The sequence below is a fragment of the Zonotrichia leucophrys genome, chromosome 15 (genome assembly GCF_028769735.1).
Source record: "Zonotrichia leucophrys gambelii isolate GWCS_2022_RI chromosome 15, RI_Zleu_2.0, whole genome shotgun sequence".
Classification (NCBI taxonomy): Eukaryota; Metazoa; Chordata; class Aves; order Passeriformes; family Passerellidae; genus Zonotrichia; species Zonotrichia leucophrys.
Window position 1 is genome coordinate 11,837,995 of NC_088185.1, and position 251,822 is coordinate 12,089,816.

At 49.5% G+C, this 251,822-nt stretch overlaps 13 protein-coding genes and 2 long non-coding RNA genes across 24 annotated transcripts in view; 6 read left to right on the forward strand and 9 right to left on the reverse strand.

Annotated features, from left to right (window-relative positions):
- The window catches only part of LOC135454739 (solute carrier family 2, facilitated glucose transporter member 11-like), a 21,396-nt gene extending 17,707 nt beyond the window's left edge, over positions 1-3,689 (reverse strand). For both annotated transcript variants that reach the window (XM_064727148.1, XM_064727149.1), the window contains exons 1-4: positions 3,372-3,689; positions 2,412-2,572; positions 1,401-1,525; positions 384-513 (exon numbers count right to left, since the gene is read on the reverse strand). In XM_064727148.1, the coding sequence (XP_064583218.1) occupies positions 384-513; positions 1,401-1,525; positions 2,412-2,572; positions 3,372-3,467 (512 nt within the window). In that variant the 5' untranslated portion in view covers positions 3,468-3,689. The remainder of the gene's footprint in view (positions 1-383; positions 514-1,400; positions 1,526-2,411; positions 2,573-3,371) is intronic.
- A 3,166-nt stretch (positions 3,690-6,855) lies between these two features.
- Positions 6,856-20,507, reverse strand: LOC135454741 (solute carrier family 2, facilitated glucose transporter member 11-like). 4 transcript variants are annotated; one of them, XM_064727152.1, is made up of 13 exons: positions 20,205-20,507; positions 18,566-18,994; positions 16,457-16,555; positions 15,807-15,967; positions 13,986-14,110; positions 13,164-13,293; positions 12,895-13,043; positions 11,615-11,802; positions 10,603-10,713; positions 10,019-10,120; positions 9,819-9,894; positions 8,828-8,955; positions 6,856-8,209 (listed from the first exon to the last, which is right to left on the reverse strand). In XM_064727152.1, the coding sequence occupies exons 2-13, from the start codon at positions 18,584-18,586 to the stop codon at positions 8,009-8,011; spliced, it is 1,491 nt and encodes a 496-aa protein (XP_064583222.1). In that variant the 5' UTR covers positions 18,587-18,994; positions 20,205-20,507; the 3' UTR covers positions 6,856-8,008. The 4 variants fall into 4 exon arrangements, 3 of the variants coding, with proteins under 3 accessions (XP_064583222.1, XP_064583223.1, XP_064583221.1); XM_064727153.1 differs by lacking the exon at positions 20,205-20,507 and having other exon boundaries at positions 13,986-14,106; positions 18,566-19,126; XM_064727151.1 differs by lacking the exon at positions 20,205-20,507 and having other exon boundaries at positions 18,566-19,115.
- An 8,273-nt stretch (positions 20,508-28,780) lies between these two features.
- LOC135454824 (derlin-2-like) lies at positions 28,781-33,741 on the forward strand. 2 transcript variants are annotated; one of them, XM_064727353.1, is made up of 7 exons: positions 28,781-28,922; positions 29,023-29,088; positions 29,687-29,760; positions 30,176-30,269; positions 31,904-32,099; positions 32,507-32,597; positions 33,139-33,741. In XM_064727353.1, exons 1-7 carry the CDS (start codon positions 28,830-28,832, stop codon positions 33,251-33,253), a joined length of 729 nt encoding a protein of 242 aa, XP_064583423.1. In that variant the 5' UTR covers positions 28,781-28,829; the 3' UTR covers positions 33,254-33,741. The 2 variants fall into 2 exon arrangements, with proteins under 2 accessions (XP_064583423.1, XP_064583424.1); XM_064727354.1 differs by having other exon boundaries at positions 28,795-28,922; positions 29,026-29,088.
- Positions 33,742-36,119: 2,378 nt separating this feature from the next.
- Positions 36,120-47,079, reverse strand: SMARCB1 (SWI/SNF related, matrix associated, actin dependent regulator of chromatin, subfamily b, member 1). The gene is made up of 10 exons (XM_064727352.1): positions 46,898-47,079; positions 45,238-45,349; positions 44,573-44,602; positions 43,958-44,087; positions 43,255-43,392; positions 42,475-42,602; positions 41,831-41,997; positions 41,211-41,401; positions 37,374-37,505; positions 36,120-36,482 (listed from the first exon to the last, which is right to left on the reverse strand). Exons 1-10 carry the CDS (start codon positions 46,988-46,990, stop codon positions 36,443-36,445), a joined length of 1,161 nt encoding a protein of 386 aa, XP_064583422.1. The 5' UTR covers positions 46,991-47,079; the 3' UTR covers positions 36,120-36,442.
- Positions 47,080-47,129: 50 nt separating this feature from the next.
- Positions 47,130-66,306, reverse strand: MMP11 (matrix metallopeptidase 11). The gene is made up of 8 exons (XM_064727351.1): positions 66,026-66,306; positions 57,550-57,797; positions 55,734-55,877; positions 54,608-54,741; positions 51,774-52,021; positions 50,987-51,200; positions 49,403-49,660; positions 47,130-48,157 (listed from the first exon to the last, which is right to left on the reverse strand). Exons 1-8 carry the CDS (start codon positions 66,143-66,145, stop codon positions 48,024-48,026), a joined length of 1,500 nt encoding a protein of 499 aa, XP_064583421.1. The 5' UTR covers positions 66,146-66,306; the 3' UTR covers positions 47,130-48,023.
- A 2,749-nt stretch (positions 66,307-69,055) lies between these two features.
- Positions 69,056-74,025, forward strand: LOC135454525 (uncharacterized). The gene is made up of 3 exons (XR_010442127.1): positions 69,056-69,148; positions 69,257-69,329; positions 71,799-74,025. It is a non-coding gene; the product is annotated as an uncharacterized LOC135454525 (long non-coding RNA).
- A 4,056-nt stretch (positions 74,026-78,081) lies between these two features.
- CHCHD10 (coiled-coil-helix-coiled-coil-helix domain containing 10) lies at positions 78,082-79,403 on the forward strand. Its single transcript, XM_064726766.1, has 4 exons — positions 78,082-78,183; positions 78,267-78,450; positions 78,623-78,767; positions 79,154-79,403. The coding sequence occupies exons 1-4, from the start codon at positions 78,119-78,121 to the stop codon at positions 79,171-79,173; spliced, it is 414 nt and encodes a 137-aa protein (XP_064582836.1). The 5' UTR covers positions 78,082-78,118; the 3' UTR covers positions 79,174-79,403.
- Positions 79,404-80,709: 1,306 nt separating this feature from the next.
- On the reverse strand, positions 80,710-83,980 carry C15H22orf15 (chromosome 15 C22orf15 homolog). Of its 2 annotated transcripts, none has more exons than XM_064727298.1 (5): positions 83,855-83,980; positions 82,367-82,453; positions 81,998-82,123; positions 81,678-81,752; positions 80,710-81,241 (listed from the first exon to the last, which is right to left on the reverse strand). In XM_064727298.1, the coding sequence occupies exons 1-5, from the start codon at positions 83,877-83,879 to the stop codon at positions 81,087-81,089; spliced, it is 468 nt and encodes a 155-aa protein (XP_064583368.1). In that variant the 5' UTR covers positions 83,880-83,980; the 3' UTR covers positions 80,710-81,086. The 2 variants fall into 2 exon arrangements, with proteins under 2 accessions (XP_064583368.1, XP_064583366.1); XM_064727296.1 differs by having other exon boundaries at positions 80,711-81,279.
- Positions 83,981-85,806: 1,826 nt separating this feature from the next.
- Positions 85,807-86,656, forward strand: VPREB3 (V-set pre-B cell surrogate light chain 3). Its single transcript, XM_064727236.1, has 2 exons — positions 85,807-85,855; positions 86,328-86,656. The coding sequence occupies exons 1-2, from the start codon at positions 85,807-85,809 to the stop codon at positions 86,654-86,656; spliced, it is 378 nt and encodes a 125-aa protein (XP_064583306.1).
- A 1,393-nt stretch (positions 86,657-88,049) lies between these two features.
- On the reverse strand, positions 88,050-94,127 carry SPRING1 (SREBF pathway regulator in golgi 1). Its single transcript, XM_064727295.1, has 5 exons — positions 93,928-94,127; positions 93,021-93,177; positions 91,071-91,222; positions 90,433-90,546; positions 88,050-89,490 (listed from the first exon to the last, which is right to left on the reverse strand). The coding sequence occupies exons 1-5, from the start codon at positions 94,036-94,038 to the stop codon at positions 89,407-89,409; spliced, it is 618 nt and encodes a 205-aa protein (XP_064583365.1). The 5' UTR covers positions 94,039-94,127; the 3' UTR covers positions 88,050-89,406.
- Positions 94,128-94,194: 67 nt separating this feature from the next.
- Positions 94,195-126,063, forward strand: RNFT2 (ring finger protein, transmembrane 2). 4 transcript variants are annotated; one of them, XM_064727293.1, is made up of 11 exons: positions 94,195-94,268; positions 95,764-95,944; positions 96,247-96,699; positions 100,619-101,097; positions 102,216-102,292; positions 104,303-104,403; positions 106,325-106,478; positions 115,882-116,031; positions 120,432-120,497; positions 121,736-121,837; positions 123,503-126,015. In XM_064727293.1, exons 3-11 carry the CDS (start codon positions 96,617-96,619, stop codon positions 123,635-123,637), a joined length of 1,347 nt encoding a protein of 448 aa, XP_064583363.1. In that variant the 5' UTR covers positions 94,195-94,268; positions 95,764-95,944; positions 96,247-96,616; the 3' UTR covers positions 123,638-126,015. The 4 variants fall into 4 exon arrangements, with proteins under 4 accessions (XP_064583363.1, XP_064583364.1, XP_064583361.1 ...); XM_064727291.1 differs by having other exon boundaries at positions 94,200-94,368; XM_064727292.1 differs by having other exon boundaries at positions 94,223-94,331.
- Positions 126,064-140,817: 14,754 nt separating this feature from the next.
- Positions 140,818-205,798, forward strand: FBXW8 (F-box and WD repeat domain containing 8). Its single transcript, XM_064726925.1, has 11 exons — positions 140,818-141,112; positions 144,894-144,998; positions 150,525-150,689; positions 150,908-150,996; positions 169,560-169,717; positions 177,714-177,910; positions 178,757-178,966; positions 192,655-192,782; positions 200,309-200,482; positions 203,206-203,322; positions 204,322-205,798. Exons 1-11 carry the CDS (start codon positions 140,825-140,827, stop codon positions 204,464-204,466), a joined length of 1,776 nt encoding a protein of 591 aa, XP_064582995.1. The 5' UTR covers positions 140,818-140,824; the 3' UTR covers positions 204,467-205,798.
- A 4,334-nt stretch (positions 205,799-210,132) lies between these two features.
- Positions 210,133-216,387, reverse strand: TESC (tescalcin). The gene is made up of 8 exons (XM_064726797.1): positions 216,239-216,387; positions 213,296-213,365; positions 212,064-212,144; positions 211,230-211,369; positions 211,082-211,143; positions 210,908-211,015; positions 210,496-210,543; positions 210,133-210,379 (listed from the first exon to the last, which is right to left on the reverse strand). The coding sequence occupies exons 1-8, from the start codon at positions 216,294-216,296 to the stop codon at positions 210,302-210,304; spliced, it is 645 nt and encodes a 214-aa protein (XP_064582867.1). The 5' UTR covers positions 216,297-216,387; the 3' UTR covers positions 210,133-210,301.
- Positions 216,388-216,885: 498 nt separating this feature from the next.
- On the reverse strand, positions 216,886-218,717 carry LOC135454490 (uncharacterized). Its single transcript, XR_010442117.1, has 2 exons — positions 217,775-218,717; positions 216,886-217,742 (listed from the first exon to the last, which is right to left on the reverse strand). It is a non-coding gene; the product is annotated as an uncharacterized LOC135454490 (long non-coding RNA).
- A 1,515-nt stretch (positions 218,718-220,232) lies between these two features.
- FBXO21 (F-box protein 21) lies at positions 220,233-245,027 on the reverse strand. The gene is made up of 12 exons (XM_064726695.1): positions 244,793-245,027; positions 242,313-242,448; positions 239,360-239,454; positions 237,587-237,708; positions 235,453-235,599; positions 234,209-234,342; positions 233,847-233,983; positions 231,043-231,219; positions 229,628-229,760; positions 226,418-226,608; positions 225,378-225,535; positions 220,233-221,863 (listed from the first exon to the last, which is right to left on the reverse strand). Exons 1-12 carry the CDS (start codon positions 245,002-245,004, stop codon positions 221,685-221,687), a joined length of 1,821 nt encoding a protein of 606 aa, XP_064582765.1. The 5' UTR covers positions 245,005-245,027; the 3' UTR covers positions 220,233-221,684.
- Positions 245,028-251,822: the final 6,795 nt, after the last annotated feature.

Consider the following 251,822-nt stretch of genomic DNA (forward strand, 5'->3'; position numbering starts at 1 on the left):
GAAAAGGTACCCGGACATCCATAACTCTTTGTTTCTATTGTCGCATATTGTCCTAATTCAAATTGTCCAAATTATTATTACTCTAATTGTATTTCTATTTTTAAAACCATTTTATTACTATTAAACATCTAAAATTTTAAAAACAAGTGATTGGCGTTTTTCACACAGGTACCAACAATTCCAACACAAGTGCTAAGGAAAACCTGCAGGGGCTGATTCCTCTGCTTCTCATCCAAATAGGCTCCATTATATAATTACCAGATCTGTGAGTTACCAGACTGGTACTGACTGCCCTAAATAGCAGCCCCTGGGCACAGGAATACATTGATATATGCATGTATTTTAACAACAGAAGAAACTGAGTATGTTTCAGACTCTCTTACCTGAGACCCAGAGCAAATCCTACAAATTTTCCAAGAGCAGAGAAGGTGGAAGCTGTTATGGCAATCAGCCCGCGGAGCCTCCGTGGGGCACATTCCCCAGCGTACATGATATGGACATTCTGAGTCAAACCTGCAGGGACAAAGGGCTGTGAGGGCCATGCAAACCCTCCCAGCTCTGGTGTTTTGGAGGGCACCACTCTGTAGGGTTGGCTCTCAGATTCATTTTGATCTGTGCTGAGGATGTGGCTGCCTGACATGAAGCATGTGCCCCATAAGGCCAATATTTGCTAAATATTTCACTAAGTAAGTGTGGGCCTGTAAGAAATCCATCCTTCAGCAGGCTGGCCTTCCTTACATTGTTTCCTACAGCCCCATACACAGACAAGGCTGTGGTTACTCCCTCTAGTCTTAAATGACATTTTTCAGTGGCTATGTGCCTTATTTTCTGCTTGAAACCACCAAGTTGGCAAATGCTGTACATTCTCTTAGCTCAGTGAATTAATTAATTTTTATCCTCTCAATTTTTTTTTTCTGGTTAGTATTATCTTTATCCAACTGCTCAGAGATCAAAAGCACTGACAGAATGTAACCTTCTGAGGCATCTGGGAATTAGAATTGAAAATTCTAATTGAATTGGCTTGAAAACCATTGCCTTGTCTGTAATGTGGAGGGCAGCATCAGCCACAGTGAAAAGCAATAGGAGCCACAGAGGCCAGTTCTCTATTGAGTGAGCATGCTTCCCTGAAATATTGTATGTTTTGGCTTTTTCAGAAGTTGGCAGTATCTTTTGTATGGACTGGATGTAAAGATAGAAGAAATAGAAATGGAGATGTCATAGATAACTAATTTAATTATGTTTGTGGTTTCTTATTTAGTTAAAACTGCACTCAGCTATCATGCTCTCTGCAGAATGTAGTAAAAAATCTGTGATCTGTTCACTCAGCCTGGTGAGTCCTTGTGACCATGAGTCACTGCTCTTCCCACTCTTTAATACCACAGGTAGGAATGGCAATTTACCTCCACAGACTCCAGAAAATAACCTTCCAGCAATGATCATCTCAAAAGATCCACAGAGCCGGCTGAGTCCCATCAGAGCTGCACCCAGCAGAGCAGGGATGTTGGAGAGCAGCATGGCCTTCTTCCTGGAATTCATCCAAATTCATGTCAGCATGAGCACTGCCCTGGCCTCACTCACAGCCTGGCAGGAGGGGCATGAGCTGTACCATGGTACTGACCCAGTGCTGGCTTCTGGGACCAGCTGAAGTAAATGGGAAATGGCAATGGGGAAATGTGATGGTGCTCACAGGGGTCCGAGGATGAGGGAAGAGATGAGGATCTGACTCCATGTTTCAGAAGGCTGATTTATTATTTTATTATATATATGATATTAAAACTATACTAAAAGAATAGAAGAAATTATTTCATCAGAAGGCTGGCTAAGAATAGAAAAAGAAGGAATGATAACAAAAGCTCGTGACTCTCAGAGAATCCGAGCCAGCTGGGCTGTGATTGGCCATTAATTAGAAACAACCACATGAGCCCAATCACAGATGCACCTGTTGCATTCCACAGCAGCAGATAATCAATGTTTACATTTTGCTCCTGAGGCCTCTCAGCTTCTCAGGAGGAAAAATCCTAAGGAAAGGATTTTCCATAAAACATATCTGTGACAGGGAAACTTGTCACAGACTGATCAGTGAGTTGAAGGTTTTGATGCTCCAGTAGAGTCAATATGTATACTGGAGAGCAAGCTTTGTGAGTGGTTGTCTCTGAAATTCTCTTTAAAATGCATGTACTTCTTGTATGGCCTCCCTGGACTGGATTTGTTTTGGACTTTATAAGGCAGAGGGTATGATTTTCCTTGTGATCACTGGCAGATTTTCCATTCTGTGCCTTCACTATACTGGTCTTATATTGGAAACCCTGGGCTGCTCCCAGTGCCACATTCTAGCAGTGTTTCTCCTGAGACACAGTTTATTTTCCTGCAGCAGTGGCTGTGAACAGAAGGGCTGGTGTAACCCTGCCTACCTTCCAAAGCGAACACACAGGAACCCAGCACAGGAGGAGCCCAGGAGCCCCCCAATGCTGTAGATGGACACAATGAGGGACCACATCAAAGTGACCATATCTGCACTGGGAGAGGAGCCATATCTCTTCAGCCAGGTCTCATGGATGAAACTCTGGATGTACTTTAAAAGAAAAAAAAAAACAAAAAATGGACTTGTCAACATGTTTTTGCATAATTGCACTGCTTTTTAAATTCTCTTACCTGTTTATTGGTGTTTTTGGTACATTTCTATCAATAACCTTGGTTGAAATCTCAGTCCCAATGGAATCAATGGGAATTTTGCCAGTAACATCCTGGAGCTCATGTTTTAGCAATGAGATTCAGTGAATAAAGATAACAATATTAAATATAAATTGTGAATTCCAGTGTGGGAATAGTAGGCTGGTGTTCTGCTTCTGTGCTAAACCCAGATTTTTTCCTCTCCCTGATCTTTTGCTGCCATTCCCACTTGTCTGTGGTGATAGTTTGAGCTCAGTGTCCTTGGTACCATCCAGGATGACAAACAGCATTCCTAGCTTTCCTTTTCCAGCTGCAGGTAGGAGCGCTGACCTCAGTCCTTCCCTGCCCTATTTCACCTTACAGCCACTTGGAAATAGTGTGGGTGGTGAAGCACATGGCACAAGGGACTCCCTGAGGGATGGAGAGAGGAGAATGCCCTGGGAGCAATTCCACTCAGGAGGAGGAAAATAGCTGATTTTATGGATATTATTCACCCTTCCCTTTCCCAGTTCTGTCACATCAGACAGAAGAGCAAACCTCATGAAATTTAAGAGCAGTAGCAGCTACTATTAGAACAAAGAAACCATGATTCTTTCTAATTTTGAAAGCAAAAGTAACAAGTTAGCCATTGCAAACAGAGGCACGGATGCCTGAGAACAGTGAAACCCTGGTAGCTCACTCTTTGAGCTCTCCATGCTTACCTCAGCAGGAGAATTGATAATGGAGACCTGCAATCCATAGTGGAAGGTTCCAGTCATGCCCAGGACAAAAGCCAGGAGAAAAAGGTTGTAGCTCATTTTCTTGCAGGAAATAAAACCAGCAAACAACAAACAGGTGCAGCTATCCAGACATGCCTCCAAATGTGCTGTATTTTCCTTGGGAGCTCCAGCAAGGTGAGCAGTGCCACACACCTGCCTCCTCTGAGACCAGGAGCAATCGGAAAGCACAGCTACTGAGGCACAGGGCAGTGAGAGTGCTGAGCAGAGGCAAAGCCCACAGATGCCTCCCAGAATCCAGTTACACACTTCAGTGCTCCAGCCTTCAGCTTTGCCATCTTAATCTGCACTGTCATACTTGGGGGAGCATAGTGCAATGTGCAAAAGCTTTTTGTGAACAATTCCATCTATTTGTCCTTTCTCCTCCTCCTTTCCTACTTGTTATCTCACCTAAATGAATATGTTGCTCAGTGACTTGGCTGAGACTAGATAAACATGTGGGGATTGAAACTTTCATGGTTTATTCACCTTTTCTTAGAACTCTCTGGTAGGAGGTGTAAGAATTTAGGACTGCAATAGATGCACCCCAACCCCTCCCACTGCTCCCTCTTACTGGGGATATTCTGGCCAGCAACAGGAGAGTGATGCTGCTCCTCTGTGCCTGGAATATTTCATGTTCAAACAACGACTGCCAAGCACTTCCAAGCCAGTTTCTAATCAGGGGAATGTCATTGCTTGAATGGGCATCAAACCTCTCCACACCAACTTACATGCAAAGGCAGTCATACCCACTTGCAGTCTGGGTCTTTGCTGATGCTTTCTTTGGCTACTGTGGAAAAAGTTCATTTTTATATAGAGAAAGAGGAGCCTGAGATAATATTTCAACACATCACTTTGTATGGGAATAAATCACATGGGACTCCATTTTCTTCATGGTGGAAAAAGGCCATTTTTTATTCACATAACTCCTTTTTTATACAGTTTTACAGACCTCATGTGATACTCCAATTAGTTAATAGTTTTCTTGCCTATTACTTTATTGGTTAGTAACAAGTTGTTATTCTCTATTGATTGGTCACTTAAACTCTCAGTGTCTACCTGCAGGGAGAGTTGTTTGTGAAATAGTTTTCATTTTTCTATCTAACAGTGCAAGAACAGTTTATGCAGGAATAGATTGTTATGTTAACAAATTGCTCACACCTGGACTGCTTTCACATGGGAACTTGCAAAATGCTGGCTTTGACAAGGCCAGCCACTGATTCCAGGAGAGCAAGCTTGATTTTATGAAGCCTTTCTCTATGATTTTTCTACCTTAGTGCAACAATTTTGTTCTTTCACAGTGTTAAGGCTCCCTTTGGTTTTTCTGAAGTTCTTGCTGGTTCCTGATGCAGCTGGGGAGCTGTGTGCTCCTGCCAGGGCTCTGGGGACAGCAGGAGCTGTGGGAGATGAGTAAAGGACAAGGAGGAAAGCACTGATGGAAGCCAAAGTCCAAGGACTGGTGCAAACTGGAGTGGGCTGGCTTGGACTCCTCAAGTGTTACTCTGGGTAATCAGTGATCACAACCACAGGAAAAGTTCTGACTGCTACCTTGAGCCTCAGCCCAGAAAAGCCCTTTGAAGCCCTACTTGGCCTGTGCATCCAGCTGACTGATAATTGACTCTTCAAGAGTAATGGTCAGTGGCTGAAAGTTCAAGTCTGCATCCCTATAATATATGGCAGATGCTAGGAAGGTTTAATGTCAGTTTGAAATCCTGACTGTAACATCTTTCATTTTAGCCATAATTTTTGAAGGGCAGTGTCCAAGATGGTTGTATTAAAAGGCTTTTACACGTTATTCAAACAGCTTAGGGGGGAATTGCCTCTCCTGGGGAGTGGCTGCCCTTGGTGGTTCCCCAGGCTGGGATGTTGGGTGTCCTTGGAAGAACCCCAACACCAGCTGGGTGCAAGTGAGAGCTGGCTTGTGCAGAGGAGCAGTGTTTGAGGACAGCAGCAGTACTAGTTTTCCCTAGTGTTGATGGTTATTAATTAATCCAACAGTGCACAATTATTTGATTTGCAAACAGTAGTATCAGCTGTGAGTCTCTGAGGATCACTTTTCAAGATGTGGTTTTGCCTAACACCTTATATAAGAAAATGTGAACAAGTGTCATAGATTTCTCAGTTGAAGGTGTTGTAATTCAGTATCATTAACCAACTTGTTAAATACTTCAATTAAAATTTAACAACTTAGACCAACTGAAATGTAACCACTGTTTGTGTTCGCTTAATCAGTTTATAGACCCCTGATTTCAGGCCACAGTCAGAAAAAAATGCTGGCATTCATGTTTTCTGCCACAGGACTGGCTGTAAAAGTCAGGAAGCCAAGTAAATGTGTAAATGTGTATCATTTCTGACCAAGCCTGTTTCATACTGCCAGGAGCAGATGGCCTCTGTCCTTGCAGGGCTCTGGGAAAATGCAGTCCTGACTCATGGGAGCAGCCACAGCAGTGGCCAAGGGGAGCACCTCTGGACACTGGAGGACTTCTCTCTTCTCTGACCTTTATATTCCTTTATGCTCCTCTCCCTCAGCCCAGGCAATCTCCTCAGTCCATCCCTGCTTCCTACCCTGCAGTTCCCCCCTGATCCACTTCCCTGTCTCTTGTCCTTCCTCTGGTCCTCACCAAAGAATTACACTATATTTTGCCACCATCATTATAGTAATGGCACTTTTTGCTTTCATTCTGTGTTTCATTCTCTCCCTCTGCTCCTCCCTGCTCTCTCCAAACTATAGTAATGAAAAGTATCTCTCCAGTTCCCAATTCTATGGAGTCCTGCTCTTGATTGTCTTGTCTTAAAATCCTGCATACTTCAAAATCTCAGTGTTTTCCAAGAGCAGAGGTAGCTGCTCTTGCCCATGTCTATATATGAATGACTTCTGAAATAGCAACAACCACAAAGGAAAAAATGTTTCTTTTTTTTTCTTCATACATTATAAAATTTGGGTAGTGAAAGAGTATCACGGACATATTTTATGAAAAATCCTTTTGCTAGGATCTTTTCTCCTGAGAAGCTGAGAGGCCTCAGAAATGAAATGTAAACAATAATTATCTGCTGCTGTGGAAGGCAACAGGTGCATCTTTGATTGGTCTCATGTGGTTGTTTTTAATTAATGGCCAATCACAGTCCAGCTGTCTCAGACTCTCTGGTCAGTCACAAGATTTTATTATCATTCCATTCCTTTTAAGCCTTCTGATGAAATCCTTTCTTCTATTCTTTTAGTATAGCTTTAATATATAATTTTCTTTTAATATAATATATATCATAAAATAACAAATCAAGCCTTCTGAAACATGGAGTCAAGATTCTCATCTCTTCCCTCATCCTGGGACCCCCGTGAACACCACCACAAAAGAGTTCTTGCACAGATTCCTCTTCTGAGAAATAGATCTGCTGCTCCACTCATGTCCAGCATGACACTAATACACTCCAGAAATGTTTACAGTCTTTTTATTCAAAAATGCTGCATTTTTCTTTAAAATATAGTTCAAAAATACACTGAAAGAAACTTTACCTACTTTTTTTGGAGAAATGTATTCTTCTTCGTTGTAAACATGAGCAGCGCTGTGCCTTTCATACAAAGGCAAAAGAAAAGAGGTGGCTTGAGACTTATGAGATTTTGACTTTGAGAAGAAACTGGGAGAAACTTAACAGCCAGGCCAGTGCCTGTGCAAGGCCATGTTCAGTGAGGAGTGTTGCCCTGTTCTGTATCAGGTTAACAGAAAGAATCAATCTCACATCTGGCTCTGTCAATGAGCTCTGTGGAGAGAGCTGCAGAAACACTGGGGTGGGACCTGCAGATGCACACCCAAAACAAGCCATGCTCTCACCATGTTTAACATCAGCACAGGTGCAGAACCCTAAAGATGCACCAGCACCATCCGTGGGAGCAGAACAAATTAGAGAATTACTTGTCCTTTACAACGTAGGACTGGAAGACAGCAAACAAGCCATGAAGAAAACCAGTCCAGAATAAATAGTCTGCAAAACAATGCCCAAAAGTCTGTTGTGTAATAAGCCACTTAGCAAAGTACTAGAAGCTTTCTTTCTAATCCATCTGTCACATGTTTTTATAGCTGAAAATAATTAACTGCTCACTATTGCTTAACAAGTAGGGATCAATTTGAAATCACTTAATAACAGAAACAACGGGAGCACCAAGACAAGGTACTGAAAATTTCATCTGGTGTCTGAAACCAGAATTTAATCGCATTAATTTCTGTGTTAGAAAGCCCAGATTCAGGGGCAAGGAAAGAAGGACTTCTGAGATGGAAGTTACTGTTGAAGAAATTCTGAATAAATTTTCTAAATCATTACATGGTGTTGTATGATGATAAGAGAGTAAGGCATCATTCTGTCATTCTGATATGGATTCTAAAATATGCATGTGTTACTACTAAAAGCTGAGAACAGATTATGGAACTTTTGCTTGGATTTATAGGTTCAAGTGTATGTTTTCAAGGTGAACTTAAGAACCTAAGAGTAATAGATTGTCTCTAACTTCTCTCTTTGTGTCCCTGCAAGGGCACAGAGCCACTGCTGAATTCACTGCAGAATTCCCCCAGACAGCATCTTCCTTTCTTCTGCTACAATGACGTGGTTTTGATCTCCTCAGGGCCTTTATAGAAACCTCCACGGGTCTTAGTTTTGAAGTTCCTTTTCCCAAACTCCTCCGAGATTTCCAGGAAGGATTTTCCCTTTGTCTCAGGAAGGAAAAACCAAACGTAGAGGGCAGTGCAGACACAGACCACAAGGAATGGGATGTAGCAGAAATGTGCTAGACTTTTCTGAGGAGGAGGAAAAAACAAGACAGTGTTGGTGACATTCTGTATGGTGACAGAAAGGCCACTAATCCCTCTTCCTGCCTAAAGTCACCCAGGGAGTATTTCTGTGAATCCTGGTGAGAGCCTCACATGCCTGGGTGCAACAGCTCCCCAGCACAGACTGGGAAATTTGACATAGCAAGAACAGTATTTTAAAATGTCTTTCTCAGTGTTTCTACCTATATATCATTTCATGGCATGGGAACCCTCAGTAGGAAATAAGACAGGAATGTATATTGTGGAGTTTTGCTCCCTCTTGCTTCAGGAATCACCTTAAGGAATAGTGCCAGGGTCTGGCAAAGGGAAATTACATCACATCTTCATTCCAGCTGTTCTCAACTGAGGACAGACGAGGAATATTGATCATCCATCCCCCAAAGGATTCCACTCCCAACCTCAAATCAGAAATCACCACAGGGAACATGGAGAAAGTTTGGTTTAAAGGAGTTCTGGCCACTTTCCTCATAAAGATACTTTCCAAAGAAGTGCTATCTTGCTGCTTGCAATATTTTCTTTCCCTGTCCCTACCAGAGCCCCTCTCCTGCCCAGGGCACTCAGAGCTGCTTTGCCTTGGGAACGCACCACAATGAAGGGAAAGGCTGTTCCCACCACAAACAGGTTGAACCAGAGCAGGGAGCCACAGATCATGTAAGCAGCTGGTCGGGACATTTGATCAAAAACCTCTGTGGGCAGAACTCCTGTTACACCAGCTGGAAAAAGAAATGGCAGGAAAGTTAATCATGTTGTTAACATTGCATTAAAAACAAGAGAGCACGTCTTAACAAGAAAACACAACATGAAGTGTGAGAGGTGAATTTTTAGGTTAAATATTAAGGGACTGGGTAGTTATTCAGACTTTCTCATGTTAGAATGAGCTGCCAGGAAAGATTTTGTAATCCACATTATTCTTACCAGGACCCAACGGTGAGAAAGGCTTATAATTAATTCAACTCCATGGCACTGTAGGGACTGGGACAAGAAATTATTGCCAACTTGTGTGGCATGTGACACTGGCAGCTTGGTTCTACTCTTGCCTGCCTTCCTTCAAACTCATGTGAGCAAACAGAGTCTCACATCTCTATATTCACCATGCAAACATCCACAACATCCTGTGTATTGCCCACCCCCAGAAACTGGTGTATTCTGCCACAGAAGGGCACATCAGTAGGCTCACAGATAGATGTGGAAATTGTATCTGCAAGAAAACAATCAGATGGCATAGCCAACAATTTCTGGGATTAAAGTGAAGCATTAGAAATTCTGGTTTACAGACCTAATGGACTGGGCAGCAAATCAAAAGTAATCTATTTAAGCCAAGAATCACTTCCAAGTGCATTAGCCTAATAGCCAGGATGACTAAGGGGGAATGTGACAGAGAGAGAGAAATGGGCACAGCCTGGCCCTGCACAGCACTGACTGACCAGGGGCACCAACCCTGTGGCACAGCCACTCAGCACCTGCTGGAGTATGCTTGGAGTATGCTGCAGCTAAAGAGGGCCTGAGAGTTTCCATCAGATGCCTGCACACATCTCCAAACCCCAAAAGTTTCACTGAAAACACTGAGGGAACTGACCTGGTCCGATTCCAAAGCTCAGGATATAGGCGAAAATGCAGGCCATGCTGAGATAAGGCATCCAGCTAATCTGAGTCTACAGCCACAGAGACCAATGGAAAACCAGTGAGGGCACTCATTTGCCACCACTGAACACCCCAGCCATACAAAAGGCAAAGCCCAACTCCATTCCACTTCCATAAGTGAGGAAAGTTTGTTACCTGCTGGCTCAGGGCGACCATGAAGACGATGGCCCAGGCTGCCATGAAGATGTATCCCCCCAGCAGCAGCGGCCTCCGACCAGCATAGTCTATGATCATGTTCTGCACAGAGGGACACAGGCAAATAAAGCAAGATATTTCACCTGAGTTTATATTTCCTGCCTCTTTCATCTTCACCTTTCAATACTCCATGCCTAGTTTGCTTTACAGTAACTTTCAGGATGTTTTCTGCTTCATAGCAAAAAAAAAACCTCAAAATTAAGTTCTGGTGGCAGGAGTCAGGCAAGAAGGGTGCTCAGGGGAGATGAGAATGTCCCAGCTGTACCTAAACTCTGCCACCATCCATATGAACACAAAGCAGGAGAGTTACACCCGTTAGAGATTTCAGACAGTGATGGCAGTGCAATGTCTGAGCAAACAGCTCTGCATTAACCCATCTGGCTGGGGGTGCTGACAAACAGCCTGGCTCCTGTGCCTAAAGGGCTTCCTTGGCATGAAAAGCAATGCAAACCCCAAGTTTGGAATTAACAGCCTCCTCCCTGCCAGCAGAGGCTGCAGTCAGCACAGTGCACTGAGAGTCTCACACAAGTGACAGATGTGATCAGCTCACAGCTTCCCGTGCCGATTACAACATAGGGGATTTTGTCCTCGGGAATTCCAGCCTCTTGGAACACATAAGCTGCATAAAAATACATCTGTGAAGAGAAGAAAGGAGACAGCAAGTAAGGGAAGACATCTGAAAATACATCCCACTGTTTTTCCTGAAGGATCATGCAGAGTGACCACAGAGTCTATTTTGACAGCATCCTTCCGAATCCTCCCATAACACACAGGTGTATTTTGGGGACCAAACACCTTGTTGGGGAAGGTGAAACAGGAAAGCCTTATAAATGTGATTGTCTGGCAAAAGATTTTGAGAATATGGAAACTATAAGTGAGATTGAAATGAAAGCAAGCTTTGAGATCCCTCAGTTACTGAACAACTGGAAAACAATGGCATGGCCAGCTGAAGGTGATCCCCTTTTGATGGAACAACACCCTCTGCCTGCAGACAGGCCCAAGGTTCAGAGCAGACCCTACAGCTTGGCAGAAGGGGCCAAAGAGGAGTTTTTAGGGTTTAAAATGTAACACAGTATGGGAATGTAATGATTCTTGTAGGCTGTATGGAAATGCTATAGGAATTCTTATAGGATTCTTATAGGCTGTATGGAAATGCCACTTGTATCTTGTACTAGATTGGTTAGTGAGAATCAGAATATTCAACACAGAAGGAGATTTATTGTATTGGAACGGGAACCTCGCTCTCTTACCCCTTTTACTCTTTCACCCTCCCATCCTCTCTGCCCCTCTCTTCTCTCAGCCCTGCCCCAGCTGTGTCTGGCAGCTTCCAGGCCCTTTGCAATGAACCTGTTCATTGTTCCAAGTTCCTGACCTGGCTCAGAGATCTCTGCTCTCCATCCATCCCAACTGTCCTACCCCCTGACACTCCCACAACACCTGACACGTGAAGATCTCCACAGTCATAGAGACACCATTGATTCCCCTCCTGCTGGCAGAACACTGAGCCCAAGAGCCCCCAGCCCCCAGGCTGCTCACCGAGTCGTTGCCGCAGAGCTGCATGGCGCTGCTCAGCACCACGATGCTCACCAGCTGCCAGCGCTGCCCTGGGTTCTGCAACAGCTCCCAGGGGTTCTTTGCTCTCTGGCCTTTCACTGCAGCCTGCTCTGCCAGCATCTCCTCCAGCTCTGCACTCAGGTCATTGGTGCCTCTGAGCTTCTGCAGGGCTGCAAGGACAAGGGAAACTCTTAGTCCTGGGTTTTTTCTTCATTTGGCTGCTCTGCAGGGTGATGGCTGCAGAAAGCTGCAGGACAGAGCCTGTGTGATGGTGCTCACAGGGGTCTCAGGTTGAGGGAAGAGATGAGGATCTGACTCCGTGTTTCAGAAGGCTGATTTATTATTTTATATACATATTATATTAAAACTATACTAAAAGAATAGAAGAAAGGATTTCATCAGAAGGCTGGCTAAGAATAGAATCAGCAGGAATGACAACAAAGGCTCTGTCTCAGCTCTCTGTCTGAGCCAGCTGACTGTGATTGGCCATTAATTAGAAACAACCAACATGGGCCAATCACAGATGCACCTGTTGCATCCCACAGCAGCAGATAATCAATGTTTACATTTTGTTCCTGAGGCCTCTCAGCTTCTCAGGAGGAAAAATCCTCAGGAAAGGATTTTTCATAAAAGATGTCTGAGACAAGCCTGTGATCGTGCTGTGACCTTCACAGAGTTCATTGGCTCTGGTGCAGCCACTTGAAAGATTTGGGGGAAAGGGAGTGCAAATCCCTCACCATTGTTTGACAAGTGAATATTTCCCAACTGAAATCAGTGCCATTTTAGCAGCCATGCTTCTGACTCAGATCTCAAGTGCCTTCCCTGGGGAATGCAGGCAATTAAGATGTTCTTGCTACACAGCACATATTTCCCACGAAATAACTCCAGCCACTCTGCATATGAGGATTTGTATGCCACAAATCTAACTAAATCCTTTAATATGAATTGGCTTCAGATTTGATCCTGAGCTCTTCAACCAGCATTTATTTCACTACATAGTTACAAAACATTTGCCATTGTGAACACAAGTCTTACCTTTTGACCCTACTACTGTAGCAAATAAGCCTATTGTAGGAAGATGCCTTTCAATTCCCTCAGTAGATCAAATAATTTTAAGACTATAGAATGTTCTTTAGTTTGAAAGGAGGAAGCAATCATATTTACTACTTGATATGAATCTTCCTACATGTAAAATTTGTGGCACCATTCCAAAAATGTTGGGGCCCAAGTCTCACATGAGCTAACAGTCACCCTAAACTCACCAGAGATGCAGGATTCTTTGTCTCCACGGTCAATCAGGAGATACCTGGGACTTTCAGGGAACCAAGGCAGAGCTGTGAGCTGGATCAGGGCAGGAACCACATTGCTTGCTAAAAGGAATGGCCAGCTCTCCTCCCCTCCCAGGAGCTCCCTGGAGAAAAACAAACAAACACAATTTACACAGGATTTTTACAACCTGGCAAATAGGGAGGGAGGTGAGGAAGGGAAGGAAGGAGAGGAAGGAAAGATTGAAATACTTGCTTTACCTTACCTGAGCCCAACAACCTGCCCCAGCACCAGCCCCAGGGCTGTAAATGATGCAGAGGTCAAGGCCACAGCTCCTCTGAGCTTCTTTGGGGCACTCTCTGCCAGGTACATGGGCTGAATGTTCATGCTCACACCTGGGCAAGGCAGACAAATGCTGACCTCAGCTTGCGGGCAGAGGACACAAGAATAAATGCAGGCAGCACCTCTGGAGGCTGCCAGCTGCACTCTTCTGCTGCAGGCCATGTGATAAATAATCTACCTGAGCTTCTTATTCACCCAAACCTTCAATTTCACCCCTGTCCTTGTGTAACTAAACATTTCAATGCTCATCAGTAGCAGTGGATAATGAAACTGAAACCTGTCAGGGCCTCAGCCCTGTGGTCTTTTCAGCACCAAATCCAAGGTTATATCCAGTGTTTCCCTCAACTTTCCCCTTTTGAGGAGAATATCGTATTTTAAGTCCCTTATATTGATCATTCCCTTATACTGAAAATGTCCAGATTTTTCTACAAAAGCTTTTGTGGTGGTGCTCATGCTGGTGAGTGACTGACATTCTTACAAGCAGATAGGGATCCATTTTCAGCTCAAATTTTCCCCACGCACAGAGATGCTTACATGTAGTACACAAAACCTCCTTGCCTGTGTATGCTTTCAGACAAAGCCCTTAGAAGCAAAGTATAAAATCTGTATATACAACTTCTTAATTCACTTACATGTGTCTGGTCAGCCTAAAGGATTAATTGCTTTAATATCCTGGATTTTTCCTACTTAAATTTCTTCTGATTGTTACCACCTTCATCCTTCTATATTTCTCCTGTTGCCATACCTGCATTCACACCAGTAAGAAATCTGCTGAGCATGATCATTTCAAAGGACTTGGCCATCCTGCTGCACCCAGACAAGGCTGCAGCTATGATCACAAAGCCATTGTTCAGCAGCAGGGACATCTTCCTTCCAAGAGAAAACACAGTTGTGAGCACATGTGTGGCAGGACCAGCTCTGGCATAAACCCCTTTGTCGCCCTGATTTTTTAAGATTTTCTAAGCTTTCTGATGTTTACATTCTTGTAACAAATTTTCTCGTGCACTTTATGTAAATAACTCATTGTTTTGCATCCTTTTATGGAAGAGGAGAAATTTGATGGACTGTCACCCTCCAATCCACTGACACTTTGGAAATCTAGAAATGTTAGAGTCAGATAACAAACTTCCTTTTCCACCTTGAGAACAGCAGTGCGTGCAGTCATGTTATTTTGTGTCCTGCAGGGACATCCCTTCCTGGGGCAGCTGCAGAGGGGCTGGAGCCCCCCACAGAACCTCCTGGTGAACCCAGCCCTGCAGGAGGTGTCTCTGGGCCACCTCAGGGTGTCCCTGGGCCACCTCAGGGTGTCCCTTCAGGCTCTCCGAGGCCACCACCAGGTTCTCCCCCAGCCCCAGGGCTGAGTGCTCACACAAAGTTCCCATTTGAATGGAGAGCAATATTCCCTCAGCAAGCCATGAGCATTCTGAAAGTGCTAATTTGTTGAAACAGGCATTTTTCATGTAATAGTGTAATTGTTGTGAAACTTTGACAGAAAGTTTTCATGTGTCCCAGGAGAAATTTCTGCTGAAAACCAGGGGGAAAAAAGAGAACTCTATTGACCCTTACTGTTATTATTGCCAGAAATTCTCTCTAGTCCCTGCTCACTGCCTTGCCAGTCAGTCTTTGTTTCTCTTATTTATGATGGAATAAGATTTTATTCCAAAGTAGTACAGGGTGAAATCTCAAAAATGGAATGGATTAAGGAAGCCATATCCTTCCAGGTCTTCATAACCATGAAATTAGTAAGTCATGGGACCTCCAACCATAATGGGCTCTCCTTCATCATACAAGAGGAGCAAACCAAAGTGATAGCAGATAAAGGAAAATCTTGAGGTGAAGAGACAATGAGGCAAAATCTAATTTCCTATTAGTTTATGTAATTTATGTAGGTAACACTGGTTGGTTTTGTTTTGTTTTTTTTTGGGTTTTTTTAAGAGATCTGGGGATAGAGCTGTGTATGAAAGATGCATGAGGTAAGACAGATACTTTTCAGAGATGCAAGCACAGAGTAAAAAAATCCCACTGTGGAGATTTAATGAATACCTCCTGAAATATTTCAGACCAAAATGTGGCTACACAACCTGTGAGACATGAGGAGCTGGGATGCAATCACTGCTCTTTGTAAGCACCCTCTGCTTTTCTAGTGTCATCCCCACAGTTTAATTTGAAGACAAATCCTTAGTCTGATCCATTATCATTGTGATAATCATTATGATATCATCCATTATGATATCCTATCATTGTGATATCATCCATTATGATATAACATCATTATTATGTCATCCATTATGATTTCTTATTTAAAAGCATGGCAGAGAACTGGGCACAAAAATGATAGAGATTATGTGAGTGGGTACTGTGGTAAGGAGCTGAGCTGAAATCCTTGTATCCCCTCAGCTGGGCTGGAGTGATGAGAGGGTAATGTGGGGAAAAACCAGTTCCCCATTGAGTTTTGAGATATTCAGATATTATTTTTAACCACGGTGGGTGTTTTGCTGTAGGGATCCTAACTCCTCTTGGACTAAGGGAAGCTGCAAAGCTTAAATTGAACTGCAGCAGCTCTTACCTGCCCAGCATGATGGCCATGGGGCCAGCAGCCACAGCCCCAGTGAGGCCTCCCAGAGGGTAGGCAGAGACAGTGAAGGACCAGAGCAGCAGCACCATGTTGCTCTCCAGGGGAACCCCCATGCGCTCCAGCCAGGTCGTGTTCATGAACACCTGGATGTACTGAGAGAGAGGAGGGACACAGAGAAATGCTCTCTTATTAATAAATCTATTTATCCTGTGTTTATGCTTCCACCTCCTCCAGCTCTTAGATGTGTTTTTAGTAAAGAATTTAGGGTGTAAAACTGTTGCTGTTGAAAAGTTGCAGTTGGTTTATATCTCTATGTGGTTATTTCTGATCACTTAAAAATTGTTTTCATGTGTCTCACTTTCAATCTAAAGGCAAAAACCAACTTCAAAGCATGCAGGTTGAAAAATTCTAGAATTACATTTTGCTAAAGCAGTTGAAACAAACCTTTAGAATAAACTCTTATGACACTAGGTCCTGCTCAAGGGTGGCTTTTGACAACAAAGTCCTGTGCTCTGGATGTGAATTACACAGAGAGAACCACACATCCTTGCTTTCTGTCCCTCAGCAGCAGCCTGCAGATTTCCAGGGGCACCCACTGCCCCCAGGGTGGGTCAGGGCACACTCAGGGCTGCAATACTTACTGAGGCTGGGGCATTGATGATGGAGATGTTGTACCCATACTGGAAGGTGCCTCCAATCCCAGCAGCACAAATTGTCAGGATCAGGATCTTGTTCTGGAGCTGAAGAAAAGGGGCAGACAGTGGGTGGCTTCCTTGTACAGAATAAACTGACTCAAAAGACATTGAGGCTTTGAGCTGGGGGATTTTCTCATGGCCATGGATACCCAGTGCATTTGGCATTCCCTGGTGTGCTGTTATTTCCATCCTTTCATGATAATAACACACATTTTAGATTAGAGTGTCTTTCCTGTGCTGCTGCACTTGTACAGAGCAACATTCAGCAGCCTGTAACTGTGCATCCAGCATCATGAGACAGGTGAAATGTGTGGCAGCCAGTGGGCTCAGGTGTCCTTGGGGACCCTCCTGCTCACATTGCCCAGGGACAGCACTGCTGAGCCTTGGGAGCAGGGCAGGGGCTGCCTCGTGTGGCATCACAGATCAGTGCTGCTATAAAATCAGGGCTCTTGACTTCTGAAGGGTGCAGAACAAGCTGTCCTGGCTGGCCCAGCTCACTGGCAGGCTGACAGCAGAACCACACAGCTTCTTTCCACTGTGTTGTGCCTGTGCCTTTGGTTTCCCCACCTGCAGGTGAAATCCTGGGACAGGCAAGATGTGCCCTGTGCCAGTGGTCACAGGCGCTTTCAGCATGAGGGGAGAGACGAGGATTTGACTCCGTATTTCAGAAGGCTTCATTTATTATTTTATGATATATATATTACATTATAACTATACCAAAAAGAAATAGAAGGAAAGGCTTCTTTTCAGAAGGCTAGCTAAGAATAGAATGGAATCTATAACAAAAGGCTGTGGCTCAGACAGAGTCTCCAAGCTATCTGGTCTGTGGTTGGCCATTAATTGTAAACATTCAAGATAGCCCCATCACAGCCACACCTGATGCCTTCCACAGCAGCAGATAACCATTGCTTACACTTTGTTGCTGCAGCTTCTCAGCAGGAAAAACCCCAAGAAAAGGATTTTTACAGAAGATGTCTGCGACAGTGCCCTGAGGGAGTCCTGTTCCACATGCCAAGACCACTCTGAGCATTTTGGGGGCCCCTGGTTTTAGCCTGACACCTCCTGCTCAGTGCTCTGGGTGGCCCGAGGCCACGATGGCCTTTGCCAGCCCCTGCTTTAAATCCCCTCCCACTGGGAAAGCTCTGGTGTCACATAAAGAGCCCATGCTCAGGCTCGGCTCTTTGCCAGTCAGTGCAGGGCACCTCAGGCCAGACTGTGTTTTGCTACATGAATATGACCCCAGTCACCCTGGGAACTTAAATAACCCAAAGCTGAGAACCTCTTTCTGCTTTACCTGCTCAGTTTCTTCTTACAGAGCTGTCCACCAAAGAAAAGGAAATTTTGCTCTAGTCTCACAATATCTCTAAAACCACAAATTCAAATAATCTTGGATTTTTTCCCTTTCCTCAAAGTGTTTTCCTTTAAATAACTTCCATACCAGCCCGAGACAGGGTGTCCTCCAGGACAGAAATAAAACCAGACTATTCCAAGCCTGCAGCAGGAGGAGGCTGAGCTCTCCCGCCCCAGCTAGCAGCAGATCCATTTCACTTGCACTTTCCATGGCTACACCACCTCCCTGTCCTGTTCCTCAGAACCGAGCTAAGGATCGGGCATTATTCTCGTTCTCCAGGTGAGTTTCCTCTCCCTACAACAGCACATTTCTTTTTCATTTACAATGTCTAGGAGTACACCACTCCTGCTCATTTCCCTGCTTTCATTATAAAACACATCCCCTACCAAGCCGTGTGTCACAGAGCTCTTTGGCGCCCATGAGCTGAAGCAGAAGGGTTTGTTTGTCCCTTCAGGGGCCATCTCTGTGCTCAGAGCTGAGCTGCACTTACACAGTGACATTCCCAAGCCTTGTGCTGCAGTGCTTTCCCAGCCCCCGTGGTGGTGTGCGGCTGCCAGGAGAGCCATTACTCTGCAGCTTTATCCCAAGGACTGCATGAACCGCAAAATTAATTCTAGGCAAACCTGACAGTATTACACAGCTTTATAAAAACTCAAATTAAAAAAAAAAATCTGTCAATAAGAATAGTAAAATAGATGTTTTACCAATCTCTGCAGCTTGTCCATCCTCTTTCGTAGGTTTTCCTCTGTCTGCCAAGGCTCTGGTACTCTCAGGGTGCTCTGAAGGATTATATAAATCTCCAACACAGGAATGTGTATTTAGTCAGCCATTACGTTAGGATAAGACACTTGATTTGTCAGGTGCTTTGCCAGCTGATTTACATTCCCAAAACTGAGCTGCACGTTCATTAGCACGACAGTTCAATCCGTTTTGCTGAAAGTCCATGCCAGTGCAGGGAAATGATTCTCCAAGATCCAGATCTGTCTAAACCCTCTTGAAGGCCAGTGTGGTTTACAACCTCAATTCCTTTCGGAGCATCTGTCACAGCTACCACTATCACTTCTCTGAGTGTGATCAAAGCAGAAATGAACTACAATTTTTTTTTCCTGATTGTATTTGTCCTGGAACACAATCTAGAAAGACAAACCAGACTATTTCCTGTTACAGTGTGTTGCAATATCCTCTTTCACCTATCCCAGCCCCCTAGGTGTGGCAATGCCTTCTCCCTCCCCCTGCCCCTGCTGAGAGCTGCCCATCAATCTCAGCAGGCCAGCAAGAATCGTCTGATTGGCCAAGTTCAAAAGATGGCCCTCAGCACTGAGGTCATTGGTCTGTCCAGATGTCATTGTCCCCTGAGACTTCCCCCACACACACCTGGTTGGTGCTCACCTATCCCTTCCCTCCCCCTGACCTTGGGCTTCAAAGGACATTGAGACCATGGGGAGCTGTTACCAAGATTCAGCCCTCTGTGACCCTGGAATAAAGGTCTGGATTAAACCCGCCACAGAATCTGTCTCGTTTTCCTCTTCACCTCACCTACAGCCTTTCCACCAGAGGTAAAGTGAGTTTCTACCAAACCTGGACTTGTTCCAGGGCCTAGCTGCAGCATCCAGCCAGCCAAAGGTGTCTCTGAGGTGAAACACCACACATAAGCCAGCCCAAAGTGTCTGTGGCGTGAAACACCACACACCCACCAGCCAAAAGTGTCTCTGAGGTGAAACACCACACACCCACAGCGAAAAGTGTCTGTGGGGTGAAACACCACACACCCAGCCAGGCAAAGGTGTCTCTGGTGAAACACCACACACCCACAGCCAAAAGTGTCTCTGGGGTGAAACACCACACACCCAGCCAGGCAAAATGTCTGTGGGTGAAACACACACACCAGCAGCCAAAGTGTATGTGGGGTGAAACACCACACACCACCAGCCAAAAGGTCTGTGGGTGAAACACCACACATCAGCCAGCAAAGGTGTCTGTGGGGTGAAACACCACACACCCACAGCCAAAAGTGTCTCTGGTGAAACACCACAACCCACCAGCCAAGTGTCTCTGAGGTGAAACCACACACCAGCAGCCAAGTGTCTGTGGGTGAAACACCACAACCACAGCCCAAAGTGTCTCTGGTGAAACACCACACACCCAGCCAGCCCAAAGGTGTCTCTGGGGTGAAACACCACACACCCAGCCAGCCAAAGGTATCCCTGGGGTGAAACACCTCAGCTGCCGCCCTTGGTCAAGCAGCAAGGGCCAGACAAGCCCAGGCACGTCCCACCCGGTAATAATGGGATTTAATTCATTTCCCTTGGTGCCATCAGTGACAGGAATGAATGAAGCCCAAACCTGGTTATCCAAGGCCTTTCGCGGTGCTCCTGGCTGTGTCCTGGTGGCAGAGAGGCAGTGCAGGTGCTGCTGGAAAGAGGCACAGAAGGCTGTGCTCCTGCTCCTTGCCCTGGTGGCAGAGAGGCAGTGCAGGTGCTGCTGGAAAGGCTGTGCATGAAGGCACAGAAGGCCGTGCTCCTGCTCCTTCTCCTGTGCCCATTCTGTGTCCTGGTGGCAGATAGGCAGTGCAGCTCTGCTGGAAGGGCTGTGCACAGAGGCACAGAAGGCTGTGCTCCTGCTCCTTCTCCTGCTCCCTCCCCACAGCCTGGCACAGAGCAGACAGCCACGCCTGGAGCTCCCGTCAGCTACAGTGACAGCCTTGCTTCTTTCTATGGAACAGAAAGGCCCTCCCTGGCAGTGGGATGTGGCATTCACATTCTCTGAACAGGGAGAGAGACATTATTCTCTCTCACAGGATTTTTCCTGGAGAAGCACAGAGAGAAGAAGAGAAAACAATTCTTATCTCTACTTGCTTCTCCTGTTGTTTTTGCACGTGTAGAATGTGTTAGGAAGATTGTTTATCTGAAGTGATTTGTCAGTTGGATTCTGCTGAGGATTGTTTTGTTTCCTTGGCCAATCACTCAAAGCTGTGTCCTGGCTGAGTCGAGACAGTCACAGGTTTTCTTTAGTATAATGTAATATGGTATTGTTTAATAAAGCAATTGCTCAGCCTTCTGAATCAATAGAATCAGATACCAATCACCTTGGGGGTGCTCTGCATTCAATAGTGGGAAATGGTGAATCCTTCTGAATCCTAGAGATGGAGATGGAGGCACACTGCACTGCCAGCAGTAACATTAAAGCTGCTGCTTCACAAAATATCTGGTCTTCAGGAGTAATCATCCTTTTAGCATCCTTTCATCCTGCAGAGTGAGATTTGTGAGGGCCTTGACAGGTTTCAGAGAGTTTGAAATAACTGAAATGTTTTTAAATTCCTCCTTGTCCCTATTCAGGTTTTACTGCACCTGAACAGAAATATGAGCCTGTTCCACATCACAGGGATGTGGTGCTGCATCAGCTGCAGCCACTAAGTGGCAGGAGAAGTACAAAATTTGCTGTGTTGGGCTCTGAATGCAGCATGCCAGCACTGTGCTGCCTGTGGTATGTGGCAGGGGTTGGATGGATGCTTCCAGCAGCTTCCCAAACAAAAACTGGGAAACAAACATGACTGCACCACTCAGCAGGCACTGATGGAGAGTTTAGGCAGCCTGTATCAAGAACAGTAATTCATTCAAAAAGGAAAGCTCTCATTCCCTCCTGCTGTCTGCTCTGAGCTTGTGCCCGCTGCCAGAGGTGAGGAAGTGCTGTGGGTGGGCAGTGGGTGCTGGGGATGGTGGCACAGGCTGTCCCTCCCTGTTCCAGAGGGCATAAACTGGATGTTGCTGTGATGAGACCCATGTGCAGCTCCAGGAAGTTATCCTCCATCTTTTCTAGCAACAGCTGCCTTGATAAGAAGTGAAGGGATAGATTTTTTTCATCTGCACAGCATCTGTATGACTCGTGCTTTGGTGCTGAGGGATGTTCACACTGCTTGTGTTTCTAACTGGCTTTTTGCTGCACTTTAAAACCCCCAGCTTTCCCAATGTTCCATCCTTGTTGTCAGAGCTTCAGAGTCACAGTTGTAGATGAGGAATCTCTGGGGTCAGGGTCTGTCACCAGGGTACAGCCACTGCTCTGCAGTTACTCAAACTCCTGGAAGCCTTCACATAAACCCGGCAAATTTCCAGCAGTACTGGGGGACCCACCACCCTCTTCCTTCAAATCCTCCCTCACTGAACTCAAACCTGTCATAACCAGGGTGAAATATGATGCCATGTGCATGGGAGAGGAGCTGTGTGGAGGATGTGATGGCAGGGTCTGCCTGCAGTTATCTGGCTGCAGCAATAAGTGCTAATCCTGCCATTAGGAAGGGCCATCAACACGTGCTCTTTGATCTGTCACGAACTGAGAGGTTCCAATGTTCGAGTGTGTTTTTACACCAGAATCATCTGGACCAACTTCAAGGGGAGAAAAGGGGCCTCATTTCCATCTGTGAGGCTTGGATCTACAGGATGAATTCTCCCTACAAACGCTACCCTGTAAATTGCAGAAGAGATCTGGAGTGGCTCCCTGGCTGGTTGCTGACTTTCCCAAGCTCTAGCCTGGCTATTTCCTGCAATCCTTTCTCACTTTCCTGTAAGGACCATCACTGTAAGATACAAAATGCCTCTGTTTGCTTCTCCTGACTCTTGCAGAACTCACTCACAATACAAAGACAAATAATAAGATCTGCAAACAAGCAGCTTTCTCAAGAAACATGCAGCAGGTTTGCTGATTTCATGGTGAAAGCAATGTTTGTGTTTATTTAGTTGTTGAAATGGATTTTTCTTAGGAAATGAGTGCCCTGCTGTGACACCACTATTCTCAGTTCCAGCAGTTCACTAATGTTTTTTATAAAAACCCCACAATTTATGTAAGTTCAAGGCACTGTATAAGAACTTCAGGAAATGAGCTTCATCCCAGAGGTTTCTCAGGGCAGGGTCCCAGTGCTGCCAGAGCTTCTGCTACCTCACAGAGTCACTGGGACCTTTTCCAGGGCAGTGGGGATCCATGGGAGCTGAGTCTGAGTCCTTTGAGGACACGAGGGCTGAGACAGCCAAGGGAACGTGCTGCTTTCTTTGCTAGCTGGGATTTTGGGATGTCAGAAGAACAGCTGTATGTTCTGTGTGTTGGATCAGCAGTCTGCCTGTTCCTCCACCTGATAAGCACTAGGTCTTCTCTGGGGAAACTGAGAAAACACAAAATACTAGAAATAATGGAAATACCTTTTTTCTCCAGTCCATTGTGAGCTGTAGGTCATGCTGTGCCTGAACTGTTTATGTTCCTTCCATCTCTGTATCAGACACTGATACAGGCAGCTGAAATTGAGCGACCTCAAGGCCAGAAGTAACAAAGTCCTTGCCTGAACAAAACCTCTGCTCCTGTGAGTCAGAGAAGAGCATTCAGACTCTACCAAAAGGCATCAAATGCTGCTGAATGTTCCCAGAAGAGAGGAAAATGTGTTCAGCAGTGTCACAGTGCCAGACTCATCCTGCTCTCTTATTTAACTGTCCCTTCAGACAGAGCTTTTCATCAGAGCTGTGCCCTGGCTCATTGAGACTGGGACACAGTCCTGCCTCTGGTGAAAACCCAAGCACAAATACCTTTTCTGACTCCTTGCAGGGGTCTCCAGCAGCTGACAGCACACTCAGCTGTGCTGCTATTGTGAGCTGAGCACAGACCTCTTTTTATAAGACACAAGCAGTATTTTTTGGATTTGTTCATTTGGCCACAGTGCTTATGCAATGGATGTTACAAAATAAAGGCCCCTGAAGGATATTCCCTACTGACAGCTGTGGGAGGTGACCTGTGGTGTAGGGGGCAGATCACAAGGCAGAAGAATTTAACAAGAATTATTAAACACTGGAGAAAAATAACTGTGCAAAGAGACAGACATTTTCTTGTTTGATGTCTTCAACTCATGATCAGAAGCTGGTTTGGAAGAGGTGCTTTATTTGGATATGTGATGAGGCTCTGCTCAAGGGGATTTAAATGAGATCTTTCTCATGCCAGACACAAAGCTGTATTTTTGAACTAAAAACCATAGGAAATAAAAATAATATTAACTGTGATTTACAACAAACCCTGTGCAAACCACATGTCCTTGGAGGGCTGAACTCTAAGTGCTATCTTTAGTTTCTTTCTAACAAACAAACAAACTTAAAAATCCATCCAATTCTGTATGATTCACTTTCTCCTGACTTCAGCCATCACACTCCAGAGTTAGCTGATTTGGAACAAGAAATCCTTTAATGAAGGAGGAAAAATTTATATATGGCTATTACACATGGAAAAGTAAACATTTCAAGTGCCTCAACAGTTTTGATTACACAGCTTATCTGTGCACAGCGAGTTCATGGAGCTCTTGGCCCCTCTTATCCCTGCCACCAAGGACTGACTTTGGGGGCTGGAATTACCTCCCAGAAAGGTCCTGGCTGGTGTGCCCCACTTGTTCCTGGTGCCAGGGCATCAGGCATGTAGAGACTCTTCTACACCAAGGCTACCAGGGGTCTCACGTCCTGGGGGCATCATGGGTGAGACCCTGAACACAAGAGGTTCTGAGACACTGACCGTGTTCACAGGGGTCTCAGGTTGAGGGAAGAGACGGGGATCTGACTCCACGTTTCAGAAGGCTTGATTTATTATTTTATTATATATATTACATTAAAACTATACTAAAAGAATAGAAGAAAGGGTTTCATCAGAAGGCCAGCTAAGCTAAGAATAGAAAGGAAACAATGATAACAAAGGCAGCTGTCTCAGACTCTCCAAGCCAGCTGTGCTGTGATTGGCCATTAATTACAAACAAGCACATAAGACTAATCACAGATCTACCTGTTGCATTCCACAGCAGCAGATAATCATTGCTTACATTTTGTCCCTGAGGCCTCTCAGCTTCTCAGGAGGAAAAAATCTTAAGGAAAGGATGTTTTATAAAAGATGTCTGCGACAACACACCATGGTCTCATACCCTGGTAGGGGGAGTCTCTCACAGTGGGTGTGGGGGTGTCTCTGTATTCACATGAAGGAAAGATTTGGGACTGTGAGCAGGGGATGGAGCCTTACCCAAGCAAGGATTTGGGGTTATGTGAGCAGGGATGGAGCATTATCCAAGCAAGGGGCTCGGGGTTTTGTGGCCAGGGAGTGAATGCTGTCCCTGAGCACCCCACAGCCCAGCTGCAGGAGATGCCTGAGCGTCACCAGGCCATGACTCGTCACAGCAGGACACATTACAAAACACCATCAGATGAAGTTACAAACAAAATGCCAACGCCGTGGAAGAGCAGAGGGCACGGGCAGCGCTGGACACTCACAAGTGCGTGCCTGGGGCTGTTTTCGTGCCCCATCAGCTGCGGGCGGGGTGAGCGCCCTGCCAGGGGCGCCAGTGCTCGTTAGGGCCTGTGCTGACACGGCACAGCTCCTTTCATCCTGCGGGCCCGGCACTGCTGCGCTGGGCAAAATGGGAGCTGCTGCCTTTAAACAAAGCAGCTGTTTATCCTTGAAACAATTAGAGACGGCAGTCAGATCTTGAACTCGTTACTGAGCCCAAAACAATTATGATAAAAACAAGTTCCAGATGGGCTCAAAAGGAGTTGTTTTTGTCTTTACTGAATTAGAATGGATTCCATGTCTTCAAGTTTCTCTGGTATTTATGGACAGGAAACATGAATTACACACAATAATTTACTACAAACAAAAGAGATGACCGCTGCAACAGCCCATTTATCTTTGCTCATGTGCCTTCTTGAGGTTTATGTGCTGTTTAACTCATGGGGAGAGTTAATAGCATTTTTCTCTGTTTTCTAACTCTGCAGAAACTGAGACGAGAAGCTGTTGAATTTATGCTGCAGGTTACTATCACTGGGCCTGCAGATGCACAATGGGTAAATATTGTCTGGCAAGGAGACACCACCATGTTTCAGTTCTTCCTTTGAAGGACTTGTGCAAAGGTTTCAGTTGGGAGTCCTTCCTTAGATCCTCTGGCTGCTCCAAGAGCATGCAGACAAAAACCTGTTTCAAAGCCTGTCCAAAATGGACTGAAGTCTGGGCATCACACATATTTATGTGGAAACTTTGAGTTTCTGACACCTTGGGTTTTGAAGCTGATGTTGCACACTGACAGCAATATTGAGCTGATCCCAGAAGGAAGGGGAGCCCAGCAGATGGCAGGAGGCAATGGCACATCTGCTTGGAGTCCCCAGGCAGGGCAGGACAAGGCAGGAGGAAATCAGTGAAAAATCTCCTGAGCAGTGTTTTTCTGCCAGTCCCTCTTCCTTCTTGCAGCTGAGACAAAGACTTTGGCTTTGGGGTTTTTTTTTCAGTTTTTAGATTTCATGATTTTATAAAAGGCCACATGTCAGCATCACTGTGAAGGGGGGTGTGTGTGTGTGTGTGTGTGAACCCAAATATGTGCCTGTGCTGATGGGAACTTGTGGAAGGCCATAACTCCAAAAACCCATAAAATGTGACACAGATTGTAATAGAGACTAAAGCTGCCCTGGGTGTACTGCAGTGCATGAAGTCAGCTTGGCTGAGCTCCCCAGGGACCGAGATCGTGGGCAGAAAGCAGCCTGGGAACTCAGGGTGACACTGGGATTTGTTTGGCCTCTCCCAGTGGGAGCTGCTGAGCTTCCCCATGCATTTCATCATTTCTCCCCCTCTCCCCATAAACCTTAGAAAACAGGCCTTAAGTAGAAGCCTGGACAAGTGGAGTTCTCCAGTTTTGGCTAGAAGGGAAAAGAAAAAAATTGAGAAACTGATTATTAATTTTATTTAGATTTTATGCAGTGTCTAATTTGCAGTCTTTCACAGAGAGTGAGTGGGATTGATTATTTGGATTCCCATCTCTGTGGAGCTAGTGAGGGCTCCTTGCAGCAGAGAGGCTCCCAGTACTCATCTCCCAGCCTTGGTTCAAAAAAGGAAGGGGCAGGAATCATGGTGCTTGAATTCAGCTTCTGTCTGGTGTCCACAAGCAGCAAGAGCAGATAGGAAACCTCTAATTCCCCACCAAAAGGAACAGGACACTTATTCATTTATTTCATTTATTATCCATTTATTGACTCTCAGTTCTTCAACTCAGTTGCCCATTCTGCTGGGTTGGGAGCTCTGTGGCATGCCAGAGGGCTGAGCTGCAGCAGTGCAGCATTTGGGCTGAAACAGCCCCATGAATAAGGGCAGCCCTTTGCAGAGCTCCTGGCCCAGTGAATTTCCCTGCAAGCTCAGCTTTTCTCTTTTGCCAGAGCTCTCACATCCATCCCAGCTCCCACCAAAACCTGTGCCCACACAGCCAAAATTATTGACATTGCTGCAGTTTGGGGTGCAAGTTCCTCACTCAGCTCCATTCCCAGCAGCTCCTCCTTCTCCCCCAGCCCCATCAGAGGTGCTCCCAGCACTGCAGCACTCCAGGGCACTCAGGAGCCCATTCTCTGTTCTGCCAGACACCCCCCAGTCTCTGCTCCTCTCCCCTCTCTCCCCCATTATGTTGCTTTAACCTCATGTCCCGTCATCTTCCATCTGGGTTTTGTATTTCATCAAAGGGCACTCAGGATGGAGGTGGTGGAGGACACAAAGACTCCCTTCCCCCTCGGTAATTTCATTTCCCATTAATGGAAGGTTTAAAGGGAAATCTCAGGGCTCATTAAGGCTTTGATGACAGCTTAACCCTCTGCAGCACAAACCCAACACCAGGCCCGTTCCTCATCTGAATCCAGGGTTGCTGTAACATTAGAACCAACTGCTGCACAGGGCAGACAGGTCTGGGAAGCACAATCAGAGGGAGAGTGAAGGATGCCGGGTTCCTGGAGATGTGTATCAGCTCTGGCTCTCAGGAGCGCTGTCTGTGTGGGACACACGGGCAGAGACAGGATCTGCTCCTCCTGAGGGCTGAGAACAGACCCTGCTCCTCCTGAGGGCCCAGCACAGGCCCTGCTCCCTCCTGAGGGCCCAGCACAGGCCCTGCTCCTCCTGAGGGCCCAGCACAGGCCCTGCTCCTCCTGAGGGCCCAGGCTCTGCTCCCTCCTGAGGGCCCAGCACAGGCCCTGCTCCCTCCTGAGGGCTGAGAACAGACCCTGCTCCCTCCTGAGGGCCCAGCACAGGCTCTGCTCTTCCTGAGGGCCCAGCACAGGCTCTGCTCCCTCCTGAGGGCCCAGCACAGACCCTGCTCCTCCTGAGGGCCCAGCACAGGCTCTGCTCCCTCCTGAGGGCCCAGCACAGGCCCTGCTCCCTCCTGAGGGCCCAGCACAGGCTCTGGAGGGCCCAGCACAGGCCCTGCTCCCTCCTGAGGCCTGCGTCCAGCACTGCTGCCGTTCCCCCGGTCCCCTCAGCATGCAGTGGCACCACACATCCACACATCTCTTGGTTTCTTCCAGCGATCTCGCACAGCTTGGGGAAGCGCCTCACTACTCCATCAGGAGCATGCTCTCACTGCAGGAGACGTTCCAGCAGGAATTACTGAAAACCCCAAGCCCTTCGTGCCTTAGTGACTACAAGACCCTTCTGATCAGCCAAGCAAGCGGCAACACAGCCGGGCTGAGGCAGCAGCACCGCCGCCCTTCTCCCAGCGGGCTCCTCTCCCTCCGAGCCAGCGGGGGGACACCGCGCTGAGAGCCCCCGGCTCTCGGGGACACTGCGGGGCTGCAGCTGAGCGCACCGCGGCTCCCTCGGCCGCGGCAGGAGCCGGGCGGACGATTCCCCAACCGGGCAGGTCAGCGTCACGGTCCAGGACCCGGCGCACAACCCCGCGGCCAGCGTGCAACCCAAACCCGGGTGCCGCGCCGTGCCCCGCCCCTCAGCCGCCCGTGCCCCGCCCGCTCCCGGCGCTGCCGCGGGGCGGGGCCGCTCCGGGTTGGCGGCGGCCGCGGGCCGGGGCCATGAGGCGCGCTTCCATTGGCTGACGCTCGCCGCCTGTCGCGCGGGGATTGGTCGGGCCCTCCCCGCGGGGCGGGGCGTGCGGCGGCGCCGTGGGGGGGCGTTAAAGGCGCCGCGTCGGGCGGGCGGAGCGGCGCGGCCATGGCGTACCAGGGCTTCGCGCAGGAGTACCTGGGCATGCCGGCCGTGACCCGCGCCTACACCACCGCCTGCGTGCTCACCACCGCCGCCGTGGTGAGCGGGGGCCGCGCCGGGGGGCGGGGGGCCGCGGGGCGGGGGCCGGGGCTGGCCGAGGGCAGCGGGTGATGGCAGCTGCTCTGCCTGTCTCCCACAGCAGCTGGAGTTCATCACCCCCTTCCAGCTGTATTTCAACCCCGACCTCATCTTCAGGAAGTTCCAGGTGAGGCCTCGCGCGGGCTCTGGGCCCGCTGTGGCTGTGCCCGCGGGGGCCCGGGTGTCCCGCTCGCAGGGGGGCCGGGCACTGCTGTGTCATCCCCGGGGCTCCTGTCCCCCTGCCCCAGCCTCCTCTGAGCGCTGCGGGCCGGGCCAGCCACACAGCGTCCCCTCCTGTCACGGGCACCTGCGTGGGGACAGCTCCTTCCAGCCCTTCCCTGCCACACACCACTTGGCTTTCCCTTGGCTCAAACCCCATCTCTTCCCCCTCTGTTGGGCTGGTTGGAGAGGGCTTTATTGTAGAGAGGCATGAAAAGTAATTAATTTGGCTCTGGGTGCTGAATTGTGGCTGTTTGACCTCTCTAGAAAAGTAGAGAAATCTTCTTTTCCATGCCTGGAAAGGTGAGACACTCTAATGTACCAGGGTACCATGTGAGGAGGTCCCACTGGAGGGTGGAGCAGCTGTCTGGTGTCCTGGGGTAGTTCTGAGGGACAGGTGCATGTCTGAGCATTCATTCCCTGTGGGCAGTGTGATGGGCTGCTCTGTGTGATGAGGAGAGACCTCTGTCCACCTCCTTTTCTCTCTCCTCTCTCTTCTCTTTCAGATATGGAGGCTGATCACCAACTTCCTCTTTTTTGGGCCCCTGGGATTCAGTTTCTTTTTCAACATGATATTTCTGTATCCTTTGGTCTCAGTGAAGTTCTCTGCTCCCATTTTGGCTTAGACGCAGCTCCCCCCATCCATCTTCCTCCCCAGCATGGCTTGCCTTGGCAGCACTCTAGGGCTGTGGGTTCTTCCCTTGGCTCTTTTGAATTGAAGCCCCTCCTGCCCCTCCATCTGTGCTTGCTGCAGGGCAAAGGGAAGCTGGCAGTGCTGCTGTGGCTCTTGCTGGAGAGCAGTGCCCATTCCTGGGGTGAGCTCTGGCTGAAGCACAGCAGGTGCCTCTCTCTGTCCATGGGGTCAGCGGGGTGCAGTTTGCACTGTTCTGCTCTGGGCTGAGCTTGCAGCAGTTCCTGGGCTGTCCAGCTGTGGGCACAGGGTGGCCAGCTGTTAATTTCCTATACTGCAACCCTCCCTTCTCTCCTGCCCTCAGGTACAGGTACTGCCGCATGCTGGAAGAAGGCTCCTTCCGAGGAAGGACGGCTGACTTTGTCTTCATGTTCCTCTTTGGAGGGTTTCTCATGACAGTATCCTTTTGGGCTGGATGAGGCTCCTTGGTGTCTCTGACATGCTGTGGATAGAGTAGGGCTTGTCTGCTACCTCTGTGTCAGGTGTGCTGTGGAGTAGGTCCTGGTGCTTAATTAATTGTTCTACCAATGTAAGGTCCGTCCCAGCAGCAGTAGGTGACAGCCTGTGATTCATTGTGTCATTGGTTTTAACCAGCTGGTGGGATATCACTGGGGCCTAGTATGAAAAATCGCACTTGATAATCATAACAAAATTACAAATACAAAAATGAGAATGATTTCTGCTAGACAAAATAACATCATTGTTATCAATTTCACAGCAGTTCTCAGGCACACACAACCTTTACCAGTACATACGAGCAGAGTTTTCTGATCAGTGACTGGATGAATTTCAAGTGGCAAATGCTCTGTTCAGTGTGTACACACACATCTTGGGCATTACTAGTATTGCTTTCACAAATGCCTGCTGAGCAGCACAGCTGCTTCATGAACCTTCCTGGTGCCCCAGGCCTGCCAGGTCTGTGCTCTGAGTGCTGGGACAGCTCTGCTGAGCAGGTGCTGCAGGGGCACTTCTGGCTCTATGGCACAGCTTGTGCTCCCCATCTCTGCCACCCTTGGCTTGGCCAGAGCCTCACCCAGTGTGCCTGGAGGAGAGGAAGCTGCCTGAGGTTGTGCTGGAGCCCCTGGCAGGGGCTGGGCTGCCTCATCCCTGAGGGACACGTGGCAGAGCTCAGCCTGAAAGGAGGCCACGTGTTCTGCTGTAAGAACTGTCCAGCTGTGCCAGGGCCACTGGCTGAGCTCTGGGGAGTGCAGCATGGCTGGGACTGTGTGAGGCTGGCTCAGGACAGGGGCAGGAACGTGGAGCCATGAGGACAAGGAGTGGGGTCCCACATACTCAGCACGTGTCAGCCCAGAGCTTGCAGCCTGCCAGTAAATGGAGGTACCATCACACAGTTCTTACAACACAGTAATCTGATGGTGAAATTTATTTCCCTCCCAAGCATAAACCTTCTCTGAATATCTTCTGCTGTCTTATGCAGATGGCTCAGAGCACTGCTGTCCCCATGGAGCTCTGCATGAAGCTGTGTGAGAATCCAGGTGGCTGCAGCAGCCACGTGCTTGGCCAGATGTGGGTTTGGAGTCCAACTACAACAAGGGCAGGGAATTTTTTGCCTTTCTCTGTCTCCTTGTGCTCTGAAGAAGAGGACTGTGAATTCCAAGAGCCATCTCACTGCTGAACTTCTTCTGTAGAAGGCACATACTGGATGTGAGCTAGCTGTTGAGATATGCCACTGTCCTAAATGCTGTAGGAATGTGAAAGCCCTTTGAATGTCATTTTGATGTTCATTTTGCAAAGGGGACTATAGAGCTCTCTGGTCTCTGGTGGTTGTAGACATCAGCTTAAGGAGTGAGCAGCCTGCATGTGAACTTGTTCTGGGGTGGCATGGAGGGAGATGTGTGTGGGGCAGTGGTGGTGAGTAAATCTCAGCCAGGAAGGGTTTGGTGACATGGGCAATGTCTGGGAATGCTGGGATCAGCTGTCTCTGGTTTGGGTTTCCTGTCCCAAAGCACACTGTGCTGCCTGGAGGTGTGCACAGGGTGGGGAGGTTTTTCCTTGACTCGGTAGTTCCCAGCTGTTTGGACTCTTTGCCAGCCTGTTTTTCCTGGGCCAGGCTTTCACCATCATGCTGGTGTATGTGTGGAGCCGCAGGAACCCCTACATCCGCATGAACTTCTTTGGGCTTCTCAACTTCCAAGCCCCCTTCCTGCCCTGGGTCCTGATGGGGTTCTCTCTGCTCCTGGGCAACTCCATCATCATTGATCTGCTGGGTGAGTCAGAGCTGGTGGGGGATGCCAACAAGGCCACCTTGCAGCCCCAGTGGTGCTGCTGGGACACTGGCACCTCCCCTTGGTTCCAGCTGAGCTGAGATGTTGGGTTTCCTAACTGAGCTGCCTGGGTTTCTGGAGGGCTGGGCTTTTGCTTGTGAGCTGCTTTTTGCTGTGTGTGTCTGTGGTGGTATGGTGAGCTCTGACACTGCTGTGTGTGGTCTCCTGGGTGTGCAGTGCTGCCCTCAGGCTCATGGGCTCCCTGCCTGCTGATCACAGCAGCCTGCAGCATCCCTGGCTCTGGAGGGAGCTGGGTTTGGGCACAGCTGGGGGATTCTTAGCCCAGCAGCTCTGGTTCAGCTGGCAAAGGAGTTGCTGTTTTGCCTGACCTTGGTGGCATCTCTCCCCAGGCATTGCAGTGGGTCATATCTATTATTTCTTGGAAGATGTTTTCCCCAATCAGCCTGGAGGAAAGAAGCTGCTGTTAACCCCGAGCTTTCTGTAAGTAAAGTTGATTCTTTCTGGGCTTTACTGTGGGCTTTCCCAACCTGATCACTTCCAGAGCAAACTGTGACCATAAGAGGCAACTGCCTGCTGCCAGCACCTCAGCTCCACAGGTATTGGAGTTAAATACCATCACACTGCAACACACAGGTCATGGATTGCTGCATTATTTGCACATTATAGACACCTGTACAGGGCCCATGCAGCAGCTGCTGCTACCTTCAGCTTTGCTAGTAGAACTAGAGTACTGCTTGTGGAAATGCTGGATGGAGGCAGGATTTTTTCTGCTGTATTTTCATACTTTAAGAAAGCAGAATTTGTTCTGCTTTGGGCACTGACATTCAGCTCTGACCTGATGATAAGGAAGGAGGCACTGCCATCACTGTGTGTTGAGCTGAGCAAAAGAATGGGTGGTGATGGTGGCTGTGGCTGACAGCCAAGCTCCACAGAGGGCCAGGGTGTTCCTAGGAGGGCTGGGGGTTTGGCAGCCTCAGCTGAGTCTCCTAACCTGCCTGCTGGATGGCATGTCCCTCGCCAGGAAGATGGTTTTTGACACACCTGAAGAGGATCCCAATTACAACCCTCTCCCTGAGGACCGCCCAGAACACCTGCCCAGAGACCAGGACCAGCACGAGCAGCAGCATCCACAGTAGCATGGGGGACTTCTTCATGTGGCCAGACTCCTCCCTCCTGGCTGGACTTTGGCTGTGGCCCAGAGATCCTTCTGGAAAAACAGAGTTGCCATTCCGATGTGTCGTGTGTTTGTGTGGGTAACCCATCTTCCTCCTGTACAAAGTGGAGCTTTGCACACAAGAACTCCTGAATGCTTACAGAGGTGTTCTAGGGCCAGGGCTGAAGCTGTGCTGGCTCCTCAGTTCCCTGGTGTGGAATAACTATCAAATGGGTGTTAAACCAGTTCTTCCTTCTGCTCTCAATGACTTGCTGTGTGCCAGGTCACTCTTGCCCTCTGTACAAAGGTGCACCTGGCCCTCACTGCTGTGAGACCTCTTTGTGGGCTTTCAATGAAGTAGTTCTGTACCATGGTAGAATGCAGCTCAGCCTCTTTCTTTCCTTTATGTCCCCCACTCCTTTTCTGGTGGTTGTTTCCAAAGAGTCTTTACATTAAAGTCTTTATTTTTCACTTGTGTGTCCATTTCTGCCAGGGGCAGAGGCAGCAATTCATCAGGAATTTGCTCATAACTGCCAGGTTTGGGATTTTCTTTTCTGGTGGGCAAGGCTGGAAGATGTCCTTTCCCTGTTCTCTCAGCAGGGCTGCAGAGCATGAGGAGTGTGGGGGATATCTAATTAGATAAAGGGGTGCCTGGGAAAGGACAAAGGGACTGAGCTGGACACTTGAGCCAGGCAGTGGCTGGAAGCAGCAATTGACACTGGCAATAAAAACTATCTGCACCTGCAGTGTAATTCCACTTTGTTGAATTTTTTAGTTCTGAAACTTAAACATCTGAGTTTCAGGGGAAAATGAGAAAAGCTCATCCCTACCCTGCCACCTGTATGAAATGGATCTGATCACTCTTGCTAGCACAGTACCCACTGTGCTTGTACCCAGCCTCAAAGGAGTCTGCACACATGGTGTCCTACAGCAGCTCACTCCTATCAGTGCTGGCTGCTCAGAGCTGCAAACCACCACCAAACCATGAAATGGGAGTAACCAGCATCTGATTGAGCACTCACAAACCCCCACACACACCAACTCCCCCTGCCCTGTGCTCTTCCAATAAAACTATCAAAAATCAGACCTGATTTGAACATGCTCTTGCTGCACTTATCCTTCCCTCTGCAAAGAGGCTGAGAGGCCTGTACAGGTGGTGATTTGTTCTAAAGATACAGTGGCACTAAGGGTAATGATAACAGAGCTGGGGTTTCAGTCCCTAGGAGTTTGTCTTTGAAGTCTTCAGAGGTTCTGGTTTAAATTGCCTGAGATGGGGCTTTGAAATCTAACAGTTGGGCTATTCCTTTAGGTGGGGTACCCAACTAACGCAAGGAATTGTGATTGCAGAGCAAGAAAGCTGCTCCTGGCTGGTCCCCAATAATAATAATACATAAAGAAAGCTGGCTGAAGTTCCCATCTTTCTGGCCTTGGTCCTTTGACTGTCCTGCTGTGTCCCTGCTGCTTCAAGGAACAATTTGTACAACCTCTATGGCCTTGAGAAGCAGAGAGGTGCTGTAGTCCTTGTGTGCCTGCACCTCATTGTGAACTTGGGGATTAGTAATCACAAACTTCACAGCAATTAAAAAACTGCAGCACAGATTTGAACTGCTAATTTACAGCAGTTTCACACATATTTTAGTCCAATTCCCTGAAGAGGCTGCTGGCAGAAGTCCCCAGTCATGTAACAAAGGAAGGCTCAAGTGTTCTCAAGAAGGCTCAGAGATTTTATGTCCATGAGCCAAAACATGTTTTACATGGGAGGCTAAGATGCAGCAGCAATCCCAGCCAGGGTTTGTCTTCCTTGCTCAAATAACCTTTCAACCTCTCTAATATGAAGTCATGCATGGAGTACCACTCTGGCACAGGAGCCTGGGATAAGACTGAATAATATGATTACTAAATTGCAAGTTTTCAGTTTCTGCAGACTAACATCTGGAAAAAGTTCCCTCCCACCCAGGAATCAGAGCTGTCTCTGTTATTACTCAGGTCTAAACATGATAAATTAAGACCAGAAAGCGTTTTTGGACTGTGCTAGCAGGGTGGGTGGATCAGCAAGGATCATAAAACCTATGGCTTTATCATAAAGGCCTGAACATGACTGTCAGGCTGCCAGCAAAATCTGCCTTGCTTGCAAGACTCATCAGTTCTGGCAGTGAATGGTAGGAACTCCATCAAAGAGATGGGGCACCTCAACAGCAAGATAGATTCTAATTAGTTTGTAAGCCAGCTTGGATTTTTCTTTAAAACTCATTTCAATGGATTTTGTTTTTAAACTCCCTAGAGAAAGACAGGTTGTTTCTTGGGTTGCAAAATCCTGACACTGCAGTGCTAAGGGCATTCATGACACCCAGTGTGCTTTGAGTGCTCTGAGCAGTGCAGCTGGCAGTGTTTGTGCTGCAGAGGAGCTTCAGTCCCAGTGACTGGAGGCTTTACCTGCTGTACCTGTGCAGAGCCTGTGCTGTTTCCAGTCTTCACAAAAAACAGGGCTGACCACACACCAGGCTGACATCTGACAGAAATGACTCTTAAATCTGTGATTTCAGTTAAATTGTTCTACCTTGTGGAGTAAACCAGCTGAACCCCTCTGAGGTCATTACAGACTGTGCCAAGTCTGGTAACAGACCAATCCTTAGAGAATTGTTTGCTGCTTCTAGTTCTAAATCTCCTCCTCACTTTCCCCTGCACCAAAAGGTTTTGGCTGTTGTACCTGTTGAAGTAAAGCACCCAGGAAAAATGAATGCATGTGAGTGTTCAGAATTAATATTAGGCCCTGTCACCCTCAGTTACCAGAACAGCACACAACATGGTGACATTCACTGTCCATGCAAACTGACTGAACTCAGCCTACATTGTATGCATTCCTTTTATTTAAAAAGTTGTCCTAGGAGTGCACATTGCACCTATACAAAAGAATCTTTCCACTGTCCACACACAGGTATAGAAGGGCTCCAGCACCTGCCACGGGTCCCAGCTGGGTCGCGCTGCTCGCTCAGCGCTCTGGGGACGTGGCACTGGCGTGGAGGGGGCAGAAGTCAGCAGTACTGGGAACTCGTGGCAAGTGGAATGTGTGTCCCCTTCAGAGACAGAAAGACCCCTGCCAATTCTAGATCCATCTGGGGAGAGGAATAGGGCTAAAGTCTGTAGGAAGAGCACCAGTGTCACAACAGGAGGGTTACCAGGCTGGAGCAGTATTGGCCAAACGTCTCATGCGCCTGAGGGAGAGAGAGAGGTACAGTGAGTGCACGTTACAGACACGGCAGTCTGACCAAACCTGCACAGCTTTGTAGACAGGCTTATTCCCAGACAGAACTCCCCAGTCACCTGAGAGTGCCCCGGTGATAAGGCAAGGACACTGCTTTCACTAACAGCTGCTAGGGCACTTTGCTCATTAACTTGGATTGAACCGACTGCTACTGTAAACTCTTCAGTCAGCACAGCTGATACACAAAATGACTGTGCTACTGTTAATCAGCAGTTAAAAAAACATCCTGGGAAAGAGCTGAATATTTACTGTTTCCACAATGTATCTCTTGGAGAGATACAAGCTATTCCTTCATATCTGCCAGGAAGAATTTCATCAAGTAGGTGCAAGCGGTCAACTGCTTGTCAAACATCACTTTGCAGGTGAGCAGAGCTTCTCCTGGATTCACACAGTGCTCCCTGTGCTGGCAAACAGGTTGGCATCACTCAGGCTAGAGCTGGGAGCTTGCCCATTGCTACATCAAATTGAACTTTACATTACATAAAAGGAAGCTTTGTGGCAGGATTCTCAGGAGCACGACAGTGTATGAAATTCCAATATGTTTGATTCATGCCTTCCTATACACACAACTCCCCTGGACAAGCAAAAAACCCAAGGAAAAGACAAAAATGGGTTAAAAAAAAAAAAAAGGAAACTTCCTGCAAGCAGGAGATGGTAGAGCAGACATTTCAATGTTTGTGGAGGAAGGTGATGACAGCTGAATACCCTGAAGCTAAAGCTTCTGTTGTGAGCATGGCTGACGTCCTGCCAGTTAGCTCTCAGTAGGGAAAGACAAACATCCCAGCTTGGAGCTTCTGTCCAAGGGACAGGCCAAGAGAAGTGTCCAAAGCAGTGGCAGTACCTTGTGTTCCTGTCCTGGTCTCTGATCTTCTTCTCCATCTCAGCGTCTGTGAGGGTTTCCAGGAGAGGGCACCACTGGTCAGCGTCCCCCGTGTTGCGAATCGCGATCTCCACGGTGGGCAGAGGGTTCTCACTGCAGGGCAGGGCAGCAAAACAACACCCATCAGTGGGCACAGAGCTCCCCCTGGGTCACCAGCCCAGGGACAACACAGCATCATTCAGCATTCCTTCTTTGCTCTGCTCAGTACAGTCTGGGTCCCTGGAGTTCACCACAGGCTCCTGGTTCCACCCTTGTGGAGCCTGGAGTTCCTGGGAAAGCAGCTACACCCATCTCCAGCCACCACTGCAGAGGGATTTGTGCTGGACCTGCAATTCTTTCCCACCCAGGCTGGCAGGGATGTGACAACCCCAAAAGGCACAGCCCCTCCCAGTCCCTCAGTCCTGGCAGTGCTTCTCCCAGCAGAGCCCAGGAGCTGCGACTGTTCCCAGGGCTCCCTGTCCAGCCTGGCTGTGCTGCAGCTCTCACTTCCTAGCTGTGGTTTGCCTAGCACACCCCTGACAGCTCTTCCCTGGCAAAAATCTGCCTTTCTTGGGAGCCTGACACGGGAAAGAGCAGTCTTTTAGGACCTGCTGTGGCTAACAAGCAATGAAACACCAGGCTGTGCCCCAAATCACAGGATCTGTTCCTCAGAGACTCCTCTGCCCTGACCAGCTGTATTATCACATGCACAAAATATTTACTGCCTCACTAGCTGCTTTCCAGTAAAAGTCAACAGGAATTGACCAAGAGTAGCTTCCCAAATATTGACAGTGGAGCCGGAAGCCCAGCATAAATATAGAGGAGCCTCGGAATGTAAATGTTTGCTTTGAATTCTCCAAAGTGCCTCAGCCTGAGCTGCACAAGTGTGTGTGTGTGTGAGAGGAGCCCTGGGACAGGTGTGCACACACATCCTGCCCCCTCCCCAGGGACGTGCACCCCTACACAGGATTTCAGCCCTCTCACTCCCTCAGGAAAGAACTCAAATGCTAATCATCATGGGAACACACAACATCTGCATCAAAGCTAATAATCTAAAATAACAAGTCTTCAAAGTAATTCTACCATGAAAAAATAATCCAGGCCTTTTGCTATCTGATCCAGGGAGGAAGCTTTAATCAAATCTACTTCCAGTACTGCTGCCATCCACTAAACAACACTTAAACCCAGGAATTTCATCTTAGTCCTAGATTGCCACACATTCCAGGCAAAATTAGATATTAACTGGGGGTTTGTTAGTGATAGCATGATCTCTGCCTGACACTGAGCATTCACTGAATTCAACAGGGGATGGAAAGCTGGACTCATGCATAACCTAACAGCAAGGCAACTCAGACACCACATTTCTTTAGCAAAGAATCAGCGAGAAACTGAAAAATCCTTCTTTATCTCCCAACCTCTACACTAAGACAGCTCCTCCTCCATTGTTTTCCCTGATGAGGAGGAAAATGCTGCTGCCAGGGATGGCTGAAAGGCACTGTCAGCTGCCTTTCAGGGGTCCCAGAAGAGCAGGGCACTGCCTCTGCTCAGGCTCCTGGCCTCAGGCAGTGCCAGGGGCACACCAACAAAGCAGGGAGATGTCACTTTGGGAAAGGTGACTCCTCAGGCACGAGGGTTGGTGAGTGGGAGAACCTGTGCCATCACTCAGGTCCCAAAGGCAAACCTGGCTGGGAGGTGCTGTGTGCTGCCACCAGAAACACTCAGCACACAGGAGGGAACATCCCAGCCCACACTGGCCCTGAAAACCCCACAGGCAGCAGCAGCCACCTGTGTGCCTCCAGTCCTGCCCTGCCACTGCTCTGCAGGCTCTCCTTGTTTTGCACAGAGCAGCCCAGCTGAAAAAAGTGCCCTGGCTTTCATCAACTAAAAGACAGTTTCACCTCTCCCTCAGATGATTAAGAGACACATGACTTCTCAAAATCCCCAATCCCTTGAGATATTAAAGTTCTTTTGATACATCTAAAGCAGACCCTTTCCTTACATCAATGGAATGATTTTGGAGCAACCACCACTCCTGTGGTTTGGAAATTCAGGAACTAACCAACCACAGAACCCAAATATTATTAATCACTATAAGGTTTCAAAAGTACTCCTTTGCTAGAAGAAAAAAGGGAAGAGGAGGACATGTTTGTACTATGACAAAAATAAACGAGGTTTCAATTAGGTGGTTTTTTCTCTCTGAACAGCTCATGTCTGTGTACTTTGTTCTGGTGGGGTTCCTTTTTTAGCTTTTTGTTCTCCCTCTTGCAATACTGCAACAGTGAGAAGGCCTGAAATCTGCCTGTCTGAACTACCCCTAAGAGGAAGCACCCTTTGGTACCATGGCCCAACATATGTATTTAGAGACAATAGTGAAGCTGGCATTAACATGAGCCTGGGCAGCACTGACTAAAACCTCCTTGCTGCAAGTTCCAGTGACTGAGCAGAAGCAAAGGGAGAAATGAACTCCACTCCCAAGAGCCAACAATACACAGATGACTTCTTGGATACCTGCAGTACATGGAGAAGCAGAGGCAGGAGGGACAGACACTTCACAATGCAGGCAGTGCTGCAGCACAACATGTGTCAGGTTCTCACCTACACCCTGCAATTTCCCATCACTTCTCAGCATTGCCCACCCCACTGCTCTGTTGCTGTTGTTGGATGTAGTCCCAAGCCAAAACTGCAAGTATCAGTCCAAGGTTGTGGAGGGAAAGGTAGAAGGCACCTCCCACCTTCCAAGGGACATCAGCAGGATGGACACACATTGTAACAACTTAATTCAGAGTTTAATTCACACGTGCTAAAGGGTCCCTCTCTAATATGAATCACTCTGGGGATCACTTTAGAACCAGGCAGTTGCTGTGAAAGACTGGCAGGATAAAAACTGTACCCAGAGACCAGTGCAAGAACAACTAGGGCAGAGCAGATCAGGCTCTATTTGTCACTGAAGGCTGAGCAGACAGGAGCCCTTTGGATGGAGCAGGAAGGAGCAGAGCTCATGGCAGCAGCCAGCTTCCCCACAGTCTCCAGCTCCTCTTTGCTTACTCCCACTCCAGCTACTCCCTGTCCTCTGCCTGAGGTAGGGCAGGGCTGGGCACGTTTCCCTGGGCTGCTTCCTTGAACTGACCCCTACAAAACTGGTGTCAACAGCACCATTCCCTCCTCTGCAAACACAGCATCTGCTCAACTCTTAAACTTCCCTGACTGTCACCATGACCTGAGGTCACCAGACCTCAGAGTGTACATTAAAGGACTGTTAGAGCTGCAGACTCAGCACTGTGCTGTGGATAACATCAGTGCAGGAACTCACAGAACGCTGCACAGCACAACTGGAAGCCATTTAGGAGACAAATTAATGGCTGACTAATGAAACCTGACAATGCTGCATTCCAGCTGTGAGAAGGGCCTGTGATCAACCCACCTCTGACATCAGCCTGGGGAGAGAGGTACAGTTTTCATCAGCCCAAGTTCAAACAACCAAAGCTTGAAACAGTGGATGGCCCAAGTTAGGCAAAGCCAACAAAACAAAAAACGTATCTGGGGCTCATCATGACCTTACATTAGAAGAGGGACTATCCCTGTTAATTAATTCTGTCAACAGAAGCTGACATTTCATCAACATTTGGTCCTGAAATGTATTAGACCCATCAGGAAAAGATATTTAGGCACAAGCACAAAAAATTGTTAAGATGGACAGAATGGATGCAAGCCATAAGGACTAATTTCAAACAAAACCTTCCTAATCAGGTCAGCATTGATGCAGATGCCCATGAAGTACAAAGACCCCCAGAGGCACACAAGGAGGTGGCAGCTCAGTACCTGAAGGCATAGGTCTTCTGGTGCCAGCTCAGCTGTCCCCTGATGCTGTAGGCAATGGTTGTGACAAACTCCCCGCCCAGGCCCAGCTCTGAGCACAGCTTCAAGGCAAACTTCTCTGGTGAGTTCTCCTTCTCTGACATGTCCCACTCAAACTGGTCTACGAGGGAGATGTTTCCTACATGGATGTTCAGCTGGAGAGAAGGGAAGACACAGGTTATTTGTTTCCACTTTCACAAAGGTTTGTCCAAGGTGATTGAACTGACGAGGCAGAGGCTGAGAGAACAGAGCAGTAACTCCTCCTAGTTCATCTGCAGAGTTCCTTAACTGAATTCTTCATTTCAGTAGCATGAAGACAACTCAGCATTGCTCACCAAGGTTCAGCTCTTCCAAAAGAACATGGCAATGCTTTAACTAAATTATTTCACCACTTCGGAAGCTGGGCACACAGATGTTTAATCATCTATCACCTTTAGTTCTGTTCCCAATACAAAGGAAAAGGGGAATCTGGTTGGAGGACTGGAATTAAGAGCTCCTTTGTTCTTTTGTACTCTTAGTCCCCTGTAACATAACTGGAGAAAGCCAAATGGTTCAGCTCTCATTCTGCTGCCTTCCTGTGTTACCTTAATAATCACTCGTTGGTCTGACTGATCCTCCAGGATGCTGTCAGTGGGGTAGGACTCGATCTGCTGTCGGATGGCAGATGCAATAGCAGGGACAAAGGTCAGAGGATTCAAATCCAGGTCATCACAAAGAATCTCCGAGAACATTTCTGGGGTCATCAGCTTTTCTGTTACAGAACAAGAATGAACACTGTAAACTTCCTTAGAAATTAACATCTGCCAGACAGAACACACAAAATCCCACAGGGCAAGGTGACAAAGGGAATCCCAAATGCATTACCTTTTAAAAGCAAAAGGGTGTTTTGTAGCAGACACACTGATACAGGGACTTCCAGCCTTCTTTACCTGCTCCATGGTAGTGGAGCCAAAGAAGCCACAGCCATTAACCTCAGCTAACAGAGCACTCTCAGACCACTGAGCTGATGAACTGGCTCAGGAGAATCTGCCAGTTAAACTCTTCAGACTACATGTGTCCAGGAATGGCTGCAACCCATGGAAGTGGCAGAGCATTTGCTAAGGGATGCAAGCACTGAATACAGTCCAGAGTGGGAGAGCTTTAAAGCTTTGTCTGTATGGGGCAAGGACATTTGGTGATGGACACAGCTTTATCTCTCCAGCCTCAGGAACCTCTCCCTGCTACGTACCATTCATGTTCCACGTAAATGCATCTCGGAGTTTCTGCCCATCAATTTCCATATCCAGCCTGATTGGAACCAGAACCTCTGGCTGGGATGCATTCTCATGGATCACTGCTGGGTCATGGTCATCAAAGCTGAGGTGGAGAGCAGCAACACAGTATATGCAATGAGCACATGACACATCTGGCATCCATAGAGGGAAGGCAACATTTGTTGGAAGCAATCCCCACACTCCAACTCCCTGATCTGTACTCCTCAATGCAAGCTTACAGGGCTGTGGCAACCAATACCAGTTCATCACCTTTAATTACATCTATCATAACACACTCCTGCAAATAAAACAAGTTTTCTAGGATTAGATTTATCTTGGTTGCCTTAAGTTTAATAATGGAAAAAACCTTAGTCAAGAGCTTCAGCAGCATTTTCCACTAAACAAACTAGATCAAAGTTACTGGTACATGTCAGTGAGAAGCAGCCTGTCCTTCACAAAGAGGGGCTGCAGGCTTCTCAAATGACAACTGCTCAGCAAATCAGCAGGAAGTAGAAGGAACTCATCAGGAAAAGAATGAACCATTTTCCTGACAAAAGGAAAGCCTCCACTCTGAGCCATGGATGGCTACTGTAACACAGAGCCTCAGGACACACAATTTAACTAAGATTAATGACCTGTAGGTCTTTTGTCAGCTGGGGATGAATCACAACATTACATGAACTCATCAGTACTCCCCTGGCAGCATGTCATTTTGGTAGCTATTGCCACTTTCCAGAAGCAGGGAGCTGTCTTACCACAGAGGGAATGTTCTCTTCTTATCCCTGCCCATGCGGTTCCTGTTGATGGTTGTGGAGCAGGGCACGGCGTCCAGGTGATGAGAGCTGTTGGGCAGGGTTGGCACCCACTGGTTGTTCCTCTTTGCCTTCTGTTCTCTGAAGGAGACTGGATGTTAACCTGCAGGCCCTCAGCACCACTGTCATTTTAAACTTTCAGTGCTATTACAAGTTCCTGCTATTTTTTTTTTATTCTGGGACTATCAACATTACTGTCCCACCAGGAATGTTCCTCTTGGAAGGCCATCCTCCAGCTCACAAATATCCATCAGATATGAATCCAGGTGCACCTTTATAAATACTAGATTCATATTTGGATTTTCTGTCTATACTTTACAAAAGGACTGCTGAGAAATGCAAGGTCCTCAAAAGGCAGTATGTGCAGAGAGCATTCCGTAAAACATCTGTTACAGATGGAATGCAGTAATTGCAAAAGAAGTTGTATCAACAAACACTTAGATTTTTCTTCCTGTTTTATGTGGGCAGTAACCCAATCCTTACACTCTGGAGATCCCCATTTGCCCAGCACTGCAAATACTGAATGCAGACTGCCAAACAAGCCCTGCACAACAGCCTGGGCTTATGGAACTCCTGGTGCTGCCTGCCCCAGCTGACACCTCCCAGGCAGCTCTGTTCTGAGCCTGGCCTCACCAACACTGCTTACCTGAGGTAGGTAGGAGGTTCTGTGCTGATGGACACTGCCTTGTACTTCTCATCATTTCCATCCAAGATCTCTTCCACTTCAGAGGCCTTCAGCAGCGTCACGCTGGTGGCTAATGTTGTGTAGCCATGATCTATTACCAGGAAACATGGCAATAATTAACAGGGAAAGGGCTACATAGCACTGTAGCACTGACAGGCTACATAGTGACAAACCCTCCCTGTCACTGCAGGAGGGACTAGCACAGAGATACAAGTGTCCTTTGGGCTTCATCTTCCTGTAGATATTTACAAGGCCCAGAAAACAATCAACGCTCAGTGGACTTAAAGGTCACAAATAGTGATCAAGGATTGATAGAAAAGCTGTTAAAGATTTGGGGAAAGAGGAGACAGCTCAGGACAGCTCTTGCTGAATGACAGAGACCATCTGCACTGGAGAGTCCTGCTAATGTTCTGAGAAAGGAGAGCTAGCCATGGGATTGGGAGGCACAATTAGGGCGACCACAGACAGAGATCAGAGGAAGAGGATTAAACATTAATATTATTGCAATAGCACCAAAGGTCACAGTGGACATCCTTCCTCTAGCACAGCTAAGAATAACACACAGATGAGACTTACATCTTCGGGGACTGTGAGACCGCTGGTTTTCTGTTGGGGGAAAAATGAAAGCAAGAGGTCAGCAAGATATTTGGAGGAAAGAGACATAAGCCCAGAGTAAACCATTATTTTTATTATGCTTTAGTCTACAGAACATACAAGAAGTCATATCGCTAAGAAATTTAACTGCTTGCTATCAGTCCCTCAACAAAAGCAATACCAATATTCTCCCTGTAGCAGTCACATCAGTAGCACCACACCACAAGTTCTGGCAGGCACAAACATCCAGTCCCTGCCAGAAGCAAAGTTAAGCAAAGATGCACATCTTAAATGGGGCACCCTTACAACGCTCCTGCCTATTTGATGAGAGAGACAAAGACATCTCTCTTAGTCTACAAAAAATCTCTTCTGAAATATTGTATTGATTTGGAGACGTGGCTTTTGCTTTGTGATGAACGTAGCCATGATGGATGTTTCCATTTCAGAACGTTTTTGATCAGGTGCTATCTGTTGCCAGGCTGAGCCAGGAGCCACCAGTGCCACCACTGCAGGGTGCTCCATCACCGGGGCAATCTCAAGTGATTCACAGAGCCCTCAAGGTGCACAAGCCTCTGAATCACCAGAACAGTTTTTCAAGGCAAAAATTTTCAATAAACATTACTGGGAATGTCTACTCATCTTCTCACCATGTGAAGAGGCCACAATCTTCTTCCTTTCCTCCACGGTGGCCAGGCGCCTCCAGAGCGAGGGGTACCTCTTGTACAGGGAGCCCCGGAACATGCGCAAGTAGTTCCCCACCTGCCAGGAGAGAAGTGCACATGTGGCCTTTATTCCATTTTGGAGAGTTTCAGCAGAAGCTGGAAGAAATTCAGCTCTTTTTAGTGATAAAAAGGACCTCTCAATTGGGTGTTTTTGTGCTGTGTTTGGCATCAAATAGCATTGCCGTGGTTTTTCTGGCAATGCAGAAAACAAAATTTTTATCAGCACTTATTTCACTGGTGCTATCTCACTTCACTAGATCCAAAAAAACTCCCATCCACTGATAATAGGAAATTTAATAGGAAAACACTCCATTCATTTGTATGTATTTTTGAACAACCCACCTCTTCTTTACTTCAGTTTCCAAATCAATGTGCAAGGCTCAGTTGGAATTAAACTAAACCAGATACTCAGCTCTCTGACACATTATTTTTACTTTGAACCTCCCTATCATCTAGACATTATTTGACTACAGCAAATGCCCATAGACTTGTATTTTGTTTTAAACCCTTTGAACATCAAAAACGTGATTGCTGCCAATAGTCTTCTTTCAGATTTACTTACCATCTGTAAAGCAGTTCTGTTCCTCCTGCCATAAGATCCTCACCTGTGCTGAAAGCTACAGCAGGCCTTGCTGACCAACACAACCATTTCTAGACTCTGAAATCAAACTTTTAGATTGCCACGACACTGGAAGACTGCCACACAACAAGATTTTTATTCCTTGTTTGATAAGACTCTTTCTTGATCTTAGATTTAGCTATATCTTTCACTCTACAGTGCTCATCAACAGACAGGAATTAATGGTCGATAAAAAAGATAACTCTTTTCCTTCTCCATGTACCTGGTATGGCAATCTCACAGCTCACCTGACTGCAGGTACAGTTTGCTTTCAAACTCTACATTTCACATGAGAGCGTGAGGGGTGTTCAGTCTGTGCTCAACCCACAGAGCTGGCAGTCAAACTTAGCCAATAATCCCTTTTGTGCATCAAGCTGGGGGCTAGAACATTTTTTCCCGTTTTCAGCTGTTTCCCTGGTGCTACAGGGCCAGTGTTTCTTGCTTGAATGAGGCTCTTTGTCAGGGAGGCTCAACCCCTCCCAGCACGGGCCAGCACAGACTCTGGGCTGCTCAAACTCTGCCCGCCGGTGTTTGCTGACCACACAGTGCACAAGGCAGAAGGAGCTGCCCTGCCTGATTTGGGTGCTGTTCCTGAGCCCTAAGGCTCCCAAAGGTGTGCGATTCGTTGCCTCGCCGCGTGTGAAATACCCCGAACCCCTCAACAACTGTGCCCAGAAATTCTCCTCGCTGATCGGGAGCGGGGCCTCAGGCTGCGATCGGGGAGGATCCGAGCGGGTCCCGGGGCCGCCCTCATGGCAGCACTGATCCCTCCCGTCCCCCCAGCACGGCCGAGGCCCTCGGGCAGCGCCCACCGGGGCACAGGGAACCCGCGGGGCCGGAAGGCCGCTCCCTCCCGCCAGGGTTCTCCTCCGCCCCTCGCCCGCCCTGAGCGCGGCTCCCGCACCCCTCGGCCCGGCCCAGCCCCCGCACTCCCCGGCGCGGGCCCGGCTCCCGCCCGGGCCGCACCTCGGAGCCGATCATGTAGAACTCGCCGTCCTCCTCCAGCTGGAACTTGACGGGCTTCTGCCCGAACGTCTTGCTCAGCGCCATCATCATCATCGCGGCGGCGGGCGGGGGACGGCGGCGGCGCCCGGAGAGCGGAGCGCGGCCCGGCGGCAGCGGCGGCGGGCGGAGCGCGGCCTAGTGCGGGCCCGCTGCGCGCATGCGGCGGGCGGGGCGAAGGAGGCACGGCCGGCACGGCAGGATGTAGAAAAAAGGCGGATTTTATTGTGGCGGGGCGGAACATAAATACACACGGGACACGGCACATCCCAGCGCCGTGCCGCCAGCCGGGCTCGGCTGGGAGGTGGGAGGGGAGGGGGCTGTTCGCAGCCCGGGGTGTTTGCCTGAGGCTGGGCGGGCACGGCGGGTGTGCGGTGCCAGCCCGGGCCGGGAACGGCGGTTCGGGAGCGATCAGTGCATCTGAGCATCCCGGGATGAGCGCGGGGCAGTGTCCAGCACTGGCACCCAGCACCGAGAAGGGAGCGAAGGAGGGGGCCCCTTGTCTATATACAGCTCGGTACAAAATCCTAAGGCATGCTGGGGATACAACGGCAAGGCGGGCTAGGGCTGCGGCAGGGCCCTGGCAGCCAGCACGGCTGCCCCGCGGAGTGGCTCTGGCAGCAGCCGCACGTCGCTGTCCTCCTCCTCCTCTGCAGGGAGGGTCCGTGTCCTTCAAAGCCCCGGGCTCGGGGTCATTCCTCCTTGGCCAGCGTCTGCAGCAGCGAAGGGCTGCCGTAGTGAGTTGTGTAAACATAGGAAATGTCATGGATCAGTTCTACAGGATGGGTTCAGATTAATTATAAGAGCGTAATCCCATTCCAGGCTGTCCTGGTGACTTTTGGGATGCTATTGCTAGATGAGAGTGGCCTCCCTTGCCTGTAAAGAACACGGCAGCTGCTTTTACATTGATAGCAACTGAAGCTGGGGCTGCTGGAACTGGAGAGGAGCAAACTCTGTCACTTGTGACAGACACCTGTTGTGTCAGATGCTGAGCCTGGAAGGAAGCCAGGAATGGCAGAGGGAACCCTCTGTGTGGCTGCTGGAGGTAAAGGGAGATGACAGGGGAGCGTGGAGGACACAGGCATCCCCCTCATCTGAAGGAGTTGGAGGAGGGTGTGCAGCTGAAGAAGTCCTGGCTGATCTGGCGTGGGTAACCCTCCAGCACTTTCACCTGGACCGGGTCAAACTTCCAATAGTCTCGGCCTCTCAGGAAATAGGCAAAACCTGTGGGTGAGAGAGGAAGGTTTAGAAAAACCAGCATTCACGTGGCTCAGAGCTCTTTGCCAGCATTTTGTTCAGCTGACACTCTGCAACACATGCAGTACTGAAAGAGAGCTGGAAGAGGCAGGAGGTTTTACTTGAACCCAGCCTTGTGGCATTCACTTTTCTTTCACACTGTTTTAGTTTAGATGAAAACTCTAGTTTTACTTTTGGACAGTACACAGGATGGATTTTATTTTCCTGATGGGTTTAAATATGCTGTATGCTTGTAGTGACCCAGGCCTGTGAGGGCAGGGGATTTTTAGGACAGAGACAGGCAACTTGTGAGGACCTGCTCAGAACATCTGTTCTGTGGGCAAGCTGCCCTGGAATTTAGGTTCTGGAAGCAGTGGGGAGTAGTTTCACTTCATCCTTAGAAAGGAAAGAAGCACTCACCGCACTGTCATCCCAAGCACCCTGGCTGTGTCCAGTGTTTCTGTGGCACTGCCCTGCTGCTTTCAGTATGGGGCACACTGGGGAGGACTGGTCTGTCACAGACATCTTTTATGAAAAATCCTTTCCTTAGGATTTTTCCTCCTGAGAAGCTGAGAGGCCTCAGGAACAAAATGTAAACAATGATTATCTGCTGCTGTGGAATGCAACAGGAGGATCTGTGATTGGTCTCATGTGGTTGTTTCTAATTAATGGCAAATCACAGCCCAGCTGGCTCGGACAGAGAGTCTGGGACAGAAGCTTTTGTTACCATTCCTTCTTTTTCTATTCTTAGCCAGCCTTCTGATGAAACCCTTTCTTCTATTCTTTTAGTATAGTTTTAATGTGATATATATCATAAAATAATAAATCAGCCTTCTGAAACATGGAGTCAAATCCTCATCTCTTCCCTCATCCTGAGACCCCTGTGAACACGGTCACACACACCGTCAATACCAAAAGCAGCCTGTTCTTTGTTCAGCTCCCCTGTAGAAGTGTGGGCAGTGTTTCTGTTGTCTCCTCGTCACTTCTTTGGCAGGAGCAGTGAGAGGTGGGCAGGACTCCATGACTATTTCTTGCTCAGGTATTTGACTTTTCTCTATCACACACTCACATATCAATTTGCAATTAACGGCAATGAAACAACTTCTCAATTCTCTCCCCACTGAAGAGAACCGCCCTTCTACACTGTATGGGATGTGTTATGGCTGGGCAATATCCACTACAGCCACACGTGTGGCCCTGCAGAGCTGTGAGCAGAGCAGGCTGAGCACTGACCCAGCTCGTCCTGGAAGGCGGCGTCGATCTCGGCCGGCACGCCGCGCCAGTCGGCCATGGCCCGCGGGTAGATGTTGTCCACCTGGCGCCTCTGGGGGTTGAAGCGCCAGTAGTTGCCTCCACTGAAGATGTAGATCTTGTTCTTCTCAGCCCCCCACACCAGAGCTGCCTGCACTGGGGATGCAGGGAGGCCCAGCTCCACGATGGGGGTGGGACCAGATACCCGTCTCTCGCCGTCGTAGATCCAGTACTGGGAATCTATTGAGGAGACAGAAAAGGGAAGCAAGGGGTCAAAAACTCTGATAATTTGGCAGTGAACTGTGCAACTGGAGCTGGAGCCTTGGCACAGCTCCCATGGGAAGCTGTGCCTGAGAGGCAAAAACACCACCAAGTGTAATGGATGCTGCCACTGTTGTGTGTCCAAAATGCTGTCAATGCATTGGCATCCCACCTCAGTCCAGCCTGGTGGGTGTTGGTGGGGGACAGGAAGGTCCATTTCAACAGCATTTTTCTCTATTTCTCTCTCATTTTCTCTATTTCTCTCTCATTTTCTCTTTTTGTGGAAGTTATAAAGGATTTGGCTGGAGGGACCAGCCTCTGCCCTGCAATCTCAGCACCTGGAAATCAAGTGGGCATGCACAGGCACAAAGAGGGCATGTGGCTGGAAAGGAGCGAGCTGCAGAAACCAGGAAGGATTTGCCAGGTTGATATAGAGACTGAAAGCAGAGTTCCAGATTAGATTAAAATGGGAATCTCTGTAATTAGCCTAGGGCATGTAATACTTTCCCCTTATCTCATTTTAACTCACCGTAGGAGCCTGCCAATTTCAGCACTGTAAGCCCTTGTGTGCAGGTCAGGTGCTCAGAAATGTGTTCATGCAGGAGCTCTGCCTGCAGAGCCACTGGTGTGATTTTGACACTCAGTCTCATGGAGCCCATACAATGTGTGCACACCCACAGTGAGTTCCCAGGTCATTCTGCATCCCTCCTATTAAACCTCCACTTGGGAAAAGCATTAAAGAAAATAGTAGCACTGAAACAGGGTTTGTTGCTGGCCTTGAACCCCAGAGATGGCCAGGAGGTGGTTTCATTCCCAATCTTTCTGGTTGCTGGAGGTTGCCTGGCTCTGCACCCAGGCTCTCATAAAGCCGTGGGGTACTAGGGAAGTTCCACATGCAGGTCTCTGAGGAGCAGAGAAAATGCTGTCCCCACTCTGAGCAGGGCCCTGGGGACACAGGCACAACCAGGGCACTGCTGGGGTTCACTTCTGGCACAGAGCTTCCCATGACAGCTGGAGAGATGGAGCAAATGTTTCCTTCCTTCTCCTCTGTAAGGGCAGAGGCTCATTAGAGATGTTTGTGTTCCAAGGAAGGAGAATGGGATATTGTGGCTGTGTTTAAAACCAAAGTGAACTCTTGTTCTCAGTCCTCAATACCTGATAAAAAGTTTAAATAGTTAAGAAAACAACAAGGATTACTGAACTTCTGAGGATTTCCAGATTTATTGTCCCAGTAACCTGCTGGGCCCTGACTACCCCTAAAGCAACTGAGATTTCTGAGCCATCTGATCACCGTCCAGCTCTTACCTTGGAAGAACCAGATGTTGCCCAGCGGGTCCTCGAAGGTGGCATCGACAGAGCTGGGGATGCCCTGCCAGTGGCGAGAGGCCAGGGCTGGGTACCCGTCCTGCAGCCTCCCCGCGCGGAGCCGCCACACGAAGCGCGAGCTGAAGAAGAACAGCTCCCCCCGGATGGTGGCTGCAGCGTCGAAGGCTGTGAGGCAGGCGTCGGGCTGCAGGGCCTGCCGAGGCACAGAGGGTCAGGGCTGCCCCCCAGAGCCCCCAGGGGTCCAGGCAGCCCCGTTTGTGTCGGGCACAGGCTGCCTGGAGATGCCCTGCCTGCACATCCCACTGCCAGCTGTAGGGGCTGGGCTGGGCTCTGCAGTGCTGGTGTGTAGGCGGATAGAACACAAGTAAACAAAGGTGGTATAGAATGTAGAATGTAATCTTACCCCCTAAAGAGTTGCAACTGGGCTAATTATTAAGGATTAGGAGCAGGCCTGATGTTAACAGTAGCCAATTAACTGTGGCCAATAAGAAGCGTGTTATAAAAGAGTGGATTGGTTGACTGAGGGGAACTGGAGTCAGTTGGATACTGTGAGGACAAGGAAGAGTCAGTGCCTAGAGGAGCTGCCTAAAAACAACATCAAGGAGGTATGAAACTCTAGCAATGTGGAACTCTTGCAATGTAATGATAATAGGACTCTTGCACTATAATGACAACACTGGTGGAAGAGGCACACACCAACTCGAGCTGCTGCAGGGCAGCCCCAGCCAGGGCGCCAGGGAAGGGCACAGAGCAGCCCTGCACTCACCTCCACGTTGGTGATCTCGTTTGTTTCGAGGTCTGGCTGGGGCAGCTCTGCTGGCTGGGTTGGGGTTGGGTCAGGGTGCTCTGAGGGTTTCCCATACAGGTACTGGATCCCTTGCTTGTCATCCTCGCTCAGGCTCAGCGGGTAGCGGAAGATGTAGAAAGGGGACATCAGGGACTTGGAGACAGCCGTGTGCTGCAGGCCCAGCACGTGGCCAAACTCATGGGCAGCCACTTGCAGGAGGTCAGTGCCTGCAAAGGGAAAAGATGGAATACACTTTTGTCTACTTACATGCTTCGACCTCCTGGGCTTGTTCCTACCAGTTACCAGACACTGACATTCATTGTAGGAGTCCAAAAAGAGGAAAGAGAAATCTACCTCCAACTATGTTTTTCCCAGATACCTCCTGTGTAGCTCAAAAATATGTTTGTAGGGTTTTGGGGTTTTTTTAAAGGGGTTCACTGGTTCAGAAGCACCATGACTCAATTAATACACCTGGGTATTAACCTGGACATGTTGGTAATCTGCAATTCTGTTGTCAGAGGCTCTTGCCACCTCCTCAGCTACCAGGAAGAAAAGGATTTTCCATGCACTTTTGGAAAGGAGAAATTTGCACAGAGAAGGAAGTCTAGACCAGATGTGTAGGAGGTGGTTTGTTCAGGTTGGTGTTTGTCCACCCAGCCTTGAAGCAGTTGTTGGCTAGAGCTGAAGTTCAGCGAGTCCCAGTTCAATCACACCCACTGTGCAAGATGCTGGTGTCAGTGAGAGAACTCTGGGATTAACACTTTCCAAAGGCCTTTGTCACAGACAGCAGAGGGAGCTCATTTATTGCTGGTCTGGGGACTGTGTCAAGAAGGTGTCATTTAGAAATAAATCCACAAAATATTACCTAATGTCAAGGCCTGAGACTTAAACAGATTTATGGGAGACTTTGTTTTAGGAATACATGACCTTGGAGCATCTACAGAAGGAGAGGGGGGAAAGGGGATTTCAGTACACAAACTTGTATTGTTTGGCAGGTTTTGTTTAGCTTCCAAAGGGTCCTTTCTGAAGCTGGTAAACTTCACTATGTCCCAGCATATTCATCCACTTGCCTTCAGCCAGAAATCCTCTGAGCTGCAGCCCAGGTGATGAGAGCAGCAGGGATGTGGCTCAGCCAGCCTTGGTGCTCCAAGCAGGAGCTCCAGATTAGATTAAAGCAGGATTTCCCTGCTGGCTCCAGGGGAGAATTCCCTGGTCACTTCTCAGCACCAGGAGCAGGGAGAGCACAGTGGGGAGGAACCCCTGGGAAGGGTGGAGGGGAAGGTGAGCCCTGCCTTCCTCCACTGGCCAGCTCTACCTGGAAGCCATGAATCTGCACAGCGCTGACCTGATTAAATCAACACATCTAGGTCAGCTGAGAGAGTGGGATTTCCATGCCAGTGATTCATTACAAACTTTCAGACACTTCTGTTTAGCTTGGCAGGCTCCTCCCTTGCTGCTTTCCAGTGTTGGCAGATGAGCTGTGCTGTCAGATTCTGCAGGGGAGGTGCACAACAGCACAGCTGAAGGAGCTGTGTCCATCCCTGTGTCCCTCATGGATGGTTCTCCACGTGGGGCCTGCTTCCCCAGGGCACACTCCTGCTCTCCCATCAGTAAAATGAGGCCAAGGATTTCCCTGTCTCACTGAGAGCTGAGTCAAGGCTTTATCCATGTTTATATCCTAAAGCTCTTTTCAGCATATTAAATGGCAATTAGCTCCAAAGAGCTTTTACAACAGTTGTTTATGGATGATATGGGAGGGAGAAGGGGGAATGCCATGGAATAGAGCTGGATTCTGATGGGAACTGGTGTCCACTTTTGATTCCTGGTTTGCCCCCAACCCTGTTTTATGGGAGAATGCAGGAAATTCTTCAGCAACAGAGGATGAGAACTAACAGAGCCCACCCCTGCCCCAGGAGCAGAAACCCCTCTGCAAAGAGCTCCTGTGCTTGTGATTCTTGTTTTGGGCCAGCAGGCACAGCAGTGCTGTCAAACTGGCACTGACATGGTAGTGGCACCCCACGGGCTTTGGGGGTGCCCATTGACATGGCCAGCATTTTTGGGAATCCCCAGAGAGGCCTGGGGTTAACTTGGGCCTTGTGATTATTTCTTTGTGCATGTAGATAAGCTGGGAAGGAGGAGGAGGAGCTGATCTGGGTTAATTCTGGTGAGTCTTCCAGAAACTGATGCTCTGGGCACTGCTCCAGATGGTCCCAGGCAGTGCTGCAGTATCTCATGAGATACTGTGACACCAACCCTGAGTGCCCAAGCAGTGAGCTACCAGCTTGGATCTATTATTAGCAAAAATTTTAAAAAAAGATTCTTGACTGGATGTGGTGTTGTTTGTGGTCAGAGCATTCCCAGGCCACGGGGACAGAGCTGGAGCCTGGATGGTTTCCCTTTATGGACTTGTTTGAGGGCAGATGGTGAACAATGCATGCAGGGCCTGGGACTGGGCTGTTCAGACAACAGTGTCACACAGAGCCAGAGCCTCAGTTTTCCTTCATCCTTTGCTTGTTTCATTTCTAATGACTCCTGCCAATGCTGGGTGCAATTCCCCAGTGGCAGAGCACATGGCTGGGCAGAAGAGCCATCCCTTGCTGCCCCACACAAGAGGAATCCATGGGGAAGCTGAGATCCTGGACCTGAATGTTAACAGCTGGCTTCTAACTGCTGGGAGATGACAATGCTCACCACAAAAATAGTAATTCCCTGTCAGTTTTACAGGGTCCCTGTTCACAGCACAGGGAATCATTCCCAAGTTCTCTGACAAGCATCCTGGAGCAGCCACAGCTCCCCCTGAAGCAGAGCCATACCCAGGTTGTTCCCAATGGTCCAGGTCTCGTCATAGTCAAAGTGCACGTCGCCTTCCCGGTGAGTTTTGGGGAAGAATGCGTGTGCCAGGATCCCTCCAGGCCCATCAAAAGGCAGGTTGTCTCCGTGCCAGTACCTGCAGGGAAGACACATTGCACCTCAGACAAAGGATATGGAGCTCCAGCATCACACAGCCAAAGGTGGGAGGCACTGAGAGGGGACAGCAGCTCTCATTCTCATCCTCAGTTCATCCCACTGGTCTAGACCAACTGCTCAGAGCCATTCCAATTGCCACAAGCCAAATTCTGCTTCAGAGCCCTGAGGAAGCAGCTTGATCACACCAAGCACTGAGGAAGCAGATCTCAGTCACACCAAGCTCTGGGGAGTTTGTATGTTTTCTCAGGGATGTTTCTCCCCCTCCCCTCTCCAGCTTCCAGCCCAGAGCTGACTGTGAAGCCTAAAGAATTAAGGAGGTGACTGCCTAAGCCAAGATTGAGTTGATATTTCTGGGTGGTGGGGGCTGCAGAGGGGCAGCTGGCAGCAAAACTGACAGCAAAACCCAGCCAAACTCTCAGGTCCTCACTCAGGCCAAGCCACTGATGAGTAATGAAGGAAACCCATGAGAGATGAGGCCACTTGAGAGAGCTGAGGGAGACAAATACACAGCATGGAAATCACATCACTGCTTGGACAGTCTCCACTGCCCTCATTAGCTCTGTGCAAACATGCAGCTCAGGGAAGAAGTCTTTGCCCCAGTGAGTTTTTTGCCAAAAGGGAATTTCAGGCCAGCAGCCAAGATTCCCTTAACCAAGAAACTATATTTGTCTTTGGGCAGACAGTTACATCCTTCAGACAAGGGACAGGATGGAGGACCTGAAGATGGAAAATCAAAACAAACGCTTAAGAAAACAGCTTGTGGGCAGAGAAATGTAAATGTACCAGGAAAATGAATGAGTGATCAGTAACGGTGCTGTGTGCAACAGCTGCACTCACACCGAGCAGCCCACGACTGACAAAACTGAAACAATCCCAGTGTCTGAAAGCAGAAGTATGAGTCTCCCTGTGAGTGCCTGAGCTGTGTGCTGGCAGGTCTCTGCCCTTTCAGGGTGTGCTGCCCTCTGTGCCCACCTCGTGAAGTCGATGACGATGTCAGCCCGTCCCTCCTGCACCTCGGTAAATGTCAGCGGGGTCACATCACTCCACACTTTCAAAGCTTCCTCTATGGTCCTTCTCACCTTAGCTTTTACAAGTTGCCATGGGAACCTGATGATTCTGGAAGGAACAGACACTGGATGAGGAGAGCATCAGCTGCTGTCCCATGGACAGGGCTGTCACAAAGACACAATTCTGCAATCAGCACACCAGGGCCACCATGCCCAGCACCAGAACATCTCCAGCCCACACATGCACTGCTCCAGCACCCTCTACCAAGCAACATGTGCAGCAGATAAATCCCATCAGTGTTGGAACCCTCTGGCTGGTGTGTCAGAGGTGAGCTCCCTGGAGAGTTTTGCAGATTCTGTGTTGTTGTGTAGTGCCACAGCATTCCCCAGGTCTATCCCCTGTAAGGCCGCCACCACAAAGATTCCTGAGAGTGGTGTGATGTGATTTCTTCTCCTTAACCTCTGCATTTTTTACCACTGGAAACTTGGGTTCTCTGAGGAGTTGCTCCCACTTCCTCCAGTAACAAGAGCAGACTGAAAGCTCTGCCACAGAGGGAAGTTTCCCTTCCATGAACAGTGTTGCTGTAAGTAAATCTCTGCTGTGTTTCTTTCTTTAACACTACTGACCAAAAAAAAAAAAAAAAGGAATAAGCCTTTCTGTTATCTGCAGCCTCCTGATGGTGTGAGGAGCTGTGTCCTGTATTGGATAAAGCACAAGATGATTTACGTGCTGTCAAGGTCCATATGACTGTGCTCACTTCTCCACTCACAGCCCTGAGGGCAGCTGCAGAGGCAGCACAACCCTCCCCGCAGTCTGTTGGGCAGATTCACAACTGAGAATGTGTGGGGTGATTTGGGCAAAACTTTACGCTGAAGTGGTGTTTATGGGACCATCAGAAACAGCTGAATAAAAAGATCTCTCTAAAATAAACTGTGGGGTGAGCCCCCTGTGGGGTGGCTGTGGGGGCAGAGGCAGAGCAGGAGAGCGCTGGTGGTGGGGGCTCAGCTCAGGATATGTGAGGGCAGTGACAGAGTGAGGGCAGTGACCTGTGATGACAGTGACCCTGTGTGCCCAGGGGTGCTGGTGTGGCACTGCCCAGGGCTGAGGCAACGGCTGTGCACAACGGGAGGGCAGCTTTGTTTGTGGAGGGTGCTCAGGAGGGGATGAGGAGGTGCTGGGGACAAGCCTGCTGTGGTTCAGAGTGGCTCTGCTGGCCCCTGTGCCCGTCACAGTCACATCACAGCTCTGGGGATACCAGACCGAGCGTTTGGGCAGGGAAAAGGGAACCAGCCTGAGTGGCACACCAGCCTATCACAGACATCTTTTCATGAAAATACTTTCTTTGAGATTTTTTTCCTCCTGAGAAGCTGAAGGGCCTCAGGAACAAAATGTAAACAATGATTATCTGCTGCTGTGGAATGCAACAGGTGCATCTGTGATTGGTCTCATATGGTTGTTTCTAATTAATGGCCCATCACAGTCAGCTGGCTCAGACAGAGAGTCTGGGACAGAAGCCTTTGTTACTCATTCATTCTTATTCTATTCTTAGCCAGCCTTCTGATGAAATCCTTTCTTCTCTTCTTTTAGTATAGTTTTAATGTTATATATATCATAAAATAATAAATCAAGCCTTCTGAAATATGGAGTCAGATCCTGGTCTCTTCCCTCATCCAAAGACCTCCATGACCACCATCACACCAGCCTGACTGCCACACCAGCCTGACTGTCACACACCAGCCTTACTGTCACGCCAGCCTGGCCACCACGGCAGCCCCCTTACCGGTAGGTGAGGTTGGTTTTGTCCCAGCGGCCCCCGGAGAGCACGAAGCGCTTCTGGCGGTTGCGGGCGCCCTGGGCTGCGGGCGGCTCGGGGTCGGGCACGCCGCAGCGGGGCGGGTTCCAGCCGGCCCAGGGCCCCGCCACGGCCCCGGGGGAGCCCTTGGCAGGCACGCCCGTGCCCACGGCGCTCACCAGGGCGGCCAGCCAAGGAGCCTGCTCCTTCCAGGTGGGATGCTTTCGAGACACGTCCTGAAAGGCAAAAGCAAAAGCACGACTTCAGTGTCCGTGAAGATGCTTCCTGCTGCAGATGGACGGACAGCTGCCCACAGCAGTCCTGAGCAGTGGGTTCCACTTCTGTTTCCCCACTGGTAGGGCACAGCCTGCCCCACAAACATGCCCTGCTCCCTGCTCTGGGGCTGGCTCACACCTGGGGGGCACTGTGTTGTGCCATGGCACCCACTGAGCACTCAGCTATTTTTGGTCCACGTTTCCTTGGCAGCTGGCCCGCAGGAAATACTTTTGCAGGCTGTGGATGAGAACCAGACCCTTCAAGTATAAAACAAATCACCAGGGAATAAATTCTCCCCCTTTGCCCTACATCCTTTATTCCCTCCTGGCCCGGGGTGGAGGTGACATTAATGGGAGGAAGTCCTCAGTCCCCAGCACGCAGCTGTGCTCCTTGTTGTCACTGCCGTGGTGTCCCCTTGCTGCCCTGGCACCGTGGGCAGGTCCCAGCATGGCAGAGCAGGACACAGGGGTGTGGGTGACAGCCCAGAGAGCAGCAGGGACTGTCCCTGCAGCCCCACCACTGCCTGAGGGAAGGACTGCACCCTGTCCCCTCACCTCCCTGTGCCTCTGATTCTGCTCGGGGTAGCATCTCCTGGGCTCTCCCACACTTAGTTGGAAAAGCAAGGTTTCTCTTGACAATATTAATTAATGCTAATTAGCTGACTTCCACCAGTTTCCCATGTTGCCACCGTGAAACACAAACCAGGTGTCACCTCCAAGCTGCTGTGAGGCCTGTGGGGTGAGAGATGCTTGGTCCACATCACTGTGCTGCAGAGGGCCAAACATAGATTTTTTTTTTTCCTGATTTTATGCAGCAAATGAAAGGATGAAAGGTGTTTGAGCAGGCAGGAGCTGAGATGCAGCAGTGCTGAACAGGCAGCTCTGTCCCACAGGGCTCCAAGGGAGGACCTGGGCTTTGGGCAGCTCTTTCCTGCCCTGCACAGAGCTGCCTCCTTCCAGGCCAGCTTTCCTGGCTGCCCTGCCCATGACACGGGGGTCAGGATGGCACGGTGCCAGCGCTGCCATGATGCCTGAAATCCACATGCTGCCACCTCTGCTGCCACAATGGGCCCATTCATGCAGGCTGGAATGAAGTGTGAAGGCCTTGGCATGAATTCCACCACTGAGCCAGGCACGGATGGACAGGGGAGCCAGGCAGGGCACTCTGGGTGTCCGCACATCACTTTAGGCTTTTGGTGTGTCTGTCACCACTCCAGCCTGCTGGCTGAACCTCCCCAGACAGACAGACAGACACCCTTGGTGGCTGGGCACCTGCCAGCCTGTGCCTCAGAGCCATTGATACAGCCCCGGTGTCCCAGTGCACTCTCACACAGCACAGGAACTGCACCAGCAAAGAGAGAAACCATCCTGAACAGCAGGATTTTCACACCCTGAACAGCAGGATTGTCACACCGTGGACAGCAGGATTGTCACACCGTGGACAGCAGGATTGTCACACCGTGGACAGCAAGAGCTGCCCAGGCCACCAGGCACACCCTGAGCATCCATTCAGGGCCTGGGGAGGAGCAGCACGGGCTGGGCTGTCCCCAGGCTGCTCCTGCTGGACTGGAGCCCTGCCAGGCTGGAGGTACCTGTCCTCTGAGAGGAGCTCTCTGAGAGCCCCTGGCACCCTGCCTGGGCTGGCAGCTCCTGCAGCAAGGGACAGCTGGCAGCAGGAGCTGACAAAGTTCATGTTGTGGCCAACATTTGCTGTCAGCCCCGATGACACCGAGGCACACAATGGCTCTGTGTCACCAGGGCTCAGCCTGCAGGGCTGCTCAGCCCTTGCTCCTGGCTGCACCCTCTGCCAGCTCCTGGCAGCTGAGGATTGGGGTGAGGAATGCACCTGGCTTTCCAAGTGCAGGGCCTGGGAGCAGAGGGGAACCCCCAAGGAGTGCTCAGGTGGGTGGGTGGGCTGAGCTGACCCAGATGCCCCTTACCCCTGGTTTTTGCCCTGGTGATGCTCTGCACATTCCCCTCCTGGGAAGGCTAATTTCCTTACAGGCTGGGGCCACTGCCATGAACTGGAGGTTTTCTCCCTCCTCTGACCAGGAGAAGCTGCCTGTTTCCTTCTTGCCCTGAGGAATCCCATGTTCAGAGGCAGAGCAGAGGCAGATTTTCTCTCCTCTTTGTTACCCCAAGGCACTGCTATGAATCCCAGCTCTCCAAACCCCACCTTGCAACAGCAGGACCCTCCCTGCTCCTCCTGCCCTTTGCAGGTCCTGGAAGGGGCACAATGGGCTCCTGTGGGTGGGACAGGAGGCAGGACCTGCCCTGGTGCCCTGAGTGTGCCCCTGGACAAACAGTGACTCTGTCCCTGTCGTCACTGCACCGACATTAGCACCATGGCAGGAAAGGGCTGGAAAATGCCACTGCAGGCAAGGGGAAATGTGACAGGCACAAACCACTTGCCAAACAATGCTCAGGGGACACCCAGGCTGGAGATCTTGGCCTCCTTGGCTGGACACACCTTGCTGCAGGCACTTCCCAGGGATTAGATACCGTGTCCAGCTTGCTGAAGGTTGCATCCTTCCCAGGCAGTGCTGAGCCCTCCTCTCATGGGGAGATCTGCTTTGTTCCCTGAGCTGTGCTGATTGCTCAGGGCTCCCTCAGGGCCCTGCTGCTGCCCAGGCTGCTGCAGAGCTGGGAGGGCAAGGGGAGGAGGGCACTGGGTACCCATCAGGGCATCCCACCAGCAGAGGGGAGGGGATTCCTGAACACAAAAGCAAAGGAAAATCCCAGGGTTTGCCCCAGCAATGCAAAACAGATCTGAGCCCCTGGCTGAGTGTGTGCAGCCCCTGGCAGTGCCCACCCTGCCTAACCCACAGCTGGGCATGGGAGCAGCTGCCTTGAGGTCAAGGGAGAGGCCAGGGCTTTGCAACAGAGGCTGCTCAGTAAAAGTGAACACAGCACAAGCACAGAGAGGATCCCAGGCCTGAAACCAAGGGCTGAGGGCAGTGAAAGCAGCAGAGGAGCAAAGCTGTACCAAAGAGGGCTGTGCTGCAGGCTGGGCACAGCTCCTCACCAAGAAAGTGCCTCTTCCTGCAGCCTGAAAGGCTGAGGGGGAGCAGGAGGGAAAGGACAGATCCCAGGGGTCAGCAAAACCACAGCAGAGGTCCAGGCTGCCCACTCAGCTCCTCACAGCTTTATCAGCCTTCGAGTGCTGTGATACAGCAGCCATCACCTCTGGGGCTGCTGCAGCCAGATGAACAGCAGCCAAGCTTCCCAGGAAGTGTTCCAGCCATCCCAGGGAGCCAGGAGCATCTTTAACCTCCTGTGCTGGGCAGCGCTGACCCTGCAGAGCCCCGGGAGCAGCAGCAGCTGCAGCAGCACAGGGGCAGGGCAGCATCAGCCCAAACGAGCACAGGGCTGGGGCTGGTGCCTGCTGCTGACCAGCCCACGGCTCTCCTGAGCCTGGCTCCGTCCTCCTCTGCCTGCCTGAGCTCAAATTTGTGTCCTCTTTGTGTACCCCATCACCCGGGCTCCTGGCTGCTCCTGTGGCATGGACATGAAAGGAGACCCCTCTCCCTGTCAGACAGGAGGGACGGGACAAGTTACAGCCTGAACCCTTCAGTCTTGGGTGCTTCCCCTCTCACGGCCTCCCCTTCACTTGGGAAATGAGCTCAAGGACTTTGTCTCCATTTCCCTGCCCCTTCTGCTCCTGCTTTTCCATTGCTTCTGTTTCTGCTTCCTCCTTTTGTCACTCAGAGCATTTCCAAGGCCCTGGTGTTTGCAGCATTATCCCCTCCTCCTTAGGAGCCTGCACCTCAGAGCACTCCTGCCCTCGTTTCAGCAGAAATGCTTCCTCTTGCAGTTCTCTCACCCCATTTTTGCCCACTGTGGGGTGGCCATGCCCCCAAGGGCTCTGCACCCCTGAACAGCAATGCTCCAGCCTGTGATCAGCATTGTTCTCCTGATGCAGAGACAGCTTTTTGTGCAGCCTGCCTCTCAGCCCAGCATGGATTTGCAGGGGTTGGATTTGAAAGTGCAGCTACAGCTGATGGTTCATGGTAAAACTGGAACCAGCTCCATTCTGGTCAGGTTGTGTTCCAGGAGCAGCCTGGGCTGGGAAGGTGCTGATGCTGCAGGTGGAATTTCATGGCAGAAACGTGACTGTGGTGTGGTCTAACCCTGAGCTGAATGCACTGTTAGTGGAAACCGTGCCCAGGCAAAGCCAGCAGATTTATTGATCCTGCCTCACCAGGACAAGGTCTCCCAACCCCTCCATGAATTCTTTGCCCACACAAAATTCTTCACTCCGGGCCTGCTCCATGCAGGCTCAGCCTGGTCCCACTGCAGACAGGCAGAGCACAAAGGCTGGGGCCAAACAGGAGCTGCTGCAGTGCCTGGCCATGCCCACACTGCTGGATTTTCCTCTCCCCTCACTTCCACACCCTGGCACCATCCAGCACCACCTCCCAGGGCCTGACGCTTTGTTTCCGGATTACTTGGTGGTAGTTGTTGTTGGCAATGAAAAAAGGAAAATGTTTATTTTCCCTAAGCAACGTGGAACATGAAACATTATGGACTGCAAATGTTTATGGCCACAGAGAGAATGAGAAGAAGCAGGCTTTGGTGTAACAAGAGAAAGCAAATGAATAAACACTGCAGGACTATTTTTATTATCAGACATTTTAATTATGTGACAGTTTGGGAGACTATTCCATCAACAACACCACAACCAAGCTGCTGGTGTCACCCAAGAAACAGCTTGCCAGAAACAGGAGTACTTACAGAGCAAACAAGCCCCAGGATGCTGACAGAGCAAAAGGTTTCAAGAGCCCTTAATCTGATGACCTAGAATTCCCCTTGAAACGAAGAAACTGCTCTGGGATGTGGCACACTCCTGGCAGGGGAGGAAGGGGGCTGAGATGTTTTGTTCGTTGTGCACTTACACCCAAGCTAAGGGGAGCCATGACCCGCCAGTGCCTCTCCCCTGCCCAAATCCACCAAGGGGAGGAAGTCTGGTCATTGCCTGTCCTTGCTGGGACTCCTCTGTCTGCACCAGGATCTCAGTGAACATCTGCAAACATGTCTGTGGCCTTAGCGAGCCCCTGAAGTGCTCTGCTTTTCATTTTGCTGGGCAGCTATGTGCAGACTCAGCTGTGCTCCCATTCGCTTTTGGCTGAGCCATCCCCAGTCAGGAACACCCACAAACCCTTTATTTACCTGTCCACATTAGAGATTAGTAGGAAAGAGCTACAAAAGTGGGGGGGAAAAGTGAGATGTCCAGCATCTCTGCAGGATAACTTTCCACTAAAAATCCTTTTCAAACAACTCCTATACAATGCATCCCTTCTTCTGCAGAGCCCCACAGGTTATGGTGCCAGGGCAGGACAAGTGTGGGGCAAGGAAGTGCAACATAACCTGGAGAGGGGGATCCTCCCCAGACTGCTCTTCTCCTTCTCCTTTCTCTTTCTCCTTCTCCTTCTCCCCTCCCAGCTGCATCCCAAGCCCTGCCACCCTGCAGGGCGTGTGTGTGTCTGTGTGTGCTGCCTGTGAAGCACAAACACAACAAACCCTCTGCAGAATAACCACTTACATGTGTCTCGAGCCTCTCCCAGAGCACAAGATAAACATGCCTAAAATTACCCCAGCCCCGGCTGCAGTTTTTAAATAGCCAAAACCAAGGAGTGCAAATCCAACCCTTCCTGCGGGAGCCGCCTGAGCCCGGAGCGAGGCAGGCAGGGGCTGTGGGGAAGGCACAGAGGGGAACCTGCTGTGCTCAGGGGGCAGCTGCAGCACCATGAGGGGTTGTGTTGGTAGCTGGGAGGGTGCCCAGCTCTTCTCCACCGAGAGAGACCTTCCCAGCAAAGGCAGGGCTTTGATTTCCCCGGGGAGCCGCAGGCAGGGCAGGAATTCGGTGTCTGCGCGTGCACAGCCCGGGGACTGCGGATCTTTTGTTCTCAAGTTTTACAGTGGACACCGGACCCAGCCTTTATTCTGCTCTCAGTTTTCTCTTGCTTGCTTTAGGCATTAATATGAAAGTGAAGGAGCTCTACAGGGTTTGCCTCAAAAGAACACAAGTCCTTCTGCAACTTGCCCTATAGCCTGGCTTTAAAGTGAATCTCAGCCCTGATTCCCTCCCCTCCCAGCTGCTGCTGTTGTGACTCGCTGTTGGAGCACAAACAGCCACAAACAGCTGGGTGCAGCACAATCCTGCTGTCCTTGCCCACCCCCGTACTGGCACAGCCCGAGGAGCTCCTGGGCTCTGCCTCACTGGAGTGTGAATCTCTTTTCCCGGCTCAGCCCCTTGGCTCCTTTCTCATTCATCACCTGACAGCAAAAGGTGCCCAGACAGGAAATGAGCGGCTGTCAGACATGAGGGAAACATCCTTTGTGCAGCAGGCTGGAGCAGTCAGAGCAGGGAGCACGGGATGGGATGGCACAGCTCCCTGTGAGAGAGGGCACAGGGTGGCCAGGCCTCTGTCAGCCTGGCAGTGCCACCTCAGCTGTCCTGCACACACGTGTTCCCCGGCTGCCACCTCCGTCCTGTAAAACTGGCTGCCCCTCAGAGGCAGCAGAATAACCTTCAGAAGCCTTGACGGGAGATGAGGAACCCAAAAGAGCAGCTGTGTGGGGTGACAGAACTGCTGTTTGAAAGGATGGGGGATCACCTGTCCATCTCCAACCCAACCAACGCAGCCACCATCTCTGCAAAGGCTGGGTCAAACACACCAGTCTGAAAGCCTGAGCTCCACATGGCTGGTGCTACCCAAGCACAAGGCATTCCTGAACAAAACAGACCTGCAGGAGCATCACCTGGAGCTACTCCAGCCAGGAGGGAAGGATTAGCACCCACAGAGCACAGCATGAGCCGAGGATGAGGAAGAAATCACCTCTCTGCTGGCAGACTGCCACCTGGGGGGACCTTGCGGAGAGTGGCAGTGGATTTGATGGAGCAGGAGTCTGAGCAGCTCTGGATCCTGCATTAACTCTGTGCTCTCCAGCAGTTTGGGGCACAAACCAGCTCGAGGGGCACTGGCTAAGTGAGCTGAGCCCCTGCAGCAGCTGTGGGTGCTGGCACAAGGACATGAATGGTGACATGGGCAGCTGGGCTGGGCTCCAGCTCAGAGAGTGAAACCCAGGCTGGCTCTCCCTTCCCCAGGACCCCACACAGGCCCTTGCTGGCAGCCTGGCCAGGACCAGGGGCTGTGCAGGCTCCCCCAGGAGCAGCAGCTTCAGAGCTCACACAGGGCAGAGCCCAAGGCACCTGCCAGCCCACGGGAACCAGGAGCCTCCAGCTTTGTGCGAGTGGAGCTCTGCCCTCCCAGCCCAGCCCCTGCTGCTCTCGGATGGGACTCAAGCCCTCAGAGCAGCGACATTCCTGGAGTGCAGGGTGCCACCAGGGTGCCACCAGCGAGCGCTCGGCCTCACCTTCCCTCGAGGCAGAGCGCGGTGACATTTCGTTCGGAGGAATGCGAGCACTTTGGGGGCCAAGGCTGCTCCGTGCCAAGTCCCAGCCCACAGCAGATTTAGCAGCCAAGTTAGAAAGCGCTCAGATGACAGAGCTGATAATAAAACCATCGACAGAACCTGAACTAATCCCCTTGGGCTGCTACCGGGCATTTGCTCTGTTATTATTTCATGGCACAGCAGCGAAGCGCATGTCTACAATAACGCGATTACACACGCACACATTCCCAGCACAAGGAGCTCTCTGTCCTCTCCCGTCCCCAAATCCCCCGCACGCCGCTGCTCCTCTCCGGTCCCAGGTGCAGGGATCGGGCAGGATCTGCAGGAAGAAGGAGCCCTGCTGCTCCTCTCCTGCCTGCCTTTCATTCATCCCTTCACTCTCGTCTGCCGTAACTTCGGGAGCTGCCAGCGCAGCGCGCAGGGGGTGTCGGAGCAGCAGCGGGGGCTCTGCTGCCTCTGAAGCACGGGGGATGGATGGATGGATGCCGCGTCCTCTCCTAAGCTCTCCTGGTCCCGGTCCCCGTTTTCCCTCGGGAACACGGCTGTGAAAGCTCCCCAAGAAGGCAGGAGGAGCCTGTGGAGCGGGAGGCACGGCCGGGGCAGGGGCAGCGTCCCGCGGCCGGTGATTCCCGTGCCGGCATCCCCAGCGCGGCTCGGGCATGGATGGATGGAGCGGCGGGGGGATAACACAGCTCATCCCGCTCAGCGGGGAGATCCCGCCCTGGGACAGCACCGGGGGACGCGGAGGGAGGCACCGGGCGGCCCCGACTCACCGGCTTGTGTCGGCGGGCGGGCGCGGCGGGCGCGCAGTGCAGCAGAGCGGCGGCCAGCAAGGCGGCGGCGGCGGGCAGCGGCGGGCGGGCCATGCCGGGCGGCGGAGCGGGCTCGGACATGGGGCACACGAGGAGGGAGGGGAGGGGGGTCCCGCAGAGCCTTTTATCCCCCCACCGTGGCCGCCTGCCCTCCTCCTCCTCGCGCCTCCTCCCGCTCCTGCCTTTTGTTCTCCCCGAGCCGCGGCTGCTCGGGCCGGGGGGACACGGCCCGGCCGCATCGCGGGAGGGGGGTCCGGTCCCGCCCGGGCCGGCCGCTCCGCCCCGCCACCCCCCGGGGGCGGAACGGGGCGGGACCCCCTCCCACGCCTGCCCGGCACCGGCCCCCGGCTCCTGCCTGACTCGGGGAGCCTTCAAACGGGCTCCTCTAAAGGTGTCCCTCACCTCTCCTGCCTGCCTTGGGGTGCCTTCAAACGGGTCCCTCTAAAGGTGTCCCTCACCTCTCCTGCCTGCCTTGGGGTGCCTTCAAACGGGCTCCTCTAAAGGTGTCTCTCACCTCTCCAGCCTGCCCTGGGTGCCTCTAAACGGGCTCCTTTAAAGGTGTCTCTCACCCTCCTGCCTAAGGGCACCAAAGACTAAGCCCATCCTCGCCTAAGCGCACCAAGCACTAAACCCCATCCTCAACCCTTCGAGACCACTCCAGTCCCCATGGGGAATAGCTCACAGCCGTGTTTTGATGAGTTTGAACTCCTGCTTTGCCTGTGCAAAGCTCTGCTTTGCTCACTTTTTCACTCACCCTGTGCAAGAAGGCTTTCCTGAGCAGGGATGCTGAGGGAGGGGAAGGAAGGGAGCAGCTCCTCGTTTTGGAGATGCCAAAGCCTTCTCCATCTGCTCAGCCACCTGGAGATGGAGGCAGCAAGGCACAGATCTGGTTTCTTGGTTCTTGTTTCTATGGGAGAAGCCCTGGATTGTGTCAGCATCCTCTCAGCAGACTGAGTTTAGCTGAAAATTGTTTCAAGAAATGTATTGCAAATAAGAAAACTTTGATCTCCAGCTGCCTGGGCTGGTGTGCAGGGAGTGAGTAAGGCTTCCTGACATCCCAGGCTCTATTACTGCTTTATTTGTCTGTGATCAGTTGTTCATGTTTAGTTTTATGGGAACCATACTGACGATGTAAATCCTGGGTACGGTGAGCAGATGTGAGAAGAAAGAGCCTGGCCTTGGCTGGCTGTGGAAGGTGCTGCAGTGTTCAACTCACAGGCTGTTAGCAAGATGTCCCTGCACCATGCTCAGAGCATCCCCTAGGCCTTGTTTGTAAAGGGGACAGGGGAGCAGGGAAAACCACGTTGCACTGTGGAATTTACCCTTCTGCTCTTACTCTGGCTGTGCCCCAGGAATGCAGAGCAGATCCTTGTTCCTTGCCTTTCTCTGAGCCAGACAGCTGGGTCCCAGTGAAAAAAGCTTTCCTGCCTTTGTCTCCCTTTTCTTTAGTGTCTTTTCTTTTAGTGCTGGTGTCTCTGGGAGCTCAGAGCTTTCCAGCCCGTGGCAGTGGAGCCCTGGGGAAGCACGGAGAGGAATGGGAGCAGCCTGTGAGGCAGCAACAGGCAGCTTGGCTCCTCTTAATGAAGGGAGATTTTAAAGGGAGTGTTCTGGGAAACTTGGTCCTTGCAGAGATGGAGCTGTGTGTGAGAACTGCTGGCTCCTGCCAAGGCCCTCAGCACAAAAGAGAGTGCATGTTGTGTTTGGGATCACAGATATTTCCCAGCCAAGCCAGTAGAAGTTCAGCAGCAGGAAAACGGCTGCTGGGTGTCCTGGGGACTGCCATGCCCTGTGTGCAGCGTGCAGAATTCCTTCTTGTTGTGATCCTGAGCTGGGAGCTCTCTCAGCCACTGTCTGTGCTGTCCATGCAGCCCCATGGATGCGCAGGGATGAGCACAGGGCTCCCACCCCAGCCCCAGAGCACCGACAGTCTGACATCCCTCAGTCTGAAATCTCCCACTTTGACATCTCCCCTCTGACATTTCCCACTCTGACATCTCCACTCTGACATCTCACTCTCTGCTTGCTTTCCTGCAGCTCCTGTCTGGCTGGAGCCAAACTCAGGTGTGATGGTGTTCACAGGGGTCTCAGTTTGAGGGAAGAGACGAGGATCTGACTCCATGTTTCAGAAGGCTTGATTTATTATTTTATGATATATATTACATTAAGACTATACTAAAAGAATAGAAGAAAGGATTTCATCAGAAGGCTGGCTAAGAATAGAAAAAGAAGGAGTCAATAACAAAGGCTTGTGTCTCGGGCAGACAGCCTGAGCCAGCTGACTGTGATTGGCCATTAATTACAAACAACCACATGGGCCAATCACAGATGCACCTGTTGCATTCCACAGAACCAAATAATCATTGTTTACATTTTGTTCCTGAGGCCTCTCAGCTTCTCAGGAGGAAAAATCCTAAGGAAAGGATTTTCCATAAAAGATGTCTGTGACACTTGGGCTCCTTGGGATGCTGCAGGAGCTCAGTGGAAGCTCTCACGGCTGAGAGGTCCCGATGGTCACGGATGGTGCTGATTGAGCATCCCCACATGGAGCTCTTCTTGCTCAGCACCTGTTCAGGGCCTTCCAGCCCCAGCAAGTGGCAGAGCAGGCAGGAGATTTCCAAGTCCTTCTGACCACAAGCATCAGCTCTTCTCCCACTCTCCTAAGACTTCCCAACAAGGAGGGCCTTGTGAGCACCTGGGCAGGCAAAGCAGCATGGTAATGTGAGTCTCAGCAGGAACCAGCAGCTGGGGATAACCTCACTCTGCACCCAGCAGGTGTTGGGGGGAAAGGGGCTGTGCCAGGGGAAGAGAACAGCAGGTTTGATTCTTTGTGAGCAGCAGAGAGGTGGAATAACTCCCTCAGCCCTCTTGGGTGTGGTACTGCTGTAAGGCACTTGGGACTGAGGGGAGGTGGGGAAGAGTTTCTGATGAGAGCCAAGGGGAAAGGGGAGGGAACTGAGAGAGAAACTGAATTTAAATGGATTAAGCCTGTCTGTCCAAAGTCCTTTGTTTCCTGTCACCTCCCTGGTGTGACTTTCACAGCTGCGTTCTGTGTGCCTGGGGACTGGGCTTGAGGTCCCCTGCAAAGTCAGCACGGAGCTTTACACCCCCTGGGCATTGCCCTGAGCAGCTGGAAGAGGCTCCAGGAGCCAAAACCCTTTGATTTCTCTGATGTCTTTCCTGCTCTCTCTGCAGGAGATAACCTCATGAACTGATGTCTCCAGCACCACTGCTCAGCGGGTGACAAATGAGGACACGTCCCCACCAGGCAAGTCTCTGTTCTCACCTCTTGCTTTTGGGATTCCCCTTTTCTCTGGCCTTGGCACCTTCTTTTTCTCCTGGGCAGGCAAAGTTGGTGTTTGTACAGGTGGTGGTGGGTGCAAACAGGGCTGGGGGTCAGTGCAGTGAATGCCCATGTAAACATGATTGATCAGGAGTGCTTTTTGAATTACCCGGTTCTCCTCTGCTGGCAGCCCGAGACATGGGCACGGGGAGTGGGTGGGGAGGGTTTACATTCTCCATTTCAGGGGAAGCTCCTGCCATCCTTAGCAGACTCCTGTCTTTCCAAACCAAGACAACAGCGCAGGGCAGCTCACAGTGCAGGGCAGCTCACAGTGCAGTTTGCACGGTGCCCAAGCAGCTGCGGGGTGCTCCGGTTCTTCCTCTCGCTTCTCCCTCTGCAGCCCCAGAGCAGCTACAGACAGCCCTGGGACCTGACCCTAGGCCCAGCCCCGGACTCAGCCCTGGCCCAGCCGTGGTTTGGCCCCAGGAGCGGCTCGGTCGGTGCCGCGGTGCGGGCAGGGCCGGGCCGGGCTCGGGAGCCGCTCAGCGCCCGCAGTGTTTGTGTCTGCTCATCCTGCCCCGTGCCAGGAGCCGAGCGCACACAAACACAGCCGGGCTCGCCTGGGAAGCGCTGCCTCCGAGATAAGCAGGGCGAGGAAAACACATCCATCTTCGTGTCTCTTGGCCTGAGACGCAGTTTCATCTGCTGGCATTTTCCTGGCGCGGGCTCAGGGCGCACCGCAATTCACCTGGGGAGCCAGACGCCGGGGAGCCAGCGGCTCCCGTTCCTGGCGGCAGGAACCGCTGCTGCTCCGGCTGCTGCAGGGCCGTGGTGCCGAGGGGCTGGCACTGGGGTCCTGGTGGTGCTCGGGGACGGCTGGCCCGGGGCTGAGTCCTTGTGGCTGCGGGTCACCAACAGCGAGTCCAGTGAACCACAGGGCCACAGTGACTGCCCAGAGCCCCCTGTGCCCCCCCGGGCACCAGCACCTGGCAGAGCCTGGCCAGGAGCTGGACACAGCACAGGTGTCGGGACACAGAGCAGGGGGACACAGAGCAGGGGGACACAGAGCAGGGGACACAGCACAGGTGTCGGGACACAGAGCAGGGGGACACAGCACAGGTGTCAGGACACAGCACAGGTGATGGGACACAGAGCAGGGGACACAGCAGGGGTGGCTGGGCACAAAGCACTGGGACACAGCACAGGTGGCTGGGACACAGAGCACCACACAAAGCAGGAGTGATGGGATGCAGAGCAGGGGACACAGCATGGGTGATGGGACACAGAAGCAGGAGGCACAGCACAGGTGGCTGGGACACAGATCACCACACAAAGAACAAGAGGCTGGGCACACAGCACCAGTGGCTGGGCACAAAGCACCGGGCACAGCATGGGTGACTGGGACACAGAGCAGGGGACACAGTGGCTGGCACACAGCACCGGGCACAACACCGGGCACACAGCACCGGGCAGGGCTCGGCCGCAGCCCGAGGCTCTCGGGCTCCCATCGGGAGCTGCCGGTGCCGTCGTGCAGCGCTCCCGGCCTGCCGGCTCCCCGCGTATGGAAGGGCCCCGGTGGAACGCCCCCCCAGCCTTGGCTCCCTCTGATCCCCTCCGAAGCTGATCTGAGACTGGAATGTCTCCTGGGACGTGATTCCCTCTAGCCCGAGGGGAGCTGCGTTAATAAAACCCAGCGTGAGCCGCGGAGGCGATGGGGGAGGAGGCAGGCAGGGCTGGGGAGATGAGGCTTTCATGAACAAGTCGCGGGGCTGCCGGAATTGTCCCGTCCTGTCCTCTCTCCCTCTCCCTGTCCCTGGAGTCGAGCTGTGGAATTCAGGGTTGGGTCGAGGCTTTTCTTCGCGCACGTTCCTGCTCAGAGCAGCCAAACCCCTCGGCTCCCTCTCCCCCTTCTCAGCTGCTGAACTCCCTTCCCTGGGGCAGCCCCAGCTCCTCTCACACAGCGCTGGGACCCTCCTGCTCCTCCTCACTGCTCTGGCACCGTGTCCTGGGCAGGCTCAGGGGCAGAGGGGTCTGTCCCCAGGATGGGAAGGCTGGATTGGCAAGGACAGGGCTCCCCACACCTGGGCAGGATGGAGGCTGCACTCATGGGATCCTTAGTGCTGGGTGAGCAAAATCAGCCAGACACAGAGTTCTGAATAAATAAACCCATGTGAAGGCAGTGGGGATGTGAGCCAGGGGGTAAAAAAATTCATCCCAGAGGAGATATCCATGAAGAGAGACCACAGAAATGTGGATTTTGGTGGTGTAAGCACACTCCTGGCTCCTCTGGGATGCAAAGTGCCTCTCCAGCTGAAACTGCACAGCAGTGATGCCATGTCCTGCCATTCCACCCTGCCTGGATGCTCTGTGTGACACAACTGCACTGCCACTGGCAAATGTCACTGGGATAAATTGTTCCCAAAATTCCCAAAGTGTTTCTCTGCTTTCTCTCAGGCTGCAGTTGCTGAACTCGGAGACTGCATTGTCACAAACTCCCTGTGGCAGCCTCAGATGCAGGGCAGCACCCAGAGACCCCTCTGGAGATCCATCTGGAAAGGGCACCAGAGAGCTTGCCCAAGGCTGGGAATGGACCCAGCACAGCACCCACAGTGCCCAGCCTTCCCAGAGAGCTCAGATCACTGATTTTACAAAAGGTCAGGCTGTTGCTACAGGGGATGTTTGCAGTGATCCTGTGGAGGAGCCCATGGGTGGCTCTGGCACAGATGCGAACTGAAAGGAAAGCATTTCAGCAGAAATCATGAGAAATCAGCGTGCACAACCAGGCTGCCCCGTGCATTTACAGGGTTATTGACTTTCCATGTGAAAAGGAGGTTCCACTGGCTTCTTTTACAGGAAGGAAAAGATGGGATCTGATACTTAGTTTTGAGACATCTCTGTTGGAAGCTGATGGCTGGAGACCCTCAGTAGGACACGGAGAGCAATGTGGCGACTAAAACTCATGAAACATTTTGGAGAGCTGGGACAAAAGGCCCCAAATCTGTGTCTGTGCAGTGTTGTGTAGAGGCTGCAGAGCCCCCAAGATCTCTTGGGGAGCTGTGTCTTTGCTTGAAGGGGCAGAGGTGGGGAGGCTCTCACTGCAGTGTTCTAGCTCAGAGCTGCTCCTGGGCTGGTGTTAAGAGCTTCCTGAAGGTTATGGGCATCCCTGCCCTGTGCATTTACAGGGGTTATTGACTTTCCATGTGAAAAGGAGATACCACTGGCTTCTTTTACAGACCCATCCTCGAGCTTGCAGCTGGTCCTGTGTTGTTTCACTACAGGGAAACTCCATCAGTGCCCTCCAGAGCTGTAGGGAACCACGGGGGCAGCTCCTGGAGATGTTTGCTGTCAGTCTGTCTGTCTGTCTGCAGAGAGAGGGGCAGCCAGGCTGGCCAGGGAGCGGCAGTGCAGGAGCAGCAGGGAAGGGCCTCTGGGCAGACATTTGGGTTTGGAGGAAACGCTGAGCCCACTGAAGGTGAGGCAGGGCAGGGGAAGCCTGAGCAGGTGTGAGACCCTCCAGGCTCACTCAGCACTGACATCTCTGTGAGCTCTCTGCTGCTTTGGGCTCCTGACGGATCCCAGCCAGGGAGAGGCAGCAAAGGCCACAGCCCCGCTGCTCAGACATGCACCAAAATCCCTGTGCTGGCTTCTCACCTCAGGACCCAGCCTTGCTGTCCTGTCCTGTGCACAGCAGGTCAATTCCTCCTCCTGAATCCTCCTGAGGATACACCTGATGTGTTCTGGAATTTCTTGACTTCCCTGACTGAAGAATTCAGGGTCACAAAGCCCCTCTTGCAGTCACAGTGAATGGCATCATCCTTCAGCTGGGATGAGAACACGACTGCAGGAGCACAAGCCCCACTTCTGGATGAGAGAGCACAAAGGAAATGGAACTTCCAAGATGCAGTTGCCACAAGGAGATTTGGAAAATTGTCTTTCTGTCATGTCTCTTTTCCTCACCAGGAGCTGAGGGCATCCACGTTTGGTACCTTCCTCCACCGGAGTGGGTCCAAGTGGCTCGGGTGAAGGCAGGGATGTTCCTGCACCTCCCAAGAGCCATGGGCAGGGCTGAGAGAAACCTCTTCTGGTGGGGAAAACTTCAGTGCAGCTCAGCTGTGCCTGGGGCTCAAACAGCAAACACTCCTGGCCTGAATGGATTCGGGTCCAGAAGATCCTTCAGCCCAAAAGTAGGCTACCATGAACGAGTTAAAATCCTTCCCTCTGCCTGGTGAAACTTATTGAAAACTACATCGTTCATCTGTTGAAACTTCACAGCTGTTGAGATTGCCCTGGGGGCAAACCACATCCAAGAAATGGCATGTGGAGATCCCGGAGCACGGGGCTTGAAAGCTGAACGGGGCTCTGGGCGCTGCCTCCCTCCCCTCGCAGCCCCATCTGCAGCTCCTCAGTCACTCCGAGCGGGCTGCTCCTCCTCCCGCGGCTCCTCTCCCTCCTGCACCACCGGCGCTTGGTGGCAGGGGTTGAATTTTGGCCAAAGAGCAGCGGAGCGAGGATGCAGACAGCAGGATGGGGCGTGGGGAGTGGCACACGGGGCTGCGTGCCACCATCACCTGCCTGTGACACTGCTCCTTGTCATCCCCGGGGGAGCAGCGGAAATGCGCCATTTGCTCATGAAAAATCTGTGACTTCTGTTCAGTGGTAGCAACTTGCCTGGTTTTTTGGGGTTTTTTGGGGGTTTATTTTGGTTTTGTTTTGGGTTTTGGGTGTTTTGTTTGTTCAGGGTTTTTTGTTTGTTTTAAAATTCTTATTTGTTGGCTGCAACTCTGCTTGCTAAAAACTGTAAAGGATAAAAAGTTAGTTCTTGCATATTTCCACCTTGAGTACATTTCCCTCTGAGTGCTCTGCTGTGTGCACCTTGGGGACTGAAATCAGCCCCTTGGCACAAGCAAATTAAGACGAGCTGGAGCTCAAAGAGCAAAATAAAAGGAGGGCATGAGAAACCACTGCCTGCATACACCCAGTCCCAAATGATTCACGGAGTAATTTTGAGCAGCAAACAACGCATTGGTAAGAACTGGAGGGTTCTCTTCTGTCTTTTTTAGGGGGGGGTTGTCCACAAACAAAAATATTGGCGAACCCATCAGACGCTTTGTGCTGCTTTGAATAGCTTGCCCGGCTCCCCGAGCAAGCAATTTGCTGTAACCCAAATAACTGCAGTGCCCAGATGTGCCCCTGCACGCTCTCATGCTAAAAAGGAAGGTAAACTGGGAGCCAGGGCACCAAGTTACTCAGAAATTACTGATTTTTGAGTAAATCCTTCCAGAAGTATTCAAGAATTAGTTATTATCTTTCAGATTTATACGTCCCTAAATGCAGAGGCAAAACCTTCAAGTGTAGGCAAGCCCCAACAGCTGTGTAAGGAGAGATCTGGGGCAGGGAAGAAGAAAAAGACAAAATGAAGCCACTTCACTGAATCAAAGGGCAAAATGAGGGTGAAAAATAGCGGAATTTGGAAGTTTGGCTGGTCAAAGAGTGAAAATTTTTGTGAGGGTAATTGGATGTAAATGAGGCCTTCCTGCAGCGGGAGGATGGTCCCTCGAGAACTGGGGCAAAAACAGGGGGAAATGGGAAAAATGGTGAAAAAACAGGAAAAACGGGGAAAAATGGGGAATAAATTGGGAAAAATGGGGAAAAAATGGGGAAATGATCAGCAACTTGTCCTCCTTGAGAACTGCAAAAATGGGGCACATGAAAAACGGTGGAAAATGGGGGGAAAATGATGAAAAATGGGAAAAAACAGTGAGAAAATGGGAAAAAATGGGGGAAATGTCCTGGAACAGGCACTGGGCCACGGAGCAGGGCTGGCCCCCGATGATATGGGACTCGTCCTCCTCGGGAACTGGGGCAAAAACCAGAGAAAATGGGAAAAATGTGAAAAAGCAGGGGAAAAGGGGGAAATATGGGGGGAAAATGGGGGAAATATGAGGGGGGGGGAAAGATGGGGAAATGATCAGTGACTTGTCCTCCTTGGGAACTGGGGCAAAAAACAGGGAGAATGGTGAAAAAATGGGAAAAAACAGTGAAAAAAAAAAAAGGGAAAAAACGGGGGGAAATGGGGAAATGATCAGGGACTCATCCTCCTTGAGAACTGCAAAAATGGGGCAAAAACCATGGAAAATGGGGAAAGGCAGAGAGACCTGACACCACAACTGCGGGTGCGGGGCCTCTCCCGGTGGGGTGTGCGGGGTGGAGCTGTGTACACACCCAATTATCCCATTAGTAAAGCCGGAGTAGCTGCTCTCCTCAGCACAGAACAACTTTGTGTCTAATTAAGCAAATCCAAGCGTCCCAAAGAGGGAGCCCGGGATCCTTCAGCAAGTTCTTCTGGGCGTGCTGAAATAATGAATGGTGATTTCTTACAGCTGGGGCTCTGGCACTCCCTGTGCCCCTGAATCCGTGTTTTCCTCCCTCCAGCTCATGCTCCTCACAGCCAGGGCCTCCCTGAGCTCACCCATCCTCGTCTCCCCTTCCTCTGTCCTGTCCATCCCTCCTCTCTGCTCTCGTGGCTCCTCAGGACAGGGACACGCTCTTCCCTTCAAGGAAGGGAGCCAGACATCCCCAGGAGCTGGGAAAAGGGGAAAGTGCAGGTGCTGCTGGGGTGGGAACTTTGCAGCCCCGTTCCAGCGTTCCCAGCTGCTCGGCCCCTCTGTCGGTGGGAGAATTGAGGCAGGGAAAGAAATGCTGGGTGTGAAATTGCACTGCACAGCTCCTGGGGCACTGCAGGGGGAGGATTTGGGGGTGTTCCCCTCGCAGTGGGGTTTGTTTGGGAACCATCCTTGATCCTTTCCTTCCCTCGGGAGCTGCAGCTCCCCCTGCCCGCCCGGCTCCCGCACCGAGGGGCGGCTTGCTTTTCCAAACGCTTTTCTCTTCTCCCTCGTGCTGGAAATTTGACTCTACACAAACACTTCCACGGCAGCTAATTGCCAGCCCTGCAGAGGCTGAGCTCTCTAATTCCTGCCAGTCAATGAACCAGCCCAAAGAGCTGCTTTTCACAACTTGCTGAGTGCACGAACGCAGCCCTAGAGACACGACACAGCTGGGATATTTCTTTTTCCTGGACAGCTTCTGGATCCTTCTCAATTTTGGGAATTTTTTCTCTCCACTGGGGGAAGGAACACCCAAAGATAGAGGTGGCAACAAGGCCCGTTCCAGGGAGACACTGAGGGGCCCTGGAGACAAGTGGGGGTGCCAGGGAAGAGATAATTGTCAGGAAATTGGTCTGGAGGTAAAGCTGGCGTCGTCCAGCCTGTCTCTTCATTATTTGAGGGCTCATCATCATCTTTTCAAGGATTCCTCCTGCCCAACAATGTCCACGCCTTGCACAGCGCTCCTTGATCTCCTGGTTTGTATCCAGAGGGCTGCTGCAAAAATTGTTCTGCTGGTCACTGGTTCAGACCACATCATTCCTGCCTTCCCTCCTCGCCGGCAGCTCCTTGCCCTGCCCCAATTGCGGAGCGCTCGCATTCCCTCGTTCCCGCCGCCTTCATTGCCCGGTACAAGCCCCTTCACGCTCTCCGGGCCTGCCCCACACCCGGCAGAGCAGCTCCGAGCTCCGCAGAGCCCTGCCCGGGGAGCGGCGCCGTGTCCCGCCCTGCAGCGCCGAACCGGGGCCCTGTCCCGGGGCCGCTGTCCCTGCGCTCCCGGGGATCGTTCTGTTCCCGCAGGCGGCACAAGAGGGAACGGCCTCAAGTTGTGATGGAATGTTCGCCTTGGACATCAGGGACAGATTTGTGCACTGAAGGGGCTGCCCAGCCCCGCACGGGGTCACCGGCTGGGGGTGCTCGGAAACTGCGCGGTGCGGTACCGGGGACAGCGGGCACTGGGGACAATGGGCACTGGGGACAATGGGCACTGGGGACAGCGGGCACCGGGGACAATGGGCACTGGGGACACCGGGCACTGGCGGCCTTGGCTGAGCGCCTGCACTCAGTGGTTGTTTCGGTGTTCGGGTGTCTCGATGTTTCGGTGATCGGTCCCGTGATTGATCCTGTATCGATTCCGGGACCGGTTCCATTATTGATCCCGTGACCAGTTCCATGATCGATCCTGTGATTGATCCCGTTATCAGTTCTGTGATTGATACCATGACCGGTTCTATGATCGATCCCATGACTGATCCTGTGACCAGGTCCATTATTGAGTCCATGACCCATCCCGTGACCGGTTCCGTGATTGATCCCATGATCGGTTCCATTATTGATCCCGTGATCGATCCCGTGACCGGTTACATTATTGATCCCGTGACCGGTTCTATTATTGATCCTGTGATCAATGCCGTGACTGGTTCCATTACTGACCCCGTGACCGATCCCGTCACCTGTTCCATTATTGATCCCGTGATCGATCTCGTTACCAGTTCTATTACTGATCCCGTTATTGGGTCATAATCGATCCCGTGATTGATCCCGTCACCGGTTCTATTATCGATACCATGATCGATCCCGTCACTGGTTCCATGATCGAACCCCTGTTCGATCCCGTCCCCTGTTCCATTATCGATCCCGTGATTGGTTCCATTACCGATCCCGTTCCCAGTTCCCGCTCCCGGCCCCGCACGGTTCTCGCGCGCCCTCTGCCGGGGGCAGGCGGGCGGTACACGGGACTCCCCGCGCCTTCTACGCATGCGCTCTGCAGGAGCAGCTCCTTCCCACAGCGGGGCGTGGCCTGGCTGCAGCCGCCGTTTGCGCGTGCGCGCTGCGTCACGTGTGGGCGCGTGCCATTTAAAGGCGGGCGCGGGGCGGGGCGCGCTCACAGCCATGGCGCGCGGCAGCAGGAGCGTGTCCCGGCCCGCCAAGGCCCCCGCGCACCCCGCGCCCGCCAGGTACCGCGGCTCGGCTGGGCTCAGGCGGGCACACCGCGGCTCGCCGCCCCGCGCCGCCCCTCATGACTCCCTTCTCTCCGCAGCCCGGCCCCAGCGGCCCCGATGCCCGCGGCGCAGCCGGCGCAGCCCGGGCTGATGGCGCAGATGGCGAGCACGGCGGCCGGCGTGGCCGTGGGTTCCGCCGTGGGACACGTCGTGGGCAGCGCCATCACCGGTGCCTTCAGCGGCGGCTCCTCCGAGCCCGCCAAGGCGGCGGCGCCCGCCCAGGTGCGAGCGGGGCCGGGCCGTGCCCTTGGGCCGCCCTTGGGACAGGGGAGCGGGGCCGGGAGGGAGGGAGGGACGGACGGACAGACGGGCAGCCGTCCCTGCTGGAGGGGACGGGAGCGCGCTGGGCCCGGCGCCGCTGCCCCCGCCGGCCTGACCGGGCCCGTGGGCGCAGGAGCCGCCGGCCGTGCTGCAGCAGTCGCCGTACGGACCGTGCCACTATGAGATGAAGCAGTTCCTGGAGTGCGCCACCAACCAGCGGGACCTGACCCTGTGCGAGGGCTTCAACGAGGCGCTGAAGCAGTGCAAGTACAGCAACGGTGAGCGGGGCCGGGAGCTGCGGGAGGGAGCTGTGACAGCACAGCGCCGCAGAGGGCTTGAGGGTTACAGAAATGATTTTTTGGTATATAGCGCCCTTTAGGGCTTGAGTAGGAAGTAGTTGTGAATTTAGTCAGGAAGGCAGCTGGGAAGGGGAAATGATTGTGGCCAGGTCTCTGTGAAGGCTGGGAGGCTGCAGGCACCTTCTTAGAGAATCCACTCTTGCTGCCATGGGCAGCTCTCCCTGGCTGACTCTTTAATTCCTGCTGTATTTGGCACAAGCTTCTGTCCTTAGTGAGGTCATGGTCTGGTTACACTGGGTGAGAGAGCTTTAACTCCAGCTGCTGGAACGTGTTCCTAATGCTGACCTTCTGCTTCCTCCCTGCAGGTGTTTCTTCTCTCCTGTGAAGAATTGGCCCCCTCGTAGGGAAGAGGATCGTGGTGTAGAGCCCTGCTCTCCCCAAGGAGTGGCAGGACAGACAGAGCTGGAGGGAGCAGAGTGACCAGCCAGGAGTATTCTAGTGGTAATTCACTTCTGAACTAGTAGGGAAGGAAGGGAATGATTGGACCCAAGGGTCTTCGGTGTTCAGATAGCACTGTATTTATTACAGAGAAATAAAAGAATTTATTTGGACCTATCACCTGTGCATGTTCTTTATTTAATTCTCAAGCTAAAATCAAGCTACCAAAGCATGAACATTGTCAGCCGAAGGACAAGGCACAAGTGTGTATTCCTGGAAACAGGGGGTGCAGCCTAGCAGGGACTGGGCCTGCATGACTTGGCACAAGGGGATCCAGACACTGGCTGCCCTCCAGGCCAAGGAGAGGCTGAATGAGCTAAGCCAACACGTGTCCCATGGGATTTTCAGTGACAAATCACTTTCCTATAGATAACCTCTTCCTGAGTACCTGTCCTGCCCTCAGAGCTGAGTGTGACCTGTCTGGCTGTGGCACTGGGGTACAGTTGGCTGATGTGACTCTGAGGCTTTAGCAGGTTATGCAATGTTCTCAAGGGCACTGGCAGCAGGTGAAGTTTGGAGCTGCTTTGCTCTTGCAGTCACCTTGGCAGCACAGCCTCGTGATTGCTGCCCTGTCTGGCCTCCAGCAGGACACCCTGTTCCTCATGCTGGTCTAACAGGGAATTCTGAGGTTTCAGCTGGAGTTTTAGTGGCACAGCAGTGAAGCCAGGACACTTTCAGGTACTTAACTGATGCATTTTTCATGCCAGAATGAGTCTTTTAACCTTTGATCTGACTGTTGAATAAAGGGCAAGTTCTCAGCCCCTTGCTGGGATCTGTGAGGAAATCCAAATGTAGGTGGTAAATGCTGTTAGCAGGTACTGGGAGCTGGTGTTGAAAATCCTGCTCCTTCTAAATGTCACAGTCTTAAATTCTTGGCAGAGATACCCTGAGCTGTGCCTGGCCTTAGCAGGGGTGTCTGGTGTTCTGCTTAGAGACAGCCAAGGGAAAATGTAGATGGCAGAGATTAAAAGCCCAAGTGCTCCATGTGCTGAGAGCAGAGAGGAACCACTCCAAAGCTGCTTAACTCCCTTTAAGAAATAAGTGTATTATGCTGTTGGTGTGTTGCTCTGGGTGGAGAAGGAGCAGCAGCATCTGCAGCAGGTGTGTCCTGCCTTTACCCATCTTGGCACAGTGCTGCTCCTGCAGTTGTGCTGTCTCTGGAGCAGCTTTTCCTGGAGAAAGGGAAAAGTCCCTTTGAGAAATTGAGAAAAGTCCCTGCTGCAGTGGGAAGCAGCCCCAGCAGTGCTGGGAGTGCAGCTGGGTGGGGAGGAGGTGCAGGTTCTTGTCCCTGGGGCTGCAGGCCATGCCAGGGGGGCAGGAGGATGGAGCCTGTGCCTGGCTGTGATGCTGGGGTTGCTGGGTTTGTCAGGGTGCAGCTTTGTCACTATAGGACACAAAAGAACTCAAGCTCACACCGCTGTTCTCAAGGTGAAGAAAAAGGGAAGTTTATTTTCTGACTCTTAATATTTATAGTTTTCCAAGAGTGACAGTGGATTGGAGGGTGACAGTGCCACCTCTCCAATCACACTGGACAGACCAACAGTCCATCAACTTTCTCCTCCTCCATAAAGGAATACAAAACAATGAGTTATTTACAGAAAGTGTGTGAGAAAGTTCACTACAAGAATGTCAACATCAGAAGGCTCAGAAAATCTTAAAAAACCAGGGTGCCACAGCTTGGGATGTGTGAATCTCGGGGGGGACAGGAGATCCCAGGGAGAGAGGCTCAGTACAGGGGGCTCTGCTGTGCTGGAATAAGAACCTGGTGGGGGCTGTGCTCACCAGTGATGGGTCTGCCCCTCATCTAGGGGTGCTCTTGTGTTCCAGGCTCCTCTTGCTCTGTGAGGTGCTCCTGTTCCTGGCTCGGGTGCTGGTGTGAGGCTGAGCCCTCTGCAAGGAGCCCTTCTTCCTCTGCTCTGTCCTCTGGGTCTTTGCTGAGAGCTGCTGCAGCCGATCTGTGGGGTGACCAAGCCCCTCCAGAGTTGTTTCCCTGCTGTGTTGGTCAGTTGCCCATTACATGTTGAGCAAGGCACTGCCAACCTGTCAGACTACATCCTGGAGAGACACTTGAGGGTTTCCCAGTTTCTCCTGATGTCATTCCTCCCCATGGAATGACATCGAGGAGATGACTCTCTTTGCCAGGGGGACAAGCTGGACCAGGGCTCTGCCTGCTGTGGGCTGTCACTCCTAACTGGGAGGGGTCCTGCACAGCAGCCCGGCCTGTCCCCTCCCCTGGTGCCTGAGTGCCCTCACTGCCCCCAGGAGCCCTGGAGGAGCACAGGGGGATCAGAGGAGAGTCCCACAGGTGCTGTGTGAGGGCTGAGGGGGAACAGGAGTGATGCCTGCACCCCTGACTCCTCTGTGGAGGTGAGGTGGGTGCCTGGCTCTTACCTGGGAGCTCAGGGTAGTGTTTCCCCAGGTCCTCAAGCAAGGATTCGTAGCAGATGGCTTCAGAGTTTTCTTCTCCTGGCAGCAGAGTGGGAGAAATGGATTAGTCTGTAAACTGAAGGCTTGTAACTGGGGCAGCTGGTTCTGCCCAGGAAAGGTTCCTTTTCCCCTGGAGCAGCCCTTGGACAAACAAAGGCTCAGCTCTAGCTGTTCATCTGAGCAGGCCTCTGCCTCCTCAGAGCTCCTGGGTGTGTCCCAGTGGCTGCAGAGCAGAGCCCTCCCCAGAGCTGCCCCCAGAGCAGGGCTGGCTGCTCAGAACTCACGGACAGCTCTGAGGAGGATGTAGCGCTGCCTTCCCTGCAGGTGTTTACTGGCATATTCAGATGCAGGATCCTCCACCTTGCTCAGGTTCATCAGGGTGCCCTTTTCATCCATCAGATCAATGCAGTCTGGAGAGAGAGATGTGGAGAAGGAAGCCCAGGCTGCCCCTGTGGGGCCAACGTGAGCCTGAGGGGTTTAGAGGCATTTTCCTTGGCAAGTTACACTTAGAGCAGGATCTGGGCAGTGGGAGGATTGCTGTCCCTTTCCCTGTGTTTTGGGATGTTCTGTGACTCCCGTGTGACCCATTTGTTACCCTGTGCTGCTCTCTATGTGTGAGTGGCAGTCCCTTGGTGACCACAGAGCACTCCTACCTTCAGGCCTGCACTGGCACTTCCATTTCAGGTGGCCTGTGAGGGTCTGGACAGAGCAGAGCAGGTTCACCATCTCTTGGCAGTTGGCTGCAGACAGGGAATGAGACCTGAGATAGAAGTGTGGTCACCCCAAACCCAGGGACCACATGGGCACGGCAGGTGGCTCCGAGGTGCCCACTGTGGCCAGCAAAGGCAGGACCCCAGGTGGCACCAGCAGGGCCTTGGGCAGCTGAATTACAGCCATGGGTAAGTGCTGAGTGCTCCAAGGCAAGGGGAGAAGATGAGCACTTTCATTTGGGGAGAATGGTTCTGATTGATGAAGAGTCTCTGTCCTTCAATTTGTTTCATCAGCAGGAGTAGGAAAAAGCAGAGTCTGTGCCAGTGCCCTCCTACGAGCTGGTGCCAGTCACACGGGGAAGGAGCTGCAGATTGTGGCTGAGTCACCCAGGATATTTTGGCCATGAACTCTGACCGAGTTTGTCACAATTGAGAAATCCCCCAGGGCTGACACACGTCAGCACCCAGGGCTGGGGATCCAATTCAAATAGCAGAGGGAGCAAAGGCTTGGGACTGTGTGTGTGTGATGGCTCAGCCACGAGTGTCTGGGGCAAGGCCAAGGCTTCCAGCCAGCTGGGTAAGGTCAGCAGAGGGGCTGCTTGTTCCTTCCCACAAATGCCTGCTCTCTGACACTCAGAGCCAGGATTGCAGCCAGGGAACTCTTCCCACACAGCCCAGAACACAGGAGCTCTGCTGGCAGCTGCCACTGGTGCCCCACGGCTCTTCTGGTTATCTCTCCATAAGCAGGGCCCCCTCTGGTGCTTTCCCAGAGCTGCCAGGCTGGGAACTCCTCCTGAGCTGCCACAGACATCTTTCATGAAAAATCCTTTCCTTAGGATTTTTCCTCCTAAGAAGCTGACAGGCCTCAGGAGCAAAATGTAAACAATGGTTATCTGCTGCTGTGGAATGCAACAGGTGCATCTGGGATTGGTCTCATGGGGTTGTTTGTAATTAATGGCCAATCACAGTCAGCTGGCTTGGACAGAGAGTCCAAGCCACAAGCTTTTGTTATCATTCTTTCTTTTTCTATTCTTAGCTAGCCTTCTGATGAGATCCTTTCTTCTATTCTTTTTAGTATAGTTTTAATATAATATATATCATAAAATAATAAATCAGCCTTCTGAAACATGGAGTCAGATCCTCATCTCTTCCCTCATCCTCAGACTCCTGTGACCACTGTCACACTCACCCCAGCCTCCCTCCCCGTGCTTAGCTCAGCTCTGCTGGCCTGCTTTCCCTCCATGATTTGGAGTGTAGAGGTAACAGATCTCCCTTTTTGAAAAGCAGTGATGTGCAGGATGCTGCCGTGCCTGGCAGAGCTCTCCTGCCCGTCCCCTCAGCCCTGGGCACTGCTGAGCCCCGGGTGCTGTGTCCCTGCCTGCCCCTGGTGGGGTGACAGGGTGGCCCAGGTGCCCGGCTGCCCTCACCTACCTCCGAATCTCACTGTGGCGAACATGGTGCTGCTGCCGGGTCCCTCCCTGCAGGCAGCGCTGGGAGCTGCGGCACAGCCCCGGACAGACAGACTCCATCCCCACGGACTGTTGTGGTTTCAGTAGCCAGATTGCCCAGCAACAGGGAGTGAATGGCCCCTGCAGATTGCCGAGCCTCCTGCGGGGGGAGAGGGGAGGCAGAGCTAAACAGCAGCCTGTGGGAAGGCTGCCTGCTCCATGTGGTCCCAGAGGCTCTGAATTTCAGACTTTCTGGAGTCTCGTGGTGTTTCCTGGCGCCCCCATTTGTCCTGCAGCTCATCTGGGCTGTGGTGGTGCCACATCTGCTCACCCTGCTCCTAGCTGAGGCCAGCACTGCTGCAAGGCCAGCCTGGCCTGCTGTGTGACATGGCTGATGCCACTGGAGAAATCCCCGAGGATCCTGCTCAAAACCTGCTCTGTGGCATGGGGTTTTGCAGCCCCGTGGTGGACATGGTCATGTGCTGCCTGCATCTTCTGTTTGGTGCCCAAATGTTGCTGTGCAAGTGTTCCTGCAGCCAGGGCCCTGTAGCATCATCCCCTTTTCCATGTGGAAAACATGGATGGAATCATGTCCCTGGGCTGCTCAGCAATGGGGAGGCAGGAATGGAGGGAACCAGTAACAACACTGATGTGCTGCATTATCCAGTGCTCACTGCTGTGAGGACAAATTCCCTTTCTCTGGAATGCCCCTCTTTGCATGAGGAGGGGATTTCCCTCTGTCTTGCCAGGTTTCATTTCACAGTCAGCCTAATCCATGGACTTGGCCTGCTCAGAGACTGGGACAAAGTGTGTGTGTTTGACACTCCTCCCCTGGGACAAGTGCAGGGAGACCTGTGTTCATCTTGGCACCACTTGGCAGAATGTGGGGAGTGCTGGTGGGCAGCAGCTGCACCTGCAGGGTGCTCCTACCTGCCAGAGCTCATCAAACACAAACTGCTGATATCCGCAGGTACAAACTTGCAAACGTCTTTGTTTGGGGATGCTGTGGGTGCTGCAGAGGGATAGAGCGGCTGTACCCTCCCCAGAGGGTGGTGATGAGGTGGCACTGGCAGGGCTGAGCCTGCCTGGGGAGGGCAGGAGGTGCCCAGCAGCTCTGGCACATGAGAGGTGCCCGCTGCCCTCACGGCTGGGGACAGCCCGGGCTGGCGGCCATGTGACACAGTGGCCCCGTGGCAGGTGTCACAGGCGGGAGTGGCTTCACGCCCGCTGAGCTGGTGGCCGTTGCTGTGACAGTCTGCTGTCCTTCCGCAGCAGCTGTGCTGAGCCACCTCTCCCTGGGGACACCAGCTCTCCCTGGGGACACCACACCTCCTGCCCGCTGGCCTCAGCACCCACCCACCCAGCAGGGCTGCCCACGCTGCTGCTCCTGAGGGGGCCCTGGCCAAGAGGCAGCACCCGCAGCACCTCCCTGCTGCAAGTTCTGCTGAGACCCTGCCCAGTCATTCCTGCCACAGTGATGGAGCTGCATGAAGGCAGCAGCAGCTTTCTTTCTGTCGTTTCTGTGAAGGGACAGCTCCCTTCTCCCTGGTGGCCCCCAGGCTGCTGCCTGCCCAGGGCATCCTTGGCATGGTGTGGCTCAGGCTCCTGCATGCCTGGCAGCAAAGGGCGTGAGTGTGGGACTGCAGGAAACCTCTCTGCTCCTCCCATCAGCAAAGAGAGATGGTCAGCGATGCCCAGGGCATGGGGTGAGCTGTGGGTGTGCTGGTGCAGCTGAAGGAAATGGGTTGAGGTGAAGGTGGGTGGCTCTCACCCCTCCCTGAAGCCCAGCTGCAGCAGAGCGAGCAGCCCCGGGGAGCAGAGTCCCTGAGCCCCCCGTGTCATTTACATACACCCCGCCAGGCCACAGCACGGCACCCGGGCTTGTGCAGCACCCAGAGCTGCTCTGAAACAGCCTCCCTGCCCCTGCCTCCTGCCATGGCCCTGGGAGTCACAGCCCTGCTCCTGCTGGGGACGCTGGGCACAGGTAAGGGGGGGAGGCAGCTCTGCCTGGGGGCACTGCAGGTGGAGGGCAGGCTGGGCTCTCCAAGGGGGTTGGTTTGAGTAGGGGGCTTGTGATGTGATGAGCAGGGTGGTGGCTGGGGAATGTTTTGTGGAGTTAGTGATGGGTTGTTAGTGTCCCCCTTCTCATTTGGGGACAAAGGGTGATGTGGGACACGGCTCAGCCTGTCCCTAACTGCATTCCCGGTGCGTGCAGCTGCCAGGGCTCAGCCCATGCTAAGCCAGCCCCACTCGGTGTTGGTGCTGGGCACAGGTGAGGGGGTGAGGCAGCTCTGTTGGGCACTGCAGGTGGAGAGCAGGCTGGGCTCTCCAAGGAGGCTTGGTTTGAGTAGGGTGTTTGTGATGCGATGAGCAGGGTGGTGGCTGGGGAATGTTTTGTGGGCTGTGATGGGGGACACAGCTCAGCCCATCACTAACTGCATCCCCGGTGTGTGCAGCTGCCAGGGCTCAGCCCGTGCTCAGCCAGCCCCACTCGGTGTTCGTGCAGCCCGGGCAGAGCGCTCGGCTCTCGTGCACGCTGAGCCCGCAGTACAACATCAGCCACTTCGGCATCTCCTGGTACCAGCAGCGCCCGGGGCACTCCCTCACGTACCTGCTCTACTACAACTCCGAGAGAGACAAGCACAAGCCTGCCAGGACTCCCGAGCGCTTCTCGGCCACCAAGGACCTGGCCAGCAACGCCTGCATCCTCACCATCGCCGCCGCCTGCCAGGACGACAGTGGCACCTACTACTGTGCCCTGTCCCCAGCCCTCAGGTGGCTCTAGAGAGCGGCAGCCCTGGGAGGGATGGTTAAAATCCACCTTTGCATTGAGACATAAACTTGAAAGAATTTCGGGATTTTAGAGGAGCTGAGGTTTTAGTTAAAGTTAAGCCTTTAATATTAGAGTTTATCAAAGTAAATAGGTAGGCCTTGATGAAGTTAAGAGTTAGTAGTTAACTGATATTTGATTGCTTGTCCACATAATGTTTGGTTAGCTGGGTTTATAATGAAGAATATAGAAACTGATAAATAGCTTTTAGGTACATAAGACAACTGTAGGCCTCCTCTGCTCTGAAACCAATTGAAGATGAGGAATGGGAGTTTTACCAATGGGTTCATTTATCATATTTGCATTGAAAAGGCAGAAAGGTCAGAACGAGGAAGACTTCATTTACTTCCTCATTTTGGGACCCCTCCCCATGAAAGGTACCATTGACCCATTTCAAGAAACAAACTACGCATGCTTAAAAGCTTTTGAACTAATTACCTTACAAATCGGGGACTGGGATGTACCAAAGTTATGAATATGCATTTGTATTTTGGGTATTCAATACTTGTATAGATAAAAGGACTCTGTAAGCACCAGTAAATTGTGATGTGTATTTGGGAGTTATCCCACAATAAACATACTTTCTAACTCTAAACTGTTAGAGAGCCTTTGTCCGCCACAGTTGGATATCGGTACTAGATCAATATCCATATTTTTAATAAATCAGCATGCTCGAGCAGGCCCGGCAGTGCTGCAAGCTCCTCTTTGTCCCCAAGCGTCCCTCACGGGGCATCAGAGCCGGGCATGGCTGCAGAGCGGGAGGATGAGGGCTCGGCCTCGGCCTGGCTGTCCCGGGCTCTTCCAGCACCCGGCATTAGGCGGCTTCCCCACCTGGCTGTGGCTTCCGCAGAGTTTAATTAATGTTAATAAAGGTAATAAAGACTAATCCTGAGCCGCGGCTCAGCTCGTGTTTCCCTGGGCCGTGAGGGGCTGCGGGCCTGGCGGGGTCTGGGCCGGGGGATGCCCTCACCCACCCCTGGAGCAGCCCCCGGTGCCACAGCACAGCTCCCGAGGGGACAGGGACACGCGTGGCCCCGCGGAGACGCTGTGGGGACGTTTTCTCACAGAAGGATGAAAGATTTTCCCACAAAATTCCCACACAATTGGGGAAAATGCCGGGATGGCCGCATTGCGCATGCTCAGCTCGGCGTGCCCCCGGCGGCGGGAGTTAGGACCGAAGGGCGGGTATGGACGTCACGTGAGGGGTAGCCGGCGCTACCATTGGCTCAGGGGAAGGTAAAACTAGGGCGTTTCACTTCCGGGTTACCTCAGTGCGCGTCAGGTCCCGCGGCGGTCGGGTCGGACGCGGCTGCTGCCCTGCTCGCGTGAAAAGCCAATGCTCACAAAGTAGACAGAAGAGTCCTGCAACTTTATTCGAATAAAGGGAGACAGTCCGCTACGCCATACCCCCGTGGGGTCTCTGTCGAGATTTCGGAGCACGCAGTCTCCTTTTATCCTAAACTCCCGGGCGCAGGTTGCTGTCTTCCTTTCCCCATTGCCTGAGGTACAGTGGCAGGAGCTGGGCACTGGGTTGTGTAAAGCAAGCAGGGGATAATGAATTCTTGTCTTCTTAACTGAGTCCTGTTTAATACGTTTGTCAAAGGTGAAGATCAGCTGGAATTTGGTGCAATGGGTTCCAGGGGCTTAAAGGAAGCTGCTGTTTGCTGCCTGAGATGCAGATGTCAAACATTTCAGGATCTGGAGCAGGCTGGAAAGGCACAGGCAGCTCTGGGAAAGGTGCTGGGGGAGCTCAGCTCCACCCTTTGGCCTCCTGCACAACCAGGAGTGAATTTGAAATACCGAGGCCTGAACAAGTTCAAGCAAACAAATCTTCCCAGCTCCCTGTCAGCAAGTGGGCAGCAGAGAGCTGCTCACAAATCTGGACTCCTCTTTGAGGAAACTGCTGCAGAGTAACAAGGAAAGTGTTTAGAGACAATAAACATCCCATCCTGGGCAGATCCCTGCTCTTCTGTTGTGCTATGAGACTGTGGCAGAACCAACTCCATTGGAGTTCTGAATGGTTAAACTCACTACGAGGAACATATTGACTATAGTGACAAATCCCAATACAATTCCTTTAGACTAAGGAGGAAAAAAGCCCCTACCAACTTTAGTCAGGATCTAAAATATCCCTTCTAGCTGACACAGCAGAGCAGGGACTGAAAGGCATCCACAATTAGCTATGCAAAGCATCTGTACTTTCAGCCAGTGACCCATATAAAATGAATAAATAATTCATAATTACATATGTAGTGTACACCATGCACGCCAAGAAGGGCTCCAGAGAGAGAAGCACAGTGGGCATGCTTTGCCCTCTGAAAGGAAAAGTCCTCCAGTTACTTCTGTCACCCTGGAAAGTCTCTGAGACCCAACTGAACCTCCATTTACAGCTGCAAAGCCACATTAGATATTTTCCCCATGATGTTCTACAGCCTAGATTGACTCCATGATTCCTGAAATTCAGAGGAAGTATTCAAAGAATGCACTGGCACAGCAGCACAGCACCAGCACTCCAAAGCAGGTGCACAATAAATTGAAGAAAGCAGGATTCAGTCTCAAAAGTTCATTACTTCCTCTCTTCTGGGTTTGCCCCCACACCCAAGGCAAGTTTTTTACACCGAGGCTTTGGTAAAGCAACAGCTGCTGTCTGGTCCTTTTGGATTCAAGGTTCCAGTTCCTTCCTCTGCTGCTCAGATGTGCAGCTCTCAGACAGGCAGCAGCTCTGGGGGGTACTCCCCATAGCAGTATTTGGCAATTGGGTCTCTGTAGGTGTTCTCATGCTGCACACTCTGCCAGGAAAGGAGGAGAAGCTTTAACAAAATACACACAGTGAAACAAGGCATCCCTTCACTGAGGGACAAATTGCACAGAGTTTAGGCACAGGCAAAAAAAAAAAATTCCCAAATTATTCTAGACATCAGAGTGCCTTTGGATCAAAGAATTCTGCACTGCCAGCACACAAGAGCCAGCTGATTACAGCACTGGAATGTTGAACCAGAACCTCCTTTTCAACAGAGTACCCAAGTAGGTGGGAAAAGATTTAATTTAAAAAATTAGATCTGTTTAGGCAGTATCATCAAATGTTCTAAGCAAGCAGACCACAATGAAGTTGCAACTTGAGATGTGTGCATTTCTCTTGACAAAAACTAGAGTTCAGATTTTATGGGTAAAACATCCCAGTAACTTTGGAGACATCTGGAACTCCATCTTTTGTTTGCAGTCCATCCCTATTGCTACCTGAAATACCAAAGCTGCAGGACATGGCCAACAGCACTTTCTAAACAGGCCACTGCTTGCTTAGAGCAAAACTTCTGCTAAAATCACATGGGTAACAGAGATTCACCTTAATAATTAGCAGAGAAATTACAGCACAGTTTTGAGTTCCCATGCAGGTGATTGTCAGTACAGGGTGACTCTGCAGCTGCACCATAAAATAAAAAACATTCTGAGGCTACTGGGAACAGCTCTCACTGTCTTTATCCCAATGAGATCTTCCCCAGAACTCATCTGAGATCTTCACTGGTCACTGAACTCAGGCTCTTTTTGGTTAAGCCCCTATTTTCTACAGAGAATGTGCAACTCATCCTGTTCTATATAAAGTGCTTTCCCTTCAGGCTGGCTCTCAGCCAGAGCCTCAGCTTTTATGAAAACACAAATACAACACACCTGTTCAATTCACAGCACTGAGCCCATTTCCCAAGGGCATTTTTGGACATGTGCTGGTGCCTCACCTGTGATGAAGTCCTGCACTTGGCCAGACACAGCTCAAAGTGATCCTCCACGGCCATGAAGAGGTTCTGGAAGGCCATCGCCGCCCGGTTCAAGAACCGCTCCAGGAGGTGTTGCTGAAGTGGGCAGCAAAGAGAAGGCAAAAATCAGAAACACTCAGCTCCAGCAGGGAGCAATCAGAGCCCACCCCAGCCTGCAAAGCTCAGGTATCAAAGGAACAGTAAGGAACTCCACTTAGGATTTCTAGCAAGCACTGAGAGGCTAATGCCTCAGAACCCCAGCAGCAGGACAAGAATCTAAGAGAAGCTCACAGAAAAAGGGGAACTTACAATTAAAAAACTAATACTGGCTGCAGTAACTCTTCTGCAATCATTGCTCTTCAGCAAATGCAATTCTCCTGAAGCTGAAACACTTTTCAGGACTCCCAGTATTTACTCCCAAAGGTGGGATGGATGAGTTTAGTTAAAGCTTTATTTATAGCTTGCCATACACTCCTTGGAGGCTTTCCTCATCATTCCAAGAAAAGGAACTAATAAATAACTATAATCCCTCTAATAAAGCTCCTCACAAAGAAGCCCTTTTAGCCACAGAGGGACCCCAGCAGCTGAGAACCCCTGGAAAGCAGGAGGGAATCCATCACCTTGCTGGGCTGCAGGCAGCAGGACACGCAGAACTCGTAGATGCTGCAGCAGCCGTTGGGCAGGCAGCTGTCACAGCTGTACAGCTTGGTGCTGGGCACGTGCACATTGCAGCAGCCATTCACCAGCAGGTCCTTCCTCTCACAGATGTAGCCTGGAAAACAGCAACAGGAGTGACAACTGACAAGGCACACCCCTCTGTGTGTCCTGTGGAAATCTGCAGTAAGGATCACAATCCCAAAGAGCAGGTTTGTTTGTTATTTAGTGGGTTATGATCCCCCTCAGTCCTGTGCAGCCACTCTTTGAAATGGAGAGCAGTGGTTCAGACAGCCTGGTGTTATCTGCACAGCCAGCACATCCTACTTTAATGTATGCTCTATATACACCAAGAGTATTTAAATGCACATTATTTCAGTTCTGGCTTTTTTTTGGGCACAGTTCCTTGTTGTGAAAGGGGAAATGGGATTGGCATTGATTATATTGGAAAAAAACCCACAACACACCTTTTTGCAACAGATAATTCTCTTACAGTTCAGTATGAAGAGACTTAGGTTTATCCATGAAGGACAGTGTAATATTCATTGCTGAGTGGAATCCTTAACAGTATAGAAATATGGTGTATATTACAGAATATACACCATATTAAATATATATAGAAACAGTACTACCACAGTGTTAGACAGTGAGAGAGCTGTAATTTTTAGAGATCTTATGAACTGGCACTAAGCCTAAGTCAGACAGTGCCAAATGTAACATTGATGCAAATCACAAAAGATGTGGTGGGTTCTCTGCAGCCTTGATTTGTGGCTAAGAGAGAGCCAGGTCAAAGCAAGAATCACAATCCCAAAGAACAGGTTTGTTTGTTATTTAGTGGGTTATGATCCCCCTCAGTCCTGTGCAGCCACTCTTTGAAATGGAGAGCAGTGGTTCAGACAGCCTGGTGTTATTTGCACAGCCAGCACATCCTACTTCAATGTATGCTCTATATACACCAAGAGTATTTAAATGCACATTATTTCAGTTCTGACATCTTGTTTTGGGCACAGTTCCTTGTTGTGAAAGGGGAAATGGGATTGGCATTGATTATATTGGAAAAAAACCCACAACACACCTTTTTGCAACAGGTCTGTGTCTGAATAATTCTCTTACAGTTCAGTATGAAGAGACTTAGATTTAGCCAGTGTAATATTCATTGCTGAGTGGAATCCTTAACAGTATAGAAATATAGTGTATATTACAGAATATACACCATATTAAATATATATAGAAACAGTACTACCACAGTGTTAGACAGTGAGAGAGCTGTAATTTTTAGAGATCTTATGAACTGGCACTAAGCCTAAGTCAGGCAGTGCCAAATTTAACACTGATGCAAATCACAAAAGATGTGGTGGGTTCTCTGCAGCCTTGATTTGTGGCCAAGAACCATCCAGGTCTAAGCAACAAGCACAGTGCAGGGCAGGAAAGTCTTTAGCTTCCACTGCTTGGAACAAGTGGTTAATAACCTTGGGTTTACAAGGTCAGACAAGCTCGTTAACTGTGACTGAGCACTAATTGCACCAGCCCTGAGCTGCCTCCATGCAAGGCCAAGGTTTCCTCAGTTGCTCTCCCCCTGACAGCAGCAGAGGGAGACACAAAGAGCTCTGCAAGCAGCCACAGCAAACTGAGCAGGACTCAATGTCTGGGTTCTGTGCAAAGTAACTGGAATTCTTTGAATTTTAGGTGGTCACACTCACACAGCCCTGGGCCTGAGCCTGGTGTGCACACAACCAAAGCAGCAGCACCTGCAGCCACAGTGAAATTCAGGCAGCCAGGAGAACAGGCCAAGAGCTGAGTGAAAATGCCTTAATAAAGAGCAGCTGTTCCATCAAAGTGTCATCAGCAGTCAGAGAGGCAAAGCAGCATTCAGCACTGCCATATGCAGAATAAATTCAACTAAATATCAACTGTACCCAGTTCATCTGTAATGAGGAGCTTCCCCTGCACAGAGTTCCTGCACTGGTTGCTCAGCTGGCTGCTGTTCCCCGAGCTGAACTTCACCTTCCACATGATGGGCTGCTCATGCTCCTGCACTTGGAGGAGAGTCCGATCTCTCACCATCCTCTCTTCCTGCAAGGAAAAACAGGAATGCAACCAAACATGCCAGCTCCTCCTGCCACTTCAATCCACCAGGATTAAAGATGCCTAGTACTTGTAAACTCCCCAGCACAGGAAATTCCACCATCAATATTGCAAACAATTTACTAGTTGTAGTATTTTATTTCATACTTCAACAGAAGACACACGGTACAGTAAAGTCAGGGTATTCCAGTTCACTGTGGATCAGCTAACACAGCTGAACTCAGTCACTACAACCACAATAGTATATTTTATATTAAATAGAATAGCTGAACATATTTTATATGCATATTTTATATTAAAGTACATGATATATTAAATATATATTAAATAAATAATATATATTAATATAATGTTAATATACAATAATATAATATGTATTAATATATAATATATAAATATATAAAGTATATTTTATATTCAATATAATAGCTGAACATATTTCTCATTCATGAGCCCTTTGTGGGCTCAGTGGAACCACCACTCCCAAGAGACACAACAACAACACCCACCAAACCCAGTGGAGACTTTCTTTTCCCAGTTTTGGTTCAAAACGCTGCTGCTGCCAAACACAGAAGCAGGCATTCCAATTTTAAACTCTTGCATCCATTCAATATTTATAACGTCATTCTTAGGGCAGCATCACCCAGGGTGCGGTGACAGCACCTGGAGAACGAGACAGCCCGTGCCATATGGGCAGGTCTAACCCAGCCGCGGCCGCGGGGCCCGGCCGGCACTGACCTGCTTGAAGGTGCTGCTGATGAAGTAGACGAGCGAGAGCCCGAACACGACGCCGAGCACCCAGCGCTTCCGGAGCAGCCTCCGCCAGAGCACAGCCCCGCAGGGCACCATGGCCGGGCTCGGGGCAGCGCGGGCCCGGGGCCGGCATCACCGGCGGGCGCAGCGAGCCCCGGGCGGCCCCAGCGCGGCCCCAGCGCGGCCCGAGCGCTTCCGCCGGCGGGCGGGGCGGGAGGGCGGAAACCGCGGCCGGGCGTGCGCGGGGCGGCACCGGCACCACCGGCACCGATACCGGCGGCACCGGCAGCACTGGCACCACCGGCAGCGCCAGGCCGAGCCGCTGGGTACGCGGCACCGCGCCACGGATTCCAGCGGGAATCTCCTTCCCCCATCTAACCGGAAAAAAGGCCTGGCTTATGTCTGTGTGTGCATGTGTATATGCGCGTACGTATAGAATTGTATGGGTTAATTTCATATACATCTATATATACACACACACACACATATATGTGTATGTATGTATCTGTGTGCATATATGTATATATCTATGGATGTATACCATGTATATATGTATGCATATATATAGATGTATGTATAGGTATAGAACCGTATTAATAGGTATTTCTGTACATAGATGTATATACATGTATGTATAACTATATATATGTGTATACCTATATATATGAGTGTATATATATACTGTGTGTATATATAGATGTATATACTTATGTGTATGTATATAATCATATTAATAGATATGTCTGTATATAGATGTATATACAGGTATGCATACCTATATATGCATACTATGTATACATATATATATTTGTATTTATAGATGTATATATGTATGTATAGTACCGTATTACTAGATACTCCTGCATATATATATATACATGTGTGTATATCTACGTCTATATAGGTATATAGGTGTATATCTATATATGTACACCAGGTATATATAGATGTATATATGTATGTATAGGTATATGACTGTATTAATAGATATTTCTGTGTATATATATGTATATGCATGTTTGTATATCTATACATATATAGGTATGTATATCTATGTATACTATGTATTTGTGTATATATATAGATTTGTGTATGTGTGTATATATATATATAGAACTGTATTAATAATATGTCTCTCTATGTATGTATATACATGTATGTATACCTATACATAGATATGTATGTATATCTAGATATGTAAACTATGCATATGTGTGTGTAGATATATAGATATGTAGATATATATATAGAACTGTATTAATAGATGTCTGTATATATATATGTATATACACATATATATGTATAGAATTATTAATAGATAGTTATGTAGGTATACATTAACAGATCTATACCTATACATCTATGTATATGTAAGTATGTGTATATATATGTGTATACACATACATAGATATGTACATACACATGCATTTGTACATATGTGTATGTACAGATGGATATATAAAGTACATATTATATGTGTATGATACGTTCTGTGATGCAAGTGCATGTATATATAAATACATTTATGTCTATGTTTATTCCAGACACATATACACACACATGTGTGTGTGTGTGACAAAAGATGTGTGTATGGACACACTGAAGGCAGAGCACAGCTCTGGAGCACTCCCAGGGAGTGCCTGTGTGGGGAGCAGGGCTGCAGGTGCCAATCCCACAGGCAAACAGCTTTGCTGGGCCCTGCACGTGGGCAGGGCTTGAAGCACCGAGGGTTCCTGCACCTCTCTGCCTTTCCCAGGGACATGCAGAGGTAAAACTCTTTGTGCTGTGCTGAAAATTGCTCTCTGTGTGTGCTTCCTCCAGGTGTCCCTGTGTGAGCACCAGGGCCAGGTGCTGACAGTCACTGGCTGGGAGGACTGGGATGAGTTTGGAATCTGGACTGTCCTGGACTGTCTGAAGCACTCCTTCTGTGAATGTCTGCACACTCCTGGGCTTCCATCTCTGCCAGTGGCACCTTTCATCTCTGCATAAAGCTGTTCTTCAGGTACTGTGCCTAGAGACAGCTGGCAAACCTTCCCAGAGCCACTGTGCCTTTACACATGGGCTGCACATCTATGTATATATTGACATGTGTTATGAATAATATTATAAGTTTTTATATTCAAGAGTATTTACATCTTAGTCTGTACATTTTATTAAGTAGCTATTGTACTCTGGGCCTATTGTCCAGACTTTGCAAATGGTATTTCTGTAGATTAAAATGGATGAGTTGCTTATTGTCATGAGCTAATAGTATTTTTTTCATTAGAAGTGTTTACACACTTTCTTTTTCTTCTTCCCTCTCAGTTTTGCTTTGCAGAGCAAGTTCCTGCAGAAAAGGAAGACGGGATCTCATTTCCCCAGAGGCTGTTGAGTCCTGTGTCACCTCGAGAGCCACTGTTAGGTGTCCCCATGTCCCTTGCCAGGACATGCCATCCCTCCTGGTGACTGCTACTTTCTGACTGACTCCTGCCCAGCCTGGACACCTGTGTGCCTCCCTTTGCCATCCAAAGCTGTCCCTTCAAGCGTGCTGAGAAACAAATGGGAGCTGGAGGTGCTCTGTCACAGAAACCAATGCTTGCTGCCAGCCATGTGCCCAGCTGAGCGGGTCCCAGTGCCCTCTGCCCCCAGGGCCTGTGCCAGTAGCCACTCTGGGATTTGCTGAGCCGCAGGGTTCATGTTGAGCGTGCTGTGTTTTAGGGTTTTGAGGAAAATGCAGAGGCGGCACAGCAGCAACACGGACAGCGTGCCTCCTGAAAGGTAAATGCTTCCCCTTCTTCTTCCCTCCAGCCTCCTCCCCAAGAGGAAGGTTCTGATTTAACTGTAGGGGTGTCAGATTAAGCCTTTTTCTGACCCAGACACATTCTCCACATTTTTCCTCTGGCAAAAGCTGATAGGCCAAGAAACACAGTGTATTGTAATTAGGAAATAATTGGCTTCTGATTGTGATGGTGTGAATTATAACACCTGTATTGTCCCACCCTTCTCATGAGACCGAGAAAATGGAATAAAAGTTTTTAAAACTCCTCTCAGTTGCCCCATCTCTGGGTCAGGAAAAGGCTTAATCCAACATAGGGGGTGTTTTAGAAGATGAAAGCTCAAAATTGAGGAAGTCAAATTCCTGTGTGTGTGGTGTGGCCGGGCTCTCTGCTCGAGTCTGGGGATTCTAGAGACAAGTTTACTTTTCTCCTTGCTGTCACTCACTGATTGCAGCCAGCCACAGTGTTTCAGGGTGACCCAGGATGGCACAGCTGGCAGACATCTGGCTGAGCATGGGCAGGATTGTGGAGTTTTGGAGGAAGGGATGGATTTATGGCACCTGAGCACTGTCAGTGTGCAAGGATGGACCTGTGTGAACAGGAACCATTCACACTTCTCTTATTGAAGTGTTTGAAAAGTCTGCTGGTCTGAAGCTCTCAACTACTCTGACTTAGTGTTTTATGAAGAATTTGGGTGACCCTTTGCATCTTCCCAGAGTCTGTATCTATCTACATGTATGTGAGTATTTAGAATACCTCTAATTTGTTTCTGTAATTACACCATCAGCAAGGGAGCTTTGCCACTGTTGTTGTTCTGGTTCTAAATATTCCCTGGTGCTTTCCCAGAGTTAGAGTATGACTTTTTTTATTTTTATTCCTAGAGAAGAAACTAATCTAATTACTCCAAGACAAAGATGGAACTAATATATTTAATTGCTCTGTTTGAGCTGAGATTAAAAGTGAAAGATCATTAGTAAATATTTTATTTTCTATAGTGGTTTTGCAATTAGAGTTGAAGCCTTATGTCATGGCCATTGCTAGCATGATACCATTCTTAATTTCAGGGGGAAAGAAAGCCATCCTCAGTTTTTTTCTCCATGATGTTTCTGATTTTTAACAGGGTAAATACATAGTCAGGAACAGAGGCTGAAGTTTTTCTAACTGTAGAAGGAAATGCTGTTGCCACTGGTCTTCACTTCTGTTAACTTCAGCAGCCTCACAATTTCAACAAACAACCCTTGTTTGTTTATAAATATGTCACAGATGAATTCCTTCCTGCTGAAAGCACACTCCAATATTATTCCAAAGGATAGCTGTGTATTTGTAGCCCTGGGTTCCTCCCAGGCTGTTTGTTACATTCCCAGCCCTGAGCTGTGTGTACATCCCTGAGTTCTAATGTTAGGTGTGAATTTAAAGGCCTGGCTGATGGATATTTTGGACCAGAACAAGGTGTGCAATGTCTTGTTGACTTGATTCCCTGCAGGAGCCTGTGGAGATGCAGTGGGAATGGGGTGCAGCTATAAAAAAAGCCTTATTAGGAGTTTGCTTAGTGGGAAGGCTTGGCCAGAGAGGTTTGAGGGTGTCCCCAGAGGGAGGTGGAAGGCAGAGCTCTGTGCCCTGGGGAGGCTGTGGAACCATGGGGGAGAGAGGGTTGAGGGCCCTGGGTGTGCTGTCTCAACTTGTAACCACTGTTCCTAAAGTTAGAGATCTCCCAGGATTCAAACCAGGAGGGAGCAAAGCTCTGCACCATGCCTTGCTTGTGGGCTTTGCCTCTTGCTGGGGTTTGTTTGTTGTTTACTCTGCTTTTGCAGGTTAGAGAAGTGTTTGTTGTCTGTCAGGCATTTACTCACAGGGCCTGGTGATCATATTCTTGTTACCTGCTTTGTTCCCTCTCAACTAAACTTTCTTTGTATTGATTTCTAGTGAAGGAAAAAAAACCTGTTGTCTTTTGATGTCAGGATAAAGGTATTTAGACTTTCTTTTTGGAATCTGGCTGTATTCCAACATGCTTAGGAAAGAATCAATACCAGAACTAGTTCTGCACAGTAATTTGGGCACATCCATGCCCAATTCACCAAAAATATAAAAATAAAGAATTTATCTGGATTCATGAGCACATCCTTCATTTTTGTGTCATGTCAGGGACACACAAAGCAGCTCTCAACGCTTCTCTTCCCCTGGTGATTGTGTCTCTTCTGGTGCTGTTAATCAGTGGGCAGGTAGTGATTGTCCCAAATTACAGAGGATTTTGGGGGTAGCTCATTGCTTTGAGTTAGCCTGGTTAGTTTGTTTGTTTATAGTATGACTGGACTTGGTGGTGCTGTGTCAGTTTCCATGAAGTTTTGTATGTTTTTCTTTAAGTACCCAAATCATTATGGAAGATACTGGATTTGGTACTGGATGTATTATTTCTTTGTTTTTTCCAAAAGCAAGCAGGGTATTTGGGAGCTTCATTCCTTGGTGAGGGAACTGATGTGTTCTGGTCAGGTCTGGAGAGGCTCTGATCAGGTTACTGACCTCCAGTTTTGCAGCTGTGACTTCTCTACAGAAAATACAGGGAAAAGCATCTGGATGCCTTGGTGTTCTGAGTGGGAATCCTTACAATCAGAGGGTTTTGGGAAAGCTGTAAAAGGCAGGCCTCAGAGACAACAGAACTGTGATTAGAGCTAAGCAGTAGCCATAAGGTTTGTCAGCAGAAAAGTTATATGAGATGTAGAAAGTAAGGACAAATAGAGCAATGGTACTTGGTTAGAATAACTCCCTAAGATGCAGAAAAGTATATCCAGAGAGACATTAGGGAGTTCTAATAAAGGATCTCTGTGCATTGCATTTTAATGTTTACAAGCAGGTATTGTATTTGAAATAAGCAAGCATTGTTTAACCAAAGGTACCTGTGCTTATAGTGGTTGGGTAGAACTACTGGCAATGTGCTTTTGCTTTGTGTGATTGGTCAAAACACTTTTAAAGTGAGTTGTAACATTAAGTTCTTTGGCTACTGACAAGAAAATGAGCTGCTGGCATCCTCCCATTGCCATAACCATGTAATAATGAGAGTGGTGCTGGAGAATAAACAGCTCGAGATGCAGCAGTCCCATCCCACTCAGGATTTGTACATAAACCCCCAAGCAACAACAGAGAGAGTGAGGAATCACTGCACTGAGGGCTGGGCTAAAGCAGCACCCAGTTCTGTACCCCATTTTGGCTGAATCCTGGGGTCTGTACCCCTGTTTTGACTGAATCCCTGGGGTGTATGCCCTTGTTTTGTCTGAATCCTGGGGTCTGTAGCCTGTTTTGGCTGAATCCTGGGGTCTGTGCCCCGTTTTGGCTGAATCCCTGGGGTCTGTGCTCTCGTTTTGGCTGAAGCCTGGGGTCTGTTACCCCATGTTGGCTGAATCTCTGTGGTCTATACACCCATTTTGACTGAATCCCTGGCTCTGTGCCCCTGTTCTGGCTGAATCCTGGGGTCTGTGCCCTCATTATGGCTGAATCCCAGGGTCTATGCCCCCATTTTGTCTGTGCCCCTGTTTTGGGTGAATCCCTGGGGTCTTTGGCCCATGTAGTCTGAGTCCCTGGGTCTATATCCCATTTTGACTGCATCCTGGGGTCTGTACCCCCTGTTTTGGCTGAATCCCTGGGGTCTATACACCCATTTTGGGTGAATCACTGAGGTCTATGCCCCTGTTTTGGCTCAATCCTTGGGGTCTGTGCCCTTGTTTTGACTGAATCCCTGGGGTCTGTACCCCCATTTTGGGTGAATCCCTCGGGACTGTACCCCGTTTTGGCTGTGCCCCCATTTTGGCTGAGTCCCTGGGTCTGTACCCCATTTTGACTGCATCCCTGGGGTCTCTGCCCCTGTTTTGACTGAATCCCTGGGTGTGTACCCCCATTTTGACTGCATCCCATGTCTGTGCCCTTTGCAGGAGCCGGAGCCAGACGCTGAGCTCTGAGGCCAGCGTGGACGAGAGCGGAGTGTTCGAGAGCCTCAAGGCCGAGGCCGCCTCCCCTCAGCAGCTCTTCTCGGGGCTGGCCGGCCTGCCCGCCGCCTCCATCGCCGCCGCGCCCTTCCCGGCCGGGCTGGTGCTGGGCTCGGCGGCCGGAGGGGGAGAAGTCTTCATCCAGATGCCGGCCTCGAGGGATGAGGGTGCCGGTCGGGCTGAGGGGGCTCCGTTCCACCACCGGGCCCCGGCGCATCCCTTCCAGCACGGGCACCACCGCGGCTCCTCGCTGCTGCACATGGCGGGCGGAGAGCGGCACGGGCACGGCGAGGAGGGCGCCGAGGAACAGGCCGGGACGCCGGCCCCGGCTCTCTCCGAGCTCAAAGCTGTCGTTGGGTGGCTGCAGAAGGGGCTTCCCTTCATCTTGATCCTCCTGGCTAAAGTTTGTTTCCAGCACAAGCTTGGTGAGTATTCGTCAAAGCTTTTTGAGCTGTGGTTAGAGGGTGGTAGGGAGACTTTAGCAGGCTGTGATATCTGTGAAAAACGCCAATCACTTGGGTTTAAAATTTTAAAAGTTTAATATTATTAAAATGGTTATAAAAATAGTAATACAATTGGAGTAATTATAATTTGAACATTTTGAATTAGGACAATATGAGACAACAAATAGAAAGAGTTACAGATGTCCTGGTACCTTTTCTGGGCAGCAGGAGCCTGAAAAAGGACCCACGTTAACAAAGGATTAACCCTTATAAACAATGCCTGTTGTATATTCCTACACCTCATACATGATGCATAAATTCCATTCAAACGCAGGATTCTGTCTGGTGATCGTCAACTTCTTCCTCCAAATCCTAACAGTGCCTTCAGAGTGGGAAGAAGTTCATTTCTTCTATAAGAAGGCAATAAATTCTTTTTCTCTGAAAGATTCAGGTGTCCTGTAGCTGCTATCTCGCTGCCAGTCCTTTCTTTAAAAAAAAGTATCTTACATAGCATCATTTCTATTTTAACAATTTTTATAACCTGAAACTATATTTAACACACTACTTAAGAGAATTAATACAGCATTACTTTCTAACACAACACATATAACATTCATTTTAATATTTGCGAAAAGCCAATCATAAAATACATGCATTTTTCACATGATGCATCCATGCTTTTTGAGCTGTGATTATAGAGTGGTCGGGAGGTTTTATCAGGCTCTGATGTCTGATATATTTATCCACGTGGCAGTGTCCGGGTGGAGTCTAGCATGAAAGGAACATACTCAAATGCATGTGATAAATTTGTGATAAATCCCCCCTACTTTCAGTCCAAGCTGTCTTCATCAGGGTCAGACCCATCTCTTTCCTGTCCTGACCAGTGCTGTTCCATTCCCTGATTTCTCCCTGACATTCCTCAGGATGTTACCAAGGCTCCTCTCTCTAGGAGAGATGGGCAGAGCTTACCCTGGTGACAGCAAAGCTTTCTGTGTGGCACAGAGGGGTTCAGACTCTCCTGTCTTGCAGGGAGGGTGCTGGGTGTGAAATCCAGCCCAACAGCATCAGCAGTTTGTGTCTGACAGAGCCTTTCCCTGCAGGAATTGCTGTGTGCATTGGCATGGCCAGCACCTTTGCCTACGCCAACTCCACGCTCCGAGAGCAGGTGGCTCTGAAGGTGAGTCTGGCATTTTACTTTTTTCTGTATGGGGATTTTTGAAGGAGTTTTCAATGAATTAGAGACAGGACTCTGAGGTTTTTAGATGATGCCATTTATTTTCTTATTTTCTGCATAGATAGGAAGGCTGAGTTCAGCTCACATCTTTACAGGATGTGAGAAGGTCAGAAGGTGGTTCAGAAGGTCACAAGACCCCTGGTTACAAGACCTTTTAATGATTTATTGACTAATAAAACACTGCTAACAGGGATATTTATGTTTTTGACTCAGTCCTTATGGACTTCCATCTTATGGACCCATGCTAGTGTAAGCTTTCTTAGCTGATCATGTTATGACACACAGACCTACAATACTGCATTCTAAACTCCTTGTTTACCTTTGTAACTACTTTTATTTTTTCTATAATTTAAGCTATAAAACTCCAAACTTTCCTCCACTTAATGTGTCTCTACTTCAAACTATAAATCCACCTTCTCACTTCTAGCACCTAAGTTTGGAAGCCTTTTCCAAGGTCTTGAAATAAATCCTGTCTTTAATTCTAAGCTTTGGCTTACAGGCCCAAAGTTGTGAGAATTCCCTGCATTTTGGATCCCAACACTCCTGTTCCCAGCAAACATCATTTTCCATGCACAAAATAGCATCTGTGTTGAACCTTTGATTGCAGTGTAGAGCTGAATGCATTTATTTGTGCACAGATCTGTCTTCTCCTTCCTGCCTCTCCCAAAGTCTCTGCCCTGCTTTTTTGTGAAATGTGGTGTAATAAAACAAAAAGGACAAGTCAGGGATGTTGTAATCTTCATCTCCCTCTGCCTTGGCTGTGCCTGTTCCAGCACTTCTCTGCACCTTGGTTTTCCCATCATGTACAGCAGAGATGCTGATGCCTATTTAACTTATTAATGATGAGATTCTGCTAATTCACATTTAGCTAATGCTTTGAGATGTTCAGCTGAAAGATTTCATAGATGTCTTGCTTGCTAGTAGCTTTATAATGCTCTGGGCATTAATATGCTTAGAATGTAAAGAAACCAGCAGACCTTTTCAAGGTTTTCTGATCTGTGTCAGGAGGACAATTCAACAGTGCTGAAAGCACAAAGCTAGAATTGCTTTTTTGTCCACACAAGTGCATGCCTGTGTGTGCCAGCAGCAGTGGAATCAGTGAGATCCAGCCCTGAGTGAGCAGAGCAGTGGCACAGCCCAGTAACAGATTGCTGCTGCCTTGCACTCTGCACCTCTGCCCTTCCAGCACTGTGCCCCTTGATCTGCCTGCTTTAAATCTCAGCACAGCAGGCCTGGCTGCTGGACAGCTACAGAGACCTCCTTTCTTAATAAATCAGCTCACAAGACAAATGGTGGGTGGATTTCCTCTCAGGAATAAAATTTACTCCCCAAAGTTACCAAGGGCCAAGACCCAGGACAGTGTCTTCTGCCATCCAGCTTGTGTGTAACTTTCCATATATGTTGAAATGAAAAATTTCCACTTCTTTTCACCTTTAATTATTTGTTCAGTCACAAATGAATGTTCCAGAACCCCCATGCTTTAGGATAGCACCCAGGTGTGCTGCAGGTAGTGGTGGGGTGTATTTGATTTAGCTGAGCCTTCCAGTGAGTGGCTTTGGGTCTTTTTATAAAACACCATGAATTGTCACTCCAGCCAGGTGACAGCTCAGAATTTAGGACAATACATGGAATACACATTTTTTAAACTGCATTTTAAATATCAGGAGATTTTAGATGTCACAAGAAAGATCCTAGCTTTGAAGATGCATTCTGCAAGTAATTCTGTCATTTTCACCAGCTTATTTCAATTATTTTCCATTGAAAATGTTGCAGGAGTGAGAAGCATTTCTGCTTGTGTTTATAGATATCTTTACCTTGCAGACTACTTCTTAGTCCTGTGTAAATAACTAATTACTGAGCACTTTGTTACATATCTGTTGGATTTTTCAGCAAGGCTCAGCTCAAGTCTTGAGATTTTGATCTGCAATAACTCTGCTGTTTTTCCTTGCTCAGGAGAAGAGATCAGTGCTGGTTGTCTTCTGGATCCTGGCCTTCCTCACTGGAAACACCTTGTACTTGCTTTACACATTCAGCTCTCAGCAGCTTTACAACAGGTGAGCAAAACCTGCATTGTGCAGGCTGGGAGCAGGGGATCATTGCCAGGGAGGGAAAGAGGGAATCCCACCCTGTGGGAGGAACTGTGTGCCCCTAAAGCATCTGCTGTGTTTGTTACATCTTTGTAATACCCTCCAGTGCAGGAAATGGGTGTGTGTGTGTCACCCTACCATGCTCCTGTCAGTAAAGGACATAAGCAGTGTGTAAATGTGATGGTGTCAAAGCAGGGTGGATCCTTTCCAAAATGCCCTCTGAATTCCCATTGTGACCACTGCAGCTGAACATCAAGGGCAGTTGAGGAACTGACCCACTGATTTTCCTCTTCAGTCTGTCCAGATTGGAGTGCAGGACAGGAGATGAAATAGTTTTATCCCAATGTTCTCAGGGCACTTGGATCTGAGGTAATTAAGATTTCAAATCAGGAGTTAGTTCTCAAATACAGCAAGGTTTCTGCTCATGGATTTGAATCACAACTTAATGTAAAGCAGAGAGAAATAATCAGAGGTTTAAGCATACAATAAGCAGAGAAAGGGGAAGAGCTGAGAAGGTTGAATGTGGGGCTGAAGGGGAGAGGCCAAGCCATGGGATTGTCTGGAGGGAGTGGGAGAGGAGGGACAGGAATGGCACAAAGGTCTGGAAGTGAAATGTTTGCACACAGGGTGTCTCTAAGAAGATGGCCAAAGTTAAAAGCATGAATGGGACTAGTTCAAAATAAAGGCTAAATCATGTAAAATATAGGGATTTTAGCAATTTGGGGCCATCCTACAGACAGTTTAGAGTGTGGTTTATTGCCAGTGGCCAGGCTGGGCCACAGCTCCAGGAAAAGCCCTGTTCCTGTCATGCTCAGGCTGCTGCATCTCTTGCTTGCCAGACCTGGGACTATTCCCAAGCCAGCCTTGTCAAATTAGAAATGTCTGCTTCAGTTCTGTTTCTTTCTTTCATTTTTCATTTCCTGATTTTTTTTTTCTTGTTTCTAGTGCATGAATAGTAGTAAAGTTTCTGATTCTGTTTCTGTTTTTAGGGTGTAATTTTACCTGTTGTGCTGTGCCAGTGTTGTGAGTATTTTAATTTCATGTTCAGGCTTTTTGTTTTGGGTTGGTTATTTTACTTTGCTTTTTTTTAAATTTTGTTTGTTTTTTTTTTTTCTGTTAAAACTTTCTACCATGAGGCTTTAGCAGGTAAAACCCTGAAGGTGAATCCTGTTTTTTCAGTCTGACTAGGGTCTGGTTCTCATTATTGATTATTGCTCAGGCCAGTAGCTGCTGCCAATTGCTGGGTGAAATTTTGCTGTCCCAGACTCCGCTTTTTCAAACAGCAAATGTTCAGCCCAATCAATGACATTATGTAAGGGGCATTAATTTTTGGATCTTTGATTCAGGTAAGGGTATAACAGAGCCCAGCTCTTGCTGTGCTTCGGTAAGAGGCACTGTCAGGGCAGGACACAAAGCGTGAAGTTCTCCCCTTTGTGCCGTGGCTGGTGCAGGGTTTCCTGTGTCACCCCTTTGATGTGCCCAGTGGGTTTGGGGACTGTGCCCCTGTGGCAGAGCAGCCTGAGGGGCTGTTCCCTTGCCCAGGGAAGCAGGATTGTTGTGAGCAGGACTGCCAGGACAAGCTGTGACACCCAGATCCCTCACTCTGCACCGAGGGCACTGTCAGCACCCCAGCTTATGGACACTGCTGGATTCCAAACAGATTTTGAGTGCCTGGGTCCTGTTTCGTGACTCTGGGCAAGCCTGCTGACCCCTGTAGAAGCTGCCAAGAGCAAAGTCAGGAAGCCCAGACCTGATTTGTGTTTTTCTTGCCCTTGAGAGCTTCCCTGAAGTTCAGGGCCCTTGCTGGGCTCTCTGCAGCCAGCAGTGCCTACAAGGAGCTTGAGCGAGCTTCTCCTCAGTGGTGTTTGAGCTTTGGTGTCTCTTTCAGCCTAATATTCCTGAAACCCAACCTGGACAGGCTGGACTTCTTTGACCTGATGTGGATTGTGGGCATTGCAGACTTTGTGCTGAAGTACCTCACCATTGCCCTGAAATGCCTCGTGGTGGCCCTGCCCAAGATCATCCTCGCTGTCAAGTCAAAGGTAGGTGACTCTGCTTGAGGCACAAACTTTGGTTTTGATAATCTGGTACCTTCACCACACATTTGCAGCATGGAATCAGAGAATCAGGGAATGGTTTGGGTGGGAAGGGACCTTAAATCCCACCCAGTTCCATGGCAGGGACACCTCCCACTGTCCCAAAGTGCTCCAAATCCCATCCAACCTGGCCTGGGACATTTCCAGGGATCCAGGGGCAGCCACAGCTGCTCTGGGCACCCTGTGCCAGTGCCAAGTATGGATGGAAGAATAAAAACATTAAAATCTGTTGCTAAAAGTTTGGGATTGAGGGGTGTTTTTCAAGCCATCACAGACCTGAGCAAGGGTTTGGTGCTACCAGCAGTGATTAAAGCCCAGGGAGATGAGCAGTGCTTGAGGAGGAATCAGTGTAGCAGCCAGATAATTGCTTTTCTTATTAAGTCTTGTTTTCTGAGTAATCTCTGTAAATTCATATTTCTGAAGTAGGAACCTCCTCATTTCCTGGGAAGAAGTTGCAAATATTTGTCTCTTTGGCTTCCCACTTGGGTCCAACTGGGTTAAACTAAAGCCACAAAAGGCAGCAGCAGTTCTTACCATGGGAGAAAAAAAAAATTAAATGCTTCACATATTTAAATGCTTATGAAACCACATGTAGACTAAGCCTAACTTGTAAAAGTTTCTCTCTCTCATTCCAAACACTTTTTGATATGTTTTTATTTTACTTCTCTCTCATGCTGCCTCTCCCTGCACTCACTGGAGGGACACAGTGTCCGGACACAGTGTCCCCATTCTGGGGGCAGATGTGACAATGTGTGTTATTTGCATTCAGTGAAGAAACCCCTGGCAGCTGTGGGGATGGAAAGCACCTGCAGGTCCAGGTACCAGCAGGAATTGCTGAAACTCTCAGGCAGGGCTCTTCAGGGGGTATCCAAACTGGGAATAGTTTTGCTTAGAAATGACAGGGGTGGCAGGGGAGTTGAGCAGTTTGTTCCTGCACAGCAGGGCTGTCTGAGATGGTTATTAATTTAATTCTGGCAATTGTCCAGCTTTTTTTTTTTTTTACCCTCCTTCTATTATTATTATTATATTTTGGGAGATTAATGTGCTGGGTCAGAGCATAATCCAGGCTGGGGAGGGAGGGAGAAGTGATGTGAATAGTCCTCCCAAGATAAATGGCAGTGTTGGAAAAGGTTCACAGCCTTTGCCTGCTTGTCTGAGAGCCATCCCAAGTACTCATTAATCCTTGTCTGGAGAGAAGAAAGAGAAGGGGTCTTTATTTGCAGCTCCAGTGAGAGGCTGGTAGGATCACATCTGTCAAGGGCCTGTAATGACTCAGAGCACAGATGCTTCATTTTTAATACCTTTTTTCTGGAGTGCAATGTGTCTCACTTTTTTTAAGCCCCTTTTTGTCTGAGGATGTTGGGGATGGTGTCACTGTCCCCTGGCGCTGCTGGCACCCAGCACCAGAGCTGGGTTTGGTTTGGGGGTTCTCTCCCCCACTCTGCAGCCTTGAACCCAGCCAGGGATGAGATGGAACAAATTTAAGATCAAACTGGGGTGGGAGGGCTCCAGGAGAACCACAGGACACCATGGAAATGGTAATTGGTGATCATATAGCTGACCCCCCTCACAGGGGAGGATTTAAATGGAACCTTTTCCTCATTTTGAACACTTCTGGTGCAATTTATGCACATTAACTTTGACCAAAATTTTTATCAAGTTTTTTCTCTGAATACTTGCCAGACACAAAGTTATTCTCTTCCTCCCAATGTCCTCCAAGTAGGATTTCTGCCTGAAGCCCATCTTGGAGTTTATGAACTTCTGGGTAGCTGTCATTTAATGGTAACAGGCTGGAGAAATATGAATTTAACTCAGCAGAGCTTGATTTTTTCAAGATGGGTATTTCTGTATAGTGAGAAGTTTTAGTGCCAATTTAACCACTGAGAACAGCAGCCTCTTGCTCCCCTGGTAGAGAGCCTGAGGTGGAGGTTTCTGCACTCTCAGGGAATTCAGCACCCAGGGATTTAATCCTCAGCTGCTGGCAGTCAGCAGGAGATCCTAAAACTTGCCCTTGGATGGGATGTGGGGAACTTTATTCATCCTGCACTCAGCCCAGATCTGAGCTGGCTCTTCAGATTTTCCTCATTTTGGAAGTTCAAAGGCACTTGCAAAGCTAATCTGGCTTTTCCTGCTGCTCCTTGGGATCCGGGTTTTCTCTGAATTCTGTGTGGTTTTTGCTTTTATTTATCAGCCTCTATATCTCCCCTCACTCTTGTCTGTAGACTGAACATTGAATCTTTTCTCAGAGGTTGTTAATCCCAGATCTTGTTATTCTCTTCTGGACTGTCTTCATTCCCTCCCTGTTTTCCAGACCATTTCTCCAGTCTGTCAAGACAAATTTGGAATACAATCCTTCTTTCCAATTGTGCTTACACTTTACTGTCAGCTGTACATAACTTTGTTCCATCAGGATCATCAATGACAATAGTGAACAGCACCAAACTCTGCTTTCATCAGTTGGATGCATCTTTTCATTTTGAAAGAAAACACATAAAAAATCTGGATTAGAACACTCAGTCCCCCCATCCAAAGTATCTGGCTCATGTTTTCCTAGTGTGGCCCATCACAGGAAGGACAATTTTTGTTGGAAACTAATGTGATTTGTGGCATCAGTTTATGCTTTAACTGAGAGAAATTGAACTCAAATTGAGGGGCAGAAAAAGTTTGTCTTTGCACAGTGGGTGCTGGAAGTGTGAAGTCTGAAGCATGAGAGCTGCTTTATTATGAGGGTACAACCAACCAGAGTTGCCCAAGCCTGAGTAACTCAGAAATTCAGAGCAACTCCTCCAAAGAATGAGGGAAGATTGAAATTCTGACAAAATAACCCCAGACTTTCCCAGGTTCCAAACCAACCTGGAAAACAGAGGCACCAGGGGAGGCTGTGAGACTCCAGTCAGGAATGGAGGGAAAGAAGAGCTTGTGGATTGGAGAGAAAAGCAGGAAAAGGGATGTCACCCCAGCATCAGAGTGATCCCAGAGCTCTGGGCAGTTTCCAGAGGTTCCCACCGTGCTGGGGGTGTCCCCTCCCTGCCCCCAGGCTGTGACAGCGACCCTGAGCTGGGTACAGGTTTCAGGAACAGCTGAGCTCATCATTCCTTTGGAAGGGAGGGCTTGGCTTGAAGGCTCTCCATTAAAAAAGGCAAATAAGATCATTTGGTTCAATATAAAATGAATTAAAGTAAATTAAACTGCAGGAGCCATGTGGCCTGCAGAGGCTTCCATTGTTGTGCACACATCAAGGGCAGCTTTTCATTTGCACTGCTAAGGAATGACAGCTTGAGGGGGGTGGAATTCAAAATCAGGAAATAAATAATAAAAGGACACACTTGCCAAAGATTTCACTTAGGAAATCCCAGGTGCCTGCAAGCCTCCCATCCCCTCCTCATGTTGTTGTCAGCAATCTGAGCTGGAGAAGTGAGTGAAACATGGGGGAGGGAGAAAGGAAATCAAACCAAATGTAAGGGACTGTAAGGAACTGTTAGCCCAAGTTCTTGCATCTGTGTGTCCCTACAAAGATACCATGGACATTTTATACATCAGAAAGGCCCTAAATAAGGATTTTCTCTGCATGCTCAGTGCAGAGCCAAGTTAGAGGGGATTGCATTTCCAGGAGAGTGAAAGTGCCAAAGGAGAACACTGGCATTGCCCCCTCACTGCAGCTTTGAACATACTTGCTTGGTGATTTTTTCCAATTTTGATTGTTTTATTAGTGCTTTTTATATTTAAAGTACTATCTCATCAAGTCTGGTCAGAGAAAACTTGGCTTGAATTTGGCAGCAATTGCAAATTCTGCACTTGGACCAAAAACCTTTGTCAGGTGCACATCCTATTTCCTGCCATAGATGGACACAGCTCTGCCAGGGAACCTGGCACAATAATTTCCACATTCCTTCTGAAACTTCACCTTTCTTTTGTCCTAAGGGGGAAAAAAAGGCTCTTGGAGCATTTGAGTCCTCTAAAAATACAGAAGCAATAAAAAACTCACTGAGAGCTTGCTCATAGTTGATGTTGAATTAAAACTACCCAGGCAAAGATGTTCCTGGTCCTTGTCTGTGCAATATGGAGTTTGTTGTGGGTGGGGAGGTGTTCCCAGGCAGGTGACAGCCCAGCCTCTCATCCCTCTCCTCTCTGGCCTTGGTCCTCTTGGAGGGAGCTCACTCCCAACAGATTCACTCTCATGGAGCAGCTGAGCTTGGCTCCTCTTGAGCCATCCAGGATGTTCTGCAGGGACATTTCCCTGCTGCAGCTGGGGCTGATGTGCTGTCCCAGAGTCAGGAGTGTGGGATTCCTTATTTACAAAATTAAAAACTTAACTGAAGCACAGCAGCAGGTACTGAGGAGTGGGGACTCCTCTGGCCCCCTCCCTAAGCTTGCTTTGCAAGTCACTGCTACTGAACTTTCTAAAAATCATTGCTCTTCAGTGCTCTCCCAGTTTAAGACACAAAAGATGTGATTTCCAGAGGCATTAAAATTCTCAATTTCCCCTCTAGCCCACCTTGACATGACTCCTCATTAGTCCAGCATGAATTTTCACCAGCATCCTCCATGCCACAATGCTGTTTGCTGTGTAAATCTGGGAATTTTGTGTTTTATTGCTCCTACCCAGCACTTGATCTGTTGGCACCATGACCTGGAATCTCAGCAGAGCCTGCTCTCCTCTGATCCAAATTGCCAGCAGGACTCCAAAGCTTTTTCAAGCATGTTTCAGAATATGCCCTAATGCTGCTGCTGGCAGCAGAGCAAGTGAGACTTGGAGCTTCCCTCGAGTGCTAATCACACCTTGCAGTTGCCTCATTGCAACTTCTCTCACTTCTGCTGCCTGCACCGTGTCAGCCCTTGCTGTGCCTCTGTTCCTTGTGGGAGGCACAGCCTTATGGCCAAGGGGCTGCACACTGAGCCCTGGGGGAATTTGCATTCCCTGTGCTGTGTCCAGCTTGGCATTCAGTTTTTAATTCCACTGTTCCATCTTATTTTTCTGTGAGACTTCACCACCACGCCCCAAGGGTGAAGGTGAGGGATTGGAAGAAGCTGTTGCAGCAACTGGAAAGTTCACAGGAAACAAAGAGAAGAATATTCTACAAGTTCAAGTTGAGTTGCTACACTGGAGAATTAAATCCTGTCCTTTACTTTGCCAAGTAATTCCTGTGTGAGTCTAGAGAAGTCAGGTAGAGCTGCAAACTGAAGTCAGGGGTTCAGCTTTTAATGGTAACGTGATCTAGAAAATGAAGTGCTTTATAAAAAATCTAATCCCAGCACCTCAGCTTGGACACCAAAACAACCTTGCCTTGACCTTTGTGTGTCTCAGGTTCTCATTTAGAAAATGCAGAGAAAAGCTGTCCCTGAGGTCAGGCAGCAGCATGAAAATAAAGGGGTTTTAAAAGTGTTTTCTGTAGTGCTGATGTCGTAAAGGGACTGAAGAAATTCCAGGAATGTGCTCCTCTGGGCAGAGCTCAAATGGCAGGAGGGGATCAGATGCAGATCTGCCATCAGGTAGTGAGGATGTAACAAAATACCCAGAAATTCCGTGCAAAAGCAGCCAGTGCTGAAACTCTGCATGTACAGGAGGGAAAATGCAATTGTGTGAAAATGCTGAATTCCCCTCTTTCAAAAGAACTGCTTGGTTTAGAGTATAGAAATTGTATTTCTGTGTGGTGAAGGAGGTTCAGAGAAATGGGAGGATTATACCCCAGTCATTGACTTGTGTTTTTAACTGAGCACTGAAAAAATAAGGAATCAGAATTTCACCATGTGGTATCTGAGGCTCATCAGCAGAGCTGCTAAAATTAGATCCCAGCCCAGCCCTTCCCCACGTGTGCTAATGAAGTGTTTGATAGCAGCAGCAGCAGCTCCCTCAGAGGAAGCAGGGCCAGCACTGCCCTCCTCACTTCTTGGGCAGGCTGAGTTAACTCTTGATGGGAGCAGAGCCTTCCTGCTCATCCTACCCCATCCTCATCAGCAGCCATAACTCCAGGTCATTTCTTATTTAATCTCTGCAGTTCAGCTCCCACACTCCAGTCCTGCACAGGGCTGGCCCACCAGAAAGATTCTGCTGATCTTAGAGAGCTCTTCAACCTCTCTACAGTGCATTTCAGAGAAAATTCCCATATTTACAAAGGTTTTTCTAACATAGGAAAACTCACCTGACAGAAACAGACCTTGCCTTATTTCAAGCTGTAGTACCAAATCAGATGCACAGGAGAAATCATTGTATTTGTGCTTCATATAACACACAGTTGTAATCTTGAAGGAGAAAAAAAAAAAGCTGATGTATTCTAGCTGATTTTTTCAGACAAAATTCAGCTGAGACAAAGATTTGATTTTGAAAAGTGTAACCTAGATAGCCAAGAGACAACAGAGCTGAGCAGTGGCAGGCAGGTGTGTTGAGTGTGCTCCCACTGATGGGTGCTGTCTGCAGTAAATTCCTGCTATCAGAAATCTGCATTTTACTGCTGAAACTGTAGGGAACAATCCTCATTTTCCAAGCTTCTGGCTCAGAAGGAGGGCCTCACTAATTGTAGAATCATTTTTGATTTTCTGGCACTTTTCCTAGTTTAAAGAAGGGGCTGGAGGGGTGCACTGAGATGCCTGAAGTTTTTAGTTTTTTTGGTTCTCTTTAAGTGATTCTCAGCTGCCCTGCTGGAATCACTCTAAATTTGCCAACATTTATGGTCAGGTGGGTGCTGCTAAGGGGCTGCAGGGAGGGATGCATCCCTTAAAACATCACTCTAGGGAGGCTGTCACCAAGTTTCTAGCTGCTAAAAAATCCTGCTGCCCTGCTGTTAGCACTGGAAACTGGAGATAAGGGAGTTCTGGCAGCTCTGGGGAGGGTGCAGGAGTTGTGGTTGGATGCTGAAGTTTGTCACTCAATGCCACTGTCACCTCCAGAGCCTGGCTGTGCCCAGGGCTGTGCCCAGCTTTGCTCACAGATGATCACTGAGGGTTTTTGGTGCTCAGAGGTTGTGTTGGAGCAGAGTTCCAGCAGGATGAAGGATGCAGCAGGATGCAGGATGCAGCAGCTCTGGCTGATGCAATGGGACAGCAAGCAGTGACCTGTCCCAGCCAGCAGCAGGGATGGATGGAGGGTGGGAGGGATGAGAGCAGAAAGCAAAATTCGCTGCCTTTACCTTGCTGGGAGCTTTCATCAGAGCCCTGTGGAGGGCCACGGTGACAGCGGTGTCATTTCTGCCCCAGCAACGCCCGAAATAAACCGTGATGGCATCGCGGCGGGGCTGGGAGAGGCCGCAGTGCTGATTGCATAAACTGGGGCGGTGCCGAGCCCGGAGTGCTGCGGGGGCTGTGCCGGGAGGGGAGGGGATGGGGATGGGGATAGGATGGGGATGAGGGGATGGAGGGAGGATGAGGAGGGGAGAGGTGATGGTGGTGGGATGGGGAAGGGATGGAGTGAGGATCGGGATGAGGTGGGGATGGGATGGGGTTAGGATGGGGTAGGATGGAATGGGGATGAATGGGATGGAGGGGAATGGGGATGGAGGGGATGGGATGGACTGGAGGAAGGATGGGGATGAAGATGGGATGGGGTGGGATGGGATGGGATGGGATGAGGATAGAAGGGGGATGGGGAGGGGATGGAAGGGGAATAAGGATGGGGAAGGGATAGGGATAGGGATGGGGATAGAGATAGAATGGAGATGGAGGGGTGATAGGGGTAGGATGGGGATGGGGCTAGAGGGGGGATGAGGATGGGGTGGAATGGGGATGGGAATGGGGATAGAGATAGAATGGGGATGGGGGTGGGATGGGGTGGGGATGGGGGTGAGGTGGGGATAGAAGAGGGATGAGGATGGGATGGGGATAGAGGTAGAATGGCGCTGGAGGGGGGATGGAGATAGGATTCGGATGGGGATGGGATGGGGAGGGCAGGGAAGAGAAATGGGGATGGGATGGGGAGGGGAAGAGGAATGGGAATGGGGATGGGGGGGGGATGGAGAGGGGGAGGGGAAGAGAAATGGGGATGGGGATGAGATGGGGAGGGGATGGAAGAGGAATGGGGATGGGATGGGGATGGGGGTGGGATGGGGAGGGCAGGGAAGAGGAATGGGGATGGGATGGGGATGGGGGTGGGATGGGGAGGGCAGGGAAGAGGAATGGGGATGGAATGGGGATGGGATGGGGAGGGCAGGGAAGCAGCCGGGCCCGACAGCAGCCAGCAGCCGCTGGTGTGACCTCAGTGGCGTCCCGGGGGACATGAGCTCATGAGCAGCGCTGTGGGGAGGGTTGGATTGCCGAGCAGCAGGATGGCCTGCGAGTGATCTCATCCAGCCCCCGGGGAAGGGCGCTGGCTGCTGCCAGCCCGGCTGCAGGACTCCATCCCCACCTCAGCAATTAGTGATTGGCCTGCGATGACATCACTGATGACAGAGCTAACTGGGACAGCACAGCAACATTCCAGGGGAATTTCCCCTTCTCCAGGAGCTTAGCAGATAAAAGGATTTTGACGGGACAAACCCACATCTTTCAGCCCAGATAATGTCTGCATTAAGCATCCTTCTGGGCTCGTTTGCCACCAGCTGTCCCTGTAAACAGCGTGGGACAAAACAAGCTGGGGGTGGCCCTAAATTAGGCACTTATTCAGGCTTTGGTGGAGGTTGACAAAGGATGCTGCCCATTCTTTGAGTCTCTTTTGAGAGAGAAGCATTTCAAGCAGCACATTGCCCCTCCCCACCTTTCCTTCCTTGAGCTCTTCAGGAAGGTTTGGTCTCTTTGAGTTTTAAATGGCCTGAGGGTTTAATTTCCATTTTTTTTTATCTGTGCACTGCCCAAGAGCCAACACCCGCCTGAGGGGGAGGGGAAGGATGCTGGCAAACATAATTAATTTGATTCTTAAACCTAAAAAGTTGTCAGGAAGTCTGGGGTCACTTTACATTTAATCCCTGTACCTTCAGAAGGTTGTAAGGTCAGAGATAAACTTGCTTTCCTTTTTCACTAATAATAATAATATCTGCAGTTTACATTTTATGAATCCCATGTTAACCTTTGTTTTTCTGTGGCATTGTCCAGACACACAATTTATTGCCTGCTCTAAAGTTTATAATTCCAAAATGCTGCATAGCAGATTTCATTGATTTCAAATTTCAATTTTAAGTTGACAGTAAAAAACCAGTGAATATTTTAGAGACTTGTTCAGCTGAGCCCTGTGGAGGAACAAAGGGATGTTTTTCCTGTCTGGGCACAGAGCTGAGGGGCTGCAGAGAAAGCTGCACCTCATGAGTGTGATCTCTGCACCATTTAACAGTGCACTGATCACTGAACACCAGCCCTGCACAAATTAAATGTTCTTCTTTTGACTTCCTGATAATGATCCTGTCTCACTTGCCTGGTTGTCTTGCAGGGAAAGTTTTATCTGATCATTGAGGAGCTGAGCCAGCTGTTCCGCTCGCTGGTGCCCATCCAGCTGTGGTACAAATACATCATGGGGGATGATCCCTCCAGCAGCTACTTCCTGGGTGGCATCCTCATCATCATGTACAGCCTCTGCAAGGTGAGCAGCACCTCCTGAACCTTCCCTGGCAGCAGGGCCAGGGGAGCAGCACAGCTGAAGGGACAAATGCTGCTTTTGCTTGTGGCTGTCCCTGCTTCAGCTGCCCAGCATGTGGGCACTGCTGGGCTGGGGGAGGATCTGAGCCTGCTCCCAGGGTTGCATCAGACTCATGAAGTCATTGCTGCTCTGCTCATCCCTCTCTGCAGAGGCTGCAGGAGGAGGGGAGCTGGTCCTGGGGGAGCTGCACGCCTCCAGGTGTCACACAAACCAGGCTGCACACACTCCTGGCTGTCTCTGAGCTTTCCTCTGCCACTCACAGCTCTGAGAGCAGCAGGGAGGGAAAGCAGCAGCCAAGTCCTGCCTGGATAAAACAGCTCCCATTCCAGCCCTGCTCTGGCTGACACAAGTGATGGACAGGGGTAATTCAGGTTTCCTCAAAAATAAGAGCACAAAGTTGGTACAAATGTAAATGAGTAGGTGTGATTTAGTCAGAGGAGTCCCAGGTGTAGAAATAATTGTATTTCTAGTGCTGTGTGTTGAACCCTGCCCAGGGGCAGGGCAGTAGCTGAATCAAGCTCTGATAAAGCAGAGGTTCACCCCTCTGAGAAGGGCCAGGCCTGCTCCATCCCACAGCCCTGGCTGTGCCTGTGGCTCTGCAGGAGCAGCCTGAGAAATGAAGAACAGAGAATATATGAGGGGCTGAAGAATAGAGAATACATTCAAGCTGGAAGCAGCTGAGAGGAGCAGAGCAATGCTGAATTACTGAGTATGGTGCAGGAATAGGGCCCTGCAACCCCTCCTGTGCTGGGCTTTGCAGTTCTTGTGAGCAGATCAGGCAGAGGAGGCCGTGGCCAGGGAGGTGATGTGGTCACAGCAGGCCTGAGCAGGACAAGCAGTGCCAGGACAGGAGCAGCTCCTGCACACCCCTCCTGCTCCTCTCCCTGTGCTGGGGGGCCCTTTCAGAGGTGTCATTGCCAGGACCCACTGCAGTATCCACCCCTCCCTGCAGACACAGGTGGGCAAGAGCAGGTTTCAAGTGATCTTTGCTGTCCCCTGCTTGAAAAAATAACTCAACCCCTGGAAAAGGGCTGCAGTTCCATGTGGCATTTCTTGCTCCTGAGAAGCCCTCAGAGGGGGAAGGTGCTGGTGGGGAATTCTGCTCCTTGGAGCAAGGGGTGCCAAACTCAACAGCACAGCTGGCAGGAAAGGGCATCAGCTGTTTCCAGCTTGGATGTATTCTCTGTTCTTCATTTCTCAGGCTGCTCCTGCAGAGCCACAGGCACAGCCAGGGCTGTGGGATGGAGCAGGCCTGGCCCTTCTCAGAGGGGTGAACCTCTGCTTTATCAGAGCTTGATTCAGCTACTGCCCTGCCCCTGGGCAGGGTTCAACACACAGCACTAGAAATACAATTACTTCTACACCTGGGACTCCTCTGAGTAAATGACACCTACTCATTTGCATTCCCTGAGCCCAGCAGTGAGGGAGGCTCAGGGGAGGATGAGGAGGGTGCAGAGCAGGGGGACCTGGAGCAAGGCACAGCTCACCTGGACACCTCAGAGCACAGCTCAGTGTGTGGTTTGGACAGGGGTCTGCTAAGGAAGGCAGGAGAATGTAACCACCCTCTGAATTATTATAATTTTGAAATTAAGGGGCTCTCAGGCAAAGATGTGGGAGTAGGAATTACAGTTCTTTACTAGGGAAAAATAAAAATAAAATAAAAATGCAGTAATACATAACAACATTGACAGAGTGAGAGCAGTCCCTGCCCCTGTGTGTCAGGGGGTGTCCCAGCCCCACCCATGGGGGCTCAGCCCTCCTGCAGTGCCAGCTGTGGCTCTGCTGCAGCAGGGATCCTGCACAAGGGGGGAGTTTTCCTCTGCAGCTCCAGGGCTGCTGCAGATGGGCCTGGGCTCCCTCTGGCCATGCAGGGCAGCAGAAAGCTGCTCCTCTGGCAATGCAGGGGGCAAAGGCTGCTGTGCTGTGCCAGGCTCAGATTGGATCCAGGTAGGAATGCTTGGCTCCTCCCCTGGGCGGAGCATCTCCCCATGGGATGCTGGGATTGGATCAGCCCTGCAGGGACACTCAGTGGCCATGGACAGCAGAGATCTCCTGGAGGGAGGGTTGGCTGTGGGAGAGATAAAGAAAAAACTGCCCATGGACAGCAGAGAACTGCCCCAGCTCTGACAGATGGGGACAGAACACACAGCCCAGATAAATCTTGCATTTCCAGCCTAAAACACCCAGCCATGAGCTGGGACCTCCAAGGCTGAGCTGAGCTGGAGCTGCTGGGCCCAGGGGCTGTGGGAGGAGAGCCCAGATGAGGCTGCTCAGGCCTGGCACAGGTGGGAGCAGCTCCTTGATGTTGCTGTCCTGTGAAGCCTTTACAGGGAGTGTTGGGGTGATCTGGGTTGGAAAAGCAGCTTCAGGTCAGGGTCAGCCCTGTGCACACCAAGCCTTTGCTGGGAAGGGAAGGGAAGGGAAGGGAAGGGAAGGGAAGGGAAGGGAAGGGAAGGGAAGGGAAGGGAAGGGAAGGGAAGGGAAGGGAAGGGAAGGGAAGGGAAGGGAAGGGAAGGGAAGGAAGGGAAGGGAAGGGAAGGGAAGGGAAGGGAAGGGAAGGGAAGGGAAGGGAAGGGAAGGGAAGGGAAGGGAAGGGAAGGGAAGGGAAGGGAAGGGAAGGGGGAGCTCCCCTGCCAGTGCAGGGCACAGAGCCCTGGCTGTGCCCATCCCATTTCCAGTCCCCAGAGCTGCAAGTCCAGCTCCTTGCTTGAGACACTGAGAATATCCCCAGAGGAGTCCACATTAGCAAAGCCACAAACCACATTAGAAAAACCACAGCAGCCAATTTGGCACTGAGAGCTCCTGTGCTCCTGGCAGAATCCCAGGTTGGGCTGGGGCTGTGTCCCCTTCCCTGCACAAAGGGCAGGAGCATTTCCAGGAGGCTGCTTGGAGCTGGGCTGGTGCCTCTGCTTTTGGTGCAGAAATCCCAGGTGTTCACACACCCAGGTTGGGTTTTTTGCCTGTCCTGAGCAGCAGCACTCCCTGTGTGTGATCCAGCTGTGAGGTGATGGCTGGTGCAACAAAAAATGGGTGAGAAATGGGTGTGGGCACTCTGAAACAGGCAGCTTTTGGGTGTGCAGGGAGCTCCAGAGGGAGGAATATGGGCTGGGAGAGAGGAGACATCAGAGCAAAGGCACTGGAGTTGTGCTGTCAGCAAAGCAGGCAGGAAAAGCTGGGAACTGCACTGGGAGAGAAAGGGCTGAGCCCATCCTCAGCAGGAGAGGGGATGTTGAGGCAGGGGCAGCCCCAGTGGAAGCATTACTGGAAGGAGCCCTGAGCCCTGTGGGTGCTGCCTGGAATCGTTCTTGGTGCTGCCTTTGCTTCCCCTTGCCTTGCAGAGGAGCTCATTGGCGTTCCCTGCAGTGAGCCCACTCCATCACTCACCACAGGCACTGCAGCTCCAGCCCTGCAGCCCCACAGCTGCAGTGACCCAGGGGACAGCTCCTGCGGGGCCACCAGCCCCAGCTGCTCCTTGCACTGCCACCTGCTCACGTCTGCTTTAGCTCAGAGAGCTTTCCCTGTGCTCTGCCTGCAGGCAGGGAGGAGAAACATGGGCTGGGTTAGGTTTCAGGCTTTTTTTCTTCTTCCTCCTTTTTCCCTTTTTCCCTTTTCCCCTTTTCCCTTTCCCCCTTTCCTTTTTCCCCCTTTCCCTTTCCCCCTTTCCCTTTTTCCCCCTTTCCCTTTTTCCCCCTTTCCCTTTTTCCCCTTTCCCTTTTTCCCCCTTTCCCTTTTCCCCCTTTCCCTTTTCCCCCTTTCCCTTTTCCCCTTTCCCTTTTCCCCCTTTCCCTTTTCCCCCTTTCCCTTTTCCCCTTTCCCTTTTCCCCTTTCCCTTTTCCCCTTTCCTTTCCCCCCTTTCCCTTTTCCCCCTTTCCCTTTTCCTCTTTCCCTTCCCTTCCTTCCTTCCTTCCCTTCCCTCCCTTCCCTTCCCTTTCCTTCCCTTCCCTTCCCTTTCCCTTCCTTCCCTCCTCTTCCCTCCCTTCCCCCTTCCCTTCCCTTCCCCCTTCCTTCCCTTTCCCTTCCCCCTTTTCCTTTTCCCCCTTCCCCTTTTCCCTTCCCTTCCCAATGGGATGGACAATTGTCCCCAGCCTGGTGCCACCCCCTCTGTGTCCTCCAAAGTCCCCACTTTGCACTCAGCTGCTCCCAGAGCTTTTCTGGCCACCCTTCCCCACTGTCAATCCCCATTTATTACATATTTCATGATCACCATGAAATCTTTTTTGGCACCATTGTTACTTTTTCCCCTCTGTGTATCCATTTGGAGAATGTTTGCTGAGTTTCTGGACTCACACACACACACAGAGATTTTGTGAAAATGATCTAAAATGAGATGTGGTTTTTTGCAGTCTTTTGACATCTGTGGCCGTGTGGGAAGTGTCAGGAAGGCACTGAAGGTCCTTTGCACCCCCCAGGTAAGGAGGAGCAGTCCCAGAGGTGGAACCTTGTTCCTGCTGAATGATAAAACTGAAAATTGCTCAGGACCACGGAATAAAACAATGTTAGCCCATGGCTGGGCAGGCTGGGGGCTCCAGTCAGGGATGTCAGGGACCTTTTCTGACATTTATGTGAATTAATCCAACTGCAAGGAGCTGCAAAACTTTGTAGTGCAGAGTGTGGGAAGGACTTTGAGGATTTTGTGGTGCCTGAAAGAGACCCAGGAATTATCCCAGGCACTGCATCCCACAGGGCTGATATTTAGATCTGCTGCAGTCACTTCCATTTTAAAAGGGTAAAATCAAAAGCTGTAGAGGAAAAGAACCTCATCAAAGTTTGTTAGAGCTTATCTTGCTTATTCCCTGGGCTTGGGCTGGTCATTTTCCCTCAGCAGGTTTCTGTTTGCCCTAAATCTCTTACAGTGGGAACAGCAACATTTCCCTTCCCTGTATCTGAAGGGGAAGTGGGCAGCCTGTGGGTGCTGCTGCTGTTTCTCTTTCTTCCATTGTCTCCTGCTTTCTAATAATAATAATAATAATAATAATCCCTCCCTCCATCTAAACACCCCTGCACATGATGCTGAATTAATCCTCTCAGCTCCCTGTTGAGCTCATTAAATTCCATTATCCTTGCTGCACAAGTGGAGGCCCTAAAAGATGGAGGCAGCTGCAGGGGAAAGGCAGACAGGGAGCAGAGACCCCCCTTCCCCACCCTGCTGTCCCTGTGGGGAATGTGGGGGTGAAAAGCAACTTTTGAGCACATTTACCCTCCAATCCTTTCACCTGGGGTTTGTTTTACCTTTGTGCACATTACCTCATCCTTGACCTGGGGTTTTTTCCTTTGCACATTTACTCATTGACTGGGTTTGTTTTTCCCCATCCTTACTGGGTTTGTTTTTTACCCCTTTGTGCACATTTACCCTCCAATCCTTTCACCTGGGGTTTGTTTTCTCCCCTTTCTGCACATTTACCCTCCCAATCCTTTGACCTGGGGTTTGTTTTTTACCCCTTTCTGCACATTTACCCTCCCAATCCTTTCACCTGGGGTTTGTTTTCCCCCCTTTGTGCACATTTACCCTCCACTTTACTGGGTTTGTTTACCTTGTCACATTTACCCTTCCAATCCTTTGACCTGGGGTTTGTTTTCCCCCCTTTGTGCACATTTACCCTCCAATCCTTTGACCTGGGGTTTGTTTTTCCCCCCCTGTCCCTGGCAGACCTATGGGGTCCGTGCCACGAGCCAGCAGTGCAGTGAGGCAGGAGACATCTGTGCCATCTGCCAGGCAGAGTTCAGGGAACCTCTGATCCTTCTGTGCCAGGTAAGGCCCCAAACTCCCCTTCTGTGCCAGGTAAGGCCCCAAACTCCCCTGCTGCCATTCCCTCAGTGAGCTCCTACAGAGGGCAGAGGCACAGCCAGCCTGGGAGCTCCTGCATGCTCCTGATCCAGCTCCTGGTGGGTGTTGTATTACTGCATTTTTATTTTACTTTTATTTTTTCCCTAGAACTGTTATTCCTACTCCCATATCTTTGCCTGAGAGCCCCTAAATTTCCAAGATTATAACAATTCAGAGGGAAGGGGTTTCCATTTTCCATTCCAGGGCAGGAAATTGCCCTGGGTGACCACTGGTGGGTGACTGTGGCTGTGGGGTGGGCAGTGCAGACCCTGGGGCTACACTGAGCAGAGCTTTACCTGCCCCTTGAGGGGGCTGGGTAGATTAAAACTCCCTTTTGATAACAGGGTTATCAAATTAAAGCCATCCTGTGCACCAAAGGTGCCTCTTAGCCTTGCTGTGAACATCTGGGCAGATGTTTCCAAGCTGGAAGCCCCTCAGGAGCTGCTTTTGGGTCTGCTTGGCAGGGCTGGGATTTGAGGAGTGACATTTCTGCCGAGTCCTCGTGTGTGGGGGAGTTCCCAGCTCCTCACAGCTCCTCGTGCTCCCTCCTTGCCCTTTTCCTGCTCTCCCAGTCTGGGATTGGATGGGGAGAACCCAGGGAGGGGTCAGTGCAGAAATCAGAGATGGAGATAAGGGATGAAAACTGAAAAGGGGAAACTGGGACTGCAGAATAAAGCAAATGCAAGGAGCAAGGGAAAGAAAGAGTAAGGACTTAGATAACTTAGGGAGCTGAGGAGGGGAATATGGTAGAGGAAAACCCTCCCAGCCCAGGTGCTGTAGGCCTTTGGAATGTTTATTTCTAGTCAGCTGTTATTAAAAACCAGAGCTTTGGCAAACTGGGGTTTATTTCCCACACCCTGTGAGTGCCAGCTGCACCAGCTGCCTCCCTGCTGCTGGGGTGTCTGGGTTTGAGCAGACAGGTGTCTGCTGAGGAAGGCAGGAGAATGCAAACCCCCTCTGTCTGAATTATTATAATTTTGAAATCAAGGGGCTCTCAGACAAAGATATAGGAGTAGGAATAACAGGTTTTTACTAGGGAAGAAAATAAAAAATAAAATTATGCAGTGATACATAACAACATTGTCAGAGTGATCACAGTCCCTGCCCCCTGTGTGTCAGGGGGTGTCCCAGCCCCATCCATGGGGGCTCAGCCCTCCTGCAGTGCCAGCTGTGGCTCTGCTGCAGCAGGGATCCTGCACAAGGGGGGAGTTTTCCTCTGCAGCTCCAGGGCTGCTGCAGATGGGCCTGGGCTCCCTCTGGCCATGCAGGGCAGCAGAAAGCTGCTCCTCTGGCAATGCAGGGGGCAAAGGCTGCTGTGCTGTGCCAGGCTCAGATTGGATCCAGGGAGGAATGCTTGGCTCCTCCCCTGGGCGGAGCATCTCCCCATGGGATGCTGGGATTGGATCAGCCCTGCAGGGACACTCAGTGGCCATGGACAGCAGAGATCTCCTGGAGGGAGGGTTGGCTGTGGGAGAGATAAAGAAAAAACTGCCCATGGACAGCAGAGAACTGCCCCAGCTCTGACAGATGGGGATAGAACACACAGCCCCATTTGCAATGTGAGACTGGTGACAGCCCCTGTGTCCCCAGCACGTGTTCTGTGAGGAGTGCCTGTGCCTGTGGTTCGACCGGGAGAAGACGTGTCCCCTGTGCCGCTCGGTGACCGTGGAGACGCTGCGCTGCTGGAAGGATGGCACCACCTCTGCCCACCTGCAGGTGTACTGACAGACAGACAGACAGCAGGGCAGCTCACCTGGAAAATCCCAGGATCCCTGCTCAGTTCTGTCATTCCTTTTTCCAGCCAACAGAACAATTGTGACTGGGCAGAAACTTAACCCTGGAAGGCAGGGGAGGTGTGGGTTATGTTGTGATAAACTCCAGGGTGTTTCTGGAGCTTACAGGGTTGTAAAGTGTCTGGGATGTTTCCTGTTTTCCTTTCAGTATGGACAAACAGCGTGTCCAGGGCAGGGGAGCTGTGAGTGCTGAACAAAGCTGTGCTCTGCCTCAGGAGCTCCACATCCCCTGGGCCTGCATTCCCTGAGTCCATCACTTCACAGAATTGCACAGCACCTCTCTCTGAGAACTCTTCCCAAGCAGGGCTTCAGAACCTCCTGTCCAGAGCTGCAGTTGCAGAAATGTCATTTCCCAGTTGATTCCACAAATGGCACGTGCTGTCACCTTAGGAGAATCACAGGGAGCTTGGGAAGGACCTTGCCAGTGGAGCTGGAAGTGACACCTCCTTTCCCTGGAAATGTTCTTCCTCTTTAACTTTCATGGTGAGACTTTGTGATTTCCCAGTCTCTGGGGAGAGCAGAGGGAGGTTGAAGTTGAGTTGGGTTTGTCTGGATGGAAATGCAGCACCTGTCCAAGAGCATCTCACAGCTCAGTGTCCCTGCCCTGTGCTCCTCCAGCAGGGCAAACCAGAGCCTTGAGCTTCAGCAGGAGCTCCTGAGGGAGGAGATCCCTGGCAGGAATGAACAGGAATTACCCAATCCCTGTGGCTGAGCTCTCTGCTGAGCTTCTCCAGCAGCACAAGCCCTCAGAGGGAGGAGCTGCAGTTTGTTCTGGAGCTTTCCCTGTCCCCAAACCACCCTGAGGAGCAGCAGCATCCCCAGCTCATTGCCATGGAAATGGCTGAAGGTGACAGCCCCACCTGAGCATCAGCAGGAAGAGGCTCCTGAGGGAAGGAGGTTCTGGCTGTGCTGCTGGAGACTCCACAGGGAGGAATTCAAGCCAACAGGAGCTGATGGGAGCAGGAGTGAAGCTCCACATTTCTGTGGAATAAGCTCAGAGTGGCTGAGGAGTGGTGAAAGCTGGGCAGAGTCCAGACCTGGCTTGAGAGGTCCAGGGAAGCAGAGCAGGAAAAGCTTTAATTTCCAAAGCAAAGTGATGTCAAATTCCTGTCTGATGGACCCTGTGAAAGTGAACTGGGCCAAGGAATCCCATTGCTCTCTGCAATGGGAACAGCTCCCTGTCTGTGGGATGGGAGAGCTCAGAATGGCAGTGAGCAGTTTTTCATTGGGCATAACAAATGTGGTGTGTGATAGTCTGGAATATTGACCAGGAAAAGGGAAATGGGTGATTCCACGGGCAGGGAGGTTCTGAAAGGCCTCAGTGTCACTGCAGTGCCAGGGAACACAAGGCTTGGTGTTGCTGCTTTCAAACTGTTTCAAAAGCTGCTTCTCATTCTGCATTTTTTTCCCTAAATGCTCCTGGAAAATGTGTTTGGAGGAATGTAGGAAAAGCCCAGTAGGAAAGTGTGGGCTACACTGCTTCAAAATTCAGTTTTTATTGGTGGTAAGGCAGGAAATCACAGGGAAAGTGTGGGTTTGCATTCTTAAAATTTGGGGGTTTTTTTTGGAGGATGGTCCTACCTTCTCCTAGAACATGACAAAAAACATCCAGGGGGAACTTCAGTTCCAATGATTGTTGATTTCCATGGGAAAACAGGGAAGGCTGTGGAAGGAAATTCCCCAGAGAGAGGAAATAAAACTCAGAGCCTTTTTTTTTTTGCCATTGAACAGTTATTTTTCTTTTTTTTTTTTTTTAATAAATTCCTTATAAATATGTACAAAGAGTCTCAGCATATGAAATTCCTTTTACAAAAGAGAGAAGCCCCATCCAGCCAGGAGCAGGAGCCTCCTGGAGCTCCAGGAACTCCGAGCACAGGCCCTGCCCTTGCTTTGGTGAGGGGAAACCTGCACAGTGACCCTGCTGGATTTCATCCCAATGCTTCTGGATCAGCAAAATGCCAGGAATTGGGCATTCCCTGCCTGGCATTCCCTGGGCAGTGCCCCTGGCAGAGACTGGGCAATTCCCAGTGGCCTCAGGACTAAGGAGGATGGGAGGGTTTTGTGATAAACTGGTGGATGACTGGACAAGGGATGCTGTAAAAACCCAGGGAATTAAATCCCACTGCAGCTGGGTCTGCTCTGCTTGCTGCCACCTGTAACTGCTGATGGAGTAACTAATAAAGGTGTAATTAATAATGGTGTAACTAATTAATGGCCATTTAAGCCTCAGATGCTTTCAGTGAATATTTATCAAGCTCCAGAGTCTCTTCCTGTAAATATTAAATACCTTGGGATATTCAACACTTCAGTAATTCCCTCGGAGTGGACACTGAAGTCACATCAAAATTCACTCCTGTACTCAAATAAATATTAAAAAAAAAAAAAAATTGTATTTTGTGGTGTAAAAACCCAGGGCAGGAGCAGCAGGTGAGGATCCCTCTCCTTTTCTCAGGCTGGCTGGTCCTAGGGAATCCCAATTCCCATGGAATTCCCAATTCCCTCAGCCCCTGGATCTGGATCTGGCTTGGCCAGAGTCTCCACACTGTTGTGATGAGATGGAAAGTTCAGCTCACACACAGCAAAGTTACACAAGAACGAGGCTGAGTTTGAAGCCTGGATTGCAAATCAAATTTCAGTTTTGCTGGGAGCAAAGTGGCTGCAGGGAAAGTTGTGCACCTGCTGGGCATGGACAGCGTGCCCAGGATTCAGTGAGGAGCCTCGCTCTGTCTGTACACACCAGGCTCCTGTGGAGATCAGGGACAGATTCTGTGTAGGAAAACTGAGTATTATGGGCTGTTCTGTCCTCACTGGGGCCTTTCTCACAGGGCAGTGCAGTTTTCCAGCTGGGAATGCCTCATTCCAGGCTGGCTGTGGACAGACTGCACCAGTTTAACCAGTTCGGTTTGTGATGGATTTCAGCAGCAGGAACTGCTTCTGCTCATGCTGAGGGTTTAAGAGACCTTTATAACTTTTCCTGTGCTACAGAAACAAAACAGACTCACAGATCGGATGGAGCTGATTCAAGAAGTGTTTAAGGAGGATTTGAGGGAATTGCTTTGGGCTGGCTCAGAGGAATTCCTGCCTCCCTCTCCGAAGCAGGAGCAGGATGGGATCCCCCTGGGCACTGCCAGCTCCCTGCTCTGCTTCTGCCCCTCCTGGGCACTCCAGGCTGTGGCACAGCAGGCCTGGGCCCATCCCAGCTTTTTTACCTGCTGGAAAAGGAGAAGAGGGAGGAATGTGGAGCTCCTGGGCCAAGCCCTGCCCTGGGATAACCCAGCATTGCTGTTGTGAGTTCACTGCCCAGAGCAGCAGTTGGAGCAGGTGGCAGCAGCCCACACCAGGCTGCTCTTTTCCCTTGGAATATGGAATTCCAGCTTGTGCTGGGAGCTGCCCTGGCAGGGAACTGCTTTAAAGATTGATGCAGAGCTCCCTCCCAGCCGTGCTCTGTGCACACCATGAGCTCATCAGCGAGCTCTGAAACCCGAGAGGGCCCTCCCAGCTGACCCAGCCCGGCACTGCTCGGCTGCTGGGAGAAAACAAAAGGGCCAGAGGGGAACTGTGCCGGTTTCCTGCCCTCAGGAGGGGCTGGGAATTTCCAGGGAGCTCACAGCACCCTCCCCTTTCCGTGCAAACACCAACCAGGGGGAAAGCAGATCTTGTAGAAAGGATAAAAACACTCCTTGTCAAAAAATGGAGGCGTTCAAGGATAGCAATTACACCACAAAATGTAAGGCTTTGACAAATCCATACCCTCAACAAGGAATTCCAGTTCTGTACAGGGAATTCTGGCTACAAAACTCCAAAACTTCACCCTCAGTTCACACAAAACATCCAGTTTGGAACTACAGAAGTGAAGCAAACCAGGAACAAGGCAGGGTTTGGGGTACCAGACCGGTTTGCTCTTGGGAAGCACCATCCATGTGGCTGTTCCAGGCTGGGCAGGACAAGTCCTTTAACATTTTTTGCTGCCTGTTTGGAGCCCCTGAGGACAGCAATCCCCTGGGAGCTCTGAGGTTTGGGGATTTTCACAGCCAAGCCTGTCCAGGGAGGGTTGGGACTGAGGGAGATCAGCCAATCCCTGCACTGGGGCTGATCACAGATCTGGTGGGAAGGACAGAATTTCCTTTCCTTTTCCTTGGCTGTGCTGCTCCAAGGGGATTGGAGCACTGGGAGCAGCCCCCAACAGCCAGGGCAGCAGAGAGAAAGGGCAGGGCCAGCTGTGTGCACAGGGAAATGGAATAATGCCTCTTCCAGGTGAGAAATTCATTACATTCAGAGCTGATAAAGGTGAGGAATGTGTGGGATGTGAGCCAGGGCTGGGGAGGATGTGCCCTAAGCCAAGTGGCACATCCATGGTTCCTGTTCAAGTGGGACTGTGCAATTCCACAGGCACAATTTCACTCCCACATTCCAGGGGTTTCCAGAAATTGGTATTTTTAAGGCTCTGCCCAGCACTGCTGGAATCTGCTGAGGCTCCTCCTTTTGTTTCTGTAGGAAACTGAGCTGGGAAGGGGTTCAGGATGCTGAGGATTAGTGAGCATCAGGGCAGAAAGGGCAGGAAAATGTTTCACAGGTCCCCGTGGCTCTGAGACCACCCCAAGGGCATGGACAGACAGACGACACAGAGCTACACCACCCCTCCCAACACTGCACATCACCACGGCAGGGCAAGGCTCCTCACTGGGAACCACTGACTTGGATCAATATCAGCCAGGAAAACGTGTGCAGGGGCTCAAAACACTGCAGTGAGTATTTGATCAAGGGAGAATTTAGCTTTCAGATTGCTTAGAAACACTTCTCCTGCAGCAGTGGAAAATGCAGGGTCTCACTGGACACAGAGGCCACTCGGGTTCTTCCTGGGCTGGGTGAGGGGTGGGAAGTATTTTTAAAAGAGCCAAATTTCCTTCAGAAATCGGGTTCTAACATTCCTTTATGCCTTTGAAAATGCCCTCCCTGCCATGGCAGGGTCAATTTTCTGGTGCAAATATCTGAAGGTAGGAAAAATGTTTCTAAAAAACTGTGCACAGGTTGCTGTTTGTGGAAGGTACCCGAGATCTGACAGGTAGTTTTGGCTGCAAGGAAAAAAGTGCTCAGTACTAGACTGAAAAAAGCCCTTTGACTTCTAAGGCCAAGTTCTGCTGTTATCCCCTGCTCTAGTGATCAGTCTGGATAAGAGTTCTCCTCCCTGGTTCAGGGGGTGTGGGACTGAATAAATCACCATGCAGGAGAATTCCCAGCTCTGGAGCTGCAGAAAGTGCTGCTCCAGCAGACTTTGATGTGCACACTGCAGTGGAAAGGGCCCTGTGTCCTTTCCACCTCAGTGCCTGCTGCTTCCCAAGCTCCACACTGTCAAAAAGAAAAAAGAACTGCTCCAAAGAAAAGGAGTTTTATAAAGTTCTGGGGTAGATTATTTGTTTTGTCTTAGTTTCTGCAGAGATTGAAAGAAAGAAAAAAAAAAATAGCACCTTCTCAACAAGTCTTATTTTTTTGCTATCTTGTGTATAAATATCAATAACCAAAATAGATCTTTCCTTGTCCCACGTTTCAGAACATCCTCTTGGGGAAACTGTAGCACCACAGAGAGGCAGTTTAGCCCCAGACAAATATTAAATGTAGCACCAGAGAAACTAAAGTCATAGGAAAGCTGCTCTCCCCTGGTGCCAGAGCATGAATATTTACACACACAAACCGCTGTCCGAGCCGCTCCGCACCCGCTCCCGCCACGCCTGGGCAGCACCTTTGGGATTCTCAGGATCACCAAATGTGGCTGTAGAGATTCCTCCTCATCCTGCTGCAGAAACGGGCCAGCAGGGCAGGGGTGGTGTCCAGCAGGGCCAGCAGCAGCGCCAGGCTCGGCCTGCGGGAGCAGGGCTGCTCACGGCAGCGATCTGATCTACAGGGAATGTCGCTTACGCTCTCGACAAGGCATGCACGCGTCCACGTCTGCATACACAGGGGTTACATTCTTCTATATATAAGCAGGTTTTGTGTCTCTGGTTTGCTGCTGGGCCCTTGAACAGCTCCTTCCGGGCAAATCCTCCTTCTCACGTCGCCCAAAGCACTTCCAGCATCTCCCACTTCTTTCTTTCTCTCCACTCTTCACAGCTGCTGCTCAGCCTCTGGATTCCCTGGAGGAAAAGGGGAAACAATTTTCTCCAAGGGCACAGGGTTTGTTCCAGCCTAAGAAAGCAAAAGAATGGGGATGGGTGTTAATTATGTTGATGCATTGGGTACAATAAAAGCTTCTTTTAAATTTATGCTTGAACCCTCCTACTAAATTTACAGACAAAGTGTGGAGTTTATGGGGAGGAGGGTTTGTGGCTCAGTCAGAAGATGATGCCTTTTACTGCAGATTTTTGGGAGCTCTCCCCCTTGCAAGGCTCCTTTTGGGTGCTCCACCTTCATTTACATCACTTCAACAAAAATGTGAACTTTTAGGGAAGCCATTAAATTCGTTCCAGGTAGGCAGTGGGGTGCACGGAGTATCACAGGAGACTGCAAGAACTCACTCATCCCTGCCTCTGCCACTGATTAGATTTGTGGCCTTGGGCAAACCACTGCTTTCAGTTCTGCTGGAAAATGAGGGCACTAATAACTTCCTTGCCTCACAGGTGGGCTGCGAGCCTTAATTAATAAAGTGCTCAGAGAAAGGCACCCATCTAAGTGCAAATTAGCAGGAGAGGTGCCCAAGGGGCATCTGCGATGAAATCCCCATTTCCCAGCGTTTGTCCCTCAGTTTGTTGATGGCGGCCCTGGCTGGGGCAGATGCCGTGGATATCCCGTGTGCAGGCAGGGACAGTGAGAGATCTTGCACGGAGAAATCTCCAGCGCGGCCGGGATGAGGTGATTTCACCGCGGGGACACGGGGGAGTCGCTGACGGTGCAAGTGCAGCAGCAATGAAGTCACAGCTAATTAGGGCCGGCCAAGAGCTCCGGGGCACATCCTGAGCTGCCCTGCTCCAGAATCCCTCCCCTTGCTCTGTCCTGCTCGGGAAGGCAGCAGGACCCAGCCTTGGGATGGGATGGGCTCCAGGGACTGAGGGGAATTGTGGTGCTGCCATGGATTCTGAGCAGAATCCCAGCCCACAGGGATCATCAGTCCAACTCCTGGCTCCAGGGCACCCCAGCAATCCCCCCTGGGCTTGAGAGCAAACACAGCCTTGGGGCTGTGACCTTTCCCTGTCCCTGGAATGCCTCTGGTTCCTGAACCACGTCTGCTTTATCCCAGCTGCCCACAGGATGTGGCAATTCCAGCCCCTCATTCCAACCCTGCTTTCCAGTTTCAGGGACTCTGAGGCACCGCTGGGAATGGCAGGAAGGAGGAAGGCCGGGATGAACCTCCAGAGGTGAAGCACATTTCCAGCATGGCTGTGACCAAGGCTGCCAGCCAGCCCCATCCCAGGGCTGCTGCTCCTCCAGGCTCCATCTCCCACATCCCAGCTGCCCTCTGAAGTGCTGGAGTGTCCCAGAGTGCTTTAGCAGAGCTGTTTGGCTCTTTTGGCACAAGGTAAATAGGAGAGGTGTTTGCTGTGTGGGGAGGGACAAACACAGCTACACAAAACCAGCAGCTGGGCACAGGGAGTCAATGCAGAGCTCCAGGGATGGCCCAGGGCTTGGAATAGCCCCTGCTCAGCCTTCCTGCTTCCCTGGGTGCTCAGGGACAGGCACACAGCACCACGGGATCCTCCAGACTGGGAAACATCACCAGGAGGGGATTTGGTACCTCACTGCCCACAGAAATGCCAGAACTGCCCAGAGCAGGGCACAGCTGGGCCGTGAGTGTGGCACTGCACAAAGCCTCCACTCCAAGAGGTGAGATATTTACTCAAGTTACACTGGAATAAAGAGTCCAGGAGTTGATTAAAGGATTTCCTCCACAGCAAAACCATTTAATCCTTATTTATTATTTCTCCTGTAGCAGCACTCCCAGCTGCCAAGCTCTGAACCCTTGTCCTGCTGTGCCACCCGTGGCTGGCAACAGATCATCCGTGGTGTCGCTGTATTTTACAAACTGTCTCTCTTTGTCACTTAACGTATAGAAAATCCATAAAAACCTGTAAAAGTTGATAAATCCCGGAACATCTTGAACTCCAAGCGATAAATCTGCTCCAGGGCAGGCAAAGAGCTCAGCACAATGTTTATGCATCTCACAAGCCCCATTCTAAGGGCTTAAATGGCTCTTAAGTTTTGCATCAGCCTCGTGCTGGCCTTCTGCAGGAAGGTGAATTTCATGGAAAGAATAAAAGAGAACCCCAGAATTCTGGCCCTGAGCCCATCTCTCAATAAACCAATTTTGAATATCCTAGGCTGTGTTAAAGCCATTTCTGGGTGCATATTGGCTGCATTGCCAGTATCTGACTCATTAATGGAATATACTTTGAGCCAATTCTGATCTCATTTATAGCACCGTAAATCCAGGGCAACCCAATTGACTCCAGTGGAGTTACTCCAAATTTCCCACAATAGGCACTCAGCAGACAGAGCAAAATTTGGTACTTTGGGTCTGAAAAAGGCTGAGGAAAGCCAAACTGCCTCCCATTTGTACTGGGGTGGATAGTAAGTTGGAAAGAGAACCAGCATATCCCTTCTGCAGAGCTGCTGAAAAATTTATTCTTTTATGTGCCATTCTTTAAAAGCTGAAACTTTGGGGGAAACTGTTCACAACTATCAACATTTTCATTTCCTTATAAAATAAAAGGAATTATGGCTGAGTGCCTGTATGAAAAGTGCAGTGTCTATTGGAAACATGGATGGGAACGATAAGGAAAAATTCACTTCCACTGAAATTTATTCGTGGGAACTGACATTCCCTTTGGTGACGTATCCCTCTGTGCCTGGGCATTTAGGGAGAGGCAGATTTTGCTCAGAAAGTTGCTCTCAACCATTGCACAAAGGAAGCAATGAGGTTATGAGACAACAAATGGCTTTGGTTACAAAACCACCTCAGCCAACCTGGCCACAACCCGGTGCTCTAACACTACTCGATTACCTGGAATTCTCCAGCCTCATCCCACAGCTTTCCCAAAAAAACCAAGCTGCTTTTCTCATGGATGCTGAGTGGGACGGGCATGAAACGACTCGGGTAGGGGGTCCTGTGTCTCTTAGCACTTCTCTGAGTGATTTTTATTCGGGGAGGGGAGGAGAAGCCACCTTTGGGCAGCACCTGCACGAAGCCAGAGCAGAGTTTGAGCCGCAGCTGGGAAAAGGAGCTCTGCTCACGGCTACTGTGTCAGCATGGAACCGCTCCATTTAAAGGGATTACAGGGGCCGCTGGCTTGGCACACGTCCCACTGCTAATAAACAAAATAACAGTTATTGATATATTGAAAGGGAAAAATATATCCAAGGGCTTGGATGGCTGAGGGCGCGCTGGAGGCAGGGACTAAACGAGGCACAGTCGCTGCCGTCCCCGCGCAGCAGCAGCTTAATGAGGGAACAAGGGCTGGGCACCAGCCCTGTCAAATTCCCCAGCAGCCCCATCCGTGTACGCTCACACTTCATTAGCATCTCCGCGGGAGGTGCAAGGGCAACTTGGAACACCAAAAAACAATTACGAGGGGGTTCAGGAGCGCTAGAAACGAACTGGGAAGAATGGTCTGTCCGGGAGATCTTTGTATAGGAAGAGTAGAGAACCCAGACAGTAAAAAAATACATTTGGGCTCCAATCCTCCCACAAAGACTGTCCTGCTTGGCCTCGGTCCACCCGTGGAATGAGCCATTCCTGGGCTGCTGTTTGTTTGTGCAAACTCTGATGTTTGTTTGTCGGGAGAATTGATGTTGAAGGTTTTCTTTCTTCAATTTAACTGCGAGGCTGGGGCGAGGGTGGCAGGGACCTTTGGCTTTTTGGAGCAGGATGCTTGCCACTGGGAAGGGCTGGCTTTTTCCTGATCCAGGAGGATAAACAACAGAGCCTGCCTCTCTGTGTGAGGGACACGAGGCTGGATGTTTGTCCTGGTGCAGAACCAGCTCTCTGCATCCCCACTGCCTCTGGTCCTTCGTTTGCTCTGCTCTCCTGCACAGCTCAGTGGGACACCTCCAGAAATCTTATCAAGCCAGTTTTAATGCAGATAATTAACTGCACCGAGACTTTGGACAGAGTGGCTCTGCATGAACCTCGCAGCAAACAGTGGGGGGAATTCCTGGCAACACAGTGGGCACGGAACCAGGCTGGTGGAGCTGGCAGGGACAAGCAGGGTTTGATTTTAATACACTGCCACTCCTGAACTAACAGAGCGAAATACAAGTGACACTCTATGCCAAACTGGCACCTGACAACTATACTTCATGCCCTGGTTGGATGTTTCAAGGTGATGTCAGATTACATATTACAACTACCAGTTGCAAAGCATCCATCCCAAATCTCAGGCAGGGTCTGCAGATGCAAGCTGGTCACAGCCCCAATCCTGCTCCACTGCCAGGGCTGAGGGAGCAGAAGGGTTCCCTGGAGCACGGGATTGTTCCCTGAGCTGTGCTGCTGTGAGAGGCCACACGGAGCTCAGGGAACAAGCACCAACCTCCTGCCTCAGAACGCTCACAGCCTCTTGGAAAAGCAGGAGGGGAACTCGAGGAATAACCCAAGCTGAAACTGGCCTTTTCCTCTTCTCTCCATTCCTTCTGCAAGCACCAGATCACGAGACAAAGGCTGACTCTGCAGGGCACTCATTAACTGCACAAGTTACTCTCCTCTTACCAGCCTGTCCATGAAATCCAAAGATCACAAGTGGTTAGAGGCTGGACTTCCCAGCTTGTTGCAGGACAATGTTATTGTCACTGCAGAGTTCTCTGAGGATGGCAGAAAAATGCCTGTTTTGTTCAGAAATACTCTGCTGAGGTAATCAAACACTGTCTTACCTCATCTCCAAGGCTAACCCAGCTCACTGCACTGTCACTGGGGCTCCGAGACACTGCAGACTGTCAGAAACCTCCACTGGTGAAAGCAAATTACTGCTCAGGATGAAAAGATTATTAATGGCCAGAATAACCGAGGAACTGAGGTGCAGATGACAGAGTTAATTATTCTGGGCTTGCATTGTATTTTCATCTGCAGCTTGGTCACTTGTGCCTCAGAAGCGTGGCAGGAGTGGGACAGGTTGCACACAGGGACAGCCAGGAGTGTCACCAGCCTGTTCATCTGTGCCTTTATCCCTGAAACCGCTTCCCATCACACACCAGGAGCTCCTTTTCAGCCTTACATGTGTATTTGTGTCCAGGAGCATTTGGAGGCAGCTCAGCACTGTCTGTGGCAGCCTTTGAAGCCAGGGGCAGGACGGTGCTGCCCATGGAATTCGCCTCGGAGGCGCCCGGGATAATGCTTGGCTTTTCCACAGCCTCTCATCAAAGCCATTTTAAAGCAACTGGTGGGCAGAAATGGAAGTGAGCACTCCAGGATCAACAGCACAAGAGATTGGGGGGAAAAGAATAGTGTCTGCCCAATAAACCTTCACAAAAATTAATACTCCAAGCAGCTTTGGCCTCGTGGGATTGCCAGCAAGTCTGTGCATGGATCACCGGGGCCAGCTGACAGGCTCCCGTGCCAGCCCCGCTCACCTGCCACCTCCTCTGCCTGGGACACAGTCCCAGACTGGGCAGGGAGGAATTTCCCTGGCTTGTCAGAAAGAAATGGACATTTGAGACATTAGATAAGGGAGATCACCGCCGTTCCCCCTTGGATTTCAGCTCTGTTTGTGCTCAGAGAGGCCAGCAAGGCAGACGGGTGGGTTTGCTTCCAAACACTGGAACCAAACTTGCCACAAAGTGACGGGGAGGGAGATGTGTTTGCTCTGCTCCCGACCACAGTCCCACACCACTGACACCACCTCTGAGGCACCATCCAGTGCCTGCTTTTATAGAAATTGAGGCTTCAATTCACCAAAAGCCCACAGTTCTCCTCTGTTTTTGTTTCAAAGAAAGCTTTCCAGAGGTGACCAGCGGAGCCTCCCGCCAGACACAGCAGTTGTGGCTCGGATGGATGACAACAACGCCCCCCCACAGGGAGCACACACACAGTGCAAACACACAGACCTGCTGCAAAACCTCATCTTGAAACTCTCTGATAAGCTGACTTTCCTTCCACACTGCCCCGTCCAAGCTGGTGGGATACCAGTGCACGCTGAAAGTTAGACACGCACTGAAATTGCGCCCTGAACACAGACAGACACTGGGGGGTGTTTATGATGCAATTTACAGCACCCAAAAGAAGAGCCCGTGCTCCTTGGGTCTGTGGTGACAAATCCACGACCCAAAGAACACCACAGAGCACCCGAAATCCCTGAGGTGACCCCACATATGCTCAGTATCCCTGAGTGCTCCCAGGGCTGAGGGTGCAGAGCTGTCCCCACACGCCCCGGAGCTGGCACCACGATGGCAACGACGCAGGTTACAGGACCAGGCATGTCCCGGTTCCCTGCTGCTCGTTTGCTCAGCGGCTCTGGAGCACTGAACCAGCAGAAACCGGGCTTGGGTGCTTTTCCTGGCCAATGGCTTGGGACCCCCAACACTGGGCAAGGCATTATCCAAAACACAGAGCCTATGTCCCAGGTGCCCCACTGCAAAGTCCAGCGGGGACATTCCACCACCCAGTGCCCCACAGCACCCGTGGCTCTAAAGCCCACCAGGGAATGACAGGACACGGGGAAAGTTCCTCCACGCAAAAAAAGGGCTGGAGGTTTGGCAGGCACGGGTGTGCGGGGCACCGGCAGCCGGGATAACACGGGACCTGCTCGGCTCCCCCTGAGCTCAAACTGCCCCACGAGAGCACGGGTGGAGCGGGCGGAGGGGAGCCACAGGGGTGGAAGCCGTGAAAAGTTTGGGGAAGGGGAAAGGGGGCGTTTGAGGAGTCCTGGGAAAAGGGGAGAGGAGAGAGGGAAAGTGGGGATGGAGGGGACAAGGGGACAGAGCGACAGGTCGGTGCGACCGGGCACAGGCAGTCCAGGGAGAGGAAGAGAGAGGGGAGAGGAAGAGGGGTAGGGAAAGGAGAGCGGTCGCTGCGCCCCGGCAGCACGAGCAGCCCGCGGCTCGGTGCGGTGCCGCGGTCAGCCCCCGCAGCCCGGCGGGTACCGCGGACAGCGCGCTCCCTGGGCCGGACCGAGCCGAGCCAAGCCCCCGCTCCCGCGCCGAGCCCAGCCCAGCCCCGCCGGCCGCCCCGTCCCGCGCCCACCTGTTGCGCGTCCCGCCTGCTCCCCGCTCCGTCCAGCGCCCCTCTCCCTAGAGGCTCCTCCTGCGGATCAGCCAGGCCAGCGCGGCCGCGGGCGTGAGCGCGCAGAGCAGCCCCGCCACGGCGGCCAGGCGGCGGGCGGCCGAGGGGCCGCGGCCCCGCGCCTTGCGCCGCTGCTCCAGCTCATCGCCCAGGCGGCGCAGGCGGGCGGCCACGCGGCGGGCGGCGGCCTCGGGCCGGGCGGCGCGGCCGGGGCCGCAGGGGCTGCAGGGCGCGGGGGGGCCGCGCAGCGCGCACGGGCACATGGCTGCGTCCGCTCGCCGCCGAGCCCGCCGAGTGTGCGGCGGGCGGGACGCGGGCGGGACACGGGGGGGACCGGGGGTTACATCATCCCCCGCGGGGCGGTGCTCGGCCGCGGGCGGAGAGGGGGGAGCCGGAGACGGCGCGGGAGTGGGTGGGGGGCAGGGGGACAGCGGAGGGGCGGTGGGACGGTCTGGGGTCCAGCGGTGGTGGGGCAGTTGGGTGGGACGGCGGAGGGACAGACAGGGATGCAGGGGATGGTGTGGGGGTAGAAGGACATGCGGGGACTGGAGGGAACGGTGCTTGTGTGGTGGGACATTCTGGTATCCAGGGGTGGGTGGGAGTTCGGTGGGACAGCACGGGAATGGATGGATGGATGGATGGATGGATGGATGGATGGATGGATGGATGGATGGATGGATGGATGGATGGATGGATAGTGCTGGGATGGATGGGACAGTATGGGGATGCAAGGACACTGGGGATGGAATGACAGTGTGGGACTGGGAGTGGAGAGGACAGTGCTCGTGTGGTGAAGATTCTGGTATTGAGAGTGGGATTTTGATGGGACAGCAAAGCAGTGTAGGAATGGGGGGGATAGCGTGGGGATGGAGGGGACAATGTGGGATAGAGAGGACAGTGGGGAACTTGGGACAGAGGGGTCAGTGTGGGGATGGAGGAACAATTTGGGGACAGAGAGGACACTGTGGAATAGAGGGGACAGTGTGGGGACAGAGGAACAGTTTGGGGATAGAGGGGAAGTGTGAGGAAGGTGGGACAGTGTGGGACAGAGGGGATAGCATGGGGATGGAGAGGACACTGTGGGGATAGAGGGGACACTGGGGATAGAGGGGACAGCATGGGGACAATGTGGGGATACAGGGGACTGTGGGACAGAGGGGAAGGCGTGGGGATAGAGAGACAGTGCGAGGCTGCAGATGCCTGTGGGCTGGAGGAGGGGACAGCGAGGAGATGCAGGGGGGCAGTGAGGGGATTACACAGAGCTGGAGCCGATTTCATCACCCACAGCATTACGGATTCGGATCACATTTCGGGTGGCCGAGGCAGGAGCGCGCAGCCCCCGGCACTGACCCGGGGCCCCGCGGGGCCTCCCCGGCTGCCAGGGCACGGGAGCACGGCTGGCACCCCGGGCAGGGCACGGGAGCAGGGCAGGGCTGGCACCCCGGGCAGGGCACGGGAGCAGGGAGGCTGGCACCGGGCAGGCACGGAGCAGGCTGGCACCCGCAGGGACGGGCAGGGCAGGCTGCACCGGCAGGGCACGGGAGCAGGGCAGGGCTGGCACCCCCGGCTCCCCGGGCACCCCGGGCAGGGCTCCCTGCACACACCAGCCCTGGGATGGGCACGGGGGGCTCGCTCTGGGCCAGCAATCACCCCAAACCAGCCCCGTTCCCCCCCTGCTTTGCAGAGAAGCTGCTGTGAACCTCCTGGCAAACCTCCCCAGCCCAGGCACCCTCCCTGGAGCAGCCCCTTGTCCTGCTGCAGGGGCAGCTCCTGAGCTGCAATCCCACCTCTGGCAGGGCTCACCAGCATGGGCACCCCCGGGAGACCCCTCCTCTGTGTCTCTGCAAGTGATTGTTTTGTAGGGAAAACAAGTCAGAGAATGACAGACTGGTTTGGGCCAGAAAGGACCTTAAATATCATCCCATCCCACCCCCTGCCATGGCAGGAACACCTCCCCCCATCCCAGGCTGCTCCAGCCCCAATGTCCAGCCTGGCCTTGGGCACTGCCAGGGATCCAGGATGGGCACCCTGTGCCAGGGCCTGCCCACCCTGCCAGGGAACAATTCCTGCCCAATATCCCATCCATCCCTGCCCTCTGGCACTGGGAGCCATTCCCTGTGTCCTGTCCCTCCATCCCTTGTCCCCAGTCCCTCTCCAGCTCTCCTGGAGCCCCTTCAGGCCCTGCAAGGGGCTCTGAGCTCTCCCTGGAGCCTTCTCCTCTCCAGGTGAGCACCCCCAGCTCTCCCAGCCTGGCTCCAGCCCTTGCAGCACCTCCATGGCCTCCTCTGCTCTCACTCCAGCAGCTCCAGGTCCCTCCTGATGTTGGGAACCCCACAGCCAGGGGCAGCTCTGCAGGTGGGGTCTCACCTGAGCAGGGCAGAGGGGCTTTCCTTTCCTGCTGCCCACGCTGGGGGCTCAGCCCAGGGCAGGGGGTTTTGGGGTCCAGCACACAGGCCAGGCATGGCCAGCCTTCACCCACCTGTCTGTTGCAGGGTTTCTACATAGAGGAGTTCCTCCCCTAAACGAGGTAGTTTGGGTTCTTCCTGGACACCTGATCATGTTCATTAAGTTGGGGTTTATAAACAGCACAGGCAAGCTGTAGAGGAGAGAAACCAGCAAGTGGCCAATGAGGAAGGCAGAGGTGGACACCAGGGTGTGGGTAACTGCACAAGCTGCTGCTCACAGCATGGGCTGTGTTTTACAGTCTGTTCTTAGAAGGACCAGCTGTTTGACTGACACCAACACATCACTGACCTGCTCTGTTTTCTTGAGGAAATTCCTCAGGAATCATTCTGAAGACTTGAGTACTCATGGCCTCTCTGCTTCCCTGGGCAGCTGGACTGGCTGAAGGTGCAGAAGCTTCGCAGCTGCGTTTCAGCATCATTTGAACGCAGCCTTAGAGCACCAAGGTGTGTTGATAGTGGAGAGGAACTGAGCCAGCTTCATGTTCTCCCCAAAACGCCATGGAAGTGGCAGCTCTTGGGCTGTGGTGGCTGCAGGAGATGGGTGTGATAAAAACAGCAAAACCCCTTCCCAGCAGGTGTGGTGGGCACGGCAGCAGTGGGGCCATCCCTGCCCACCCGCTAGGCTTCAGACATGGCCAAGGGAAAAATGGCATCAGAGGGGTGCATTGGTTGCTCAGAGCGGCACATCGGTCACTCAGAGCGGCCACTTCCATGGGCAACAACCTTCCTGTGGGAAAGGCTTCTCCTCTGGGACCAGCCACGGCTGTGAGGGGGCTGAGGGCTCCCAGCGGGCGGCATGGCTGAAGGCTCCCAGTGGGGCTCAGGTGCCAGCGGGACCCTGTCCTGTCCCCAGCCATGGCTGTGAGGAGGCTGAGGGTGCCCAGAAGGACCCTGCCCTGTCCCTGGTCATGGCTATGAGGAGTTGAGGACTCCCAGCGGGACCTGCTCTATCCTCGGCCATGGCTGTGAGGGGGCTGAGAGCTCCCAGCGGGACCCTGCCCTGTCCCCGGCCATGGCTGTGAGGGAGTTGAGGACTCCCAGCGGGACCCTGCTCTATCCCCGGCCATGGCTGTGAAGGGGCTGAGGGCTCCCAGCAGGACCCTGCCCTGTCCCCGGCCATGGCTGTGAGGGAGTTGAGGACTCCCAGCGGGACCCTGCTCTATCCCCGGCCATGGCTGTGAAGGGGCTGAGGACTCCCAGCGGCGCCCGGAGCCCAAACCGATCCTGCCGTCCCCGCGGCCCCGCTGGGCCGCCTGCGGCTCTCCAGAGCCAGGCTGGGCCCTCGTGTGGAGACCGTCCGCCTTCGTGTGGGGACCACAAAACGACGGCCCCAACCCCAACACCGGCTCCATTCCCAGGCACCGGCCCCGGTCCCGGCAGCGGCGGCGGAACCTTGTGGCGGCGGAACGCGCGGGCGCGGGGCGCGGTTTCCGTGCCGCGCCGGGCCGGCCCCGCCGCCATGGCCGCGGTGCCGGCGGAGCGGGAGAGGCCCCGGCGGCGAGAGGAGCGGGCCGGTGGCGCGAAGCGGCGGCGGCGGGATGAGCCCCCTCAGGAGCCGCCGGAGAGGCCGGGAGAGAGCCCGCGGGAGCCTCCGGCCGAGCCCGGGTACCTGGCGCTGGCCCGCGGGCTGCTGGCCGGCAGCGCCCCGGCCCGCCGCAGCCCGGCGCCCGCCCGGCCCGCCGGGGAACCCGCGGATGGGGATCCCGGAGATGGGGATGATCTGCTGGGGCAGCTGATCCGAGACCTGGTAGGGCTGCGCGGGGCCGGGGGCGGCCCTGGGGCTGCGGCGGGGACGGGCCGGGCCCCGGGCGGGGTCGCGGTGGGGCCGGTACCGGAGCACCGAGAGAGCTCGGCTGAGGGGCCGCGGGGAGCGGCGAGCAAAGGGGACCTTAAATTTGTGTTCCTGTGTGCTTGTTTATAACCTCATCTTCTGAATATACATCCGTTTACAAAGTTTTAACCCTTCAGAATCCGCCTGTCCTGTGTAATGGCACGGGGTGGGATTGTTGGGGTGTCCTATGCGGGGCTCGGTAATCCTCGAGGGTCCTTTCCAACTCGAGATATGCCATGATTCTATGAAATAATATCTTTTTTCTTTTAAGATTTTTTGTTGTTTACTCAGGCATTTGATGTGAGTGCAGTAATTAAGGATATCCTGCCTTGTGACACAGCAGCGTAGTAAGAAAACAAGTTTAATTCTTTAAGTAAAGGGGGTAATTTGGAAATAGTCTTAAATACAGTTCTGAACCAGATAAAAGTTACTTTGGTAAATCCTCTAAATGCCATAGAGATGTTATTTACAGTATAGGAAAACTAAGGGGGAAACCAATTTTCTTGGTTCTCACTAACCTCACTATGACTAATTACTCTTTGCTTAAAAAAATTAAAAGGAACAGATTAAATTTCTGTCTGCAAGGCACAAATTAATCCATTTTACAGAATTAGTGCTCCATTAGCACACAGGAGCCCGAATCTGTCTCAGAGGGGCTGGTTGTATTTGAGTTTTGGACTCATTCCAGTAGACTTTTAGACAGACTGGTGCTGACTTAACATCCCTGCTTCCTTGTGCTGAGGACAGGCTGCAGGAATTTTTGGGGTGTGGGAAGACCTGGCTGTGCCCCTAATGTTAGGATTGCATTAGAACGTGTGAAAAATGCCTATTTTATGATTGGCTTTTCACAAATATTAAAATGAACGTTCTATGTGTTGTGTTAGAAAGTAATGCTGTATCAATTGTCTTAAGTAGTGTGTTAAATATAGTTTTGGGTTATAAAAAAATATGTTAAAATAGAAACTATGCTATGTAAGATACTTTTTTTAAAGAAAGGACTGGCAGCGAGATAGCAGCCCCAGACACCTTTCAGAATCTTTCAGAGAAAAAGAATTTATTGCTCCATTTTCAGAAGAAATTAACTTCTTCCTACCTCGAAGGTGCTGTTAGGATTAAGGGGAAGAAGCTGTCACTGCCCAGACAGAATCCTGTGTTTGAATGGAATTTATGCATCATGGATGAGGTGTATGAATATGCAACAGGCTGTTGCTTTTAAGGGTTAATCCTTTGTTAACTGTGTCCTTTTTGGGGCTCGTGCTGCCCAGAAAAGGTACCCAGAGTGTCTGTAACTCTTTGTCTCTATTGTCTCATATTGTCCTAATTCAAATTGTCCAAATTATTATTACTCTAATTGTATTACTATTTTTGTAACTATTTTATACTATTTTATAGCATCAACTATTTTATAACATTTTATTACTATTAAACTTTTTAAATTTTACAAACAAGTGATTGGCGTTTTTCACAGAATGGAATCAGTTTGAATTTGTGCTGTGCCTCCAGAACCTCAGACAGATCCTACATCAGGATCATCCCCTCTTGGCACTTCCTAACCCCCACTCCTTTGCTTCTTTGTAGGTTTCTTCTACAGCTCCTCTTCATTTAAACTTGGACCCTTTGCAGCACCAAAGCAGAAAAAAAAGGCACTTCTGGGTTATTTGAAGCAGGGTATGAATCCTTGTGCAGCTCAGATTATAAAAAGCCTGTGCAGGCTGGGAGAGCTGGGGGTGCTCACCTGGAGAGGAGAAGGCTCCAGGGAGAGCTCAGAGCCCCTTGCAGGGCCTGAAGGGGCTCCAGGAGAGCTGGAGAGGGACTGGGGACAAGGGATGGAGGGACAGCACACAGGGAATGGCTCCCAGTGCCAGAGGGCAGGGATGGATGGGATATTGGGAATCAGGGATTGTTCCCTTGCAGGGAATGGCCTCCCCTGCCAGAAGGCAGGGATGGATGGGATATTGGGCAGAAATTGTTCTCTGAGAGGGTATGTGCTCCCACAGCCAGAGGGCAGGGATGGATGGGATATTGGGAATTGGGAATTGTTCCCTGGGAGGGGGCTGGCACAGGATCCCTGGAAGTTTTTTACTCTTTTCCCCTCCTTTCCTCCGTTGGTGCTGAGCCTTGTGTGAGCCCTGCTGTGCCTGCAGCCCTGATTCCTTGCAGTGAGACCCCAGTGTGCCCCCAGCCCGCCCAGCTCTGCTCTTGCACACGAGTCAAGCCCAGTTTGGAAGGAGCTCAGCCGTGGTGCTGCCTAAGCCCGGAGCTAACAGCCCTTGCCCGGTGGCTCGGGAGCAGGATCACTCCTGGCCAGCTCGGAGCCAAGGAGAGCTTCCCTTTGTGCTTTCCTTGGCTGTCCCCGCTGGGCACGGCTGGGATTTACAGCGCTCCAAAGCAAAACAGAACCTGCGGAGCCGCGGCCCCAGCACGGGGCAGGGACCAGGAGCAGCTTGTGCGGGGAAATTGGGGGTGAGGAGGGAGGGCAGCAGCAGGGCAGCTCCTGCTCTAAGGAACTTCAGATCAAGTGGGAGGTTCCAGCGTGCGTGAAATGATGTTTTGTTGCTAAAAGACCTGATGGGAGCATTGCCCATGCCCTAAACACTTGCCTGTGTTTAGGTTGTCTTGTCCTTAGTGTGTCTTATCCTTTAAAAACCACACCACCACATTATATTGGCATTTCCCTGAGTCACTGCTTTAAATAAACCCAGAATATCCCTTCTATTCTACTGGAAATGGCCCAGATTTGAATGAGAAGCTGTAGGAGAGAACTGCAAAGAAACAAAGGTACCAGACCTTCAAAGAAACAAAGACCAAAGTCCCCAGGAGATGATCCTGAGCTTCTGAAGGCAAACAGTGGAGATGGATTTTAACTGAGCAGCTGATTTTGTGCATGAGGATTGATGGGCAGTGATCAGGAGCACCTGTGGGGTGACAGAAACCAGAGAAAACACCACAGAGCAAAACTGGTCACATAGAAATAGTTATATATTATAGAAATAGTTATATATTATAGAAATAGTTATATATTATAGAAATTATATATTATAGAAATAGAATTAGCTGATTAAACTCTTTCTCTATTATAGAGTATAAAAATTTTGAATATCTAGACAGGATAACAGCAAAGATAAATCTTGTTGTGATAACTGCATAAAGAAGATGCAATAATTATGTCATTAAACCAAACAGAATACATCTAGGAAAAATCTATGTGCTGCATTTAGCTGTTAGCTTAAATTGATGGATTTGGCTTCAGTTTTCTGTTTGAGATGCTCAATTAGTTAAAGGAGGAACATTTCATGTTAAAAAGGCATTTTTATATTAGTAATGAAAGAAACCAACATTATCTCCATTCAGTTTTATTTAAAATATTTGTTCATTTTTCCGTCATAGGTGGAAAGTAGATTGAGATAGATTGAAATCTTGCTGGTGAAATTAATAATGGGCATATGTCTTCAAAGTGATCATTTATTGGGTGTTTTGGGCACTTTAGCCAAACTGTTTCACTAGAACTTGTGTCCTGCCTTTCTCTGCCCTTTAAAGGGCCATGAAAGAAGGGAGGGGCAGAAAAACTGATATTTTCATGGAGCTGTGGTGGCCCTGAGGACACACCATTCCTTCTCCATACCATGGTAACTTCTCCTGCTGTCAAGCTGTGTGTTAAACCAGCCTCACCAATTATTTTCTCCTTTTTCCTTCCCAGAATGAAATCAATGAGGTTCCTTTTTTCGACGTGCAGCTCCCTTACGAGCTGGCACTGAAGATATTCCAGTACCTGGGCAAGGCTGAGCTGGGCAGGTGTGCTCAGGTGAGTGCTGCTGCCAGTTTGCTGCTCTGATTCCACTAAAAACTGGCAGAAATAGTGAAAAACCAGGCACCTCGACCTTCTTTACCAAGGAACTCAGCTGGTTGTGCTTTCACTCACAGGAGGCAGTTCCAAAGCTGGATATTGGAAATGTGATGGTACATGAGCTGGATTTACAGCTGCACTTGAGCAGAGTTAAATAAAACATCTGTGGCTTGGGCAGCAGCAAAGCCTTAGAATTGAAAATAAATAGTGCAGAGATATTTTGATTTGAATGAGTGTTTTGAAGCATTTTTGATTCAGTGTTTAGGACTCAGCACTTGGCAGTGCTGAGGGCATGGCAAGAGCTGCTCCTCCCAGTTTCCAGCATGGGATTGAACCACAGACTTTGGAGTAACTTTTTGTCTGTGAGGCTGAATTCTTAAATGACTCTGATTTCCTCTCCCCAGCCCTGCAAGGGGTTTATATTTTTCTTTTCTGACACTTTCAGATAATGCTCTCAGCAGTCTGTACTCAGGCATGGTCCTTAATTTACGTGTAGTTGTAAACTCCCTGTCTCTTCCAGAACTTTACTGAAACACTCACTCTCACCTCATTCTACTCAGGTTGTTCAGCCCACACTGTTGGGCCTCTTTATTTCCTTTCTTCACACACTGAATGATGAAGCTCCTCTCTCAATGAGTCTTCAAAGCCAACTTAATTGGCAAGTGCTGATTACCCAGTGGAATCAAGCAGAATATTGTGGATATAATTCCATCTTCTCCTGTGGCCACTGTTTAGGGTTCCAGGCTGGTGGTCATTAACTTTCACATACAGAGCTCATCTTGCAACCTCACAAAAACCCAATCTGAACCATTCTTTGTGTTACAAACAGTCTAGGGCATGGTTTGAGTGGAAGAGAAAAATGTTACTGTGTGAAAACTGAGAAGTGACAGACAGGGTGTGTTGAGGATGGCTGAACTTAAATATTCTGCAGATGGTCCAGGCATTGAAAGGAAATTGGGCTTTTAATGTTCAGTGTGAGTGTGCTGTAGTGTTAAATAGCTACAAGTGGTTATTGCTTAAATCTTTGAGTTGCTAATGCCTTTTAGGGACAGGGACTGTTTAAAGAAAATTAATTCCTTGTGCAGGGCTGCTCTTGCAGAGGGGAAAATTCTCTAGGATTATTTTTTGGTGCTGTCCAGGACAGGGAAGTTTTCAGATGTGCTCAAGTTTCTGTCCCTTGGGGTTGAGATATGCCATCAGTAAAGGCCACAGCCCATGGCATGGAACAGGGTTGCATTTTTGAAGTGGATTAGTTTAAGGTTTTTCTTTGACTCTTTTTCCCCCTCCTTAGGCATGATCACTTTACCTCATGGCATAGTAAAAAGATTGGCTGCTGAGGCTGCTCCTTTTCCCTGTGCTTAGGGCTGCACTGGATTTCTCTCCACTTTGCTTTTTAGCTTGAACCTGTTCTCATAAGATGTGTTTTAACAGAGACAATTTTCCACATTTCTCCTTCTCCTGTTCCCAAGTCACTGTTCCTTTGTGGCAGCTGAGCGAGTGCCCAGTGTTTCACAGGGCTCTCCCAATCAGATGAATATCCAGTGCAGAGCTGGCTTCTTTTTAACTGTTCAAATAAAAAGCAGAGCCATAAAAATAAATAGCATTTTCATTTTTCTCCTGGTGGTTTTGTTTTTGAAGGGGGGGAGCCCTCTTCTGTTCCATGGAAAACCCTGCTGCTTTATGGTGTTATCCTAGAAAGGTTTTTTTTTTATGAAGGTGCCTTGGGATTTCAGTGAAATTGGGCCAGTTGGTGGAATTGGCATCATGATCCACGTGAGTGCCTTTGGAGAAAACCTGTTTGCTTGGTTCTTTATGCCAAATTGGTAACCAGCTAACAGGAAAGGAGCCTGACTGCAGAGCCTCTCTGAGATTTAATCACACCACAGACTGTCTGGAGAACTTGAATTTCACCTTGATATTTCCGTCTCCCTTGCTCCCCCACAGCTTTTCTTTGATTTTTGGAATTAGTAGTGTAAAGCACAGCCTGTCTGTGTGGCACTGGAAGTACAGGAGTCTGTAAATAAATAAAGCTCAGCTCCTCAGAGCCTGAGCTCTGCTGGGTCTGCAGTAGGGGGGTGACATTCAGCAGCTTCCACCACACCAGTCCCTGTTGATATCCCACATTTGGAATTCAAGGAGAAAAGTATCCAGGGCTTCATGTAGCACAGAACAGGCCAGGGTAAGGCAGAATTCTGCCCTGTGAGCACTTTCTGATTGTGTTCTGACCATTGGCAGAAATATCTGTACCATGAATGACTCTCCTGTGGCTGTTGCAGGTTTGGGGACAGTCACTCCTTCCTCCTGGTCAGGGTGTAGAGGGAAAGGAAAACAATCCCAACACCACAAATGTCACAAACTGAAGTGTCCTTGTGTGATTTAGGGTTGATACTGTAAATACATTTATTTTATAATTGTATGGCTTGGAGACCTGGCCTTTATGGTTCAGCTTGGTGATGAGGGGATGTGTTTGAATTCAGCAACACTGAATTTTGGCAGTTTTGTTTCTGTGGGAAATTCCCTTGACCTGTTAGGTTTTCATCTTAGCGAAGGTTTAGGAGTGTTTACCAACACAGGAATTGTGTATGTATCTAGGGCAAGGGAGACTGTTTCTAGGAATTTAGGAATGAATTGTCATGCATAAATCAAGAATTTCAGCTGGATCCCTGGAAATGTCCCAGGCCAGGTTGGACAGGGCTGGGAGCAGCCTGGGACAGTGGGAGGTGTCCCTGCCCATGGCAGGGGTGACACTGGGTGGTCTTTAAGGTCCCTTCCAGGCCAAACCATTTTGTGCTCGGGGCTGTGAGCAGAAAAGATGAGCAGCTTCCATCAGAATGGCTTTGGATTAAACACTTGGCACTGTTTCTTGTACTGAGCTCAAAGTCCAGCGAGTTCTAATTGAGGCCCCTGGTCCCAGCAAATGAGCCTTGACTCTGCCTTTGTGTGTCTGGGGAAGAAAATAAACCTAGTGAAATAAAAACCATTATCAGATGCAGAGGGATGAATAAACCTTCATTAGGATTTGAGCCAGTTGATTTAGATGGGATTAGAAGAAATTTTGGATTTGATGGAAGAGGTGGGGTTTTTTAGGGGGAAAAATATCCCCCAGAGGCAAAACCAAATAGCAAAGCCTGTGTCAGCAAAAGCTTTTGAAGTCCTTCAGAACATTATTACTTGCTGAACTATAAAATATAAAACTGTCCCTCTGTGGAGCTCAAGGGAACCCAAACTTTCTTTGCTGAGAGCAGTTGTAAAAAGATAATAGGAACACTGAAGACAAAATTAAATTCAGGACTCCAAATCTATAAACAAGTCTGTAAGATGTTGTCATTGATCCTTGCTGGAGTTTCTGTTCAGTTTAGATTTGGAAAGAGTTTTAACAAGAGCTTTGCACATCTCAGCTGCTCTCCAGCACCCAGCTTTTGGGTGCATGTAAATAAAGCCATAATGCCCTGGCTTTTGGGGCCTCACCTGAAACTCCAAGTCAAGCAGATCTAATAAAGCTGACTTGAAGCCAATGGCTGGTTTTAATGCTGCAGCTCACAGTGGTGCTGTAAAGTGAAATGCTTGAGACTCTTTATTAGTGATTTCGTGCAGCTGAGCCTCGCTCAGTGGGGTTTTACAAGGGATTGGCATGTGAGTTTGGGGCTGTAAGGAAAGGCTGGGTTAGGGACCCTTTGGAAATTCAGGCTTGTAAAGCAGCAGGGTTCACTGTAATTTGATTGAAAAAAAATCAGGATAGGATAGGATCTTTATTCCCCCTGAAAGTTGAAAAGGCAGTCAGAATTTTATGTAGCTCCCCCCCCTTTTCTTTTGTTTTACTGTCTTTATAAAATGCTTTTAAGACCTTGAAACTTGAAAGGTCTGTGCAATATTGTCTGTTTTGGCAGGCTGAAAGGTGTGTGTTTATTTTTGATTTTTCTTTTGGAAAGCAAGGCAAGAGCTGGCCTGGTTTGGCTGTGCTTCCCTGTGCGTGTGCTCAGCCTGTCCCTGTCAGGAAAATGTTGCTGCTGTTTGGGGAGGGGGCAGAGGTTCTGCCTGGGGGGCTCCACTCCTGCACCACAGCTGCTCTTCTGGTGTGTCAGCAGAAAGCTGCTTTGGGGTTTTGGGTTTTTTTTTGTGTTCTTGGAGCAATAACACAGATATTTATCCTACTTTTAAATCAAATTGAGAGCAAATTCCTGATGGTTTGGGTTTGGGATTGCCTCTCTTTGGTGCTTTTGAAGTTGCTGAGTGTGTCCCTCCAGGGACAGGAGCGCTCAGCACTTGGATTGCAGGGTGCTGTGTGTTGCTGGAGCAGCCTCAGTGCTGGTTCTGTCATTTCAGGGCATTTTTCTTGCCCTGTGCAGGTTGTTTCCTTTGTCAGAGGATGGACAGGGATTGTCTCCCTCTGCCACTTTGTTCTGAGGGCTCTGGGTGATCCAGAATGTTCATTTTGCTGCTTTTGGATATTCCTATTTGAGCATTGCTTTTCTCTGTAGCTCTCAAACCTTGAAAACACTTGCAGGTTACTCAGATCACCCCTTCTTTCATCATATTAAACATTTTCTATGTGTGTGTCACTATAGGAAAAAATGGCAAATAAATATAAAGAGATGGTCCTGGGGGAGTTTGTGTCCATGTGAGGCTTGGATTCTTGGCATAATCTGGGGACTGAAATGAACATTAGATGCTTAATTGTAACTTACTAAAAATGATGTCAGTCTCAGAAGGTTCTTTTAATCTTTTTAGAACCAGAGCACAATTGATTGCTGCTTTCACCAGTCGTGGCTTTCATTGGTTACATCTGTTTTTTTAAATTAAGAATTACAGAGGAAAAAAAAAAAGCTACTTAAGTTGGCTCTTACCTCTTGAATCTTTAATTCTGAGCCCACAATTGATTGTGATGAAGCTGTTCTCTCTGGAATGGGCAGCAACTTGAGGCTGCTTGAAAAACTTAATAATTCATTCCTATTTATGCATACTGTAATACAATAGGTTATAAATCACTAATGTCATACCCCTAATCAGGCATTGTCAGTGGGACTTCAGAGATATGGTGCTGTGATCTGAGAGGGTTTCTTAGCTACAAATATGAAAATATATTCATATTTTTGCTCTAAGCTCACAATTCTCTCTTAATTGTTTTCTTGCTGCTTTTCCTGTCAAAATTTTCCAGTCACTGATATTTCAGGTTGACAGTGTGGCCACTAAACTGCTGTCTATGTTATGTGGAGTTTCAGTGGAGTATAAACTCATTTATTTCCTGAAGAAACCACAGAAAACAAGCCTTTTGTTAAAAATCTGGGGTTTTTATACACTCAGGTGTATAAAGATTGAACAAATATATTTGTTAAAATAAGACTTTCATATTAATTTATTAATATTAATAATATCTCTTGTATTAATTTCTATCTTAATATGAAATATTAAATAGTATCTGAAATATAAAATCTCATTTTTCCTTATCCATTTATGAGAGATCCATATATAAACATTGATTTCTAGGTCAGCAGGACATGGAAAATCCTTGCAGAAGACGAAGTGTTGTGGTACCGGCTGTGCCAGGAGGAGGGATACCTGTTGGACATGAGCATCTCTGACCATTCCTGCTGGAAACTCGCCCTCAAAAACTGCAGAGCCAGAGAGCACATGCTGAAAACCAACTGGAAGGTGAGAGGGAAATGAAGGAATTGAATGGGGAAAAATTGGAATGGGGAAAATTGGGAACCTGCTTAGAGCATGTGGGAGAGGAGAGCTGGTGTTGTGTTCTGCAGCTGTTGAAAGCTGCTGGGGGGTTTTGGGGTAGCAGTAGCAAAGCTGGGGGTTTGCCAGCAGCAGGTTTTGGTGGATAAAGGAATGGGAACCACCAGCCCTGTGTCTCTCTGCAGAACCGTGTGGGTGCCGTGAGCCAGCTGCACTACGAGCCCGGCCGCGTCCTGTGCGACGTCCACTGCTGCGACGGCGTGGTCATGGCGGGGTGAGCACGGGGCTGGCACTGCCCTCTGTGGCTGCACGGGGCTGGCACTGCCCACTGCACCTTCCACAGAGTGTGCACTGCCCACTGCACCTTCCATAGATTGTGTAATGCCCACTGCACCTTCCATAGATTGTGTAATGCCCACTGCACCTTCCACAGAGTGTGCACTGCCCACTGCATCTTCCATAGATTGTGTAATGCCCACTGCAGCTGCACCAGGGTCTGCAGTGCCCACTGCACCTTCCATAGAGTGTGCACTGCCCACTGCACCTTCCACAGAGTGTGCACTGCCCACTGCACCTTCCATAGAGTGTGTAATGCCCACTGCACCTTCCATAGAGTGTGTAATGCCCACTGCACCTTCCATAGAGTGTGTAATGCCCACTGCACCTTCCATAGAGTGTGCACTGCCCACTGCACCTTCCATAGAGTGTGTAATGCCCACTGCATCTTCCATAGAGTGTGTAATGTCCACTGCACCTTCTATAGGGTGTGTAATGCCCACTCCACTTTCTATAGGGTGTGTAATGCCCACTCACTTTCTATAGAGTGTGTAATGCCCACTCCATCTTCTATAGGGTGTGTAATGCCCACTCCACCTCCTATAGAATGTGTAATGCCCACTCCACCTCCTATAGAGTGTGTAATGCCCACTGCACCTTCCATAGAGTGTGTAATGCCCACTCCATCTTCTATAGGGTGTGTAATGCCCACTCCACCTTCTATAGAGTGTGTAATGCCCACTCCATCCTCTATAGAGTGTGTAATGTCCAGTCCACCTTCCATAGAGTGTGTAATGCCCACTCCACCTTCCATAGAGTGTGTAATGCCCACTCCATCCTCTATAGAGTGTGTAATGTCCACTCCATCCTCTATAGAGTGTGTAATGCCCACTCCACCTCCTATAGAGTGTGTAATGCCCACTCCATCCTCTGTAGGGTGTGTAGTGCCACTTCACCTTCTATAGAGTGTGCAATGCTCCCTCCATCCTCTATAGAGTGTGTAAAGCTTGCTCCATCTTCTGTAGTGTGTAAGGCCCCCTCCATCCTCTATAGAGTGTGTAAAGGTTGCTCCATCTTCTATAGAGTGTGTAATGCCCACTGCACCTTTTATAGTGTGTAATGTTCACTCCATGTGTTACAGAATGTGTAATGTCCATTGCACCTGCAACAGTGTGTAGTGCCTGCTCCATCCTTACCAGAGTGTGTAATTCCCACTCTACCTTTACAAGGCTGTGAAATGCCCACTCCACCTTCTATAGAGTGTGTAATGCTCATTTTATCTTCACCAGAGTGTCTAATGCTCACTCCACCTTTAATAGAGTGTGTAAAGCTTGCACCATCCTTACCAGGCTGAGTAATACTCCTTCCACCTCTACTAAGCTGGAGAGGTGTCCACTCCATCTTTACCAGTCGGTGTAGGGCTCACTCCACCTTCACCATCTGAAATCTCAGGTGTTTCTTTATAATAAATTCAATAATTTATAATAAATTCAAAAGCAGCACCTGTTTGTTGCTTAATTAATTAACCTTAATTCTGTTAAGAATGGATTCACCTGCAGTTCCTTAAGTGACTGATGAGGATGTTTATCTACAATTTACCTCAGCAGTTCAAATTTTATGGAACTATTCCAAAGTTATCTCACGTGCAAGTAGTCCCTGTAAAAACTCAGGTGCTTTCTGATGAACTCCATCTATTGTTTTGTTCTGGAAGCACCCAGAATGTATTAAACATTTTACACATCTACCAAAAAAAATCCCCCTTTTTAATGTTTTTTCCTAAAAATCTCTTAATCACAAAGGTAGCTTGTCACAGCACAAAAATAACTTTAGAAGGGCTGTTACTTTTCTCCATTCTTACTTAAAAGACAATCTGGGAGGAAAATAACCCACTCAGAATAGATAAACTCAAACTTCTCTTTTCCTAATATAGAAGTTTTCTGGACCTTGGTTTAATGTTATCTATGTGGTTTATACTCTTAAATACAATTTTAAGGGTCTCACAAATTTTTAGAAGAGGTTACAGTGATTCTCCCAGGAAGTGTGAGGCTTTCCTGTGTTCTGTTTGAATTTCACAGGTTCAGTAATTAGTAACCCTCCAGAAATGATATGAGTAAATAAAAATTATGATATAAATAAAATTATGACATTGTCCTTGACATACCAGAGTTAAATGTGTAATGGTAGCACTTCATGTTAATGGTGTGGGACTGAGGAAACTGCTTCTAAAATACTTCAAAATTCACAGACTGGTTATAAGAAAGATGCCTGGAAAACTCTTAATTCATGGAAATCCTTTTGAATACTCTTGGACAGCTGAGAGCAGGACTCTAAACTATCAGACAGCAAACCCAGTTTTCTCCATGCTGCTGCCAAAACCTCCAGCTCTTCTTTTCCTTCATTTTCTCTTTTGTATTTATATCCAAACGTGCAGTAGATAGGAATTATGCAGATTAAATTACATTTCTGAAGTATTAATAAGCACAGGTTGTGAATCCTGCATATTAAATCAAATAGTCCATATTTTGGCTTGTTGTATTAAAGAAGTTGGGTCCTGACAGTTGCACACACACTTTTCATGTTGGTTCTCCAGTTCCTCCAGTATCTCCTGATTCTCTTGGTGAATTTACATCAGGGGTGTGATGCAATTAAATAATTCAGATACCTGAAAACAGGTGAGCAGGTAAGAGACCACTGAGGGAACTCTGCATGTGTGTATACTTTAGGAAAAAATGATGTTCACTTAAATGACTTTCCAGTAATTTCTCTGAAAAATGAATTATCTCTTTATGAAGCTGTGAGCATGTGTTTGATAAAACAACATGAAGAAATTAAAATCCAGCTGTTTGAATTTACCTAGTTAGTAAATGAAGAGTTTAGAGCATTAGAACACAAAAATTATGTTATGTCCTTTGCTGTTTACTGCTTGTCCTTCACTCTGCTTGGTCTCTTAAATTGGTAAATGGTAAATATCAAACAAGGGAGACTTCAATTTATAACTAAAACTTCAGAGGGCATCAGCAAATTGTGCAGAGAAATACTTTATGTGCATTTGGTAAGTATTTAGGATATGAGGAATTTGTTTTGTTGTTTGCTGTGTTTTTATTTTTAAAATCCAACCACAACCCTCCCCTGTCTCTCCCAGCTTATAAAATTGAACTTAATGGCATTGTGCTTTCAAATTTGTCATAAAAGTGTAATGAATCTGGTGATCAATAACAAACTGTTGTGTTCTTTCAGTGCTGAAGAAGTAATTTAATAGCTGAGGTTTACAAAGTCAATTCTCCTCTCAGTATAAATATCAATTATCTGTTACATTTAATGATTCTCTCTCCTGTTTCACAAACACTGTGCTCAGCTTTGCATGGGGAATAATCAGTGATTACAGAGGGACCTGTGTGTCTGAATGTGTGAGTTTGCAAGGCCTGGTGCTGCTAATCCAGAATTGTGGGGCATTAACCAAGGATTTTCTATTCTGAATATTTTCTATTCCCAATAGTTTCTATTTCTGCTCAGGGCTGCTCAGTTTTGAGCAGGTTTTTGGATCATAATTCCACTGCTGGTGCTCCAGCCCCTTCCCTGGGCACGCTCCAGCCCCTCCAGGTCCTTTTTGTCCTGAGGGGCCCAGAACTGGGCAGAGGATTGGAGGTGCCCCAGGAGTGCCCAGAGCTTTGCCCTGGGACAGCCCAGGTGCCCTTGCACACCTGGGCACACCTGGGCACACCTGGGCACACCTGGGCTGGTTGGTGCCCAGCTGATGCCACCCGCACCCCCAGGGCTTTGTCCACCTTGTGCAGCCTCCAGCATTCCCTGATGATGGTGGCCCAGGGTAGGACCCTGCACTTGGCCCTGCTGATGTTCTGTGCCAGAACTTTGCCTGGCACTGAGTTCAGGCTGACAGGGCAGTGAAGTAAACAGGGCAGGAGATGTTTGTCCTTTTTAATGGCTTTATTAAAAATCAGCTCAGGTGGGAAGAACCGAGGGCTTGCACTCACACTGCTGCTCCCAGGAGTGGCACAGAGGAGGAGGAACAGTGCAGCTTTGTCCACTGGTCTGCAGGCAGAGCTGGGGCTTCCATCCTCACAAGACCATCAGGAGCTTGCCAGTTTTTCAGTTTCACATTCGAGGTCCGATGTCCCCTCTTCTCCATCCTCCAGGAAGCAGCAGGGTGTCACTGACAAAAGGGGGATTCCCAGCCATCAACAACAGGTGGATTGTCACAGACATCTTTTATGAAAAATCCTTTCCTTAGGATTTTTCCTCCTGAGAAGCTGACAGGCCTCAGGAACAAAATGTAAACATTGATTATCTGCTGCTGTGGAATGCAACAGGTGCATCTGTGATTGGTCTCATGTGGTTGTTTCTAATTAATGGCCAGTCAAAGTGATCTGGCTCCGTCAGAGAGTCTGAGCCACAAGCCTTTGTTATCATTCTTTCTTTTTCTGTTCTTAGCCAGCCTTCTAATGAAGTCCTTTCTTCTATTCTTTTAGTATAGTTTTAATGTAATATATATCATAAAATAATAAATCAGTCTTCTGAAACATGGAGTCAGATCCTCATCTCTTCCCTCATCCTAAGACCCCTGTGAGCACTGTCACAGTAGTTAATGAAAATGACAGGTGATTACAACAATTTGTTGTTGTACAACAATAACAGTTACAACTCTACTCTGGCAGCAACTGACCCAACCTGTGAACTCTGCAACCTTTTAAAAAAATGGGCAACTTTTCTACTCATAACAGGCAGCATTTCCCTGGACCCTCCTTCCAGCCCAGCTCCTGGATGGGCATCACTGAGCTCAGCTCACGGATTGCTGAGCTCGAGGGTGGGAAGTGTTGGGGTGAGCTCTGCCCCCCTCCCTCAGCAGCCTGGGGTGTGTCCCAAGGTCTGCAGCAGGATGCCAACCATTTCCCCTTGGGTCATGGGCCTTCATTCTGCTCCCTGCCCCTGCTTTCCAGCCTGGGTACCCTGAGGACAGCGCCATAATTCCCTCAGCATTTTCCTCATCTTTTGTCACTGTTTCTCCCTGATCCAATAAAAATGGAGATTCTCCTTAGCAATCCTTTTGTTGCTGATGTATTTATAGAAACATCTTTTTTTTTCTGGCAGCAGCAAGATGAAGCTATAGTTGGGCTGAGAGGAGTTCTGGTTGGAGAGAGCAGGAATGCTGGGGTTGGTGGTGTTTGGGAATCTTGGAGCAAGCCTGGAGTCACTGATTGATTTGAACCTGTGCTGTACTAGGGGTCATCTTGTCATCTTCCCTGTCCTGCTTCAAACTTTGTTGCAAAGTAGAATCATTTTTATTTTAGTTGCCGTAGAGCTTTTTAGTCTTTCTGAAAGGGAATTTGAACAGGTTGTGGGCAGAGTGACTTAAACCAGCAGCTGTAATTTATAGAGGCACAGTGTGAGCTGGTTCAGGAGCAGCTCTTTATTAATCTGTGAAGGAAGTAAAGGCACAGAAACACGCAGAGAAACGCTCCTATTCCATGCACTCTCCCTTGTCCCCACGCTGCTGGCCAGGCTGAGGCCAGGAGATGGCAGAATTTCAGGGATTGATTGAGTGCAACCTGAGCTGGGAGCCGAGGTGGCAGCGAGCAGCTCCCCTTTGTGCTGCCTGACATCAGATAATTCAATCTGGCCTGCACGCAGAGCTTCTTGTGTTTGTCATTAAAATTTCATCCCGGTGGTTACCAGGCTTGTTTTCTGGGTCAGCCCCTGAGTCCCTTTTCATTTGAGCCAGCGGTGTTTGTGGTTACCTCACTCCCAATCAATGCTGGATTCGCCAGCCTTTCTACAGTTACACGTCTCGAAGGATCTTCTCTAAAGGGATGATGTTCTCCCCCTCATCCCCCATTCAAATGGAGTTTCAGCCCGAAGTCAGAGCTTACTTAAAGCAATTATATAGCTGCTTGCTTGGCTTTTAGAAATTCCTGCTGGTGATGAGGCTCCCTGAGCCTGATGCTGTCATTTACTGTGCAGAATGCCTGCATTGCTTCACTTTCTCTTACTAAAATCTGGATTTATGTGAGTTTTTTTAAAGCAAATGCACGTTCAGACAGTAAAATTGCTACTTTTTTGCTACCTTTTTTCCTTTTGCTACCTGTTTTTCAGAGGTTGGGTCAAAGTGATCTGAGAACGTGTATGTGGTCCTTGTTTGACCTTGTCATTCCAGAGGATCCCATGGCACATCCTGAGCCTGCTGCTCCTGACTGGCTCTGAAATATTCACCTGTGGCTGTTCTTGAGCCCTGGGGTGAGCTTGCCTTGTGCTGCTGGTGCCCATCTCCCCTCACAGCTCACCCCTGAAACCACACCAGGCGGGCTCTGAGGGGAATGTGTTAATTTTTTAATGCTTGCAGGAAAAGCACTGTGGCTTCACTGCTGCTGGTGATGGCTCTGAAAATAAAAGAGTCAGACCAGAGTCAGAGCACCCTTCCCAGACCCAGAACTATAAACTATCATCTTCTTCTTTTTCTTCAGTTTTCCGTGACTGAGGGGTGGCCTGGTACTGAAGAGCTTGGCCACAAACTGATTTAGCAGATGCTGTGAGGAGTTCCTGCACCTCTTACAGACTGGGAAATCAGCCCTGGCTGCTCTTGAAGTTTTAATTTCAGATGTTTTCCTCCTATCCCCCCTAAGTGCTGCCTAATTTCCTCGAGATTTGAGGAGTTAGGACTGGTGAGATTCATCCTCTGGTTGCCTCGATAAAGCAACAGATTCACGTTTCTCCCTTTTCAGGGTGGGGCACACCTGGCACAGGTGATGTTTCCCCAAATGATGCTTGATAAAGGCAATGAGAAACTAAGGAAGAGCTTCCTGAATATCCTGTGTGGTTTCTTAGGGGAATCTGGATATTTATTTCTCATGCTGACATGATTGTATGCAGTTCTTCATTCTGGGAGCTCTCACAAACAGTTTGGGCCTTTCAGTTTAACTCATTTTGAGCAACATCTGCACACAAATAGCTGCTCGTTTATGGTGAGTTCCTTTGTTCTCTTCCATCACCTTCCACTCCACTTTGCTCCTGCTCAAAGGTGACCTGCAAATGACTTTTTAGAAGCTGGGCTTGCCACTCTCTTTAGTTTCATAATGATGTGTGAAACTAGCCCGAAAGGCTCGAAAAAGCTTTCCTGCACTTTTTAAAACTTCATGTCAACTCTCATCTAATTTGGATTTTTTGCTATAGGGCTTGTGGGTTATTCTCAAGGTATTTATTATTAGCTCTTGCATCTTAATTCAGTGTGCAGACCTGAGGAAACCGAAATATTAATTAGTAATGAAAATGAATCAAAGTTAACAAACTGAAGACTTCCAACAGCCTGAATAAACCCCTGCCTTGTTTAATTGCCTAAATTTCATTTCTATGAGGCCACAACTTTCATAGTTTCTCTGTCTCCTCCCAAGATGTCAAACAAAGCAGAAGGTGAAAATAATTGCTTTTTCCTTCAACCTTCCCCAGACCTTTTGTGCTCTCTTCACTCACTCTCCTCATTGTTAAGGAGCAGTGTCAGGGCTCCTCTTTCCACCCTGAGCAGGGCAATGACATCCTGAGTTCAGAGGGTGACAGATGAGCAGGGGCTTAGGTAAGGTGGTGTTGGTGACAGCCAGGCTGCCTTTTCTGCCAGCTCCTGAATAAAACCTTTCAGGTGAAAGCCAGGGTGGGGTTGGGTTGTTGGGTGTGCTCAGTGGTGTCAGGTGTTGAGGATTTACCTGCCCTGCACTCATCAGCTCATGGCACCCATTGGTGTCAGAGCAAACAGGATGGGATCATTGTTGTATTAAACAGGAAGGGAGTTTTGAGTTGGTTTGGGGTTTTTTTTTCGTTTATGAAGCCTGATCTGACTCTGTGGAAGCTGCTTTTGCAACCTGCCTGGAGCTCTTGGTTTGCCTCTGGGTTTTGCAGGCACAAGCAGTAATTTTGAGCTTGTAAGGCCAGACAAACCCATCCTTCTTTCTACTAACCTTGTTGAAGATTTCATTTTTACTCTTTGGGCCGTCACCATCAGTGCCTGGAGCTCAGGTGCTGCCCCTCCTCTCTGCTGCTTGCAGCCTGTTGCAGTTTGTGTTCCTTGCAGAGCAAACAGATCAATTTGCAGCATGCTCCAGTGGTGTTTTCTCACCTCTGGCTGCAACTGGAGCCTCTGTTTTATCTGTGCTTTGTCCTTTGTGACATGACAGGGCTGATGGAGCAGAGCCTTCCCAGATTGCATCATAATGCCTCCTGAATTCTTATGGAAAAGATAATTTTTTTTTTCTCCTGAACCCACAGTAATTTGTTTCCTTGGTGGAAGAGCTGCTTTAATTAATGGGCCTGGGCTGATGCAAGCCACTGGAACCTTGAGCTAGGGGATGGGAGATTTTTTTGCCTTAAAAATCAAATTACTGGAAACAGTGTTAGCTTTTTCTAATTGCTGCTTTTATAAATGTTCATTAAAATGTTTTCCTTACAGTACAACCCTTTGGCTTGTTTCTGTTCCCTTGGTATGACATTTGCATGCACTTAATATAGAAGGTGAGGCAGAAGCAGTGAGGATGGTGAAATGTTAATTTTGTTACAGATAACAGTGCTAAGCTGCAGAACTACACACTCCAGCAGCTTAACCCACTTTCTTGAGGGATAATTTCCTAAATAAAGCCCTAAAAAGGAAGGTAGAAGCTCTCTGCAGCTCCATATTTGTGAGGGGTCCACAGATGGGCGTGGGTTGGTGAATTGGAAAGTTGGGTTCCCAGCAGAAGAGTTTGGGAACTGATCACGAGGATGCTCAGAATGGATTTCCTACATGCTAAATCTGAAAGTGCTTCCAGACCCATTTTGGGACACATTAGTCACATTTTTCATGGCTGCACTCATATATCAAGCAGCCCAAAAGTACATTTGGATGAAATCAGGGAGATTAATTTTCTACTCTACATTTTTCTACCAGCATTAGGATTGTTTCAGACTCTGGTTTTGGTTTACCCCCATCTGTTTTTCCTTGTGTTTTATGGTGTAGCTTTCTGCTATGTAATAGAAAATTTTCTCTTCTCTGTTCCATTTGTGTTTTATTTTTGGCCATTGTGTTCTATTTATATTCCTTTCTGCCATGTCAAGTAGCTCTTTTCTGCTACTATTAGTTTTTCCTGAATCCCTTCCTTAAGGAATCCTTCAGCCAAGCTACCTGTTGGTTAGAGTTGGCAAAATCCAAATACCTGAGAGTGACAATGCAGGGAGAATGGGGAACTTTTACCTTTTCCAATCTTTGAGGCTCCTCACACTGTGGTAGATGTTTCTGAGCTGTCCATCACTCATCCCTCACTTCAGAGGAGTACAAAGAAGGTGCTAGAATCCCTAGAATTCCAGAGTTTTTCATCGTAATTGGGGTACCTCCCAACATGCCAAGGTTCTGATGGGGAGGTGTTTTGAAATTGGACATTGAGTTGTCGCTGTCTCACTTGAGCCTGGCAGAGAAGATGGAGCTCAGGGTCAATCTGAACCAATTTCAAGGTGTTTGGGCTTGGGTTTGCATCTTTAATTGGGCCTTATTCTTGAGCCTGCTGAGGGGGGCACTGGCTGATACCTCAATTAAACACAGGAAGGACTGGAGAGTTGCTTGTGGTGGAATAAGGATGAAAGCTCTGAGGTGCTTGTTGGAGCAAGACAATGCAAAATACTCATTATTTTACTTGCTTATCAACAGGCATCTGCTTAAACAGAGACTGTTACTGCAGCAAAATTCCTACTGACTTCAATAAAATGCACTGACATTGTAAGGACTTCATAATAAGATCTTTTGAGTATTAACAGATGGTCCCTGACTGCCTGAAACAAAGTTGTTGGGTTTTTTTTTTTTGGTTTGTTGATCACCGCAGGTATCTGGAAACCGAACAGACTTTGCCTTCTGGAAATCAGACCTGACTGTGAAACAAAGGGGGTTCTTTCTCCTTCCTTTTCCTTGCTACAGACTCTTTAGAGAAAATATGGAAAACATGAACTGGTTTCTGGTGGCTTTTATCAGAAGTCTTTGGTGACCAGCCCAATTTAGTGCAGCAAGCCTTGCCCTGGAGGGGTGTGCTCGAGGCAGCACCAAAAGTGAGTGGCACCAGCATTCTGTCTGAACAGAAACCCAGCAAGGGCCCTGTTGACCCTGTGGTTTGAAGTGAAATTCTGCAGTGCCAGCAGTCCCCCAGCCATGAAGGAAAGCAGTTTGTCTTTGCTGCTGCCATGGACTGAATGAGCGGAGTCTCGAATGTTTGGAAAATGTTCCTGTTAACAGTTTTTCTTTTGTGTATTTGTCAGTTTATATATTAGTTGCAGTTGTACTTTGCACAAACACTAATTAGACAGCCATCAACACTCAGGGCCAAAGCCTTACTAACAATGCAACTGTGATAGCAGTGTCTTAATTGGTTGAGTATAATTGTCATTAGGCAACCATAAAGACATCTGGGGCTCTGGAGAGGGATCAGCCTCCCCCTCCTCCTCTTCCCCAAATTTGTTCTGGCTATTGCTATCCAGCACAGTGGAGCTTTTTCAGATGAGATTCTGTGTTTTGACCAGTTTCCTGATGTTTTTCTCCTTATGAAATCGTCTGCCTCTTCAGCACCACTTCATTAGAGCTGTGCCAGCCTCCAGCTCTGCTTCCTCCCACATGTGCTCTGCTCTCCACCACCTGCTTCCCAGACATTCATCGTGGGGCAGCAGCAGCTTTTAACCCCAGCTCCTTCTGCTTTCACTCATGTGGGAGAGCACAGCAAAATGTCCTTCTCATTACTGCCACTAAAAAAGTAGTCACAATGCTTTTGCTTAGTGAATAGGTATATTTTAATTGTATATTAATTTAATTTCTCACAGTTTTTCTAAGCTATATGCATTCTACCCATTGTTGCTCCATTTCAGCAAGGTTTTGATGCATCATTCCTGAGAATCCAGGCTAATTTTTACAGGTAGATCCATATCTGGTCAGAATTACAGAATGGGCTTGTTGAGGAGAAGTATATTTACTTCATGCAGCTTGAAGTATATTATTTAGTATATTTAGCATATTATTTAATATATTTAGTATATTTACTAAAATACAGCTTGTCTCTTCTCTGCTGTTGCTTCTCATGTGTCTATACTGAAATATTCCAAAGAACAAGGGCAAAGTGGAATGTGAGTCCATCAAAGAAGCTGAGTTATTTGGGTGGAGAGGCTCTGTTGAACATCAGAGAAGGAAAAATGTGTGAGTAGAAAGAGCTGGGAGCCAGGTGTGGTGTGGTGGAAGGTATCAGGAGAGGGGGAAATTGGCTTTGTGAGCAACAGGCTTCTTGTTGCTCCCTGTTGTGCTCAGGAGAGCAAGACTTTGGACAACCTTTCTAAATGAAATGAGGCAGGTGAGGTCTGTAATGTGGGTTGTTTCTGGGTTTGGGTTGTTGGGTTTGCTCAGTGGTGTCAGGTGTTGGAGGATTTACTGCACTGCACTCATCAGCTCATGGCACCCATCAGGGAAAGCAGCTGAAATGCTCTTGGTGTCAGAGCAACCAGGATGGGATCATTGCTGTATTAAACAGGGAGGGAGTTTTGAGTTGGTTTGGGGATTTTTTCACTCCAGCAGGAAGCTAAGTGGGCATTTCATTGCCATCTTGGTAGAAAATTCAGTAACTGAGTGGGTTTGGAGTGCTGGGCTTGTTCCTGGGCAGGACTTGCATCTGGAGTTATTTCATTGAGTGATCCAAATGAAAATTTCAGGGCAAAATGCAAAAGTTGTGGTGGGAAATGAATAGAAATCTTGAAATGATCTAGAAATAGTGCAGTGTGTTCCTCTCTCCAGCCAGCTCTGTTGATAGGGCAGATTTGCCAATTATCTGCAATAAAGCAGCCTTTTTATTTTTTTTACAGCAAGGCAGTGCTTTAATAGTTTAAAAGCCTTTTGTTGTGGTTACAAATTGAAAGTGTGGTGCTCTTTACAACAGCATTAAATTATTTTTTTTCTTTCTGAATTGGATTCATCTGTGTTTGAAATGTTTCCAGTTCAGTCCTGGTGCAGGCCCAGTGCACGCTGGAAATGGGCAGTGGAGGAGCTGATTTCTGTCTCCCATTTCCCCGGGCTGCAGCTCCACTCATGATCCCACCATGGTCTTGTGGAACATCTCTCCCAATCCTTCAGCTCTGCTGTGGGGGAGTGCCCTGGGAAGGATGGGAATGGTGAGAAATGGGGGAGGAGGGATATGTCCGATTTTCGGCTGTTTGGATGGCCTGGAAAGGCCCGGGGTGGCCTTGGGGCAGCCCGCGGATCAAAGGACGAGAAGAGGCTTCAGTTCTTTTCTCGGTCTCGGTGTTTATTAATTGTTTATCTAAAAGATTTTCTCTCGGCCCGACAGAGCTCTGCTCAGCAGCCAGCCATGAGCACACTCCCCTCCCCTCCGGGCGGTCACCTATCTTTATACCCAAAGTTACGTGTACAATATTTATCATTTTTCCCCAATACCTTTCACCCTTATTGCCCGGTGCACTTTTAGTAATGACCAATCCCAAAGTGCCACCATCACCACAGAAGATGGAGAAGAAGAAGAAGAAGAAGGACAGGACACGCCCCAATTCCTCCATCTTACTTCTCTAAACCCCCCTGTACAGAAATCCTAAACCCTGTGTTTCACCCTCTAATTAACTGATCCCTTCACCATTCACCCCGGTGAAACCCTCCTATCCTCATACAGGTGTCGTCTCCTGTGTAGGATCAAAGTCCAGCCACCAGACACTTCTGGAACATTCCAGGACTCCCGAGCCCCCCAAGGGTGGTCTCGGTGACTCGGCACCTCAGTCCTGAGGTGCTGAGATCCCACAGGGATACAGGAAGCCTTGGGAACCTTCCTGAGGAATTTCTGTGCTGGGATTTCTGGACAGCCATGGGGGAGCTTTGGTGGGCTCGTGCAGGGTTCTCCTGGAGTCTCCCTGGTCTGTGTCCCTGCAGGAGCACAGGGTGCTCTCAGGGATTGCTGGGCAGTGTCAGAGCCCTCTGGGGACAAATTCTGGTGTCCTGCAGGTCCTGGCAGGGACTGTGGCTCCATGACAGGAGTGGGAGTCTCCAGCATGAGCTGATCCACCAGGGAGTGCAGGATGAGGAGATGAAAGCTGCAGGGTGGGCTGGTGCAGACCCTGCCAAACCCTCCCAGCAAAACCACATCAGAATTTATTTCATCATCAAATTGATTTCCACTCAGTGTCCAGAAGTGTTTGGTGGTGCTGCTCCAGTTTGAGCTTGGCTCAGAGGTGGTTCAGGTGGTTCTTTGTGAGCAGAGAATGGTTCAAACGAAATTTTGACTTGGTTGAATTCTGAGATAAAATGAATTTAAGGATTTACTGTGGTGCTGTGATGTTGTTTCTCTAATTCCAGAATTGCAGTCAATGCATTGTTATTTTTGGTGGATCCCTTGTGTTCCAGGCTGTGTAGAGAAGCCAGGTGCAGTGTGGCCTGAGAATTATCCAGCCCTGGGTCTCTTCTGCCATTTTCTCCTTCTCTCAGTCTTTGTTTTTACATCTCCAGCCTGGACTGTGTGAGAGCTACACTAGGAGGAGATGCTGTTCTTCCTTGTTTATTTAGAGATGAAAACAAATATGAGTTCTGTCCAGTCTACCAGTGTTTTATGTCTCCCCTGGAACTCACTTTTCAGTGACAAGAGAATTTTGGCTTCCCTTGGGAGGAATCTGCTGCTCTTGGCAGTGAGGAGAAGCTCAAAAACACGACCCCAGCCAACCCTAACATAAGGAAACAAAAATCACTTCAGAATTAAAATGCTTCCAAAACATTGTGTGCCTCTTGTTGAAGGGGCCTGCAATCACCTGTCCTGTTGTGGTTTACATCCAGATTTTGAAGCAAAATGAGCCCTTTCTAGTTTTGCAAACTGAGGAGATTTGTTGTGATCTGATCTGCGCTCTGTGTCCAATCCATCATGAAACATTTTGCTTTGGGGAAAATGTTTCTTGGCCTGTTCTTGTTAGACTGTGCTGCTGTAAATTGGAAATGAAAGCAGGATTCAGAGAGGTTTGGGCCTTTTTTGCAGAGAAAGAGAAAGGGAGAAGTGTCCCACCCTGCTCTCATTTCCCTGGGTGCTCCCCTGTCAGAGGAGGCAGTGACAAGGACAGGCTTCCCTCTCTTCCTGATCAATTAATGTGCATCTCTCTCTGCCTGACAGATTTCACCACCCCCCTGGGCACTTTAATTCCTTCTCTAAATTGGAGCCTTTCCACCAGGAGGTGGGGAGGGATTGAAGTCAGAGGGAGAGATCCACCTTTATTGATCAGCATCTACTCTACTTTATTCATCAGTCAGGCACTTTTTATAACAGTGTTCATTCACTTCATGCATATTGCAAAATCTGAGCTCCTGATAGGCTGTAGAGAAAACTTCAGCTCCTCCTTTTGTTTACAATACCTGAAGTTTGTTTATTGAAACCAAGATCAGTGTTCCCACCATGATATGAAAAGTTCTCAAAACCTTCATATCTATTCCCAGACTGGCTGTCTGTTCCCAGTAGCAGTCAAGGACAGAACGGTCTGAGAATCTTGTTGTTTATATAAAAGGTAGCTGAGAACCTTAATTATTTACAGGATCAAGCCTGGGAAAGGCTGCTTTTTTCCTTTAGCTGAATCCCTTCATGGCCTCTTTCTTTAAGCCATGCTTGAACCAGGCTCTCCACAGGGAGGGATCTGCTCCCAGCTGCAGGAGCCCTGGGCATGGCACTGCCCAGAGAATGGGAAACCTGAGTGCAACTCCCATGTCCCATAAACCTTCATTTCCTTCTTTATCTTGTAATTCACTTTTTTTTTTTTCCTCATAAGCACAGCCAGATTCCCAACCACCAGACCTCTGAGGCTGGTAAGAATCACTTTTCCATGATACTTTTCCCCCAAAAGTCAGGATGTAATATCACAGGTGACAGAGCAGGAAGCACCTTTGATTTTCCAAAAGAATCCAAGTGTCAGCTATGCCAGAGGAAGACATCTGACAATGTTAATTATCACAGTTTTGTCAAAACTGGCCTTAAATAATTATAGATCTGCGGTCTTTGACCAGTTGTAGAAGCTTCTCTGCTTTTTCTGTGATTTTGTTTTCCCTTTAATAGTCTTTTGTGTGGTCATAGATGGCCCAGTGCAGTTTATCCATTATTTGCTGTGTAACAGCCTTCTTTCATTCAGATATGGTCAATATTATCTGAAAAGTTTAGTTCTGTTTCTTTATTTCCTCATTGACAAGCTGATGCTAAATTACAGTTTTTGTGATATTTTAATGAGCCTCCTCCTGCAAAAAAGGAACCTTAATTCTAAAGACAACACTTAGTTGAATCAATTAATTAATTAATTAATTAGTCTTCAGAGATGTAGGTAAATTGATCTGTTGATGAGACATCAAGAAATTTCTTCTATAAAAAGGAATTTCTTCCTATAAAGAGCAGCAGGTTGGGTGGGTGCTGATGTAGTCATAGATAAATGCTCTGGTTTAACAAAGCCAGAAATCTTGAAAGACTGAAAAGAACCAGTTTAAAGTTTTGTCATGATGTAATTTAGGCTTGTTCCTGATTTCCTTTTTCCCTCTTGAGCCTGGCTCTCCCTTTGTAAAGTGGGTACTGATTGTGGTGGCTCAGTTGTGTGTCGTAGAATCACAGAGTGAACTGGGTTGAAAGAGAGCTTTGAGAACATCAAATCCAACCTGTGACCCAGCAGCTCCTCATCAGCTGAAGCATGGCACTGAGTGCCACATCCAGGACAGTGACTCCACCACTGTGGGAACCAGACAAACAGAAACTTCCACAGACACTGAAGGGTTTGATCTGCAGCCTTAGAAAAAGGTTGGATTGATGTAAAAATACAACACACAGGCATTAAGCAGAAGAATCATAAACTTATGTTTCTATAGTTGTAAGAATGTGCCTTAAGTAAGTGAGAAGCTGCATTGATAAGGTGGTGAAGGGTTTATAATGTAGGGGTGGGGTTGTATGGAATAACTTCTAAACTCTCAGCTTATAATAGAAGCATCTGTGTGTCTGTGAGACAGAAACCTGTTGGACAAAAGTACCCACAGTGCAGCAAAAGTAAGTAAAGGTGATAGGTTAGAAAAGCAAACTAAATCTTGTGGCATCTATTCATTGGGTTAGAAAGTTCTATATTGTCTTGTAACAAGGAACTTGTGGCCATTTTGAGCTGTGGCTGATTGCTTGCTGCTCTAAATCTCACAGCCTCTGAGACTGATGTTTATCTGAGCAATAAATCCTTCTTAGCCCAGCTGTGGTCCCATCCCTTCATTAAAAGCTGTGACAATGATACACCACCTCCCTGGCACACAGTTCCAGTGCCCAGTCTCTCTTTCAGTGAAGAATTCTTTTCTGATGTTCAACCTAAACTTCCCCTGGCTCAACTTATGTGCTCTTCTCTGCCTGGGAGAAGAGACCAACCCTCCTTGGCTACAGCTTCCTCTCAGGGGGCTGTAGAGAGTGATGAAGTCACCCCTGACCCTTCTTTTTCCATGCTAACCAACCCCAGCTCCCTCAGGAGCTCACAGGATTTGTGCTCCAAGCCTCTCACCAGCCTTGTTTCCCTTCTCTGGACACCCCCCAGCCCTAAATGTCCTTCCCAAACCGAGGGCCCAGGGCTGGACACAGCACTCAGGGTGCAGCCTGACCAGTGCTGAGCACAGGGCCAGGATCACTGCCCTGCTCCTGTTGGCCACACCATTCCTTGTAGCTCCAATTTACCTGCCTGCCCTGGTAGAATTTGGTGCCACATTCAATAAATGGGGCTAAAATGGGCAAAGCTGATGGTTTTGTGCACAGGGGGCTGGGGAGGATCAGTGTGGGAGCTGTTTGAACCCACCCTTGTTCCTTCTGCTGCAGCCACCTCCTTGCAGGTGCTGTGGGGTTGTTGGTGTTGGATTATGGATTTTCTGACCCAGAGATGGGGCAACTGAGAGGTGTTTGAAAAACTTCTATTCCATTTTCAGTATCTTGAGAAGGGTGAGGCAATACTGATGTTATAATTCACACCATCACAATCAGAAGCTAATTATTTTCTAATTACAATACACTGTAAGAGTTTCTTGGCCTATCAGCTTTTTGCCACACCATGCTGTAAATGCCTTAAAGCCAATCATCTAAAACTGCCCCTCGTGGGTCCCACCACAATGCATCTTTCATAGTTCTGTTTCTCCAAAGTATCCAGTCTTGTTTGTGAGCCCATCCTTTGAAACTTGTTTCTAGCTCCATTTCTCTCCCAACAATGTCTGTCCCATTCCATGGCATTTCTAAGTCAGCATTTCTTATCTCAGGGTTTGCATACAGATGCACACTGTGTGGGCCTTCTGTCAGGCTTTGAGAATTGTCTACAAATTCATTTCCCACATTTCCCCCTCTCTCTTGAACAGAAAAAAACTTCTTTGATAACTTTGTTTATTGTTTGCTGTGCACAGTGAGGTGTACAAGGCACTATCACTAACATTGTCACTATAACAACAAATTATTTTGTAAAGTTTTTTAGTTAAGGTGTAAAACTATGTTTTAAACAAGTCATCTAACTACGATCTATCCTCTGTTTTAATCTGATTTGTCAAATGATTTAGTTTTTGAAGTTGTTTATGGATGAACTCTAAATGTCAGATAAATTTATACAACACAATCCTTCAGATTCTTTATAACTGATTATATGCAGTTTGCATACAGATCCATACTATGCTGTGGCATTCACATTCTCTGAACAGAGAGAGACTTCATTTTCTCTCCTAAGATTTTTCCTGTTTGTTTCTGGATGGACTCTGAAGGGTCAGATAAATTTATACAACACAATCCTTCAGATTCTTTATAATTATGGTTATCTGCACAGTTTGCATACAGATCCATACTATGCTGTGGCATTCACATTCTCTGAACATAGAGAATGTCAGAGAGAGACATAATTTTCTCTCGTAGGATATTATCTGTTTGTTTCTGGATGGACTCTTAAGTGGTCAGATAAATTTATACAACACAATCCTTCAGATTCTTTATAACTATGGTTATGTGCACAGTTTGCATACAGATCCATACTATGCTGTGGCATTCACATTCTCTGAACATAGAGAATGTGAGAGAGACATCATTTTCTCTCCTAGGATATTTCCTGTTGGTTTGTGGATGGACTCTAAATGCTCAGATAAATTTATACAACACAATCCTTCAGATTCTGTATAATTATGATTATCTGCTCAGTTTGCATACAGATCCATACTATGCTGTGGCATTCACATTCTCTGAACAGAGAGAGACATCATTTTCTCTGCCAGGATTTTTCCTGCTAGTTTCTGGATGGACTTGGAATGGTCAGATAAATTTATACAACACAATCCTTAAGATTCTGTATAATTATGATTATCTGCACAGTTTGCATACAGATCCATACTATGCTGTGGCATTCACATTCTCTGAACAGAGACATCATTTTCTCTCCTAAGATTTTTTCCTGGAGAAGCACAGAGAGAAGAAGAGAAAACAATTCTTATCTCTCTACGCAAGCCTTCCATCAAGTTATAAAAATTCTCTGTTATTAATTTCTCAGGTGGGTGATGGCTCCCTTGTTTTGCAGGTACAGCTCGGGGGAGGTGAAGCTGTGGGACACCCGCACCTGGGACTACAGAGCCCCTGTGCTGGCAGCAGTGGCAGGCCCTGGAGGGGCTGGAGCTTTGCCACACGTCTGCTTTGTGAGGATCAACAGCTCCCTGGCCGTGGCTGCCCACGAGGACGGTGAGCAAGCACAACTCTCCTCCCTATTAAAACAACAGCACAAAAAAAAAAAAAAAAAGGCTTCACAGAAATGAAGCAGCTGTGCTCAGCTTTTTGTGTGTCTGTAATCCTGTGTATCCACACACACGCACACACTTGCTTTTATGTGAGAAAGTTGGCCAATAACCCTAAATGCATTAGGAGGCATTGGAACATAGCACCCATTAAAGCTGAGCTTTAATTCCTACTGGAGCTGCTGCACAAAGCTTGAGTGCCAGGCTGTAGTCCAGCCAAGCTATCTTAAGCAAATAACTTGTTTTGCTATAAAAATATTAAATATTCTTCCACCAGCCTTCTCCTCTGGCCAAAACTCCCTTGGGGTGCTGTGGAGCTTTGTTATGGGGATGGTGGTAAACTTGGATGGCTGATTAATCCCCATCCCTCTCGCTCTTGGCGTGGTGTGTGGATGCACTGAAGTGTTGGTTTGCAGTGCTGGGTTGTTGTTATATACTTGGATTTAAAGAAATGAAAGCTTTCACCTAATATTTAGTGAAACCCTCATAAAATCCTGGTTGTGTGCATTGTTTTAAATATCCTTAGAGGGTTTCTGTAATGGACAACAAGAGCCAGAGACCAACATCTTCTGGATGTGGGAACAGCAATTAAAAAAGTCAGGTTTGGACAGTACCGACTGACTGGGATCCTAAACTGAGGTGCTTGGGCAGAACTCCACTCCCATCATCTTTAAAATATAAAATTTGATACTTAAAATGTCTCTTGGGTACAAATAAAGAATATTTGTAAGTTTAGAGAGCTTTGTACACACACTTTGATCCTTGTTTTCTACAGATGAAAACAAAACAGAAGGTGGATAATCCAAACAAAATCCCTAATCTCCACTTTTATTTTAGAAGTAAATTAAATGCTTTATGTGTTTTAAGATTCTCAGCATCCTTAGCTGGTTTTCTAGCTTGGATCATGCCAGGATGTTTTTCTGTGGGTAAAAATTGTTAATAGGCAACATTTTCTGACAACAGCAAATCTGGTGTTATTAATATTATTATATAAATTATAACACAGGTTTAAGTGCTGGCTTTTTTTCCAGTGTTCCAAACAACGACTAGCAGAGGGTCTTTTGTTTGTTTTCTAGTTTCCCACTGACTAATCTAATAATTTGTCTGGGTTTTTTGCCTGTCATATCCCTTGCTGTCAGTGCTGTGACTGAACTAGTTTGCATAAAGCTCGGCGTCTTTTATTCTTTTGGGTAGAGATTCTAATAGGCTCTGTGATATGGCAGTTACTCTGATTTGAGAAGCCTTGGTCAGAATAGATTAGTTTCTATGGGAATAGGGAAATAAAAAGACCCATTTTAGCAGTGTTTACTAACTGCAAGCCGAAAGCACATATTTACAGTTTGCTGGAGTGAGTTATTTTAAATTTTGGGGAGGGAGCGGACAGCTTTGAAGATAATGTGTTTGATTGTTCTTTGTTGTACTTTTGCAGCTCCCTTTCCTCTTTGTCTGTAAGTTTGACTAACCCAGAGGAGCCATCTGCTCGTGTTGGAGGTGGTGCTGTCAGGCAGTCTAGACTTCCCTGGCGAATCCCTGGCTGGCCCCGACGCCATCCCTGGCTGCTCCCGCGGTGCTGGCCCCGCTTCCCCATCCCAGGGAAGGGCTGGCAGGCACTGCCTGCCCTGCTCTGCCCTCAGCTCCTTCCCCAGGCACACCAAGGACACGGGGATGTCCTCCTGGGATGCCCTGGCCAAAGTGGGTTGTCACTCCATGGTGGCCCTGGAGGAAATGGGGTTGTGATTGCTGATGGTGCCAGCCTCGGGCTGCAGGGATGGGGAGAGGAGGGAGGAATGGATGAGGAGCAAATGAAGTTCCCTGTGCCCGTGCCAGCGCTCAGTGGGGGCACTGGATGTACACCTGGGGCAACGGGACTTGGCAACTCGAGCCACAGTTGTGATTTTTGAATTCCAACCCACTGGCCTCATATTTCTTCTGCCTTGTTTCCTATTGTCAGCACTGGCAGTGCTCCAGTTTGATTTTACCACTAATTGTGTTGCACGTTACCGAACTGAAATGAATCAAATCAAAATGCTTTTCCTGGAGCATTAGATAAAGCAGGCGAGGGTTCTGGGTAATGAGCAGATGCTGCTAATGCAGGGACAGGAGAGGCCTTGCCAGGACTCCATCTGCTCCATGCTTGCCTGCCTTTGGCTGGGAGCCACAGCTTTTGGGAAACAGCAGTCTGCTTCAGCCATCCCTCTCCCCCCTGCGCTCTGGAGCTGCATGGTTTGACTGGCAAACAATGTGCAGCAACAGGAGAACAGAACTTTTTCCTGCTGTCCTTTAAATGCCACGGCCACCCTGCTGCAGGCACGGTGGGGAGCACGGCCCTGCTGCCCTGCTTGTACCCCCTCAGGCCCATCTGAGGAGCTGCTGGCTTCCCAAGCTGCAGGGGAAGCACAGGAGGGTGCTTGCTGCAGGGTCAGAGGTGCTCCTGCCTGCTGCAGCCTCCAGGAGGGGAATTTTGGCAGTGCTGCTTTTTGGATTTCTGTGCTCTGTCCTTTCTGGTGCCCCTAAAGCTGCCTGGGGGTGTTGTCCCTTCTGTACCCTCTTTGCAGAGTGATGGGTTTGGTGTTCCTGAGGGCCAGGATGTGCTCCAAGAGAGCAGCAACATTCCAGGCTGGCTGGAGTGAAGGAAAAAATGTCAGAAAGAAACTGCAGGAGAGGGGCTGGGATGTTTATTCCCATTGGGTGCAGATCTCTTGGTTTGGGTGAGTGGAGTGTGATTTCCCATCCTGGTCATCCCATTCCCCACAGGGTCTGTTCCTTCTCTGAGGGACTGTCCAGGGATGGTGTTGTGTGGAAATCCTCGGAAAAAGGGTGGTGGGGATTAAAATCTGGGAACATTTGGTGGGAACTGGAGTGGTAATGTAGTGTGAGGGAAAGGCTCTTGTCACTGAGGTCTGATCTCACTATTTGTACCCTCAGGACCTGCTGGAAGTGAAAATTAAATGTGAAATGTTGGTTAATGAACTTCAAGTATTTACTAAGGTTAAATTAGTGTTTACCAAAACACAACTAGAAATGTTTTTGGGAAAAACTCAAAAATTCACAGCAACAAGTTTTGATCCTCCAGGCTGGTGCTCATTTTCACCCATGCTTTTCTTATATGGCTTGTACTTCATAGAGATATGATATAGCTGAAAATTATAAGGAAATAAATTCATATTCCCACTTTGGAGTAAAAAAACCCCACCTGTATGGAGCCAGAGAATCACAGAATAGCCTGAGTTGGAAGGGACCCACAAGGATCATCAATTCCAAGGGTTTTCAAAAGGTGAAATTGAGTTTTATTTTATTTAACTCAAGGTGGCAAGGCCACAGCTCTGAAACAGGACAAGCACCATGGAGATGATGTGAATTCAGCACCTTCTGGCCTTCCCTTGTGTTTAGAAGCTGAAGGGAATGAACGTGTAAACCATGAGCACATTTGGATTCCCTGCTCCAGCACAGACAAAATTCTGGAGTTTTAAATTATTTTTTTTCCACATAATGCACATGTAGATTGCTTTACACCTCTCCCAAAGCTGGCAGCAGCCACCAGCTGACAGCAAATGCTGGTTTTAATGTGGAAGAGCTGATGCAAAGGGTCTTTAGGATCTGAGCTGGGATCTTCACACCCACATCCAAGTTCCCCAAACAGGCAGCTCAGGTGGGCAGTGCCAGCTGTGCCCAGCTCAGGAGGGGCTCAGACAGGCTCTGTGACACTGCCAGACACAGCCAGCATAATATTTACAAATGAGATTTAACTCTGTTTGCTCTGTGGTTGTGCTGCCTTGCCCTGTCGGAGGATTAGGGGATTTTAAAGGAAAAAAAAGATACTTGGGTTTGTTTAATTTTGTAACAAATGCATTGCCTGTAATAGCAGAGAGAAAAACCTGTGTGAACACAGATGTAACAGCTGCTTTTGCAGGGTGTCTTCTGTGCTGCCAGCACTGCTGGTGGACAGAGAGGAGCTGCAGCCTCCCAGCCCTGACACAGCACGAGCTGTGCAGGGCTGGTGATGCTCCCAAAACGTGGGGCTCAGTCAGGACCAGCACTGCCCTCTGAGGCACAGCACCTCCTGCTCAGTGTTCTCTCCAAGTGCTTTCCAGGCTGGAGTCAATGGCAATACATGGACCTTTCAGCAGGCCACAATTCAGGAATATATGGGTTGGGAGTTGAATTTTTTGTTAAATCTGGGGCAAAGTGATAAATGAGGCTGGTGCAGTGATTGTCAGCATTACAGCAGCAGCAGCAGCTTCTTGCACTTCTTTTCATGAGCCATGATGACTTTCCAGCTTGCTCATAATTCTAAATAATTTTGGGGAGTTACTGTTAGAGTTCAGTTGGAATAATCACAATTATGGTGCAGATTTCAGCGTGCTGTGAAACCGCTGCTTATAATTTTCATTTCGTGACCTTCTGACACTTGGTAAGATTTCAGTATTATAAAAAATAAAAAAGATAACATATGGCTGCAACCTTAACTTCACCTCAGCAGAGGAATTGCTGTGGAAATGAGGTGCTGGGCAGTGCTGGAGGCAGGAAGACAGACTGTGGAGAGCAGTGATCTCATCTGCACTGCTAAATCTTTGCCTGATTTTTTTTAGTGCCACACTAATAACCTGAACTGGAATGGTGTGGGATTTTTTGCTCTTACCCGAACGTGATTGACTGCTGCAAGGACTTGCACACCCATAAATACCTTTTGTTGTTTCTGCAGTGAAATGCAGAATATTCTGAGCAGCACTTTTAGCCCTCATAGCAGCTTTACCTATTTATAAATCCAGTGGAGTGTTTGCTTTTTCTGTTTTCCTTCTGTCCTGATCTTTGTGACTCCCTTCCAATTCAGGATATTCTTTGAACTCTCCAAGTTACTCTTTACTTTCTGCTTCTTCATCACATGTGAATTTGTGACCTTACAAGTCACTTTTTGTTTAGATTACCAGAAATGTTTTGCCCATATCATGTATCATTATATGGGCAATACAATGCACATATCTGTGTTTGTACACTCTGTGTTTGCCTGATTATAATATTTTCTTTTGGACAGATTTTGACATGTTTGAGATGCAATAACAATAATAACAGTAATAATAGTAATAATAGTAATAATAAACAGTAGTAGTAGTAGTAATAATAGTAATAATAATAATTTGTGGCTTGTTGCCCAAAATTGGAGAGCAGAACCCTGAGCTCTGGGTTTCTCAGTTTGCTCCTGTGGTCAGAATATTTTATTATTTTTCCCAGAACTTTTGTCCATTTAGACACTGTTAAACCCAGTGGAATGTTCATCACAGAGATGTGTAAACAAAAGGCTTCAATGAAAGCAAATCAGCCTTGTTTTTCCTCTTCATGAATCTGATATTTAATTGAGATACATTTTCTGCTGAACAAAAATTGAAAATCCTTCTGCTTGGAGGAGCCTGGCAGCCAAACCCATGGTCTGACACAAAAGTCCAGTTCTGACTCCCTGTGTCTGATATCACTTTATCACTGATGGGGTTTTTCCTGGAGGAATAATTCCTGAATAATTTCCTGGAGGTGAGACCTCCCCATCCCTTTGCTCTGGGGGTGCAGCCTGTGCTGCCCACTTGGATTTGTTAACTGGTTTGAAGCTGTGTGCAACCAGCCTGTTTTGCAGACCCAGTTCAGCAGTTATTTACCTTTCAAGCAATTAACATAATTACCATTATGCTAAGAAGTCATTTTGGGAAGTTCTGCTCGGAGCCCTTACGGCTCCGTCGGGACAGTTTTAGTCGGGACTGATCTTTCTGATGGAAGCCTAATTGCAGTTTTGGCTTTGTGTAAACAAACAGAGGCGGCTAATTGTTTAGGCAAATAGCAGATTAATTTAAATATTCATCCCTAATAAAACAAAAATGGTCCCCATTATGGTTCTCATTCCCATGGTGAGGAATATAAATATTCAGTGGGAGTGCCATTAGACAGGGATCTTAAGGATTATCTGCATTATTTCACATGGGTAGCACTTTCCAGATACCAAATAATCTTTACAAAAGCTACCATAAATCAATTTAAACTCATTTAGCTACCATTTCACTATGTGCAGTTTCATTACCACACTCTTGCTTCACCTCCTCGGGGACTGGGGAGGAGTGTTTGCAAACTGGCAGTGGTGCCCATCCACAGCTGTCTGTCAGGGCTTTTATGTCTCCTTCTGAAGGAAGAGCTGCCATTAATCATTTCATCATTAACGTGCTCCTCTGCAAGGGAGCCTTCTCCAGCCCTGCCTGTCACGCTGGAAGATTGCTTCTCAATTCAGTGCAAAGGTGGCCCAGAAGGCTCCAATTCCCTTCTGGTTCCCTCCTGATTGCCTCAGGTTGCTCTTACTCAGATTATGATGCTTTTAAACAGAGAACTGGGGAGCCAGGCTGGCTAAAATGCAATTATAAATATGTTTTCTTTTCACTTATACTCCTTTATTCTTTAGGATTTGTATTCTTTAGCTTTTTTCTGTGGTGACCAGGGAATGGAGCTGTGCTGGGAGGTTTGGGTGGAGCTCAGGGCAAGGCTCTTCCCCCAGAGGGTGCTGGCACTGCCCAGGGAATGGGCACGGCCCCGAGGCTGCCAGAGCTCCAGGAGCCTTTGGGCAGCACTGCCAGGGATGGACAGGGTGGGGGTGTTGGGGGTCTGGGCAGGGACAGGGCTGGGACTGGATGATCCTGTGGGTCCCTTCCCACTCAGGACGTTCTGTGATTCTGTGACCATGCAGCAAAGTGACTTAAAATTGGAGTGTGGGCTCTTCCTCACTGGTTTTGGGTAATTGAGGGCCTCTCTATAATAGAACAAAATTTCAGGTGTCTGTTTACATCTGATCTCCAAACATGGAAATTGAGAGAAGTCAGTGTCTTCCTCAAGGTAGCTGCTAATGTTATTGGACAGTCAGAAATGAGGAAATGGTACAGAGCAATAGAGCCTGGAATCACAGAATCACAGATGGGTTTGGGTTGGAAGGGACCTTAGAGCACATCCCATTTCACCTCTGCCATGGGCAGGGACACCTCCCACTATCCCAGGTGGCTCCAAGCCCTGTCCAGCCATGCCTTGGACACTTCCAGAGATCCAGGGGCAGCCCCAGCTGCTCTGGGCACCCTCCCAGGGAGGAATCCCTTCCCAATATCCCATCTATACATCCCCTCCTTCAGCTTCAGGCCAGAGCACATAAATTCTCCTGTGACCCATGGCCAGAGGAACCTCAGCACCCTGAATTTCAGCTGTCCTGCCCCCATCTCTTCCCCGCGTGTTTTTTGTTCCATGCGCGGGGGCGTGAACGGCCCTGGAATCCGGCTGTCTGGTGAGGGGCGAAGGCCAGGGCCCCTGTGCAGCTGAAGCCAGCCCCCCTCGGCGTCTTGGCCTCGGGCTGGGCTGGGGGATAGCTCGGAGCAGCGCGGTGAGAGACGAATTAGGAGGCGACCACTTGCTGGGGGTAAACTGTCGGTTTATTACAGAAAACCAACAAGGAGGGGAAACACCCAGCAAATGGCCCCGAACAGGGGGCGGGAGAGGGTTTTAAGGGAAAAGGGGGGAAGAAGGCAGGGAAACACGGCTATCCAATAGAAATACATATTTGGAGGTACGAAACATAACTGATATACTAAAGTAACCAACTGTTATAAATCATAGGAGGGGCTCCGGGGCTACAGCCAACCTAACTCCCAGAGAAAAGAAAATTCTCGAAACCTGGGAGGAGAAAAGGAGTGATTGACTGACCCCAAGGAGGAAACAACTTTCACTTTATAAGAGAAACCAAGGGAGGAGCAGTTTCATTTCCATAGCAACCTAACTGGCAGGGTAGCAGCAGGAAGTAATACAGAAAATGGGGGGAGCAAACTAACGAACTTAAGAACACACCACAGCAGTTCCACCAGCTCCACTTGCAGCTGTTCAAAGGCTCGCTGAAGGTTGTGTCAGAGCTGAGCTAACCCCTTTTCCCTGTGCAGGCACTGTCAGTGTTTGGAGCCTGCTGCTGGGCCAGGAGCCCATCCATCACTTCCAGCACAACCAGCACCTGCAGGCGCTGGCGCTGGCCCCGGGCGGCGCCGCCGTGGCCACGGCCTCCGGCTTCCAGGTCAGGCTGGAGAGCCCCGACGACAGAGGATTCTGGCAAACCCCAGGGACCTTTGAAATCCAGAAACTGGTGAGTCTCCAGGCTGCTCTGCTTCCTTACAGGAGCTCCTGATGCACTGATGGTTGTTGGTAGGGTTGGGATGGTTCTTAGAGAAGCCTTACAGCCTGAGCTCGATCGGGGTGGTACCAGCTCGAGGCTTTGGAGCAGGTTCAGGGTGAGTCTTCCATCCCTGAAGAGCAAGGGTGAACTGCTGGCTTGAGCTAGGAGTGAAAATGAACACAAGTCCATATGGTTCAGGAGGTTGGCTGGGTATTTTAGGTTTCTTTTAATTTTTTTTTATTTTTTTTTTTTGTCAACAGTAAACTAAGCTGGCTCATTTTGTAAATCAGTTTTCTCGCATAGAATTGGAGCTGAAACTTCAGGTCTCATTCCAGATCCACACTATCTGATTAATTCTGAGGCAGGATATTGCAGGCAGCCTAATAGTGTCACTTGTGAAGCTGTAACTACTCATGCAGCTTCTTTAGGTTGCACCTTCTGTCACTGAAGTTTTGAGAGTTGTAATTAAAACTCGTTTTCCTGAAGTTTTGTTTTGTCTCAGAGTATCAGCATTTGTTTGAAAGGGGAAGGAAGTGTGTAGGAATAATTGAGTCTTGCAGCCTCTCTCCTGTAGGAGGAAGCTGTGCAGTTAAAGGGTGTGAAGTGATTTAAACCACTCCTGATTAATCCCCCCTCCAAAGCTCAGTCAGTCTTACACTTCAGAAATAAGCTTGATGCTTGGTCTTTGTGTGGAATTAATCCATAACTGAGATGATTCATGAGTAGTTTGTTCAGTTCAGCACATGCAAAAGAAGTTTTGACTGTTTTTGAATAAATTAAAATAAAAAAATAAAATAAAAAGTCTGCTCTTTTTAGGTCAACTTCCTTAATCTGGTTCCAGATGTGACGGGGAGCCCGGTGGCAGTGGCAGCTGCAGAGGACATTGTGTATCTGCTGAAGGCTGAAGCTCCTGGCAGGATTCTGCACTCAGTCTATGGCCAGCCTGTCACCTGCCTTGATGTGGCTGCTCACGAGGCTGCCTTTGGCATCAAAACCTTTGGCTGGCTGTTGAATGAGCCCAACCAGGTACTGCCATTATTTTCTGAGATTTTTACACCTTTGTAATTAAGGAGAAAAGAGTTCGTGCTGAGGACTTCTTTCCCTGCTCTCCAGCTTTTGAGAGTAGAGAGAAAACAATTCAATGCAATAATCTGATGCTGCTTTGTCTTCTTCTGTGGGTTGAAGTGAGGGATTATTGTTCAACTGTGGGAAATGAATTTGTAAAGTTTGACACAAGATTTACATAGTATATATCTGTATGTAAACTTTGAGATAGGAAATACTGACTTAGAAATACTATGGAATAAGATAGATATTGTTGAGAGAGAAACAGAACTAGAAACAAGTTTCAAAGGATGGTTTTATGAATAAGATTAGATACTTTCAGGAAATAGAATTATGAAAAATATATTGTAGTAAGACTTCTGAAGAGCAATTTTAGAGCCCAACCAGGTACTGCCATTATTTTCTGAGAAGATTTTTACACCTTTGTAATTAAGGAGAAAAGAGTTCGTGCTGAGGACTTCTTTCCCTGCTCTCCAGCTTTTGAGAGTAGAGAGAAAATTCAATCAATAATCTGCTGCTGCTTTGTGTTCTTCTGTGGGCTGAAGTGAGGCAGCTGTGGGAAATGAATTTGTAGAGAATTTTTCAAGTTTCACACAAGGTTTACACAGTATGTAACTGTATGTAAACTTTGAGATAGGAAATACTGACTTAGAAATACTGTGGAATAAGATAGATATTGTTGAGAGAGAAACAGAACTAGAAACAAATTTCAAAGGATGGTTTTATGAATAAGATTAGATACTTTCAGGAAATAGAATTATGAAAAATATATTGTAGTAAGACTTCTGAAGAGCAATTTTAGAGCCCAACCAGGTACTGGCATTATTTTCTGAGAAGATTTTTACACTTTTGTAATTAAGGAGAAAAGAGTTCATGCTGGGGTCTTCTTTTCCTGCTCTCCAGCTTTTGAGAGTAGAGAGAAAATTCAATCAATAATCTGATGCTGCTTTGTGTTCTTCTGTGGGCTGAAGTGAGGGATTATTGTTCAACTGTGGGAAATGAATTTGTAAAGTTTGACACAAGATTTACATAGTATGTATCTGTATGTAAACTTTGAGATAGGAAATACTGACTTAGAAATACTATGGAATGGTGTTGAGAAATAGAACTAGAAACAAGTTCCAAAGGATGGCTTTATAAATAAGATTAGATACTTTAGGGAAATAGAATTATGAAAAATATATTGTAGTAAGATTTATGAAGAGTAATTTTAGATTATTAGTTTTAAGATTTACAGCACAGTGTGGTAAAAATTAATAAGTCAAAAACCACTTATGCTATATTGTAATTAAGAAATAATTAGCTTCTAATTGTGGTAGTGTAAATGATAATATCTGTATTGTCTCACCCTTCACAAGAGACTAAAAATAGAATAGAAGTTTTAAAAACACCTCTCAGTTGCCCCATCCATCTCTAGGTCAGAAAAAGCATGATCTGACATTCAGCCAGCTGGGTTCCCTGTGCACCCTCTGCTCCTCAGCAAGGCCAGCTCAGTCTGTGCTGCATCAATGGCATCGGGGGAAACTCATCTCAAAAATCCCACCTAAAAACCCCAGGAAACAGCCCAAAATCCCAAAGCATCCCTCAGCCTCTCTGATGAGGCATCCTGATCAGTACCAGGCAAATGAGCACAGTTAGGAGGGAGATGCTTTTTGTGCTGTGCTCTTGAGTATTTGGCCAAACTGTGAGGGGATTTTGGTGTTTCCGGATGCCTTGGGAAGAGTTCCTGTCCCTTTCCTGCACCTTGCCTCCCTTTTCCAGTGCCTGTTTCATTCCATTTTGTGTTACACTGAGGCTGTCAGCAGTGAGGGAAGGAGCAGGAGTGGAGCACCCACTGCAGACCTCTGTGGTCTGGAGTGTAAAAATGCAGGGTTTCCCTTGGCAAGGGACTGGAATGGGAAAGCTTTATTTAGGGCTTCCTCTGTAAGGGATAAATGTGTTCAGCTGCATCTCATTCCCCTTAAAACCCCCATAAATACCTGGAGGGCTGAGATGCTGCGAGCTGTGCTGACTTCATTCATTCCTCTGCTGTCCTAACCCAGCTCTTTTCCCTCCAGAGGTGGGAGGGCAGGAGGTGAAATTGCCTCATTTGGGGGCATTACCCCAGTGATCACTTTTGTGCCTCATAAAGAACAGAGAGACTCTCAGGTTTCTGTGGTTGAGGTGACCCTGAGGTGTTAGAAAGTCTCTTTTTTGCCAGCCCCATGACCAAAGAACTTGAGATTCCTCAGTTCTGCTTTTCAAGGTTATTTTCTCTTGTCTGTTACATTCTTTCTCTGTCCAGCAGGTTGGGTTGTGGCACACTGCCTGCCCTTGGGGTGGTGTAAGCTTTTTATACTAAAAACTATGTGTACTTTATTTACAATAATTTTCCAATCCCTATCACCTATGTTAGACACTCTGTCTCTACTCTGAACCAATCCAGAAGTGTCACCATCACAGCAGAAGATGGAGGACAAGAAGAAGGAGAAGAAGGACAGGACACATCCAGATTCCCCCATCTTGCCTCTTGAACCCCCATTCTAAATCCCCAAAATTCTACATTTTCACCCTGTGATAATTCAGTATCATTCTACTCAAGCTCTTGTGGCTTGTAAATCTTCACACAAAGTTGGTAATTGTTTCCATGGACTAAAATCAAAGGCAGAGGTGTTTGTGACTCTGTGCCAAGGTCTCTGAGCCCCTGCCAGGGTCTCAGATCCCCCAGGGCAGCCAGAGGAATGTCCTGGGTCCCAACAAGGACCCTCCCCAGCCCCGAGTGCTGCTCAGCAAAGCCAGACATTGTCACAGACATTTAAAGAAAAATCCTTTCCTTAGGATTTTTCCTCCTGAGAAGCTGGGAGGCCTCAGGAACAAAATGTAAACATTGATTATCTGCTGCTGTGGAATGCAACAGGTGCATCTGTGATTGGTTGTTTCTAATTAATGGCCAATCACAGCTGTCTCAGACTCTTGGTCAGACACAAGCTTTTGTTATCATTCCTTTTCCTTCTTTGCAAGCCTTCTGATGAAATCCTTCTATTCCTTTAGTATAGTTTTAATAGAATATATATAATAAAATAACAAATCAGCCTTTTGAAACATAGAGTCAACATTCTCCTCTCTTCCCTCATCCTGAGACCCCTGAACACCACCACAGGATATCTTTCCTCATTTACTCCTGAGCTCCCTGGCTCTTGCTGGCAGATTGCATTAAACCTGGTGCATCCTAATCAGGGAGATGGGCGCAGGCAGCCCGGGGGGTGTGACAAGGACACTGCCTTGGCACTGCTGCTCCAGCTGACATCACGCCGGAAATTAATTACTGCTGGCTCTTGCGCTAACGAGCGGCCCCGCGCAGACGTGAAGGGACTCTGCAGTGCCTGATTACACTGAGCCCACGGGGACAGCCTGGCGTTGGGACAGCTCCCCAGCCTGGAAATGCCATCCTGGAGCATTCCAGCCCCCCTGGCTGCTGCCTGTGTTCCTCCCCACTTCGGGGTTCTCTTTGTTTTCCTCCTGGTTGTTGTTTTCCTTCTGGCAATCACTGCCTAGTAACCTGCTTCCTGATCAAAACACTTAGGGAAACCATCTTTTTCCTCCCTCTCTCTTTTTATAAAATCATTTTCTAATTTTAGCCACGTTTGACAGCAGAGCTGAGATCTGAGGCATAAATTTACTGGGAACTTTTATGTTGGAGAGGAGGAAAACATCAAATCCATGGCCTAGACTTGGCTCCTGTCAGATGAGAGACACCCGTGCAGGAGGGAGGGGAAAACAGAAATGCTTCATCCCTGAGAAGTTCAGCTTGCACTTTAGTAGCACCAGACAACCCAAATATGCTGCTGTTTCTTGAAAGTTCTTCTGCTCTAGTGCTCCTGGAACTCTTTTTTGAAGTTAGGCAATGAAAGATTTTGTTGTTTCAGCTCTGTTAACTCAACATGAAATCCCTTCAAGTCCAAATTCCGAGATCTGTGTTCCCATCTAGGCTTGTCTAGGGCTAATTAAATAGCCCAGATAATGACCCATGGGGGAAATCCTTATTGCCAGGGCATCCAGGGGACATTGCTTGAGGGATGGTGTCAGGCCAGTGACACATCCCCTGTGTCAGGCAGCTGGGAGCCCCCTGTCACAGAGCTGCTGCAGCAGCACCCCAAGGCTGGGTTTTTGGGTTTAAACACCATGGGGGAGATTAAATCCACAGCTTGGCTTTGGTCCTCTTCATGTCAGGATCTAAACCTCAAAAGGAAGCAGCAGGATAAATGTTAGGCTTGAGTTCATCTAGTTTCTGATGCAGTCTGGAGCTTTTCTCATAGCTGGTGCCTTTAAACCTTCCCTGAACCTGCTGCCAGGTAAATCTGGTCTCCTACTACAGCTCAGGTGAGCTTTGTGCATTATTTCTGTGATATTTAGAGGTGTTTGTCCTCCTGAGATGAGGGGAAATATCCTAAACCACAACTTTCTCCTGTATTTCAAATTCTGTTCAAAATTTTTAACATTTTCAGCAGTTCATGGGGATATGAGACAATGAACAAAGGAGGATTTGGGGGTTTTTCTACCAAAGAAACTTCATACAGCATGCAGGAGGATTTTTATTACAAATATTGTCAGGTACAGCTCAGGTGAGGATTTTTGTTACAAATATTGTCAGGCACAGTTCAGGTGAGGATTTTTATTACAGATATTGTCAGGCACAGCTCAGGTGAGGATTTTTGTTACAGATATTGTCAGGCACAGCTCAGGTGAGGATTTTTATTACAAATATTGTCAGGCACAGTTCAGGTGAGGATTTTTGTTGCAGATATTGTCAGGCACAGTTCAGGTGAGGATTTTTGTTGCAGATATTGTCAGGCACAGCTCAGGTGAGGATTTTTATTACAAATATTGTCAGGCACAGTTCAGGTGAGGATTTTTGTTGCAGATATTGTCAGGCACAGCTCAGGTGAGGATTTTTGTTACAGATATTGTCAGGCACAGCTCAGGTGAGGATTTTTGTTATGGATATTGTCAGGCACAGTTCAGGTGAGGATTTTTGTTATGGATATTGTCAGACACAACTCAGGTGATGATTTTTATTACAAATATTGTCAGGCACAATTCAGTGCCTGACAAAATTCACCTCACAATTCAGGTGAGGATTTTTATTACAGATATTGTCAGGCCCAGTTCAGGTGAGGATTTTTGTTACAGATATTGTCAGGCACAGTTCAGGTGAGGATTTTTATTACAAATATTGTCAGGCACAGCTCAGGTGAGGATTTTTGTTACAGATATTGTCAGGCACAGTTCAGGTGAGGATTTTTATTACAGATATTGTCAGGCACAGTTCAGGTGAGGATTTTTGTTATGGATATTGTCAGGCACAGTTTAGGTGAGGATTTTTGTTACAAATATTGTCAGGAACACTCAGGTGAGGATTTTTGTTGCAGATATTGTCAGGCACAGCTCAGGTGAGGATTTTTATTACAGATATTGTCAGGCACAGTTCAGGTGAGGATTTTTATTACAGATATTGTCAGGCACAGTTTAGGTGAGGATTTTTGTTGCAGATATTGTCAGGCACAGCTCAGGTGAGGATTTTTGTTACAAATATTGTCAGGCACAGCTCAGGTGAGGATTTTTGTTACAGATATTGTCAGGCACAGTTCAGGTGAGGATTTTTATTACAAATATTGTCAGGCACAGTTTAGGTGAGGATTTTTGTTACAGATATTGTCAGGCACAGCTCAGGTGAGGATTTTTGTTATGGATATTGTCACACACAACTCAGGTGAGGATTTTTATTACAAATATTGTCAGGCACAATTCAGTGCCTGACAAAATTCACCTCACAATTCAGGTGAGGATTTTTATTACAGATATTGTCAGGCACAGTTTAGGTGAGGATTTTTATTACAGATATTGTCAGGCACAATTCAGGTGAGGATTTTTGTTATGGATATTGTCAGGCACAGCTCAGGTGAGGATTTTTGTTACAGATATTGTCAGGCACAATTCAGGTGAGGATTTTTGTTATGGATATTTTCAGGCACAGCTCAGGTGTGGTTTTGGTTGCTTTGTGCACAAACATGAACCTGATTCCAGAGCTGGTGGATGGGGAGGAGAGGAGGGGAGGGAAGGGATGATTTTACAGCTTCCAGCTCTGAGGCAGAAGCTGGATGTGCTGAGATCAGCTCTCTGGGGTGCTGCTTGTTCATGCTGCTGCTTTTGCTGCTCTCTGGAGCTGCTGATTGGCTTGAGGAAAGGTGTTCAACCTCACCTGGCTCCTCTCAGCAGCCAGTGAAACACTGCCTGGGTTTGCTCCTGGATTTCGTGTTTCCATGGAATTCTTCAGCTGCTTGGGAGTGTGAGTGTGTCCAGTGGAATTAACCAGTGATAGTGAGCGAAAACAAATTTGAAATGATAGAATCCTTGAGTGGTTTGGGTTGGAAGGGGCCTTAAAGCCCATGCAGTGCCACCCCTGCCATGGCAGGGACACCTCCCACTGTCCCAGGCTGCTCCAGCCAGGTCCTGGACACAGCCACAGCTGCTCTGGACAACAGTAAATACTCCTTGAAATTGAGTTTCATACCCTACAGTCATTTTTAGATTATATATTTAGTTCATGACTGCTTTATGTGAGCTTTTACACCTTACTTACACCTTATTTTAACTAAAATCCTCCTAACTCAGAAGCTGCATTGTCTTTCCTGGTGTTGAATGTCTCCAGTTCTCAAAGAGTTCCAAAGACTTCAATTTTTTTAATCTTAGCTTTTCTTTTTTAAAAAATGTGGTTTTTTTATTTCTGTTGGCCTCTGTGACCCTTGTAAAGAGCCCAATTTTCACTAAATTCATCTTTATGAACTCTTGTTTTCATACCAGTAGAAGGGCAGGGCTTGCTGGTGTTTGAACAGATGGAACTTGCCCAAATGTCTCTCTTTGAGGAGCTGCAGGGCTGCAGGGTGTTAGCAGATCTTTGGAGGTGTTGAAAGGTGTTTTAAATACCTTTTTATTTATAAGCTCTTTGGTACCATGTCAGAGAGACTGAACTTTCTGAAAACTGAACTATTGCAAGGAAAAGAGACCAGCAGAGAGTCCAGAACTTTTCCTTGTCTAAATTTTGCATGATTTCTTGATCAAACACTCTAAGTGACCAGGAATAATAATAGTAGTAATAATAACAATATTAATTTTTTATTATTATTATTATTATTATTATTATTATTATTATTATTATTATTATTATTATTTGCAAGTTGAAATAAATAAACTACTAAATAAATAATAAATAAATCAATCCCTTTCTATTGGCTGACATTAAGGACATTCTGCTTTTTCCCCCCTGTGTGTGCCATAGTGTGAGTGCCTCAAAATTGGCACAGTAGGTGAGGTGGGTGTCTCAGGTTTGGAAAATACAGCTGCTAGGATGTGCCATGAATATTCCAGGTGATGAAACCAAGGGATTTAATTCAGTTTTTAAGGTTCACATTGCCTCAGAAGGTTTGGGAGCACCTGTCCCTGGGCTAGAGGGGTTTTTGAGTGTGTGGGTGTTTCGGTGGGCAAACACAACATCCTCCCCACGGGCCCTGGAGCTCTTAGCTCCACCAGGCACGAGTCAAAGGAGCCTGGTGACCCCATTGCAGTCCTAGCAGACATCTGCCCACATGCCAGGCTGGCAGAGCCCCGGGGGCTGGCAGTGCCCAGGGCTGCAGGTGCGTTGGCAGCGCCCAGCGCAGAGCTTGGCGCCCCTGCTTGCCACCAGCCTGCAGCCTCGCTCTGCAACTCCAGGCACGGGGAAACTTCAAAGGGAAAAGCAAACTGCACTTGTCTTCAGCTCTGTGTGTGACTTGTGCAGCAGGTGTGGGATGGGCAGGAGCAGGGAGCTGCTTTTCCTGCTGGGTTTGCTGGGAGCTGTGCTGCTGCTTTTGGGTTTTCAGGCATCGCCCGGCGCATGCGTCTGCCAGCAAAAGTCACCTTTAGGATGGCATGAAAGTCAATTTTCCACATGCTCAGAGAAGCACTTGTGTTCCCAGCTCCCCACAATGACTTCTATCTGGCAAGAACTTGAAAAATAGTCGCTCTGGCTGATTGTCAAAAATTACATCATATTGGAGTAAACTGCTTTTAAATCAAACATCCATTATTCATGGATATTAACTGCTTTTTTATTTATTTATTTTTTTAACTGGCTGTTTTGTGTTTGATTTACTCTTTTTCTTCTTCTCTGATTGTCTGTCTGTCTCCTTCAGCTGCTCCTTTTAAATCTTAGCTCATCTTGAAATTTATGGAGCCAGAACACTTATCTGTGTGCACAAGTATCAGCGTGCTGACCTTGCATTTGTTAACAGTCAGATTGTTTTTGTTGTTGTTGCAGTGTTATGTGCCATATTTACAGTAGGCAATCCAATACATTTGCACAGGGAAACTGTGCCCCTGGGGCTTGTAAACTTTAAAAATATTCTTGTTTTCCACATCACTTTAGATATAAAACCCAAACTTGCAGCAGTGTGTACCATATGTTGTGTTTAATTTGATGAGTTCCCCCACAATGCATGTTCCTGCTTTTGTAGGTACCCTCTGGATTGGATGGGTTTGACCTGAGCAGAAACCAGATCCCTTTTTTGTTTGTGGTGGACTTGGAATTTCACAGCCCCTTTTTCATTGGCAATATTTTTGTGTATTCAGGCAATGTTTTTTCCAATTGGCAGAGGGCTGGACAGAAGCAGAGGGGAGAAATATAATCTGAAAATAAATGTAAATTCTGTCCTCAGGCTTGCTGCTTGATCCTCTGCCACTCTGAGCAACTCAGGGTGGTTTTATTTTACTTGAAATGACAGAAACCTCAATCCTGGATGGTTCTTTCTGAAAAAGTGCTTCTGTAATGGATCCTGTGTGTTGTACAGCGAGGAGAAGGATGTAGGGTTTGAGTGTGGTTTTACAATGTGCTTTTTGCTGATATTTATGATCCTCCCTCCAATACTGCATCTAAATAAGAACCAAATTCAGAGAATAAGAATAAGAAGAACCAACACACAGGGGGATTCACCCAGTTCTGAGACACAGCTCTGCCTGCAGCTGCCCCACGCTGTTCCTGGGGGCAGGAGGTGGGAAAGGGAAAGGGAAAGGGAAAGGGAAAGGGCTGGGAAGGGAAAGGGAAAGGGGAAGGGGAAGGGAAAGGGAGGCAGGAATGGGCTGGGAAGGGAGAGGAAAAGGAAAGGGAAAGGGAAAGGGAGGCAGGAATGGGCTGGGAAGGGAGAGGGAAAAAGGGAAAGGGAAAGGGAGGCAGGAATGGGCTGGGAAGGGAGAGGAAAAGGGAAGCAGGAATGGGCTGGGAAGGGAAAGGAAAAGGGAAGGGAAAGGGAAAGGGAAGCAGGAATGGGCTGAGAAGGGAGAGGAAAAGGGAAAAAGGGAAAGGGAAAGGGAGGCAGGAATGGGCTGGGAAGGGAAAGGAAAAGGGAAAGGGAAAGGGAAGCAGGAATGGGCTGAGAAGGGAGAGGAAAAGGGAAAGGAAAAGCAGCTCTTCCCAGAGCAGGCGTGTGCTGGCTGCCATCCAGGACAGTGGGATGGACACCCCAGCTCTTGTTGAAAGTACCACAGGCTCTTTGATAACAAGTGCTCAGGGATTTGTTGTTTTAATGTTCTGTCCAAAAAAGACATCTCCAACAGCACAGCATCCCAAAACACCTGCTGGGGTTTTGGCCACGCATGGAAGAGTTCCATCAGCAGCATTTCCTACAGTTCCTTGGTTTTTCTTGGAAGTGTCTCAAGCAGAGTGCATCGACCACGCTTGACCTCACTTAGCAGCGAGATGTAACAAAGCTCACAGCTCAGCTCTTCTGGCTCCAGAGCCTTTAATTTTTTGGGAATTCATTTCAGGCATCTTTCATGAGTTCTTGGACAGCATTTAAAGAGAGCTCCCTGCCCCAGCACTCTGCAGTTCTGTGCAGAACAGTAACTTTGCCTTTTTTCCCGTGCCTGGGCTGGGTTCCTGGTGTGTCCCTCCCAGAGGAGCAGCCGCAGGCTGAGCTGTGCCCAAGTCACCCAGCAAAAAGGGGAATTAGTCTAATGCACTGCCTTAACAAAGGGGAGACTATGAGCATGAATTATTAATACCCCCAGTCTGTGGCAGTGGGCTGAAATGAAGTCCCATTTGCTCAGCCTTATTAAAAGAGAGAGAGAGAGAGGCAGGGATGGTAAAGGTCGTTAAGGGACTTGTAAGAGGGAAGGGATCGCCTCGGAGATGGATAATGTGTTTGCTAATCTCTGTGGTCTTTAACTAAACAGAATGCTGGAGGTGCTCTGGCTATTCCTGGCTTGTTGAATTATTAAGCATTCAGGGAGATTGCCTGGCTCTTGGCCAACAACTTGGACTTTTCATTTGGCCAATGTTAATAGGTGACACTTTTTATTTGGGGCGTTGGATCCCGGTGCTGCCTGCACGGGGTCTTTAATGCTTTTCCTCCCCGAGGTCCCAGAGGGGCCAGGGCTGCTCATTAGTGTGTTATCCCAGGGTTCTTCATTTCACACCCAAATGCTCTTGGTTCACTTCCCTCACTTCGGTACCTATTAGGTCACTGGGCTTGGGTGTCCATTATAGGATTATAAATACCTTTAAAAGGGTAATCCCTCTGCAGTGTGCATTATAGGATTATAAACCTCCCAGAGATCTTATGCTTTATCTGCCCTTTAACACACAGGCCCTTATTTCAAGTCCCTATTGACCAGGTATTTCCATTCTCTCTCCTTGGCCTTTGTAAGGAAAATCCTTCTTGCCTTGGGATATTACAGGAGAGCTCATCAGAGGTGTTCCAGCAACTTCAGAATTGTCATCAGTGTGCTCTTAAATCCCTGTCTCCAGGAAATTATTATTCAGACTTAAGCATTCTGAGTGCTTTTAGCTTCTTTACTTATCAATTGGTCAGGATAAGGGTTTGAAACTCACTTGCAGGTCATGGAGCTGCTCAAGACAGGTTGAATTTCAAGACAGGCAAAACCTGGATACTGAAATTCGTAGAGACTCTTCTAATGATGGAGCTAATTGGTTAGAAAGACATTTGTGCATGATAAAATTTAAAATAAATTTAAATCAATAACAAGATTGATGGTTAAAATGAACAATCTTTAAAAGAATAGAGATAGGCATGAGAAGGAGTTGAAGGGGGTAGGAGAAGATGATACAAGCTTTTCTTCCATTTTTGTGGGTGTGAACCCTTTTTTTTCTACAGATTCTTAGATGCAACCCCTTTAAATTGGAGGCCACCCTCAAGTTATGTGAGGAGAAATAAATTTTTTTTCCAGCTGCTGTTACCTGTGAGCTTTGCCATGGGCCTGCAGGCAGAGCAAATGTAACACGGAAAACATTCCATGGGAATCTTTCAGTGCAATTTTTCATTCCAGCCTTTCATGGCCATGGCTGGATGTTCAAATATGTATCCTATGTTTATAGCAGAGATGGGAGCTCTGGTCATTTAGATAAATTAATAGGTTATGGATGTTCACTGCAAGTATCAGCCCCAGGGGACTTTTAAGAAAGCAGCTTTTGGCCCTCTCCCCTCTGGAGTTTAACATCCAGCTGGGAAGGGCCCAACTGGGAGCTGGAATGCATTGCTCCTGACCCTGTCAGTTCTTTCTTCAGCTGAATTCAGCACTTTATTGCCTTTGTCTTTTGTTCCAAACTTTCCAAGGAGAAGTTTGGGTTGCCAGGCACAGATATTAATTTCCTTAGCACTGAGAACCCTTCGAGGTGCCTTTGCCAGAACATCATTATCTGTGGGTTTGGTTACTGAGCTGTTGGGAGCTGGGCTGAAGTGAGAACAGCCTGTAAACTGGTTTTTACCTCAAACACTAACATTGCCATGAAGTTTGTAGCAGCTTTTTCCTTGGGGTGGAAGTTTAAATTAATTTTTATTTAAATTTAACTTTTATGTCCTAGGTTTTCCAACAAAGGTCATCCTTGCTTTGGTTTTTTGGGTCTTAAGGATGAAAAATGCCATGTTTTTTGAGACAGCTTCACAAAGAACTAATTGGGAGATTATAAATCTTAGGAACACCTAAGGAAGTTGGATGTGTTGATCCTAATAGGGAGCTGAATTTGCCTGGGAGAATGGCAGGTGGAGGAAACCTGCAAATTCTCTGTTTCTCTTTGCCCTGTTCCTTGAGATCTTTAAAGCTTCACTTTGCTTGCCCAGAGGCCTCCATCACAAAATGATCCTCTCCTTCTCTCTTAATTCACCTTTCAGATCTCTGAAATGGCACAGATAGGAAATAAAAGGCCAGGCAGCATCAGCGCTGCTGTTCTGGCAAATGTTGAAATAATCCATCCAGATAGTGCAATATTTATTGAGCTGCACGTGGCTATAATCAGCAAATTAGAAGTAAATAATATTGATGTGACGATGACATGGCCATGCTGATGTTGCCATGGAAGCTGTGGGGTTTTTCTGGTGTTTCAAATACCATTAACTCTTCTCATGGTCACAAGGTTTCTTTTCATTTCAACAAGCAACACCATGAAATTGAATCATGTTTATGAAGTTATATAAGGCCAGGTGCAGCACCGAGCTCCACTGGGCTTTGACCAGTGCGTTTTTCTGTTTCTAAAAATATTTGTTCTCCTAAATTGAAAGGCCCAAGCAGACAGATCAGATGTGGCCCCACAGGAAGGACAGCAAACGTGATTAAACTGATGGAGGAGAGGAGTGGGAGCGGGCAGGGAACAACTCGTGCTTCTCATCCAGGCTCTGCTTGAATCATCTCAGATGCTGCCTAAAATCAGAGTTGTTTTTCTGCCTTTCCCATCTGAGCTGCCACTTCAGATGTGACATTTCTGTGTGTGTGTGTGTGAGGGCACCCAGGCTCTCAGTGTGTGCTCAGCTCTGCCCTGCAGTTCCTGCTGCACTTGACCAGATCTGCCTCACTGTCCATCTGTCCAGACCTCCTCAGGGCTGCTGCTGTTTGCTTTTGCTGCTCTCTCAAGCACTAAAATTGATGAGGAAACCCTTTGCTTTTCCTGTAACACCAAAGATGTCACCTGTGTGGTTTTCCTGAGAGCTGTGCCTGGCCATTCTGGGGGTGCATCCCTGCTTGTGGCTGGATCCCACTGGGAAACCTGAATTCCTGATTTCTGAGGGTGTCTGTGCTGGTGCTCACAGGGGTCCCAGCATGAGGGAAGAGATGAGGATCTGACTCCATGTTTCAGAAGCCTTGATTTATTATTTTATGATATATATTATATTAAAACCATACTAAAAGAATAGAAGAAAGGATTTCATCAGAAGGTTAGCTGAGAATAGAAAAAGAAGGAATGAATAATAATGGCTTGTGACTGACCAGTGAGTCTGAAACCACTGGTCTGTGATTGGCCATTAATTAGAAACAAGCACATGAGACCAATCCCAGATGCACCTGTTGCATTCCACAGCAGCAGATAATCACTGTTTACATTTTGTTCCTGAGGCCTCTCAGCTTCTCAGCAGAAAAAATCCTGAGAAAAGGATTTTTCAGGAAATATCATGGCTACAGGTGTCATTGCCTTTCTTCACAGGGGTAGATCTGTCTCTTGGTGCTGTTTTACACATCAGGGAACAAATCCTGCAGAACCCTTCAGGTGGTAAAACTCTGCTTGGTGGGGCAGCAGAACCTTGTCGTGGTGCTCCTGCTGAATAATTGGTGTTTTATTCCCTCTCTGCCAGATCCTCCTTTACAACCTGGAAACAAACCAGTGTGTGACCAAGCTGGGCAACTCCATGGGTGCCTTCTCATGTGTCAACCTCCACAGCAGCCCCCCCAACATGCTGGTGGCAGGCAACAAGGACAGAAGGTGAGTGATCCCCACCTCCAGCTCCCTGTCCTGCATCTGGCCCTGCTGGAATCGCTCTCTCCTCTCGTGTTTCCATCAAGCTGAGGAACAAACTATTAGGTAATAGTTGGATGTGGCTGTCAGTGTGCTTTGTCTGGGAAGCTCCATGGGAAGAGGAGCTTTCTGAGCCATTTGGTGGAGGCAGTTGGTGCACAGCCCAGCGAGACCACTTGGAATCTCTTCCACTTCCCCACCGCCACCCGCAAAATGAGTTTGGCATTTAAAAGCTCACTTTCTGATATTAAAAAAATAACCTAAGGGATGAATCATGGAGGATGAGATGGGCCCTGCTGCCAAATGATGTCAAAAGTGTATTTGGGAACACTGTGATGTCCCTCAGGTGACAGAGAAAAAAAGAGACTTTCATATGAACAGATTCCAGCTTCTATTTAGCTGATTAGCAGCTTTCTCTTTAACTCCTTGGCTTGGGGAGTAGGATTTTCCCAGCTCAGTGTCTGCTGCCAGGAATGGCCGCTCTGGGAACAGGCAGTGCAAAAGGATTAAAGTGCTTAAAAAGACCCTTTGAGTCCAATTTTTAGATTTCCTTTTTTTGGCCAGTCGTTTGTGGGGTCTGATCCAGTGCACCAAAGGAGATGTGGGATGGCCAGGAGCCAGTCTCTAATGGCTCCTGCTTCCTTCCCTCCTCCTTTCCACACTGGGCACCAGGCTGCAGGTGGTGCTCTGCTCTGGTGCTGGGATCAGATTGGAAGGCGGGCACTTCCCTCTGCCAAATCCCAGACCTCTGTCCCGCCAGTGCAGCAGCTTGCAAAAATGATTATTTTGTCAAACAGCTTTTTTTTTTTTTTTCCTTCCTGGAGAATAAGGGAGTGTGAGCAAGCCTCGCACTTTCTCAGCAAGGAGGATAAAGGAAATAGCTGAAGTTTGACAAGTGGAATTGAATCCCTGGGAGGTTTTTTCCCCTCTAAAAGCAGATAATTGATTTTCCAAAGCACCCCAGTAAAGTTACCTCCAGTTCTGATCTCCTGCATGATCACAGGAGAGGAGCTGGAGTTGGTATCTCTCCCCTTTATATCAGAGTGAGTGTTTTGTGCCTTTCCCCTCCAGAAAGCTTTAGGGATTTTCAGCTTTAGCACTGGCTGAGTTCAGGGGGTTGGATGTCACTAGAACAGCAAGGAGTCAGTGATGCACTGTGCCAGTGTTCACAGGGGTCTCAGGTTGAGGGAAGAGATGAGAATTTGACTCTGTGTTTCAGAAGGCTTGATTTATTATTTTATTATATATATTATATTAAAACTATACTAAAAGAATAGAAGAAAGGATTTCATCAGAAGGCTGGCTAAGAATAGAAAAAGAAGGAATGATAACAAAGGCTTGAGGCTCGGACAGAGAGTCTGAGCCAGCTCACTTTGGCCATTAATTAGAAACAACCAACATAGGCCAATCACAGATGCACCTGTTGCATTCCACAGCAGCAGATAATCATTGTTTACATTTTGTTCCTGAGGCCTCCCGGCTTCTCAGGAAGAAAAATCCTAAAGAAAAGATTTTTCATAACAGATTTTTCACGGTTAGGAAGTTTGGCATCCAGAGGGCAGGAGCAGAGCATCTCAGAGGGCACATCCTCCTGCAGGAAGGTGCTGGGCATCCACAGGTGGAATGAGGCTGGAATCTGCATGGGCACATTATGGAGTGAGTTTATGGAACAGGGACTGTCCAAGCATTGGGGATAGGACAGTTGGGATGGATGGAGAGCAGAGATCTCTGAGCCAGGTCAGCAACTTGGGGTTCATTGCAAAGGGCCTGGGGGCAGGGCCCTGCTGGGAGCTGCCAAACACAGCTGGGGCAGGGCTGAGAGAAGAGAGGGGGAGAGAGGATGGGAGGGGGAGAGAGTAAAAGGGGTGAGAGAGCGAGGTTCCTGTTCCAATACCATAAATCTCCTTCTGCGTTGAATATTCTGATTCTCACTAACCAATCCAGTACAAGATACAAATCCTATAGCATTTCCATACAGCCTGTAAGAATCATTACATTCCCATACTGTGTTACATTTTAAACCCTAAAAACTCCTCTTTGGGGCCCCTCCTGCCAAGCCGTAGGGTCTGCTCTGACCCTTGGGCCTGTCTGCAAGCAGAGGGTGTTGTTCCATCCAAAGGGGATCACCTTCAGCTGGCCATGCCATTGTTTTCCAGTTGTTCAGTAACTGAGGGATCTCAAAGCTTGCTTTCATTTCAATCTCACTTATAGTTTCTATATTCTCAAAATCTTTTGCCAGACAATCATTTATAAGGCTTTCCTGTTTCATCTTCCCCAACAAGGGACCTTGCCATGGGAGCTCAGGCTGCTGCTGCTTGAATTAAATACAGCCATTTCCCAATTTCACCTGAATTTGCCTTTCTTTTACTCAAAACCATGATTTTGAAAAGTAATGCTCACAAAATGGTTTTGGTAGGACGTGTAAAATCTGTCTTTCCATGTGAAATTCCTGCTGATTGATTTGATTCCTGAGCTGTGCTTTGCTCTGGCAAGAGGCCTCCTCTCCTAGCAGGGAGCGTGTGCTGATCCTGCTCTGCCTTGCTGGGAGCTTGGGAAAGCAAACATATGGCAAACCCAGAAAGGTGTGGATCCAAACGTGTCCCAGGCTCTCCTGCAGGCCAGGAGCTCACTCCCAGGGCAGTGTGACAGGAGGGGCCAGGCCTGGCCTCCAGAACAGCTCCCTGGAGCTGGGATAGTCCAGAGCGCTCCCACTGAGCCCAGCTGTCCGTGCTGGGCCAGCTCTGTGCTACAGCATCGCGTGAGATTGGCAAAACATGGTTCCTCTTCTTCCTTAAGGCCCATCTGAGCAGCCTCTGCTTCTCCCAGGGGTGGGCCAGCATGGGAGAGGCATTTTCACCTGCCTAAAGCTGGGTGCTCCCTCATGGGATAGCAGGGCTCACACAGATCCCAGCTTCCAGCTGTGCTTTCCAAACAGGAGCAGCTTTGCCTGCTGGGAGAGCACACAGAGGAGAATGAGCCCTTCCAAACACCCCATCCTGTCCCAGGCTGGAGCCAGAGCTCCTCTCTGCTGGAGCTGGGCACTGAGGAATCCTTGCCCCTCATGCTGTGGGCTGGGCTGTTGCACACAGAGCGTGTTCTCCTCCCTGTCAGATGGATGCTGCTCTGCTGGAGCTCTGGCCTGCTCTGCTGCCTTGTCTCTGAGCCCCTGCAATGTGTTGTTTGTAAAATCAGATGATGCAATCTCTGCTGGAGAAGGGGAGAGGAAGGACTTGCAGCACCATTAGGATCCTAGCAGGGGTATGGAATGAGGTACAGTTAATGTGTTGGAACAAGTGTGTTTTGGCTTTTTCTGGGATTAATGTGTACCTGATGGGTTTGTTCCTGATGGCCATCAGCTGGGAGGAACTTGCTCTGGCTTCTTCTCAAACCTGAGATCAGTCTTTCCCCTTTCCTTCTGTTTTCACTTGCTGCATTTTTTGTTTATTCATGTACTTTGCTTTATCTCTTAATCTTGAGAAATAAGGATAAACCCCACACTCCTTTGTGATATGAGCTGGGTTTAAAACTTAACACCATCAGCTCTGACTGGTATTGTGGCCTTGTGGCAGTGCTTGGAACCCTAAGGTCTTTGTCTGTAGTTCTGCTTCTGGCTGGGTCTTCAATTTATTTCTCTTCAAGATGCTTTGTCTGGGTGGTCAGTAATGTCCAGAAATCAGATGTACCTAAAAACTGGCCACATCAGTTGCATTTTTGAAGTAAAGCAGATCCTGGTTGCTGGGTGCTTGCTTTGAATATTGCTGATTAAGTCAAGGGTATGAACCTGTAATTCCCTGTCTTTTTTGAATTGCCACACATGAAATCTCCTCTGAAATCTTTGCAGCAATAATCCTTTCCTTGATCCTGGTAATAATATCACCCCTGGTCCATAGTGGATGTGGGCATGTACCAGGGCTGGGATGGGTTAGCAGGGTGTCCAACATGGGTGTGTCATGGAGGCACAGAGAGAGGAGCTTTCTCCAAATTTCACTTTTATTTTACATCATAACTCATAGAATCATGGAATGGCTGGGAGGGACCTTAAAGCCCATCCAGTGCCACCCCTGCCATGGCAGGGACACCTCCCACTGTCCCAGGCTGCTCCAGCCCCAATGTCCAGCCTGGCCTTGGGCACTGCCAGGGATCCAGGGTGGGCACCCTGTGCCAGGGCCTGCCCACCCTGCCAGGGAACAATTCCCAATTCCCATATCCATCCACCTGCCCTCTGGCACTGGGAGCCATTCCCTGTGTGCTGTCCCTCCATCCCTTGTCCCCAGTCCCTCTCCAGCTCTCCTGGAGCCCCTTCAGGCCCTGCCAGGGGCTCTGAGCTCTCCCTGGAGCCTTCTCCTCTCCAGCTCTCCCAGCCTGGCTCCAGCCCTTGGAGCATCTCTGGTGCCTCCTCTGGGCTCTCCCCAGCAGCTCCAGGTCCTGTGCTGAGAGCCCAGAGCCCTCTTTAGGTCCTAAAACCTGCAAACCTCAGAGAGGTCCTGTGTGGTGGGAGGAATCTGCCTGAAGAAGATCTTTGGTTGCAGAAGTCAGGGTGAAAATTCAGTGGTGAGGAGGATGAGCCTCACTGGTTTTCCAGCCATGGAGCAGCAGTGGCTCTGCTGCTGTCCCAGGTGTGTTTCCATAACCCCAAATCCTTGTGCTGTCAGAACCTGTCACTGTTGAGACAGTCACAACCCAGAGAACAGCACCATGCATTTCAGAAGGCTCCTCTCTGTTTATTCTAGCAGCATGCTGTCTGTTAGACCTTCTCAGAAATTTTATATTTATTCATTGGCCACAACAAATCCACACAGTGCTCACTGGCACAGAGTGATCTCCACTGCTGTTTTCAGCCACGTCCAACTGCAGCCCCCCTCGTTTATCTTTTCTTCTTTTCAGTTTCCATGTCAACCACCTTGATAGAATTCCTTTCAGGGACTCTTAGCACCTCTTCTCCAAGTGACTTTCTCTGGCTCACCCAGCAGCTGTCAGCCCCTTCCAGGAGAGCCCATGAGCTGCATGTCCAGAGCTGTCTTTGTGAGTCAGTGGTTGAGCTAGGAATGCAATTAAAATAGTAAAAAATAGATATATATTTTAATTAACAGCTTAAATGAATTTAGGGGCTAAGTTAGAAATGTAGTTAGCAAAGATCATATAGAGCTTAACAAGGGAATGAATTGAATAACTGAAACAAGGTTGGGAATAACAGGTGAAGTATTCTAAGAGTGCAGAGACCATAAATACACTGGTTTCTAAGAATCAGAGGAGGTTTGGACTGTGACCAGCAGGCCAAGGAGCCCTGCCAGCCTGACACAGGTGAAGAGTTTAGCATGAGGAAGAGGTTTTATGTCCTCTTCAGAAGCCCACCAACCCAATTAAAGGGGACAATTGCACAGCCATAATGGACATTCAGCTAATTATAATAAGAGGTGAGTGTGGATGTGACAGCCTGATCAGAGAGAAAGCTGGATAAGTTTTCCCAGAATCAGCCTGGGAAGCTTTAGGGAGCTGGAGATAAACAATGATAGCCAAATATTAAAACAACCTGCAGGTGGTGTTTTTCTAATAATCTGTTTTTCTGTTTTCCTCATGAGATTGTTTACAAATGGGTGTCTTGTTAATTAGCCAGTCATGTGAAATGTATTGATTAAATGACCAATCAGGTCCACCTGTAGCAAACTAAGTTATAAAAGAAGAGAGGATGAAATAAATGAGGCTTTTTGCCACTTTACCTTCTTATCCTACTGCTGTCATCTCTGACTCAGTGGTGACAGGCAAGAGCTGATGTTTATTTAGAAAGAATTGTAGAAACCATCCTGGAAATTTGAATTAATCAAAAAACAGATGCAGCTTTATTGAATGACCACAGCAAAATGTGTTGGGGAGGAATTGGGGAAAAAGGGAAGAATAAGAAAAAGAGGGAGGAAGAGAAAGGGAGGTCTGTAGCCACCAAATGTAGAACGGTGAAGTCCTTCAGTGTCCAGCTGATGGAGTTCACCAGGTCACATCCAGGGAGATCTCATGGTTCCAGTTCATTCAAACCCTTATTATACTCTTTTTTGATGGAGGAAGAGGATGAGTTGTCACACTGATTTTCTAAGATTTTCAAAGCCTTCTAATGTTTACATTCTTGTAGCAAACTTTCTCACGCACTTTATGTAAATAACTTCTTGTTTTGCATTCTTTTGTGGAGGAGGAGAATGTTGATGGGCTGTTGGTCTGTCCAGTGTCATTGGAGAGGTGGCACTGTCACCCTCCAATCCACTGTCATTTTTGGAAATCTATAGGGGAGAGGGGACACTCTCTCATGCCCAGAGGCTACTAAGGGCCAACTCTTATCAGGGGTCAATCCAAGGCTTTATTCCAGGAGTCCCAAAGGAGCCCCCAGACCTCAGGGAGCTCCTGCTGAGAGCCTGGGAGAGGGGCCAAGGTTACATTGAAAGGGAGGTGGAAACCCAAAGTAGAGAACATTTACTGACCAATGAGTGACCCTGAGGGATGGATACTGGGGAATTGCCTTGGTTTGGAAAGACAGGAGTCTGCTGAGGAAGGCAGGAGCCTCCCCTGAAATGGAGAATGTGAACCCTCCCCACCCCTCTGAATTGCTATAAATTTTAAATTAAGGGGCTCTCAGACAAAAATATGGGAGCAGGAAATAACAGATCTTTAATAGGAAAGGAAAAAAAGAAAAGGATAAAATAAACAATGCAGTGCACCAGAACAACAGTGACAGAGTCAGAACCCAGCCTGACACCCTGTGGGTCAGGGTGTTGGTGGCAGTCCCATTGGAATTGTGGCTCAGCCCTCCTGCAGTGTCAGGGGTGGTTCTGCTGGAGCAGGGATCCTGTAGAGAAGGATGGATTCTTCCTCTGAAGATCCAGTGGAAGGAGAGGCAGCTGCTGTTCCTCTGGGAATCCAGTGGAGAAGCCGTGCTGGTGTCTCAAAACCTCTGGATTATATCTGGGTAGGAATGCTTGGCTCCTCCCTCTGGGCTCACATCTCCCAATGGGATGCTGTAGTTCTTATCAGCCGTGCAGGGACATTCCATAGCTGTTATCAGCAGATGTCCCCTCCCGAGGGAGGTGTGAATGTGGCCACTCAGAGAGAGAGATAAAGCAAACTGCCCACTTGACAAAGGTAATCTGCCATACAGATGGTAATGGAAAACATCTTGCATTGCAATCTGGAACAGAAATGGACATTTAGGTCAGAGTGTGGGGTAACACTTGTGGGGCTGACCCCTGGCCTCTGGCTGATCACTCGACATCCTGGACAGAAAGTTCTGGCTGGAGGGGAGGGGATGGTGAGTGACTGACAGAGAGCCAGGGTGGGGATTTGGGGATGATCCCAGCAAAGGGAAGGGATTACACAGGTACAGGGAGGGGGGTACAAACCATTTGGGAAAAATACAAAACAAAACTGTTCCAAAGTATAAAAGCACACCACATCAGTTGTGGGTGAATTAGTGAAGATCTGTGTGTCTGTGCCTCACTGTGCCTGTTCCCCAGGGTGAGGGTGTTTGACCTGCGGTGTGGCGAGGCCGTGTGCTGCGTGCAGGGGCACCAGCTGGGCGTGTGCTCCGTGCAGATGGACGAGTGGAAGGTGGTCAGCGGAGGGGAGGAGGGGCTGCTCTGCGTCTGGGACCAGCGCATGGCCACCAAGCTCTGGGAGATGCACGCCAGGTAAGCCGGGGCTGGGAGGGGGATGTGGCACTGAGGGAGTTTTGGGGCAGTTCTGGGTGGTTTGGGCATGAGTTGTCTCTTCCCTCTGTGTTTCTGAGGAGTTCTTTAGCTGTTGGTGCCTTGAGAAGGCTGGCCTAGAACAGAGACCAGACAGAGTTAAAGAATAAAGTAGGGATTTATTTAAATGGATATCCTCCGTGGATCCACCTTGGGCAGCACAAGAGCCCAGCCAGGGCTACACCCAAGATGAACCCAAATGGTCCCAAAATCCCTGACCACTCACGGGATCTCTCACTTTGATCCGTTCTGCTCCATTTGCATATTGGATTTAATTGTCCAATTACAACTCCAGCCCATCAAGTCCCGTCCTTGTTTTTCTCTCTCCAGCCCACGTTTTTTGTGCTCCTGGGCCTGAGATTTGGATCATTTGTCCTTGGTCCCCAGCTAGAGCAGGAATTGTTTTGTCTCCCTGCTCTGTGCACAGAACTCACCATCCCCTCATATGAAACCCAGACCCACACACTAAAGCAGCACAGAATCTGGAAAATAGAAAAGCTCAAACCTGAGGCATCATTTGTCATGGCCTTTTTACTCATTAGCTGAGTGTTCCAGCTGGTGTTGGGGAGCAGGGAAGTTGTTCCCCCTGGATTTTCCATGAAGTTCAGTCAGTGACTTCTCCCTGCCCCATCCCCAAGCTCTGTTTGGTTGTGGAACCTTTGGTTTGAGATGCTGGACTGGCTGTTTGGAGAGGAACTGGTTCTGGCTGTCCCCATCCAGAGCATCCATCACAATCCCTGTGCCTCTGTTCACCTCACCCACACATTCCCTTAATGGTGAGGATCAAAGCATTTAAACTCATTTAAATATTGAAATACCAGTTTGTACTGAGCACAAGGAGCACAGTACTGAAAGTACAAGCGGAGATCAGCATCCTGGAGCTGACACTTTGTACAGCTAAGTGAAATTTCCTGATCAAAGCACAATTCCCAGGCTTTGTCTGGATAAAGACTCGAAGGTTTAGCCCCTTGTAAGTCTGAGTGATATCCATAAAATGAACAGATAAATCCTGATTTCATTTTTCCTAAATTAGTTTTAATGCATCTTCCCCAAAGAGGAGCTAGATGAGGTATTTACAGGCAGGGAAGTTCAAGCTGGAGTTGTCATTGATTAATAGCAGGTATCACTTTGTGTGCTGACCCTGGGGATGATAAAGCCTGTTGTGATGTGGCTGATGCATTAAGGACAATATTCCATTGATTGTCTCCTTGGCATGTTCATTAGTGCTGCCCCAGGAGCAGGGCAGGGCTGAGCTCAGGGATGTGCTCCAAGTGAAACCATTAGATTAAACAGGTGGAAAACAGTGTTTAATCTATAGAGCAATCAGAAGGGATCACTTCAATCAAAAGGCTTTCCTAGATGAGGTGTGTGCTGTTCTCCCTGCCTGTGGCCCCCTGCCAGCAATGGAGCACAGGAGCAGGAGCTGAGGGAGGTGACAGGAGACACATTTGGGGTGTGGAGATGAGCCATGCTCAGCTGGGGAGAGCAGTGACTCCTGCTTGAACACACAGTGCTGCTGCTGGGTTTGGGCTCAGTGTTCACCAGTGGGAGGGAAAGGAGTGAAAACCTGACTGGAGTGGAGGAGGAGGGACATGGGGATGGGGAAGGGTCTGGAGGAGCAGCTGAGGGCACTGGGATTGCTCAGCTGGAGCAGAGGAGCCTGAGCTCAGAGCTCAGCAGGGCTGCAGCTGCTCCTGAGGGCAGCTCCATCTCTGCTCTGGGACAGGGACAGGGACAGCTCCAATCTCTGCTCTGGGACAGGGTCAGGGACAGCTCCATCTCTGCTCAGGGACAGGGACGGGAGCCATCTCTGCTCTGGGACAGGGACAGCACAGCCTCTCTGCTCGGACAGGACAGCCATCTCTGCTCTGGGACAGGGACAGCTCCATCTCTGCTCTGGGACAGGAACAGGGACAGCTCCATCTCTGCTCTGGGACAGGGACAGCTCCAATCTCTGCTCTGGGACAGGGTCAGGGACAGCTCCATCTCTGCTCTGGGACAGGAACAGGGGCAGCTCCATCTCTGCTCTGGGACAGGGACAGCACCCAGGGCATCACTGGAGCTGGGCCAGGGCAGCTCAGGCTGAGCTCAGGGCAAGGCTCTTCCCCCAGAGGGTGCTGGCACTGCCCAGGGAATGGGCACGGCCCCGAGGCTGCCAGAGCTCCAGGAGCCTTTGGGCAGCACTGCCAGGGATGGACAGGGTGGGGGTGTTGGGGGTCTGGGCAGGGACAGGAGCTGGGATTATCCCTGTGGGTCCCTCCCCACTCCATGGCTCTCAGCTTGTGCATTTGTAAGCCAGCTCAGTGCAGGGTGTGTGGGGTGTCCTCCCCTTTTTTTGGGAAGCATCCTGCCCTTCCCGGGACTGCTGCAGACGTTCGGGCAGCCAGCCCAGCCCATCCCAGCCCGTATCCCTCCCTCCCAGGCTCCGCTCTCCTCTCCAGCAGCATTCCCGGCCTCCCCGTGCGTTCTGGGAAGAGCCCACTAGATGGGGATAGAAGATGCGGGATGTGCTGCGGGCTGGAGGAGCCGGCAGTGCGGGTTCCCCGCCTCTGGCCGCTGGTTTCACTCACTCCGGGTTTATCCCCAAGCCGGTCCCAGCCCAGCTCTGGGATTTTGGGAGCCCAGCGCCCGTGGCCGCTCACGCCGGGCTCTGGGTTGTGTTGCAGACACCCAGTGCGCCACGTGTGGTTCGACTCCCACATCCTGATCACTGCCAACATCCCCGAGGAGAAGAACCCCCGAGGCTCCAGCATCACCGAGGACGACCCCAGCTTGCACCGAAAGTGAGAAACCAGCCCTCAGCAATGTGCTTTGTTCTGAAATAGCACCCTGAGCACCTGAGTCATCACCCAGAGAGGGTATAGCAGCAAAAAAATAAAATGAAAAAAAGTTTAAGGGTGAGGTTTATAAAACAAGCAATGAATTGGCTCTTGATTTGCTTGAGTAAAAAAAAAAGCTTTTTTTTTTTCTCAGCAGGGGAACATAAAGTCCACTGAAGCCAGGCAGGGAACGCAGCCCTCTCCATGCTCGAAATATTAGTAATGCTGTCTCCTCCTAAAGGAAAACTACTGGCATTTAAGCTGCCGGTTTTGGTATTTGCATCTCAAACGGCTGTTAGTGCTAATTGAACTATCAAATACCAATGTATTTATCTTCCCCCGTGCTGGAGGGCCCGGAGATGTTTCAGCAGATGACAGTCACGTCTCTGCAGGGCTGGGGGATGATTCACCAGCCCTGGGAGGAGGCTGGGGGAGCTTTCCCTGCTCAAAGGGCTCAGCACAGGGGATGGGGGTTTATCCAGCTCTTCCCATTCCCATGGTTTTTATGGTGATTCCTCTGTTTGCTTTCCTGTGACCGTGTTCACAGGGGTTCTTGGATTCCGGAAGAGATGAGGATCTGACTCCATGTTTCAGAAGGCTGATTTATTATTTTATGGTATATATTATATTAAAACTATACCAAAAGAATAGAAGAAAGGATTTCATCAGAAGGCTGGCTAAGAATAGAATAGCAAAGAATGATGACAAAGGTTTGTGGCTGGGACAGAGAGAGTCCAAGCCATCAGACTGTGATTGGCCATTAATTAGAAACAACCACATGAGACCAATCCCAGATGCACCTGTTGCATTCCACAGCAGCAGATAATCAATGTTTACATTTTGTTCCTGAAGCCTTTCAGCTTCTCAGGAGGAAAAATCCCAAGGAAAGGATTTTCCATGCAAGTTGTCTGCGACTCTTTCCCACTGAGGTGATTTGCTGTGTCCTGGCTGTTTTGCACGCAGGTACCGAGGGGTGATTTATTCCTACGATTTCTCCGTGGACCAGCTGGCCGTGGACAGCGTCCTCCCCATCTGCCGCTCCTCCTACGACGAGGTGTCAGGTTACAGCTACAACATCGGCCTGGCGGTGCCCTACGACAGCATCTAGGGCCAGGGCACGGCAAAACCCCTGTGGGACACGCACCCAGGAGCTGGGGTGGGCTGCAGAAAGCCCTGGGGTGTGAACCCCAGCAGGGCAGGGCTGCCCTGCTGCAGTGAGTCACTCTGGACATGTCCAGAGATCCAGCCTGGGGCAGTGGAGAGGCTGAGAAAGGAAAGGGAGCGCTGCAGGGTGAGCAGAAATATTCCTGCTGCTTGTGGGAAAGATGCTGCAGGGCCCATGCTGGTCAGGAAGCCAGAGTGGGACTCTGAAGGGGTGGGAGCTCTCTGAGTGAGGAGTTCTTGCCTACCCCAAGAGGGAAAAAAAATCAGCAAGGATTGGAAAAAGCATGTGCTGAGGCACATGTTTGAAATGTCTGTCCTGGTGTTGAGCTGCTGGTTCTTGTTTTCCTTGGAGAGCATTGGGATGTGCCTGGGAACAGCAGGCACAAAAGGTTACAGAGGCTGGGAGAGGGCTTGGGATGGAGGGAGGGGAAGGTTCCCTAGGCCAGGCTGGATGCTTGGGAACTCAGCAGGGCACGCACACACACATCAAAGTTATTTTAGAACAATTTATTTTTTTAATTCTTAAAAATCCTGGATCAGCTGTTTTCTAATTGTATGTGTACATCTGTCAAATGGAAATTTGTTCCTGAGCCTTTTAGGGTGAGCTGAGCCCTGCTCACTGGGACCCAGGGCTGGCTCAGCTTGTCAGGGGTGTTCTTGGCTGGAGAAACCTGGAGGGTTTTCAGTGCTGTCCCTGCTTCCAAGCTGGGAGCTGACCATGGAGCAGAGGGGATGAGGTGGCCCCAGTGCCCTCCTGGGTGCTGAGCCCCAGAGCTGAGGGGCAGGAGGTGCTGCTCAGGTGGAAATGAGGAGGGAGGCTTTGCCTTGAGCCCAGGTGGCACTGACAGACAGGTAAAACCAGTTTGGGGAACAAAGGCTCCAGTCCTGCATGGAGCTTTTTGCTGATTTGAAATGATTTTATTGTGATCTGCCCTTGTAAACTGACTGGTGCAAAGCAAAGCTGTGTCAGTTCTGTTTAAATTGAGATTAAGTTTTAACTTACAGCACCTTTTGTCCTGGGTTAATGGAATCCGTGTGAGCTGAGGGAGGGGTGCAGGAATGTGCCCAGACCTGCAGGAGAGGGGCTGGGCTGGCCCTGCAGACACATGGGCTTCACTGCTTCTCCTTCTTTGCCTTGGGCCAAAATGCCACATTTTAGGTATTTAAGTTACCCTTTTCCATGTGATAGATACACAAAAAAGTGCAAGGGGCAAAGCCTTTCTGTCTGACCAATAAATTTAATCTTTCATAAAGCTTTGGTCTTTTATTTTTTATTTCTTTACCCTTCCCTCCCTCCATTCCTGGAAGAGCAGGAAGTGTCATGGATGCAGAGTTCAGCTGAAACCTGACAAATAAATCATGGGATGACTTTGGGGGTTGCTCCGATGTGCTGAGCAGGGAGAGCTCCCAGCTCATTGTTCTCCCTTCCCCTTATCTCTCTCATTATCTGGGAACAGCTTTGTTCTCCTGACTCTGGCTGCTGCAAGGAGCTGATAAGTTTGTGTGGTGCCCTTTTCCTTTTCCCAGGGTCTCCTTCTCCTCCTGCCCGTGCCAGGCTGTGCCGGGATGGGCACTGCAGCCCCTGGTCCCTTTCTGGGCAGCTCCGGTGTCCCTCTGTCCCCACGGGCTCAGTCACAGCTACCCCGCGATTGTCCTCGTTAATTAATGCGGTTAATTGGGGAAGGTTGTACCTCAGCAGAGGATGGTGTGTTTGACTCACACTGCTCATGTGGATGTCTGGGGCTGTTGGAGGGTGTGAAAAACGCCAATCACTTGTTTTTGAAATTTGAAAAGTTTAATAGTAATAAAATGGTTATAAAAATAGTGATACAATTACAGTAATAATAATTTGGACAATTTCAATTAGGACAATATGAGACAATAGAGACAAAGAGTTAGGGATGTCCGGGTACCTTTTCTGGGCAGCAGGAGCCTGAAAATGGACCCACATTAACAAAGGATTAACCCTTAAAAGCAACAGCCTGTTGCATATTCATACACCTCATACATGATGCATAAATTCATTCAAACACAGGATTCTGTCTGGGCAGTGTCAACTTCTTCCTCTGAATCCTGACAGCGCCTTCAAGGTGGGAAGAAGTTCATTTCTTCTGATAATGGAGCCATAAATTCTCTTTCTCTGAAAGATTCAGGTGTCCTGTGGCTGCTATCTCACTGCGAGTCCTCTCTTTAAAGAAATATCCTCCATAGCATCGTTTCTATTTTAACAATTTTTATAACCTAAAACTATATTTAACACATTAATTAAGAGAATTAATACAGCATCGCTTTCTAACACAACACATATAATATTCATTTTAATATTTGTAAAAAGCCAATCATAAAATAGGCATTTTTCACATTCAGCTCTAGGGTCACTCGTTTCCACTCCAGCTCTGGGGTCACTCATTCCCCTCTCCTGTGTTGGGGTCACTCAGTTCCCCTCTCCAATCCCAGGAGCTGCTCTCCCTGGTGCTGCCCAGCCTTTCTCAGCCTCCCTGCAGTTTTCCAGTGTGTTTTAAGGCATCTCCAATTTTCCAGTTCCCCCTGTGGTCTGCACAGAGCTGTGTGTGTGCCCCGTCCTGGCCCCACAACAGAACCATTTTCCTTTATGGATGCTCTGGGCTTTGTAGGATTTTGCTGTACTTTGTCCTTGCCAGCTTTCCCGGGGCTCTGCCAGCTTTCCCTGTGATTTTCCAGGAGGATTATCCCCGTGTTTGCCGTGTGTAACACGATGGGTGCTCCTGCCCATGCCCAGGGCTCTCCGGCTCCATCCCTGCCCTGCCCAATCTCCTTCCTGCTCTCCCCTCTCCCATTTCCCACAAGGAATTCCCAACACAAGCAAAGCTGTGAAAAATGCCGATTTTATGACTGGCTTTTCGCAAATATTAAAATGAATATTATATGTGCTATGTTAGAAAGTGATGCTGTGTTAATTTTCTTAAGTAGTGTGTTAAATATAGTTTTAGGTTATAGCAAAATGTTAAAATAGAAACTGTATATGTGAAATATTTTTTTAAAGAGAGGACTTGCACTGAGATAGCAGCCACAGGACACCGAAATCTTTCAGAGAAAAAGAATTTATTGCTCCATTATCAGGAGAAACGAACTTCTTCCCACCTTACTCAGCCCTGAAGAGCCGTCGGGATTCAGAGGAAGAAGCTGACACTGCCCAGACAGAATCCTGTGTTTGAATGGAATTTGTGCATCATGGATGAGGTGTATGAATATGCAACAGGCTGTTGCTTTGAAGGGTTAATCCTCTGTTAACGTGGGTCCATTTTCACGCTTATTTTGTCCAGAAAGAGGTACCTGGACTGTCCATAACTCTTTGTTCTTATTGTCTCATATTGTCCTAATCCTAATTGTCCAAATTATTATCACTCTAATTATATTACTATTTTTATAACCATTTTGTTGCTATTAAACTTTTAAAATTTTAAAACAAGTGATTGTCATTTTTCACAAAGGGAAAGCGCTGCAGCCACTTGGTTTTGGGTCCTGCCTCTGTTTCCCAGCCTCCTTTGCTTTCCTTGCCCCTTAGAATATCGGGGGCAGCTAATTATATTATAATGGTTATATATATATATATTATAACATATATATTATATATTATATATTATATATTATATATTATATATTATATATTATATATTATATATTATTAATATGTATTATTATTGGCTAATTATAATGACTCATTAACTCAAGGGATAATAGTCATCCTCTCATCCATCCTCTTCACCCTTCCCTGCCCTTGCTGGGATCCTCTGGATGATTCCTGGAGGAAATCTGGATGTGGAGGGGGAGAGGGACCATGAGCTCGAGTTAACCCCTGCAGCCCCAGCCGGGGGATTTGGGGCAGAAAAGGATCCTGCAGGGCCCCGGGACTGGGATGGGAGCTCGGGGCTTGCAGCTGGATCAGGGACCGGGGTGATCCCACAGAATCCGGATGGGAATTTCAGTGGGCAAACAGGGGAAGGAGCCTGGGTTGGCTGTGGAATCCTGGATTTGGGGTGGAGCTGGGGGTTGTGCCCTCGTGTGTGTAGGGTGGAGAGGGAGCGCTGGGGGTCTGGTACAGGAGAGGAGGAGGAGGAGGAGAAGGTGGTGGTGGTCATGGGGCTGCCCAGAGGGCCCAAGGAGGGAATCCCGGAGCTCTGCAAACGCAGCCCAGGCTGGGAGGAGGCAGGTGCACTCAGGAGACCCTGCAGGGCCCCACATGGCTCACTCCGGCGAGAGCCGGGAGCTCCAGCCCAGCCCAGCCCAGCTCCATCCCAGTGTTCCATCCCCACCGTGCCCAGCTCCATCCCAGCTCCATCCCCACCGTGCCTAGCTCCATCCCCATCCCGTGCCCAGCTCATCCACCTCCCACCCTCCATCCAGCTCCATCCCACCGTGCCCAGCTCCATCCCAGCTCCATCCCCACCATGCCCAGCTCCATCCCCACTGTGCCAGATCCATCCCAGCTCCATCCCACCGTGCCCAGCTCCATCCCAGCTCCATCCCCACTGTGCCAGATCCATCCCAGCTCCATCCCAGCTCCATCCCCACCAGGCCCATCCCAGCCCCACTGGCAGCGCTGTCCCACGGCCCCTGGGACATTCCCAGGTGGAACCTGGGATCAGCTCCATCCCCAGGGCAGCCCCAGGCCGGTCCCTGGGCCAGGACAGCGCTGTCCTTGTCCTTCCCCGGGCTCCGGGAGCTGCTCCAGGCTCAGCTCTGGACGGACACGGGGACTTGGGAGGGGACAGAAGCCCTAAATGTGCCCTCAGTGTGGGGGTGCTGAGCAGAGACCCCAATAATGAGAAAAAGAAGGAGGAAATGTTGCCCTGAGCCAGGGGTGCCACAGGTAGGGACACAGGGGTGACACAGGGCCGGTGGCCCCACACCCATGGCTGCCCAGCCCTCATCTGCCGGCTGTGCTGCCCCTGTCACCAGGGGAAGCTGGTTTTTTTTTGATAAAACAAATAAATCTTCCCTGCCTCCCTAAAAATAGCCGTTGCCCTTTTTTCCCTGCCTCCCTCCCTCCCCAGCCGGGGCTGCCTTAGAGACAGAACCCGCCTGGAGCCATCGAGTCATTAATGGCAGTAAACAACCCCCGGCTCCCGAGCCTTGTTCCTGCGGGAACATGAGGGGGCAGAAGCCACCTGGTTGCCAGGAGCCCGTGTCCCCACGTCCCTGCTGCCTGCTGGGCTCCTCCTGCCTGCTCTGCTTTGGGATTAAACCGGGAATGTTCCTCATGTTGCTGCCTCCACATTCCCTGCAGGATGCAGAGCGGGACGGGGCTGTCCCTGCAGGTGCTGCTGTCACCTCCTGTCCCCAGCATCCCCATCCCTGCCCCTCCCCAGGCCTGGGATCAGCCCGAGCTGGGCAGCTCCTTCCCCACTTTCAGCAAAGGCTGAAATACCAAATTTGTGGGGCAGCCAGGATTTGTGGAGGGTTTCTGCTCAGGGAAACATGGAGTGATGGATGGATGGATGGATGGATGATGGATGGATGGTGGATGGATGGATGGATGGATGGATGGATGGATGGATGATGGATGGATGATGGATGGATGAGGAATGGATGGATGATGGATGGATGGATGGATGATTTCTCAGTGAGGACTAAAAAGAGAAATATCTTTTATTACAGATAAAAGCCTCTGATGTTCCTAGAGGGCAGCCCCAGCCTGGAACAGGCACACGGGCGGGGCAGAGCTGAGTGCCAGGACATGGAGCTGCTGCTGGGTGCTCTTCCTCCTCCTCTTCCTCCTCCTCTTCCTCCTGCTCCCCCCTCAGTAGCAGTGGGCGATGGTGTCCACGTTGAGGAAGCGGACGTGCATCTTGGTCTCGATGTCGATGCCCTGCCACATCTGCCAGGGGACAGGGTGAGGGGACCAGGGACACACCCTGGCCCTGCTGTGCCCCTCCTGTGCCCGCCCCTGTCCCTGTTCCCACCCCAGCCCCTCCTCCCGGGGGTGTCACCGACCTTCAGGAAGTCCTCGAAGGTGATGCCCTCGTACACCTGGTCCGGGCCCTGCTCAGTGAGAGGAAACATGGCAGCTGCCCAGGGATGTCCCCTGGGGCTGAGGGACACATCCCCCACGGGTTCCTGCCCTGCACCCCATGGCCAGCCCCGGAGTGGTTCCCAAACCCCCTCGGCTGCCAGGAGCAGCCCTTTCCATAGGCAGTGAGGATGGACGGGGGTGTGTGGGATGCTGTTTGCTGATCCCTCTCTCATGAGCAAACATCACCCTGGGAGCTGCTGCCTGCAAAAACACCTCCAGCCAAAGCTGCTGAGGCACAGGGGGGTGCCCTGGGACGCAGGGACACCTCCCAGCCCCATTGTGACGCCAGCAGAGCCCCTGAGAGCAGGAGGAGGCTCCAGCAGAGGCTCCCACCATTTGTCCCACACAGATGCTGGCTGCCTCCATCATGGCCCCGTCGGCGATGGACCGAGCCGACTCCTTCTCCAGGTGGGGGTTCCCCGACAGCAGCTCCTCCACCACCTGCAAGGGCAGAGGCTCAGGCCAGGCCTGGGGATGGGGAATGGGGCAGGAGGGACACAAGTTTACATTTCTGTACTCCTGCAGCGTGATCTTGCCGTCGTGGTCCGAGTCGTACATGTGGAACAGGACTGAGGGGACACAGGAGGGGACAGCAGGGTCAGGGCAGCCCCTGGCCAGCAGCCCCAAGCCCAGGCTGGCCCCGGGGCAGCCTCACATTTCAGCTTCTCCTTGCGGAAGCGGTCGAGCTGCTCCTCGTCCATGTTCATCTCGATGGGTCTGAAGTAGGACATGATGGTCAGGAAGTCCTCGAAGTTGATCTCCTCCGCCAGCCCGTCCGACTCCTGCCGCAGGTTCCTGGGGGGTGATTGGGTGTTGTGGTGTGGTTTTATACTTTGGAATAGGTTTGGTTTTGTATCCCAGATGGTTTATCCCAGATTGACCCCCCTCCCTGTACCTGTGCAATCCCTTCCCTTTGCTGGGATCATCCCCAAATCCCCACCCTGGCTCTGTGTCAGTCACTCACCATCCCATCCCCTCCATCCAGAACTTTCTGTCCAGGACGTAGAGTGACCAGCCAGAGGCCAGGGGTCAGCCCCACAGCGTTACCCCAAATCCTGTCCTAAATGTCCATTCCCAGTACCTATCCCTCAGGTCACTCATTGGTCAGTAAATGTTCTCTATTTTAAATTTCCACCTCCCTTTCAATGTAACCTTGGCACATCTCCCTGGGCTCTCAGCAGGAGCCCCCTGAGGTTTGTGGGGGCTCCTTTGGGACTCCTGGAATAAAACCTGGGATTAACCTCTGCTAAGAGTCGGCCCTTTTATCTTCTATCATTGTCTCTGGTGACTCTCCTGCTGCAAAGGTGACAATGGGGAACCTGCCCCAGCACCATCACACCCCAGCAAAGCCCCAGGACTGGTTTATCCCTAATATCCACTTAAATGTCTCATTTTCCACCCGGGTCCGCCCCAGCCTTTAGGGGGAAGGTCCTTGCCCAGCCCCTGCCCATTCCCAGAGGATCAATCCTCCCTCCCTGGGTGTTCTCACCGCTTGTCAAAAAAGGCGTGGACGATTTTCCCTCGGATGGGGTTGAACTCCAGGTCGGGGATGCTGTCAAAGTTCTCCTTGCTGCAAAGGGCACAGAGAGAGCCCGGGGTGTGAGGGAGGTGGGGAGGAGGGAGAAGAGAAGCCCCGAGAGACCCAACCCTTCCTTGCAAAGCAAACCCGGAAAAATAAAGGGATTTTGGATAAAAACCCTTTTCTCTTCCATTCAGATTGAGACCAGGTCCATGCTCAGGGATTTTGTCCCGCCAGGATGGGTCTTGGGATGACCCCAGGGCTCTTTGCATGGCTCCACCTGCCGTGGATTTTGGAGTTTTCCCAGGAAAAGGCCTCAAGCAGGGCTCACCAAGGAGATCCTGCTGTCCACCCTCCCCTCAGCTTCCTGCTGGGCTTTGATCTCTGGGATTTAGAAAGCAAACCAAGAGCCAAGAAATAACACTGGGAGAGCTCAGAGCTCTCCCAATTCCCTGTGCAGCCACCAAGGAAAGGGACAGGAGCACCTGAAACCCCCCCTTCCCTCCCCAGAACTGGTTTTAAAGCTGGGGGGTGATGAGATGCTTGTCAGGAGTGCCCCTGCTCCCAGGCCAATGGGTTATTGTGTGTTTTCCTTGGAATATTTGCAAGGCTGTGCTGCAGGAGCTGGCTCAGGGAAGGAGAGAATTCCAGCCCTGGACAGGCACCTTGGGACAGCCCAGGGAAGGGGGAGATACAGGGGGTGGCCCCAGCAGTGGGGCTGGGATTGCAGTGGCGCTGGAATTCAGTGGGGCTGGAATTGCCCTGGGGCTGGGAATGGAATTGTAATGGGGCTGGAATTGCAGCAGGGCTGGGATTGCCATAGGATGGGAATTTCGGTGGGGCTGGAATTGCAGAAGGGCTGGGATCGCGCTGGGGCTGGGATTGCATCAGGGTTGGAATTGTAATTGGGCTGGAACTGCAACGGGATGGGAATTGCAATGGGGCGAGGATTGCAGTGAGACTGGAATTGCCCCGGGGCTGGAATTGCCATGGGATGGGAATTGTGGTGGGGCAGGAATTGCAGCGAGGCTGTGATTGCAGTGGGGCTGAGATTGTCCTGGGCTGGAATTGCCACGGGATGGGAATTGCAATGAGGCTGGGATTGAAGTGGGACTGGGATTTCGGTGGGGCTGGCATTGTCCTGGGGATGGGATTGCCCTGGGGCTGGGATTTAACTGGGGCTGGCATTCCCCATTCCCTACCGGATGGTCAGCTGGTCCTGGCTCAGCTGCTTGAAGCGCCGGTGCAGGTGCTCGATCTGCTCCGAGGTGACTGCCAGGGAGAGGAGAGAGGTGACAGGGGGGGACCCTGGGGGACCCCTCTGTGCCACCCCCATTCCCTGTGGTGCCACCCTGCAGGTCCCTCTGTGTCCCTGTGCCCCGTGCCAGGGGCTGGGTTATTCCCTGTCCTGTCTGCAGGGAATTCCCTGGCCCAGCACGGCACGGAATGGCACAGTGGGATCCCTCCCCAGCTCAGGATCCTGGTGCCAGCCCACTGGAGCAGGATTGGCATTTTTGGGGTTGTTGGCACCGTGGGCAGAGCTGTGCCCAGGCAGCTCCTCCTCTCCCCCTGCCCCAGCTCTGCCTGGAGCCAGGAGGTTCCTCCATGTCCTGCACAGCCACGGCTGCTCTGGGAAATAACTCTGGGATCAGAAACCTGACAGGAGACAGGGAAAGGGAAAGGACACAGAGGGGGCACAGCAGCCCCCCAAAATCAACTCCTGGCTTTGGGATTGCTGCCACTGCTCAGGATGAGCCACAAACCAAGGGGGCACCAACCCCATCCCAGGGCAGGGCTGGGCTGGAAGGGGGAACCTGCAGCTCCCTGTGAGCCCCCCAAGTGCTGGGGCTCAGCAGCACCTCCACAGTGCCCTGACCCCCAGCACAGTGAGTTTATCTCCTCCTGCTGCTCTCCTGGGGCTGTAACCAAGCTCTGACCCACCAGAGCCTGACTCTTGTGCCAACATTGACAGAGCCATTCCCAGGAGCCAGGGAAGCTCTGGAGCTGTGTCTCTGTGGGCTGGGGGTCTGTCTGGGCACCCCCAGGCTCCTGCAGCCCCAGCAACTGCAAATCAGCCACTCCTGGCATAATGGAGAGACATAAAGCCATGTTAGGGGTTGCAAAGGGTTAATTGCAGCAAGCCAGCAGGGTCAGAGCTGGGCTGAGCTGCCTCCCTCGCTGCCTTTTATGATGTTTAAATAATGTCCTTTGCTTTGCCCACTGCTGCTTCACAGCCTGGAAATAGCAGCTGCATTGATCAGCGGGGCTGGGCCTTCAGAGCTCTCTGTGAGAGCCTGGAAATCCCATCTGGGATGGGCCAGGGGGCCCTGAGCCTGCCTGGATCCCTGCAGGATCCCTTCAATCCCCTTTATCTCCCCTGAGCCCCCCAGCTCTCAGCTGGTGATGCCCAGACCCCACTGGATGTTTCCCCCCAGTCCCTGCTGGCTGCTGCTCTGCTGCTGTCCCATGGAAACTTTCCCTGGACTTTCTTTCCAATTTTGGCCCTGCAGAAGTGACCTTTCCCTCTGTGCCGTGACGCCACCGCTGTCACCATGGGAGCAGCTGGGCCACCAAGGCCTGAGCATCACCAAAAAGCTTTGAACTCTCAGAAAAACGTCCCAGGCACCCAGAGCACAAAGAGCTGGGCTCGGTGGCTGGGTGCTCCTGGTGGGGCTGGCCCTGGAGGGCTGGGGGAGGCTTTTGCTGCCTCTTTCCCCATCCCAGGTGTTCCTCAGGGCGGCTCTCCCAGCATCGCTATCCCTGTAAAGGTGGCAGAGCTCGGCTGCTCTCCAGAAAAAAAAAAGGGAAAATCTGCAGGAAAGGCAAAAGCTTTGCTGGAAGGAGGGCTGGCTCAAGGGCAGCACAGGCTGCTGGTGTCCCTGAGAAGCATCCTGATGCTGCAGGCCCGTGTCCAAGCACGGCAGCCTCTGCTAACGGGGGAAAATGAGATTTCAACCAAAGGGAGCCAGGCTTGCTGTTCCCAGCCTTGCGTGGGTTGTGCTGCTTGAGCAGAGGGAAAGGGGCACTGAGGGGGCTCAGGGGGGCTTGGGGGCACTGGGGGGGCCCAGCCTGGCTGCAGGGATGTCACAGCATCCCCCGAAGAGCCGCTTCACCCTGGGGAGATGCTGCAGCAGCTTTGGGATGGAGCACATGGAGGGAGGGAGGGGAAGCAGCCCCGAGCAGCCCCTCAGGGTGTCCCTCCATGCGGGAGAAGGCAAAGGAACGAGCCTGGGGCACCTCCGGGTGGCTCTGCCCTGTCCCTGCCCCTCCCTGGGGACCGAGGGTGGCTGCAGTGCCCTGTGTGAGCTCGGAGCCCAGCAGCGAGGCTGTGAATCCCTAAATCCCCTTTTTGGCAGCAGCCACAGCACGGGGGGAGCTCTGTGATACCACGGGAGCACAGGACGGGCCCCCCCTGAGCCCTCACTGCAGCGGCTCAGCAGGGCCGGAGCTGGAGGATCCAGCGGGAGCTGCCGGTCCCCGTGCCCGGAGCTGCCGCGTCCCAGAGCGGTGACACTGGTGACACTTCCAGGACGGACACGGCCACCCCGTCCCTTTCCCTGCCGGTCCCTCGATCTCAAAGCAGCCCGGGGTGTCCCGGCCCGGTGGCTCCGGGGCAGAGCAGCGCTGCGGGGACAATGCCCGGTGGCGCGGTGGCAGAGCCCGGCTGGGGCTCGCACGTGTGGCCGCTCGACGCCCCGGCTCGCGGGCTGGTGGCAGCAGCAGGGACCAGGGCGACACGCTGGCACCCTCTGGTGTCACTCCTGCACCCTCCCCTCTCATTCCCTCCCCCGCTCCATCCCCGCTGTCACATCCTGCTCTCCCCCAGCCCAGGTGACACCTCTGCACCTCCCCAGTGACATTCCCTGCACGGCTCCTGCAGCCCCTGCGCTGCTCCAGCGTCACCTCCCGCAGCCCCCCGGCCACACAGGTGACATTTGTGACATTTCCCGTGCGCCCCCCCTCCCTCCCTTCCCGGCTGGCACCTCCTGCAGCCCCCATCGAGGGTGCCACGTCCCGCTCAGCCCCCCCTCCCCGGGTGATGATGTGTCCCCTGCCGGACCCCGGTGTCCCCTCGGGCGGCGGCCCCGGGGGCTCGGTGCGGGTGGGATGATCCGGGGCGGTGCCCGCGGCTCCCCGGTACTCACAGCCCGTCCTGTCCGCCAGCTCCCGCATCTCGGCGGGCACGGAGTGCGCGGAGCCCATCCCGGGCCGTGCCGGGAGCGCCGCCGCGGGCGCTGCACCGGAGCCGCCGCCGCTTTTAAGGGCGGGCGGGCGCGGCGGGGGAGGCGGCGGCGGCGGCGGCGCGGCGGCCCCGGGTCCCTGCGCGCCCCCGCCCAGAGCAGCGCCGGGCCCGCGGGGAGGGAGCCTGGGGAGCGGGGACAGCCCCGGCAGCGGCTGCGGGCACCGGGAACCCCCGGCTGTGCCCCCGAGAAGGGCGCGGGGATGCCCCGGTATCCCCGGCGGGAGCGGGGCCGGGGTCTCCCCACGGACACCCCCCGGCTGCCCCAGCCTTGGCACTGCCCGGGGACACGCAGAGGTGACCCCCCATGACGGGGGGCTTCCCTAGGAGGCACCCTGGGATACCCCCTGGCTGCATCCTGGGGGTTTCCAGCTTTCCCTGGTGACCCTGGCTGTACCCTGGGGGTTCCCGGCATGTCCCCGGTGCCCGCCTGGCCCTGGCAGGGAGGTGTCACCCTGCCCCGGGCACAGGGAACAGCACCTGGGGACAGCCACCAGAGCCTCTGGGCAGGCAGAGGTTGGGGAGCAGCTCAAAGAGCACAGCACACCGGCAGTAGGTAGCAAGTCAGTGTTGTTTATTTTGTTGAAAGCCAAATATAAAGAGGAAAGGAATGAAATCATTTCCAGCCTCCAGCTGTCCAGGAAAATACCTGTTTATAAATAAAAATGGGAGAAAGGGGAGATGTCCCCATCCTGCAACCTCAGCTGCCAGTGTCAGGGGCCCTGGGGCTCAGGGCTCCTCACCCTCCCTTCCTGGGCCAGCACTTTTCCATCCAATGTGGAATTTTGCCCAGCCCAGGCACTTCCAGGCAGGAGGAGGGAAATAAATGCAGCACTCTGTCCCTGCCAAGAGTCCCCATGTCCCCCGTGGGGGAAGAGCCAGGCAGGGCCCTCAGAGCTGGGATATCCCTGGAGATGCCCAGAAGGGGCCAGGACAGCACCTGGAGCCAGCTGGGGTGCAGGTGGAGCTGGCCTGGAAGGGACCAGAGATCCCAAGGACCCTTCTCCAGCCCTTTTCTCCTCATCCTCCTGCCCCCACAGCTCTCCCTGGCCCAGGCAGGGCTGGCTGGGCTGGACACTCCCGAGGCTTGGTTTTCCTGCAAAGATTGGAGACAAACTGCCATGGTTTGTCAGAGGCCTCAGTGCCTGCCCTCGGCTGTGCCAGGCTGCTCTCAGTGTCCCTGTGTGCCAGGATGGCTCCAAAGGGATTGAAGAGCTTCCCCAGAGGATCCAGGAGCTGTCCCTTGGCTGCTGGAGGGCACCAGCAGCTCCTCAGCCTGGTCTGGAGCAGCAGCACAGCCAGAGCTCGGCCTCCAAGGGTGGAGAAACCTCCCGGGGATGCTGCTGCCCCCAGGAGAGTGCCTGGGAATGGCACTGCCCGGGAATGCCATTATCGTGGAATGCCACTGCCTGGGAATGGCACTGCCCCGGGAGGGCATTGCCTGGGAATGGCACTGCCCCCTGGGAATGCCATTACCTGGGAATTCCACTGTCCTGGATTGGCACTGCTCAGGAATGCCATTACCTGGGATTGGCACTGCCTGGGCACACCCCTGAGTGCCAGCACCCAGTGGCAAAGCCTGGACCCAGCCCTGGCTTTCCCTCACCACCCAGACAGGGAGCACTCCTGGCTTCTGCCCCTTCCCAGCCTCCTCTTGCCCCACTCTGGATTTTTCCCTTCACCCCCTGGATTGTCACATGCCAGCACCGGGGCTGCTCTGTCCCCAGCACGGGTGGCTGTGACAGGGAAGGGAAGGGAAGGGAAGGGAAGGGAAGGGAAGGGAAGGGAAGGGAAGGGAAGGGAAGGGAAGGGAAGGGAAGGGAAGGGAAGGGAAGGGAAGGGAAGGGAAGGGAAGGGAATTCAGCCCCTGCCCCCAAGGACAGGACAGACCTGGCCTGGCTTTGCACCCTGTGGGAGAGAGGAGAGGCAATTCCACCTTCTCCAGAAAGCCACACAGGAGAGCTCCACACAGACAGGACAGACAGATCCCCATGGACAGCACCAGCACCACCTTTAACAAGGACACCACGGAGCCAGACATCACCACAGACACAAGGAGCTGTTGGGATCCACTGTTGTCCCCTTGGGGAAAAGGTGACAGTGCCTGAAGGAGGGGAGGGGCACAGGCAAACCCCAAATGCCATCCCAGCACCCCACAGAGGTGTTCCCACAGTGCTGGGCCCTGGATGTGCAGCCTGTGGGAACCAAGGCTGTTCCAGCATGGACACACAGCTATCCTGGAGGTTTCCAGCTCTCCCTGGTCACTCTGGATGTATCCTGAGGGTTTCCAGCTCTCCCTGGTCACTCTGGATGTATCCTGGAGGTTTCCAGCTCTCCTGGTCACCCTGGATGTATCCTGAGGGTTTCCAGCTCTCCCTGGTCACCCTGGAATGGAGGCCAGCACTCCCTGGGCATCTGAGCTACCAGAGGTGTTCCCAGTGCTGGGCCCTGGATGTAGCCTGGGGTACCAGCTTCCGCTGGCACACTATGCTATCCTGGGGATTTCCAGCTCTCCCTGGTCACCCTGGATGTATCCTGGAGGTTTCCAGCCTCCCTGGTCACCCTGGATGTTCCTTTTCCAGCTCTCCCTGGTCACTCTGGATGTATCCTGGAGGTTTCCAGCTCTCCCTGGTCACCCTGGATGTATCCTGAGGGTTTCCAGCTCTCCCTGGTCACCCTGGATGTATCCTGGAGGTTTCCAGCTCTCCCTGGTCACCCTGGATGTATCCTGAGGGTTTCCAGCTCTCCCTGCCCACCCTGGATTTATCCTGGTGGCTTCCAGCTCTCCTGCCCCCCCTGGATGCTGGGCTGGGGCCTCCCACAGCAGCAGGAGCTCACAGAGGAGTTTCTCCTCCCCAGGACCAGATTCCACCCAGGGCAAGCAGCACTGGAGGCAGTGGGGACACCCATCCCAAATGGGAGACCAAGGGAACTCAGCACTCCCTTTGGGTTTGTGTCAAATCCCCAAATTTGACTTGGCTGTGTGGAAAACACATTGAATCAATCTTTCCAAATTTTCAGCCCAATCTTTCCAAATCTGGCACCTCCCAGGCCGTGTTGGTGCTCTGGGTGACCCAACAGCCACAGCCCAGGTGTGGATGTGGGCAGCACCCAGAGCAGGCAGGGCTGCCTGAGGTCACAGCTCCTCCAGAAACTCCTGCCAGAGGATGAGGATTTAGTTCCAGGGTTTGTTCCTGAGTACCCAACCCTTCTGCAGTCCAGTCTGTGGTGAGCAACAGCTCCCACACTTCCTCCTGGGCCAGGGTATGAGCACAGAGTGACCCAAAAGAGGGACAGCAAGGGCCCTGCTGGCAGCTCTGGGACGCTGAAGCAGCCAGCAGCTCCCAGGTGGGCTGGCAGGCACTGGCCAGCTCCCAGGGAAACTGTCTGGCTCCTGTGAGCTCTGCAATTCCCTGGGAGCACTGCAGAGAGGCCCAGGTGGCAACAGAGGGAGCACAAACCCCCAGGATATTGCTGGGAATGGGAATGGGGAGCCCATGCCCTGCTCAGCCCCTTCTCAGCCACCCTGGGATTCACCAGCCCCATTCCCAACCCTGCATCCCTGACAGGAATCTTTTGGGATCTGCTTTCACAGTGGGTTGGAGGTTTGGGGTCTACTCCAACCCTCAAGAACAAGAGATGAATTTCAGGTTTTCTGCCTGAGGATTCCCTACCCTGCTTCACCATGGGGACTGCTCCCCCCTCCAGGTTCCTGGGACAGTGAAGGTGTCCCTGCCCATGGAACAAGAGGAGCTTTAAGGTCCTTTCCAGCCCAAACCATTATGGATTGTGACTCTTAGAGTTCTGCTTGCAGCAGAGCCCCCTCAGCATTCCTCACTCTCTCCCCACAGGCTGCTCCTCCTGGAGCCCCAGGTCCCTGCAGACCACCACCACCAAAGTGCTGGGCTCTCAGCATTTATTTCCACAGCAAACCAGTGCTCAGGGTTGCAGGAGGTGACATGCAGGGCAGGCATTGCTGGAGAGGAGGGCTGTGATTCCACATGGAGATACCTGTAGTGCATAAGAGACTAAAGAGCATCCACCTACCTCTACAGGGCCCTAATTGTCAGCTCAGAGAGAAGAATTACTGTGTTGCAAGTGGACAGTGACAGGAGACACGAGCTGCAGCTACTCTACACACATTGCTTCAGAAACCACAAAGATATGCACAAACACTGTGTCACTCTGCACCCCACAGCCCCTGAGCCCAGAGGAAAACCTCTTCTGCAGTGGTTCTGTCTGGGCCTTTCAGTCAAGGTTGAAAGTCATGTGCCTCGAGCTGCTAAAGCTCTTCCCTTGTAGGCAGCCAAGCCTGCGCCCCCCTAGAATCAGTTTTCTTTTGGCAAGAAGGTAGAAGGCCTCAAGCTGCAGCAATTAACATCTTGCTTCCATAATGCTTTGGCTGACTCCAGGGATGGCCAGGTTCCAGTCATCATTCCATGTATTGCATAAATACCTATTGGAAAAAAAAAAAATGGAGCTGGCAGCGAGCGGCAGCTCCGCGTCCATCCAAGTCACTCAAGGTCCCACCAGAGGCTCCAGCTCCTGTGGGAACACTCATGGCTGTGCCACAGATCCCACCTTGGACACACAGGATGGACAGAGCGAAGAACAAGGTCAGGACACGGGCTGGGTGTGTTCAGCAGGCATGGAAAAGGGCCAGGAGCTCCTCCTCTGCTGTTGGAGTCTCTGGTGTTGGCGAGGTGGCCACCTGGCCCCAGGGTCAGCACTGCTCACCAGCCTCACTGCTGCTGGTTTTGTGGCTGGAGCTCCTTCCCAGGCCCATGAGGGTATTGCCAGGCCCAGGAGGATATTCAGGATTGGAACAGTGGCTCTAGGAACAATCAGACTACAGAGGTGAAGCAATACCTGACCCAGAAATTCAGACCGGAGAAGACAACAGCGAAACGTGAGAGACTTTAAAAACTATTGCCTGCATGGGATACACACTCAAACCAAACCAGACAGACACAGCCAAACAAAAATACTGCCAGGACAAGCCACTTCCTTCTCTGGAAGAGGGGATTCCTCCATATTCCACGCCAGGATCTCGCTGTGCTGACCTAAGGCCACCACAGAAGGAGCAGAATGTGCAGATCCTTCCCAAGGACAACGCTCCTGGCACAGCTGTCCCTGCAAGATCCTCCTGCTGGGCCTCAAGTCCCAAAGTGTCCCTGTGCCCCTGGGCCAGGCAGACAACGGGAAGATGCTGTAGCACCAGTTTCCAAGTTCAGTGCAGTTTTCAATGCATTAAGCCAAAGGATTGTCACCAAACTTGCTTCCCACGCAAGTTCTGCAGAGAGGGTAAAGCTACACTCCAGCTGCTTCTGTCCCCAGGCTGCCTTTGGCACTCACTCCTTGCCTGAGCTGTAAATCTTCTGCACCGTGGCTCGGGTGAGCTCCAGATCCTCGGGGTAGCGGATCTCCAGCTCGGTGTTGGCCAGGTAGTGCAGGCCGGTGAACTCGGAGAAGTAACGGCCGATGTCGGGGTGAGGGATCTCCCGAGGCTCAGAGTTGTACTCCAGGTTCTCTGCCAGGGAAGGGAAGCAGCAGTTACCAGCACAGAACAGCAGGGCACAACCCTGGGCCTCTCTCAGGCTTTGTTTGTGTTTCTAGAAACACCAAATCTGGTGCCTGAAAGGACAAAATTAACGCTAATGCAGGAAAATGGGCAGAGCAGGTCAGTGTGAGTGCTCACAGAGCCTCACTCCTGATGGCCCCACTCACCAGGGACATGGCAACTGGTCTGTGCCTGGATTGCCTGGCATTGGGCTGGAGGAGCAGGGTGCTGCTCCCACTCTGCTGGTCACAGGACTGGGCTGTAAATCTGGGGAGAAGCTGCTGCAGTGAGCTCTGCTCCTCTAATCCCTCACAGCCCTGGGGGATCTGTTTGAGGAGAGATCCCCCTCAAATGCTCCAAGGTGAGCCCACCTTCCTCCCTCAGCCTGTGCTTCCACCATGCCAAAGCCCAGCACGTGCCTCCAGCAAAACAAACTTCCTTAAATCCAAAGTTCCCCAGTGAAAAACCCTAAGAAGGACACATTTAATATCTCCCACAGCAGCTCCTTTCCTCCAGATAACCTGATTAGGGACAAGAGTTAAAAAACACTGAACCCCAAAGGTGACCCCTGAACACTGAACCCCAAAGGTGACCCCTGAACCCCAAATGTTAACCCTGAACATGAACCCCAAAGGTTAACCCTGAACACTGAACCCCAAAGGTGACCCCTGAACATGAACCCCAAAGGTTAACCCTGAACACTGAACCCCAAAGGTGACCCCAGCCCAGGGCTGCTCTGCTCTGCAGTGTCAGTGCAGAGCAAGGACTGGGAGTAAATCCCCCAGGCTGGAGCCCTGCAGCACTCCCCAAATGATGTCATTTTTTTTCCAGCACAGTGCCAGATAAAACAGGTAGTATTAGCTAGGGAAAAAAAAGCTGCATCAGGATCAAAGACTGACTTTGGGCAGGGCAGAACGAGCTGGGGTGCAGGGAACGTCATTCAGGAATAATCTGTCTCTGAAATCCAGTTCATTAGTGGGAACAGAGAATTCCTATTAATCCACACAGGCTCTTTGAAGCTGCTGCATGCCAGGGTGTGCAGCCAGCAGCACCAGAGCTTTCCATGCCTCAGCAGCTTGGTGCAGTCCTAGAGGCTTGCAAAGGACCTTTCTGGATACTGCACCACTGCGGAAAAACAATTTGCACTGCTGAGTGCTCTGCAGCAGCATGGCTGAGCTGGGAGCTGAGCTGGGAGCTGCAGGGATGGAGCTGCTGCAGGGATGGAGCTGCTGCAGGGATGGAGCTGCTGCAGGGATGAGGCTGCAGGGATGGAGCTGCAGGGATGGGGCTGCAGGGATGGAGCTGCAGGGATGGGGCTGCAGGGATGGAGCTGCTAGGATGGACCTGCAGGGATGGAGCTGCAGGGAAGGGGAGCTGCAGGGATGGAGCTGCTGCAGGGATGGAGCTGCAGGGATGGAGCTGCAGGGATGGAGCTGCAGGGATGGAGCTGCTGCAGGGATGGAGCTGCTGCAGGGATGGAGCTGCTGCAGGGATGGAGCTGCAGGGAAGGGGATCTGCAGGGATGGAGCTGCAGGGATGGAGCTGCAGGGATGGAGCTGTTGCAGGGAAGGAGCTGCGGGGATGGAGCTGCAGGGATGGGGCTGCAGGGATGGGGAGCTGCAGGGAAGGGGATCTGCAGGGATGGAGCTGCAGGGATGGAGCTGCAGGGAAGGGGAGCTGCAGGGATGGAGCTGCAGGGATGGAGCTGCTGCAGGGATGGGGCTGTGCTCAGGAACTGCAGGGATGGGGCTGCAGGAATGGAGACCTCCATGAATAGAGCTGCAGGGATGAGGCTGCAGGGATAGAACAGCAGCTGGCAGGGGAACAGGCTGACACAGGCGAGTTCAGCACAAGGTGGGAGCCTCCCAAAGGTGCTGACAAGCAGTTTTGAGCCACAGATCTCCCTCTTGTGCTGTCACAAAGCAAACAAAACATAGACAAGAGTGGACAGGTACCAAACTCCCTGAACAACACAGCAGTTTGGAATTAACTGCACTCAACCCACAGATTTACAGGAAGGCCTCAAACTGAGGTACATTTATCTATAATAAGCTTGGGGTTATTTCTGAGCTGGTTAAATTAAACTCCACATGAGGATTTGTTTAGGATTCTTTCAGCAAAATCTCTCCCTCCCTCCCTCCCTCCCCAGAGTCAGGTCAGGAGGATATGAAATAATCCTTCCCAAATGATCTGAGGATGTTTTAGAAGGGATATCAATAGCAGCAAGAACAAACCCTTCACTTCTCCCCAGCAGTATCAGAACTCTTGCAGGGTGCAGAGATGCAGTGATAGCAGTGTCTCCTACACAGAGATAACAGTGTCAGCCTACCCTGCAAGAACTGTGGGACCAGACAGGGTTCTGTTTGTTTAAACATCATTAGACACAAGATAAGTGATGACTCAGCCCCAGCAGCACTGGGGACAATTACCTGATTAGGTAATTACCAAGATGCACATTTTAATATCAACTCATGGCACATGAGTTTAAGACTCTTTGAGGCCAAGCCCTGCCTGATCTGAGCCATCAGAATTTGCCACTTCATCTTTTTGGACTTCTGAATATAAAAAAGCCAATCTCAGGACAGTGGGAAACACCTGCACTTTGGATCTACAGAGAGAGGAGTGTCCCTGCCTGTAAAACCACCTCTTGTCACACCTCTTGTCACACTCAGGGGACAGAACATGAGGGAGCACCCAGGGAAAGGGCATTTTGGTCAGCATTGTCCCTCCAGCAGCTTCCACATCTTCCCTTAGCCAAACACAGCTTTGCAGCTGCCCTGCCTGGGTGATTATCCCCCCTCCCTGTCACAGGGGGAACACAAACATGAGGCAAATGAACATTTTTCCAATGTACAGAGTCACACATGTGCTTCTCTTTTGTAATTTTCTTCAGAAGCTCAGTTCAACAGTTCTTCCTGTGTCCCAACCACACACTCTGACCACCAGACAAGAGCTTCCTCTTATGGTTTGTTGCATAAAGCACATGTGACATTGGGATTTCTGTATCTCCCTGCACTTGTGAAGAGACATTCCTTTTTGTTCTGGTTAAAGGTGGCACTCACAGCCAGGTTTCCTGTGTCCCCTGGGATCCTGGCATGTGACAGTGGCCAGAACCATGTCCTGGCCACAACCCCTCACTAAATCCCATTCCCAGGTCCTGTCCCAGGCACAGCTGTCGGGAGCTGCTGACTGACCCTCAGCCTCCAGCAGAGGCTGAATTATTTCTCCCAAAGCAGTAATCAAGGCTCACACCATCAGAGTGTCCAAAACCCTCCTGGGGCAAGAGGAGATCACACCAGAGTGAGTTTTCACGGCCAGCCCAGCAGTGCTGATTTCATGGAGAGCAAACAGAGCAGGCCATGACTCAGGATCATTTCCTTCCTACCTCCACCTTTACAAGCCTCATTAACCACACTTAATTAATCACTGAAGCATCCCTTTGTCCTGATGTGGGCAGAGAGTGCCCACAGGAGCCCCTGCTCACCTTGGGCAGCATATCTGCAGGAGCCATCCTCCACCAGGACGTTGTAGAAGGGCTGGTGGGGGCCGTGGGGGAGGCTGTGCACGTTCATGTTCCGGATCCACTCGTGGCCCATCATGCAGGCAGGGTCCCAGCCATAAATCACACAGTTGTAGCCATACCTGAGTCAAGAAATTGCACACAAAGGCTGAGGGGACTCCAGAGCCAGCTCTTTTTCCTCAAGATTAACAGAGCACAAACAGGATAGGAACCTCCTGAGAGCTGGCACAAGGAGGAGAGGAGCAAGAGCGAGAAAAAAACAATTCAGAAAGACTTTGTGTTTGTATTCTGAGGTGGAGGGAAGTGGCTTTGAATGACTGGATAAACAGACAGGAATAAACAGCTGAAGACAAAGGAAAACCAAATGTGAGCAAGAAAAGAGAATGGCAAAGAGCCTGGAAGTCAGCAGCCAGAAGAGGAAGGAAGAAATAAGGAAGGATCAACCACCCTGCTGGGCTGTGCAACTACTTCTGTGCTCATCACACAGACATGGCAACCCCAACACTGAGAACAAAGCCATCACTATTTATAGAATATTCCTGGGTTAATTGTGAGGTGTTGTAACTATCATTGCTGATACCCCTCAAATATGCTCTGGATGTCTTGAGGAGTCAGAGGAGCGGCCAAAGCAACACAGTGCAGGCAGAACAGGGAATGAGAGCAGGGAAACATCCACAAACTGTCCTGGGAATATCAGAATCGATTCTGAAGTTGACTCTGTGGCACAGTCCCTCATTAAGTGATTGCTGCTGTTTCCTGGAGAGCTCTGTGCTGTGGGATGTTACCTGTGTGATAGATGACTCAGACAAGTCAGGCTCTCTGCAGTGCAAACATTTGCTCTCTCCAGGCACTCCCAGAGCCTCCCCCATTTTCCTGCACGGGACAGACGCACGTGCCTGGCATTTCCCACTCCTCCTTGGCACTAAACCACATCTCAGTGCTGTCAGCTCAAACCCTTCTGCTCTGCTGCTACAGAGCAGATCTGGGGAATGCTCCCAGCTCACCTCTTGTGTTTCATGATGAGCCCAATGGAGAAGCAAACCTCCTTGTGCTTCTCATCCGAGCGGTGCTTGACCTCGGGGCCCAGCTCCTCCTTGCGCCGCTCGATGTGCTCCAGGGTGTGCTGCACCAGGTACCCCACAGCTCCGTGCTGGGATGGGTCCAGGGCCTGGATGTGCTGCAGGATGTCCAGGACCTTCCAAACCACAGCAAAAACAGGGTCAGGACATCTCCCTGCGGCAGCACAACTTATAAACTGTGTTAGGTTAGAAGATGTAACTGTGTATTCTATTGCCATCTGTCAGAGGTGGGGTAGTTCCCTGCTGTTCATGGGGCAGTTTTCTTTATCTCCCCCACAACAATTCTCCCTCCAGGAGATCTCTTCTGATCATGATCCATTAATTATTAATTATCTTCTGTCCATGGTCCTGAGTGTCCCTGCAGGGCTGATCCAATCCCAGCATCCCATGGGGAGATGCTCCGCCCAGGGGAGGAGCCAAGCATTCCTACCTGGATCCAATCTGAGCCTGGCACAGCACAGCAGCCTTTGCCCCCTGCATTGCCAGAGGAGCAGCTTTCTGCTGCCCTGCATGGCCAGAGGGAGCCCAGGCCCATCTGCAGCAGCCCTGGAGCTGCAGAGGAAAACTCCCCCCTTGTGCAGGATCCCTGCTGCAGCAGAGCCACAGCTGGCACTGCAGGAGGGCTGAGCCCCCATGGATGGGGCTGGGACACCCCCTGGCACACAGGGAGTCAGCCCCTATTCTGACTCTGTCACTGTTGTTTTTTTGTTTGTACTATTGCATTTGTATTTTTAATTTTCCTAGTAAAGAACCTATTCCCATACCTTTGCTTGAGAGCCCCTTAATTTCAAAATTATAACAGTTTGGAGGGAGGGGGTTTGCATTTTCCATTTCAGGGGAGGCTCCTGTCTTCCTCAGCAGACAGCTCTCTTTTCAGACCCAGACATGAACACATACAGATGCATTGCTGGATGTGAGTGCCCTGAGATCTGCCACAACCTCTTCCACACTGTTCTCTGCCACAGCTTCATGCTCAGCCTGCACACAGCCTGTTCTTACTCCTTTTCTTTTTGTAAAGCTCCCAGCTTCAGGAAAGGCACTGGAGAGCTCAGCAGCTCCTTAAAACTCAGCCCCACGAGTTCATCACATCCTCTTTAGTGCCCACAGAGCACCTCTCAAAGTTTCTGGTCATGAGTTCCCAATGTGCCAAAAAAGCTGCTGGGAAGTGATTCCAGGTGACTTCTGGTGCTCTTGAGAACTAATATTTTAACTTAAAAGAGCTTCTCAGCATGTCTGTGAGGAGCAAAACTAGGGCAGCACAGGAGGAAGTGGAAATAACCTCCATGATGCTTCCCCATGGAACAAGACAGAAAAGCTGCTTGTCTCAGGATGACTAAAAAACACAAAGCAAGGTCTGCACATCCACAATTCCAGCCTCCCAACACCCTCTGGCACAACATCAGAGCACCTGCTGCTGAGTTTGTGAGATGCAGGCAAAGCAAATTTAAATTTTTTGGTAAAAGCAAGGAAAAAAACCCCAATCTGTTATGTAAACATGATGAGAAAAGACAGGTATCTGTCTCAACATCAAATACCTCAAGTCCCAAAATCTGTCACACTTTGGCACATGGCAAAAGGATTGTCTCCTTGATCATAGGTTTGGTCATTAAGTTCAGAGCAGCAGCAGAAGAGGAATGGAAATCTCAGGCTGTTCAGCATGAACAGCAGCCAAAAATCGAGGAAAATCAATTTAAATAAAGGACAAGTGAGTAATTCATGAGAAGAAACACAGCTCAGGCTTCTTGGCCACTTTAATTCTATTAAGAGTTAAGAAGGATGTGAAAATCCTGAAAAATCCTATAGGAAGAAGTAACCACAGCTGTCAGAGATTTTTGGGAGTTTTATTTACTGTTATTTACAAATATTTGGGGCAACATGAAGTGTAGCTCTGCAGGACTTTTTAGATTTCCTAGCCATCCATAAATCTGGCAGCTCCTGTCAAAGCTGGTACATTGTGTCCTGTCAGACACAACATTCTCTCTGCTTAGCTGCAATCCTGCCTGACAGCCTGGAACGACTGGATACAGTCCTGAAAAATCCAAATTTGCTCATTTCCATTGCAGCTGGTGCAGAGAGCTCAGGAAAACTCAGTAAAACTCAGCCCTGGCGTTGGGTTCTGTGTTCTGAGGGGCTGCAAATCCAAATCTGGTGCTCTTCAAACTGCCCTGAGTGCCAGCAAGGGGCAGGAAGATCTTTCAATATTCCATATTTATATGCAGCTCACTGAGTCCCTCTCATACACAATTTTTTGGTGCTGGTCCTAAAATTTGCTGCCTTAAGAAAGGAAGGGCAAGCTTAGCAGAGTTTGCTCTTCAAAGGGAAGAAGGGAGCTTCTCCAGCATCCTGTTCCAGTTGATTTGGTGGGAAGAGCTTTGTTTCTGCTCAGCTGTCCAGCCAATATTCCTGTCCCCTTCCCAAACCTCACAGATGGAATTGGTACAGTCTCCACTGAACCAGCACAGGGAATTCTGAGTAGGAAAAACCTCTGTGCTGCAGTGACACACTAAAAAAATCAGATTTTTTGGAGTTACAGGCTCTTCCCTGATTCAGTGAAAGCCTTGGATGATCCAGACAACCTGTAAATCTCAGCACCTTCTTTTCCACATTCCCAAGATAACAGGAATTGTTACCCTGAAGGAAAAGCAATTCCAATTGTTACCCTGAAGGAAAAGGAATTCCAAGGACAGGAATATCAAGCTGTTTTGTCACAAGAGCCGCAGACTGTGTGGACAAAGTTGGGAGTACAGTTTTGGTTTTATTTATAAAAGATAACTTCCTAAAGTTTTTGATAAGGTAATTGCTCTTTTTCCAGGAGCCCAGCAGGAGTTTTACCACAATTTAGGCACAGGATGCTCTAAGAACTCACAGTCCACGGTGTTGGTTACAAGACAAGCTGTAAATCATAAATTATGACTCAAAGCTGCTCCCAAGCCTCCCCCAGGACAAACAGCCAAGAATCATCCACTCTCCCTGCTTCAAATTGATTCCCTGCAATTTGAGAACTCCTCCAACTGCATTTATTACAGAAACAAATCGTGGCAGACTGTAATGCAGGCTGACATAGCCCAGAAATCAATAACCCAGTGTTGACAGTGCTCAGCCTTCCCCAGAGCATTCCCCTGAGTGCCCAGGTACCTTTTCTGGCCAGATTCCCAGGTGGAAGTACAACCTGGCCTGGAGCATGAGGTGCTGCACATTGTCTGGATACATGGCCAGGTACAGGTCCAAGGAGTCCCTCAGGAGCTGGTAGGACTGGTCAGTGCTCTCTCTGCCAGCAGAAAGGAAATTCACCTGTGAGGCTCTGCAGCCCTGTCCCCAGAGCTCCCAGGGACAGGGGGAGTCCCCACAATGGTGCTGCAGCTCCAGCATGCTCACAGCAGTGATTCCAGCAGGGACTGGCACCCACCACATCAGCCTGCTGCAAGGAAAAGCACTGCACACCTGATCCCTGAACTCTGCCCTCCCACCCACTGCTCCTCTCCTGGGTCACAGAATCCCACACAGGGAATTCCCTCTCCCAGCCTTCTGTTCCCCTGACACCTACAACAATCCTTTCACTCCTGTGAGTCTGTCTGTGGCTGCTCAGGAAAGGGATTATCAGGAGGATTTGGAAACAAAATTTGATGTTCTACACAATAACAGGATCTCTGAAAATGCTCATTTCAACATGGGGGTTGTGCCTACCACATGACAGGAAAGGCTCTGTTTTCAAGGTGGACAGTCCCTATCAGCTTTTCACAGAGAAAATAAAACATCTTGTCTATTTTCTTGAGAGGAACTCGTTTCACTAAATATTTTTGTTTCCCCTCAATGCAGGTGATTAAAATGCCTTGTGACACAGGGAATTTTCAGGACCTCATGAGATGAGTGACTCCTTTTGGAAGGACATGCAGATAATGCACCTCAGCTCCTTTTCCCTGATGCTGTGGTGTGTTCTTAAGTTTGTTAGTTTGCTCCCCCCATTTTCTGTATTACTTCCTGCTGCTACCCTGCCAGTTAGGTTGCTATGGAAATGAAACTGCTCCTCCCTTGGTTTCTCTTATAAAGTGAAAGTTGTTTCCTCCTTGGGGTCAGTCAATCACTCCTTTTCTCCTCCCAGGTTTCGAGAATTTTCTTTTCTCTGGGAGTTATGGTTGGCTGTAGCCCCGGAGCCCCTCCTATGATTTATAACAGTTGGTTACTTTAGTATATCAGTTATGTTTCGTACCTCCAAATATGTATTTCTATTGGATAGCCGGGTTTCCCTGCCTTCTTCCCCCCTTTTCCCTTAAAACCCTCTCCTGCCCCTTGTTCGGGGCCATTTGCTGGGTGTTTCCCCTCCTTGTTGGTTTTCTGTAATAAACCGACAGTTTACCCCCAGCAAGTGGTCGCCTCCTGATTCGTCTCTCACCGCGCTGCTCCGAGCTATCCCCCAGCTCAGCCCGAGGCCAAGACGCCGAGGGGGGCTGGCTTCAGATGTGCAGGGGCCCTGGCCTTCGCCCCTCACCAGACAGCCGGATTCCAGGGCCGTTCACGCCCCCTTTTCCCCAGGGTGTGGATCCCCAGCTCACCTCTTGCCAAGGTTCAGCAGGTTCCCCACCATGCGCTGCAGGACCTCCTTGGAGGTCACCACCCCATAGAACTCCTCTGTCACGTGGTGCCCGATCAGGTACTCGCACTCCTTCACTGTCAGCTGCTTCCCCTTCCCAAAGGCATCGATGTAGGTGTAGTCAAAAATATCTGTGCTCCTGAGGAGGCAACACAGAGCACAAACTGTGGGCAGGGCCTCGTGCTAAAGCAGGGTTTGCTGTTCCTGTTCTTCCCTCAGCACTTCCATCCCGTGTCCTTCATTCCCCAGCTCCCTCCTGAACTGAAACTACCTGGTACCTTTTCTCATTCCCGTAATTTTCACACCACTTAATGGGTACTATTATTTCAGGAAATCTGTTATTATCCAGCAGTTCTAGGAAAACTTTCCTAAATATCTGTTTTTCCCCTTTGTATAGGTTTTAATTCCATGTGGAAAATAAACATTCTCCTCCAGGTCTAGAGCAAGAAATTTGTTACCATTCAGCAGCAGCAGAACTGAATTTCAGGAAAGCTTTCCTAAACATCTTCATTTCTCAGCTCCTTCCTAGACACTATCTGTTACCTTCCCTCTTTTCCATAATTCCACATCACTTCATGGGTATTATTATTTTAGAAATCTGTTATCATCAGCAGCATCTGAGTTCTAGAAAACTTCCTAAATATGTTTTTTCCTCTGCATAGGTTATAATTCCATGTGGAAAATAATGAAACATTCTCCTCTAGGTCTAGAGCAGGAAATCTGTTATTATTCAGCAGTAGAAGAACTGAATTCTAGGAAAATCTTCATTTTTCAGCTCCTTCCTAAACAGAGACTACCTGGTACCTTTTCTCATTCCCATAATTTTCACACCACCTCATGGGTACTATTATTTCAGGAAATCTGTTATTATTCAGCAGTTCTAGGAAAACTTTCCTAAAGATCTGTTTTTCCCCTTTGTATAGGTTTTAATTCCATGTGGAAAATAAACATTCTCCTCTAGGTCTAGAGCAAGAAATTTGTTACCATTCAGCAGCAGCAGAACTGAATTTCAGGAAAGCTTTCCTAAACATCTTCATTTCTCAGCTCCTTCCTAAACAGACACTATCTGTTACCTTCTCTCTTTTCCATAATTCCCACATCACCTCATGGGTATTATTATTTCAGGAAATCTGTTATTATTCAGCAGCAGCATCTGAGTTCTAGGAAAACTTTCCTAAATCTGTTTTTTCCCTCTGCATAGGTTATAATTCCAGATGGAAAATAATTAAACATTCTCCTCTAGGTCTAGAGCAGGAAATCTGTTATTATTCAGCAGTAGAAGAACTGAATTCTAGGAAAATCTTCATTTCTCAGCTCCTTCCTAAACAGAGACTACCTGGTACCTTCTCTCTTTTCCATAATTCCCACATCACCTCATGGGTACTATTATTTCAGGAAATCTGTTATTATCCAGCAGTTCTAGGAAAACTTTCCTAAAGATCTGTTTTTCCCCTCTGTATAGGTTTTAATTCCATGTGGAAAATAAACATTCTCCTCCAGGTCTAGAGCAAGAAATTTGTTACCATTCAGCAGCAGCAGAACTGAATTTCAGGAAAGCTTTCCTAAACATCTTCATTTCTCAGCTCCTTCCTAGACACTATCTGTTACCTTCTCTCTTTTCCATAATTCTCACATCACTTCATGGGTATTATTATTTCAGGAAATCTGTTATCATCCAGCAGCATCTGAGTTCTAGGAAAACTTTCCTAAACATGTTTTTTCCCTCTGCATAGGTTATAATTCCATGTGGAAAATAATGAAACATTCTCCTCTAGGTCTAGAGCAGGAAATCTGTTATTATTCAGCAGTAGAAGAACTGAATTCTAGGAAAATCTTCATTTTTCAGCTCCTTCCTAAACAGACACTATCTGTTACCTTCTCTCTTTTCCATAATTCCCACATCACCTCATGGGTACTATTATTTCAGGAAATCTGTTATTATCCAGCAGTTCTAGGAAAACTTTCCTAAAGATCTGTTTTTCCCCTTTGTATAGGTTTTAATTCCATGTGGAAAACAAACATTCTCCTCTAGGTCTAGAGCAAGAAATTTGTTACCATTCAGCAGCAGCAGAACTGAATTTCAGGAAAACTTTCCTAAAGATCTGGTTTTTCCCTCTGTATAGGTTATAATTCCAGATGGAAAATAATTAAACATTCTCCTCTAGGGCTAGAGAAGGAAATCTGTTACTATTCAGCAGCAGAACTGAATTTCAGGAAAGTTTTCCTAAACATCTTCATTTCTCAGCTCCTTCCTAAACAGACACTATCTGTTACCTTCTCTCTTTTCCATAATTCCCACATCACCTCATGGGTATTATTATTTCAGGAAATCTGTTATTATTCAGCAGCAGAACTGAATTTCAAGAAAACTTTCCTAAAGATCTGGTTTTTCCCTCTGCATAGGTTATAATTCCAGATGGAAAATAATTAAACATTCTCCTCTAGGTCTAGAGCAGGAAATTTCTTAACATTCAGCAGCAGCTGAGTTCTAGGAAAGCTTTCCTACAGATCTGGTTTTTCCCTCTGTATAGGTTATAATTCTATTTGGAAAATAATTAAACATTCTCCTCTAGGCCTAGAGCAGGAAATCTGTTATTATTCAGCCACAGCAGCTGAGTTCTAGGAAAGCTTTCCTGAAGATCTGTTTTTTTCCCTCTGTACAGGCAGATGGAACACAATTAAACACTCTCACACAGTGTGGAACTGTGAGTAAGTTCTGGTTTTTGTCACTGTGGGCACAATTTCAGAGTTCAGCAGGTCACTCACCCTTCTTTCCCCTGACACCACCGCAGTAGGAAATGGCTGGGAAAGTTGACAGGCTCCAGTTTGACTCCCAGCTGCCTGGCAATTGTTAAATAAAGCACAGACAAACTGATGGGAATTCCTGTCCTGCGGATCAAAACCTGGGGGAGAAAAATGTGACAAAAACACAGGCAGGATTTAAGAAAAACACGAATTTCAAAGGTTGATCTCACAACTGAAAATGCAACTTGACAGAATATGCACTGAAGGGTAACATATTTATTTAAGAGTTGTTCTTCACAGAGAATGACTTGTCTGGCTACATTCAGACAAATAAAGTGTCTCAAGCCTTGCAGCCTCCCAGTTTTTGCCTGACACACACATACCTGGTGAATGTAGGAATTCAGGGAATTGTAGTAATCCAGCTCATTTCCTTTGTATTTCAGCTGTTCATACAGGACACAGTTCATGGCATCGAGCACCTGCCTCTGAAGTTCCACTTCTGGAATGAGAACCTCTCCTGCAAACACATGCAGTGAAACAAAGACTGAGAAAACAAGAGCACTCAACCTTTATGCAATGAAATCTTCACATGGGCAGGCTCAGTCTCTCCTTGGAAGCCAGAAATTACTCAGTGTTTGTAAAACCATGGAGCAAGATGCTGCCTGACCTTTGGAGATGATAAACATGCACCTTTCTACTGATTATTTTCTGAGATTGGCAGGAAAGAGGTTGTTTCCCAGTCCCACAGCTCAGCTGTAGATAACAGGACTAGTAAGATTCCAGAGACAAATGGGAAAAAAAAATAGAATTCCCCTCCCAATTCTTTCAGCATCAGATGGACTGAACCCTGGGCTATTGAACAGCTGTTTCTTGAATGATGGCTTCAGTAAATGTGGGATCTCAGCACCTCAGGACTGAGGTGCCGAGTCACCGAGACCACCCTTGGGGGGCTCGGGAGTCCTGGAATGTTCCAGAAGTGTCTGGTGGCTGGACTTTGATCCTACACGGGAGACGACACCTGTATGAGGACAGGAGGGTTTCACCGGGTGAATGGTGAAGGGATTAGTTAATTAGAGAGTGAAACACAGGGTTTAGGATTTCTGTACAGGGGGGTTTAGAGAAGTAAGATGGAGGAATTGGGGCGTGTCCTGTCCTTCTTCTTCTTCTTCTTCTCCTCCATCTTCTGTGGTGATGGTGGCACTTTGGGATTGGTCATTACTAAAAGTGCACTGGGCAATAAGGGTGAAAGGTATTGGGGAAAAATGATAAATATTGTACACGTAACCATGGGTATAAAGATAGGTGACCACCCGGAGTGTGCTCATGGCTGGCTACTGAGCAGAGCTCTGTCGGGCCGAGAGAAAATCTTTTAGATAAACAATTAATAAACACCGAGACTGAGAAAAGAACTGAAGCCTCTTCTCGTCCTTTGATACGCGGCTGCCCCAAGGCCACCCCGGGCCTTTCCAGGCTATCTAAACAGCCGAAAATCGGACAAGTAAATGCCACAATTTTGTTTGCCAGGGGATAAAAACAACAGCTCTTTAAGCTGCCACACCTCTCCAGCTGTTCCAGCTGTGCAGAGGGGCAGGAAGGCCCTGCAGGAAGGCACATTTCTGTACAGTACCTGCCTTGGAAGCCAAGCTGGGGTGCCTGGGGTTCTTGGTCCGCAGCACTTTGCGCACTTTGTCCGTGATATCGTCCACCTGAGCCTGGACACTCTTCAGGCAGATGTCTGACAGGGGGTTACAGTATTGATCAATCAAAACAGCACCTGGAAAAAACAAACTGCATAAGAAACAGGACTTCAGTTTTTTCTTGGCTTGGTTTTGCCTGCTCTGCATTCCAGGCATGCAGCGAGCGGTTGCAGCAGAACAGCAGAGCTCTGTGTGTGAACCTGCAGTCATCTCCTGGATACACAAAACGCACAGAGTGAGCTGACATGAGAAATTACCAGCTGAACTCAGTACTGCCCTCTCCACCATGCTGAAAGGCTTCTGCACCTTGAGCAGGAGTGCAGCTGGGTCAGGCTTGACCAGCTCTGTGCTCACACCACAGCCCCAACGTACAGAGATTTTCATTCAGAGCCTGAAACAATCCCAGCTTCACTCAAACTGCCTCAGTTCTGATTGCTCCCTGTCACATCCTCCACATCATCCTTGTACATCATTTCCTTATCAGCTCCATTCATCTTTCTCTTCCACACCTGCTCTCCATCTTCCTAACACAACACAGAACAGGACAAGCTTTTGTATTCCTCCTGCCCAAGCCCCTCTAGAAAAATATTTCCTTTTCACAGAACCTTCTCCTTGGCACCACTGCTCTTTCCAAAGCCTCCTCTTTTCAATCTCTGGAATCAGCTGCAAGGATTTTGCATGGACCATACCTCTTCCAGCCTCCTACATGGCTTTGTCAGCATGTCCATGAGTGGTCTGTAAACCAAGGAATTCAGCAGGGCCCTGTGTCTCCTTCTTGTCCCCCCAAAGTGTTCCCTGTGCTGAAATTCCCAAAACACTTCCTGCTGGTGCTTCAAAGGCACGTTCATAGCAGACAAACCACACATATTTGTGACCCACATGACTAAGTCTCATAATTAATTTGTTTTTTTGTAAAAAACGCCAAATTTGCTTTCCCTTCTTTCCCTAACGGCCCCTTCTTCAAAGCCTATTGCATTAACAAGAACCAGCTTTGGTGTTACGGCCTCTTTTGTCCTCTTTCAGGGATATTTTGGAGTGTGGACCAAGAGGAAGGGACTCTTCTACAGCCCCTGGCAGCCTCTGAGCCATTCAGAAGACAGAAGGAGAATAATGAACCAGACTGAGGACATGAAGAGCAGAAGAAGCAGAAGAAAGAGCTTTTTCTTTCTTAGGTGTAAGTGTGTCGCAGACATTTTTTCATAGAAATCCTTTCTTTCACATTTGTCCATCTTCTGGGAAGCAGAGCCCCAGAAGAAGAATGTAAACAATTGTTATCAGCTGCTGTGAAATGTAGCAGGTGTCCCTGTGATTGGCTCATTTTCCACGTGTACCATTAAAGGCCAATCACAGGAGCAGCTCAGGGACAGATTCCCTGGACACAGAACTTTGTTATTCATTCTTTCTATTCTATTCTTGGCATAGCTGCTCTCTGCAACTTCTCTTCTTATTCTTTTTAGTATAGTTATAATGTATTATATATCTTATATCAATAAATCAAGCCTTCTGATCAAGGAACAAGATTCTCGTCCTTCTCTCACCACAGTGACCGTCTAAGGTCGCTGTAATATCAGTGCCCTCCCACCACGTGACTTGGATTTGTTTCCCACCAAAGTCCAGCACTCAGCTCTTGAGACACTCCCAGTGCTCAGGCTACAACAATTCCCTCTGCCTGCTCCCTGCCCTTATGTGAGGAGCTCCTGGGAAGGGACAGAGCAGGGAACTGACTGGAATCAGCCCAGGGGCCACAGCAGCAATGTCAGTAATGAGGATGCCAAGCTCCAGCTCATTTTCTCAGCACCTTGTTCAAGATTCCAGTGTTTTACCATTTTCTGCTTTCAGCTCAGCTGTCCAGGGGTGATTTTTCAAGCACACAGCACTGACAGCACCTGATGCCATCCTGACATTTTGATGCAGCGGGGATGGGAAGGATTCCAGACACATCCAAAATCCAGCCTGAACTGTGAGTCATTAGGCAAGGGCTTGCTGGATCTGAGCAAGGCAGGCTCCTTGCAAGTGAAAGCAGGATGGAGAGCTGGCATTAGGGGCTCTGTGCCAAGCACTCACCCTCCAGGAAGGATTGTCGCTCCGTGGGGCGCTGCAGATACTCCTTCAGGTTCTTTAATATGTTCTGCTGCCGTAGGAAATAGAGAATCTTCTTTGCATAGTACTTCCAGGTGAGACCTTTCCTGCACAGTTAAACACAAGAGGAAGCATTGCTCTAAATAGGTATTTGAAGGGTGAACAGCTGGTTTAAGTTTTAATATAAGTTTACAGTTTGGGTTATTGTTTTTCTCAACAAGCACTGTCACTGAAAGTCAAACCAGAAGGGGAATGCTGAGAGGAATTTATCACAAAAAAGCCACACACAACTTGCAAAACATTGCTCCTATCATCTCCCCTCACCAATACATCCTTTTGAGGAGATACACTATCATGGGAAACAACACAGATCCTAATTAAAGGAGCTCAGGAATATCTGATTAAAATCCTGTACTTCATTCATAAAACATTACCCTCTGTCTGACTGCATCTCTCCAGAGCCACTCCTAAAGCATCCTCTCAGCATTAAAAATGGATTGATGAGGGACATGAATGTCAGTCCAACAGTATTCAGAAGAAAACCAAAATTCCCCAGAGGAAAAGCAACTCTGTAGCTCTGAAAAGGCAGCAGGAGATCAACAGTTGCTCTGTAGATGACACAATTCCAAAACTTTTTACAGCAAAGCCCCAGCACTTTCTAAAGCCTCTCCATCCTCCTGGACAGCAGGGCAATCAAAACTCATCATATTTTATCTTCTTCCAATAAACTGGGATCCTCAATAGGGACAACTGCTTTATTGGGATATCTTCCAGGGAGATGATTTAGCCTAATGCTCCTGAATGGCACTGGCTACAGCTTAATCAGGGTGTAATTAGCATCAATTCTGCTTTATGGGGAGGCATTTGGCCAGTGCAAAGCCTCAAAAGCTTTTTAACCAGTTGTCAAATGAGAGATGCTCAGGCCCAGCTCAAATAGAGAAGGCAATAAAATGGATGGGAAAAGGCAAAAATGAGATGATTGCCATTCCAGTTGGGTTTTTTCAAGCCCTATTAACAGTCCCTCTAATCAAGGCTATTAGGCCCCATTAAGGACATTTATCACAGCTTTGTATCACATCAAATCCAGCCTGGGTAGGTGGTACCAGCAGAAAAACCTTCAAATAAAGCAAATAAAACCTTCAAATAAACATACTCATCTTGCCCAGTGTTAATCAAGGTGATGAGATTACCCAGGCAGATAAAAGCCACGAGTTTTATTTACCACCTGGCTGAATAATTTACAGAACTGCAAATTTTGCAGTGGCTGAATTCAACTCAGTTGCTTCTCTGGGGACAAAAATTTGGTGTTATAGCTCAAAAAAGGAAAGAAAAAGCTGGAATTTCAGGGTACAGGGATTCATGGTGGCATTCCTGAAGGATTCCTGCTTCCCTCTGGTGCTCTGGCCTAATCCTGAAAATCAGTTCAGCAAACTGATCCAGGCTTAAATCAAAAAGGAACAAGAGGATGGGAACAGCTCAGGCAGAGCTGAGGGTGCATGGGGTATGTCCCAAGAGATGCCACGAGCTGTCAAACAACAAAAAGCACCACAAAGCCAGAGGATCTCCTCTTGTGGGACAAAGTTTCCATGGTTTTCTGTGGAAATACTCAATCTGCTGAGAAACCAGGCCTCAGCAAGCCTGGGGTGTTGTTTAATGAGTGACCAAGGGCAGAAGCTGAGGTCAGGCATTAACCAGGGTGTTTCTCTCCCTGAACTGGTGACAGAGGGAAATCCCTGTCATTTCTCAGCCCTCTCTTACCTTCCTTCCATGTTGAGGATACACATCAGCTCATCCTCAAAGAAATGGCTGGGGCAGCCCAGGGTCTCAATGTCACTGAATCCATCACAGGGCACCTGCCAAAGCAGACAAGAGTCATGCACAGCACAACAGATCCTCCCATAACTTCAGAAAAAGTCTCAAAACTAAATTAGTCCATTTTTTTTCCCAATTTATTAAAGATCTTAAAAACCTCATGCTCCCCAAATACTCCCAGTCTGTGCTCATGGATTTATGAATCCATTGAGAACCCCAGGATCATTCTATAGCAATTTCAGCCCAATTCTACTGCATTTAGGGCTGTGATGTTTGTGCTCATGGATTTATGAATCCATTGAGAACCCCAGGATCATTCTATAGCAATTTCAGCCCAATTCTACTGCATTTAGGGCTGTGATGTTTGTGCTCATGGATTTATGAATCCATTGAGAACCCCAGGATCATTCTATAGCAATTTCAGCCCAATTCTGCAGCATTTAGGGCTGTGATGCTGAGTTCAGCACCAGCAAAATCACATTTATGCAGGGTGGGCACAAGCTGCAAGTGATTTTAAGGTAGAATCAACTTCTGCTTGTGCTTGACTGAACCCTTCCACACACCCCCCTGTGCAGGAGATTCATCCTGGGTGGAGGAATGAAGAACAGGAGCCTTTATTTTTTGCAACAACCACTTCTGCATCTATATTCAGAACTGCTATCTTCTTCCAGAATTCAGAATTACTTTTTAAACTTTGGCTGAACTGTAAAAAAAAAAAAAACAGGCTTTCAAGTTTTTCACTACAGGATATGGGCTCATGTATGGGTTGAAAGCCTTCTCCTCTCAGCTCTGAGCAGGGATTCAAGCTGCAGTTTCTGGCCCCACAGGAGATGGTTCTCATCATGAGGCCTTTGGGTATTTCTTAATGGTCTCTCCATGGTCTTTGCATATGTGATCAAAACAGGAGGAATCCAGGAGCTGCTTCTCCCAGTTAATGCTGTGACAATTCTCCATGGATAAATGTCTGGCAGCTGCAGAACAGAGCAGCCAGGAGACACCAAACACCCACCTGGCCCTGCTGCCTTCCTTCTGCACAGGAGCCATCAAAGGGAGGCTGTTTAGTGGCTCCTGGGTGGGATTTTGAATTCAGCCAAAGTTACAGGCAGTATTTATATTGATTTCACACAATTCCAGGCTGACCCAGCTGTACAGCTTGCCAAAACCCACAAACAGCCAAGTAACTCCTGCCTCATGTGCGTGTCAGTGTGAGCCACCACATTTTCACCTTCTCCCCACTGAACACAGAAGCATTTCAGGGTCATGGCTGGCTGGAGAACTTCAAAAACACACTTTGCAACTGAGAGGCCCTGTTGTGCTTTGCTCCTGAGCTCAAAGGGCTTGTGACAGCTCTCAGAACTCGTCCTTGCACAAGGTCTGCAGTGAGAACAGCAGCTGTGCTTTGTGTCAACAAAACCCTGTGGCCTTCACAATTCCCAGAGCCAGGGCTGAGCTCCCAGCACAAAGCAAAGAGCTTTCAGGGCTGAATGCAACCCCAGGGTGTGTGCACTCCACACACCTCTGGATTTGGAACTCTCTCCCCTTCTGGCTGAGTTTCAGCATTTCACACAGTCAGGAAATATAAAAATCTCTGAGTGCACAGCTGAGGTGATGTGGAGAGAGGGGCAGGATAAACTAATGAAAAGAACTGATCACAATCAACGATGGTGAATATTTGAATTATTATGGAATCATGGAATGTTCCAAGCTATCAAGAATCATTCAATTCATCTCCTGACCCTGCACAGACATCCCAAAATCCCATCACATCCTTGGCAGTGCTGTACAAACCCTCCTGGAGCTATGGCAGCCTCTGACTGTCCCCACTGCCCTGGGGAGCCTTTGCAGTGCTCAGCACCCTCTGGGGGAAGAAGAACCTTTTCCTAATAAAATAATAATAAATACTAGATAAAAACATTTTTAAAAAGGGAAATAAACACCTTTTGAATGGTTTAAGGATTTTTAAAGAAGAATACACCCTGGTGATGTGAATGCTCATGCAGTGTGGAGGAAACAGCCTCAAGGTGCTCCAGGGGAGGTTTAGGGTGGATATTAGGAAAAATTGATTAATTGAAAGGGTTGTAAAGCTGCTTAGGGAAGTGGTGCCATTGCTGTCCTTTGAAGGAGTTCAGTTTTCTGGAGCCTTGGAAGGAAAATCTCCTGGCAGCAGCTGCTGTTGGGTTGGGGCAAGGACCAGTGCTGGGCTCAGCCTAAACCCTCCTGGCAGCAGATCAAGGGTACAACATGGGTTCGTGTGGCTGCATCATTTGCAAGCCCCAACACTTCTGAAATAATAATAATAATAATAATAATAATAATAATAATAATGATGATGATGATGATGATGTTCTTTGTGTCCTTGAGATGGCATCCCAGGGTGCTGTGAGAAACCTCAGCCTCTCTGAGCTCTGGTTTCTGTCCAGCAGATAAAGCTGTGAGAGAACACAAGTAGAACATGGGCTCTTGTGGCTGCATCATTTGCAAGCCCCAACATTTCTGAAAGAACAGTAACAGTAATGATGATGATGATCTTTGTGAACTCCAGATGCCACCCCTGGGTGCTGTGAGAAATCTCAGCCCCTCTGAGCTCTGGTTTCTGTCCATGTAAAGCTGTGAGAGCAGCACAAGCAGCCCTACAGACACCTGCCCTGTGCTGCTCTCAGCTTCTCCTAGCAGAGGGGCAGGATTTGTTTTCCTGAGGGAATTTAGGAATGTCAGCTCTGGCTTTTCAAAGGTCCTTTGAAGGGTTCAGAAAATGAAGATGTGGTGCTGAGGGACACAGTTCAGGACTTGATCCTGGAAGTGTTTTCCAACTTAATGATCCAATTAATGATTTTATTAATGATTCTATTGAACAGGTGGCAGGGCTGCTGCACACACACACAAAGAGAGGAGGACTTACATGTTCTGAGAAGAACCTTTTGGAGAAGGAGGCCACAATCCTCTGTGCCTCCAGGCCCGCGTTGTGCCGTGCCTTGTACTCCTCCAGCCAGCTGACACTGTCACTGTGGCTGTAGTACTTCAGCAGGGATGGCCACCTGCACACACACACACACACAAAACAACAGCAGCATTAATATTTCACCTCCCTGAGAACCTCCAGAACGATTTGAGGAGCTGAGACAGAGCCCAGACACTGCCCAGCTTTCAATTGGATTCAATTACCTCAGACATCAAAGCACAACTCCCCATCTGCAGCTGTGCATTAATGATTATTTAAAAGCAAGCTCTCCTGAAGCCTTCAGAGGCTCCCACTGCAGGATTTCAATGCCTAAACATCCTAAATGCTTCAGTTTTATAATTAAAAGAGTTTACCACAAAGAAGGAAGCCAACCTGGCACTGAACAGAAGGGGAATGCTCTGTCCTGTGTTCTTCCTACCACCTCGGGGAGCTCATTAAAAACACAGCTCCCTCCACTGCCCTTGCTGGTGGCAACATCTAGGGGAGGAAAACACAACCTGGAGTCAAATTGTGACAGCTAAATGCTTCTGCAGTTTGAAAAGAGACAAGAAATAATTGTTTGGAAAAAAAAAAACCACCTCACACCTCCTTTACTGAGCCTCAAAGAGCACACATTTCACAGCTTATCCAGAATTTCAAGGTTCAGCAGAAAATCCAACTTCAGGGCATGCTTTGGGGGCTGTTGGCAGCACCTTTCTGAATAAAGTGGGTGTGTGCTGGCACAACACAGCTTTGTGCCATAAAATAGGTGCCAGCACTGCAATTCCTGCTGCTGTGAAGACACCAGGATCACTTGTGTGAGAAACATGAACAAGAATCAGCACAGATGGAAATATTTTGGAAATGAAGCTGAGAGAAAGGGGTTTCTTTTCATTTGCTGGGGGATTTATTCCACATTTTGAAATGCTGATCATTATTACTGGTTTATACAAAACATTTTCCTTTGTCTTAGGCTCTTTTCAGGCTATATATTTATATATTTAATTTGCCAAATATTGAAATCACTCCTCCTGTATAATAATTATTACCAGTGTCCAAACAACACCTGGAAGGTATTTCACTGCTGGTTAATAATAAAACTCCCCTGCACTTGTCTCCACAAAATAAAGTCAAATAACCTCACATTACATAACAACCTCTCTCCTGATGAATCCCTGGCCTTTCAGCTACTGCTGAAATGCAGCCACCTCACAATAACCATCACAGTCCTTTATTTTGGGATGAGAAAGGAGAACTTCATGGCTTGGAAGGACGGTGGGAATTTTGGAAAGATGAAAGTGCCATTGCTCACGACGGAATCCAGCCAGGATGGCAAGGTCAGGGTGAAGCCTCCTGCCAAAAATTCCATTATCAAGGCGAGAGGAGGAGAGAAATGTGTGCCAATCACCCACCACATCCCATTCCAGCTGCTGGATCCCAACCAGGCTGACACTTGCAGGAACTGCAGCCACTCAACTGCTGAAAGTCAGCCCCAGAGCCATGGCTTGGTGCAGGGGGAAAGCTGTGATTCCTCAGCAGCTTTTTTACCCCCGTGAAAAGGGGGAAAAGGGAACAATGTCCACATTTGGGCTGAGCTGAACTTCAGGAGCCAACTGGCAGTGAGAGAAAGCAATTCTGCTGCTTTTCCTGTGCCAGCACAGACAAAAGCAGGTAAGAGATGAGCCTGGACAGCCTCAGGAATGAGGGGAGCTGCCCCCACCACAGTGTTACACTCACCCTTCATCCCAAAATATGCACAGTGCCACCGAGCACAGCCCCTGCGGGAACAGAACAGCAGCAAAACCCCATCCCAAGCACCTGGGCATGTGTGAGAAGAGCTCTCCACAAACCCTCAGGCAGAAACACCTCCCTGCTGTCCAGCATCAGGCCTGAGATGGGTTTTGGCTGCTGCTTTGGGAGTTTTGGAGGGCTCAGAGAGGCCAATCCAGGCTGGCCCTGGGAATGCAGGAGATTCACAGGCCCCAGTGTGGAAAGGGCCACAAACCTGATCCTTGGCCAAGGGGGATCCTCTGAGAGCAGCAAGCTCGGTCTGGTCCCTCCCAGGGGATTTGGAAGGGCAGGGAGCCCTGCAGGACCCTCGGAGCAGCCCAGCACACCGGCCTGGAGAAGCTCCATCCCTGCAGGTGCTCCAGGCCAGGCTGGATGACCCTGGAGCAGCCTGGCACAGCGCTCGGTGTCCCTGCCCGTGGCACGGGGTGAAATGTTGGCTTTACAGCTCCCTCCCCACCGCACCGCCCGGAGCCCACACGGTGCCACCGCCGGCCCGGCCGGAGCGCACCGCGAAGGGATCGAGCGCTGACGGCGGCGCTTCCACCGCCCCACGCGACCCTCCCAGGCCGGCCCGGCCATCCCCGGTGCCCGTTCCCTCCCGCTCCCTCCCGTCCGAGCCCGGGCGGGCCGGGCCGAGCGGCGCTGCCCACCTGAGGCGGAAGCGCTCCCGCCACACCTTGCCGCGGGGCTGGCACGCCTCGCGCAGCCGGCGGCAGGTGCAGGACACGCGGCCGATGTCGGCGGCGCCCAGCACGTCGCAGCAGAGGATGAGCTCCAGCAGCTCGCCCGGCAGGTCCGTCAGTCCCGTGCCACCACCGCTGCCGGTGCCGGGCCCCGCCGGGCCCGCGGCCTCCGCCGCCATCTTGGCTGTTTACCTGCGCTCCGGGGCCGCCGGCGCTTCCGGGGAGGGGCGGCCCGGGGAGCGTCCGCCAAGTGCGGCCGCGGCGGCGAGCGCAGAGCGGGCAAGGGAGCGTCTGACAAGTGACGGGAGCGGCGGGGACGGAAAGGACACGGGGGGCACAGAAGAACCGGGAACGGCGGGCACAGAGGGGCCGCATCGCCGTGATCTGTATTGGACACGGAGTGCCAAAAAAGGATCGCATTGGTGTGATCAGTATTGGACACGGAGTGCCAAAAAGGGATCAATGTGATCAATATTGGACACGGAGTGCAAAAAAGGGATCTATGTGTATCAATATTGGAAACGGAGTGTCAAAGAGGGATCAATGTGATCAGTATTGGAAACGGAGTGCCAAAAAGGGATCGCATTGGTGTGATCAGTATTGGATATGGAGTGCCAAAAAGGGACCTCATCAATGTGTATCAATATTAGACATAGAGTGCCAAAAAGGGACCACATTGGTGTGATCAGTATTGGATACGGTGGCCAGAAAGGGACCGCTTCAGGATGATCCGTGTCAGGAATGGGAGCCAGGAAGGGCCAATACATCAATGTGATCAATATCAGAAACAGCAGCCAGAAAGGGACCACATCAGTGTGATCAGTATCGGGAAAGGAGTGCCAAAAAAGGGACCTCATCAATGTGATCAGTATTGGAAAGGGAGTGCCAAAAAGGGATCATTGATGTGATCAATATTGGACACGGCGGCCAGGAATGGCCGATACCTTGATGTGGATCAATATCAGAAACGGGGGCCAGAAAAGGACCGCATCAGTGTGATCAATCTCAGAAACGGTGGCCAGAAAGGGATCAATGTGATTGATATTGGAAACGGAGTGCCAAAGAGGGATTGCATTGGTGTGATCAATTTTGGGCATGGCGGCCAGAAAGGGACCGAATCAGCGTGATCAGTATCGGGAATGGGGGCCAGAGATAGACCGCATCAATGTGATCAATATTGGAAAGGGAGTGCCAAAAAGGGACTACATCAGTGTGATCAATATTGGACATGGCGGCCAGAAAGGGCCAATACATCGATGTGGATCAATATTGGAAATAGGGTGCCAAAAAGGGACCACATCAGTGTGATCAGTATTGGGAATGGTGGATCAATGTGTATCAATATTGAAAAGGAGGTGCCAAAAACAGACCTCATCAATGTGTATCAATATCGGAAACAGTGGCCAAAAAGGGACTGGATCAATGGGATCAATATTGGAAAGGGGCTGCCAAAAAGGGACCACATCAGTATGATCAATATTGTAAATGGGGACCAAAAAGGGATCTCATCAATGTGTATCAATATTGGAAACGGAGTGCCAGAAAGGGATCTCATCAATTTGTATGAATATTACAAAGGGGGTGCCAAAAAGGGATCTCATCAATGTCATCAATATTGGAAATGGGGGCCAAAAAGGGACCTCATCGATGAGTATCAATATCAGGAACAGTGACCAAAAAGGGATTGATGTGATCAATATCAGAAATGGAGACCCAAAAAGGGATCTCATCAATGTGATCAATATTGGAATCAGAGTGCCAAAAAGAGATCTGATCAATTTGTATCAGTATTGGAATCAGAGTGCCAAAAAGAGATCTGATCAATTTGTATCAGTATCAAAATAGGGTGCACAGGGGGGGTCTATCAATGTGTATCAATATCAGAAAGAAGATTCCAAAAAGGGGACCTATCAATGTGTATCAATAGTGAAAAAAGGGTGCCAAAAAGGGGCCTCATCAATGTGTATCAATAATGAAAAGGGGATGCCCAAAGGGGACCTTATCTAATCAATACCTAATGTGTATCAATACTTCGGAGGTGGTGCCCAAAGGGGACTTACAAAGTGTATCAATATTGAAAAGGGGGTGCCAAAAGGAGGATCTTATCAATGGGTATCAATATCTGAAAGGGGGACCCCAAAGGGGGCCTTATCAATGTGCATCAATACCTAAAAGGGAGTGCACACAGGGAACATTTCAATGTGTAAAAATATCTCAAAATATACCAAAAGGAGACTTATCAATGTGTATAAGGTCTCTTAAGGATAAACTGTCTAATTAAGAAATGACACTTAAACTATTTTTATTTTTAACTTAATAACTAATTACCTGTGTTCTGTAGTGTGGACTTTTTTTATCTGCTTACACAATACTACTTAAATTTGTGAAGAAGGTAAATAAGAAGGACTAGCTTCCACCCTAAAACCTTTATCTTGTTTATATATATAATATATATAAATAGATATTATTATAAATATTATATACATTGTATATTATAATGTAATTATATATATATATATATATATAAAATTTTTATATATTACTATATTCTCAAACCTTAAACTCTAAGTTTTCCACCCTGTGATATTTCACACTTCTATTCAAACTCCACACTCATAATCTTAGTTTTATTATTTCATTTTGGAAGCCTTCTCCATGGCCTCAGGTAAATGAAGTGTTCTCTTGAGGGTCAGTGCCTGTCAGCACAGAAAATCTAAAATTCTCAGCAGCTAAGGTTCTATCATATCAGTACCTAAAAGGGGTGCAAGAGGGAAAATATTAATGTGTAAAAATATCTGAAAGCAGGTACCAAAAGGGGATTTATCAATGTGTATCAGTACCTAAAGGGGTGCACAGAGGGGACCTCATCAATAGGTAGGAATACCTGAAGTGGATCAATGAGTATCAATATCCTCTGCCAGGGCCTGCCCACCCTCCCAGGGAACAATTCCTTCTCCCTGTCCCACCTAACCCTGCTCTCTGCCAGGGGGAAGCCACTCCCTGCCCATGTAAAAAATATCTTTTTTAATGAGCCCCCTTTTCCTTTACATGGGAAAAGCATTTTCCAATAGGAAAAGCCATGTCCATGTTTCTGCCTCATTGCCCTGGCCACTTCCTCATTTCTTCCTCATTTCTTTCTCATTTCTTCCTAATTTCTTTCTCATTTCCAGGCCTCTCAGCTCCTGCCTGGACTGCTTTTGCTGTATTCCCAAAGCTCCAAAATTCACCCTGGACTGCACACAGCCAGCCCCCAAGGACACAGGATAAATGACAGGATCTGTGTGTTATATATACACATTATATTGGCTTTTTGCAAATATTAAAATGGATTTTATATATGTGGTGCTAAAGTAACTTTTTAATAAAGATATAGTTTTTATTTCTGGTGTTAGTTAAGCTCAGTGAAATAGCTGATATGAATGTGCTTGTGTTAAAATGGCTGCTGGGATGGGATAACACCCAGTGAACACAGGATGAGCACCCTGCTATTGATATTCCATTATCAGCACTCACCGTCTGAAGGCAGTGTGGAGCAAGGCCCAAAAACTGGAGGTGATAAAAAAGGACTAAAACCACACCCAAGGAATGGGCATGCTCTAAAAAGGCAGATCCAAGGAGGAGCCAGGCTAAACAATTCTTGGAACATATAAACTAGTTTGGGAAAAGTTTACTAAGCATAACTGTTTATGAATATGCAACAGTCTGATGTAATGAAAAGGTATTTAAGGGGTACCCCAAAGATAACAGGGTGCTCTTGGTTCAGTGCCAGGATAACCTTTGCTCTGTGTTCATTGTCCCCTCCTGTCCTTTATTAAACTTTTTGGCTGTTCCCAGGAGGGTGAAGGTGTTTTTCACACACGAGCGCTGTGACTCAGGCCACCTCACGAGGCTCTGCGTGTGTCTGGCAGGTGAAGGGGTGCTGCTGATTGTCACTGCTATTTGTGGCACCCTGGCATTGCAGGTGGCAGAGCAGAGCGAGGCCAAGGCACCGGCAGAGACCTCGAGCACCTTCTGGTGTTAAAAACCCAGAGAGGAGAGAAGAGCTGCCAGCTTTTAGTTCACTTTTTTATTTGGACCGTAATGCAAACAGGCATAAGTATTCCATAAAATCAGAAGATTGGGACTATACAGAGAGAGGTGCATGCTTCAGAACAACGTGGATATCTTGCAAACAGAGCCAGAGCCAGTCTGAGAGAGGGGCAGGAGCACGGGGGACGAATGGCAGAGATTTTTAGCAGCATTGAGAGCTCGGAGGTAGGGGAAGAACCACGTTTCTGGCTGCTTAAAGCACTGGTAGGATCACACACAGCTCAGGTCACCCCACCCCTGCACAAACCTACCCTGGGATCACACCAAAAGCAGCTACAAAAGGAGCTCCCCCTGCCCCACACACACCTGGGGGATGGGATGCAAAGTGAGAGTGCCAGGCTCAGATCTTGGCATGGTTTCCTCGAGCAGAGGAAGGCACAGTGACCTGAGGGTGTGAGGGGAGCAGGGAGCAGCCAGGGCTTGCAGAACCCACGTCTGAAGGGTTTACAATGGAAAATTTGGGAGTTGCCTGCCCCAAAGCTGCCACCTTCCCCAGCCCAGTCCCCATCCTCACCGTGGCACCGCTGCTCTTCAGGAAAAGGCCACTGGAAAATGAAAGACACCAACCCAACCTTTGAGTCTGAGACTGAAGGTGCCTGGGGGAGCCAAGGGGATAAATCCCTGCTCCTATTACAAAAATTAATTGGCACTGAACATCAAATTCCCCGGGCAGCTGGCAGAAGTGGTGTTTTTAACTCTGTGCAATGGAAAAAAGCGACGAGTCCCGGCTGAAAGTCACCGTGCTCTGCTCATCCTCTGCCTGGGGAATTGTGTGTGCATTCTGGAAAAGCTGCACACTGCTCACAAAGCACACACAGCCTGGGGTTTTTAAAGGCATTTCGAGGCAGCAGAGCATGGGAATTCAACCTTGGGAATTGTGAGGATTTGCCTATCTTGCAGGGTTTTAGCAAAGCAGGGGTTTAGCACTGAATCTCACTCACAGGGAGATTCTCCAACCCCATCCCTGTTCCTGAGCATCCTCTGGGCTGCTGGGAAGTGGCTTTTGTTAAGACAGGATTCCATGCCACGATCACACAGAGAGGAGAACACAAAAGCAGGCTCAGAAGCAAGGAGCATTAATGTCTCAGTTAATTAAGGCTGGTTTTGTTGCCCTTGATACATTTGAAAAATCTCCGCCAGCAGTTATTGTAGGAACAAAAAGTTTGATTTAATCCAAATTTGACACACTGGCTGTTTGCTCTCTGTTTGCTTTCCTCACCCCAAAACCAACACATGAGAACAAAGCAGCAAAAAGGAGCCCTGCATTAGCTCCTCTTTTAGACCAACTTTTCCAGTATTTAGCCTTTCAATTTCCCAGGTATTAAGGATGCCCCTGGAAGGAAAATACGTTGCCTGGTGTTTTTCCCTCCTAGATTTCTGCAGAGAGCTGCCCTGCATCCCAGTTCTTGCTTTTCCACAGCTCCAGAACAGCTCTGAAAGCTTTGGATACAGGAGTCTCGCCCAATTCCTCTCCACTGCAATGAGGAATAGCTGCAAAACTTCAGGCTCCTGATAAACCAGGAATTCTCAGGTTTGATTTGCTCACTTTGAGGCTCTTCCTCCCCAAAATCTGGCCAGGTAGGGCGTGGATGAGTGAGGCAGGAGAGCAGCAGCCCTGGCAGTGAGGTGCTGCCACTGCTCAGCTCTGAGCTCACAACCTCTTGGGGTTTTATTCCTGTGATTCCAGGGCTCAAATTTCCATCACAGCCAAACATCTGCTGGGGTGGAGGCCAGGAATTGCCAGTCTGCTTCATTTTCCCAGCAGGGAAAAAAATAAAAAAGGTGGATCTGCATGGGAATGCTTGGATATGCCACGAGTTTCCCAAGGTGATTTTCACCTCTCCTAAATTCTGTTTCACCTCTGGAACCAAGTGCTTTAAAGCAGCAGCTTTCTCCCTCTCCCCTGACTCCCTGCTGAGCACACATGGCCACATGGGAGAAGCTGGAGCTGGGATTTTCCTGGGAAAGGGGAGATTTCCCAGGGATTGCTGGAGCCATGCATTGCAGGCACGTGCAAGCGCAGATTGACACACGCAAAAATATTCTGAAATTGCTGCTGCTGCTGCTGCTGTGCAAGCTGCCAAAATCCCCAGTGCCACTGAAGCCAGCAGGTGTGGAAGGCATTTTGGATCTGGGAGGACTTGGATTCCAGGCTGATTTTATCCAAGTTTAGGATTGCAGGTTTTTCAAGAGCACTGGCCAAATTTTGCTCTCCCCGTTACAGCAGAAGGAATTGTTCTAACAAACAGGGAGTTACAGCAAAGTTGAATGGTCCTGCAAATGTGTCTCCATCTGTTGTGTGAAGGGACTGTGCTCCCCTTTGGAACTGTCAATGCAATTGCAGAGTTATCAGAGCAGTTCTGAAGCTGAGAACGAGTCCCTGGTGAAAGCAGGAACAGAATCGAGTTCTGAGCATAAAATCATCCTTCCAAAAAATGGTGGGAACCCTCGGGGGGGCAATGGAATGGCTTCAGTGGTCAGAAGTCAGGAGGCAGCAGCTTTGGCTTGGGCTTGGTGCAGGTCCATGAGGCTGTGAGCACAACCACAACCTCTCCCCCCAGTTTAACCAGAATGGGGTCTCCAGGGTGTGGGAGAGCTCCCAGCCCAGTCTGCACCCACACTGTGACCTCCCCCAGCTCCATCCCCCTGTGGAACCCCAGCTCAGGGAGATGGGGCTGGGTCTGCTCCCAGTTATCCCAGGGGAACAGGGAGCCCGAGGCAGCAGCAGGTCTGTGCTCCCTGCCCAGCACAAGGCACTGGGATCCCTGTGCCCCCAGCAGGGCTGCCAAGGGAGGGATCCCAGGGAAACAGCCAGGATGGGGCAGAGGAGTCACACACTGCCAGGGAAGGAGCAGCCACAGGCTGGACACGGGGCATTGTCCCCACAGCCTCCCTGCAGGGTGTGGCT

Bases quoted from the DNA above. Each gene is read 5' to 3' on its own strand.
- LOC135454741 (XM_064727152.1), bottom strand. From the start codon at position 18,586: ATGGACAAGCTGCAGAGATTG. The intron at 10,121-10,602 runs GTGAGACTCTCA...CCCTCTGTGCAG, and splicing joins TGATCACATCTGTCACTTGT to AACATGATCATAGACTATGC. The intron at 9,895-10,018 runs GTAACAAACTTT...CTGTGGCTGTAG, and splicing joins TGGTCGCCCTGAGCCAGCAG to ACTCAGATTAGCTGGATGCC.
- LOC135454824 (XM_064727353.1), top strand. From the start codon at position 28,830: ATGGCGTACCAGGGCTTCGCGCAGGAGTACCTGGGCATGCCGGCCGTG. The intron at 28,923-29,022 runs GTGAGCGGGGGC...TGTCTCCCACAG, and splicing joins TGCTCACCACCGCCGCCGTG to CAGCTGGAGTTCATCACCCC. The intron at 32,598-33,138 runs GTAAGTAAAGTT...GTCCCTCGCCAG, and splicing joins CTGTTAACCCCGAGCTTTCT to GAAGATGGTTTTTGACACAC.
- SMARCB1 (XM_064727352.1), bottom strand. From the start codon at position 46,990: ATGATGATGATGGCGCTGAGCAAGACGTTCGGGCAGAAGCCCGTCAAG. The intron at 45,350-46,897 runs GTGCGGCCCGGG...CTCTCCTGGCAG, and splicing joins TCTACATGATCGGCTCCGAG to GTGGGGAACTACTTGCGCAT. The intron at 36,483-37,373 runs GTACTGCCACTG...TCTCTCCCTCAG, and splicing joins GACCAGGACAGGAACACAAG to GCGCATGAGACGTTTGGCCA.
- MMP11 (XM_064727351.1), bottom strand. From the start codon at position 66,145: ATGTCCGAGCCCGCTCCGCCGCCCGGCATGGCCCGCCCGCCGCTGCCC. The intron at 54,742-55,733 runs GTGGGCACAGAG...TCTTCCCTGCAG, and splicing joins ATCGTCATCGACTTCACGAG to GTACTGGCACGGAGACAACC. The intron at 48,158-49,402 runs GTCAGTGCTCAG...TCTCACCCACAG, and splicing joins CGCCTTCCAGGACGAGCTGG to GTTTTGCCTATTTCCTGAGA.
- CHCHD10 (XM_064726766.1), top strand. From the start codon at position 78,119: ATGGCGCGCGGCAGCAGGAGCGTGTCCCGGCCCGCCAAGGCCCCCGCG. The intron at 78,451-78,622 runs GTGCGAGCGGGG...CCGTGGGCGCAG, and splicing joins AGGCGGCGGCGCCCGCCCAG to GAGCCGCCGGCCGTGCTGCA. The intron at 78,768-79,153 runs GTGAGCGGGGCC...TCCTCCCTGCAG, and splicing joins GCAGTGCAAGTACAGCAACG to GTGTTTCTTCTCTCCTGTGA.
- C15H22orf15 (XM_064727296.1), bottom strand. From the start codon at position 83,879: ATGTTCGCCACAGTGAGATTCGGAG. The intron at 82,454-83,854 runs GTAGGTGAGGGC...CCCTGTCTGCAG, and splicing joins CGCCACAGTGAGATTCGGAG to CCAACTGCCAAGAGATGGTG. The intron at 81,280-81,677 runs GTAAGAGCCAGG...TGACCAACACAG, and splicing joins ACACTACCCTGAGCTCCCAG to CAGGGAAACAACTCTGGAGG.
- VPREB3 (XM_064727236.1), top strand. From the start codon at position 85,807: ATGGCCCTGGGAGTCACAGCCCTGCTCCTGCTGGGGACGCTGGGCACA. The intron at 85,856-86,327 runs GTAAGGGGGGGA...CGGTGTGTGCAG, and splicing joins GCTGGGGACGCTGGGCACAG to CTGCCAGGGCTCAGCCCGTG.
- SPRING1 (XM_064727295.1), bottom strand. From the start codon at position 94,038: ATGGTGCCCTGCGGGGCTGTGCTCTGGCGGAGGCTGCTCCGGAAGCGC. The intron at 93,178-93,927 runs GTCAGTGCCGGC...TTTTCCTTGCAG, and splicing joins TCAGCAGCACCTTCAAGCAG to GAAGAGAGGATGGTGAGAGA. The intron at 91,223-93,020 runs GTACAGTTGATA...GCTGTTTTCCAG, and splicing joins CCTCATTACAGATGAACTGG to GCTACATCTGTGAGAGGAAG.
- RNFT2 (XM_064727293.1), top strand. From the start codon at position 96,617: ATGTTGAGCGTGCTGTGTTTTAGGGTTTTGAGGAAAATGCAGAGGCGG. The intron at 102,293-104,302 runs GTGAGTCTGGCA...TTCCTTGCTCAG, and splicing joins GAGAGCAGGTGGCTCTGAAG to GAGAAGAGATCAGTGCTGGT. The intron at 120,498-121,735 runs GTAAGGAGGAGC...TGTCCCTGGCAG, and splicing joins AGGTCCTTTGCACCCCCCAG to ACCTATGGGGTCCGTGCCAC.
- FBXW8 (XM_064726925.1), top strand. From the start codon at position 140,825: ATGGCCGCGGTGCCGGCGGAGCGGGAGAGGCCCCGGCGGCGAGAGGAG. The intron at 169,718-177,713 runs GTGAGCAAGCAC...TTCCCTGTGCAG, and splicing joins CGTGGCTGCCCACGAGGACG to GCACTGTCAGTGTTTGGAGC. The intron at 200,483-203,205 runs GTAAGCCGGGGC...GTTGTGTTGCAG, and splicing joins CTCTGGGAGATGCACGCCAG to ACACCCAGTGCGCCACGTGT.
- TESC (XM_064726797.1), bottom strand. From the start codon at position 216,296: ATGGGCTCCGCGCACTCCGTGCCCGCCGAGATGCGGGAGCTGGCGGAC. The intron at 210,544-210,907 runs GTGGGAGCCTCT...CTCACTGAGCAG, and splicing joins GCATCTGTGTGGGACAAATG to GGCCCGGACCAGGTGTACGA. The intron at 210,380-210,495 runs GTCGGTGACACC...GTCCCCTGGCAG, and splicing joins CCTTCGAGGACTTCCTGAAG to ATGTGGCAGGGCATCGACAT.
- FBXO21 (XM_064726695.1), bottom strand. From the start codon at position 245,004: ATGGCGGCGGAGGCCGCGGGCCCGGCGGGGCCCGGCACCGGCAGCGGT. The intron at 237,709-239,359 runs GTAAGAGAGGGC...TTAACTGTGCAG, and splicing joins ATCCTCAACATGGAAGGAAG to GAAAGGTCTCACCTGGAAGT. The intron at 233,984-234,208 runs GTATGTGTGTGT...TTTCTCCCCCAG, and splicing joins TGAATTCCTACATTCACCAG to GTTTTGATCCGCAGGACAGG.